Source organism: Lepidochelys kempii, chromosome 11 (genome assembly GCF_965140265.1).
Source record: "Lepidochelys kempii isolate rLepKem1 chromosome 11, rLepKem1.hap2, whole genome shotgun sequence".
In the NCBI taxonomy this organism is placed as follows: domain Eukaryota; kingdom Metazoa; phylum Chordata; order Testudines; family Cheloniidae; genus Lepidochelys; species Lepidochelys kempii.
In genome coordinates this window covers 31,200,921-31,489,278 of record NC_133266.1, presented here as the reverse complement: position 1 = coordinate 31,489,278, position 288,358 = coordinate 31,200,921, and the positions used below count along the sequence as shown (strand labels likewise).

Genomic DNA, 288,358 nt, shown 5'->3' with positions numbered 1-288,358 from the left:
ATAAAAACATCATCTTAATCTTGGTGTTTATAAAAAATAAATGCGGACATGCGACCTCCTGGCTGGGATTACAACCGGCCCATTGATCTGCAGCCCAGAGCAAAGGTCCCCTATGGTTGGATTTACACAATGTCTGAACTGGAACTGGCAGCCCTTCATGTGTACATCCAAGAAAATCTGGCTAAAGGCTTTATCTCTTAACATCCCGCACTGGGGTCCCAGTCCTTTTCGTGAGGCAAAAAGATGGGATGTTGTGCCTTTGTGTGGACTATTGGGCATTGTATCAGGTAATGATTCAGAACTGGTATCCCTTGTCCTTAACCTCAGAACTATTAGATTGTGTGTGAGCCACATGGATATTTATCAAACTGGACCTATCGGCGGGGAAAGCTACAACCTAGTGTATATCCAGGCGGGGGATGAGCAGAAGGCCACCTTTTGGACCCATTATGGACACTGAATACTTGGTGATGCCATCAGACTGACTAATATCCCTGCAATCCTTCAACGCTTCGTTAATGATATGTTCAGGGACACTTTGGACCAATATGTAGTTGTCTACCTCGACTATATACAAGTCTTTTCAGAAAAACATAAGCAGCACAAGTGAAAGGTTAAGTCTGTCCTGGAGAGGCTCTGACAGCATGGCCTGTTCACAAAATTAGAGAAATGTACCTTTGACCAAACCACCACAGAGTTTTTGGGGTACACCCTTTCCCCAGAAGACATTAAGACTGACCCATAAACGGTGGAACCATTTGCAACTTGGCAGTCACTTGGAGTACTCAGGAGGAGCAATGTTTTCTAGACTTTGTAAATTTTTACTGGTATTTTATCCCAAATTTCTCAGGGCAAATAACCCCTGTGACAGCCCTCCTCCACAAAACCGCCAAATCTGTCTGGTTGCTTGAAGTCAGCATGCCTTTGAACAGCTCAAAGTTGCCTTAACCATTGCACTCATTCTGGTGCACCCAGACTCAGTTTGAGCATTTATTGTGGGGGCTGAAGCATCCAACATAGCCACTGGGGCTATGCTTTCCCAGAAACACGGACCCCAGAAATTGCTGTACCTGTGTGCTTACTATTCTTGTAAGCTCACTCCAGAGGAGCAAAATTATGAGATCCTTGACAGATAATTGCTTGTGATCAAGACCGCATTTGAGGAGTGGTGCCATTACCTTGAGGGAACCCAATACACAGTGAAAGTGTACACAGATCACAAAATCATAGAGTATTTACACAAGACCAGGGCACTGAACCAACAACAGCTCAGGTGGGCCTTATTTTTCTCTCACTTTGATTTTATGATCACCTACCACCTGGGAACCGAAAACAGTAAGGCCGATGCTCTGTTCTGCAAGGGGGGATGTTACAAAGGAGAAGAAGGCACTAACCAGAAACAACCTTAGCTCCTCAAGCCTTGCAATTTCCTTAATGTCTCACTACATAAAGATCTGGTCACCACAATTCTGTCGGCTTTAGGGTATGACCTACTAGTCAAAGAGGTGACATACCCCCTAGAATGGTCAAGAACCAAGACCAAGAGGCAATATTTCAAGTGGGGTGGAATAATATATGGTGATGGTCACATGTATGTTTTGCCGGGGCATCCCTGGTTCGAGGTCCTGCAACTGTGTCATGACAACACCTTAGTAGGCCATTTTAGACACCTCAAAACCCATCTTCTAGACTCCTGCTTCTTTTTTATGTTGACACTTGTTATAAGGATCAAAGGGTGGAGATTTGCGGTTTTGGTAGGCTAAGAACCCAGGGTTGTTGGGGTGTTGGGGCTCTGGCACTCCCTTGTCACCCCCAGTGGAGCCAGACGAAGCAACACTTCATCAATCTTGGAAGGTCAGGCCCCATAGAAAGTCCTATTAGAACACCACAGGCATGCAGTTGCCTGATTGGCTTGCACCCACTACTTAAGCCAGGAAGTGACCCAGAAGGGCTGTCTGAGCAACCATGCAGACTGTTCTTGCCACATCAGACTGCAGTCTTGCCTGAATCCTGCAATCTGCTTCTAACTCCTTTTTTCCAGATCCTGCTCTGCTTCCATTCTTTTCATGGTTCTTGCCTCATTTCTGCCCTTGCTCTCAGTTCCTGCCTTGCTCCTGCTGCATGCCTGATCCTTGCCTTGTCTCTGGCTCCAGCCCCTACGCTCCAGTCCTGTCCATTGTCTTCCAATCCTGCCTCATCTTCTGGTTACCAACTCCAACTTGACTCCCAGCCACTTCTCCCAGCCCCTCCCAATAGGCCAGACCGCCTACACCCTGGTTCCTAACACTAGCTATCTGTGCGCTTGTACCAAGTTTCCATGCACTAAGTTGCTCAGCACCCTTGTGCCCCTAGAAACCCTGTCCAGGCTCTGCGCCACTGTCACCAGGTACTTCATTGTAGAACTCTCTGAATCCAATGGTTATATGCCAGCATTGATGGTCATGGATCAATTGATCAAGAGGGTACATTTTGTCCCTTGTGACCATTTGCTTTCCGCCAAGAAGGCTGCTCAGCTCCTAATGATTCAGGTCATCTGCCTCCATGGGCTTCCTGACAGTGTAGGTTCAGATTGAGGGCCACAGTTCATTTCATGCTTCTGGTGTGAGGCACTCTGATTACTAGATGTCCACGCCTGTGCCCCTTTCACATATTGCCCTCAGAGGGATGGCTGGACAGGGAGAGTGAATCAAATCTTAGAGCAATATCTAGAATGGTCTGTTAACTACCACCAACATGACCGGTCTATCCTCACCCTGAGTTTACACACAATAATGCCAACCATGCTTCCACTGGGCAGAGCACATTTTCCCCAGTTAAGGGTTCCAGCTGCTATTCCATCCTGTGCTACTGATGGCCTCCCTGAACTCAGAAGCAGCCAACTTGGTTCAGCAGATTTACCATATTCAGGAAGAGGTAAGAGGCCACGTCAAGGATGCTAAGAAAGCTTACAAACTATACGCGGACCATAGAAGATAGGAGAGACCAACTTTTTCAGTGGGCCAGGAAAGATTGGCTATCTGCCAAAAATCTCCACACGAACAGGCCATCTCACAAATTAGACCATCAGTTCCTCAAACCTTATTGAATTTATCAGAAAATCAATCCCATTATGCTCAACCTCTCCTTACCTAGGTCTCTCAAGATGCATCCTGTCTTTCATGTTTCCCTCCTAAAGCCACACATGGAAAACCCATTCCCCAACAGGATGCAGCCACTGCTGCTGCTGGTTCCAGTTCAAGATCACAAAGAATATCACATCCAAGCCATATTGGACTCCAAATTGAAATGGGGCAGGCTGTGGTATTTCACAGATTGGGGAGGCTGTGGCCCCGAAAAGTGGTCCTGAGAACGGGCTAGTTATGTCCATACCTCTGAACTGGTGGATAATTTTTACAGGGCCCATCCAAACAAACCTGGTCCGGTGACACTTGAAGCAGTGGGGAGATGTAAGGATCCGGTGGGCTATAACCCAGTCAGGGCTCTGGGTGACTGACACTTTCACCAGACCGCCATCTGGCAGCCACGGCACAGCCATGATCAATGCACAGTAAACCCTAGGAATCACAGAAAGACCCAATTGGCAGCACCTCCCGCACTTCATAATTTAAGCCTGGAGGGAGTTTCAGGAAGCTGTCTGTGCAACAAGGCACAGGTCCCTAGCCTGCTGAGGAGACAGACCTTGCCTTGTTCCTGCATTCTTGCTTGGTTCCAGCCCTGTCCCAGCCTTGCTGCTGCCCCAGACTCAGCTCTGCTATTGACTCAGGTACCCCGGTTCTGACTCTTGGTTCCGATTTCTGGCTCTGACTCTTGTTTGACCTTTGGCTCAGACATTTTGCCTCTGCCTCTGATTCTCAGCTCCATCACTACCTCGCATAAATCACTAATCTCTGTGGAAAGAGAATGCAAAACATATCCATTCTGATCTGGAAACATTTTACGCCCGCTTTGCACAAAAGCAAATGTCACTAAAAGAGCCAAGACACTGGAAAATCAGGCCCTGTATGTGGCACCATTATTTGCATGTGTAACCCACTGGTCACCGAGAGTTACAAGTCCCCCTCAGTCTAATCCACTATCATGTGCACTCTTACTCTCGTCAATAGCCAGCCCAGGAGCAGTTTCTAACTATACTGTGTATTTCTGAAATAGAAGACTGTGAACAATATTTGGTAACTTTTAGCATTGGGATGCTGAAAGGTAAAGATCGAAGGAAGGAGCCATCAGATAGTTGTAATAAGCACTGTAGAAACAGAATTGTTAAGCGTCTTGAATTTGAATGTAAAACCATATAATCTGTCACCTGAATGCTAAATTCACTGCAGTATATATGAAAATATATTTTTAAATGTCTTAAATTATTGTTTTTATAAACATAATTATGCTCCATCAAATAAAGCACAGGACCAATCTTTTGGGAGTAAATAAACCTCTTTGCTCATCTGTAGCATTATAGGAGGCTAAGAGAGAGAAATCTTTTTATAAACTGTTGCCCAATAAGTCATAATGTGTTAGAGCCATTGGCCCCAATCCAAGTCAAATGCACTGCTCCAGCCGTGCAAAGCAGTCCTAAAGCCTTTAAGAATTTCACTGAGTAGGTGGTGAATCCTTGGGGATTCCCCTGGCACATGGGACACTCTGAGTCATATAGAGCAGCTGTATTTGCTTCTACACTGACCTCACCTGATCCACTTTCTTGTAGTGAAGTGATGAAGAGGAAAGGACAATGTAACTGGCCATCATTACACTCTGTAGATCCCCAGCTGCAAAACAACTACTCATGAACAAAGGATAACAATCTTGAAGCTCCAGGACAATGCAGATTGGACCACGGTACTGGGGCCACAAAGGTAGCTTAAAAATACCTGTGATGGGTTATTCCCATCATCTGTTAGACGAGGGGTTAAGCACCCATTAGTGTACCTGTGACTGATTGCTTCCTGGCCAGAGGAGATGGCGCTAGGTAAAGATAATTAGGTACCTGGGCTTTATAAGGAACTGATGGGAACTCAGCAGGGAGAGCTTGCAAAGGAGACAGCATTCTGCTATAGAGAGAAACTTCCCAGGGAGCAGGTCAATAGAGAACTCTGAGATGGGGCTTAAACAGACAAGAAGCTATCTAGGAGGATCCACAGGAAGTAGGTTAATTTCCTGTAAGGGAGGCCCTGACCTGAGATGGGGGAAGACTTATGAGTTCAGTAGGGAAGAGAAAAGCTAGAGGCCTGAGAACCAAAATAAGGCTGTGTTAAGCACAGACTGTGGGGAAGCAGCACAAGGAGGCATAGAGGTAAGGAAGCAGCCCAGGGAAACGCAGCATATTTGGAGAAGCAGACCTTGCTGCTTTCTACAGGGTCTGTGCGCTGGAACCCTGGGTTCCTCTACCAGCCCTCAAAGCAGGGGTATGCAAGTCCAACATAAGCAATATTAAGCCCAGGGAGTACCTGAAGACTGACACCCTCCCTCACCCCCAAAGGATGCGCTGAGGAGAGGCTGAAGGCTCTTTCATGTTGGAACCTTTTTGTGAACTTTCAGTTGGACCTTCTTGTTCTCTTGGAAGGAGACTGAACTTTACATGACTTGGCTGGAGGACAGAGCCACAGAAGACCCAATGAGAGGCAGATGGCCTGCAAGAAGTGCCAAAGATGAAGTTCCCCTTGCAGCATTGCACCCTGACATCAGTGGGCTCTATGGGTGGTAACATGGGCTCTATGGGTGGTATGTTACAAAATCTTTGCCACCTCTCCTAGCCCTTAGTTGTGCTGAGCACAGCGTAGCTGGACTAGAGGATCTGTCCCACAGCCTTACTCTGTATAAGGTTTCTGTTTCTAGACTTCAGTACTTTTCTCCTCTGTTTTATTATAAAGGTTTAGGGTGAAATCCTGGCTCTAAAGTCAGTGGAGCCAGGATTTCACCCCTATTGTTCCTCTGAGGTAGATCCAACACTAGAGCCTATTACAGTCTATCTTTGTGCACTGTTTCTGTCAAATTTAAATATTTCTAATTCAAATGTTCAACTTAATTCTTTTGTTGATCAGTAGTCCTATGAGGTATTAGTGAGTTCTGCAAGTATTGATTGCTATGGTGTGAATTAATAAAGAGCCTTACTTACAACCTGGCTTTTCTGCTTTTGAGAGTTCAATTTTGGAGAATACTTTCTGGCTTCTTTACAGTGTGGCGACTGTAGGGAGTGAAGAAGATGAAAGCAGGAACTCAGTTCCATCTACTACAAGGAAAGAAAAAAAACCCAAAGAGTACTCCTGTCTTTTTTTTTTTTTTTCTGATACAGACTAACACGGCTACCGCTCTGAAAGGGAAAACTATCACATCAAACAATAACTTTTTCAAGCCTTTTCTTAGCACAATAAGCAAAAAAGATCAAAAGTGTTAGCAAATACAGCAGAACCTGAGAAGTATGAACACCAGAGTTACAAACTGACCAGTCAACCACACACTTTGTTTGGAACCGGAAGTACAGAATCAGGCAGCAGTAGAGACCAAAAATTAAAAAAAATGCAAGTGTTGTACTGGTGTTAAACATAAACTACTAAAAAAATAAAAGTAAAGCAGCATTTTTTCTTCTGCATAGTAAAATTTCAAAGCTGTATTGAGTCAATGTTCAGTTGTAAATTTTTGTTTGAAAGCACAACCATAATGTTTTGTTCAGAGTTACAAAAATTTCAGAGTTGTGAACAACCTCCATTCCCGAGGTGTTCGTAACTCTGAGGTTCTACTGTAATGCCTATATCAAATGCGTCACCTGTCACCGAAATGCAGTCTGTTCTGGGTTGGAATGTGGCAGCTGTTTAACAGTCAACACAACCACTTTAAGACAGGCAGTGATTTAAGAATACCATATCAAGTGGAAACCCAAGGGCAATTTTGGTTGGTAGAATTTAATTGTAACATGCTTTATACAAGAGAGGATACGGGACTCTTTTATAATACATAGTAAAGAGGATTCTTTATTGAGACCACTGGACTCAGACAAGAGCATGTAGTTGTCTCTGACTCCCAGACTATTTCATTTCAGAATGGTAGCTGTGTTAGTCTGTATTAGCAAAAAGAATGAGGAGTACTTGTGGCACATTAGAGACTAACACATTTATTTGAGCATAAGCTTTCGTGGCCTAAAGTCCACTTCATCAGATGCATGCAATGGAAAATACAGTAGGAAGATACATTCTCACAGAACACATGAGAAAATGGGGGTTACCATACCAATTCTAATAAGAGTAATCGATTAAGGTGGAGGAAAAAAAACTTTTGTAGTGATAATCAGGATGGCCCATTTCAAACAGTTGGCAAGAAGGTGTGAGTAACAGTAGGGGGAAATTAGCATGGGGAAATAGTTTTTAGTTGGTGTAATGACTCCTCCACTCCCAGTCTTTATTCAAGCTAATTTAATGGTGTCCAGTTTGCAAATTAACTCCAGTTCTGCAGTTTCTTGTTGGAGTCTGGTTTTGAAGGGATTTTTTGTTGAATAATTACTCAATTACAGACCTAAAAGTTGCGTCCAGGGAGGCTGAAGTGTTCTCCTACTGGTTTTTGAAAGTTATAATTCTTGACGTCTGATTTGTGTCCATTTAGTCTTTGGCCAAACCAGACAGTCTCCCTATGCAAATGTACATGGCAGAGGGGCATTGCTGGCACATGATGGCATATATCACATTGGTAGATGTGCAGGTGAATGAGCCTCTGATAGTGTGGCTGATGTGATTAGGTCCTATGATGATGTCCCTTGAATAGATGTGTGGACATAGTTGGCAACGGGCTTTGGTTGCAAGGATAGGTTCCTGGGTTAGTGTCTTTGTGTGTGCTGTATGAATAAACACTAGGAATGGATGAGTCATTACACAAACTAAAAACTGCTTCCCCATGCTAATTTCCCCTACTGTTACTCACACCTTCTTGTCAACTGTTTGAAATTGGCCATCGTGATTATCACTACAAAAGTTTTTTTTTCTTCTGCTGATAATAGCCCACCTTAATCGATTACTCTTGTTAGAGTTGGTATGGCAACCCCCATTTTTTCGTGTGTGTGCATGTGTATATATAATATTCCTACTGTATTTTCCACTTCATCAGATGCATGCAGTGGGCTTTGGCCCACGAAAGCTTATGCTCAAATAAATGTGTTAGTCTCTAAGGTGCCACATGTACTCCTCAGACTATTTAGTGCAGCTTGTGCTACATAGTGTCACTATACTGAATCTCCTGGACTAAGCAGTCATGGAAAGGCATGTTGACTGCAGTACAGTAACTACACATGCTGTGATTTGACCTAGACATCTGGATTACAACCCCTACTGTTGGGAAAACTAATCTAAAGCATACTGGGTCAGCCATTGCCTTGACAAACAAGGGCTGTGTTCACTTCTCAGAAGAACAAAGCTGTGAAGATGGTACAAGATAGAAAATGGTGGAAAGACTTCATTCAGCCCCATTGTCACTGCTGAGCTGACAGGTGAAATCAAAGAGCGTCTTGAAAAAAGTGAAGAGACATTTAATGACCACAAGTGCTCAGGACTCTAGTTTTAGGTCTTACCCAAAACTGAACAATTCCACCATGGTGCCTCCTGACACTATGTAGTGGTTTTGAGTTGGTAGCTGACTCAGAAGAAAGTGGTGTTTTAATAGGAGGCACTCAATTATTGTCCCCTGCTGGCAACATGATGACATTGAGATAGGACTCCATTCAAGCTTCCAACCTGCTCATTGTGTGGTGAGATCTGACGAGCTCATAACACCAAAGCCACAGCAAACCTTGTTAGATGGAAGATATGAATCCATCTTGCTTTTCCATGTTTATATTTGTGTGATTATTAAGCAGCGACAAATTTCTCTTGCTTGACTTAAATCCTCCAGAGCATCTGAGATAGTTAATATCCTCTAACATTGTTCTAGTTTCATAACTTCATTGGTCCAGATCTAAATGTTCTTGATGGGACTCTCTTTTTTGTTTTTTTTTTATCTGAAACAAGTGATGTTAAAATGCTCCTAACAGAAGCATATAAATTTATCCTAGAAATGGGTGAGTTGTTCCAATAAAATAGAACTAACAGGTACATTCTCACAGAACATGAGTCCGACTTGAACTTGTACAAGGACTGAGAAGTTTAGTTTGTTTTGCTTGGCACTTTCATTCCTTGTGTGTTTCCTTAGTTTCATCTGGGATGGAAGTACCACTAGACATGTCGTCCCACTGTTCTGGACCTAAGATGAAAGCAGGGAATATTGGCTTCTAGCTAATACATTGTGATACCAGGTATTATTTTTATATTGTGATAGTGCCATGGGGCACTGTACAGAAATCATACAAAGAAAGTCCCTGCTCCAAAGAGCTTACAGTCTAAATAGACAAGACAGCCTAGTGGTGTGGGAATGGGACAGACAGGCAAGCCAAGTGGTTTTAGTTCCATGTTATGTTTTTAATATAAAGCCCTTTTCTCTTCCCATATGCCCTGCTGCTCAATCTAAACACTCCCCCCCCCATCTTGCTAGCTGCCTCAGCTTCCCCTCTTCTGTACAGCAAGCCCTCCTTCCACCCTTCCCCTCCTCTTCTCTCCCCCCACCCAAAAAAAACAAAACAAACAAATCCAAAAACCCTGAGGGGTGAGTGTTAAAACTCAAAAAAAAAAAGAAAAAGAAAAAGAAACTAGCGCCTTCTGGTTGTCAGTCTTAATTCAACATTAAAAAGATGGGATAGGGCAGTGGCCTTCCTGATGGCTCTGTCCTGGAGTCAGACTTGAATTTAACCTAAAGGGCTAGAAGCCTCTACATAAGAGGCTGTACTTCCATAATTTCAGCATAAGTGAACCTCCTCACCTGCTTAGATTTGCCCATCACTGGCAACCTGAACCAGCCCCTGACTATAGCTGCACCTCTCCTCAGGAGCAATAAGTCTCACTTAGATGCACCTGGATGCTTGTCTACATGGTGGGGTAATGGGGGCTAAGAGGTGTGATTTCTAAAGCACGCTAAGATGTTTCAGAGTAACAGCCGTGTTAGTCTGTATTCGCAAAAAGAAAAGGAGTACTTGTGGCACCTTAGAGACTAACCAATTTATTTGAGCATGAGCTTTCGATGAAGTGAGCTGTAGCTCACGAAAGCTCATGCTCAAATAAATTGGTTAGTCTCTAAGGTGCCACAAGTACTCCTTTTCTTTTTGCTAAGGTGTTGTGCACTAATTGGTCTCTATAGACCCTGCTAGTGCACTTTTATGTAGTGGTGTTTGAAATGTTATTATGTCAATGCATGCTAGGGAACCTTCAGAGTTCACACAGGGTCTATGTGGACTAATGAATTTGCAGCCCATTAGAGTGCTTTAGAAATCACAGCCCTGCAAAGTGCATTTACCCCACTGTGTAGACAAGCCCTGAGCAATGTTATGATTCCTGATGTGTGTGTCCCTTGAATAGATATGTGGACAGAGTTGGCACCGGCTAGTGACTTCTCGATACTCTTCTGGCTCTGTTAATCTGTTTCTTCACTTCACCAGATGGGTATTGGAGTTTTAAGAATGCTTGACAGAGATTCTGTAGTGTTTGTGCCTATCTGAGGGATCGGAGCAAATGCGGTTGTATCTTAGAGCTTGGCTGTAACAGAGCCAGAAGGGTACTGAGAAGGAACTGGCTTGGTGCCAACTCTGTCCACATATCTATTCAAGGGACACACATCAGGAATCATAACATTCAAAAACCAGTAGGAGAACACTTCAGTCTCTCTGGTCACTCAATAAGAGACCTAAAAGTGGCAATTCTTCAACAAAAAAAACCTTCAAAAACAGACTCCAATGTGAAGCTGCAGAACTGGAATTAATGTGCAAACTGGATACCATCAGATTAGGTCTGAATAGAGACTGGGAGTGGTTGGGTCATTACAAAACCTAAACTTAATTTCCCCAATACTAATTTCTCCCTCCTGTTACTCACACCTTCTTGTCAACTATCTGTAATGGGCCACTCTCTTACCACTTCAAAAGTTATTTTTCCTCCTGTGGTATTCTGCTGTTGATTGATTTATCTCATTAGGTCAGTCTAACGCTTGGTAAAGCAACCCACATCCTTTCATGTATTTATACCTGCTCCTGTATCTTTTACTTCATACATCTGATGAAGTGGGTTCTAGCCCACAAAAGCTTATGCCTAAATAAATCTGTTAGTCTGTAAGGTGCCACAAGGACTCCTCATTTTTGCTGATACAGACTAACACAGCTACCATTGAAACCTGTCAGTTAACATATTTGCTTCAAGGGCAATATAAATATTACAAAGATTAATCCTTTTCCAAGAGCAATCTAGCTGCAATAAACTATCTGCTCTTGAGGTCAGTTGGGGCTTTATCAACTGCTTCAGTAAGAGAGCTATACCCAAGTGTGCGTGCACACACTGGAATGTGTGAGGAAAATGAGTCAGATAAATTCAGCCTCTTCAGTTCCATTTTTATACCTATTTACTTGCTGAACTCTGACTGGCTGCTTAGTCCTGTATGGATCTGAATGGAGAAGTAATTTTAAATGTTCAGTGTTACAAATGTGTCTCCTTTGAAAGAGAGCCATTTCCAGCTGGCTTTTGTTCAAGAGACCCACCTTTCTAATGTTTTTGAGCATAGTGCAGTCTTTAGACCTTCTACCTATAAATATTAGTAGCCTCTTTCATCTTCATAAATTAAAAAAATTCCAGCTATCTACAACCACGAGCACTCTTAACAATCCCTCTCCTTTTCCTTTGTGCCCAGCAATGATTGCCATGGGGGTTTTGCAGTTGTACTGGAAGTCCAAAGAGACGTGTGGTGTCAGGGGACACCCTGAAGACACACTATTCATTACACAAACTCATTTTCAAACAGAACAAGGAAACAAAAATACAACACACAGCTGCAACATTCCTATGTCTGATTATTCTCAGCCTCTTACCATACTTTAGACCAAGCACAGTCCTTCACCCTCTATTGTAGTCATGTTATTACCAGTCAAGGGCTTGAATACCACAGGGATAGATATTCACAGTATAAAACCTTAAAGAGGAAAAAAATGTATCTAGACTTATCAGTTTTCCTATCACTCACTTATGAGCACTCTTTGCACCCCTTTCCTGATGTGAGCCTGAGTCCAGGCCTTAGGTTGGATTTATGTTCAGACCCATTTGATTGCAAAATCCAGTCTGAATTAATATCAAATGCTTAAAATGGCTGCCCCTGTTCACATTCAGGAGCCATGTTGACCCTCTCCCCACTCCCTCCTGCCCTTTTAACTGGATGCAATCTAGAACTGGTTGGAAAAACTTTTGAAGTTCAAAAATTTGTGGTGGAAGGGAAAAAAGTTCCCATTTCCCCCCCCTCAGCCTTTGCTGCCTGTGTCCTTCCAGTGCCTAGCTACTTCCTCCCTTCCTGTCCCTAACTATAAAGCAAAAGGGAAGAGGGGGAGCCTCCTTTACTTCATCCTTATCCGTATGCCGAGTCTCTTTCCCATCTTGTCCAGCTTTTGCCCTTGGCCTTCACTCCTCCATAGCAGTGCTCAATATCTGGATTGGCACTAGGTCTGTCAAGCACTTGTGACAGATAGATGGCACCCAACAATTCTGAAAAAGAACAACTTGTCAAATCTGTAATGGATTTCCTAGATTTCTTTGCTGTTTTTCATTAATTACCATGGATATTTGCATTTCAACCAATTTTGCACACTCAAGGTTCATTTCCTTGTCTGATTTGATCCTGCAATGAAATCTTAATGGTAGAGTTGATATATCTCTTGAAGGAGAGTGATTTCCAGCTCTCCTTCACAAAAAGACTGTCACAATCCTTTTTTTTTTTTTTTATAGCTCTGTATTTCAAAAGATAATGGACCTTAGCCTAGGACTCTGGATCCATCTTTTATGCATAACCCTGCACCACTGATGCATTGGGGGACTTGACTAGGACCAGGATCAAGCCTTTTCTCAGGAAGTGTGCTGTGTGTGCTAGTGATCTTCGCAAGGCACTGGATGGGAGAAGAACTTGCCATCAACTCTGGAGTACCTGTGGTGGTACAGCATGAGCCCCTGATCCGCCGACAGGAAGGCAGAGATGTGGATTGATCCATGTAGCCCTGGCCTCACCCCTGCTGTACCCCCAATCCTGTGACAATGAGGGCACTCTGATGGAATCAGGCTTTACCACACAAACCATGAGTATTTGCTGTGTACCCTTCACAAAATCCTAGCCTTGCCTCTGTGCAGTAGAACCCACCCTGGCTCAGCCATGCAGGGGCCCTTCATACTGCCAAGGAAGGAGCTGAAAACTAGAAAAATATCTCCCACTGTTTTGTTGTGTATAGGGTGGTGGGTTTTTTCTTCCCAGCTTGGCTCCAGTACATGAATTCTGTCTGACAGCTGGGGATCTAACATCATTAACTAAGCAATAAACCGCTGAGCCCTAGAACATGTTTAGCCTTTCAGATTAAGGGTTCTCCTATCACACCCTCTGCTTTCTAAGTAGTCTGCATCTTGATACCCTCCCCAGGAACAGTGGTGTTTAAGAGTGTCCTCCTTCCAAATTAGAGATGGGCTAAGTCAGATACTTGAAGTCAAACTCATTCATATAGTGAGGGGGACTGGGTTTCAGATTTGATTCCCTTCCTGTTTTGGCTCTGGGTCAGATCCTAGACTGGATGAGGTCTCTCTTCTGGTCCCAGTATTTTATGTGGCTAGCAGGAGAAACTTGTAAGATCTCACTGTCATAAGATCTATACTGAAGCCCCGATCTGGCCTTCAACCCAAATGATAGGCTCTGGATTAGATTTGGGCTAGCACCAAACCTACCCAGACCATCTCTAGCTGAGACATGGGAGGGTTTCCGGACTGGAAAACTATTTTGGAAATTGAAGAGCTTCTCTTCCATAAAGGAAGTACAGACCATACCTCTTAAATCTTTTCCTTTCTCATGCAGTTCCCTCCTCCATCACATATCTTTACTTTATCTGCCATAGTGGTGGGGCGGGGTGCCCAAATTCTAAGTGGAGCTTATGCTAACACTGTGGGTGATGGATTTCTTCCTTTTTACCCTTGGATTCTTAGTCAGGAGCCAGTGTTAGAAATGTTTCCATGGGCAAATCAGAAAGCATTTCCTTTAAAAACAGAATCTAACTGCAGTTAGATTAATGAAAACCCAAACGCTGGGTGGTTTATGGAGCACACAAATGAAGCAGTCACATCCGAACATGTCAAGTGCGTTTTCAAAGTAGAGCAGAGGGTTTTAGCCACATGACTCCCCATTAAAGTTAATAGGAACTGCACAGCCAAATCCCTGCACGCTGCTTTGATAATGTAGTGGCAAATGTTTAAGATGTGCAGATTGAGTTGACATGGACTCTTATCTCTTCAGTGTTTCTACTGCCTCCTTCACTAGTATATTTATTGAAACACCATGTACTTGTCCCTTTCATTTTTGTTCAAATCCCATGGTGGTGTATATTCAATTAAACCAATCTGAAAATCAAATGACTAGAGATACAAGAGATGGGGGGTGGGGGGGACATCTGCTGGGTTTACTACAGGCACCACACAGTTTTCAGCAGAGATTTCTGCACTGAGTAAATAAATCATCTCCATAAGCAAAATGCCCTTCTGGGCTGATTACTATCATTCTCTTAGGTTTCAGAGTAACAGCCGTGTTAGTCTGTATTCGCAAAAAGAAAAGGAGTACTTGTGGCACCTTAGAGACTAACCAATTTATTAGAGCATAAGCTTTTGTGAGCTACAGCTCACTTCATCAGATGCATATCGTGGAAACTGCAGCAGACTTTATATATACAGAGAGAATATGAACCAATACCTCCTCCCACCCCACTGTCCTGCTGGTAATAGCTTATCTAAAGTGATCATCAGGTGGGCCATTTCCAGCACAAATCCAGGTTTTCTCACCCTCCACCCCCCCACACAAATTCACTCTCCTGCTGGTGATAGCCCATCCAAAGTGACAACTCTTTACACAATGTGCATGACAATCAAGTTGGGCTATTTCCTGCACAAATCCAGGTTTTCTCACATCCCCCCACCCCCATACATACACAAACTCACTCTCCTGCTGGTAATAGCTCATCCAAACTGACCACTCTTCAAGTTTAAATCCAAGTTAAACCAGAACATCGGGGGGGGGGGGTAGGAAAAAACAAGAGGAAACAGGCTACCCTGCATAAGCATTGGCCTGCTGTACCCAGGGTTGTGAGGTCAATCCTTGAGGGGGCCATTTAGGGATCTGGGGTAAAAATTAGGGATTGGTCCTGCATTGAGCAGGGGGTTGGACTAGATGACCTCCTGAGGTCCCTTCCAACCCTGATATTCTATGATTCTTTGATTCAATATTCTATGATATTCTATGATTCAGGATCTGCTAATGTATTCTGAAAACTGCTCTGAAATCCCTTTTGCAGAGGGCCAGATTCTGCCACCCATACTTATGTTAAGTAATCCCTTGCTCTAGTCCCACTGAAATCAGTGGGATTACTGTCAGAATAATGTGTACTCCCAGATTTGAACAGGGAGCCATACTCTGGTGCAGAGATATTACTGTAATTTTTAGTAACGCCCCTTTGAAGTCAACCACCTAACATAATACTAATAATGGCTGTTAGCTCTTTGGATACACAGTTCTGTCACTGGGCTTTTGCTTGTTTGACAATTTTACCCCAGGTGTTGATGTAAGCAGTGTCAGGATGAGCTCCACCCTGACATCTGGTGGTGAGGTGTGGCAAGTTGTGGAAAAGAACTTCAGGGGCCGATCTCATTTGCATAGGCACACCCACCCCGCCTAGAATGAGGCCATAGCTGCCAAAATGGTCACTTTGGCTGCTGTGGGATCCCCAGTGTCTCTGTTATTGGGGCAGGAAGAATAAATTGTTATTACACTGATTATGGGAACTGTGCTTGGAACTGTACTTGGCCTTTTGTTATGATGGAGGGACTCACCATCAACTAAGTAGCACTCGCTAGGCAAGGGTCATGGGTTTTAAAACTCTGTGACTGGAGAGAGGTTGGGGACAAGTATTAATACTTGGTGGTATGGGCCCCCTGGTGAGGGCCTTACATGCTAATTGTACTTCCTCCTCTCTCCCCTGTGGAACATCAGAGCTAATTTTGATTCCATTAGGAGTCTAGTTACAGGCTGCTGAGCTCACTTTGGGCTACTAGTGCACCAGCACTGAGGCTCCCCTACTACAAGCTGAATTCACCAAAGAGCTGAACTGACTAAGAGCTGAAATCACTGAGTGTTGTGTTAAGTAGTGGGGGAGCCTGAAGATATATTGTGGAGCAGTTTGCGGGACGGCTGGAGTGCCTTGTGGACAGGCTGGTGGAGCAGTTCGTGGGACGGCGGGAGCTGCTTGTGGGCCGCGGAGCGGAGCGGAGCTGAGCGAAGGAGTTCGTGGGGCAGCTGGCAGAGCGGAGCGGAGTCCTATGGAGCTGTGGGGTGGTCAGCTTCAGATCATGTAAGGTGCCTCTTACCCCCATCCCATCTCCACCCAGGTTGGGAGGTAAAGCTCCACAGATAAACTTTCTAACACTGGGGCTGCCCTGACCAGGGACAGAGACTTTTGGGTCATTGGACTTTTGGGACTTTGGGTGATTTGGGGTTGCCGGACTCAAGAACCAAAGGGAAAGGGGCATGCCCCAATTTGCTTGGGGTGGGTTTTTTGCTCATGGGTTGTGTTATGAATCCTGTTGGTGGTGTTTCCCCAACATAATGCCACATTGTTTCTTTCTGTTATTAAAAAGCTTTTTGCTACACTCAGACTATGTGCTTGCGAGAGGGGAAGTATTGCCTCTTGGAGGCGCCCAGCGGGGGTGGTATATATTTGTCCCAGGTCACTGAGTGGGGGCTCGAGCCGGTTTGCATTGTGTTATTGGAATGGATCCCCTAGATATTGAACCCGGCCCTTGTTACTGCCAACTCTGACGGGCAGAAGGGTTACATTACTATAAAAAATCCTAGTTGCTTTTATAAACTAAAGATTTTATGTAATTGGAGTATAAGGAAACTTTTAGTATTGCTTAATTTGATAAGGGCAGCAATTTTTCTGTGTGTGACAAGCCTAGCTCCAGTCTTTTTTCCATGCCCTGCTTTTCGGGACCACTCTTCTTTTTAAGACCTAAAGTATTTTAAAACCCAAGATATGGTCATTTAACATGATACACTATACAGGGTGTTTGCAATGCAGCCTCCTTTAAACGGATGCTAAAGCTTGCCATCTTGTGGTCTATATGATAACTGCTATCACTTCTGTGTTTTGAATATGTATTGACATTTTTACGCACCAGTGTAAGGAACTAATACTGGTGCCTTGAACTAGGACCAGCAGGAACATATTGTGCAAGTTTTCTCCACACAGCTATGCCAGTCCCTCTGTATCCTGTCCCCTGCTGTTAGTCCTTGGCCTACCTTGCCACCTATTGTACTAAATTGTGTAGCAGTATTTGATGGTGATCTCCTCTTCAATCCACGTTTTCTTGTGACCAGGTGCCTCGCTTCTGCACTGCTGCATTCCTTGTGCAGTCACATGTGTGCAAATTGACGCAAACTGCTACCAAACCCAGATGACTGCATTTTACACTGACTCTGCATAGATGCAGATGACTACCCAAAATGTAAAGCAGTGAAGAAGCAGTTCCCAGGTCACCATAAGTGCGAAGCAAGTATGCTAACGTATTGCACTGGATGCTACTATCTAGTGGATCAAAACTAAGCAAATTCTCACTGCTTATCGAAAACCTACTTCTCTAATTTTCTGGAGAAAGAGAGACATACATAAGTTTTTTAAAATGAAGTTTGAATCTTAAATACATCTATTATGATTTTTGCCTTGAAATTCCATATACCTCTGCATATGCCTACAATGCTTTTTCTCTGCATCCTTTTTGGATTAAGGCAGGGGTTCACTGAAACTGAGGATGTAGCACTGGGAGGTGGAGGGGTGGAGTGTTTGTCTCTCAAAGTTGGAAACCCTTTTTGAAAGGTAGGAAAATAAGCTGCAGCAGCAAATTAATGAACTAAATTAAAATATGTATTAAAGACCTTAGGTACCCAATCTTACAATACGTATAAGAAAAATTGTAAGGATTTATTTATTTTTTTTATAACTTCGGTCAAAGACTTGCGGGTCACCTTCCCTCCAATCACGGGATCTTTAGTTGGGCAGACTGGAAAAAATGGGGCAAGTCACAATGGATCAAGTAAAGATATGCCTTTGTGCACAAAATAGAACCATGGGCTGCACGTGGCACACTGCAGCCTATAATGCCTTGACAAATCACATCTGGCACTTGGAAAATGACCCTGCCTCCTTCTGCAACTCTTTCAGTGTCTATGGCAATGAAGAGTGTCATGGATCATGTAAGCAACCCAGCTTTCTGAGGCTACTCTTACTGTAGTGTGGAGATGCTGCCAAGAGATCAAATCTTATTCGAGGCTTATTACATGTACGGGTGAATCCGCTAGATGGAAAAGACAAGGGAAAGAGAGGGACACAGGTAAAATAAAAATTATGTCACCATTCCCATCTTCCAAGCTTTCAAACTCAGTATAATCTTTGGTTCATCTTTCTCCTTCCCTCTTTATATTCAGTCTGTCTGATTAAGGCTTGTCACTTCTTATCTTCCTCTTGAACATCAACAAATATGCCCTTTCCTGACCACTCTTTCTGTTAAGTCCCTTGTCCTTGCTCTGGTTAGCAAATCCTTCTTTCTAGCTCCTCTTCCTCTTTCCAGTCTAGTCAAAACACAGCTGCTAAAACCATCTTTCTCCTGCCACTCAGTGCACACCCGCTGCCTCAAATCCCTTCCTGTCTCATACTACATTAAATCTGAGGTCCTTCTGATCACCTTAAAGCTTCACCCCGCACACCTCCCTCCCTGATGTCATTTCCTTCTGCTCTCTCGGTCACTATTTACTCCTCCCATACATGTCACCACCTCTTAATTCTTTCTTGCACTCTTGCTTTTGCATGGAGCAATCACTCAATTCCTGTCTCTGTCTTCCCCTCCCAATCCATTTCTTTCTCTTCCTTCAGATCCTGGGTTCTGTTCCTGGCTCTGCCACTGGCTTGCTGACCTTGAACAAGTCATTTCCCCTCCTGTTAAAAAATGGAGATAATGATACAGACCACCCCTGTAAGATGCTTTAAGAACTGCATATGAAAAGTGCTCTGTAAGAGCTAGGTGGTGGAATTTTATTTATTAAAATCCACCTTTGCCAAGCAGCCTTTCTTCTCCTCTTCACCTATAAGCTCTCCTTACTTGGGCTGTTCTCCCAGGTCTAGTCTTGTACTTGTTTGTTGTATTTATCTTAGTTTGTAAATTCCTTTGGGCAGGGGATGTGCCAAGCACCTTGAACATTTACTGTGCTAAATAGATTAATTTCAATAACAAATTTGTGAGATTGACCAGAAATTCCCTCATCTTTGCGGGGAAAGAAAAATCAGCTAGGCTGGATATTTCTGAAACAGAAAGCAAGCTGAGAACTAACCAAACCGCTGCTAGGGTGCTACCACTTGCATTAACAAAATCCAGGATTTCTGGCTCTCTATTTTTAATGCACTCACCAGCATGGTATGTGACTGCATGTATCAATCTGTACATGAAATGTGACTTCTCAACCCTGTGTTCACTCCTTCAGATCATGCTGCCTCCCACAATGGTGGTTATGTCTCGTCTGGAATGCCAGTCAGTACACATAGTTTTCAGCTCTTAAGGTAAGCTTGACCAAAAAATATTTTTGTGACAAAAAGAAGGTGCTTTATTAGCTAGTTTGGATCATATAAATGAATTATTGTTTAAATTATTTCCTCACAACTGTAGTCATCTCAAATTTTATTCAGATGGTGAATTTATTAGTTATTATATTATTACTTCATATAAAAAAGTAGCAAAGAAAATTCTGACAGACAATCCAGTAGAAGATCACAGGTGCAATCTTTGGGCAATACAGAATAAAATATAGGCCTGCTACATCAACTTGAAGGGATACAGTCAAAGTAATTTTCATACCTTCTAGATCGGGGTAGGCCACCTATGGCACGCGTGCCAAAGGTGGCATGTGAGTTGATTTTCAGTGGCACTCACACTGCCCTGTCCTCGCCACCGGTCCGGGGGGCTCTGCATTTTAATATAATTTTTTAAATGACGCTTCTTAAACATTTTAAAAACCTTATTTACTTTACATACAACCATAGTTTAGTGTTATATTATAGACTTATAGAAAGAGACCACCTAAAAATGTTAAAATGTATTACTGGCATGCGAAACCTTAAATTAGAGTGAATAAATGAAGACTCGGCCCACCACTTCTGAAAGAAAAGGAGTACTAGTGACACCTTAGAGACTAACCAATTTATCTGAGAGTGATCAAATACCCAGTTGGTAATAGCTCATCTTAAGTGATCGCTCTCCTTACAGTGTGTATGATAACACCCATTTTTTCATGTTGTGTGTGTATATAAATCTCCTCACTGTATTTTCCACTGAATGCATCTGATGAAGTGAGCTGTAGCTCACGAAAGCTTATGCTCAAATAAATTGGTTAGTCTCTAAGGTGCCACTAGTACTCCTTTTCTTTTTGTGAATACAGACTAACACGGCTGCTCCTCTGAAACATGTCACTTCTGAAAGGTTGCCGACCCCTATTTTAGAAAAAAAGTTTTCATATGGTTAGCATGAATTGCCCCAAAAACTTGAAAACTGCAATCTCCTTTTCCCCAACACAATACACATCTTTGACACTGGCAGATTGCTCGTGACTTCTGAACTCTTGGTGTTTCTTAATTATTTGTATTACAGTGGTGCCTAGAGGCCCAACTGAGATCAGAGCCTCTGGGCTAAATGTTGTACATACACATAGTAAGAGACAACCTCGGCACTGAAGAACTTACTATAGGTTTTTCTTTTGAAACAAGAGTATGGCTCTCTCTCTTTTTTTTTTTTTTTAAAGCAAAACCAACCCCCTCCCATGTAATTCTTTATAAATAATCATACTTTGATCTGGCAAACAAAGTAAGAATGTTAATCATACTCTCGTCCATACCAAACTTGTGGTGTATCTGTAAATCTACAAACAGGTTAATTGATAAATATTTACATTCACTCTACAGCACTAACAGTAAATATTTTATCTAGATGATAAAGAACATCCTTTAAAAAAGGAAGGCACACTGACGTGTATATTACAAACAGATATAAAAATTAATTTAAAAATAATGCACAAGTTGAATATATAGATCAGTGGTTTTTAAACTTTTTTCATTTACGGACCCCTAAAAAATTTCAAATGGAGGTGCGGGACCCTTTGGAAATTCAACCTGTAGTCCGTGAACCCCTTCCATGGAAATCTAAGACTGAAAACTGACTGAACAGAATTAAACGATAAACGTTGTTGCACGTGCTTGCCATGGCATCCATCGCAGCGTGAGAAAGGGCGTTAAACTGTGGGCTTCTATGTTAATGACAACACTTCCGGGTTTTGACCTGTAGGTGGGGGTATTCACATACTTTTGATTGATCAGAAAAATGGAATGCCTTTTCTGTGACCTGAAATGTTATTTTCATAGACCCCTTAGATATAGTCTGCGGACCCCTGAGGTCCGTGGACCACAGGTTGAAAATCACTGCTATAGATCATTCTATTCATTCAGGCATCTATCGTGTGCTAATCACTATGGAATAGATATGCCTTTCATTACAGTATATTAAAAGAAATATATACAAGTTACCAAATCACATTGTTTTCATAAGGGGGCAAGAGAAGATATTCAGAGCTTGAGTTAAAATTAAAACAGCTAGAAAGGGCAGTGAGTCTCAGATGGTCAATGCCAATTTAAAGGGATCAGTAAATGTTACCTATGTTGAATTAATAAAATAAAAGATCTGCAGCCTCCAGTAACCAAACACAAAAGACAAAGTGACTGCTTCCTAAATATTAGCTTAGTCTAATATTGGGTATAATACAGTATTGCTAGACTGAGCTCTAATGTATTTCTGAGGTTAAGGGCCAGATGCTCAGTTACGGCTTGAGTCTGCAAAATTCTTTGCTCTCTGGTCCTGCTCCAGCAAAGCATATGCGCAAAACGTAACATTTTGCCAGCTGAGTACCAGGCATCTGGGGCTTTTGATCCCTGGGAAGGATTAGGGGGCAGACTGGAATTGTGGTATAAGTAAATTCAATTAATATATCCATTTTAAAGATCAGCATTGTTAACTCTGAAACCTAAAGATGACAATTTAAATGTCAACATTGTTAATTATTTCAGTCTATTAAAATGAATGGGGTAGTTGAGACTTGTCATAGCTGTTGTTTCAAGCTGCATGTAGACTCTGGCAGTCACCACAGTTTAATGTTAGTACACGTTTTCAAGGTTATATTTGTTACTAACTGGGCTAGAAATATACATACTCCTATATCAGTGGTTCTCAAACTTAAACAACCCGTGAACCCCTTTCACTAAAATGTGAAAACTTGTGAATGAATAAAAATGAATATTTCCACGGCTTTAAATGTAAATCTCCTCAGCATGATGCTAACAACTAACAAACTAGAAAATGAAAAGATTCACTTACCTCTCACTGAAGCAAAACAGCACTCCAGAGAAAATGACTTAGTATTAAATTAGTGAGACATCTTATCGCTGCTACACTGACTATAACGTAGTCAATGGTTCTGGCTGGTTTGGCGCACAAACACGTTTTCTTCCACCACTAGGGCCATCCCTAGGGGAGTGCCCTATGAGGGACAAATTAGCCTGGACCACCCCCTACATATAGCATGGCCCACCGCTCACTATGCCACTCATGCCACCCAACTTCCCCTGCCTGCCAAGGACAGGGGTCTGAGCTGCCACCTGCATGCCTGGGGTCCCAGCTGCCTCACTGCCCACAACAGGGCTTGGGCTGCCGGCCCTAACTGTCCGGCCCCAAGCTCCATGGGGCTCAGGCTGCCAGCCCCAACTGCCGTGGGCTCAGACTGCCAGCCGCTCCGCTGACTGGGGCTCGGCTGCACACTCCGTGGGGCTCGAATGGCCCACCCCAACTGCCCGGCCCCATGCTGCATAGGGCTTGGGCTGCCGGCGCCTCCGCTGACCGGGACTCGACTGCCCTCTCAGCACTCCACAGGGCTCGGGCTGTCTGCTCTGCAACTGGGTCCGACCTGCTGCCTCCTATGCCTGAGGTCCTCTGGCTGTCATTAAGGAAATTTTTCTGGCAAACCCCCTGTAACATTGTGTAAACCCCCAGGGGTTCACAAACCCCAGTTTGGGACCCACTGACCTATACAAATGAAAGATTAGATTCTGAAGTACAGTTCCACAGTGGGGATGGGTTCTGCTTCTGATGTGAACTATGGAGGGCCCTGGTTATAAGGATAGCTTTGTGGTTCTCTGTGGTGAAAAATCAACACCCCTGAGAGATGTACCTGCACTGACCTAACTCCCAGTGTAGACATCTCTTAATCAACAGAAAAATTCTTCCATCAGTCTCGTTATCGCCTCCCTCCCGTTGGCATAGGTAGTGTCTATACTGAAGCACTGCAGCGGCGTAACTGCACCCTAGACTTGATTTTTGAGGGAAGCTGAGCACCCTCAAACTCCTGTTGACTACAGTGGGAACTACAGGTGTTCAGTACCCTTCAGGATCATGCCCTTGTTTAGGCAGAACACTGTTATGTGTGGGAGGTAGATTTGTGTCATTCTTGTTATTTGTATATAGTGCTTTATAAAATACATCATTCATCCCCACCCCAACTCCAAGCATGCTGGAAAATGGTTTCAGAGGGCTCTGGTATCTGTAATTGTTGTACCCCTTAGAGCAGAGGTCCCCAAACTGTGGGGCGTGCCCCCCAGGCCAGCCCCCATAGGGGTGGGAAGGGAGCACCACCCAGTTCTGCTGTGGACCCACCCCCAGCCGCAGCCCCTGACCACAGCTCCGTTCCCGGCCCTGGCCCTACTCTCAGACCCACCCCCAGCTGCAGCCTTAGCTTTAGCCCCCTTACTCCAGTCTGTGTCCCTCCCCCGCCCCAGTACTGTGGCCCTGCTCCTGGCCCCGGCTCTTGGGGGGAGGGGCGTGAACAGGAGTAAGGGGGGGCGTGACCCTCAAAAGTTTGGGGATCACTGCCTTAGAGGCTCAGTCCAGAGTTCCTGGAGCTGGCAAACTCCAAATGGGGGTTACATTTGCTGCCGGATTTAAATTCAGTTTGCTAGGGAGAACATGGGGTCTTGCTTTACCCCACTCTCTAAGCAGACAAATCCTTGTCTTACAAGTGCGGTTTAGAGATTGGGGAATGGACTCAGGACGTGTAAGAATTATACATGAACAGGTCAAGTAATATAATTTGCCCTACTCAAATACTCCTATTGGTTATCCCCAAAGCATTGCTTCAGCCATCATGAGCATCAATGGGCTTGGCTACACTTGCGAGTTAGAGTGCGTTAAAGCAGCCCCGGGCTCACTATCTCACTACCCATCCACACTGGCAAGGCACGTAGAGCGCTCCTGGTACTCCACCTCAGTGAGAAGATTAACGCTTGTTGCGCCTTGGCTGAAATGCCTGGGTGTCAGTGAACGAGGTGTTGCTTTACTGTGCTCTGATCAGCCTCCGGAAACATCCCATAATCCCCTTAAGTCAAGTGGCCACTCATCTCATTGTTTTGAACTTCCTGTAGGAATGCGGATATGCCCTTTCAAAGCTCCATTTCTGACAGCCGGCATGCTTATCTGTTCCAAGACAAATCAACCATTACTGTGGAATGCTGTGTGAGAGAGAGAGAGGCGGAGCGGAGGGGAGGAGGGTCTGCTGCTGTCTGAACTTACAAGACAGCATGCTGACATGCTCTCAGCCCCCCCCAAAACCCACTCTTTTTCCCCCCACATACACACAACACACTCCCTGTCACACTCCACTCCACCCCACTCCCACCCCCATTTGAAAAGCATGTTGCAGCCACTTGCATGCTGGGATAGCTACCACAATGCATTGTTCTCTGTGGCCATTGCAAAAGCTGCTAATGTGGCTACGCCAGTGCACTTGTAGCTGTCAGTGTGGACAGATTGCAGCGCTTTCCCTACTGCGCTCTCCGAAGGCTGGTTTAACTCAAAGTGCTCTACCTCTGCAAGTGTAGCCATGCCCTATGAAAGGCTATGTACAGGAAAGAGATGTTCCAACTCTCTAGTGCTGCAAGGTTTTCAGATGCCTCTGCTAGTTACGTGAAAACATGTCCGGCTGGTTCTGAGTGGGAATTACCTCACTGTAATAGCCTTAATTCATCACCCACGTGGCAGTGTGGTGGTTGGATGGCTGCTCTGAGGAGGAGGTCCAGATTGGTGTGAAGGGGAATAATCTTGCTCCTGTTTAAATCAGTAGGAGGAGGATTGGCTCAGACTGACCTGGAATCTTAGATACTGCATATACCTTGGTGTAGATAGCCTGGCTGGGGTCCGTGAGGATGGAGTGAAGTTCCCTGGGGATGCCCAGGTAGCAGGAGTTTGAGGGCGAGTGCTCCCAGCACCTTCCTCAACATTGAAATCTCTACCCAGTGTCACAAGGGGAACCGTGCAGAGTTTCTCAAGTCTTCAATCCCTTCCCATGTATTTTTCTGTGGGAGGGTGGGGTACAGTCCTTGGATAATGTGGTCCTGGGAAAAGGAGCAGTTCAAGCAAATTTGGATCCCCCTGCAAAGCTAGTGGATTCAGATCTGCAGCTGCAAGGGTTATGATCCAGACCAGGCCCAGCTGCCATTCCATGCCATATGGCTGCAGGGGGAGACATGGCTGGGTGGATCTATGGAGTTGAGGGGGAGGGGATAGGTAATATGCTCAAAATGGCATGGGGAGGAATGGTGTGGAGCAAGAGAATAAGGGCTATATTCCGCTTCCCTATTAAACAGAAGAGGGTAACCACCACTGATGTGTCCCACCCAGGTCTGGGAAAGACATGCCGATTCCTAAGGGAGCCCACACAGCTCTCAGCATTAAATAAACTCCTGCTCCATATCATGCAGCACCTATTGAAGTGGAAGTAGTGAACAGCACAACAACACAGGCGGACTCGGTGACCCGAGAGTCTGAAGCATCCTTATCTGGAAAACTAACTCACTAGCCCTACTGCAACTAAAAAACAAAAGTGGTCTAGGGAGAAGAACATATCATAACTGAAATAAAAAATGAGGGATTTTTCCTAATCTGAATACACTAACATGGATTAATAAATAAACCAATAACACAGCAGATCCTATCTTGTTAGCAAGGGAAAAGATCAAGAGTGGTCAAGGCAGGGTTTGCACATGAGACTCTTACAAAGCCATTTGTGAAACTGAGAGCAAAGTTCATGTTTGTTCACCTATCAAGCGTGTATTGCATATGTATCTCAGTTATTGTAAAACAATGATATTTAACTTCAGTTTCAATACATAAACAACAGCACAACAAAGTCATTGACTCTCTAAATAGTCTACCTATCAAATGTCAATTTAATTTTTTTAATTAAAGGGCTGTCAAATGATTAAAAAAATCAATTGTGATTAATAGCACTGTTAATAATGGAATACCATTTATTTAAATATTTTTGCGTGTTTTCTACATTTTCAAATATATTGATTTCACTTACAACACAGAATACAAAGTGTATAGTACTCACTTTATATTTATTTTTTATTACAAATATTTGCACTGTAAATAACAAAAGAAATAGTATTTTTCAATTCACCAACAAGTACTGTAATGCAATCTCTTTATCATGAAAGTTGAACTTACAAATGTAGAATTATGTGCAAAAAATAACTGCATTGTTTTATTTTTCAATGTAAAACTTCAAAGCCTATAAGTCCACTCAGTCCTACTTCAGCCAATCGCTCAGACAACCAAATGTGGTTACAATTTACAGGAGATAATGCTGCCCGCTTCTTGTTTACAATGTCACCTGAAAGTGAGAACAGGCATTTGCATGGCACTGTTGTAGCCGGCGTTGCAAGATATTTACGTGCCAGATGCACTAAAGATTCATATATCTCTTCATGCTTCACTCATCATTCCAGAGAACATGCGTCCATGCTGATGACGGGTTCTGCTCAGTAACGATCCAAAGCAGTGCAGACTGATGCATGTTCATTTTCATCATCCGAGTCAGATGCCACCAGCAGAAGGTTGATTTTCTTTTTTGGTGGTTCGGGTTCTGTAGTTTCCGCATTATGGAGTGTTGCTCTTTTAAGACTTCTGAAAACATGCTCCACACCCCACGCCTCTCAGATTTTGGAAGGCTTTTCAGATTCTTAAATCTTGGGTCAAGTGCTGTAGATATCTTTAGAAATCTCACATTGGAATCTTCTTTGCATTTTGTCAAATCTGCAGTGAAAGTATTCTTAAAATGAACATGTGCTGGGTTATCATCCGAGACTGCAATAACATAAAATATATGGTAGGATGTGTGTAAAACACAGAGCAGGAGACATACAATTCTCCCCCAAGGAGTTCAGTCATAAATTTAATTAACGCATTATTTTTAAACAAGCATCATCAGCATGGAAGCATGTCCTCTGGAAAGGTGGCAGAAGCATGAAGGAGCATACAAATGTTTAGCATATCTGGCACATAAATACCATGCAACGCCGACTACAAAAGTGCCATGCAAGTGCCTGTTCTCACTTTCAGGTGACGTTTTAAATGAGAAGCAGGCAGCAGCATCTCCTGTAAATGTAAACAAACTTGTTTGTCTTAACGTTTGGCTGAACAAGAAGTAGGACTGAGTGGACTTGTAGGTTCTAAAGATTTACATTGTTTTGTTTTCTAGAGCAGTTACGTAACAACAAAAAAATCCGCATTTGTAAATTCAACTTTCATGATAAAGAGATTGCACTACAGTGCTTGTATGAGGTTAATTGAAAAATACTATTTATTTTATAATTTTTACAATGCAAATATTTGTAATAAAAATAATATAAAGTGAGCACTGTACACTTTGTATTCTGTGGTGTAACAGAAATTAATATATTTTAAAATGTAGAAAAACATCCAAAAATATTTAATAAATTTCAATTGGTATTCTATGGTTAACAGTGTGATTCATCATGATTAACTTTTTAAATTGCAATTAATTCTTTTGAGTTAATCACGTGAGTTAACTGCGATTAATTGACACTCTAGTAATTACAAATTTTGAGGAAACATTCATTTTTCTGCTTGTTTTTTACCTTAAGAATATTAGGGAAGTCAAATATGATTCCCCCTTTCTTGTTTTTGTTTTTGATATCAGCTTTCTCTGGCTTTTTGATGGAGTAGAAATGTTGAATCTTTATCAAAGATATCTTTTCTCCTAAGAGTTTCCCAAGCATCTGAGTTAAATATGTTAACAAATATAAGGAAAAAACATTTCACAAAGTCTGAATGAAAGTTGCTTCCCCTCACAATTCATCAGGTTTCATTTTTAATTATTTAATAATGTTGCTAGTTCTCTCCCTGCAGAAAAATTGTGCAAACAAGACCTGCATTTTTTAAAAAGGCAGAACCCTTCCCCATCCTTTGCCTTGGCTCCCAATGTCCTTAAACAAACCTCTCAGGTCTTCATACATCATAAAAGGGGGAAATGGTACAAGCTTATTCCCCTCTGCAGATCTCCTTAAGAACCAATGAAAGGTTAACTGGAAAGCTATGTCTATCACCAATGGTTTGGTTTTTTTAATTAAAAATTGCAGCTGATTAAAAGCCTGCTCTTACATTCTAGAGCTTTACAGCCTACAAACCTCTGCCTCTCCTCCACCTATGTTAGTGGCAGTGGAAAAAATACTTAAAGTAGGCCCTGTTATGGCATCTTATTGCTGCTGATGACCTGGACTGTGGCCTGAAATTACTGTACTGCTTGTATCAAATTGAAACACAAAAAAACTGTGCTGAAGTTCTATTCGGATTCTAATTAAATGGATCAAAGTTACAGAAGAGATTCATCCAGGAAAGCTCTTGGCTTTTATTTTCTTCCCCCCCACTTCCTCAATTTTAGAGTATATTAGTCAGCATCCAGCCTTCTCCAGCTACAACCAATTGTTTACCCTTCAGCTCTAACCAAATGTAGTTGCCGCTGGCTACCATAGCAACATTAGCTTAGATTTCACTTCTGCTGTCCCTATTCAATATTATTTCTTTTTCATAACTAATTTCAGAACTGCTGGTGCCCAAATACCAGGGAAGGGTTCATGACTGACCGGGGTTTTAAGTATCTATCCAGTCAAAAATATCAATAATTATCGTCAGAAAATGAGGAAAGAAAAGAGTTTGCTGGCAGAAACCAGACCAGACCGACAAACTGTGAAGGAATTTAAACATGATTTCCTTAGATAGAAAAGAGGATTATTCATACTGGGCAGGTCCTATCTACCAGGAGGGCCAGCTCAGGAGGGAGATGGGAGAGCTCTTCCAAGTATGCCCAGCTTGCCTAGTGCTATATTTTTGTCAGATCCCAAAAGCGAAGCAGAGTTTGGCCTGGGGTGGGAGGACTCCAAGGAAAATTTAGGGGCTAGATGAAGTGGAGTGGGTGAGTCAAAAAATGACACTCCTCCTTCTTTGTCAGTACTGGACAGGAGTTGCATTGGAGGTGGTATGTTTGAGACACAAAACTGAGCTTCTAGCCATCTGTGGTCATTTAATATTCCAATATTAATAAAGTTCCTAGTGTCCCAGCTAAATTCCAGTGCAGCCTTTCTTCCTATTAAACTGTAGGTCTTCATGTGAACATAGTACTCTTTTAAAATTCACATAATTGCACAGTGTGCTGTGATGTCGAGGGGTGTCGCTGTGCTCTGTAAGGCTGTGTCCACCACTGGCCTTTTTCTTACATTCAAAAGCTATGAATACTGTGTATTACTGTATTGTATATATGAGGAAAACTATGGGGAGATAAGGATCAAGGGAGATAAGAACAAACCAACAAATGCTACATCCCATCCTGATGAACAAGCAAATAATTAAAAATAATTTAAAAGTCATAATTTTTAAAAAGTGGCCTTTGCTGTACCCTGCTTAGGCTGCAGCAAAGGCTCGTGTCACTCCCTGACATGATTATGAGAGTGGGACTACCAATGAATTGCTCTGCAGTGACTGCTACCCTCCTGTCTTAATGGGTGGGACTGGGAGACTTGATTGGATCTGCAGGGTTCAGGAAAGTCTCACACTGGGGTGGGGGATGGAGTGGGAATTGTATGCAGGGCCTACTAGTGGGTGCTTTGCCACTGACTGGCCAGCCAGAAGGAGATGGGATTCAGCTTGGCTCTTTGCTCCCCACTATCATTAATTTAAACCCTTGCCTGGGTTTTTCTGCATACTCTTGCTCCATTTTAGCTGATTGGGTGAACGATCAATTAATCAAGGTGGCTCATACAATCTATTAATCATTTATTCGCTAATGGTCCCAGCACTGAACTCTTGATTGCATGGTCTGTTGTCCTTTTAGCCCCCATCCTAGTTTGGGTGGGCTGTACCATTTTCTTCCTCCTTTTGTCTTGGAGCTGAAGGAATTCTGCAGAAGGTAAAATGAGCATGGAATTAAACAAGCACCTTCACTCACTTCCAAAGGTACAGTTTGGATTTCAGTGGGCAGGTGAATACCTCCATTTTGGCTACTCTTAGGAAAGCTTGGTGCTGCTGTGGTCAAACCACCAATCCTTCTTAATAAAGTTTCTCATGCACAAACAGTCAAGTCAAAATGAACCTTCCTTTTAACCTGGAAGGTTAAATGAATCCTGTCTGACTGTGTGCATGGTAGAGGGGCTTAGGTCTAAACCCAGGGTAAGAGCCCAGATTATCTCTGCAGGATAGACTTACTCCAGAATCAGTGATGCCAACTCTTACAATGTTCTCACAAGTCTTGTAATATTTGGTATATTCCTTTAAACCCCATCTCCTGGACTCATGCCAATAATTGAGAATGTCAGCTCTTTTTTTTAAAGTACATTTTTAGCCCTTATGGTTGTGGAGAAAAGCTTGAAAACATGTCCCTGGTGTACCCTTAAAAAAAAAATTTTTTTTTAAATGAAGGTAAATGAAAAGAGACCAAAATTTATTGTGGATTTTTTAATTTTGTGATTCTTAAGCCAATCTCAAGATTTTCGGGGTCCTGACTTGTAGTTTTTGAATGCTTGGGGTGGACAGTACTGTATTTTGGCACAGGCATGCAGTCTCCACTGCCGTCTTCGTGGAGGAGATACATCACAATGCAAAGCTAGTAAGAAAAGGGTAGGAAGAAGCTCCTTTTGCATATCCACTCATCACCATTGAACAAGATTCATGTTGAGCTGGCCCTCTGAACTTTGGTGAGTGGTCGGAATTATGTATCTGTTACCCCAGTTTCACTCTGGTACAACCAGGGCCGGCTCCAGGCATCAGCGAAGAAAGCAGGTGCCTGAGGCGGCCAATAGAAAGGGGCGGCACGTCTGGGTCCTCGGCGGCAATTCGGCAGGCCCTGCAGTCCCTCTTTTCCTCTTCGGCGGCAGTTCAACCAGTTTTTGGTTTGTTTGTTTTTTCCTTCGCCGCTTGGGGTGGCAAACAAGCTGGAGCGGGCCCTGGGTACAACTCCATTGGCTCAAATATCTCAGGTCCCATATTTCATTTCATGGAATGAATCAAAGGTAATTTCATTATGTATGTCAGCACCAAAACTGATATCCTACAAATGAATCCACAGAGGAGCTTTAGTCACGCTGATCCCAACACTTGCAACATAACATAACCCATATTAGACAGAATATCTGGACAACTTCTATATGAGCTGCTAACTCCTCTGATTCCCAAGCATTCTATCACTTAGGGTTGCAATGTGGTAATGGTATTAAGAGTGTATGTAGTATATTTTTTCTGCATCTCATACACCTCTTGGTTGACTAAAATTGGAAGTGGCTTCTCATTTAGTACTGTGGTTTTAGCACCCAGGTGTGTCCCATGTTTAAACCAAAATGCATAAGGTTTCTGATTACTTTATAAGAATAAGCCTAAGGCAAATAAATCTCTGTAAAACTAGTGGAGCAAAACATCCCGTTTGACAGAGATGATCTGGATCCATTACTTCTTTCATGCTGACATTCCTATCTGCTTCAAACAGCTGCCCTGCTGAGGAGATGCTATATAGCTGTTTATAACCACTCCCCCGATCCTCTCTGTTCAGCTCACTCAAATACCTTTCACAGCTAAGTTGTAGCAGTGATAGTTTGGTATAGACCGCAGTATATTTAAACCATGCTCTACCAGGCATGCAACAATTACACTACCAAAAAAGGGTCCTATTGGATTATATAAAGATAGCTGCCTGCTAGATCATTTTGGGCTACTCCGAGAGAGCGACTTAATCAAGGCTATAACCAGGTATGTGCCAGTCACAGGAGATTTACAGAAATCTTGGACCTTCCATCTCACTTTAAATAAAGTATAATAGTATCTCACAGCAGGCTCTATCCCCTTAGCTGGTTTACTCTGTCTGCCTTTTGATATACTGCTGGGTTATTTTTGACATGTCCAATATTAAATTAGTAACAGAGATTTTATCTCTTTTCTTTTCCAGCTGTTCAGAAACATCACGGCAAGCAGACTTCAGTTTCTTGTCCCTAGTCAGATGACAAATTACACTTCTTCCTTTTGCCAGCTACTTAATCAGCTACCGGAGAGAAGAAAATAAAAATGGCGTCTGAGTGATCTGATTTATAATGACTCTCTTCTCAGTGGAGTTCATTCTCTTCTTATACTTTACTTCATCCAGAGACGTTGGGGAGTTTTACTCTATTTGCCTGAACCCAAACCTTGTACTTTGGAGATATTTGAACCTGAATCCAAATTTGACAGAAGCCTCAGGTCACTATAATGAGATGCACCATACCCCTGTATCTGATTTTCTTCCCCCACCCCCAGCTCCTAGGTCCAAACCTAACAGCTTTGGTCCATTTCTCTTTTTCATGCCTCCTTTTTCAAAATGAAGAGACAGTGTCAAGAACTGTTTCCAAGCACACTGAGGTTGCTTTCAGAACATGCAGTGCAGGTTGTGCTCATCTTGTGCTCAGTGGAATAAGGTCAGTGCTTTATAGCAGAAGGAATTGTAAGCTAGCTGGAAGAGTTTGCCATTGTCTGAAGATCTGTCCCTGTGAGAATGAGACAGCAGGCCATTAATGGCTCTTTCTATCCCCAAGAATTTCTAGGATGGATTAATCGATGGAAAAAGGGCTTTAGCAGCCAGGATCCCTAGTGATTCTTGCTGCTTCAGTGGGAGTGGTTTCAGTCACACCAACTTCAAGTGCTCAGAGATCATGAGTCAGGCCCCCAAATCAGGAGATTGGCTTAAAAAATACGAGATTTTTAGACAGTTGCATTCTGGGTTTTGAGCCTTTAGGGTTCATGTTTTTCAAGCTTTTCTCCGCAACTGAGACCATGTATACCCTAGAGAGCTTACAGCAGCATTGCTGTACTGATGCAGCTGTGCTGCTGTAAGATCTCCCATGTAGCTGCTTTAAGCTGATGGGAGAGAGTTTTCCTGTTGACGTAATTAAGCCACCCCCAAATGAGCGGCGGTAGCTATGTCAGTGGGAGAAGCTCTCCTGCTGACATAGTGCTGTTGACACCAGCGCTTTTGTTGCTGTAACTTGTGTCGCTCGGTGTGTGTTTTTACACACCCCTGAGCGACATAAGTTATACTGACAAAAGTGCTAGTGTAGACATAGCCTGAGGGCCAGAACCTTTTTTTTTTTTTTTTTTTTAATTTAAATGAAGGCTGTGGTTGTCACCTAATCAAATGACTCCAGGAGCTGGGGCTTTAAGAAAATTGCTAAGTATGATAGCTCCCATTGTTCATCTTGTTTCATGGGCTGTCAGAGGGGAGCAAGCTCTGTGCAGTACTGACATTCCTCTGGAGGCATGGTCCAGCAGGGGAAGGAAGCTGGACATTGGGTTCCATTTCTCCCTGAGGAATTTTTTAAAGATCATAATTTGATTATTCCTATTCAAGCTTTCACAGAGTAAGGCTATGGCTGTTGACACCAATACTGCTCCGAAGTGACGGCATTGTTTTAAACTTATCACATATCACAAGCAACAACATCTGCAACAGATTTTATTTTTAAACCTAAAGCGAAGAAGAAATATAGTGAACTGAGCAGTAAAATTCGGATATGGTTCTAGACTTTCTCGAAATCATGGGGTATTTGGATCAGAAGTTCCATTTCAGAACTGCTGCTAAGAAAGGTCATGTGGCCGTGAAGACTAGGGAAGCAGTAAATAAATTGTGACTGAGCTTGTGATTTTTGTTTGTTACTTAAGTACTTTGGCCCAGAGTCTGTCCTCTGTAAAGTCTGCTCTGGGCCAAGCCCCCTGATACATCAAGACCAGCGGCAGATGGCTGAGAACACTTTGGAAAATCCCAAATGAGTCTCTTAACCATGTCCTTGACTAGCTGTCTGTGAAAACTCTGTCCCTAGAGCACACAGCACTCTGTTCTGAAAATCCCCACAGCCCCCAAACATACACAGAGCTGCAGCTGTAGCTACTTGTGCCTGCACAAGCTTTTTCAAATTCTGGCATAATGACTAAGGACATAATCCCACTCCCACAGAAGTCAGTGGAAGACTTTCCCTTGAATTTAATAGGAGATGGACTGGGACCTTACAGTGCAACAATGAGTTACGCCTTTAACAGGAAGAACAGAAATAATAACAAAACAAAGCAATTCTCTTGCAACATTTTTGTAATCTTGACTTCACCACTTCAGTGTTGCATGAACATAGGTTGGGTTTTGGGTTTTTGTTTTTTGTTTTGCTTTTAATTTCATTGCTAGGTTTTTGTTTTAATTTTTTTAAAAGAAAAGAATAATTCTAGAGCTATTTGGAGCTCACAAGTTCTGCTGGCTTCATACCAGAGGCTGTCAGTGCTATCCACCAGAACAAGTCTGCAGACCTGCAGTGTGTATGAACTCTGTTAGTAACACCATTGGAACCGGTAAGTTCTTTGAACCGATCTTTGTATGCTTAACTTGTGCAAACCTGCACAGTGTGCATCACTTCTGAAGAGTACTGTGCGACTGCAGACTTTGGAATTGATCATAGATATCTTTGTACCATACACAGATGGGTGTGTAAGCTTGGTTCAAAGAATTTACAAGCTGCAGTGGTGAAGCCAAAAGATCTCATATGCAGCACAGGGATGCATTGCAGCCCTGCTCCAGATCAAAGCTCCCTTCTATGGTCATGGCCAGTTAAAATGTTTTAAAAGGTATTAAACACTGCTTTAAAATGTGTGTGTTAGTGGGTTGGTAAATATGACCTGCTTTTCTAGTCTAGACATAGTTTGTGTATATATGTGAGTGTATGCATGTGCTGGCTGAAAGACCAATATTCACACACTGGAGTGACTAACGTTATAATTTAGATACAATACTCTACTTTTTTAAACAAGTGCCCTTGTCCATTTGTTACTAAGTATTTGTGAGGGGTGTTGTTATCTCTTTTTTTATCTACACCCTCACTATTTTTCTCTAACAACCCTGCATAGATTAGATGACCGTAAATCTTTTCCAGCTCCAGTTTCTCTGACTGTGAACTTGGTTTGCCTAAGGTTGCCTGGCCTCTCCTAAAGGAAGCCATCTGACAACTTGGAACTCACTTTTCATCCATTCAGTGCTTCCCTGCTGTGTCTTGATTAGTGTTAGACTGTGCTACAACAGGGGAGCCCGTCCCTGGTTTGATGGCATTTATGAAACTGCAAAAAGCAGCATCTCCTTATTCACTGTTGATTATCTTAATTGCTTCTTAAGTGAACTGGCCTGTCCTTCACTATGGGTTATCCTTTAAGATTTTAACTCTTTGTTGGGAGATTGCTTCCTAATCTAAAATGAACAAACTCTCTGTTTCTTCCACAACACTGAGTCTGTCTCCACTTTTAAGGAATAAACCCTACATATCTTGTGCTCTGGTGCACAAGGAATGCAGGATCAGATCCTAGATCATGAATCGCATGGAGTAAGGGTTTGTGTATGCTACAGCAGCACAGCTATGGAACTGCAGCTGTACCATTGTGGTGGCATAGCTTAGTCATGTCTTACATCAATGGAAGTTCAGAACAGTTGTTCTGTCAATATAGTTAATCAACCTCTCTGTGAGAAGTGTCAGCTAGGTCAATGAAAGAATCCTTTAGTTAACTAGCCACATGTACACTGGGGGCTAGGTTGACCTAACTGTGGTGCTCGTTGTGTGAAATTTTTCACAGCCCTGAGTGACTTAGCTAGGTTGATCTAATTTTTAAGCGTAGACCAGGTCACCAACTAGTTAGTTGCCACTACCACTCCTTTTCAGTCCCTGGAAAAATCATGGAGCAGGTCCTCAAAGAATCAATCCTGAAGCACTTGCATGAGAGGAAAGTGATCAGGAACAGCCAGCATGGATTCACCAAGGGAAGGTCATGCCTGACTAATCTAATCGCCTTTTATGATGAGATTACTGGTTCTGTGGATGAAGGGAAAGCAGTGGATGTATTGTTTCTTGACTTTAGCAAAGCTTTTGACACGGTCTCCCATAGTATTCTTGTCAGCAAGTTAAGGAAGTATGGGCTGGATGAATGCACTATAAGGTGGGTAGAAAGCTGGCTAAATTGTCGAGCTCAACGGGTAGTGATCAATGGCTCCATGTCTAGTTGGCAGCCGGTATCAAGTGGAGTGCCCCAAGGGTCGTCCTGGGGCCGGTTTTATTCAATATCTTCATAAATGATCTGGAGGATGGTGTGGATTGCACTCTCAGCAAATTTGCGGATGATACTAAACTGGGAGGAGTGGTAGATACGCTGGAGGGGAGGGATAGGATACAGAAGGACCTAGACCAATTGGAAGATTGGGCCAAAAGGAATCTGATGAGGTTCAATAAGGATAAGTGCAGGGTCCTGCACTTAGGACGGAAGAACCCAATGCACAGCTACAGACTAGGGACCGAATGGCTAGGCAGCAGTTCTGCAGAAAAGGACCTAGGGGTGACAGTGGACGAGAAGCTGGATATGAGTCAGCAGTGTGCCCTTGTTGCCAAGAAGGCCAATGGCATTTTGGGATGTATAAGTAGGGGCATAGCGAGCAGATCGAGGGACGTGATCGTTCCCCTCTATTCGACATTGGTGAGGCCTCATCTGGAGTACTGTGTCCAGTTTTGGGCCCCACACTTCAAGAAGGATGTGGATAAATTGGAGAGAGTCCAGCGAAGGGCAACAAAAATGATTAGGGGACTGGAACACATGAGTTATGAGGAGAGGCTGAGGGAGCTGGGATTGTTTAGCCTGCAGAAGAGAAGAATGAGGGGGGATTTGATAGCTGCTTTCAACTACCTGAAAGGGGGTTCCAAAGAGGATGGCTCTAGACTGTTCTCAATGGTAGCAGATGACAGAACGAGGAGTAATGGTCTCAAGTTGCAGTGGGGGAGGTTTAGATTGGATATTAGGAAAAACTTTTTCACTAAGAGGGTGGTGAAACACTGGAATGCGTTACCTAGGGAGGTGGTAGAATCTCCTTCCTTAGAGGTTTTTAAGGTCAGGCTTGACAAAGCCCTGGCTGGGATGATTTAACTGGGAATTGGTCCTGCTTCGAGCAGGGGGTTGGACTAGATGACCTTCTGGGGTCCCTTCCAACCCTGATATTCTATGATTCTATGATTCTATGACAAGAGAGGCTTTCATAAACATTATCAAAGCAGTTTGGGAATGACATAATCATCTCAATAACCTCTTCAGCCTGTTGGTCTAGATAAAGTTGTATCAGCAATCTTGGCAGTTGGTTTATAAAGCAGGATAAGGGCAGTCCATACTCAAGAGATACTCGAACAAAACCATGGAAAACCTGGCTTGCTGTTGTGGGCCTCCTGGTGTTTTCTATAGGTGATTTGTTACTTCTGTTTTATATACCACCAGTCTTGCCATCATATATATTATTACTGTGTTGTTTGGTTGATTACCAAATAGCACATTGGATAGGGCACTCACCTGGGATATGGGTCTTTGACAGACATTGTACCAGGGTCAGGAACCTGGGTCTCCCAAGTGAGCGGGCTATGCAGTCATTCTCACTCATTCTCTGGCCCAATGACTATTTAAGTGTTTCATACAAAGTGGAACAGTTTCAATAGAGTTATGGAGAGAGTCCAGCCCCCCAAAATAGCCTATAATCCAGTGATTAGAAGAGTAACCTGCAAAGTAGGAGGCCTGGGTTCAAGTCCCTCTTCCATATCAGGTGACTTAAACATCCATTGTCAGTGCTCTGACCACTGGGCTATTGGGTAAAGTGCTCCATCACCCTCCCGTCACTGTGATAAAGGAATGACTTGGCTTGGGCACCCAACTCCAGGGGAGGGTTCATGACTGTGAATCCCAAGCAGAGGGGAGCACCTCCTATTAGGTACCTAACTTGTTTTGAGGGTGGGGCTTTTCCCATGGGCTAGTTTAGGTGGTTCCCCACACAAATTGTTGGCTTTTGTGAATCTCATTCTTAGGTGTCTAACTCTTCCCATGCATTTTATAGGGAGTTTAGGCACCTAAACCACAGGTATGGATTCCACTGTGTAGCAGAGCACCTAAGTTAGGTGTTGTGCAGCGCTGAGTCTAAGTTCTCTTTGTGGATCTAGTCCAATAGTTTCTGATGAGTCCCTTAAAAGTGTCCTAGGTTTCAGCACCCATTGAATGGAGTGATATACTGGTGAACTACTAATCAGAAATAACCACTTCTGCCAACTCTTACTTATCATGATATAACTAAAGATGAAGTTCTGTTTGATGACAAGGATCATAAGTGAATATAGAGATCAATTTATGGGACTTTCAGCTGTGCTTGGCAATGGGACACTAAAAACATGTGTTAGAAGCCTTAGACCCTAAATATTTTGCTACTGTAAATGTTACCAATGAGAGATCTAGTGCATGTTTAAATGCCAAATGATAGAAGCAGTAGCCAAAGAAAGCACCTTCTTTAGCCAAGTTGGAATGGGAATGGGCATGACTAAGCCAAAAGGACTAGAGGTAAACAAACAGTTCATGCTGAGTTGGAATTGGGCAGTGCACAGAATATACACCTTCAGGAACAAACAAGGTGAGGCTGACCACATCCCTAAGTACCACAGAGCCCCATAAAGCAATGGGTTTCGTTCTGCTCTTCAAAAGCATTCTGTTGATGTAGGATGTCCTCTGAAAACTCCATGTAAAGGAAAACAGTGTCCTGTTAATTTTACACTGCAAGCTGCTGATGGAGCAGAAGTTTGTAAGTGCAGAATTTTGCTATATAGTGAGTCTTGCCCTATTTCTTTTAGCAGATATTAAGTTAGTTCTAAGCGATCAGATCCCTAGTATTATAGACTAGTTGTTTCCAATGGTAAAAAGTTTGTTACTGTTTTCATTATAACCCCATATTTTCAGCAGCATATACTGTGACTCAACTGTATGAATTCTTGTACCCAGCGGGGGAACAATTTTAATCATTTATTTTTTGACATAATTTCAATAAATTACATTTGGCTGTTCCTGCATAACACCAAGAACATAAAAAAGAGAAGGTGTATAGCTTTGTAGAGAAAACTTCTATAGTTATAGAACTTGAATGCATTTTGGGGAGTGTTTTCGTAAAAACAAAATATGGTCTGTGATGAGTCTATAAAGCAAAGCAAGTGTTATTTTAAAAAATGGAATGAAAATGACAGTTATTCTGCTAATGTTATGAGAACATGGTTTTGCTTAATTTAATAATAAGTGCCATTTTTGCAAAGCAAAGGTGAATTAAGAACAATCACAGATTATCGTTATTATTTATTTATTATTTGGAGTCTAATTCTGCCCCCATGCTCAGATTGAATTGTACCTTACTCCTCAAGTAGTTCCACTGAAATCAGTGGCACTACTCACATAAGTAAAGCTACTCAGATGGATAAGTGCTTGCAGTATCAGGGTCTAAGATACTATTCAACATGAGCAAAGGTGGCAAAATCAGCCCCTATATATTTGTATTACCATCTACCTTAGGACCCCATTGTGCTTCATAAACCCTATATGAAGACAGTGGCCCAGATCCTCAAAGTTATTTGTGGGAGTCAGGCATCTTTTGAGGTTCTGGGCCTGCCCTGAAAGCTCCTCAGTGCTTTTGGGGCCTGATGAATATTATAACATTTTAAATTTGAAACAATATTGAGAAAACATTGGGAACTAATAAAAACTGTGGAAGCACAGACACCTCACCTGATTTAATAAAGTTTGTTATTCTTGAATGGCCTGATCCTGCTTCTGTTAAATTCTATGGAATTTTTGTCATTTGTTTCAGAGGGACCAGAGCTGGGCCCATATAGTAACAATTAAGGATAATACACGTTAGAAATGCTAAATATTAATAGTGGGAAAATTTGGAAACATTTCTTCTCCACTATTATAACTCCACCAGTTCTTGTGTATGCAAAACTTCCACTAATTTCATTGAGGATTATAAATCTATAAGCCGGGGATCCAGCAAATATATGTGAAAAGGGACAGGGCTGGATTAACCTTTGGTGAGCTCAGCGCCAAACATGTGGGCTCCCCCATGGGGGCAATGGAGTATGGCGTGGGAGGGGGAGGGGTCGGTCCCCAGAGCGAGGGGCCAGTCAGGGGCAATATGGCATGGCAAGGGCAGCCTCGCTCCACCCAGCGCAAAGGCACTGTTTACAAACCAGCAGTTGCCAGAAGCAGAGTGGTCAGCCCAGCCCTGTCCTGCCAGCGTGCCCCTTCCCCTCAGGGGTGGGCCCATGCCATGCCACACAGCCCAACACTAGAACACACACACACCCCCGATTCCCTATGGCCAAAGCCCTCCCCCCCCCGACCCTGCCACAAATGCCCAGCACAACACCACAACTGTCCAGCACCCCACACAGAACCTCCACTCCCTGGTGCCCCAACACACAGATCTTCCCCGCCCCCTCACAGCCCAGCACCCTATGCAGGCCGTCTAGAGACCCACTCCCCCAAGCCCTGCCTCCCGGCCCCACTCACTGGCCCTGCTGGGAGGTAACTGTGTTTGCCGGGCTGAACTGCCAGTGCAGCCAGAGCTGGACACGGGGTGGGGAATCACTCCAGCCCCTCGGAAGTGGCGCGATCAGCCAGGCCAGGGCCTGCCCCTGCCAGGCTCCATCAGGACCCATTTGTCTGGAGGGGTCCAACTAAGCCCCCCACACTGCCCTCCCCCAACCGGCCGAGACTGGCCAGGCTTCTGTATCAGTCCCAGGCAGCTCAGCTCTGGGGAAACAGGTGGGGCCCCACAGGCCTGCAGCTGGAGGTGCAGTGGGGTCCGGCCAGGGGGAAGAGAGAAGCTGGCAAGGAGGCCATGGGGTGGAGAGGAGCCCTTGGCCAGCTGCCAGGCAGGCCAAGAGGAAAAAATGGTGGGTGGGGGTGGGGAGCCAGTGCAAGCGGAGGAGGCTAGGGCCCTTTCTGAGCATAGGCCCAGCTCCATGGAGCCCCTGGCGCCATTGTAAACCCGGCACTGAAAAGAGGTGTGATCCTGCACTTGTTCTGCACATGAAGTCAATACAGTTTTGCACGTGAAAATACTACAGGATTGTACATGTGATGCCACAGCAAAATGTAAGTAGTGACATCCTGTTTGAAGTTGTTTTCTAGGGGTTATATAGCTCTAAGCAATATAACAGCTGCAGTAAAATTAGTGGGGCTGTTCTGAACTCATTGAATGGGAATTTTAGTACCCCTTTCACATCTATATACCATTATTAAACCCTTAGGAATGCAAACATTCTGTAGGAGAAAGTGACGTACAGAACACTGTGTGGGAAAAAAAGGATTATCTTCAAGGGACATTGTCAAGGTTGAGAGATGCAGAATTTAATCTTGCCTTTTATTCTCTCTTTGTGATTGAAAAGTCCATGTACACACACTGCAAATTTACAGAACCTTTCATCAAAGGATCTACAAAATTATTATCATTATCCCCATTTTACTAGCGAGGAAAATGAGGCATGGAGAGATTGTGAGTTTGCTTAGGATCACAAAGCAAATAAGTGGCAGACTCCGGAACACATCTCCTGACTCCAAGCCATTTTCTCTGGCCACTGAACTCATGGGTGATTTGTGATTTTTTAACATAGGTTTCAATGCTGTTTTTTCTAAGGAAAGAAAAAAAATAATAAAAAATAATCAAATATGTAATAACAGCTGAGCACTTTTGATCAACCCTAATGCAATAATAAGTCACATCAATAGAGGAAAAACTTTCAGGAGTCAAATTTTAGTTTCAAATTTCTAGGGAGTTATCGATAATGATGTGTAGAAAGTTATACTCAAAGGAACGATAAATACCATACCTGTATATGGCTTATGCTGAGATTCATTCACCTACATATTTCTTTCTTCCACTCTACTATTCACTATAAAATCAGCTGGATGTAAATGACATGTGATCTAGTTACACTAGATAGCAAGCCAAAAACCTCTGAGTTCTAATTCTGGTTCTAACACCAATTCCTTACTTGGCTTTGAACAAGTCACTTAACCTCAGTTTTCTCCTGCAATGGTGTAGCTGTGAAAATAGAAGTGGGTAAGCTGACCAAAGGAGAAGCGGGTACATTGTTTACTCTCGACTACAGGACTGTTTCCCGCACAGTTGTGCTGTGTGGATTAGCTGGTTATCAATGTCTGTGAACCTCCAGTCAATCTACTAAAAGCCAAAAGTGAATGGAAACTCCATCATGCAAAATTTTTCTTACTAGCTGCAGTTCCCACTTTTCATAGGAAATCTCTTGAAACCTGTCATTCGGCAGAAGTGGTTTTTAATCCAAGACTATTACCCTGTTTATTACAAGCATGTTAAGCTCTTCAACCAAGATTTTGAAAAACAAGTTCCTAAAGTTAGGCTCCTAAATAAGTAGCCAGATTTTCAAAAGTGCTGAGTAGCCAACAGCTCCCGTGAAACCTCGCTGGGAGCTACTGAACTCTTGGAGACACTGGGTGCTTTTGAAAATGTGGCTATTTACTTTGGTGCCTAAATATGGATGTAGGAGCCTAACTTTAGGTTATTTTTGAAAATTATCTGTGCTGGAGTTGTATTTTCTCATTTGGGACATGCGCACACAACCTACTTGAATATCACACCCTGCAATATTTGGCAGTGTATTATGGAAAATTACTGGCTTTTACCTGAAATCTAGACTTATCTGTATTGATTTTAAAGGCATTATTAGCACTTTCTCTATTAAAACATATTTGGTTCCAGTCAGAGTACAGGGAAATGGGCTGAACACAAAGGAACTACATAGGGAAAGGAAGGACAAAATCATTCTCCCAGCTATGGGCCAAGCCATGGAACACCTCTGCAGCCTTTCTGCCCTTGTCTAAACTTGGAAAATTGGAACCTGAATTTCTCCACCAGTGCAGCCCTAATGGTAGTAGGTATAGTGTAGACAGGGCTCAGACTTTTTTTTAATCACTGTGACAGGTTAGACAGCACAGTGGTAAAAACCCCTGAATCCTGTCTACCCTACAACTTACCCATCACCCATTCTATGACCCATGAAGAATCAGAGGCCTGAATTTTCCTACTGTAGACAGCCTCAGAGGTTGCCTCTATAGGTCCGCATATACAATAGACCTGCTGCTTCTGTTCTAGGGCCTGGTCTACATTTAAAACTTATACCAGTGTAGCTATGTCAGTCAGAGGTGTGAAAAACACCTTTCTCCCCACCAGGAACATGGCTGTAACAACAAAATCGACATAGCTAATGTTGTTTAGGGACATGGTGTTTCGTTCCTACACTGACACAAAAAAAACCCCTTTCTATTGAAGTACGCTGTGTTTAAATTGGGAGTTATGCCAGTATAGTCTCAGTAGTGTAGACATATTCATTGCCTGGATTTTGGCCAGTGGATCTATGTAGTTGTTTTAAAACCCTATATACTTCTCTTAGCAACAGAATCATGTTAGCTATGACTGAACTAGGGCTAGGAAGATACATGGAGTGCAAAAAGGAGGATAGTAGTGTTTGGGGCATTCCTGCCATTTTGTCTGCTCTGAGTCTTTCAGATTTGTTTAATACTTTGTATTTTGTTTCCCCCTTCACTTTCAAGTGCTTCACTGATATTAATTAAGTGTAGCTAAGATCAACATCTAGTTCATTTAGGTTTGTGTTTTAAAGAGTTAACCCTGTCTACACTACAAACCTCTGTCAGTATAACGAGGTCGCTCAGGGGTGTGGGAAGTCCACACCCCCCTGAGCGACCTAGTTATACTGACCTAATCCCTGGTGGAGACAGTGTTATGTTACTGGGAGTGCTTCTCCTTTTGACATAGCTACCACCCCTTGGGAAGGTGTATTAACTACGCCAACAGGAGAAGCTAAGGGCATGTCTACACTGGCAGTTACAGTGCCAGCAATTACAGTGCCGCTCAGAGAGCGCAAAAGGAAAACCTTTTGTTGTGTGTATACACTGACAGCTGCCTGCGAAATAGCATGTTCACACTTGCGGCACTTGCAGTGGTGCACTCTGGGCAGCTAACCCACAGAGCACCTCTTTCTCTTTTGCCGCTAAGACTTATGGGAAGGCGGAGGGGGTTGTGGGGCATCCTGGGTCATGTCCCAATGCCCCGTGATGCATTGCTTCACATCCCGGCAATCCCTGTGCTTTCATCCACATTTGGTGCCATCTTTCAACGGTTTGTGTACTGCACACCCTGCCTCTTCGGGCTGCAGGAGTGGATCCCGAACTGCTGACCAGTATGCTGCTCGCTCTGACCAACACATTACAAATGGCAGTGGAGTTATTCCTTAAACTACAAAGGCAAGAGGAGTGTGACGTTGATCTCGCCATGCAAAGTAGCTACGACACTAGATTGCTTGTGGCATTCATGGCGGTGCTGACCACAGTGGAATGACGTTTTTGGGCTCGGGAAACAAGCACTGAGTGGTGAGGTCACGTCTGGGATGATGAGAGTGGCTGCAGAACTTTCGCATGAGGAAAGCCACATTCATGGGACTGTGTGATGAGCTCGCCCCAGCCCTGTGGCGCAAGGACATGAGAATGAGAGCTGCCCTGTCACTGGAGAAGAGCATGGTGAGTACACTGTGGAAGCTGGTTACTCCAAACTGCTACCGATTGGTCGCTAACCAGTTCGAAGTGGGAAATTCAACCGTTAGAGTTGTGTTGATGGTCTTGTGCAGGGCCATTAATCGCATCCTGCTCCAAAAGATCATGACTCTGGGCAACGTGCAGGACATTGTGGATGATTTTGCACAAATGGGCTTCCCTAATTGCAGAGGGGCGATAGATGTCATGCATATTCCAATTCTGGCACCAGACAACCTAGCCACTGAGTACATTAATTGCAAGGGATATTTCTCAATGGTTCTCCAGGCGCTTGTGGATCACTGTGGGCATTTCACGTACATTAACACAGGCTGGTCCGGAAAGGTGCACAATGCACGCGTCTTTCAGAACACTGGCCTGTTCAAGAAGCTCCAAGCGGGGACCTTCTTCCTGGACCAGAACATCACCGTAGGGGAAGTCGAAATGCCTATTGTGATCCTCGGAGACCCCGCCTACCCCTTAACGCCATGGCTTATGAAGCTATACACGGGGCAACTTGACAGCAGCAAGGAGCGGTTCAACAACGGGCTGAGCAAGTGCAGAATATTGAGTGTGCATTTGACTGTTTAAAAGCCCGCTGGTGATGCCTGTATGGGAAGCTGGACATGGCCGATGACAATATTCCTATGCTTATAGCCGCATGCTGTACGCTCCATAATATTTGTGAAGGGAAGGGTGAAGGCTTCACTCAGGGCTGGACCAGAGAGGCTCAGCGCCTGGAGGCTGAGTTTGAACAGCCAGAGATCAGGGCTATTAGAGGGGCACAGTGCGGGGCCATAAGTGTCAGGGATGCCTTGAGGCAGCAATTTGAAGCTGAAAGCCACTAATATTTGCTGCTATGCTCAGGATTGCAGTGCTTGTAATGCTAGGAGATGATTGGTGCACATGATGCAATAAGGGGGTTTAATATAATTGTATGTTGCTTTGCAGTGCTCTTTTTGCTCTCACTTAATAGAATAAAGATTGCTTTCAAAATAACACAATTCTTTTATTAAAAGACAACAACCAGAGGAGAGAGTCAAACAACAAAAATACATCAGCAAGGCGAGGAATGGGGGAAGAGAAGGTCTCCAGAGGAGGAGTGGTCCCAGGATGGCTACAGATTTGTGTATGTCCAGGGATAACACCCAACCTTCTCCTTTGGAGCACAATGCAGCGGGTGCTGTATTTCAGCAGGGCCAAACCGCAGAGGGATGGGTGTGGAGTGCAGTGGGTTGTGGGAGTACACACTGCCGGACTGTGAGGAGGGAGGAGTGGAATGCTGTGGGTAGAGAGTGGAGCCAGGAAGTTGATAACAGTGTGTTGGCGGTGTGTGTGTGTGGGGGGCACATGGGAAAGAGTTTTGTGACAGTGTCTGCAGGGAAGGGCGGGCGCGGAGTTGCTCAGTTTGAAGAGCTAGTATCTCCTGGAGCATGTCTACTTGGCGCTCCATAACATTTATGAGCCGCTCCATGGCTTCATTCTGGTGTGCCACGTTCTCCTTTGGGTCCCTCTTCTCGCTGTCCTGCCACTCCTTCAATTCCTGTTTCTCAGCAGCGGAGTGCATCATAACCTCATGCAGAAGATCCTCCTTAGTTCTTCGTGGCTGCTTTCTAATTCTGCACAGCCGTTCTACCACCGATAAGGGAGGCTGGCCTCCCAAGGTCGTCTCTGTGAAGTTTAAATGCATCATTTTACAGAAGCAGTATTGTTTGCAACATACACAACACTGATTCAGTGCTTTAAAACACAGGCAGTACTCACACACCTGTCACTAACTGGCTGACCCCAGGCAAGCACACAAGAGCCACAAGACCCCCAAAATGGTGAGTAGCTGCAGGGGCAGGGTGAATCACTCTTCTCGGACCCTGCTGTATGCTGGGCACGTGGCTCTTGAGGAGAGCTAGCACTGTATGGGGGGGGGGTTGATAATCATTCCTGTCTCCACACTTTCCACAGGATGTGATCATTATGGAAGATATCTCACTGCTGAGGGTGAGCAGGGAATCAAAGGAGGATCTTCTCCAAGCCTGTGGCTTCCGCCCTGGCCCCTATGTGGCTCACCTGTGTGCAGCAATGGTCGTCCCCCCCTCCCCCGCCCCCCGTGATGGCACAGTGGCATGGGAAAGTTACTGTTAATGGGGCAAGAAACAAAGCAGCTCTGCCAAGGAACCTGCAGCGGCGGATTGCCCAGTATCTCCAAGAGAGTTTCCTGGAGATCTCTGAGGGAGATTCCCATGAAGTGAGGGAGTCTATCAACAGCTTGTTCCACCACTCAGACTAGGCATGTGGTGGGAGACAAGCCTGCTTTCTGCAACTCTCCTGCCCCCAACAAATCGCTTTAGCAATTCCCCAAATCAGATCCACTTACCAGGGGCCTCCTCTCCACTTTGTGCTTCACCAAGTTTCTGCACACTAAGTGGCTTGGCAGCGTGTACACCTCGGGAGTTACAGCACAGAAAGCCATTTTACTGTACAGAAACTTGCCAGTGTAGACGGGGCCTAAGCCTTACAGCTGCACTGGTGCAGCTGCACCGCTGCAGTGCTATAAGTGTAGACAAGCCCTTAGTTTGTCAGTACAGATACTGATCTGTGCTTAACATGTAGGCCTGGTCTAGGCTCAGATTTTGCACCAATTAAATCAGTAGCAAAACTGATTTAGTTAAATTGGTGCCACCCATTGGTGTGGACACAGTTGTATCAATATAAAGGTATTTATATTGTTGTAGTTTGAGCCTGACCTACATTGGTGTAAAAACTGAGCATAGACCAGGCCATGTGAACAAGTAATCCTTGTCATCATTAAGTTATGTGTTTTTCTCCTCTTTGGATTAACACTCTTACTTGATGAGTTCTCAGAGGATTATGAATAATAAAAACAGACCAGGTGACATGATACATCATAGTTTCCTCGCATTTTAATTTTCCAAATTGTGCAAGCATGTGTAGTGCGTGTGAGTTCATGCTGCCTCGCTGGGGGTTAATCCACTTAAACATTCAGGGAAATTAGCTATAATGTTTTGTCTGACATTTGTTTGCATGTCAGAGGATTTTCTATACCAGCTTCTACATAATTCAGGTTTTGTGGGCCTCACTACTGAGCATAAAAGCACCTTTCTCCAGAGTCTGCTGCAATTTAAAGTGAATTAAAATAAGTTATCTGATGTTTACAGAAACAGATCAAAGTATGTTATTATTTATAGAAAGAAACATTAAGGACTCATTTCAGAAATTAAAACTGGTTACTGTTCTGTAACCATAGTAAAAGTATCTTTGTTATTTGTTACAGAGCAGGTCGAACTATTGAGTATGAATTGTATTTGTTATGAAGTAAGCCTCATGGTTTAGTGAACCATTAACAAAACTGAGCTCAATTCTCTTTGTATTAGTTATCCATATGTGTATTCTCTGGATAGTTTGGACAATTATTTTTCAGACTATGGGTAGTTTGCAAACTTTTCACTTTGACAATTCAATATCTGTATTGTGTGGTTGGTCACCTAAATAAAATGTTAGTGTTTCCACTCTGTGGGTGACAAACATTTTAAATGGGAGAATAATTTACAAATAAATAACACACTTCTGCTACAAATACTCGTGAATAATATTCATGCTAAAATTCATCTAACTTTCAGGATTCATGTGAGTATTCAGTGATTGTAAAACTACCCAGAAATGACATAAACCCAGAAACCAAACTTGTCTTTTTTATTTACAAAAATATCCATGAATCAATTTATTTTCCTATTCAGTCACTTCAGTGCATTACCATGAGGCAGACATATGGATCAACTGATTGGATGAATTAAACTAGGATCCTCTATGATCTTACTAAAGAACAACATAACTGCCAGAATCTCCAGCATAACTGTTGGTAGAATATTTTGTTGTTATAAATACATTTAATTCTGTGGTGAAGTTCATTATATATGTTTTATTAATATTTATTAATTTATTTTTCATGTCTACAGTGACAAGATGGAAGAAACTAAGAAATAATTTGCCAGCAATAGATGACAGTCAAAAGATGAATCCAACTTTTGCATATTTCATTCTTTAGTACAGAGATTATGAAAACAGAAAACAATCAACAAAGTGGCTCATATTATTCTTATGATTGTGTCTACTTACCGCTAATCAAAAACATTATACTGCACATTTTATAATGGTATGATTTTTAGTTGATCGTTGCCTGTTAAAGCAATTAGTTGTGAGATTCCAGAGAGAGTCCAGATGAGCAATTTTTTTCATTAGCACCAAAACCTCTTCCCCATCCTGAGTTTGTAAACTGCCTCTTGTGATGAGCCCCAGATGTTGCATTTTCCTACTTTCCAAACTGTCTCCTGAACTACAGCCAACATTTCCATTTTGCTCTACAAATTCCATCTTTATTTGATTACTCTCCCATATATCAAATCTAAGTTTAATAAAAAACATTTTTTATTGAGGAAAGTATCACTGAGACCTTGTCTATACTAGTTTGCTGGTATAGCAATATATATAGTGGTACAGCTATGTTGGTAAAACTCTCCAGTGTGGGTGCAGCTTAATGTGGCCAACTGGTATAGCTTATGCCAGTTCTCTGAGCAAAATAAGTTATGCCAGCACAGGAACTTTTTTGCTGGCACAACTGTGTTTGCCCTAGAGCTTCTGCCAGAGTGACTATGTTGGTTAGGGATGTGTTGTTTTCACACTCCTGACATAGCTAGGCCAGCAAAATGTTAAGTGTAGAATGGCCATGAGTAACAATATTAGGGGCCAGATTCTGCTTTTAATTTATGTGGTTGTATCTCCCTGAGATGAACCTGGGTAACAGAGCAGCCTATGGAATTGTCTATTAGATTCTTCCAGGTATAAACTCATACCTGAAAGAATCTGAGTGCAGAGCAATACGACAAGCTTTTGTCAGCATAGTTAAACTGGTCAGGGTTGTGACAAGGTGGAATTGTCATGCCAGCGAAAGCTGCTAGTGTGGATATAGATATACTGGCAATTTTATCTTTTGCCAATATAGCTTGTTTTGCTCAGCGGGACTGGAATAAGCTAGACTGCCAAAATTGTTTTTGCTGGTCTAAGCTGTGTCCACATGTGGAGCGCTTCGCCGGTATAATATACAAGTACCGGTATAATGGCAAAGCACTCTTAAGGTATGTCTACACTCCAAAGAAAAACCTGTGACACCAAGTCTTGGAGTCTGAGTCAATTGATTCAGGCTTGCAAGGCTCAGGCTGTGGGGCTAAAAAGAGCAGTGCAGACATTCTGGCTTAGATTGGAGCCTGGGCTCTGGAACCCTCCCCACTCCCCGAGTTTCAGAGCCCACGCTCCAGCTCAAGCCCAGATATCTTCACTGCAATTTTAGCCTTGCAGCCTGAGTCCATTGACCCAGGCTCTGAGAGTTGGTGTTGCAGGTTTTTCTTTGCAGTTTAGACATACCCTTAGTGTAGACCTGACCTAACATGTTGAGACTTTATATTGAATGTAGAAAAAGAGAGAAAATGTGGCACCTGATGTTTCTTGGCTAAATCTAATGTAATAGAGGTGCAGACACTATTTCCTTAACCTGTATATTATATAATTTTAACATTAGCTTTAATAAAATTTTTAAATCAGTTCAGAGCCAGTCCAAGGCATGTTGAGTAACCGGCTGAATAGTCCTGCCCTCCTTCCCCACACTTTGTGGTATTACCTCCTAACATGCTCCTATGTCCTCCCCCTCCATCCTGAGCGATGAATTGGGGGAGGGACCATCCTTTTCTGTTTCCTAATGACAAAACCTTCTAGATTTCCCTGTCATACGCTAAAGCTCCTGGCTCCCAAGTAGTAACAACCAACCAAGTGTACTACTCAAAAATGACATCCTATACCCCCATAAATATATCCTGTTCTTTGTGGCAGTTATCCTGAGTTTACCATACATCTTGCCTCACGCATGGCCCTATAAACTTTACTGCACATCCTGCACCAAATTATCTGATGTGTCTTTTATGGGGGGGGGGGGGGGGGGGGCTATAACCTATGCTTGCCAGTGGAACAGACTCATTGGTCTAGTGATTCTTTCCCCAATTATAGCTCAGCTCCCCAAGCCCATTGCACAGTACCTTTAATAGGGATGCAGGCGTACCTGAGGGCAGAAATTGGCCAAATGTTCCTAAGTTAGTTCACAGAAACATGGACGAATGCTGACTTTGTACCCTCACCTTCCCTCTTGTCCCTCCTCCTCACCTACTGCCTCCTGAATGTCAAGAAATGCAGCTCTGAATGCACAATTGCAACGCATCCTGTGATTTAGGATAGTTGCATGTACTATGTATTATTTCTTCCGTTCAATTTGCAGTACATTTTGCGGGAGCCAGAGAGGAGCAGGATCTTTAACAGGGGCAAGAGGAGCAGAAAGGAATCCAAAGCTGAAGGAGTAAAGGGAAACAAGATCTGTGAGAGACACTGGTTTGGTAGTTACTCTCTGTCTGACATGAGTGCAGGTACCGTTGGGGCTCATTGCCTCAAAAGTTTTCTACTTGTCTCTCTGATATGAATACTTGTGGCACCTTAGAGACTAACCAATTTATTTGAGCATAAGCTTTTGTGAGCTACATCGTGAGCATCCGATGAAGTGAGCTGTAGCTCAGGAAAGCTTATGCTCAAATAAATTGGTTAGTCTCTAAGGTGCCACAAGTCCTCCTTTTCTTTTTGCGAATACAGACTAACACGGCTGCTACTCTGAAACCTGTCATCTGGTATGAATGTGCATGAGCACAACAGAATATCTCTGGCAGCTCCCTGGTGTGAGTGTGTACTCTCCAGCTATCAGGTGCCCCTGACCTGCTCTCTGGTGGAGGTGCTGTCGGAGCAGTTCTATGGGTGCCCTCTCTGGGGACTTGTCTGTAGCCAAAGTTGCATCTGTGTAACATTAAATCAGTTTTTAAGAGATGTAGTTAAACTGGAGCAAAACACAGTGTGGTTGTGTGGCCAGCTCTTGCCATTTCAGGCTGAGTCATGGAATAGTTGGCGCTTTGCTTAAAGTCACAGCTCCTGGAGTCCTGGCAATACACCTCCACTTTTAAAAAAGCGGGTTTCTAGCCCTCCTGATTGCAGAGGAAAGCTGGAGCGTGTGACCAAAGTGCATCCTAATGGCTCAGACATGGGAGGCCGCTAAAGTTATTACTTTTCAAGTCAATGTCATGACTTCTGGTGGGGGTCTGACTCAACGCTTCTGACTGCTGGGGGCTGGCAGGGGCACTCTTAAACCAGGCGGCGCCGCCTATGGCTGCAGGCGGGCTGCATTAAACTCAATCCACATCAGCCGGGTTTACACCGCATTCCGCGTCTGCCCTGGGGCCGGCACCGGCGACTTTACACTCACCGGGGGCGCGGAGCGGCCGGCCGGGCGGCGGGCTGCGAACATGGCCGGGCAGGGTGCGCCGCGCCGGCCGGCCGGCAGGGGGCGAGGCGGGGCAGCGCGCCGGGCTGGAGCCGGGAGGAAATGATGTGCCTGGTTATTAATTACAGCGCCGGGCGTCCATTGGCAGAGCGGGGAGCAGCCACTTCCTCCTCCCACTCCCGCCGCAGGAGCAGCATCCCGGCCCCTCCCGCCGCCGCGGGGAACTTTGGCTCTCCGGCGTCTCGTCCCTCTGTGCGCTTCCCCCCTCGTCGTCCGCCGCCGAGTCCCCGCGGGCAGGGCTGGGGGGATGCGGCCGGGCTTGGCCCAGGGGAAGCGCCGTGATTAGAGCGCAGCGGCGCGGGGAGGTCTCGCCGCCGCCGCCGCCCCATGGCGAGGGCTGCCCGCCTCTAGCGCCCCGGGCCCGCCGCCCCGCGCCTCCTCCCTCCGCGCTGCCATGAGACGGTGAGTGGCCTGGGCGGCCTCGCGCTGCGGCGGGCGGCCCTGCGGAGCCCCCTGGGCCGGGCGCTGCCTCTGGCGGTGGGGGTCGTGCCCGGCGCGGGAGGGGACGCGCTGCCTGCGGCGGCTCGGTCCTGCCTGCAGTGGGGCCCGGCGGGGAAGTCCTGGCTCCCTGCAGTGCGCGCCGGGGCGTCGGTGCGGGCACCTCGCTACCTACCTCCGCCTGGGAGGCGCCTTCGGGGGCGCTGGCAGCCAAAACATGACATCTGCCCTCTGCTTGCCGCGGCCCTACGTGTCTCCCTCCGCGGGGAGTTCTCGGGCCCGGCTCGGCAGGACAGAGCCAGGAAACTCCTCTCCGAGCTCCCTGCCTTGCGAGCTGCCGTTTGGATAGCTTCAAAGGCAGGAATGTGGGATTCATCTTCTTCTGATGCCCACAAGGCAAATGTGGTTACAGATGGTGCCTGTTACTTTGCCAAGTTTAAACCCTTCCCTCTGCGCTGTAACCATAACAGTAAAAAGAGAAGCTTGGGAATCTTTAAATGGGTGAAGGGCCGGGGGGGGGGTGATCTGGGTAGATGAATGCTGCGTTTAAATGGAGGAATTGCTATTTTCAGGGGTTCTGCTGTCACTGCTTTAAGCACAAAAACACTTTGTAGAAAGGCTGGAGTTCCCACTAGTTTTCAAGCTTCTTTTGTAATGTAGAAATGATTGGTGAACAAGACTGACACTTTCTTGTTTGGTTTCAGTTGCCTCATGCTGATTGATAAACATTACAATGAGTATCACACATAAAAAGCCATTAATTTAGGCCTTTGAAGAATGCAGCTATCTTTTGGGGTCTGGTTTCTTAAGTCTCTTTCCTGTTAGAAGAAAAGTAGTGCTTGTGGCACCTTAGAGACTAACAAATTAGCAATATTAAAACTCTGCTAGCAGAGTTTTAAAACATATGAGCAAAAAATAGAACTTGTTTCAAAATTGCTTTTCTATACCCTTTATAAATATTTTAAAATATTTATCAAACATGATTTAAAGTACACAACTGTTTTTCCAAAACATAGTCCAAATGTTACAAAGCTGTTCCTGTCATGTGCTCACTACAAATAATCAAGACTCCCTTTTCAAATGCATTGAAGTCATAGGATCAACTTGAAAATGGTTGAGGTATGATATTTCATGGTGGAAAAACCCTGCAAGATAAATATCTATTACCAGGACTTTTGGGATGCATGCTGATAACTTAAATCAAAACAAACTGAAAATATCACAATTCAGAAATGTAGAACGTGTCCTGTTGAGTGTTCCACACAGGTGTGTGGGAGATAGATACAGCCTTGATTCCTGGTCTCTCTCAAACTAGCAAGTGCTTTTGATTTAGTATGCTCAGCTCTGTGAGACAAGGGTGACTTGTATTGCTCAACAGCAATCCCATTAGCCTGATGGAGAGTGGTATTAACACAGTCTAAGGAGTCTTGTCTGGTCTAGTCTTCAGCCTTGAGAAAATTATCTTACAGTCATCTTTCTCCTTCTCCCCCAAGCCCCCAACTGTGAAAATTGTGGAGAAATGGGTATTTTAAAAATGAGGAAGGAAAATGTCTCAATTGTTGGGAATGTGAATAATTCTACTGCTCAGGGGAAGGAAAAAGTTAAGTGAAATAAACTACATGTGTGTGGTTTTTTTTTTTTTTTAAAGGTCACTTTTCTAGCCTTATCCACTTAGGATAGGCATAATAATAGCAAACTGTCTCAATTTGGAGATTGCAGGGGGAGGAGGGGATGCTCTTGCAAATAATCCAGTCCCAATGACTCTGCCTTTTTAAGAGAAGAATACTAGATATCAATTTCCACCCTATTTCTCTTACAGCTCTTGTTGTTTAGTATTTATATACAAACAACCATATCTTTGAATCACTGACTCTAGAAGAAATTTTCTGAACTATATACAATGCAGTCATCATGGGAGATGTTTATAATGGTTAATATTTTTCTCATTCTCTAGTATATGAGAAAGAAGGCAACAGCGAAAGCCGGTGTAGCAAAAGCCAGTTTAGAGAAGGCTGAAGTTTTGACAGGAAACTGATGAAGTCATGGGGCCAAAAATCCTGTGTGCATTTGAATCTCTTGAGGCCACTTCATTCATTCCTGATTTGCTGGTGTTTAGTCAATGCATTTGTGGGAGACTAAATCAAACCACCTATTTTATGTGGTATTAATGGGCTCATATCTATATATTAACGATCCTAAAGATTTTTTTATTAACACTCATTGCTTTGTGAAATTTAGGGCATAAGCATGGTGTTAGCCTTTCCAATAACATAAATTGTAGCAATGCTCTATGGAGGTAAAAAATGATCTATTTCAGAGGTTTTCAAACTGTGGTCCACAGACAGTTCGCACTAAGGTACGTGCCTGGGTGTCCGTACACAAGAGAACGAAGGGCCACCCACCTAATTAGTGGAGCTGTGCAGGTGTGATTCCACTAATTAGGTGCCTGGACTCTGGAGAAGACACACATGTAAGGTGAGGTAGTGGCCTTGGTGGTGGGGGGGAATAGGAGGGTAGGTGGGAGGGGGCAATGGGATGAGAAGAGGGGGTGGGGGGAAACTGGGACGTGTGGGGCTGTGGCAGCCAGAAAAAGGTGACTTTCCCCAGCTCCGGGACTGTGACTGCCGGGAAGAGGAAGCCCTCTTTTCCAGCCCCAGCTTGGGGGCTGCCGCTTTGGGGGAGAGAGGGAGCGACCCTCCCCCACTTCCCAGCCCAGCGGGCTGCCATGGTGGGGGACAGAGGGCACATCCATCACATTAGAAAGGTAAGGTACTGATATAAAAATGAGTTGTGCCCTTTTATTTGTAGAACACAAAAATGTTTAAGATTTTTTTGTATAGCGCTCTTATCTAAAGCGCTTTACAATAGTTAGCTAACAGTACAAAGAACATTTGGAAAGATCATTAAGTGGTCTGCCAAGACCCTCAGCAATTTTCAAGTGGCCCGTCAGTTTTGAGAACCACTGATCTATTTACAGCAGTACCTTTTTATAGTAAACTGGAAGAAGAATGCTTCACTTTCTTTTGACTTCATGCCTCCAGGGACATACCCTGCTTAAACCTACTGAAGACTGTGGGCTTGTACAGTTATCACTGAGGGCATAATCTGTCCTAGAGAACCTTTTGTTGTTTCAGAGTAGCAGCTGTGTTAGTCTGTATTCGCAAAAAGAAAAGGAGTCCTTGTGGCACCTTAGAGACTAACAAATTTATTTGAGCATAAGCTTACGTGAGCTACAGCTCACTTCATCGGATGCATTCAGTGGAAAATACAGTGGGGAGATTTATATACATAGAGAACATGAAACAATGGGTATTACCATACATGCTGTAACCAGAGTGATCACTTAAGGTGAGCTATTACCAGCAGGGGGAGGGGGCGAAGGAGGAACGGGACACCTTTTTGTAGTGATAATCAAGGTCGGCCATTTCCAGCAGTTGACAATGGCTCACCTTGATTATCACTACAAAAGGTCCCTCCCACCCCACTCCTGCTGGTAATAGCTCACCTTAATACCAGAGGTGGGCAAACTACAGCCTGTGGGACCGTCCTGCCTGGCCCCTGAGCTCCTGGCCCCAGAGGCTAGCCCCCGGCCCCTCCCCCGAAGCCACTCAGGCAGCACTCTGGGTGACAGGGCTGCACGCTCATGCAGGGCAGCGTATCTGGCTCTGGCCGGGCAGTGCGGCTGCCAGACATGCTGCTCTGAGCAGCATGGTAAGGGGGCTGGGGCACAGGGTCCCGGGGAGCTGTCAGGGGATGGGGAACAGGGAGTGATTGGATAGGGCAGAGGTTCTGGGGGGGACAGGGTACGGGGGGGTTAGATAGGGGTTGGGTCCTGGGGGGGCGGTTAGGGGTGGGGGACCTGGGAGGGGGCAGTCAGGGGACAAGGAGTGGGGTGGGGTTGGATGGGTGGGAAGTTCTGAGGGGGACAGTCAGGGGCTGGGAAGTAGTGGGAGCCTTCTATATCTGGCCCTCCATACAGTTTCGCACCCCAGTGGGGCCCTTGGGCCAAAAAGTTTGCTCACCCCTGCCCTATGCTTCTTATCCATGGAGGCCATAGTGACCATATCAAATAATTTATAAATACCCTCCAAGTGCCGTCTGTAAAGGTCTAATGTTTGAGAATAATGCCCTTCCCAAGAAGGATATGCAATTGAAGGCAGTAAAAAGGCAAAGCACCCAAATGAAGCTGCTTATAAATGCATTGCTGCTTCCTTGGATGGTTCGAACATATTTTTGGATATTACAGATTAGAGCCTATTTTTTAGAACAGATTCTCCAAAATGAAAGTAACCCACCTCATCCCCTACATTTTAACAAACAGTGATGTGTTCCATACTGTTGTTTTGAGTCCCTTGGCCCCCACCTCAATGTACCTTCTTAATATGAAAAAAGAAAAGGAGTACTTGTGGCACCTTAGAGACATAAATTGGTTAGTCTCTAAGGTGCCACAAGTACTCCTTTTCTTTTTGCGAATACACACGAACACGGCTGTTACTCTGAAACCTGTTAATATGAAAAACGCTTCTGTCTTGTGTTATAATTAACTTAGTAAAGGGCACTTGGCATGCCATATACTTTGGGAATTGCCTGTTGACCCAGATGGCCAAAGATTTATGGGTAATCCTTGCTTGTAGTTCTTCCCACTATTCATATGCCCTTTTGTAACCTAATGACAAAGTGGTCTTTTCCCCTCTGTCTCCATTTCAGGACATGCTTCAAGGCATGCTGCAGTGACTCAGATAATTTCTGCAGCCATTTCACTTTATACATCATCAGCCTTTATGTGATGAATCGTAGTCCGTCCAAAAATATAAAAGGTGGGGCTGTTTATTTAAAAAAAGAATGCCTGGGGGAAGGGGACCATTTATCTGTGTCTAATTATAATTCATGTAAATATAACACATTTCAAAGTTAGAAGCAGAGAAATGGAAATCCTGTTTGGATATTATTGATGGTGGCAGTACCAGTCGCTTTCAGTTGTATCAGCTGCTCTGTTTTACAGGGAGATCCAGTGGCAGTCACCTTGTATTTTTACTCAGTTCTTTATAAATAGACATGGCAGAACTTGATTTTTATTTTTTTAAAACAATTTTGATGGATAATATTGATGGTTTTTAAGCACTCTTGCAGTTTTTTATCAGTTTTAAATCTTCACAGTTGCCCACAATTTTGCCTTTTTTTAGGTTTTTATTGACTTAAATTTTGGCAGTTGTGTGAAGTTATGGAGGGGAGTGGTGGTCAGACAATTTATTTAATGGTGTTAGACATTGAGACTCAAAGCTTTAATGGTTAAAACACAAATTGTCAACATCACATGCCCAAATATATGAAATAAATAGCCTTAAGTCATACTCCTAAGTTCTCAAGCAACATTTGTCTGTCTTTGCCTATCTGTAAATTTCAACTATAATTGTGGGAACACTTTTTTCATTGTGTGTGGTGAAATCAGCACTTACTGACATAAGTCTAATTCTTCCAAGCCTGTTTATAATGTACTTAAAACAGTCATCGTTAACATCTTTCTAGTTTTGCTTTTGTGAGAAATGAATGTAACCATCATATTTCATAGAATATCAGGGTTGGAAGGGACCTCAGGAAGTCATCTAGTCCAACCCCCTGCTCAAAGCAGGACCAATCCCCAACTAAATCATCCCAGCCAGGGCTTTGTCAAGCCTGACCTTAAAAACTTCTAAGGAAGGAGATTCCACCACCTCCCTAGGTAATGCATTCCAGTGTTTCACCACCCTCCTAGTGAAAAAGTTTTTCCTAATATCCAACCTAAACCTCCCCCACTGCAACTTGAGACCATTACTCCTCGTTCTGTCATCTGCCACCACTGAGAACAGTCTAGATCCATCCTCTTTGGAACCCCCTTTCAGGTAGTTGAAAGCAGCTATCAAATCCTCCCTCATTCTTCTTTTCCGCAGACTAAACAATCCCAGTTCGCTCAGCCTCTCCTCATAAGTCATGTATTCCAGTCCCCTAATCATTTTTGTTGCCCTCCGCTGGACGTTTTCCAATTTTTCCACATCCTTCTTGTAGTGTGAGGCCCAAAACTGGACACAGTACTCCAGATGAGGCCTCGCTAATATCGAATAGAGGGGAACGATCATGTCCCTCGATCTGCTGGCAATGCCCCTACTTACACATCCCAAAATGCCATTGGCCTTCTTGGCAACAAGGGCACACTGTCGACTCATATCCAGCTTCTTGTCCACTGTGACCCCTAGGTCCTCTTCTGCAGAACTGCTGCCGAGCCATTCAGTCCCTAGTCTGTAGGGGTGCATTGGATTCTTCCGTCCTAAATGCAGGACTCTGCACTTGTCTTTGTCGAACCTCATCAGATTTCTTTTGGCCCAATCCTGCAATTTGTCTAGGTCCCTCTGTATCCTATCCCTACCCTCCAGCGTATCTACTTCTCCTCCCAGTTTAGTGTCATCTGCAAACTTGCTGAGGGTGCAATCCACACCATCCTCCAGATCATTTATGAAGATATCGAACAAAACGGGCCCCAGGACCGATCCTTGGGGCACTCCACTTGATACCGGCTGCCAGCTAGACATGGAGCCACTGAGCACTACCCGTTGAGCCCAACAATCTAGCCAACTTTCTATCCACCTTATAGTCCATTCTTCCAGCCCATACTACTTTAACTTGCTGGCAAGAATACTGTGGGAGACAGTGTCAAAAGCTTTGCTAAAGTCAAGGAATAACACGTCCACTGATTTCCCCTCATCCACAGAACCAGTTATCTCGTCATAGAAGGCAATTAGATTAGTCAGGCATGACTTTCCCTTGGTGAATCCATGCTGACTGTTCCTGATCACTTTCCTCTCCTCTAAGTGCTTCAGAATTGATTCCTTGAGGACTGTTCCATGATTTTTCCAGGGATTTTTCCTTCATTTTTTGTAAGGAATATAGATAGCAGCATATTGGTTGCTTTGCCTTTGTAAATGAATCATGTTACCTAGTGTTTGTTACTTAGTATATGGAATATTGTAGTCACATTCATTACTTACAAAGGGGTTTGTAACAGTTTTAATGGTGACCACAGAAGTTCAGTCTGTGTCTCTGCAGACCTTCCTCAGAGCATTTTCAGCTATATTATTTCCTGAAGCTAGTTATTAACAAACTTCCACTTAATACAAAACACATTCCTCCTATTTGTGTATCAACTATAATTCTTGATGTTCTGATGACTGTCTGTTGCTGTTTAGCCTGATATGGGGGGAGGGATAGCACAGTGGTTGGAGCACTGGCCTGCTAAACCCAGGGTTGTGAGTTCAATCCTTGAGGGGGCCATTTAGGGATCTGGGGCAAAAAATGGGGATTGGTCCTGCTTTGAGCAGGGGGTTGGACTAGATGACCTCCTGTGGTCCCTTCCGACCCTAATATTCTATGTCAAGTTGGGTAAGATTTTTCTTTTTTTTCCCAGGCTGTCTGTCCTTCCAAGTTAAGGTAACCAGGTGCTTTTAAGAAGTAGAGCAGGTCTCCACTTCCTCATTCTTAGCAGCTAAGGTACTCTTGGGGGGTAGGAGGAGCTGGAAAACCCTTTTCTCCCTTTCAGCAGGAACAGTGGCAACTTAGAGTGGAGCTTAAATTTTATGTGAAGTTGATGTAGGAGCAGGATCTAAGGACAGGATCCTTGTAGAAATCCCTGGATCCTTTCTCTTTCCTAGCAGCTTGACATTAGAAGTGAGGTTCCTGTAACCTGTGCTTGTAGATCTACCTCTGTCTAACAAGTATCTGGTAAAAACGTAATTCACTTCAGTCTACACAGCAAGAAAGAGCTGTGTTTTAACCTTGTGGTGGGAATTGTGGTGGGACTGGTACCCAGACAATGCTTAATGTGGATCCTATCCTGCCAACCCTTAAGCATGTGATAACTAATGGGGATTCTGCTAGGCTTTTGGTGTGTTTTTGACTGGGAGTTAAAGGTGTGGTATTCTAAAACAGTACTGTAGACAAGGCGGTGTAGATCTTAACACAGTTTAAGAACATGTTAGGATGAGTTATCTAATATCTCCTAAAACCATAATTTTAAATCCTACTCTAGACAAGCCCTTAGTGTGTAGCTGGGGTCTTAATCTTTCTGTGCTTCAGTCTACCACATGTGTAAATAGTGATGATGCTTCCAGGCACGTTAGAAGGCGTAATTTCCAAACGCTTGTAAAGTGCTTTGAGATCCTCAGATGGAAGGAGCTATATAAACACACAGTTTTGTTGTTAAATTTAATAGAAATGCTTTAAAGAAATACCGAAGTGAATTTTTATTACATGTAAACTATTCCCCTGTAATATTTGCAACCATTAAATAGCAACACAGTCTTAGAATAATATTTTCAAAAGTACATAAGGTGACTTAGGGGCCCAAGTCCCTGAAGTGACTAAGGGTATGTCTACACTGTAGAGGAAAAACCTGTGGCACCAAGTCTCAGAACCGAGGTCAGTTTACTTTGGTTTGCCGGGTACGGGCTACAGGACTAAAAATAGCACTGTAGGCTCTGATGCCTGGTAAGGGGAAATGATCTTGGAGCTCGGGTTCCAGCCCGAGCAGGAACATATACGCTGCTATTTTTGGTCCTGCAGCCTGAGCCCAAGTCAGTTGATCCTTGCTCTGAGACTCAGTGCTGTGGGTTTTTCTTTGCAGTGTAGACATACCTTTAGGCTCCGAAGGCCCATTGACTTTCAGTGTATGTTTTTGCAAGTGCTACCCTGTATTACATAAGAGTCAAAATGAACTGAGTGGAATCACAAAGATGACACTGTTTTTTTTATTGGATAAGCTGAGTGAGATGATATTATAGAAGATGAAAGAGATTAAGTCAGATAACATGAAGATATGACTAATATGTGTAAGAGAGATATATATATTTTTTATAAATCTGTTACCCATTTAGTAGTGGGTTTAAATATGCTGACTCAGATAGCCAAGATCAGAAATGACCAACGATTCATCAGCTAGTGTATGAAGGATATCAAGTGTTGCATCTCATTATCATAGCTATTGGGGGGAGCGTTTTCAACCTCTGATTTGGTGTTTCATTTCAGATTAGATTCATCTTAACCCTTTGCTAGTCCTCCACTTTAACTGCTGTGCTACTGTTACCTGTTAACATTTCACTGAAGTCAATGGAGCATTGGGGTATGCATGGCAGCTGAGCAGTGCATTGGAACTAGGCATTGTACCTGCTATTGGTCAGAACCAGCCTTAAATAATCTTTGCTGGCCCTGCCAAACGGTTACCAACTCCAAAAAATCCTGACTCATCCACTGTAATCACATCCTATTCTGCATTAGTGTAAATGAACAACACTGTCAATCTTCATAAATAATTAGGGTATCCATGGGTCTCTGAAATTAGAAATGTCTGTTTTTCAGGACCTACCCTCGCTAGTCTTACACCAGTGTTTAGTCTAGTACGCTTTAGCTGACTGGTCACCTGAAGGATATGCTAGCCAAGTGTCCTTGTGAAGCAGACATCAGGCTGGATGAACATGTATCTTCCTTGGGGGCAAGTGCTAGGTCTGTCATAAAATTATGTTTCTGCCCTGTTCTCCACAGTGTCTTCTGGGATAAGTCTGCCCAAGGACTGTTAACAAGAGTTAACATTATGCAGTATCCATCTACCAAGTACAAATATGTTAGTTGACAAACTTGTGGCTTTCCGTAGGGCTCAGCATCCCTACTGTCCTTTTTTCTGCATTTATTATTTAGGTTTGCCTATCTACGTTGCTCAGGGATATGAAAAAATTCACACTCCTGAACACTGTAGTTAAGGCAAGGTGTAGATGTGACTAGATGGAATTCTTCCATCGACTAGCTACCAGAGCTTGGGTTTACATAAAATGGATGAGGGGGAAAAAACCCCTTACATAAACGTAGGAAGTGTCTACGCTATGGTACTACAGTGGCATAGTTGTGGCGAATCCTGTAATGTAGACTGCCTTTGGGGGTTTGGCTAGACCAGTGGTTCCCAAACTGGGGTGCGCAAAATGTTACAGGGGGTTCTCGGCGGGGGGGAAAAATTCCCTAATGGTGGAAAGAGCTGTCCGTAGGGACCCTGGGCAGCATGGGGCCAGCAGCCTGGAGCCCTTGGACTTCCAAGAGCTAAGCAGATCAAAGCAAGCATATCTATCACATTGAGGAGATTTAAACATCAAGACTCCTTATGAGAAATGGAAAGGGAGGTGGATTTTTTTTTTTGCTGTTTTTAAAATTTAAATAGGCAAGTATTGTGTTTTAAAATTATTATGAAGAACAAGTTTAAGCTTTGTTGTAACGTGTGTTGTTTGCCTGGACTGCTCAAGACCTGAATGCTTGTGTAGGAGGAACTCTTTGAGTTGGCTTCTTAAATACCTTCATGCTGTTTCACATCTGATACTCTTTGATGAAATATAGAAGCCTTCTCTTATAACAGGCCTTATTCAAAGTGATACAAGCTATGAAAGTAAGATCTTGGAAGAGTGTTGCCTTTTTCATAATGTAATAAAAATACTGTAATGATTAATAATAGTGTGTAATCATGTATCTTTTTTTATATTTCCAAGATCACTGCTTTTTATAACTTATACTAAGGTAAAGGAGAAAATTCCTGGAAGTATTCCTTTTTGGGGGGGGTTGTGAGACTTGACATTTTAGTGAAAGGGGTTCACAGGTTGTTAAAGTTTGCGAACCACTGGTCTAGACTGAGGAAAATTATCTACCCCATGTTGTCAAAGCACAATTTAATCTTGTACTTCTGCAAGGGGTGACTGCGAACAGCTAAACGCAGCTTGCCTTGTCTGTGCTTGTGCAAAGTGGTGATAAGTGCATGTTTTTAAATTATGTATTTTCCCAGTCTAGGCAAACCAATAGTCAGATCCTGTGGCATCAGGCTCTGGACACTACTACAACACTATCGTTCCTGTCCTGGCATATAAAAGAGGATTTGAGATGATGGCTAAGAGGGCGAGACTCAGGCCAAGTCTACTCTCAGAAATTAGGTCAGTATATCTGTCGGGTGTGAAAAATCAACACCCTGGATGGACACAGTTCAATTGACCTATTCCCTGGTGTAAACAGCACCAAGCTGATGGGAGAAGTCTCCTGTTGAGATAGCTACCACCTCTTGGGGAGGTTGGGTACTATGCTAATGGGAGAAGGTTGGCGTAGGTAGCATCTTCAGTCAGGTGTGACAGTGGCACTTTTAGTGCAGACGTGCCCATGTTTCTGAAGTGCTAATTGGCACAGAGCCTAGCTACTGAGTATGGCATGAGTCTGGTAGCAAGTTTGAGATCTGGAATCGGTGGCTTTTTACTTGTGTGTTTTGAGCTCCTTCTAGTGGGGAATGTTTCCTTTTTCTACCCCATCCAGACTGAAAACAAACTTGGTTAAGAAGGAGGAAGAGGAGTCTGGTTTAGGTATTGGGGAGATAGTGGTGGGAGGAGCATGCAATCACCACTTTCTTAATAGAGTTCATTAACAACATACCTCTCTATTCTAGGCTTATTTTCTGAATTAAGAAGCTAACTGGGGTTGGTAAAGTTGTTCAAGTTAATCTGATACCTTCGGCTTCCTCCAGCCACCGCGCTGCGCTTCCCCTCTTCCCCCCCCTCCACCCCCTTTTCTTTCTACCCTGTCTCTTGCCCTCTTTGGGTGTGGGAGGAAGGGAGGTGGACCTGCTTTTGCAGACTGCTTGAGAGGAAGAGAGGGTGCTGTGACTCCTAACAATACAAGAATTCTCCACCCTGGTGATCTAAGCAGGACCAAATGAGTGAGGAAGGGCAGATCCTTCAGCACTCTGAAGGTACAGAAAGGGGGTGGGTAGAGGTACTAAGGCCCTCTCTTAGGTATTTCAGTGCAGTTGGAGCCAGCTGCCATACCCCTCTGGGGTCAGACATTTCTTGCTTTGGCTATGAACCTTAGTAGCTTGTTAAAAGGCAAACTGCAGAGGAGGGTCCAAGAGGCAGGCAGATCAGGCACCCGTTCTTCTAATTGGAGCTCTTTTTTTTTTTTTGACTGGCAAGTATCCTGCAGCTAGTGAAGCAGGTGGGTAGCTGCTGCTGTTTGTACAAATGAACAGGAGACTACTAATGGCTCTCTTTTGAAGTCATGCAAGCTGCTGATCAGCAGTAGGGGGAGAAGTCGGGGGTTTCACTTACCTCAGCAAACCGTCAAATCCTGTGCTAGATCAGTGTTTCTCAAACTTGTACTGGTGACCCCTTTCACATAGCAAGCCTCTGAGTGTGACTCCTCTTCACCCCCTCTCCTCCCCTCCCCCCCCCCAAAAATTAAAACCACTTTTAAAATTATATTTAATACCATTATAAATGCTGGAGGCAAAGCTGCGTTTGGGGTGGAGGTTGACCACTTGTGACCTGCCATGTAATAACCTTGTGACTCCCTGAGGAGTCCTGACCCCCAGTCTCAGAACCCCTGGTCTAGATGATCCACTGAACACTAGCTTAAGGAAGGCATATAGTTACCTTCAGCAGTATAGGCTGTGGGTGTACTGATCTTCCTGGCCACTTCTCACTAGGGAAACTTCTCAAAAATTGTCTTTGGCTTCCTTTCCATTTAAGAGTCTTGTTCTTTAGTCTCATGGAACAGATCCTGAAGCTATATGTAGCTTCTTGTTGGTGTTTCCAGTTACTCTGTCTTTGTTGTAGTGGGATCCTCTTTCCCATGTTGTACAAGCTTGAACATGAAACTCTCAAGGATTTGAAAGTTCCACAAACCATAGCTTAGACATGATTGTTTTAAAGTCCCTGTTTTCTTTGTTTTTGTCAGAGGCACAGCTGGTATGTCTAGCAATCCATTCCTTGATATCAGTTGTTATGGCAGATATGGCTGTGTGCTACCTATACTATTGGGATTAGATCATTCTCTCCAATTTCAACTAATACTGAATAGAAATGGAAGGCAGAAGAGAGGCATGAGGGTCCCTAGGAAACAATTGTGAAATTAAAAAAACTGCACATGTATTACTCTTTTCAGAACAGACTGCTATTTAGAGTTCTTCACTGAATTATGAGACAATTTTACTGAAGCTTTTTTATGTGGGTGGCCTGGAACTACTAGATTGTTTTAAGACTGAATTTTTTTCTGTTAATTTTTTTTCCGTGTAAATTAGAAGCTTAAAATATTGGGTGCTGGTAGAATTCTCACTTTACCATTAAAATGATCAATAAGACAGAAGATAAGCCACTAATGGAAGTATTAGTTTGGCAATAAAACTGGCAAATACAAAAAGAGAGTAGCTCAGATAATTTTGGAATTGCAGATTTTTACCAGAATATATATTCTCTTCCTCACTATGCAGATGGTGGATTATTTCCTGTGTTAAGCATTTGGGAAGGGCTGATCAGATGATACATATATTACTTAACTGAGTCATGTGTTTAAGAAACTGCAAGTCTTACTGGAACTCTCTCCTGTTACAATTTATTGAGTGTCTGGACTGTGCCCACTTAAATACCTGATCATGGGTTTAAGTAAGGATAATTCTACAAAAGGATGATGTGGAGCATAGCAATAGAATAGTCGGTGCCTTGTATGTATGTATGTAGCATAGGTGATATTCTGGCCCCTCTGAATGGCAAATCTGCTAATGACTTCACTAGGCTCAGGATTTTACCATATGGAATTATATTTCTTTGGATATAAAAGCAGTTATACATGAGCACTAATCCAGGTCCTTCACTTCAAAAACTACCGTGGGTGACTGAGTTACATTGGGGTAGGGCCTCCAACATTGCTAAAACAGACTGGTTTTGGTTGTGTGGACAAGACCAAACTCTCTATTGATCATGCTACAGCCTGAGACTTGACAAGGGTGCAGTATGATTTGGTAGCATGTTACTGGGGCCATTGGTCTCGTAAAATGGTTGTATTGTAGGTGGGTCCTTATTCTCTCCCATCTTACCTAAACAAAATTTATAGCTTGTAGTTCACTAGACAGGGTACTAAATTGGGCAATTCATATCTATTTTGGAATTGAATTGTGGTCTGATTCTCACATTAAAGAACTTGCTTTAATTTTACTTTAAACTCTGTTACCCTGTAACTTTAGCCATACATCAGATGTAGTATTAGAGTCATTTGAAAAAAAAATGTTTTGTTAGATTTGTTAAGTAAAATACTGCTTGTGGTTTTGACAAATGATTATAAATGATGGAAGAATACATGAAAGCTGTTGAAGTATGCACTGAAAGAAAATACCTCCTGTGAAGTTGTTTGTAGTGATTTAGGGTATTCTTAGAGGTGCTGTATTAACTGATTGTAAAATAATAGGCAGCATAAGGTATGCCTAAATTAATCAACTATAACACAAGTATTCTAGATTTCCTTTGTATAATTTTTTTTCATACAGCTAAAATTTTTGTCCAGACCCATATCCTTTCACTGAACATTATCTAAGCACAGTTTTTTGTACTGCTCCATCATTTCTGCTTGCCCCCTGGTATAAAATTATATCTGTTACAGAGGTGCTTACTCTTGTATAACTAGTGGGAATAGCTCAAATAGGCTGATCCCTAGGGTAAAGAAGAAATGCTTGTAACCTGGAATAAACATGGGGGTTGCCTCTTTAGCTTCTCCTAAGGGTATGTCTTCACTGCAGAGTTCACCTGGGCTCTTACCTAGATGTTACCCCGACTACTCTCCCATCCACACATATACAGCCCCCTCACCCAAGTTCAGTGGTGCTTTCAAACTAGGCTAGCTGGCTTGTCTGGAGGTATGGGTTAGAGCGCAGGTGCAACTTTACTCGGGCTAGTCACGTCAGTGCTGATAGTCTTCCAATGCTTTCCCACAATTCCCCCTTGGGACCATAAGATCAGACTAGTTCTCCCAGTTCACCCGGCAAGAATCAGTGGCTCAGCTGACTGCAGGACAAAGAACCATGGGATGTGTCCCCAGAAATGCTAGCAACACACACAGTGCAGCACCAGTGAGGATGCATTAACTGATGTAAGGGGTTTGCAGTGTTGCTGCTCATATCCAGACTAGGCTAACTCAGGTACTGCTCACCTGGCAGGGAAGATATCCTTTAGTACCTCAAGTTCAGTCGCAATCACCAAGCAGCGTGAAGGCAAGGCCTTGGAGTTTATCCATTAGTTTCCCATTTTCTATCACATCAGGTGCTGCTTTCAAGGCCCTTCACAGCTCTGAATAACTGCTCTCATATATTGTCCCTCCAACTTCAGCCTTGACTATCCCTACCCCTTTTTTTGCACTTGTGTTTGCTAGCTAGCCTTTTTATTTTTAAACCTCTAGTTAACAACTTTGTCAGTGAACTTGAGATACTTGGTTCATTTGTGAAGTCTGGTTTGGACGCTCCTCATGTATGTTCCAAGTTGTAAATATTTGTCCTTTACTTCAGCCTATGGTAATGCAAATTAATAACATGTTCTAACTTAACTGGTAGGATATTTGTTCCATTTTGGCTAGACTCAATGCAGACATGTAAAACTCCATGTTCATACCTCTGGTAGAAAGCTGCATATAATACTCCTGGGGGAATTCTGCACCAAAACGCAGTGCACAATATTTTAAAATTCTGTATATTTTATTTGTCAAAAACCACAATATAATCTCACTAGTTTCAACTATTTTGGTAATTTATTTCTAAATACCTGTCAGCAAGTATGTCTGTGACAATACAGACAACAAAAATATTCAGGAAAATGTTTTTTGACAAATAGATTCCTGATTAGGCATATCAATACAGAACTTTGAGTAATACATTTTTGTATTGTAATTGAAATGAATTGCCTACACCCCTCAGCAACAGTTCAAAGGATTGGGGGAGTCAGAGGTGATGGAGGAGCTGAGGGAGAGGGAAGTAATTGCTGGGAAGGAGCTTGAGAGTGGACCTGGCAGGTAGTTGGGTGTAGGTGGGAGAAGTATGAAACTGTTTGTTTTTTTGGGAGTGGGGATTGTTAAGGAGTTGGAGCCTCCCCCATACAGACCCCTAGCCTCTCCCATTCAGTCAGGCACATCTGCACATATTCCCATGGGCAGGGCACTGCGAGGAAGGCAGTCTCTGTCTCCTCCCTCTCCATGGCTGGCTGCTCCAGTCCATGAGCCAGCTGCCCTCTCTCCCGGTGCCGCATCCACCTTTTAGTGGGCGAAAGGTGTAACTGCAGCTTCCCTTCACTTCTCTGTCAGAATCAGTTATTCTCCAGGAGGAAAAAAAAATCTGTAGAGGACATTAATTCTGCCCTTTAGCAGTGGTGCGGAATTCCTTCAGGAGTAATATAATTATTCTGCCAGACCTATGCTAAAATCTGAGGCACCCAGCATGCATTCATTTTACCTCTCTTTCACTCTCACATACATATTTATTGTGTCCAAAATGACTTTCTGGAGAATGATTGATTGCATCAATGTAACCAGTTCAAAACTATGAAATAAAGCTCCCTTATGTTAAAATATCTTTCTGACAACGGTATGGTATTTCTGTGTACAGAAATGTGCTTTGTACATAAATGGTAATTTGTAGGAGAAAAGTATTTCTGCCTTTTTAATTAGAATTAGCTCCTCAATGATTGTTTTATACATTATTTTCCAAGAACTATGTATTACTCTAATGTAGAGTCCAAGGGTCTAAGAAGAGATTTTACTTCTCCAATGGTAGGAGAAGCAGCATGCAGTCCCTGGCCAAAGACTAAACTGACTTGCAGAGTTGCCAGAGTCCTGGGCACCTGCCTGGTGAGAAGTTAAATGTGCAGGGAGATAGCAAAGCTCAGTCTTTCCTTGTTTGGTTTGGTTGCCACTCAATGTGCAGTGGCATCTGAAAAAGCTAACAATGTTGGGAATCCATGGTATGCCCACATCTTGAAGACTGAGTGCAGATGTGGTGACCACATCTCAAAAAAGATATATTGGATTTGGAAAAGGGCAACAAAAATGATTAGGGGTCTGGAACAGCTTCTGTATGAGGAGAGATTAATAAGATTGGGACTTTTCAGTCGGGAAAAGAGATGATTTGGGGGCGATATATAGAGGCCTAAAATCATGACTGGTATGGAAAAAGCAAATATGAGAAGGAGTAAATAATACTTCCTTAACCCAAGAACTAGGGGTCACCAAATGAAATTAATAGGCAGCAGGTTTAAAACAAACAAAAGGAAGTATTTCTGCACACAACACATAGTCAACCTGTGGAACACTTTGCCAGAGGATGTGGTGAAGGCCAAGACTATAACAGGGTTCAAAAAAGAACTAGATAAGTCACGGAGGATAGATCCATCAATGGCTATTAGCTGGAAATGGGTTGCAGGGGATGGATCACTTGATGATTACCTGTTCTGTTCATTCCCTCTGGGGCACCTGGCATTGGCCACTGTTTGGAAGACAGAATACTGGGCTATATGGACCTGTGGTCTGACCCAGTATGGCCATTCTTACGTTTAGCTTACTTTGCATTCAAAGTGCCAAAGCTAAACTAAAAAAAGCCCTCTTATACTGAAGAAAGGAAACCTCCACACAGGAAGTTTTATCAGTAGAATTTTTTTGATTTTTACAGTCACATCTTAGCTTATGCCAGTATGAGTTTCCCTGTAGATGAGCGCTGACAATGATCTGCTGTGTGACTTTGCACAAGTCACTAAGGGTCAGTCCTATATGGGGAACTTGTCCGCATAGCTATGGTAGAATAGGCTAGTCTGGAAAAGCTCTCCATGTTGACATTCTATTCCAGAATAAAAATCACTGTTCCAATTAATCTGCACCGTAATTCCTGAATAAGTGTGTCGACGCAGGGAGCCATTCCAGAATAGTTTGTCATATGGCTATGATTGTCACTTTCCCCATGTAGACAAGCCCTTATTGTGTGTGTTTCTGTCTATCTGCAAATTGGGGCTAGTGATGTTTATAGTGTACTTTGAGAACTATAGATTCAGAGTGCTGTTCAGACGTGCAAAGTATTATCCTTTCTTACAAACTCGTCTTCACTCTCTGGTGAGTAATAGCTTGTTTGAATGTTCCTACTCACTTCCCCTTTTCTTCTGCAGGAGAAGCTCCTGTGGGAACTTCTAAAATTAGGCAGGCTGAGTGCAGCTAATTAACGGGACCAATGCTTTCACACCACAGGGCTGTACTGACTCAGACAACAAGTGGTCTTGCAGTGGGTATAGTACTCAAGGGTGACTTAAAAAAAAAAAGCGAGTGGGGGAAGAGAAGAAAAGAAAAATCAGTGAGATTACATTTACTTGGAGACGAAACTTGCTCTACAAACACTAGAAATCAGGAGGCACTTCCCCAATATCTGTAGGAGTGTTTGATGGGGTGTACCAGACCTTTGTGGTACCCTATTTTATCCCTCCTCAGGAAAGGAGCACTGAAGGTGGATCCCCCCAGAGAGACTGCATGGGAGCAGCCAATCCGAGCCCAACAGGCTCAGATAAAAGGAACTGCAGCGCCTTTTTCAGTTCAGTTCCTGGCTGGGACCAGTGGGATGAGGAAGGGTGTTCCTCTTCTCTGGACACAGGAGGGGACTGGCTGCATTTGCATAAGCTGTGGGACAGAGGACTTGAGAGTTTTAACCTAAGCTAAAGGGTAAAGATAAAGGGGGGCAGGTAGGAAGTGACCCAGAGAAGTTGCAGCAACTAACTGAAGGAAGTGGTACATGGCTGCTGTTTATAGTGCCCCTGGGCTGGAACCTGGACTTCCTAGGTTCCCCTGCTGGCATAGTTACCGACCCGACGGGAGAAGGGGACAAGGGTGGCTTAGAAGCCTGAGCAAAGGGCTGAATTTAAAGGGCCCAGAGCCATGGCTGAAGACTGATGAGGGCAGACAACTTTTTTGGACTCTTTTACTACCCCAGAAGGGGTTCGTTTTAACTGTGACACTTAGTCAGAGGGCTGAGCTCGGGGGGAGGGATAGCTCAGTGGTTTGAGCATTGGCCTGCTAAACCCAGGGTTGTGAGTTCAATCCTTGAGGGGGCCATTTAGGGATCTGGGGCAAAAATTGGGGACTGGTCCTGCTTTGAGCAGGGGGTTGGACTAGATTATCTCCTGAGGTCCCTTCCAACCCCGATATTCTATGAAAACCCACCAAACAAGGTTGACAACCTTTAGGGGGTGCAAGGAGCAGGGAAAGACATGCAGTAGGAGGCACTTCAGGTGAGTGCTCCATTTACTGGAGGCAGTTCAGCAATTAATCCTTTCTGTATTTTATTTAAAATTAAAAGCTTGTTGGTTCATGCTAAAACCCTTTGCAGTTGCTTGTGGAAAAGAATATTGTATCAGTCTTTTCTACAGTAGTGCAGTAGGAGACCTAATCATTGGTTAGAAAAGAGTGACTATGGGATGAAACATCCAAAGGGAAGAAGCTATAGGGGAAAAAAAAGAGTATGATAGATAATTTGCTTTTGAAGTGTAATAGATATTTTTTCTCTTTTTGCAGGCTGATGGTCCATAATGATACTAGGCCCACTATAAATACAGTGAAACCCTGCTACTGCGCAATAGTTGGGGTCCAGAAAATTTGATCGTGATAAATGGGGGGTTGCTTTATAGCAGGGTTATGAAAATTTACCATTTTGAGCCTGTCAGTTTAAGTCTTGTAAAAAAAACCAACTGTTATCCCAGCGTGTGTTAAACACAAAAATAGTAATTTAATTACATGTACATGAAAGAAACGTGAAATTGACTATACTAATCATTGCGCAGAGTGCAAAGTCAGTCTGGTTGCATGACTCCATAGCGTTTTTTAAGAAGTGATTGAAATTTAAAATTATCTAGTGTGGTCTACTTATTTGCTGCATACTGTTGGCTTCTAGCAAAGTCAAGAATGCTTCTGAGTTGGAGGATTTTGACGCTGTCCACATCTTGAGTTTCCAGCCACCTCAAACTGTCTTCTAGTTGCTTTACTGCCTCGGACACTTTTGGTGGGGGAGTCCAGGTGCCATCATCATGGTCATCGTCATTAGCGCCATTGGTTTTGGGCTCTGGTGGTGCAGCTTCATTCTTCCTGCTGACATTTGCAACAATTTCATCATCTGAGATGTGTTCCTATTATGGGGCAGATGTCATCTGCTGAAAACCAGTTGAGGATATCATGATGACTGTGCTTATATTCTCTGAGTGCTTCTTTGGCTAAACATACGTTGTCTTCAATGAATCTTGTAAATTCAGGCTTGTCGTCGTTACCATCATCATGTGTAGATGATGGAAAAGCTGGACCAAGACCCTTTATTCAGCATCGTTCAAAGCAATGTGCAGAGTTAGCATCCCAGGCTTTCCTGTGGAGGTGACAGACTTCTTTCAAGTTGAGTGACACCAGTGATGTGTCGACGGAGGAGTTGTTAGCCACTACCGTCCGCTTGATCACTTCGTGATGACAGTTTTGCTTAAATACCGATATGCCTTGGTCCAGTGGCTGGATTTCTGACGTAGCATTCTTCGGGAGATAAGAGACTTACTTACAAGATTTTCCTCTGGGGGGTGGGCCGGGCAGTTATCCAGCGGGAGGAGAGCTTTTTCCTCCTGCTTAAGTTTTCACAAATGAGCCCAAATGGCTGGCACAAGTTTTATGGAACTAGTCTTCAAATATGGAGCTATTCATCCATGTGTTCTTGCTGTTAATGTATTCAAAGGGAAGGGCCTTCATATTAACATGATGAAAACATTTGCACTGCGGAGAGCTCACTTTTCCGATCATCAGAGGTCTGACTTTGTGGCTGCCAGACTTGTTGATGCAAAACGAGAGTGATTTGGTCCTTCCTCTGCTTCAAGCCTTCTCATTTGTGACTATCAGCCCTGGTTGCAAGGGTGCGATCGGGTAACATTTTAAAACATAAACCAGTCTTGTCGCAGTTGTAAACTTGATCGGCTGTGTAGCAACCTTCCTCCAGCAACTTTTTTAAGCTCCATTGGGTAGGAATCGGCAGCATCTTTATCAGCTGAGCGGATTTCCCCAGACACAAGAACTTGGCTTATAGCGTGCCTTTTCTTGAATCTGTCCAGTCAGCCATTACTCACCTTAAATTTGGATTCATTTCCATTGGTAAGGTGATCAAATTTCTCTGCTTGAGCTTTCTGAATAGGGCCAGAAATGGGAACTCCTGAGTGAGCCTGGACAAACCATTGGTACAAGGCTGAATCTAGGCTTTTGTCATTAACAAACTTGACCTTTTTACGCTGTAAACCAGTTTCCTCTTCAAGAATGCAGGGTAGGCTATGGAGCTTTTCTTCTTTTTTCCAGCCTCGCAGAGTGGACTCGCTAATTCCTAGATCTCTAGCAAGCTGAGTTTGTTGTTTGCCCTTCTTTAGTTGATCCAGGGCATACAATTTCTCTTGGGCAGAAAACGACTTGCATTTGTGAATTGGAACAGAAAAATGTTTTTTAAAATATAAGAGATTAATAACAAGTTCATAGACAAACACCATACACATGTACAACCAGAGAACGAAGTGCAATGGGCCTGCAATGGCCACGAGTCAGTTTATCCTATAAGACCAGAAGAACGCGGTTTATTTATAAATGTCGTAAAAATATTCTGGCAAAATGCAAACAGTATTATGCCTTAAAGGGGAGCCAACTTATGATTGCGTTATATCCGAATTCACATTCTCGTGGGGCGTGCTATTGTGAGGTTTCACTGTAATTTAAATTCTTGTGTCATAGTATTGGTTGAAGCCAGTTCAATTTCTCCAGTGTAAACAAGTGCTCAATTTGGTAGAGTAGCTTTGCCTAGTCTAGGTTTCAGAGTAGCAGCCGTGTTAGTCTGTATTCGCAAAAAGAAAAGGAGTCCTAGTGGCACCTTAGAGACTAACCAGTTTATTTGAACATAAGCTTTCGTGAGCTACAGCTCACTTCATTGGATGCATGCCTAGTCTAGGTTCTTACATCATGCTCTGTTACTCTTAATCACTCCTGCAGTACTCAGACCTATTTTTTTCCTCAGTCTCAAGTTTGGGCGTCAACTGTGCTACTTCAGTGGCTGATTGTGCACCTCATGTCAAGTTAATGCAATAAAATAGGAATGTAGCTTAATGGATAAGAAAGGGAATGCAATGTTGAGGTTCAGAATAACTTACTTGCCTTTCCCACACACAGTATTTATTCGTTTGATTATTAGGTTATTAAACTTGTAAGAAAAACTAATGTTGTTCTGTGAGGTTTCCCTCTTTCATTCCTTGATTCTTTTGTGGCTTTATGCAAATAATCTACATATTTAAGGTAAAGTTTTGGTGTCTTTGCATTTATTGCCATTTCTCATAAAGCAACTTGGGGGTTTGCCCAGGCCTGTTAGAATTTAAATAGTTTTGGCTTATCTTTGAAATTGGGCTCTGAGCAGTGGAGTGGATGGGGTTGGAAGGGGTGGGTTAATACCTAGCTGTTCTGCAAGGTTGGGTAACATGGCTGTAGCACATCAGTGAACGAAGTAGATGAGGGCAGGAGAAAAACTTAATTTGCACATTTTGGAGAACAGCAGGATTGCCAGGTCATTATTTTATTGTGAATTTTGTGGTATTTATGCTGTTTTCTCGCCCCCCCCCCCGCTCCCCCAAACGCAGCTGCTGGAATTGAGAGATTTATTTCTTAAAAGTAGGTTTTTAGTCGTCTTGGTGGTAAAGAAAAGCTGGGAAACACGAAGCAAGTGACCCTAAGGCCCAGTAACCAGAAAACAAATTAAAAATACTCAAAATGTATTAAAAAATCTCATGACTTTTGGGGCCCAACTCATGATTTTCTTTCATGCTTGGATTCGGAATTTGGCAATACCAAGAGTTTGCTGTTTGGCACCAAATGTCTTATTTAGATACTCCCACCCTAAGCTATAACTGCACACAGGCATGGTTAGAGACATTTATGTTTTAACTGGTTTCTTTTTTATTATTGCAAGTGTGGAGGGACAGAAAGTTACTACAGAACAATGTTAAGGGGCTGAAGGCTAATGTGAAAGCTGTGATGTGCTGCCCCCATGAACCTGGGGAAGGGGAAGAGGGTCCCTGTCTAACTGTACTTGCACGTGGTTAACTATTGAGTGAGTCTGGCTCTTAAGCTTTGCTTATGCTACAATTATAATAGAGTTGGGGGACCCTGATCAGGTTTCAGCATAAACCTCGCCAAAACGCATAGAGTAGATGGGCTCAGTGTCTAGCATAAAGTCTGATTAAAGACACATGATAAATGGCTCTATGTTGCAACCTGTTTAGGGGTCAGCTCTTAACTGTCCCTTCTGCATTATGGGTGCTACAGCAGTTCAGCTGCAGCACCATAATATAGGTGCACACCACAGTGACCAAAGAAGTTTTTCCATTGCTGCAGTAACTCCACCTCCCTGACCAAAGCTAGCTAAAAGCATTCTTCCATCAACCTAGCTGCATCTAGGCTGGCATAGCTGTTGTGCTTAGGGTGTGGATTCTTCACACCCTTGAGCACCGTAGTTATGTTGGCTTAACTCATAGTTACAGTTCTGGTATAGCAGTGGCCTCAGTCTCCTTCTATAGACTGTCCTAACAACCACCCTGTGCGGGCTAGGGAACTGCAGTAGGTTGGTATTGCAGAGCGTGCAGGACTTTGGGATCTGCTAAAATTCTTACATGATAGTTGAGTGTGCACAGAAATGATTTTTTCCCCTGATTATCTATGGATGTTGATCCTTTTTTTCCTACCCCTAAAAATCAATGTTAAACAAAAAAGGGCTGACTGGGTACCTGTAAACTTGAGGTCCCTTTCCTCAGTCGTTTGAGTTCTCTGGTGACTCTTAAAATGCTGAAAGTGTATTTCACCCCTAAACAAATGATTGCAAAAATTCTTCCAAAAAAAGTTCGGGCTCTGGACTCAGGCCAGACTTGATGTTTCAGCCCCAAAGGTTAGTGTCACACAATACGTTAAATGGTGGGTTCTAATGAAAGTTCTGACATAGCTTGAACTAGCTATAGCCATAAAAGCTTTAATGTGCTGGCACATATACAATATGACATATATGTTTACCCTCAATTTTTGTAAGATACTTGCTTTGAGAAGTGTCCTATTGATTTTACTGTAGCTCATAGGCAGCAGTATTTGCTTCATTGGAACAAGTTTACAAATGAAGAACCACTTGGTTCTTCTCATTTGCATATTTGAGTTTAATTGTCCTTTGCAGGGCCACACACATTCTGTGTGCTGTGTTCCAGAGAGCTCAGAGCTGCAGTGTCACTGGAATTCTTACTTTGTTTTTGTTTACTGTTTACATTCTGAAAGGGTCATTACATTACATTACATTACATACTATTTACATTCAGATAGGATTCACAATATTATGTTGGTTAGAAGCTTTATTTTTCAGAGAGGTTGTTTAAAGCTTCTCCTTTCATTTACACTGCCTATTAAAACCCACTAATCCCAGTTAATATTAAAAATAGTGTTGATCACAAGTTGGTAAAGTTTTATAAACTTTACCTGAAATGTCCTTGGCGTTACACCTTAGGGTTTGTTTACACTACTGCTTATGGCGATGTAAATTCCATCATTTGGGCGGGGAGGGACCTTTTTACACCCCTGAGTGATGTAAATTAATAGACTTAGGGCTTGTCTACACTTACATTTTATAGCGCTCTAACTTGCTGGCTCAGGGGTGTGAAAAATCACCCCACTGACTGCAGCAAGTCTGAGCGCTTTAAAGGTGGAGGTGGATTACCAGGAGCACTGGGAGAGCTCTCTCCTAGCGCCCACGCAGGACCACACTTCAAAGTTTCCAGTGTAGCGATGTTCTTAAAAAGCAGTGTGGACACCGCCTTATGTCAGTGGGAGATGTTGTCCCACCAACATAGCTTCTGCCTCTTGTTGAGGTGGAGTAATTATGCTGACGGGAGCGCTTTCCCATTGGCATAGCGCAGGGGTTCTCAAACTGTGGGTCGGGACCCCTCGGGGTCACGATGTTATTACATGGGGGGTCGCGAGCTGTCAACCTTCACCCTAAACCCCGCTTTGCCTCCAGCATTTATAATGGTGTTAAATATATTAAAAAAAAATTAATTTATAAGGGGGGGGGTCACACTCAGACTTGCTATGTGAAAGGGGTCACCAGTAAAAAAAATTTGAGAGCCACTGGCCTAGCGCATCAGTGCAGCTGTGCCAACGTAGCACGAAAAAGTAGTGTAGATTTTACATTAACTTCCCTAAAGTTATTTCTTCACTTTTAATAACAACATGAAACATACAGAATGTTTAATGTTAATTTACAGTCCTTTGCCTTACAGTAGACTAACAATCAAGTAAACTACTTGATTTGGTATAGTAGATAAACGCCGAAAGAAAGCCGGGGAACTTTCGTAGTTAACAAGGAATTGTCGGTTACTTTAATAATATCAGTAATAAAGTAAAAATAGATGTTCTTGTACAGTATACTGAAATATTTCTTCACACAGTTTTGAAGTACATATAATGGCAAACCTTGTGTGAAAGAGACTACTGGTTCTGTTGTTCTTAAACAAGCCTCTTCAAAAATTTAGTCTCCTATACTTGGGATTAAGCATAAACAATAGACTGTGTGCTGTATAAACATTCTCCGTATAAATCATGGAAAATCAGTGTTAAAGAAACATTAAAAGGTTGATTTAACTCTGATTGCTTTGTAGTTTAAGTTTAAAATTAATCCTTAATTCGTATCACAAATTTCTAGGAAAACATGATTATTCTGATCAGTTTTGACACATGGGATTTTAACCCCTTAATTGACTGACCCAAAGAGACTTTTAAAAGTAACTTACCCTGACTGTATCTCTTTATTTAAATTTTGAAATGTTGAAATCCTTTTAATGGTGAAGAATAAACTAAGTTTACATGCTCGTCTCACTATATATTCTGTTCACTTTCTGGTTTTCACATGCTACCATAGTACTACAATGGTTTGATTGGAAGGAAATATGGGGAATTGTTTAACTACTATTACCAGGAGAACCAAACTGTTCATTAAGTATAAATGTGAAACCTATTCCAGAAACATTATTTTTAAGAAGGCTGGGTAAAGTTTAGAATAGTGTTTGCTAAACTTTTAAATTCCATTTAATCTTTCTCTGAATCAGCTAAATTTTGACATTACTAATAAGAGATGTTCTCAAAGTTAGCTGCTTAATACTTCAAATAAAGTCTACTCTGTATTTCCTTTTCTTTGCCTAGTTCACTTCAGCTGTACTATAGAGCAGTGGTTCTCAACCTTTCCAGACTATTGTACTCCTATCAGGAGTCTGATTTGTCTTGCATACCCTCAGGTTTCACCTCACTTAAAAACTATTTGCTTACAAAATCAGACATAAAAATACAAAAGTATCACAATACACTGTTACTGAAAAATTGCTTGCTTTCTCATTTTTTACCATAATAAAATAGATCAATTGGAATATAAATATTGTACTTTTTAGTGTATATAGAGCAGTATAAACAAGTCATTGTCTGAAATTTCAGTTCGTACTGACTTTACTAATGCTTTTTATGTAACCTGTTGTAAAACTAGGCAAATATCTAGAGGAGTTGGTGTGCCCCCAGCAGACCTCTGCCTACCCCCAAGGGTTACGTGCAGTGGTGAGCTGGAGCCGGTTCGCACGAACTGGTTGTTAAATTTTGAAGCAGTTTTAGAACTGGTTGTTAACCCACTTCCCTGCAGGGGGTGCTGAGGCTTTGATGGGCTCCGGCTGAGAAGTGATGTAATTCCTCCTCTGGCCGCCAGGGGCGCTGTGCTGCGGGAGCCATGTGGGCTGCCCCCTGGCCCTGGGCATGAGCTCTGTTGCTGCTCCCCTGGCCCTGGGGCTCCTGCTGCTGCCTGGTGGGTCCCTGGCTGCTCTGCTGGGCCTGGGCTGCATCCTGCTGCTTGGGCTGCTCCGAGCCACTTTCCCCGTGAGTACCCACCACCCTGCCTGCAGCCAGCCCCTGTCTCCAGCCCCTGCCGCGCACACCCCCCCTGCTCAAAGCTAGCCAGCCCCACACCCCCTGTCTCCAGCCAACCCCGCACCACCCTGCCCTGCCTGCAGCCAGCCCCTACCTCCCCTTGCCTGTCAGCCCCTGCCCTGCCTCCAGCCAACCCCGCATCCTCCTATCTCCAGCCAGCTCCGCACCCCCTGCCTCCAGCTAGCCCTGCCCTACCCCCCTGTCTGCAGCTGGCCCCACGTCCACTGGTGCCCTGCAGTTTCCATGGCAGTAACCCTGCACACCTGCTTCAATGAGGGGGGCAGGGAGCAGCTGGGACTCACACATGTGCACACCCTAGGTGACCAGACCTAGGGTGAAAAATCAGGACAAGGGGGTGGGGAGTAATAGGACCCTAAAAAGAGAGAGAATCCAAAATTGGGACTGTCCCTATAAAATCTGGACATCTGGTCACCCTAGCACACCCCCAGGGAGTGGCGGGGACCCACACATGTGAATCAGAGCTCATTTCTAGTTCAGGCCCATCTTTTTAAAAAAGAACTTACATCCGTATTTTCCTGGACATGTCATACTTTTTGGTTCTTAAATCGCCGTTCCGGGATTTTTAAAATTTTTAAATTTTAAGAATTCCTCCTGGGAAAATATGGACGTATGGTAATCATACTGGTACAAAAAATATATACTGTGGCACATCCCATAAATCAGAACTTTTTATAGGGAACCGGTTGTTAAGATTTTGGCAGCTCATCGCTGGGTATGTGTACTCCTGGTCGAGAACCACTGCTATAGAGAAGTGCCCCTTCAGTGCTCCACTGGTTGACCAACACCTGGCTCTGTACCCTATTCAAGTAAAGTGGCTACAGCAGAGGGAGTCAAAAAGAATGTTGCTCCCTCCATGGCAAATTGATGTAGCACTAATTTATGCAAAGTGCCCCCGTGCAATGGTAAGAGATGTATTAGAAATGTGTGCAGTGGGTGACATTCTATTCTAAATGGGCACTGCTGCTGTTCACTTTATTTTGATCATTCCTGCGCTACCCTGACCTGAGTAAAAATTCTTCAGATAAATAAGCAAATAAAACCTATGAGTCTATATAGTCCACTTACTCTTACTAGCATCAAAAGAAAATACAGGCTCTGAATCTGAATTTTACACATTTCATTTTATGAAAATGATCAGGTGCATGAAGTGCTGAGCTATGATGGGTTAAAATGCCACTTAAGGTACAGCTCCCCGACCCTGGATGCTGCTGCAGCAACAGGGTCGGGGAGCTGTACCTTAAGTGGCATTTTAACCCATCATAGCTCAGCAGTATGCTGCTGCAGCAACAGGCAGGGACTGTAAAAGCCTGGAACCATCTGATGGAGCATTCCCCCTAGTATAGGCATTATGTAAGGTAGTCAGCAGCTATCCAATGAAGCTTTCCCTGTCAAGCCCTGGTGTAGGGGGAAGGACTGACTGGGGTGGGAATGTAATGTCTAGCACTATGAGGATTCTGGGCCCTGTTGCTGCCCTCATGTAGTTCAGGTTGAGCTTCCATAATGATCCATAAGCAGGGATCCTTTTAGCTCTTGGAGTAGACCAGAATGGGGAGAGCCCAGAGGTGGTACAAAAGTGGCATAATGCCACCTTTTTATTCCCACCTTCCTCTGGGCTGAAAGGTTGGTACTCCTGCCTCTGAGAGGTGCGACTACAACTCGTACAGACGTACCTACCTAGCTCAATAGCTCAAATAACAATTGCATGAAGCTGTGGCAGCACAAGCAAGCCACTTGAGTACATAATCAGGGTCCTGGGTGGGTTCGCACAGCTCCTTTGCTGCAGCATCACTGCTACTGTTACTTGGGTATGTCTACCCAAGCTGCAGTCAATTTCTGGTTGCAGTATATACAACCCTGTAAGGCTCGGTGACGAATCTCCCCTGAGCTTGTGCTTGTTAACGCCTTAGTAGTTTCGCTGGTGGGAATGCTAATACACAGACAGCTGTTGGCATTTAAGTAAATACAGTCTAGACTTGCTCTGAGACAGATTGCACAATGTGGTAAAATGCTGGAGACCAGCCTGAACTAGCACTCCCATTAATGCAGGTGCACTTGTGGTAAGGGCAAAGGAAATCTTATGGAAGGAGAAGAGGACAGCAGTTGTTCTGCACTCTACCCTTTCATCCACAGCTGGGATGGGTGTAGGCTTTGTGATGCAAATTAAAAATTCAGACAGCAATATTAGGAGAAGTGAGAGGGTGAGGCAGCTAGTTGGTTGGACTAATGCCCCTTGCAGGGGGATTTGGAAGGAAGCTGACAATCACAACCCAGAACTGTGGGACCCTTTGCAGCAACATGCTTCACACCAGCCTATGGCCTGCCCTGCCAAGATCTGTTACCAGTGTAAGATTTTATTATTTAGAGCCATACTAGCAATGTAAGTTTTTAAGCTCCTGAAATAGTAGGCATTAGAAGCTAACACTAAAAGGCTCTACCCTTAAAAATGCAGGTGCTGTGTTGTTAATTGTTTAACATAGGCATTGGGATGTTACTTACAGGACACAGCCAGGCTGGGTCCTGTTGTGCTAGGCACTTACAAACACATCAGAGAGGACAGTTCCTACCTTTGTGTATCCCTAAACTGGTTGGCAAGTAGCCTGAATCTGACTCTGAAACACTGGGGGAAGGAGAATTATAAATTAATAAGTGAGATTTGACTTTAACTCCTTCAGGCCTAATCTTTATCCCATTGGGAGTGATGGGGAGTTTCGCACCTGACTCCTGTGGAAGTGGGATGGGGCATTAACTGGAAGGCAGTACCACTGCTTGTGTGTTTTCTGTAGTACTCACAAATAGAACAAGTTGAAACAAAGGATGAGATGGTTGCAAGATAGAGCACTTATTAATGCTGCCATGGTCGTTCAATCTTTTTTTTTTGTCATCTCTTCCCATAATTGTTAAACTATTAAGCTCACATTATTCAGCAGATAACTTGTCATATTATTCAGCCAGCTCCCCAGGCTGGATAAAAGTTAATTAAGTAACTTATTTGATGCAGGAGTGCAATCAATGAATAACGTTAAAAGGAAATAACTCCTTTAGTCAGCTGTAATCTTCAGCCTCTGCTTGAGAGGTCCCCATCTTTAGAATACCAGAGTCTTTCCTGACTGGCCTGAGATGCGCTGGCAGAGTTGGGTGGGATCCCAAGTCTGGAAGAGCAGGGGGCGTTGCATGACACATTACGCTCTGCACTGGCAGAGCTGCATGAGTGGGGGAAACTATCAGTGAGTTCTCCTCATGCTGTAATGGATTTAGCTAGTGCTCTAAGTTCTGCAACTTCGTGTGTACCCATTTAAGAGTGATATTAAAATAAAAATGGCTACTTAAAATGCAAGGTACTTCCTAAGTAACTGTTGAATAGTGAGGAGGCTACAGATGAAATATTTGATAGACTGTTGGGTTTCTTTGCCTTCTACAACATAAAGCAGTCATTCCTTAAGCATCACAAACAGAAAAACTATGTATGTTTCCAATATCAAATTATCATTTGGGTGTATCCAGTTGTTGGTTCCCAGACTGAAGCTGGCACAAGACACTTCTTCAGAGCTCACAGTCACTGCAGAGAGGCTTTGGTAAGATAGTTGTACTATATAATGGTTGGCATCCTGTCCTTCCATTGGATTGTGTTTAACAGGAACTCTTTTAATTGGTTTCCACTGTCATTTTGTTAAAACTCTATTGCTAGACAGACATTCTTGACATACGTTTGTTCTTGAAAACATACACTCTGTACTGCTTTGGTCATTAGATTCAATTTTATGTGATTGTCAGCTTAAAAAACCTCCAAACCCCTACATTTGGCAGCCTTTCAACAGCAAAGCTGCTTCCTGCAGCCTAGGACTATAAACTGTATAATTTGTCCATGGAGGCCTATGCATTACAGAAATGAAAATTCTTTCTCTGACAGCATTCATTGCTTAGTACACAGCAATTTGGCTGTTAGAAACAGCTGGTACAGTAGGATGGGACAATAGGAAGGGGAGAGAAGGAAGTACTTACTCAGAGCACCAACTGAGACGATCAAGTTACACAGTCTGTCATTAACAGAGGACACCATGTTCTAAGATATAGCTTCATGTCTGAGCAGGAGTCTGGCTCAGACAGTAGGTGTTTTACTAAACAATTGAAGAAAAATCTTTACTCTGCAGCGATTGCCCAATGCTGGCTTTCTTCAATGTTAAGTTGGGCTAAGTGTGTCCTCTGTTAGATGGAGCTATGCATTAAAGTACCTAATCTAGGGAAGTGTTTAAAAAAAAAAAAAAGTGTCTTGCTGTCCCCCCTCTTTCTTATATGTGAGGAGGGGTGGGGGATTGGTCAAACACTTGTGAAAGTATTGCTCAGAGGGCTTGTTTCAGCCTACAGTTCTCTTCAGTCTGGTTGCTGGTTAAGAAATTGACTATCTACTAATTAAATACTAAGTTAAACAGGTGACGATGGAAAAACAAGTGTTTTATAAAAACGAGGAGTCGGTGCATCTGAAGAAGTGGGGGTTTTTTACCCATGAAAGCTTATGCCCAAATAAATCTGTTAGTTTTTAAGGTGCCACCGGACTCCTCGTTGTTTTTGTGGATAAAGACTAACACGGCTACCCCTCTGATACTTGGCACCATGCAAGTGTTTTATGTGGCATGTCTGTCTCCAGTAGGTCTTTCTTCCAAAAAAACAGAGTGGTGCTGTTTGGTACATGCTTGAATTCTGTGTCTCCAGCGTGGCTTTGTGTTTCCTCTGTATTGATTTTCATGATTCATTGAACATGAGCTAAGCAAAAAGCATACTTAAATAATGCTGGAGACAGCTGTCTGTTCAAGTAGGAGATCTACTCATGGTGTAATGGCGCCAGATTTTTCTTCCATTATTTTCTCCAGTAAGGTACACAATAATAATATTTCCCTAAAAGCTTTTTCATTTCCTCTTAAGTCTCTGGTGTCTTACCTTAAAATATACTATGTTTCAAAGAACTCATATGTACTACAAACTTTAGTATGATATCTGTTCGTGAAGACCTAACTACTGTATTTCTGTGATGATCTATCTCTTCTAATTATTTTAGTTGGAAAGATTTTTGTGGGTTTGAGTCCTTATCAAAAATGTGCAGAGGGAAGAAGGAAAAAAGATTTATATTTTTAAAAGCCGATTAGCTAGCAGAACTGTTGAAAATGTACATATGGAGAATTTTAGATAAAAGCAGAAACTTATAATGGTCTGGAAGCTGCTATGTGGTTTTTTTTGGTTTGTTTTTTGTTTGTTTTAATCTGTTTGTTTGCCTTTATACAACAGAAGCTGAAGTTCCAGATGTTGTTTTGGATTAAAGATAGTGAATGGAAAAATAAGCTTTCTTAATGATGATAACAGAGTCAGACTGGCTGGTTCTGTACTGACAGGAATATGGAGAGATAAAAACTCCATTAATGGTGCATGCACTGCTGAAGAAGCCAATAAAACAATGCCGTCTTCACTGGAAAAAAGCCTCCATATTGGCGATGTTCAGTGCCAACTGCAGGAGGAGGCAGCTGCAGACAAACAACAAAAGTATTAAAATAAAAACTGTTAAATGATTTGGGGGGACTGGGTTTTTTGTTGGAGTTTTTTCTTCTCTTGCAGTTAAAGGTTACTGATCAATACTGCATGGAAAGAGAACAGGATCTTAAAATGCTTTAGCCATGAATAGAGTTTGTGGTGGGAAGGAGCAGGGGACAGAGGATGGGGAGAAGTTAATAAATCTGTCTCTGAAAGGGGTCAAGTGGCTTCTTGGTGGCTTACCACTCTGAAGGCACCTAAGATAATTCTCAGAAACTAACTGCTTACCATCACTTCTGTTGGTGTGTAGAATGCCTTTTTAAAAAAAAAAACAAAAAACTGTTTCCTACAATCCATGAGGAAGGTTTGTTTTTAAATAATGTGTTCTGCTCATTTCTTCCTCTTGATCTCAGTTGCATCCTTCTCCTGGGTCCTGGCAAATCTTACTAACAATGAATGTAGGCTTTCCATTCAGTGGAATGCCCTCCCCATCCAGTATCTGATAACATATTGTGCTATTTAACTGCTTCAGGCCTCTAACAAAACCCTCATTCTCCAGCTTCTCTGACCTTGGAGTGCAGCTGTTGTAAGGTAGTTACTTCAGCTATGCTGATTCATGGCATAGTACTAATAGTTACAGGAGGCAATATCAGCCACCCTCATGTAGTGTGGAGCTAAGCCATTGCTGATCACCAGGGATTCTAGTTTTAAGTGATACACCCCCCCCCCCCAAAATTCTCCGATTTAAAAAGCAAAGCAAACAAAAAAAAGAGAACCCCATAAAAATCTGCAATTTAAAATGAAACTCAACTTTAGTTTCCATAGCCACATAGTTATTAGTTGAACACAATTTTTTATTGATATACTGTAGAACCCTGTTTATCCAAGCCTCCATTATCTGGCTCTCCATATTAACTGAACTACTGGCTGCAGCTGACTGTCCAAGCCCCTCACCCCGTCTTAAAATAAGGGGGAGAAAGCTCTTTGCCAATTCTCTGAATTTTTGATCCCCCCCCCCCCCCCCCCCGATCTGGCCTCCCAGTCCCAATTAGATTGGATAAATGGGGTTCAGCTGTAAACTTAGTGTATTAAAAAATCAGTCACAAGAGGGGGAGGTTGAGCGCATTGAATAAGTGTCACTGGTATTTTCAGTAAAATTTAGTTTATTTTATTTTTTCACTTGTAAAAACTTAGATTCTCTGTAAAAACATACATTTTGCAATTTTCTGTGGCAAATGGATTTCTAGGATCCCTGCTGATGACTCAGGATCTAAAGCCATGTCTTTGTGACTGACTGACTGCTATTGCTTGAAATGGGGGTAAACTTCCTCAGGGCAAATAAAGGCTTTCTTTGTCTATGGTAATGGCTCGCACCAGTGTAGCTATGCTAGCCCTGCATTTCTGGCTGCAAATTTCTACTGCAAACAAGGCCTTATTCCCTGTCTACATTAGGGGATCTTTAGTGTCCTCCCTCCCCGCTTTCTCTGTCTGCCCCCGCCACCCCCGGCCCCAATGTGGCTTTTCAAGGCTTTTGCCATTTTTCTCTGGACCTTGCTCCTGCCGTTGATCTGGTTTGTACTCTGACTCTCAATTTCTTGCTCCGTTTAAGTTGAGTATTGGTTTACTTCATGCCCCTTCTGGGATGGGCTTTGCTAAGCTTATGTCTATGAGAGGCTTTCCCTGCCCCATGGGCTGTGGTTGAGATCATAGAATATCTGGGTTGGAAGGGACCTCAAGAGGTCATCTAGTCCAACCCCCTGCTCAAAGCAGGACCAGTCCCCCAACTAAATCATCCCAGCCAGGGCTTTGTCAAGCCTGACCTTGGGAAAAACTCTAAGGAAGGAGATTCTACCACCTCCCTAGGTAACCCATTCCAGTGCTTCACCACCCTCCTAGTGAAAAAGTTTTTCCTAGCATCCAGCCTAGACCTCCCCCACTGCAACTTGAGACCATTACTCCTGTTCTGTCATCTGCTACCACTGAGAACAGTCTAGATCCATGCTCTTTGGAATCCTCTTTCAGGTAGTTGAAAACAGCTATCAAATCCCCCCTCATTCTTCTCTTCTGCAGACTAAACAATCCCAGTTCCCTCAGCCTCTCCTCATAAGTCATGTGCTTCAGCCCCTAATCATTTTTGTTGCCCTCTGTTGGACTCTTTCCAGTTTTTCCACATCCTTGTAGTGTGAGGCCCAAAACTGGACACAGTACTCCAGATGAGGCCTCACCAATGTCGAATAGAGGGGAATGATCATGACCCTCGATCTGCTGGCAATGCACCTACTTATACAGCCCAAAATGCCGTTTGCCTTCTTGGCAACAAGGGCACACTGTCGACTCATATCCAGCTTCTCGTCCACTGAACCCCTAGGTCCTTTTCTGCAGAACTGCTGCCTAGCCATTCAGTCCCTAGTCTGTAGGGGTGCATTGGATTCTTCCGTCCTAAATGCAGGACTCTGCACTTGTCTTTGTCGAACCTCATCAGATTTCTTTTGGCCCAATCCTGCAATTTGTCTAGGTCCCTCTGTATCCTATCCCTACCCTCCAGTGTATCTGCCTCTTCTCCCAGTTTAGTGTCATTTGCAAACTTGCTGAGGGTGCAGTCCACGCCATTCTCCAGACTATTAATGAAAATATTGAGCAAAACTGGCCCCAGGACTGACCCTTGGGGTACTCCACTTGATACCGGCTGCCAGCTAGACATGGAGCCATTGATCATTACCCTTTGAGCCCGACAATCTAGTCAGCTTTCTATCCACCTTATAGTCCATTCATCCAGCCCATACTACTTTAACTTGCTGGCAAGAATACTGTGGGAGAATTCCTTGTGCTAAAGTCAAGGAATAACACATTCACTGCTTTCCCCTCATCCCCAGAGCCAGTTACCTTGTCATAGGAGGCAATCAGGTTAGTCAGGCATGACTTGCCCTTGGTGAATCCCTGCTGACTGTTCCTGATCACTTTCCTCTCCTCTAAGTGCTTCAGAATGGATTCCTTGAGGACCTGCTCCATGATTTTTCCAGGGACTGAAGTGAGGCTGACTGGCCTGTAGTTCCCAGGATCCTCCTCCTTCCCTTTTTTAAAGATGGGCACTACATTAGCCTTTTTCTAGTCTTCCGGGACCTCCCCTGATCGCCATGAGTTTTCAAAGATCATGGCCAATAGCGCTGCAATCACATCTGCCAACTTGTTTAGCACGCTCGGATGCAGTGCATCCGGTCCCATGGGCTTGTGCTCGTCCAGCTTTTCTGAATAGTCCTGAGCCACTTTTTTCTCTACAGAGGGCTGGTCGTCCTCTCCCCATGCTGTGCTGCCCAGTGCAGCAGTCTGGGAGCTGACCTTATTCAATGCTTTTTTTGCCTCTGTCTTCATGAACATGTTAGCTTTTTCCACATCCTCTGTCACTAGGTTGCCTCCCTCATTCAGTAAGGGGCCCGCACTTTCCTTGACTTTCTTCTTGTTGCTAACATACCTGAAGAAACTCTTCTTGTTACTCTTAACATCTCTTGCTAGCTGCAACTCCAGGTGTGATTTGGCCTTCCTGATTTCACTCCTGCATGCCTGAGCAATAGTTTTATACTCCTCCCTGGTCATTTGTCCAATCTTCCACTACTTGTAAGCTTCTTTTTTGTGTTTAAGATCAGCAAGGATTTCACTGTTAAGCCAAGCTGGTTGCCTGCCATATTTACTGTTCTTTCTACACATTGGGATGGTTTGTTTCTGTAACCTCAATAAGGATTCTTTAAAATACAGCCAGTGATCTTTACGGAGGAATTCATCTCCAGCCCTGCACATGCTGGTGTAGCCCCATTTTGAGGGAGTAGGGTACTCCTTTGAGGGAATTACAGACTAAAAGGCTGACAGTCCTGACACAGCTGGGGCAAAGTGGAGGGTATAGAAGGAGCTGGGAAAGAGTTCCCTTATTTTATCACCTGTACCTAAGATCCTACAAGTTTGGTGACCAGGTTTGTTCCTGGCCAAACAGGCAAAACCAAATGTAGTCAAGGCTCTGTCTGTGGTATTGTAATACAGTCTTCTGAGAACTAAACTTGCTTGTGTAGCTGGATCCTTCTCCTTTGCCTGGATAACTAATTGCATTCAGCTGTTTGCCTTTCAAGAGGGTAGTTAAGGAAAGAATTTAACGAAAACTCCTTAAATGACACACACATCCTAATGTTTGTGTGTAGACCAGCAGGAGAGCGAGAGAGGATTTTTAATCAGATTGTTTTTTTTTAAAAAAAAAAGTCTTTTAAACCAACATCTACTAAATTTCTATGACTGGCTGCTCTTTTGGAGGAAAGGGGGAAAGTTTAATCTGTTGACCGTCCCCACCCCCTGGCCTCCAAACTCTTCCTACCTCAGAGCAACACCCCCCCCTCCCCCGCAAAACCACAGCCTTTCTAGCCTTAACCATCATAAAGAAGCTAAGAAGGGTGATCAGCCCAATTTAAAAACTGCCTTCAAGTTGCCTTCTTGAAAAACACACAAATATGTGGCTTGTTCCCTCACATTTGTAGAGGGCCAACTGTCCAGGGATATTGTTGATGACTTGAAGCTGTGATCTTCCTTTTCTGCTTTCATCCTAAGTAACTTGTGTGGAGTCCCTTTGGACATCTTACTCTCCTGCCCTGCTCATATTTGTTTGGTGAATATATTTTAATGAACAGCTGTGCATGTGTTGAGTCACATTGCAATTATCTGATTCTGCCATAGCAGTGAGATGGGCAAAAACATGTTTCAATCTGAGTTGCTGGAAAATTCCATTAATCGCATTCTAGTTAGGAGGCTTGGGATGAGGGGAACAAAGCAAAGTGTGTTCGTATATTAAGTATTTATTATAGTTCTCTTTCCTCCCCCACCTCTTGATTTAGTGGGTAATGTGATTTGCTGTTAACATTATAGACCCTGGGAAAATAATTAGAGGTTCAGCTTTACCCTGGCAGGTAAAATGGTGCTGGGATTATTGATGTGCAAATGAAGTTAGTTACTTGTGGTAGAGCATTTAAATAGATAAGGGGTCACTGAAAAAGTTCTGTCTATAATGACAGTGCTTGCAATAGCATTCCATGAATTCATTTACTAGGTATTCAGTTTGAAATGCTCCAACCTGATAATATCACAGGCTGAAAATAAGAAACATTTGCACCTTCTAAGTTCCATGCATGTGTGAAAACACAGAACTAACCACTAGTGAGACAGTATTTAATTAGTACATTTAGCAGTCTGTAGAATCTAGACTAGCTTGCTCTTCTCTTTCTCTCACCGCCCCCTCCCCCACTTGGTGATAGAGGCTCATTTTGAACTATGGGTCTCTAAATAGTATTTAATTATTAGTCAGATATTGGGGGCATAGAACTACTCTCCTACACTTTTGATAGATGAGCAACTCCCCCTGCTTTTGCTTAGACTAGGATAAAAGGTGTATCTTTAAAATGTATTAGCCATGACATTTTTAACTAACACATTTCAAAAGAAAAGGAGGACTTGTGGCATCTTGGAGACTAACCAATTTATTTGAGCATAAGCTTTCGTGAGCTACAGCTCACTTCATAGGACGCATACTGTGGAAAATACAGAAGATGTTTGTTTTTATACACACAAACCATGAAAAAATGGGTGATTATCACTACAAAAGGTTTTCTCTCCCCCCACCCCACTCTCCTGCTGGTAATGCATCCGATGAAGTGAGCTGTAGCTCACAAAAGCTTATGCTCAAATAAATTGGTTAGTCTCTAAGGTGCCACAAGTACTCCTTTTCTTTTTGCGAATACAGACTAACATGGCTGTTACTCTGAAACCTGACATTTCAAAAGGTGATTCTGTGAAGAGGTGGTAAATCAATGTTAAAATCCAACTTTCCCTGTCCATGCAAAAATTTTCAAGTTTTAGTTAAAATGTTGAATGAATGTTTTAAAAATACATCTTTCCCGAGTAAAAAGAAAAGGAGGATATGTGGTACCTTTGAGACTAACAAATTTATTTGAGCATAAGCTTTCGTGAGCTACAGCTCACTTCACCTGAATGCATCCAATGAAGTGAGCTGTAGCTCACAAAAGCTTATGCTCAAATAAATTTGTTAGTCTCGAAGGTACCACAAGTCCTCCTTTTCTTTTTGCGGATAAAGACTAACACGGGTGCTACTCTGAAATCTTTCCCTAGTGTTCGCAAAAAGAAAAGGAGTACTTGTGGCACCTTAGAGACTAATTTATTTGAGCATAAGCTTTCTTGAGCTATAGCTCACTTCATTGGATGCATACTGTGGAAACTACAGAAGACATTATATACACAGAGACCATGAAACAATACTTCCTCCCACCCCTCTCTCCTGCTGGTAATAGCTTATCTAAAGTGATCACTCTCCTTACAATGTGTATGATAATCAAGGTGGGCCATTTCCAGCATAAATCCAAGTTTAACCAGAACGTCTGAGGGTGGGGGGGGGGAGGGTAGGAAAAAACAAGAGGAAATAGGCTACCTTGCATAATGACTTAGCCACTCCCAGTCTCTATTTAAGCCTAAATTAATAGTATCCAATTTGCAAATGAATTCCAATCCAGCAGTTTCTTGCTGGAGTCTGGATTTGAAGTTTTTTTTGTTGTAAGATAGCGACCTTCATGTCTGTAATTGCGTGACCAGAGAGATTGAAGTGTTCTCCGACTGGTTTATGAATGTTATAATTCTTGACATCTGATTTGTGTCCATTTATTCTTTTACGTAGAGACTGTCCTGTTTGACCAATGTACATGGCAGAGGGGCATTGCTGGCACATGATGGCATATATCACATTGGTGGATGTGCAGGTGAACGAGCCTCTGATAGTGTGGCTGATGTTATTAGGCCCTGTGATGGTGTCCCCTGAATAGCTATGTGGGCACAGTTGGCAACGGGCTTTGTTGCAAGGATAGGTTCCTGGGTTAGTGATTCTGTTGTGTGGTATGTGGTTGCTGGTGAGTATTTGCTTCAGGTTGGGGAGCTGTCTGTAAGCAAGGACTGGCCTGTCTCCCAAGATTTGTGAGAGTGTTGGGTCATCCTTTGGGATAGGTTGTAGATCCTTAATAATGCGTTGGAGGGGTTTTAGTTGGGGGCTGAAGGTGACGGCTAGTGGCGTTCTGTTATTTTCTTTGTTAGGCCTGTCCTGTAGTAGGTGACTTCTGGGAACTCTTCTGGCTCTGTCAATCTGTTTCTTCACTTCTGCAGGTGGATGTTGTAGTTGTAAGAATGCTTGATAGAGATCTTGTAGGTGTTTGTCTCTGTCTGAGGGGTTGGAGCAAATGCGGTTGTATCGCAGAGCTTGGCTGTAGACGATGGATCGTGTGGTGTGGTCAGGGTGAAAGCTGGAAGCATGTAGGTGGGAATAGCAGTCAGTAGGTTTCCGGTATCGGGTGGTGTTTGTGACCATTGTTTCTTAGCACTGTAGTGTCCAGGAAGTGGATCTCTTGTGTGGACTGGACCAGGCTGAGGTTGATGGTGGGATGGAAATTGTTGAAATCATGGTGGAATTCCTCAAGGGTTTCTTCTCCATGGGTCCAGATGATGAAGATGTCATCAATATAGCGCAAGTATAGCGTTAGGGGATGAGAGCTGAGGAAGCGTTGTTCTAAGTCAGCCATAAAAATGTTGGCATACTGTGGGGCCATGCGGGTACCCATAGCAGTGCCACTGATCTGAAGGTGTACATTGTCCCCAAATGTGAAATAGTTATGGGTGAGGACAAAGTCACAAAGTTCAGCCACCAGGTTTGCCGTGACATTATCGGGGATAGTGTTCCTGACGGCTTGTAGTCCATCTTTGTGTGGAATGTTGGTGTAGAGGGCGTCTACATCCATAGTGGCCAGGATGGTGTTATCAGGAAGATCATCGATGGATTGTAGTTTCCTCAGGAAGTCAGTGGTGTATCAAAGGTAGCTGGGAGTGCTGGTAGCGTAGGGCCTGAGAGGAGAGTCTACATAGCCAGAGAATCCTGTTGTCAGGGTGCCAATGCCTGAGATGATGGGGCGCCCAGGATTTCCAGGTTTATGGATCTTGGGTAGTAGAATATCCCAGGTCAGGGTTCCAGGGGTGTGTCTGTGCGGATTTGATCTTGTGCTTTTTCAGGAAGTTTCTTGAGCAAATGCTGTAGTTGCTTTTGGTAACTCTCAGTGGGATCAGAGGGTAATGGCTTGTAGAAAGTGGTGTTGGAGAGCTGCCGAGCAGCCTCTTGTTCATATTCCGATCTATTCATGATGATAACAGCACCTCCTTTGTCAGCCTTTTTGATTATGATGTCAGAGTTGTTTCTGAGGCTGTGGATGGCATTGTGTTCTGCACGGCTGAGGTTATGGGGCAAGTGATGCTGCTTTTCCACAATTTCAGCCCGTGCACGTCGACGGAAGCACTCTATGTAGAAGTCCAGTCTGCTTTTCGACCTTCAGGAGGAGTCCACCTAGAATCCTTCTTTTTATAAAGTTGGTAGGGAGGCCTCTGTGGATTAGTATGTTGTTCAGAGGTATTTTGGAAATATTCCTTGAGTCGGAGACGTCGAAAATAGGATTCTAGGTCACCACAGAACTGTATCATGTTCGTGGGGGTGGAGGGGCAGAAGGAGAGGCCCCGAGATAGGACAGCTGCTTCTGCTGGGCTGAGAGTATAGTTGGATAGGTTAATGATATTGCTGGGTGGGTTGAGGGAACCATTGTTGTGGCCCCTTGTAGCATGTAGTAGTTTAGAAAGTTTAGTGTCCTTTTTCTTTTGTAGAGAAGCAAAGTATGCGTTGTAAATGGCTTGTCTAGTTTTAGTAAATTCCAGCCATGAGGAAGTTTGTGTGGAAGGTTGTTTTTTTATGAGAGTATCCATTTTTGAGAGGTTTCAGAGTAACAGCCGTGTTAGCTCATTCTTAATCTTTCCCTGTTTGCTGTAGAGGATGTTGATCAGGTGATTCCGCAGTTTCTCTGAGAGCGTGTGGCACAAGCTGTCAGCATAGTCTGTGTGGTGTGTAGATTGTAATGGGATTTTTTACCTTCAGTCCTTTTGGTACGATGTCCATCTGTTTGCATTTGGAAAGGAAGATGATGTCTGTCTGTATCTGTACAAGTTTTTTCATGCAGTTGATAGATTTCCACTCCATACGGCTAAATGCAGTGCCTTGCATAATGACATAGTGTGATAATACAATGTGCATACAGTGTGCATGATAATCAAGATGGGCCATCCCTAGTGTTGTCATATGTTGACTTTGGTCCTCTATCTACATTATAACTTCTAATCAGGTCTTGAACGCAGTAGAATATGGGTTAAAATACAGATCCATCATGCAGCATAGGTGGGGCTATCCTCTGCTTTTATGGTGTACAAAAATCATCATACAGCCTTCAAGTTCTGTAGGGCTGGAAGCACAACACAAGTACACTTTTTAAAACGTGGGCCCGTACTGTGCTGTATTATGTTCCCCCAGTATGGTGAAATTACAGTGCAGAGACAAGACCTTTGTCAGACTTGCTTGCAACCATTATTCTAAACATCCTCTAAAATGGGTTCTCAAACTGGGGGTCGGGACCCCTCATGGGGTCATGAGGTTATTACATGGGGAGTCATGAGATGTCAGCCTCTACCCCAAACCCCACTTTGCATCCAGCATTTATAATGGTGTTAAATATGTGTTTTTAATTTATAAGGGGGGGGGTAGGGGGTCGCACTCGGGCTTGCTATTTGAACGGGATTACCAGTACAAAAGTTTAAGAACCACTGCTCTAAAACTAGCCCAAAACTCTTAATGGTATGTTTTGATTTGCAAGAACAAAATACTGTTTGATCTTTAATGGTCTTGTAAAGTTACAAGAACTAGTTTGTCAGGAAAATTCTTGCAATGTCTTTTCTGAAGCAAATCCATTTCAGGGAGGGCAGCTTCTTGGAAAGGGGAATGCAGAAGTACCTCATCAGCTAGAAAATTCCTTCTTCTGTTTTTATTTATGGCTGCGAAGTATAAACACCATCTAGTTTAAGTGTTCAAGTAGTTTGGTGGTCAGAATATCAGCATCTGCATATTCATCCTTAATGGGATTTAGCAGGCTTAATTTAAAAAAAAGAAATTCTACAAGCTAAAGAATGTTGTTCTGTCACCAAAACAGACACATTTTCATGTAAAGACTAATAAATATTCCACTTTGATATTCTGACAAGCCCTGTGTTTTCTGTAGGGAAGCAAGTTAAGATTAGAGTTTCTCTTCCCTCGTCATCTGTCACTTTGTAGCACACACCTTTAATGTGACTTAAACACTTTTTTAATAACTAATTTTGAAAAGCCTACAGACTAACAGATTTATTTGGGCATAAGCTTTCGTGGGTAAAAAACCCCAGTTCTTCAGGTGCATGAAGTCGCTCCATGCACCTGAAGAATTGGGGTTTTTTACCCACAAAAGCTTATGTCTAAATAAATCTGTTAGCCTTAAAGGTGCCACCGGACTCCTAGTTTTTGTGGATACATGGCTACCCCTCTGATACTGGTTTATCCCTGAATCTGGTTGAACAAATACTAAAGGTATTTAGAGCTAATATTACACAAGTAGAAAAGGAGGACTTGTGGCACCTTAGAGACTAACAAATTTATTTGAGCATCAGCTCTCATGAGCTACAGTTCACTTCATCAGATGCATTCGGTGGGGAGATTTATATACACAGAGAACATGAAACAATGGGTGTTACCATACACACTGTAATGAGAGTGATCAGAAAAGGTGAGCTCTTGCCAGCAGGAGAGCAGGGGGAGGGGGACCTTTTGTAGTGATAATCAAGGTGGACCATTTCCAGCAGTTGACAAGAACCTTTGAGGAACAGTAGGGGATGGAGGGGGGGAATAAACATGGGGAAATAGTTTTACTTTATGTAATGACCCATCCACTCCCAGTCTCTATTCAAGCCTAAGTTAATTGTATCCACTTTGCAAATTAATTCTAATTCAGCAGTCTCTCATGGGAGCCTGTTTTTGAAGTTTTTTTTGTTGAAGAATTGCCACTTTTAGGTCTGTAATCGAGTGACCAAAGAGACTGAAGTGTTCTCCGTCTGGTTTTTGAATGTTATAATTCTTGACGTCTGATTTGTGTCGATTTATTCTTTTACGTAGAGACTGTCCAGTTTGGCCAATGTACATGGCAGAGGGGCATTGCTGGCACATGATGGCATATATCACATTGGTAGATGTGCAGGTGAACGAGCCCCTGATGGCGTCGCTAATGTGATTAGGTCCTATGATGGTGTCACTTGAATAAATATGTTTACTAAGTTGGCATCAGGCTTTGTTGCAAGGCTAGGTTTTTGGGTTAGTGTTTTTGTTGTGTGGTGTGTGGTTGCCGGTGAGTATTTGCTTCAGGTTAGGGAGCTGTCTGTAAGCGAGGACTGGTCTATCTCCCAAGATATGTGAGAGTGAGGGATCATTTTTCAGGATAGGCTGTAGATCTTTGATGTGCTGGAGAGGTTTTAGTTGGGGGCTGAAGGTGACAGCGTGTGGTGTTCTGTAATTCTCTTTGTTGAGCCTGTCCTGTAGTAGGTAACTTCTGGGTACTCTTCTGGCTCTGTCAATCTGTTTCTTGATTGACAGTGGGGGAGGTTTAGATTGGATATTAGGAAAAACTTTTTCACTAAGAGGGTGGTGAAACACTGGAATGCGTTACCTAGGGAGGTGGTAGAATCTCCTTCCTTAGAGGTTTTTAAGGTCAGGCTTGACAAAGCCCTGGCTGGGATGATTTAACTGGGAATTGGTCCTGCTTCGAGCACGGGGTTGGACTAGATGACCTTCTGGGGTCCCTTCCAACCCTGATATTCTATGATTCTTCACTTCAGCAGGTGGGTATTGTAGTTGTAAGAACACTTAATAGAGATCTTGCTGGGGGTTGTCTTCTGTCTGAGGGGTTGGAGCAAATGCGGTTGTATCTTAGAGCTTGGCTGTACAGAATGGATCGTGTGGTGTGGTCTGGATGAAAGCTAGAGGCATGTAGGTAATATAGCAGTCCATAGGTTTCTGGTATAGGGTGGTGTTTTTGTGACCATCCCTTATTAGCACCATAGTGTCCAGGAAGTGGATCTGTTGTGTGGACTGGTCCAGGCTGAGGTTGATGGTGGGATGGAAATTGTTGAAATCATGGTGGAATTCCTCAAGGGTTTCTTCTCCATGGGTCCAGATGATGAAGATGTCATCAATATAGCGCAAGTATAGCGTTAGGGGATGAGAGCTGAGGAAGCGTTGTTCTAAGTCAGCCATAAAAATGTTGGCATACTGTGGGGCCATGCGGGTACCCATAGCAGTGCTGCTGATTTGAAGGTATACATTGTCCCCAAATGTGAAATAGTTATGGGTAAGGACAAAGTCACAAAGTTCAGCCACCAGGTTTGCCGTGACATTATCGGGGATAGTGTTCCTGACGGCTTGTAGTCCATCTTTGTGTGGAATGTTGGTGTAGAGGGCGTCTACATCCATAGTGGCCAGGATGGTGTTTTCAGGAAGATCACCGATGGATTGTAGTTTCCTCGGGAAGTCAGTGGTGTCTCGAAGATAGCTGGGAGTGCTGGTAGCGTCGGACTTGAGGAGAGAGCCTATGTAGCCAGACAATCCTGCTGTCAGGGTGCCAATACCTGAGATGATGGGACGTCCAGGATTTCCAGATTTATGGATCTTGGGTAACAGAATATCCCAGGTCAGGGTTCCGGGGGTGTGTCTGTGCAGATTTGTTCTTGTGCTTTTTCAAGGAGTTTCTTGAGCAAATGCTGTAGTTTCTTTTGGTAACCCTCAGTGGGATCAGAGGGTAATGGCTTGTAGAAAGTGGTGTTGGAGAACTGCCGAGCAGCCTCTTGCTTATATTCCGACCTATTCGTGACGACGACAGCACCTCCTTTGTCAGCCTTTTTGATTATGATGTCAGAGTTGTTTCTGAGGCTGTGGATGGCATTGTGTTCTGCACTGCTGAGGTTATAGGGCAAGTGATGCTGCTTTTCCACAATTTCAGCCCGTGCACGTCGACGGAAGCACTCTATGTAGAAGTCCAGTCTGTTGTTTCGACCGTCAGGAGGAGTCCACCCGGAATCCTTCTTTTTGTACACAAGTATAAACCTCATTAAAAGTATTTGCTACACACACAAGGTCACTTCCCAAAGTTAAAATCTGTACTATTTGCCTCTTAAAATAATGTCTGTCTGTCTCTTTCCACACAACTCCTTGGTTGTCATAACAATCTGACTTGTGATTGGCTTTTGTTTACAGTTGTGCCACTAACAATGGTCAAGCTAAGCTTTCTCTTAAAATAAGTAAGCCCTCCTTTCCCTGAAGCTCTGTGCTGCGATCTTAAGCAGCAGGGCCAGGATACTGCAGACACTTGTGATTGGATCAGAAGCATTATAGTAGGTGAGTTCAATATCTGGCATATTTGCAGGATTGGGCCCTATGTTTTCCTCTTCTATAATAGAATCTTCATTCTAAACTGGTTTTCTGGTGTTAATTAAAATGCCTCTGATTATGGGGGTGTATTGATATGAGCAATGTTTTGGCGTGGCTGCAGCAGAATTCAGGATTACCCAAACCAGTTTAAAAATATACTGTTGAGATTATTTTTAAAAAGGGGGAAAGTATTCAAGAAGGAGCTCTGTCTTGCGGTAGCAGCATATCTCCAGCATGCCTGTTGGCTTCAGCAAGCAGGCTGCAATCCTCTCCTTCCCTAGGAGCATAAAAGTGTAACCCAGTAACATTTTGAATATTAAATAAGGATATTTACATTAATGAGCTGCTGAAATATGTGGGAAGCAGCAATAACGTGTGTACTTATTGTTAAATGTCTTGCTTAATTGATGTTTAGTTTATGTGCCTGGGGTAAATTGATAAGATGCACAAAGCCAGTGCATACTCAAGTTGTTGAGCCTAACTTTCTCATGCAATTACTTGTGAATGTTTGTTGTTTGTCAATACAAATGATAGATCAGTATCTATGTGGCTGTTTTGCATACATAGAATTGTGCACAGTTTTTAAATGTTCAGGGGTGATGTCACCAGTGAACCAGATTTCAGAGTAACAGCCGTGTTAGTCTGTATTCGCAAAAAGAAAAGGAGTACTTGTGGCACCTTAGAGACTAACCAATTTATTTGAGCATAAGCTTTCGTGAGCTACACTAAGGGTATGTCTTCGCTGCCCATGTTACAGTGCTTTATCAGAGAGCTCTCCCAGCGATTTAAAAAAAGCCCACCCCGAATGAGCGCTCCTGGCGATAGTGCTGTCGATGAGCTAGTCTACACTGGCAATGCTAAAGCGCTTTAATATTCTCTAAAACCCACCCCAGTGAGAGGCATAGCTCCCAGCGCTGTTGCATTGTCTACACTGGCACTTTACAGTGCTGAAACTTGCTGCGTTCAGGGGGGTGGTTTTTCACACCCCGAGCGAGAAAGTTGCAGCGCTGTAAATTGCCAGTGTAGACAAGCTCTGTACTGGCGCTTTTCAGCGCTAAAACTTCTGTTGGGGGGGGGATGTTTTCACACCACTGAACAATGTTTTAGCGCTAAAAGTGGCTGTGTAGACACAGCCTTAGTTATTGAATGAGCATTTTTAAGAAACATTATTTTGTGTGAAAGGAAGAAGGCTCTTCAGCCTCTTCCTCTTTCATCATAGTGCTGTATTAGGCCTTGAGGTCAGTAAAAATGCAGTGAACTTGGCTACTGTTTGAGTGGAGTATGGCTTTGGCTTCTGTGAAAGGCAGTAAACCATATATAGTAACATACAGAGAGGCTTAAAAGGCACAAGTAGAGTGTAATGTGTCTTGACTCTTTGAAAGGGCTTGAAGAAAATTCTTTGACAATTCCTCACCTACTATCCTGGGTGAAAAGTACCTGCACTGCCAACCCCCCACCCCCCCAAACCTTTCTCCACAGGCTGTACCTATTTAACTTGCCAAATCTTCACTGTTCTATAAACTGTGTAACTCACCCCACACCCAATATAAAATCCTGAAGCCGCACATACCAGTTAATGAATGGTAGGCTCCCTGAATAAATGAGTTTTTGGGCTTTCCCCTTTTGGGGGAGAGGTGGGAATTGGGCCCAAGCCTCTTACAAGACTCCTCCTGGGTCTGCTCTTCTCCTGGACACACTAAGACTCCTCTTAAAGGAGCTTCACTGACCTTATTCCCTGCCCACCTCTTCCCCCTTCATATGGAAAGCAATTAGTGCTGCTTGTTCAGCTTTGTTCCTTTGGAGCCTCCCTCACCTCAAAAAAGGAGGGGTGGGAGAGGAAAGAGCCAGGGGTTCTCTGCTTCCATTCAGTCCACTTACCCAGGCAGAATTTCTCCTGTGTGAGTAGGTTGTTCCAAGCCCTGTATTTGATACTTACTTGTTCCCTCACATTATAATTTCTCTAATCAGTATGTGAGCTGTGAGTGACGGCATAGACAATAAATGTATGCTAGCTTGATGCCAACAGGGAGACCAAATGAGATTTTATTCCTGTAATTGACTATTCTACTCTGGGTGGGTGGGTGAGTTTTTGTTTTCTTCTTCTTCTTTTTTGTTTTAAAGCTAGAACAGCTATGGAAATCAAAGTTTTTCATAAGTCAGACTAACTTGTTGGATTTGTTTAGTGGATGACACCTTGGTCCAGGAGTTAGTGCTCTTCTCTTTGGTGTCTCTGCTATTGACACGCCGGACAGGAACCCAACACATCAAAACTTCGCAATGCCTACATTCTTGGTGCATCTCAGCCTGAGGCTTCCTGTCTTTCAGACTGTTTCTGCTGGGCTGAGATGTTGGTACTCTACTGATGGGTGCTTATACACATACACATGCATGTGCCAAATGCAGTGTGAGCGTGATTGACTTTCATGTCCTATCTTAGTGATGTAGGTAAGGGGATGGGTATTTTCCCCCAGGTCAGAGAACCCACAAGTGCAATTCTTCTGACTCTGGCCTGGCCTATGCTAAAAAGTTAGGTCGAGCCAGCTATGTTGCTCAGGGGATATGAAAAATCCACACCCTGAGTCATGTAGTTCAGCTGACCTAACTGCCAGTGTAGACGGCACCAGAGAAATGGAAGAGACACTGCCTCTGCTTGGGGAGGTGAATCGCCTACGCTGATGGGAGAACCCCTTCCCTCCATGTAGGTAGTATCTGCACTCAGTCAGGCACTACAGCAGCTCAGCTGTAGCCTTTCAAGTGTAGCCTAGACAAGCCCTTTGAAGGCCTTGGTTTTGTGTATTGTTTGGGGGAATATGTGTGTAAGGTCACATGATCCTCAAAACCCATCTGTAATTATTCCCCTATAACGGCAGGGTGAGGACAAAGCTTATGTAAATACTGGTTTTAATTGCTGATGAGCTCAGCGGATGTGCACCTATCATGGAAGGTAGAATTACAAATCAATACTCTCTTTTAAAAAAAAAAAAATCTTAGGTACATGCAAAATATGTGCAGCCCTTGGGGTCTTTGTCAGCTGCCACCAGCGCTGTCAGTATTTCAGAATCTCTGTGCTCCTGATCTCTTCAGAATGCTTTGAACTTGTTTAATGGGGTGTGTTCATTGCTGTGCCATATTAAGATTGAAACATAGTTTCTAATTTCTTCATTAATTGGACCTGCCTTGCTTTCATTTGGACCATTCCATGGGGGTTCAGAATGTGTGTAAGTAATGTTCATGGCCCAGTTACAGAAACAGTGCAACACGCTACTTCCAGGAAGTTGTGTTACTGTCAATGCCACCTTAGATTTTAAGAGTACCTGGTTCTCTCTTTACAGCTTCCTGATTGTAATCACCAGTAGAGCTGCAGGACTGAGGAATTCTGGGTCCTGTGTAGTCAGGCCATAAAGTGATATATTGAGAGGAGATCAGTGGAGTTTCCTACAAAGAATAGGATAATGGTTATGTATACTTTCGTGCAGTGAAAATATGAGAATCCTAAAATCTGTTTGCCATATTGGATTAGTACCCAGGCATTTAGATGGTTCAGAATGCTATCCCTTTTACAGTGCTTTATGAACACCAGTCTTAATTTTCTGAACTTGCTGTACACTTGCTCTTTCTGAATCTGTTCTCTGTCCCCAGTTTAGAACTAAAAGCTTACTTTCTATTAAGCCACTGGTCTGGAATTTGAGTTCCTTTTTGCAATGAGACTCTCACATACTGTCTTGGGATGCTAGTTAGCTTTTTAATATGCATAAAGTTTGCAATTTTAGTAAATATTTGAATTTGTAAGTTTGACTTTTTTTTTAAAAAAAAAAATCCTCTGTTTGTATTTAACTTTCCCAGTGGCCCATAGCAGCTTTAAATTTAGTTTGTTCATGAACAATCTGCTTCTTTGTACTTGACTTGGATGTGTATTTCAAGAAGTAATACTGTAACCCACTGTGTGTTTTTACTACCCTCTAGTGGTGATAGTAGCTGTAGTAATTCTTAGTACAGAAAATGCCTGTTGAATGGCAGTAGCCAGATTCATTAAAAGAAAGTTGGGGAGGGGGAATACGTGTCTGGGTATGGAATTGGAAATAAAGCTTGATGCGTTATTAGCTTCACACCAAAGTCTCTGTCAAAAATTAATGTGAAACCCCAGCAAACACAGGTGTATGATATGCCACTTGCTATTTTTATTTACTTTATTTTATTTTAATATTATTTATTATTTTATTTATTTACCTTTATTTTTAATCCATCTTTCACAGACTCTCTTGTTTTGCTTTTTGTTTTTTCCCTTGGCAATGAAAGACTTTGCTAGTTGGTTTTATTTTTGTTTCTCTTTAGTTTGTGTCTCATGTAGACAATACACAATCCTACATGCTTATAGTGCAATGCTTTACATCTGAATTGTCAGCCTTCCAAAGGAATGTTTTTACATCCAAACACTTTCCTTTGCATTTTACAAAAGTAAACCTTTCTCTTCCTGAAACTTTAACAAAAATGGAATTTGACCCCAAATTCAATACAAGAATGATCCTTTAATACAAACCACTAATTAAATGGGCAAAATTTCACCTGGGTGTCTCCAAATGTAGGTTTGACATGCATTTTGTTTTTAAAAACCTGATATTAATGGAACTTGTTCTTATTTATTTTTAATTCTAAACAGGTTTTAAAAACAAACATTACTGTGCTGTGTTGGCAACTAAAACTTTGAAGTATTGTGTTAATGAAGAACAGCCTGAAAGTGAAATTGATTAGAAACCTGTCTACCAAGCCTCTCCACTGTCCTTGCGTGCTTTAAAAGGAAGGACTTCACCATGAGGCTTAGAAACTCCAGACATCCTCTCAAACCAATTGTTTACAAACAAGATTACTCCCCCACTGTCCCACACAAATATTCAAACCAAAATGTGTGAACTAACAAGATGTGGGCCACTTTTTGTTGCATCCCATCACCTGTCTATTTAGGCCCTGGTCCTGCAAAATAGTTCTAGAGTTGTGGGCCATTGCATTTTTGGCAGAGTTCCATTAACTTCAGGATGATTGAATCCCTGGATAGAAGGGTTCATGGTTCAGATCTGGGGCTTGTATGGTCACCTTTTACAGATGGGATCTTGTTCCCCTGTGCAGCTTAGCACTTGCACACTTCTGGCACTATGTAAAGTGAGCGCCTTCATTACCTGAAGCTGAGAGAGAAGGAACCACCTCTCTCCCCCGAACAAAAAGCGTTAAATGATGAAAAGCATATCCGATTTAAAATGTGAAGTTTTAATAATCTTGGGTGTTTATGTAGGCAAGAACATTCCCATTTGACCTTCTCACAGTATAACTTTAGGAATGTGCCCATGTTTATATAGCACTTTGAAGTTATAATAAAGCACTATGGAAGTCTTAATTAGCGTTATCAGTTTCTCTACAAGGATTTCATTGTACTATTGCAATCTTCTGTGATTTATACCTGAGTATTGTAGTGCTTCTTTTAGAATATTTGTTAGTCATTGTTTAAAAAAAACCAACAACACCAAAAAAACCCCCACAAAATATACAAAGTTTTCACTATGTCCAAAGAGTTCTAGTTATGTGGGTTGTGGTGGTGGGTTTTTTAAAACACCATAAGAATGGCCATAGTGGGTCAGACCACTTGTCTGTCTAGCTCCGTATCCAGTCTCTGACAGTTCAGATGCTACACAGAGAATGAACAGAACAGGGCAATTTTGAGTGATCTATCTGTTATCCAGATCCAGCCTCTGGCAGTCAAAGGTTTCGGGACACCAGGAACATGGGGTTGCATCCCTATTCATCTTCATTAATAGCCATTGATGAACCTAACCTCCATGAATTTATGTAATTTTTCTTTTTTTGTGGGGGAGGGGGTACTTCTGGCGTTCACAATGTGCTCTGGCAGTGAGTTCTACAGGTTTGCTGTGGGTTTTGTGAAGAAGTACTTCCTTATGTTTGTTTTAAATTTGATGCCTGTTAATTTCTTTGGGTATCCTCTAGTTCTTGTGTTATGTGAAGGGGTAAATAACACTTCCTGATTCATTTCCTTGATACCATTCATGATTTTATAGACCTCTGTCGTATCCCCCTTTAATCATTTATTTTCTAAGCTGTATAGCCCCAGCCTTTGTAATCTCTCCTCACATGGGAGAAGTTCTACCCCTTATTATTTTAGTTGCCATTTTTGGCATCTTTTCCGATTCTAATACCTTCTTTTAAAATGAGGCAACCAGAGCGGTACACAGTATTCAACTTGTGGGCATCCCATGGATTATGATATTTACTGTTGTCTTATGTATCCCTTTTCTAATTGTTCCTAATGTTAGCTTTTTTTTGACTCCCACTGCACAGTAAGCAGATGGTTTTAAGAGAACTGTCTACGATGACTCCAAGATCTTTCCTGAGAGCTAATAGATAATTTCGATCCCCATCTTTTTGCATGTAAAGTTGGGATTATGTTTTCCAGTGTGTGTTACTTTGCATTTATCAACATTGAATTTAATCTCTTCTGTTTCCCAGTGACCCAGTTTAGTGAGGTCTTCACAGTCAGCTTTGGACTTAACTATCTTGAGTAATTGTATCCTCTGCAAATTTTACCACCTCATTGTTAAGGCTACGTTTTAGTCACGGGTATTTTTAGTAAAAGTCATGGACAGGTCACAGGCCGTAAAGAGAAATTCACGGGCCCGTGGCCTGTCCATGACTTTTACTAAAAATACCCACCCGGACTAAAACTTAGGTGGAGAGGGCCCACAGGTGATCGGTTCCGGAGGCACTGTGGGTGTTGGGGGATGTGGCCCGGGACCCACACTGGTGCTGCCGGGGGGGGGGGGGGGGGAGAGGAGGAGGGGAGGTTGGCAGGGCTGGCAGGGGTTTCCTACCCAGCTCCCCATCCGTGTAGCTTCTCAGTGGCAGGGGCTAGGGCAGGCTCTGTGCTGCTTCTGCCACAAGCGCCTGGGAACCACAGCCAATGGGAGCTGCGGGGGCGGGCAGCATGTGGCGTAGAGACCCCCCTCTGCCACCTATGAACTGCAGGGGGGCCATGCCAGTGGGAACTGGGGAGCCCCCCCCGCGAGGTAAATGCCTCCACTCCCCAACCTCCTGCCCCTAGCCCTGAGCCCCCTGCCACGCATCCAAACTGCTGCTGCTGGCACCAGTCGCTGCAAAAGTGACAGACTCGCAGCCTTACTAATTGTTCATCCCCCCTCTCCCCCCCCGGATCATTGATGAATATATTGGGCTACTACTGATCCTTGCGGGATCCTACTATTCACCTCTCTCCATTGTGAAAACTGGCCATTTATTCCTGCCCTTTATTTCCTATCTTTTTTTAACCAGCTACTGATCCATGAGGGGACCTTCCTTCTAATCCCATGATTTAAGGATACAATTTAGTCACATGCGGCACCTCCAACCCCGCTGCAACCAGGGCCGTGTGCAGGATTTTGCCCCCTCCGCCCCCCAGCTTGTCAGTCTCCCCCACCGTGGGGCTCCAACTGTCATTCCTCCCCCCACTTCAGCCCTCCCCTCTGCTTTTTTTTAATAAAAGTTACAGACAGGTCACGGGCTTCCATGCATTTTTGTTTGCCTGCAACCTGTCTGTGACTTTTACTAAAAATAACTGACACAATCTTATCCTTACCCATGATTGTTTAGTTTGCTTAAGAGCCTTTGATGAGGGACCTTGTCAAAGGCTTTCTGAAAGACCAAGCACGCTGTATCGGACTCGATCACCGTTCTCCATATGCTTGTTGACTTTTTCAAAGAATTCTAATAGATTGGTGAGGCATGCTTTCCCTTTGTAAAAGTCCTGTTGACTGTTCCACAATAGATCATATTTATCTGTGTCTGATCATTTTGTTCTTTACTATAGCTTCAACCAATTTGCCTGGTACTGAAGTTAGGCTTACTGGCCTGTAATTGCCAGAATCCCCTCTAGAGCCTTTTCTAAAAATCAGTGTTTCATTGGCCATTCTCCAGTCATCTGGTACAGAGGCCAATTTAAGATATAGGCTACGTACCCATGTTCTGAAATTTCATATTTGATTTTCTTTCAGAACTCTTGAGTGAACATTGTCTGGTCCTGGTGACTTATTACTGAATGGGTTCATGTCCAATCTATTTGACAAAAATCCAATAGATTATGGAAAAAACATGGGCTTGGAAATTTTTGTTTACTTAGTGCAATGTGTCATCCTCTTCAGAAAAAGAGAGCATATATTAGGTAGAATATGGTAAGCATTTTCAGTGACCGTAACTCGACGTGCTGGAATTGGTTTGTTTGCCTGGGTTTGTGGTAGGCTGATCACCTAGCAAATACCGAGACAATAGAGCACTGGCTTACATGTAATCCTGTTGGAGCAGTGGGAGTCAGCTTTGATGTTTGTTGATAAAAGGTGCAGTTTATTGGTCGGAACTGCATTTAAAAAAAAACAAAACCAAAAACCACAACTATGTCTGATTCCTGCAGGTGAGCAGTCAGGGCTGTCTTCCTTCAGTTCTCTACACTTTCTGACGCAGGAACAGTAGTTCCTTTGTCAGGTTTATCTCTGCAGCAGGAAATGTTTAATCTAAAACTTCGAGTGGCCAGGATGTCGCTGGAAAATCAAAGCTGAGAAGTCAGTCAGCTAGCTGGAGATGGGATTGTGTGGCTGAGGTGCTTATCGGACAATAAGTCTCAAATGACAGATCATTTGAACGGAAAACAGCATTGAGCTGCTCTGAGGCTATGCATCTTGGACTGCTGCCACTTCTTTCCCCCTCTGCCTTACTCCTTGCTTTTCCAGCCTACACATCAGAAGATTGCTCAGCATTGCTCACATCAGAAGATTGCTCATATACCAAAACGCAGAGGATTGTCTTTCTTTTATAACCAGTTATATCCTAATCACGGTCTGTTTTTGATGGATACGTTTCTGTTGAGGTAAGAGGTAATCTGTAGAACCTCCCTCATTGTTTTGATCATTGGCATCTGATTGTGGAGCAGATTTATAAATGAGTTTCTTTCTAAGTTTATTTTTAACTAGCTGAATTAACAGGCAACAGCAGATACTTCATTCTCTGAGCAAAATGGCAACCAGCAAGGGATCTTGACATCTCTTCCAAAGTTTTTGGCAGGCTTTCAACTATATAAATACAGTATATTGGCTGGAGCCGGATAACCACATACAGTGCAAGAACAGATCTCTGGTTCTCTTGCTTACTGGAGTCTAATTTTATTATTTGGAATTTGTTTTTTGTTCTTACTGGAGCAAAGACAAATCTTTATAGAGAACAAACTTTTTTTGCCAAGGCTTTTGATGATTTTTTTTTTGGTAGCCGTGTTGATGGTTTGCTTCTCAAAGTCCTTTTCTCTCTCTCTCTCTCCCTCTCCATCTTTCAAAGGAAAATTAGAGTTGCATTAAGGGCTGAGGCTCACGCTCGAGCTCTCTGCCCTTTGCCTTATGATCATAGGCATAGTAGGAAATCCAGTTGTTGTGGAGTAACTCAGTTGTGAAGCACTGAGGGCCACAGTAGTAATTTGTCAGAAGCTCAAGGGCTGCACCTCGTCTGCACTAGGCATAGAATTTAATTGTCAGATATACACAGGTTTTTTTAGAATGCTATAAGTGTACACAGCACTTCACAGGGCATATAGGCAAAATATTATTTGAGGCTTTCAGGAGAAGGAATGCCATGGGAATTGTTGCAAAGAAGCAGAACCTAGGGTTCTTGGTGTCTGCTTTCCCCATGAGATAACTACATTATGCATAAATGCAGATTAGAATGCTGTGTGACTGACCTTTTTGTTCAGATTTATAATACAAAATGCCCATTTTTAAATAAGCGCGTCCAAAGAGGTTTGTATAAATAGGTGTCCTCAAATAGATCTCTGAATGTTGGTCAGTCAGCAAGCTTTTATTTTTTAAATTTTATTTCATTTAATTGGAAAGCAGTGGGACCTAGTGGATGGTGACCTGGGTTCTGTTCCTGGCTCTGACACTGGCCTACTGGGTGAACTTGAGCAAGTCACTTCACTTCTCAGTGTTTGTTTCCATGTGTAAAATGGCAAGATTGATACTTACCTCCTTTTTTGAAGTGCTTTGAGGTACATAGTTGAAAGTTGTTATATTACTTATGAGATCAACTGGTTCTTCTGACCTCCTTTTTTTGGGCTCATCTGAAAATGACTCTCTAAACAGCATGATGGCCTGGGGATGAAAAACTGATCAGATGAATTTTTCAAACCGGATCCATTCACCATTAGGGAAGAAACTGTCATTTATGTTTCCTGAACATTTATTGTCCCTCTGTTTGCAGCTAAACACTACTGAAGCATAAACAGTGAATGTGGACCAATATTGACTACCACTAAGTTCTTAACATCATCCAGGCCAACGCTTACCAAAGAGCGGAACAAACACGGGAAAAGTTCGGTTTCTCTTCAGTTTTTCAAGAAACTGCCCAACTATTAAGTGCGTGTTTTGAAGGGGTGCATGAGGGGGGGATAAAATAACTTGCTGTCTTCCAATTGTCCCCTTTTCTTTTTGTATTTTATGTTTCTTCAGTATCTCTTTTGTTAGTCTGCAAAATGCCGTTCATGTTCTTATTTCTAATGTCTTAACCCACTCTTTCCTCAAGAATGTTCCCTTTTTCCTCATTTTGTTGATGATCTCCCATGTAACTTCCTCCTTCAGTGTTTGTTTGCTTTACTTTCTTCCTCTGTTCCCATGACTGTCTGACGGCCTTTTCGGGATGTGGGTCTGTGCATGTCCCAACTTCTAACGGAGGCTGAGTGTGAATTTGAGAGTTCATGCCCTTCAGATATAGGGTAACTCCCAACCCTGTACTAATAGTAGCCTCCAGGGTTTCTGGCTTAACCAACTCCATGTGGTGTAGCAGCATCACTAGAATAGATTTTTTTTCTGTCTGTGCATTTGAACCTTTGGTCTCCTGAAAGAGGCATGTGTACTGTACCACCTTTGTCCAGGCGTGCAGAAATTTATCTGGGTGTGGTCATCAAGAGAAGACTTGCTTAAGACGTCAGTTCAGATGAGACCCAGTGATGGAATGGTAGGGGAAGAGTGTTCTAGTCACATCCATCAATCTGCACAAACTTTTTTATGTCAAAAGTCCCTTCCAGCTATTTCAAAAGGCTGAAATTTTTAAGATTTGTTGGCTGTCTTCTGAGTCAGCTTTCTGCCAGGTAAAGCTTCCCTGTACCATACCCTACTTTTATTTCTGCATTAAGTCACTAGCAGCCTGGCTTAAAAAAGGCATGTTTTTCATGAGAGAGAAGTGAAGGTACTGAGTCTTCCAAATTTGATCCACTCAAACAAAAACCATTTCCAAGAAACTGAATAGGGACTATAACACTCCTCTATTAGGATAGTGCTAATCATTCTCTCCCTTGAAGAGAATAACTTGTCTTTAAACAAGCTATTGCCTCCATTTTTTATTAGAAGTGTATGAAGTTTGTTAATGCCAGAGATTTAGCATTGGAAAGAAAGGAGACCATTTTGATAGCAATCACTTGTGTTTTCCATGGAATAGGTGGTTTTCTCAGAAACCTGTTAATATATTTCTTTGCAGTGACAGTCTGATCTTATTTTCATGTGTGTGAGGAGGGAAACCACCAATTCGTGTGGAAAAACTAATGAAATACAGGCAATCTAATGAATTCACTTGTATCTAGAAACTATGCACATGCTGGAAATATCCCTTAGTTCTCTCACTAGATGCAATTGTTTTAATGTTTAGTAGCAGAGGAATAGTGTTGGGGTCACTGGAATGGAACCTTTCACAAATAATGCAGAATACAACTGGAAATTTAATTACTAAGAATAGTCGCTCAACTATGGAGTGCCCTCTTCTCTTCTAGCAACTTTCTCTGTTTTAAAGAAAATCTAATATAGTGGAATTTGACCACCAGGGTTCTATGTCTGTCTGCATTGGCAGGCAGTGCCCTTCTCCTGATACCTCTTCCACTTAAAAAGATTTGTAGTGTGTATTAAGTTCACAGTAACTTTTTTTTCCTTTTAAATCTTCCTTGTTTGGTTTGAAAGCCCAGAAATTCAATTGTGTGCCAGACAAGATTTGCTTTCAAGAGTTTGAATCTGCTTAGCTAAAACAGTATTGGAACAGGCTTTATACCCCGTAGCCTGGTCCTTGAGTAGGTGTTGTACCTGCAGTACAATACAAAATGCTAATTCTGTGAATCCCCTTCTCCCTCCTCATGTAAGAATTGCTGTGGAATTTGGAGGAAAGTAAGTATATATGTGAGAGGGGTGGGGTGCGTGTGTGTATGTGTGTGTGGTGTTTTTTGGTTCTAAAAAAAAACCACAAAAACCACAAACAACCAACCCAGACTTGCTGGCTGAGTTGTGTACATTGACCAATTTTATAAGTTTACAAACTGGGCTTTTGTTAATTTGAGTTGTGTAGTGTTTGTTTTTTTTTTTTTTTTTTTTTTAAAGTCTACTATAAGAAAACCCAACTGCTTAACTGTTGAAGTACACTTATTTTCCCTTTTGCTCTTTCTGCAGATCTACAATGATAGATGGAGTTATGATTCTTTCTCTGCTGCTACTGGCTTTTCCATCACCCAGTCTGGAAGGTAAGTAATGTGAATTACAGTGGGTTAGTGCAGCAGCTGTTAACTCCTGAAGAACCAGACTCAAATACAGCTTTAACTTTGAATCTGGTCCTAGTCTACTTTAGTGCAGTGTTCTAACCCTATACATTGACAGTTGACAAATTCTTCTTGCGAGTGATGTTTGCTTAATATTTCAGTTGGGCATTCATAGATAAGGAGATGTGTGAGGTCTTCTCTGCTGGAGGTGCCCGGTGCTCACTCAAATGAGGGTGGAAAAGCCTCAGTAGTTCAGATGAAGGTCTGTTAACCTCTGGACAAATGCTGCTCTTCTCCCTCTTACCTGAGTCGAGCACTGTTGCTCCGGTGTGTGTGTTTGATTACTAATGTCTTGACCCACTATTAGGTGTGCAAATTCTTCAGTTTTAACTGTAGCAGTTGTTGTCCAAAGTAATTTAGAACAGTGCACCTGGAGATGCATGTACTTCACTCTTCTCTTTTTTTAATTAAAAAAGATTTTTATTTTGGAAACCTAAAAACATCTGAGAATCTCTATCCGTAACTTTCTCTGCACACCCTACTGACAGGTAGGGGTGGGTTTTGTGTAAATAATGCAGGGCAAGGTGAATGTAGTGTCCAATCCAAAGCAAAGAGGAGAGGGGGAAAAAGGTGGGTAAGTGGCTGTAAACACTAAGCCTATCAATAATACAAGTAGTTTGTAGTTTTAACATGACTCTCTCCTTTTCTAATAAAAATCTACATTTGAAGCCTAAAATGTCTTGATGGTGTCACTTCAACAAAAGTATAATGAAGTGTTCTGCAAGGGAAGAGTTAAATCCGTAATGGGGCTCTCCCTTTTTTCTGGAAATTGCTGCTGTGCTGATCCTAAGTGTCATGTGACCACATGCATGGTGTGAGAGGCATAGCTGGCTTCTGGGGTGAATTTAGAGTTACGCATTTGGAAGATTGTATATCCTGATTGTTCATCACCCTATGTAAATTGAGCATTTACACATGCAAGCCACTTTGTTTTGTGTTCAACTGAAACGTTGAGTAAACTTGTCCCATAAATTTTCAAAAAGAGTGTGTCTAGTAACTCTGTCTCTCTTGTAGTGGAGTTACAGGTGTTGTAGCATGTGCAGAAAATTAGTCCTGCATTTTTCTTCTCCCCACCACCCTTTCTCTTCCCCACCTCCCATGGCTGATTTTTGTTCTCTGTATGCTGGATGACTGCTGGGATGATATACTGCTTTATTTTTTTCCTGACTTAAACTAATAGTAAAAGTGGTCTTGCTTTTTTTCTTAAGTTCTGATGTAAACAAATATGGAAGAATGTTCAACAAAAAAGCTTAGTGGAACCCATGATGCATCTTGGTTTGCAGATATCTGATCTTGCAGCGGCCAGGGATTCAATGTTCTCATAAGAATTAACCACTTTGTTTCTGAACACTTTGGGTGGGGTGGAGGTTATGGGGGGCTGGATGGGGGCGGGGGCCAGGCCACGCCTCACTGTTTGTGGAGGCATAGCCTCCCACAGCCTTCCCTACCTGGTCCTCCGTACAATTTCTGTACCCGATGTGGCTCTAGGGCAAAAAAGTTTGCCCATCCCGATCTAGCCCATATCCTGTCTTCTAGCAGTGGCCAATGCCAGATGCATCAGAGGGAATTAACAGGGAATGGTCCAACCCCTGTTGTTCAGTTCCAGCCAGGGCGGATTTGATTTAAATCACTAGTCAGGAAGACTTGATTTAATCATGGATTTCTACAAAAAGTGCATTCTTGTTGGTTGTTATAACCTTTAATACATATTCTTCACAACTCAGAGACAGATGCGTAGGTTTTCATTTTTAGAAGGTACACACTATACATTTTTAAAGTGATTTATTTTGAAAACTTTTCAGATTAGTTTTACAGTTATATCAGAAAATGATTGTTTGGTTATTGCATTTACCAAAAGTAATTGAAGCAGATAGTTCACCTCCAATGTCTTCATAAATATCTCCAATTCAACAGGTTAATCATTAATATTTGGAGGATTTTCTTGCCATGCTGTCTTAAGAGAACAACATCACCAGACAGACGTTTAAATTGTTTTATTTAACTAAAACAACAATGTTACGTATTCTGGATTTTTTTTCTTCAACAGCAAACATATTTTAACAAAACAAGCCTAAGAATTTTTGAATTTAGTTAAACATTCAAGTTTTTAAAAATTTTTTTTTAACTACAATAGTTAAATGATTTTTTTTTAAATTAAATCGACAGTGTCAGCCAGGTCAACATGAGAAACTTAAAATATTGGCTTCTGCAGCTAACTCAGTCATCCTCACCTTCATTTTCCTGTTTGTTCATAATCTGGAAAAGAAAAACAAGCTTTCTTGCTTTTTCAGGTCCCAAACGATTTCTCAATTTGGAATGAATTAGTCCAAAGGAAGAATATTTTCTTCCTACGCTGGCAGAAGAAGCTACTGCTGTTAAAAATGAGATTATCGCTTCAGCAGTTTCTGAATCCAAGTGCTTGACTTCCACCAGTTCGTTGGTGTGACTTTCTTTAAAATATCATCAGCAAACATATATTTCTTGAACGGTTCACCCTTAGCTCTGAAGTTTATTATAGCTGGCATTATGGAGGGATGTTTGCTGGATGTCCATGTCCTAGCCAACTCCTCTTCTTCAGCAGTTAAGTTTGACCCTGATACCAAGTATTGAGCTGTGAGGTAGTGCTTGTCCCATTTGTTTTTTTTTTTTAATGCTTGTAATTTAACTCTGTCGTTGCATATTTCTCTTTTTAAGATCTCACTCGGTTCTTTTCAAATTTCAACAGTGTCAGCAATAAAACAGCTATTTCCCTGCATTTTGTTCAAGGCTACAGAAATAGGCTTCAGGGTACTCAGCGTCTGTTCAACATTTCTCTTAAGCCCAATGTTGAGAACTTTGGCTGTGACAGTGCCATCTATTTTTTTTTTTCACAATTTTGTTCACAAACTGTCATCAGATTAAGCCAGTTCTTGATACAGTGCTCAAAACAGTCCACCTGAGTTCCATTGCAGGTCTTGTGGGAGAGTTAGCTTGGTTCCTCCCACTTTTTTTCAGAGCAGCTGCTGCAAAGTGGTTGCTACGGGAAGTATTTTGCAATTTCAACAAGATAAGCCTTTATTTCTGGAACACTGAAGTCTTTGGCTAGGAGGTGTATCAAATGAGCACTGCAACCGTATGTTAGCTTCGGGGACTCCACTTTCTTCTAAATAATTTCTTCTCATCTTGGTTACGTTTCCAGCATTTCTGTGACCAAGCTACGTACTAGACATTTGAATTTTTTTCCACAGTTTGTTACAGTTTTTACTACTGCTACTTGTAAGTATTCTGCTGTGTGTGCATTTCCTGATGTATCAATTGTTTCTGTAAGAAAGACATTCCCTTCTTCTGTTATCACATAAGCACATACAATAGGATCATTTGGACATTGCTCAACCTATCAAGACTTAGGTTAACAATTTTACCCTCTAAACCTTTTGCACACTGTTCCATTACTCTTTCATACACTTTATCCAGCAATTTGCTTGCGACATCTGCTCTGTTGGGTGGACTGTATCCCACCTGGTCTTAATGACTGAACCATGTTAATGAACTGTGAGTTCTCAATCATACGGAAAGGAGAGTTTGTTGCATAAACAAACTGGGAAGTTTTTTTATCCATTACCTCTTTTTGTAATCTGCTGGTTCTTATGACAAACTTATCTATGATTGTTTCTGGATGATGGAGTGTGTGTGTGTGTGTGTGTGTTTTTCTCTTTTTGCTACAGGTGATATACTGTGGCTATGTGACATACATGATGTGACTGAAACACTGTCATTGGCAGATAACTCTGAAACTATAGAAAATGATGGTGATCTTGAAGGTGGATAGTCTTCAGAATCCTGATGCATCCGATGACGTGAGCTGTAGCTCACAAAAGCTTATGCTCAAATAAATTGGTTAGTCTCTAAGGTGCCACAAGTACTCCTTTTCTTTTTGAGAATCCTGTATGTTCAGGATGGATTCTCCTAAACAAAATAAGTCAATGCAGTTATTTAATTATTACCACCACACTACACATTTAGTATTACTCATTGCATTCATTGACACTCTCTATACTACTTTAAAGATGAAATAGTACAAGGAAGATCTGCCTATTTCAGCTATTTGTTTTATATCACAACTGCATCTAAAATGATAGTACCATAGAGTAACAACTATACTTTTTGCTCAAACATCAGAATTCAAGAATAGTCCAGAAGGAAGACAGGCAGTCCTTAAGAAGTATGAAATAAAAAAGTTTACCACCTGAAGATCCTGCACGTTGAGACATGTTCCTTTCATCATCTTCAACGCAGCTTCCTCCTAAGAAGGAACACTTCTCATGATGTAGTTTCCTTCAGGCAACCAGGCCTTGCATTTCTTTGTTGCACTGTTTGCATTTTGCACGCATGCCTGTCTTACCCACGGGTAGAGGAACTTTATTAAAATATTCCCAAATTGCGTCTCTTTTATGGCCTGATGCCATTATAGGTTTTCCCTTCTAGTGAGAGAATGGTATGATAGATCTCAAATCAATGAAGGCTACTCTCAGAAAGACCTCAAGACTTCTGGAATATACTGCTCAAACAGTTTCACTTTCGTTTCTGTTGCCTGTCCCTCCCTTCTCACATTTATCTCCAGACTTCTTCTCCTTGTCAGATCTATTCCTCCCCCAACAATCTTCTATTCATTGAACTTTTTGAAACTTTGCACTTTTAGAGAGAGGTAAGGGATTGACTGTGTACACATATTTGCAGAGGGACATTAGGGTTGAGTCTGTTATTTTTCACCTATATATTATTTTATTTTAAAACATTTGTGCTGTTAAGCATGTTATCTCTGGGTACAAAAATTCACAGTTTGAGAACTGCAAGACTAAGCATCTCTGGTATCTTCTAGACTGAGCACTGATTGGGTAGATAGAAAGATTAATCTAAATCTATACAGAAGCCCCTGGAACTCCATAAGATTGGGTCCCTAATCCATGAACTATTGGAATTTATTTACAAAACTTTTCTTAAACATTACATGAATATATTGTCACATAATTTAGAATTTATAATCCCTATTCCATGATGAGATACATTATAGCTCAAAGATATCTTAATTAAAACTATCTTTAGATTGCTTTTTGACGGGGGGGGGGGGACCTTTTTATCAAAAAAAATCCAATTTAAATAGATTTTTTTTTTTTTTAATCATGGATTTGTATCCACCCTGGTTCCAGCATTTGGCAGTCAGAGGCTTAGGGACACTCAGCATGGTGTTGCATCCCTGCCCATCTTAGCTAATAGCCATTGATGCACTTAACCTCCATGAATTTACCCAATTCGTTTTGAACCCAGTTATACTTTTGGCCTTAACAACATCCTCCGACAACGAGTTCCACAGGTTGACTGAATGTTGTGTGGAGAAGTACTTGTTTTAAACCTGCTACCTATTATTAAGTTCATTGGATGACTCCTGGTTCTTGGGTAATGTGAAGGGATAATTAATACTTCCTTATTCATTTTCTCCACACCATTCATGATTTGGTAGACCTCTATCATATCTCCTTTGGTTGTCTCTTCCAAGCTGAATAGTTCCAGTCTTCTTAATCTCTCCTCATATGGAAGTATTCCATACTCCTAATAATTTTTGCCTTTCACTGCATCTTTCCCCCCCAGTTCTAACATACCTTTTTAAGAGATGGGGTAACCAAAACTGCATGTAGTGTTCAAGGTGGGGGCATATCATGGATTTATATAGTGACATTGATACTTCCTTTCTTTTAATCAATCTCTCCCCTTAGGGTTCCTAACATTTGGGTCTTGTCTCCCCCTCCCCCCCCCCTTTGGGAGGGGGGGTTTGACTGCTGGTGCACATTGAGTGGATGTTTTCAGAGAACTATCTTCATTGACTCCCAGATCTTTCTCAAATGTTAACGGCTAATGTAGACTCCATTATTTTATATGTATAGTTGGGATCATGTTTTCCGATGTGCATTACTTTGCGTTCATCAACCTTGAGTTTCAGCTGCTATTTTGTGTCCCAGTCATCCAGTTTTGTGATGCTTTGATGAATGTGAGATCCCTTTGTAACTCCTCAGTAAAGGTTGGACTTAATACAAAATTACCAAGATAGTTATCTGCAAACTTCACCCCTCACTGTTTACCCCCTTTTCCAGATCATTGATGAATATGTTGAACAACTACTGATCCCTGGAACACTGTTGTTCACCTCTCTCTGTTATGAAAAATGACCATTTATTCCTAGCCTTTGTTTCCTATATTTTAACTAATTACTGATCCTGGGAGGACCCTCTCTCTTATTTCATGGCTGCTTACTTAGCTTAAGAAGCTTTTGGTGAGGGACCTTGTCAAAGGGTTTCTAAAAATCCAAGTGAACTGTACCCACTGGATCACCCTTGTCCATATGTTTGTTTGACCGCCTCAAAGAATTCTAAGAGATTGGTGAGTCATGAGGTAGAGGCTTGTGTCTGCGGGGTGGGCTGTTGAGGGGCAGTACTGCAGTGGAATCTCCAGGAGAAATTCTGGCTACTCAGCTGAAGTTTCTTCAGGGGGACCACAAACAGCAGCTCTGTCTGTTACTAACCATCTGCACTTTTCCAGCTTTCTGGAGGGACGGAGTTGTGGTGCCATTCAAACTCTAGTCCTTTGGAGAGGCTAATACCACTGGTGGTACTAGATGGAGCAGTAACTCTGCTCCCCACCTGGACTGTAGTTGGCCTCTACTTTACGGCTCAAGGGTAGCAGAAGCTCCTTGTAATTTCCTTAGTCCGCTTTCCACACACGTGCCTTGGACCACAATTTGGTGCAGAAGTGCTAGAACTGAATGCCTGAGTTCTGGGGCAAAAATTCCCTTTACTCCTGTCTGCCTTCTAATTTTGAATGGATATTAAGTCTGCTACTAGGCCACAGCACACTTTTTTTTTTTTTTTTAATTGGGGTTTGCTGGAGTGGGTTAGCTTAGTTCTGCCCCTTAATCTAAATCTACAAAACTGCACTACTTCATGTTTGGCAGGAGAACATCCTCAGGTTTTGCAGCAGAGCTGGCCAGCTTTCTAGTGGCAATACCCTTGATCATAGCTCCAGTGCAGCTGTAGCCTGATTCTTAAGGTGCCATTAAGCCCTGCTGTTAAAGAATAGCAGGGTAGGGTCATGTGCATGCTTCATACAAGGTCCATATTTAATATTCAAGATCTATATTTTATGCGTAGGACCAAAACAAGGTCTCTCAACATGAGTTTCTTATTAAAAGAAATGCTCGATGACCTGGAGTAGCTTCATTATACTCTTAACCATCACTTTCACTCACACCTTTCTTGATCGCAAACTGGTAGTAGACTTTAATTTTTGGGCCTGATTTTGAATAGTCCATCTGATGCTGTAGCAGTGCTTCAAGAGGCAAGAGTGCGTTTGTAAGTTAGTAGTTAGGAAATTTCTTGTATGCTTTTCTATGCCCTTAACCATGAATTTTAAAGGTAGAACATTATGTCTGAGTCAGAGGATGAAGATGCTAATTTAAAATTAAGTTTAGGCTTGCTGTTGGTACTGTGATGGACAGTTTTGTCAGGGTGATGGTATGTGGTACTGAATTTACCTACATCATGTGCTGTATTTTGCAATAGTTAGGGTCCTTTGTTTTCAGTTTTTATTTGATTTAATTTTTCCCAATAATTTATTGGTGTTTATTACTACAACAAAAACAGGTGAAAATCAGTGAAAAAAATTAACAATTTTTTCTGTGTAAATATTGGGGTTGATTTTGGTGGACAGAAGGATGGGGAAAAAGTATTTGGTAGGTTAATGCTTTGATGAATGGAATTCAATGAGATTTGCTACGGAACTAAAACAGAACTCAAAACACAGTGCCAACTCTAAGTTTAAGAAAACACTATATCTCTAATCCCCAAACAAAACTTTTCATTTGAATAAACAGTTTATGGTTGTAGACTTAAAACTATTACCCTATAAATATTTACATTTAATAAATGAGCCACACAATTTGCAGTGCATGCACTCAACTTCATCCCTTTCTCCTGCTTTTGTTTTAAAAAATCTTCCTTGTGTTTTGAAACGTTTTCTGATACAGATTTTCATTTTCTTCCCATTGTAGTGTCAGATCTTTAAACTATTATCTGTTAACACCTTAAAATGTGTACATGGTGGGCATCAGATTCATCAGTACATTCAGATGTACTTCAGAGTTTCCGTGCGTGCCTGTTTGTGTGTAGCTTTGAGGCTAATACATAGCATTACTTCAACAGGCAGCTTTGCATATACATACAGACTAATGTATTATTGTAATACATATCTCATGCAATGTACTGTGTTAGAAAAATACAAGTTATTTTTATGTGTTTGATATAAAAGTAGGGTGAAAATAGGGGGAAAACTGAATAATACTTCTTGTAAAACTCAGGATTTGTTCAGTAAAAATCAGTTTAAACGGAGAACAAAGGGGTTTAGTTATACTTGACCTTTTTGGGGAAAGGAAGAAGTGGTATGGGAGGGTCTCATGTTTCCTGAAAGATGCCCACAAAACATAGAGAAGGTATAAATATATGAACTTCTTGACTTTTCTCCCTGTGTTTTCTTTTTTTTAGTTCCTCCTCTCACTCAGGTTTTCTTCATGAGAACTAAACTAGAATTTTATGGGAGCTAAATTAATCAATTGAGATTGACTTTTTGTGGTGGTGGTGAAGAGTGGCTAGACGTATCTAAATTGGAACAGGTAGAGCCCACCTGAGCCTAAGCATTACTGTTGGATTCTAGGAGTTCTGTGACCACTTGATGAAGTGCACGTTGTGTTTTCCAAGGGTGGGGAATCCCATTTTACAACATAAATACAAATCTACTTTTTTGCCTACATGGCTATCTGAGAAAACTGTGGCTGCTTTAAAATATTTAATGGTATGTCTTACCCTTTCTGTAAACGGAGGTCCTGTTGAGTTGACCAAGAAATGAAGGGTATTGCTACACTGCAATGAAAACCCAGGGTTAGTGGGACTTGAGTTAGCTAACCCTGAGTTAGAAAACCCAGCGCTTGAGCGTCTGTGCTGGTTTTTAACCTTAGGTTAAGATTTTTCTAACCTGGGCTTGAACCTGGGGCTGTGGTGTCCACAGTGCAGCTTGAAGACCTGAGTCAAACCAACTCATATCCCAGACTCCCTAGCGGCCGCCTGGAATGTGGGAGCTCAGGCCCTCAGCTCAGGGTGGTGCACTGTGAGGGAAAACTTGACTGCCCACCCTGCACATCTCAGGAAGTTTGAACAGCTGGCCCATACAGCTTGCCAATGAATATGGAGGGGGAACCTTTTCAAGAAGTTCTCTTGCTTGCTCTGTCACTCCTGTATCAGGAAACAGGCAGCGCTTCTGTGTGATGCTGGTGGATGTTTCGATGGCATTTTCTGATCCACCGAAAGTACCTGACACAGCTTATGGAAGAGGAGAGAATGAGGAGTACCCAGGCAAAACCGACTTGAATGGGTTGATGCTGTGCATTACACTTGGTACAGCCGCTGATGCCCCCTCACAGACTGCTTCTGGAGCAGGGTCACAAGCACAGACTGGTGATCTCACATAATCGTGCAGACCTGGAATGACCAGCAGCGGGTCCAGAACTTTTTCTCATTAAGGAAGCTATATTTGCAGAGCTTTGTGAGCAGCTTGCCCGAACCCGCCAATAATAAAGATACACAAATGAGGGTATTCTTGCTGTTCCAGAAGTGGAACTGTTCTGGAAGCTGGCTATGCCAGACTGCTGTAGGTCTGTTGCAGACCAGTTTGTTACTGGAAAGTCGACTGTTGGTAAAGTAGAGGCGGAGGTTTGAGGCAGTCAGGTATGTGGTTTACTCCAAGTGGCAGTCATAAAAGATATTCCTGAGGTAGTTCCTGGCTTTGAGAGAATGGGGTTTTCAAACTGTGCTGGGGCCATTGGTGGGACTGGTGCCCATAGTTTGCCCTCCTTGAGGAGCACATGTACATAAACTGCAAAGGGTGCAACTTCATTGTTACACAGGCTCTCGTGCACCACCAAAGTTGACTTATGAATGTCAACGTAGACTGCAATAGGGAAGTTCACAACGCCAGTGCTTTTGGCAAACAGGTCTACAAGATTCCTTAATGGGCTGGGACACTATCCCACCAAGTGACATTGTCATAGACTGAGTTCCTGTTCTGGGGGACCCCACATACCCTGTTTTGCCTTGGCTTATGAAGCAGTACCCTGGTGTCAGAGGCCCTGGCAAAAGATGGTTTAATTATATTCTCAGCAGGTGTAGAATGGTGGTTGAATGTCTTTTGGCAGATTGAAATCCTGTTGGAGATTTTTACAGACATGTTTGAATGTCAATGTCATCAAGTGCTATCTGCCTTACTGTGGCTTTCTGTGCTCTTCACTATCTTTGTGAAGTTGGACGTGGTCCATTTTCCCCTTGAATGGCCCTATGGCAGCGTGGGGCTACTGAATCAGTACGTTCCGCCAGAAAGTGCAGCTACCACGGCTGGAGCTGCTGCACCAAGGCAGCGACAGTCAGGGATGCTTTGTGCTCCCACATTATGGGCTTGCATGGCCCAGTGGAAGAGTGGGGGAAATAGTACCTCTATGAATCTGCTTTGCGAGGGATGAGGGGGAAAGGAGATAGTTGGTTTGGGAGAGGGCTTGATTGCTATGCAGTGTACTTATGAATAATGATTTATGAAATGGATATGATTTACAGTAAACATTCATCTAAGGAAGTTACTGAAGAGTAGACTTCTGTACCTAATTGTACAGCAGAATAGTGTTTGCTTACTAATTCCTAATTGTTCCTGATCATGTGTTTACCTGTTACAATCTGTATTTGAATGTTGAGAATCAGTGATAGCAATAAACTTTTGATGACAAACAGCTTTATTGATAGACATATTAAAACAGTACAGTAACTCCTCACTTAGTCATCCCGGTTAATGTTACGTTGCTGATCAATTAGGGAACATGCTCATTTAAAGTTGCGCAATGCTCTCTTACAACGTTGTTTGGCAGCCAGCTGCTTTGTCCGCTGTTTGCAGGAAGAGCAGCCCATTGGAGCTAGCTGGTGGGGGCTGGGAACCAGGGTGGACAGGCAGCCCCCCTATCAGTTCCCTGCTCCCCTAGGTTCCCTTTGTGGCAGCCGCCCAGTGGGCTATCGGTTGCTGGCAATTCAGTGTCCCTCCCCCCACTGCCATGTGCTGCTCCTGCCCTCTGCCTTGGAGCTGCTTCCGGGAGCCTCCTGCTTGCTGGGGGGGGTGGGGGGCGGGGAAGAAGAGGGAAGTGGGGGGCTAATGTCAGGGTGTCCCCCTGCTCCTGCCCCCCCACTTACCCCTTCTCCATATAGAGCAGGGTGGGAACACGAGCTTGCTGGCCACAGCTGCTGTCTCAGCTTCCTGATCTAATTAAAGGATCAGTGTACCTAAAGGGCAGTGCACCCCTCTCTTCCCCCTCCCCCCCCACCACCATACACAGGGTGTGTGTCTCTGTCTGCCATGCTGTCTCCCCTCCCTCCATTCGTCCTGTCTTGTAGAGTGTGAGGCTACACTAACAATATGTTAACCCTTGAGGACTCTGCTGAATGCTAGTTCATCATTTAGCAGTAAGGCATTCCCTGGGAAATATCCCACCCTCTAACTTCACCACCTCAACCAAGCTTCACAGTCATTGCTGTGTACAGTATTAAATTGTTTGTTTAACCCCCCCATTTACATTAATTCTTATGGGGAAATTGGATTTGCTTAATATCATTTTGCTTAAAGTCACATTTTTCAGGAACCTAACTGCAACGTTAAGCGAGGAGTTACTATACAACATTCACCCTTTGCCAGGCAGGCCAGCAGCCATTACCACATCAAAACTCTAGTTACAACAGAATCTTTCCAAAACAAAATAAATGCATGAACAAATGGAAAGAGTGGAAACCATGTACAAGACAGAAGCCCTCTACCATTGCATGTCCCCTGCTCCCACCCCTTGTTTCATTGTTTCCTGCTCACTTGGTGCCAGGAGAGAGGGGTGGAGGCATACACAGGGAAGGGGGTCAAGATAGTGGACTGCATGGGGCTAAGTTGCCCTGCCCAGCTGCTCGTGGGGCCCGATTTCATGGGTCACCTAGCCATGGAGTTTTTCAAGCTGTTTCTAGACTGCATCCGATGGTATGATTTAGGAGACTCAGGCTGTTGTGTGGGAGAGACAGCAGGAGCCTGTGCTCATGCAGCCATGATTCGCATCAGCTGCTCTGACATTCCTCTGCTGAGGACTGTCCTCCTGCCTTAGTCACCGTTCCTTTTCCAGGAACTGTGAAACCCTGTCCTCGCTTTCTAGTCAGCTGTCCTCTTGCTTCTTGGCAAGCCTTTTCTCTAGCCTTCAGTCCCTCAGTTTCTGGTACTGCACCTGCTTGTTGGCCCACTCCAGGACTTGAACTGTAAGTTCATCATGGAAATGCTTCCTCTTGGACCGGTCCATGAAGGCACATTGGGCCAGGCTTGCACTGAAGTGTGGGTGAGCTGTGGCAGTCCTGCGGCTCGCTGAGGTCGAGAGGCCGGAACAGTACAAGACAGAGGGTTATGATCTCAACTAGCCCAGTGCAGGAGCACAGAGAAAATTCATGTGGAATTTCAAGACCTAAAATGTTACTTTTTCTAATCTGAAATTCAGTATATTGTGAAAGGGATGTTTCAGTCCACAAAAGCTCCCTGGACACAGCCTGGTTAATCACCGTAAAAGAAATGTAGAGACAATAGTAAGTTAAAAATTCAAAACTGTTTGTTTTTTTGTTTTCTAAAAACTACAAAACTACTTGGCTTGGGGGGATGGGAGGCAGTCAGTGGCTGTGCTACAAAAGCTTTTTTTAAAACCATGTAGGTCTCTCACATTTTGGAGGACATAATATTTTGTGTGGTGCCTGATTGGCAAAGGGAGAAGTTGTTTCAAGCTGTTGGTGGGGAACCTGCAGTTAATGCAACAGAAGCATTCAAACGTCTGGGGACTGAACAGCATGTCTGAGTGGAGTGGGCTGGCCAGCTATTGAAGTTGCCCTGGAAAATATGCCCTTCCCCCCGCAATATTACTACCTATTTGGTTCCTGCTTCAGGAAAAGTGCGCAGCTATCAGTACCCAGAATTGGGTCAGAATTCACAAAGGAGTCAGCAGGGTGCTGGTGTTAGCTTCCACATGGCTTACCTAGTTATGGCTGCATGCAGACATGCAGAACTCTACCGCTTTCTTCCTCCCTGCCCCCAGCATATTTCTGGACAAAAATTCAAACATCAGTCGTCTTTTGGACAAATTATTTTGTTGCCTATTAATTACCTCTAACTGACATGGAATAGATTTGAAAATGGAACATTTTTTCTCCTTACAAGCATGGGAATGCAAGGTTATTTTTAAGAAAAGAATGCCCTAGCAAGGCATTCTTTACTTTTTGCATTTCCTGGCTACCATTTTGATAGCTGCTGACATACAATCCGTGGATGCACTCTGCTAGCCTGGGCTTCTCATATTTTTGTAGTGATTCTTAGAGCAGAACTCCCTGCTATTACTGTATAATAAACAATAAAATGAAACCAGAAACCTACCAGGCTCAGGAACAACTTCTCTCTGTTCTGTGTCTGCTACAGGCATCACAGCAGCCTTTACCTGTGGGCGGGGGGGAGAAAGACAGCAAATTTTCTGCTGCTGCTCCTGCTCCAAAGCCTGCTCTAAGACCAGCAACAGAGTGACTTCATGGTCCTCACTCTGTGCCTGCTGGTTCCCATCAGTCTTCATGCTGGAGTCTGGGACCAGCAGGGCCCCATCCCAACTGACCAGGTCATCATGCACCACAGCTGACTCCTTGCTGGATGCAGTGCCCAGCACCTGTTCAAACTCCTCCTAAAATGGGCACTATGTCAGTGAGTTGCCTGAGGTACCATTCTGGTCCCGGGCTTTCTAGTTCTCTTTCTCAGTTCACTTAATCCATTCCCTGCACTGGCCACTGGTCCAGTAAATTTGCAAAGCTGCCAACTTCTTCACTATTTGCTGGTATGCATGGTAGTTCCTGGTTCTCTTACTAAAGTTCACAGTTCTGCTGGCACCAGAGACTATCAAAATCTGGCTGTGCTCCTATGACCATGAAGCTGTGAGCTGTGCAAAAGGTTGGTTATGTTCAATCTCCATTGCAAAAACAGAAAGCTTTCTGATGGTGTGTTTGAAGGTCGTGGTCAGAAGTCAATGGAAGGGTCAAAGTAACACTGACTCACTGAGCTGCTGCTGTATGCCAAGGAGGAGTTGCTTCCATTTTCACTGGGTCAGTTGGAGATTCTTGTGATAGAGAGGACAACGGAAGTTGGCCCATGGGATTGAGACACTTCTGATGGACTCCCAGGACCAAAGTCAAGTGGGGCTGCCTGTACCCTGCAAAGCAACAGGGCTTGAACCCAGGGTCATGACTTGACTCTGGCTCAGACCCTTCAGGGTCCTGGAACCCTGGATCTGAGCCTTGGGTTACCGTGATTTGTGTAGAGAGGGAAGAGGCTTGAGCCTCGGCCTGGCTTAAGTTGCAGCGTAGACATACCCTTAGAGTCTCAGGTAATGCACGGAGATTACATTGCTTAGAAGAAAAACTGAGTTAATACAGACCAACTGTGGCCAGAATGTCACTGGAGACTTTTGCAATTTAGTTATTGAACATAGTCATTATTTATATAAAATTAGGCTCTTAGATGTGGAAAAAAGGCTAGCAATCTGATCCATGAGCCACTCTTCTGTCTCTATTGAGTTAAGTGCATTTGGGGAAAATGTGGAACATCTGTCTCTCCTCCTCCTCCTCCCCTCCCCGTCACATCTTTGCTCTCTCCTCTCTACAGAAGTGTAGCTCTGGGAGAGTCCCATAAAAGGCCCATCTACCACAGCCAGCCTTAAGTGAAATCTCCACTAGAAAGAGGTCGGAGCCCATGCTTTGAGGCTCCTAAGCAGAGCAGCGTGCCTGGAGGGCGAGGCCACTCTTCACTTGATCTCCCACTCTAGCAGTTGGACTAGAATGGGAGGTGGTTTGAGGCCCATTTCCAGTGGTTCTGGCATCGGGGGTGGGAGGGGGTGCGCTCTTACTCTTTTTGGAGACTAAAAATCCTAAGACTAGTGTTTGAAATATTGCTCCTCAATACGTGCCCCTACCCCTGTTTGTAAAGTGGAGATAATGATACGGACCTCACTTTTTAAGTGCTTGGAGTTCTACAGATGAAAAGTGCTACCTAAGAGCTAGGTGTTATTTTATTCCCTCATTGAGGTAGAAAATAAGATTAGGCCTAAAGAGCTGTGGCTTGATGCTGGGGAGTTCTAAGAGTTTTTTGGTAAACTAATAACTCCTGTATAAAGTAAACAGCATATGCATGATCATGGCAGTCATACTGTGGTGTGGCTTGCGTTACTGCAATTGCTCAGAAAGAGGAAAATAAACTCAGGATAGCTATCTCTAAAACTTGTGGACCTTTTTGTTGGACTGCAATCATAGGAGGCATCCCTGGTTACACAGGAGTGAAGAAGGACACAGTCTTCATCTCATCTAAAGTTAAATAAAACTTTCTAATTCTAGTTGTTTCTCTCATGTCTTCTTTTCTTTGACTTGTGACGAATCCGGTCAGTTCTTCTTGGTCATTTTACAAGACAATTTGATTGGCTGTTATTTACTGCCCTGGGGAGAGTCCTGTATCCTTCACGTTGTTAGATTTAACACTTTTCATCCCCATAGATATTTCAACAATTCCAAGACATCTCAAACTTCTATAAAAGCACTGATGAGGCTTATTATAACTTGTTGGTTTGTCTGGCCCTGCTGTTGTCCTGTTGAAGAAAATAACCTGCTCAACAGTGCTGGCAATCTCAACCTCTAGTGGCAAGTGGCAAGCCTGCAAAGATATCAACCCTAATGTTGGTGGTGATGCTCCTTTATCTCAAGTGATTTGAGCTCTGTGGATTTGAAGGTTGAATTCTATTTGGTGTATCTGTGGTGTGACAAAGTTCCTCCCCTGCCTTGGTGGGTCCTGCTCTTATTGGCGGATTTTTCTAGCCTCAGAGGTTCACAGCAGCCCTCAGTTTGGCCACTTTTGTGGCTGAAATCTGCCGCTCACTCAATTAGCCTCATCACTGGCCAGCATGAGGAAAAAAAGAACAATCCGTGCAGTCTCTGCTGATCCACCTAGTGGATTGGGGAACAGACCAGAGACCTTCCCCTTTGGTGGAACCCACAGTCCAGTTCAACTCCTCTGGTATCAAGTAGGAAGTTGGGAGGATGTAGGTTTGGGGGGAACCCGGGCTTGCCCTCTACTCCGGGTTCCAGCCCAGGGCCCTGTGGATTGCAGCTGTCTACAGTGGCTCCTGTAACAGCTGGATGACAGCTGCAACTCCCTGGGCTACTTCCCCATGGCCTCCTCCCAACACTCTAGTCTCACCACAGGACCTTCCTCCTGATGTCTGATGATGCTTGTACTTCTCAGTCTTCTAGTCGTACACCTTCTCACTCTCAGCGTCTTGCGCCTCTTGCTCCCAGCTCCTTGCACGCACACCACAAACTGAAGTGAGCTGCTTTTTAAACCCAGGTGCCCTGATTAGCCTGCCTTAAATGATTCTAGCGGCTTCTTCGTTGGCTGCAGGTGTTCTAATCAGCCTGTCTGCCTTAATTGTTTCCAGAAAGTTCCTGATTGTTCTGGAACCTTCCCTGTTACCTTACCCAGGGAAAAGGGACCTACTTAAGCTGGGGCTAATATATCTGCATTCTATCACTCTCCTGTAGCCATCTGTCCTGACCTTGTCACAATGGTTAGCTGATAATCATAGTGTACAGTATGCAGTCATGGATTCATTACAGCTTCCTGCTGCATTACTATGGACAGACAAATTAATGTACTAGTGCATGTTTGTTTTTTCCCTTCTGGAGGGAAAAGCCTTCTGTCCTTTCTTGTACTGTAGATTTGATTTTTCTCATTTTACCCCACTCCTTTGCTGAAGAAAGATCACCATAGAATACTTTTTGAACATAGCTTTTTACAAATAATCTGCTCTTAATTAGTTCAATGTCCTGAAGAAAACTAGTTTTTCTGCCATTCTGCACTCATTCTGTTACCGTTTTTCATTCCAGCAGCATATATGAGTTTACTTCCTATATCCCCTCTCCTTGGGCTTCACACGTTTCCTTTTGCTTTTATCTCCGAAGTGAAATGCCACTGTTGGGTATACTTGGAATGGCAATATGCTTGGACACAATCTCTGGAAGGAAATGTATTTGAAATTTAATATTGTTAAAGCTACTGTTCAAAAGAAATTTATTGTTATTACAAAGTTGTAGCTTCAGAACTGAAACACTGCAAATAGAGGAACCAAAGGAAATTAGAGACTTTCCGGTTACTATTACAATGAATTGCTTTTAGATCTGGTTCCTGCAGTGATTTCTGCTATTAATCCAGTGACAGTATACTATTGTGACACTTCCTGGGGATTGCAAGGCACCTTTTCATCATAGGGAAGCCTTTTCTGAGCCCGCCAGAGGTGGTGAACCACCGGCCATGGGCAGCACAAGCAGTCCCCTCTTAGCCTATGCAGGCTCTGCTTGTCCCTCTGCAGGCTAGTACCAACCACCAAGCATCTGCCTGCAGTATCCAGTTCTTGATCCACTGGGCACAGTCAGAATTCCCAGATACTCTACTCCCAAAGGAACAGTACACCCCAGCTTACCAGTTACACCCTAGAACACAGCTTTGCTTAACATGGCGGCACTTAGATTATTTTCGAGACGAGGCAGGACCAGTATAAGTTTATTGAACAGAGATTCAAATGACAGCAGTCAGAACTATTGGAAAAGGGTTACATAGACAATAAAATTATAACATACATACTAGAGTCTAGACTTAACTAACAAGATAGCCTGCTGTCTAATGAAGTTCATCTTACCCAAAGTTCTTTTCCCAGCATTTAAGAGCCCTGCTGGCTGTTATGGTTTTTTTTTCTTTTTCATGAAACAAACCCATTATTTACTTATCTTTCTAGGTGAAGGCGCCAGAGTGAGTCTCTGTACCTACAGCTGTAGTCCAAAAATCCATTTTCATCTAATGGAAACAGGATAACCTCAACCCTGTTTTCCTGCCTAGAGTCTCCCCAGGGGAATTTGCAATCACTTGATTAGCACTGTGCTCAGGCAGACATTCCAGTAGACAGACCGACAAACATCTCTGCCCAAAATACTAGTTTATCAGCTTCTGGTGGCTGGCCTGAACTCAAACCTGAAAACATGATTCTGTGTGAGTGTATACATGCATCTTGTGATGATTATCATGACCAATGTGACACAGGCTTTCTGTAGAGACGGTGCATGACTCTTTGAACTAATATGCCCCAGTGATGGGTTATTCTTGCAACCATTGTGCACCACCGTGCCCTGTGCTGCTTGGCTCCAGAAGGCCCCGGATAACAACCATCTCTCTAGCTTAGCCCGTTTGTCCAAGCCAAACTTAAGATTTTTCGTAAACTTCGAAATTATAGCAATTCGTCAGTAAGAGAAGTGTGCCCAGTGGCTATCCTAGCACTCCCTGGATGCAGAGGTGAATCCAACCTCTCTATAGAGATTTTAAAGAGAGAGCTCCCACAAAATCAGAAACATGCATATTATGTATTTTCAGTAGTGAGGTATGTATGTGTTAAGTGCTTTCCAAAAATAAACATAAGGGGGCATTGTGAGCTCTATGAGGCACATACTATCTCAAAGATAGAAATTGGGTACAACCTACAAAGTAAAGTGGTCAGTTTAGTAATAGCACATTATTTCATGTGAACTAACATAATGAATATTTTGGGATGGCTGTCCTTAGATTATCCTAAATATTCAATCAAGCTGTAACCAGCCAGCTGGCGTCCTGTAGGCATCTCCATACAAATGGGTTTCTTAGATGAATGTGAATTCAGAGGGGTAGTGGCCTTGTGAAACCGCTCGCCAAGAATGTTCCATGAAGTAATAGATTAAAAGAAATAGGAATATCTTTCTATTGGTATAAAGACTTGAATATCCTAATTCTTGTGCCATATGAATAGGTTGTTAATTCACACTAATAACGGGATGTCCCTTGTGAATCATTGAATTTTGCAAGTTTGGAACGTAAGTGATCAAACTAAAATTAATTAGTTTGACAATTGTTGCTTAGCTCTAATTTTTAATACTGTGTAATCAACTAATGTTCTGTGTGTATAAAATTATAACTTGCACACATAACTGAGAACTTGCTGCAAGTCTCTGCTAGAATATCTTTAAATGTGGCAAGTCAGAAAATTTGGGGCACATCATAAAGTGAGTGCACAGACTGTAAGTATTGCTGTGTGTTTTTGTATGTTTTACTTAACATAGTATGCGAGTGTATTGGGATAAGGATGGTTAGGTGATAGAAATACGTTAACATTGGCTTCTTGCCTCATACCTTGCCTAAATTCTGCATGTAGCTTGTTCTGACTACATTCCACGACTCACATTGTTTCTTGCTGTGTGGAGGTGCTGTTCATACTTTCTGCATATTTTAGACAATGCATCTCTGAGTTCTGAGTGGCTTTCAACACTTTTCACTATTCAGGCCCTGGTCTTTTCTGTAGCTGAGCAGTGCTGGGGATGAATGTCCACTGAGCACTAGGCTGTAACCCTTAAACTTCCAGAGGGGACAGATCCTGAAGTACTAAGCAACTTCTCGCCCTTTTGTCTTATACTTGGCTTATCTAGAGAGAGGGGCACAGTTTTGGAACTCAGACTAACATTCTGTTGAGATTTAAATTACGTAAGTTTATAGAAAACGTTTTGGGTTACTGGAGGATTTATTGGTATTTGATCTTGGCTGAATCTGGGAAATCTCTTCCCATGACTCTGTGTGTGTGTGTGTGTGTGTGTGTGTGTGTTAAATGCCTTTTCCTGTTTGCCTCTCCTGTGTCCCCAGTATAAAATGTTACCAGCAAAATTCAGTGCTGACAATACCCACCCTCCTCCACACTACGTCATAAGAAACTGCCAGATTTTTGGATTTACCAACACTTTTAAAATACGAATTTTGGAGTTCACATTCCTGAGCTTCTGGAATCTGACCTGTTTGGTTTGTGTAGGTCTTCTCAATCAGTGGGCTTGTTGAGGTGTCTGTGGTACTCTCTTGGCTGGTGGTCTGCTCAAGTTGGAATAATGTGGTGCACTGCTCTTCACTTTGCAGTAAGCTGCTGGTGTTGTAGTATCAATACTTGATTTTGTTCAGACCGAAAAAAAGAAGTTTGAGGCTGCAGAAGCAGTGGTGGAGGAGTGTTGGCAGGTCGCCATACAATCACCTGGTCTATCTCACTAGCCCACCAGCGAATTAGGGAACCCACAAACAGGGGTGAAATTAAAATTGAGCTCTTACCGGGTATACAGGGCCAGGTTCTCCTCTTCCCCTGCCCCCTCCTTCCCCCCCAGAAGGGGCAGGGCCTTGTGCGGAAGAGGTGGGGCTGGGGTCAGCGTCCCACAGCCAGCCCATCTGCGCTGCCTGGCCCGTGCTGCCCGGGGCGCCAGCGGCAATTTAAAGGGCCTGGGGCTCTTTAAATTGCAGCCCCGGGGCAGCTCCTACCTTTTCTCCCCCCACCCCCGTTGGTGGCCGGGGGGAGGGGGGCAACGACATAAGCAGGGTTCTTTGCCACGGCAACGCTATGACATCGCTGCCCCTTTTGTGCGGCCCCCTCCCCCCCCCCCCCCCCCATAGGCGGCCCTGCCGGTACACACATGGCAGGGCTGCAGATGGAGGGGCACAAAAGGGGCAGCGACATTAAAGCGCTGCCGCGGCAGCACTTCAAAGTCAGCAGTACAGGCTGGTACTGGCAGCTAATTTTTACCGGTACACCGGCCCGTACCGCCTTACTTTCACCCCGCCTACAAAGTAAGCAATGGTGAGACCTGGATATAGGGTATATTAGCCTCATAAGAGAGACTTTTATTTGCTGTAGGCCTGAGTGTGCTGTAGCTTTTCCATGAGAGAAGAGGTGGCTATTTCATGCAAAATTTATTTTTCAACTATGAAAGTCTGCAGAAAACTCATACTAGTCTGGCCTTGATGCAAATAACTTATATTGTGCTATGATATCAGCATGTCGGCACTGAATAAATCAAGATACCAAGAAGATCTGAATCACTTACTTAAATGTGACCAGACAGTGTTATAAAGTATAAAGAGGGAATTTCCTTAGGTCAACAAAGCAGCTATTTCTTTTATTGCTCGTTAATTGAAATGACTGTTACTACAACCTATGGACTTCCTACTTGGCTTTGTCCTGGCAGGCCACTGTTTGTAAAATACTAACATCAGAAGTCTGGTGTTTTATGTTCTGCTCTGGGTGGAAGGAGACTTCAGTTAAAGAAAATGTTCATGAGGACTGAAACACTGCTGATCTGGGTGCCTGATTAAATCATTGCTGATTCAAGTGCCTGCTGGTGATGGGTATTCTCCCCAGGAGCACAGGTATACAGTTTCTACTCTCTTCAACTAAGGCAGACTACAACTAAGGGCATGGCTACACTTGCAGCTGTAGAGCGCTTTGAGTTAAACCTGCCTTCAGAGAGCGCAGTAGGGAAAGCGCTGCAGTCTGTCCACACTGACAGCTGCAAGTGCACTGGTGAGGCCACGTTTGCAGCGCTTGCAGCGGCATTGGGAGCGATGCATTATGGGCACCTATCCCAAAGAGCACCTCTTCCCATTCTTGCGCTGTGCCTTGTGGAAAGGGGGGGGGTGCGGGGCATTCTGGGTCCTGTCCCAACATCCAGTGACGCATCGTTTCGCATCCCAGCAATCCTGTGCTTCCGCCCACATTTGGCGCCATCTTTCAACGTTTTTTGTTCTGCGCGCTCTGTCTTCCCTTTTGGTCTGTGGGAATGGAGCCCAAACTGCTGAGGAGTATGCTGACTAGTCTCGCCAGCACATCACGTTTGACAGTTGAGTTACTCCTTATGATCCAAAGTGACGGTGAGGGCTCAGACGCATTGACTCAAGTAACGCATATGACATGAGTTTGCTTGTGGCATTCACGGACATGTTCACCACTGTGGAACGCCGCTTTTGGGCTCAGGAAACAAGCACTGAGTGGTGGGATCACATCATCATGCAAGTCCTGGGATGACGAGCAGTGGCTGGCTGCAGAATTTTCAGGTGAGAAAAGCCACTTTTATGGGACTGTGTGAGGAGCTCGCCCCCAGCCTGCGGAGCAAGGACACAAGATTGAGAGCTGCCCTGATGGTGGAGAAGCAAGTGGCTATTGCAGTCTGGAAGCTGGCAACTTCAGACAGCTACCGATCGGTCGCTAACCAGTTTGGAGTGGGAAAGTGGACCGCTGAAATCATTTTGATGCAAGTTTGCAGGGCCATTAATCGCATCCTGCTCAGAAGAACCGTGACTCCGACTCTTGTGGGTGGCTTTGGACAAATGGGTTTCCCTAACTGCGGAGGCGCGATAGATGATGCACATATTCCAATTCTGGCACCAGCCCACCGAGCCTCCAAGTATGTTAATCGGAAGGGGTGTTTCTCTCTGGTTCTCCAGGTGCTTGTGGATCACCATTGGTGTTTCATTGACATTAACGCAGGATGGCCCGGAAAGATGCATGACACACGCATCTTTCGGAACACTGGCCTGTTGAGGAAGCTACAAGCTGGGACTTTTTTCCCAAACCAGATCCCAAACCGTAGGGGAAGTTGAAACGTCCATCGTAATCCTTGGAGACCCCGCTTACCCTTTAATGCTGTGGTTCATGAAACCCTACACAGGGAACCTTGACAGCAGCAAGCAGAGGTTCAACAACAGGCTGAGCCAGTGCAGAATGACTGTGGAGTGTGCTTTTTGGCGGTTTAAAGGGCCACTGGCACTCTCTGTATGGGAAGCTGGACCTGGCCGAAGACCGCATCCTCACGGTTATATCCGCTTGCTGTAGCCTCCATAACATTTGTGAAAGGAAGGGTGAACGATTCATTCAGGCATGGAACTCGGAGGTTCAGCACCTGGAGGCTGAATTTGAGCAGCCAGAGAGCAGGGCTATTAGAGTATTAGGGATGCCTTGAGGGAGCAATTTGAGGCTGAAAGCCATGAGTAATGTCTGCTGCCCTGCACAGTGAAATGCGGTGGTTCCAGTGTTAGTAGGAATCTGTGTTTGCTACGCTGACTTGCAGTGCCTGTTTCTTTCCTGGGCTAAGGTATCTTTTAGTTTATGCAATAATAAAGAATGTTTTCAAAGCCAAAAAATCCATTTATTGAAAAGAAAATTCATTTATTGAAAAGAAACACAACTGCTTGGGAAACAGAAAGGGCAAGGGGGTGGGTGCGGAATGGTACAATCACAGATTTGTGTATGTCCTGTTATACTCAGCCTTCCTGTCTGGAGTGCTGTACTTCAGGATGGCTATACTGCGTGGTGATGGGGGTTGAGTACAGTGGGTAAGGGTCATAGTTTTCAGGGCTAGGTGGTGAAGTTACAGGTGTTGGGGGCAGCTGGTGGCGATAAGAACCCGGATGTTGGGGAAAGTGGGTTGGAGGTGACATGGGGGCACAAGGGAAAGAGTTTTGGGACAAGGGCTGCAGGGGTGGGGGCGGTAGTGCTCCGCCTGCATGGCTATGGATAGAATCCGCCTGGCGCTCCATTATGCTTATCAGCCGCTCCATGCTTTGCTGCCGGAGCACCGCCCTTTTGTGCCGGCACTCCTCATTCTGCTGGCGGATCCTCCTTTCACTGTCCTGCCACTCCCGCACTTTTCAATTTTTCATTACTTGAATGCTGCATTACTTCATGTAACATGTTTTTCTTGCATCTACGTGGCCTCTTTCTGATTTTTGAAGTCTTTCGGCCAGGGACGGCTGAGATCTCAAGGTTGCGTCTCTAAAGGCAAAATGCAACACTTAACAGAGGCAGCATTTTTCACTGCACAGGCAGAGCAATGATTCCCCCATACTTAAGGGCAAGAACAGTCTACACAATAGCATAATTTGCCCGTCCCAAAGCGAGCGTACACAACCAACGGGAGCCTCAAAATGGTGAGTAAGCACAGGGTCAAGCATGACTGATTGGTTTACGGCTGTACTGTTCTCTGGGTTTCTGTGCTTTGGGGAGAGCCAACAGCGGCAGGGGGCCCCTATACTGAACACTGTCCCCACATTTTCCACAGGAGTTCATTCTGGAAGATATCTTGTTGCTGAGGTTGACCTGGGAAGCAAGGGAGGATCTTCTGCTGCAATGTGGCTTCCGCCCTGGCCCATACGCAGCTTACCTGTGTGCAGCAATGGTCCCCCTGCCCCTCACGGCACAGCGGCGCGGACAAATTAACCTTACTGGGAAAAGTACCACAGTGGCTCTCCCGAGAAACCTGTGCAAGCGCATTGCCCAAGTTCTGGCTGAGACCTTTGACCTAGGGATGTCTTCCTCTGCCTCAGCACCCTCGCTCCCGCTTTGGTGCTCCTCCTCTTGCCTTGTTGAACTGGGCTCTGAAGTGTCCATGGTGGTACTCAAAGTGGAGGTAGGGTCGCCCCCAAGTATCACGTCCAGCTCTTTGTAGGCACGGCAGGTCGCAGGGGCAGCACCGGAGCGGCGGTTTGCCTGGCGCACTTTACGGTAGGTATTCTGCAGCTCCTTCACTGTAATCCTGCACTGCAGTGCGTCCCAGTCATGGCCCCTTTCCATCATGTCCCTTGATATCTGCCTGAATGTATCGTAATTCCTATGGTTGGCGCGCAGCTGGGACTGGACAGCTTCCTCCCCCCAAACACTGATGAGGTCCAGCATCTTGCCGTTGCTCCATACTGGCGATCGCCTGGCGCTGGAGATTCACTGAGAGCACTCCACTCCTGGCTGAGCAAACAGGAAGGGATTTTTAAAATTCCCAGAGAATTTAAAGGGCAGGTCTGACAGTCAGCTACCTGAGGGCAGCGCAGTTGAGTTCAAAGTGGTGCCCAGAGTGGCTAGAACAGGCATTGTGGGACACTTCCGGAGGCCGATCAGAGCACAGTAACAGACCAGGCTGTTCACACTGGTGCCACAGCGCTCCAGCAGGGGCGAACAAAACGTTATTCCACTCACCAAGGTGGAGTACCAGGAGCACTCTAGCCGCGGAGTCAGGGTGGACGGGTAGTGAGCTAGGGCTCCTTTAATGTGCTCTAACTCGCAAGTGTAGCCAAGCCCTAAGAAGACATGTGTGACATGTGAATGTTTGGTTCTGGCTGAGTAGAATCCTCACCAGACACTTGAACCCTTAACCTCATCCTTGGCTTTAAGTTTTACAGTTCTTACCAGATTTTATTCCATGTGATACTGACTCCAGAAATCTGCTAACATCTTCTCCTTTTAAGAAACAAAGTGCCACACACAATTAGCGTAATTTGTTTGATAGGGCAATGTTGTTCTTTAAAAAGGCATGCCTGTTTGTACATTCTTGAGGGCAGTGATTTGAAGACTCGAGATTTGGAGTAGCTATTGCTTTTCCATTTGTGATACAAAAATGAAAATCCTAATTTTGATTTTAGTGCCAAAAAACCCCAAACTGAGGGTTCCTTATTTTCAGTTGGCAGACGGTAGTGATAGGAACATGTCATATCGTCAGTAGATATTTTGGGAGCATCTACCATGCTTCTGCTTAGAAATTTCTCTGGTGTACATAGAAAAGTGGGAAAGAGAATGTAAATATGAGATGAATTAACACAAATGAATGTGAATGAGTATACGTAGATATGTACATAATGGTGGGCCATAGCATAAAAATTATACCCTCCTTCACCAACTCTCCAAAATTGTCTTTTCTTAGTTATTCCTGCCCACCATGATGTATGCTGTGTATTATGCCAAAACACCCCAATACTACCATCATGGCTTCATCACAAACAGGCTTGGTGCTGCTTTCACAAGGAGAATAAGTCAATAACTTATTTTTCTAAATGTAGTTAAAGTAACTCTGTCAGAGTCATTGGAAGAAATGTTCTTCAGCAGTTGCGTCTCTCCTTCCCAATGCTTTCTTGTGTCTTTTTTTTAAATAACTACCTAGACTTGAGTGTTGTCTTTCCTTGGATGGCCAATGTCTGGAGTGAACAGGAGCAGCATTCCAGCACTGCTGGATTTTAAAAGGCAATTCTGGAAAGTGACTCTGTAAGGATGAGATCATGGGCCTCCATGTTTACACAGTAACTCTTTTTTTTTTTTCTTCTTTTTTTTTAACAGTGAGACTCTTGAACATATAGGGATTTTTCTCTATCATTTTAAATAAGTGAGGGGGAAGTTTTATAAACAACGTAAGAAGGAAAGCAGAACGAGGAGGCATGGTTTGATCGGTTTCTAATGCTCCCATCTTCTTCACCACCTCCCTTGCTTTTTCTTTTTGTACACTGATGATTCAAGGTCCAAATCAAAAAGCTCCTGTCTAAGTTGTGGCTTTCAGCTATGTATGTACCCCCTGCAGGCTGTGAAAAATATATATTTGGACATTAAAAATGGGTATTTATTCAAATGGGGTGCTTTGAAGTGGAAATGCAGGTACAAACTAGTTGCTCATAAATGGACATCTTAATAAATTGGGTCTGTTGACATCTTTAGGTCCCACTTAGTGTGACTAGCACTAATTTCTATTCAGATGACTTCCTTCTTAAACAGAAAGTGAGTTAGCTGTTGTTTAATTCAGTAGACGCTATATCTTCTGCATGTAACTGAAATTAAATAAGAGCATATGCTGATGTCCCCTCAATTCTCCCCCTCTGCAGATGATGAGCCGAAGCTAAATATGGTCCACTATGAGTGTGTGTGTGAAGGCATGTCCTGTGGGAATGGAGATCGCTGCCAGGGCCAGCAGTGCTTTGCCTCCCTGAGCATAAATGATGGCACTAAAGTTTACCAGAAAGGCTGCTTCCAAGTCTATGAACAGGGGAAAATGACATGCAAAACACCCCCGTCTCCTGACCAAGCTGTCGAGTGCTGTCAGGGATATTTGTGCAACATGAATATCACAGCACAATTGCCTACTAAAGGTGAAAGGTTAATTTTAAAATAGCTATTTTATAATAAGTCTCGAGTTGGGCGTTTGCCTGTTAATGTTGTTTTCACCTAGTGCAAACTAAGGTTTGGGCATAAGTCTTTTGCCACTTGAACCAGAGGGGACTGAAAATGGGTGTGGTTGGGGTCTGCAAGCTGCATGATCAGGGTGTCACTGATTGCTGCTGAATATTGGGGACTGAGGTGAACAAAACAGTAAGTTTTGACTCTGGGTTACTGACTTTGAGAAAGCTCTCTGAAGCCAGCTGTGATTCTGAATTTCAAAAACTTGACTGGATTTTACCATGGATGGGATTGCCATAAAAGATTTGGTACTGGTGGCGGTGGGCTGTGAATGTAAACTTATATGAAGTAGCTTGGACTGTCCTGTGTCGGTATTTAGTTCAGTTGACTACAAATGAAAATGTAAGCATAATTTCTTTTGTCTTTAAACTACTATCTGTGGGAGTTCTTAACCTCCTTTCTCTTTCCTGTTTTCTTACCAAGGGCAAACCCTCCAGGGAGAAGCTGTGGGTTACAGCATGGAAATGCTAGTCATTGTTATACTGGCTCCGGTGATCATGCTGATAATATTTTCAACGCTAGCTGTGCTGATTATTCGAAAAATACAGCAAAACCACATGGAAAGGCTCAATGCTAGGGATGCAGAGTATGGCACAATTGAGGGACTCATTGCATCAAATGTTGGAGACAGTACGTTGGCAGTAAGTAATCTTTTGTATATGGTAGGAATTGCTTAACCTCTGTCTCAATTTCTTTCTCTGGTCAGGTCTACACTAGAAACTTGTGCTGGTATAGCAATGTTGGGGGGGGTATTTTTGGGGGGCTAGACGAGGAGCGACATTTCTATATCAGCAAAAGTCTGTGTGTGTATATATACAGATACACTGGGATAAAAGAGCTTTGACTGGAATAGAATATTTTGCTCAGCGAACTGGTATAAGCACTTTTTTGCTGGTATAATTTGCATCTACACCACGAGAGTTTGCTGGTGCAGCAATACCAACAAACCTTTCTAGATGTGGTGTGACAGGAGAGTAACTCAGGTTGCCTTACAAGGGTGTTGTACCTTTTAAGCTTCACATGAAAAGAGCAAATATGCATTTGTGTCCATGATGTATAACTGTCTTGAAAGGTAGTTGGGTGGGGATGTTTTTTTAATGGCTCCACAATCATATTTATTTAGGAATTTCACAGCTTGTCTCCCCTATGTTTGCTGAAGAATTTCTGGATAACTGGAGAATGAGTAAGATTTTTTTTTTTTTTTTTTGGACCGGAGAAGAGGCTGAAACCTTAGTAAATGAGAGGGAGGGGGGACTTTGTGGTAAGCAGGTTAATTGTAATCCTGCTTTATTTTTTGTATTAATTTTTGTCAACATTTACTCAGTCTCCTCTTAAACAAAAAACAAACACCCACCTCATTTGGAAAGTTCTTTCTGTTTAAATATTCAAACAACGCCAACAACTTGAAGCCTGAGAGAGTGATCGCAACTGGGAAGACAAGATTTGATATACCTGAAATTTCTAAAGATAAATACAAAGAAGATAAATTACTTTTTCTGATTTAAAAAAAAAATCTTAGGTTTTTTACATGTATTACAAGGTAACAAACAAACTAACTTTTCCTCGGTGTTGGCATTACAACCTGAATGTTAAAAGCTATGGAAAGGTTTAAAGAATGACTTGAGAGAGGAAACAGCTGAAGAACACCAGAATATTAAGATTAATATGTACTTCGACCTAGTATTTCCTTTCTGTATTTTGGGAGACCTACTCTGTTTGGCTTTTCTCCCCTGGACTGGCAGAAGATGGACACTTGGCTTTTGTAGGTGGAGAGAAATAAGTTGGTAGTTGTATGCTTTTTTTTTTTTTTTTTTTTTTAAGGTGCCCCATCTCCAACTAATGGAGCATTGCTGACTGCTTCAAGAATTTCTGCCCACTTCTCTTTGCCTGAAAGTTGGTGGATACCATGCAGGCCTAGTTGTTCGGTTTAGTAAAGCAAAGATGCTTGGGAACGGTCAAGTGTGGAAATCCCTACTCCGGGAGCTGTGAAATGATGCTTGCATTTAAACAAGTTGGAGATTATAAAGTGAGATGCTTCTAAAACCTGTTCTTGTGGATTGGTGCTGGGTTGATGGACTCAGAAACCTGACCTTCAGGAAAGTTGTTACTTGGCTAAACATTTTCCTAGGTTTGTGAGGTGACCACCAAATGGCACCATTGTCAGGCAGATTCCTTGATTGGGAGGAGGAGCAGGTTCGAACCCAAAGAGCCAATCCTGCCTCTTTTTACTGTCAGGCATCCCTACCTTGTGCCTACCCTGCAGCACAGAAACCAAGTTAGGAGTAGGTAGCAAAAATCTGGAGGGCATCCTAGTGCAGGAGAGAATCTAGTCTGTATCTCAGAATGACTCAATGTTGAGCTAGAGGCTGGTGGAAGAGGTGAGACTTCCAGCTAAGGGGGAGCAGCTCATCTAGAGCTTGTTGAGAGGAAGAGCTAAACTTGCCTCCTGTCCTGTAGCTTGAAATACTCAAGACAAACTTACTAAAGTTTTCCTGGCTGTAGAACAGGTGTGGCACAAGCTGTGGCATTTGAAGCTTCCCCATAATGCTCTGCTTCAGCTCTGCCCTGTAAAAACCACATCTATTGGCCATTCTTGGTACCTGTTCTGTCCTCTCCTCTCCCCTTCCCCCACCCACCCCCGAGTCAGGTGCTGGCATAGGAGACAGAGGGCATGGCTGCACTGGAAACTTCAAAGCGCTGTCGCAGGGGCCCTCTCGTGGCAGCGCTTTGCAGTGCGAGTGTGGTCGCGTGCGAGTGCCAGGAGAGAGCTCTCCCAGCGCTCCTGGTAATCCACCTCCATGAGGGAATTAGCTCTGAGCACAGGGAGCGCGGCTCGGAGCCTGTCTATACTAGTGCTTTAAAGCGCTCAGACTTGCTGCGCTCGGGGGTGATTTTTACACCCTGGAGCCACCAAATTAGAGCGCTATAAAATGTAAGTGTAGACAAGCCCAGAGATAGGAGCAAATGGGGGTAGAAGGCAGTGAGGTGGGAGATAAGAACTGGGGTGGGGAAGAGGATAGGATCTGTGGAGAAGAGGGAGGATAAGGGCCAGAAAGCTCTCCAAACTAGAGAACCCTCCCCAACAGAACCTGGAATAAAACCTGTTGTTCCTGAGTCTCCATATTTGTTTGTTGTCTCACAAATAGGTGTGAAATCCACTGGTAGAGTGTTTCCATCTCCCTCTAATGGCAGGTCCACATAGAAGCTAATAGTCTCCTACTGCTACCAGGTATCAGTTAGCTCAAGTGGTAGAACTGTGGATCAACTGAGCCCAACCTTGCACTTGACCCATATGGGGGTCAGTATGGCTCCACATGATCAAATTATTTTTTTTATATTTAGATTTTTTTATAAATATAATTTCCTACGTCAAAAGAATGTCAGCTTGAGAAGTCAAGCACTACAGAAGTTAGGAAATGCCAGAGTGAAGGTTGTCATGTGCAACTTTTATTCAGCCCCCTTGTGTGTATGTATTAGGTTTGGCAGAATTCAGTTTTTAATAATTTAAACTGACAATATTGGTTTTCATTTTAAAGCATTAAAATTGTCATCGTTATACGCAATTATTGGAAGGGAGGGTCAGACAATTATTTGACAGTAGGTGTTGAGATTCAAAAAGTTAAAGCTTTATAAAATGCTAAAACACAGATTGTCAATATCACATGTCAAAATATACAAAGTAAATAATCCTTAAATCAAGAAATCACACCTGTCTTTACCATTCACTCGCTAGTCCCATTTACAGAGCCTCATGCAAAAGTCTAAATTTCTGAATTTTGACTCCAATGCTCAAGCAGCTTTTTTCTTTCTTTGCCTATTTGTAAATTTCTACTATTATTGATTGATTTTTTTGGGGTGTGTGTGTGTTAGTCAATGTTTGCTGATACCAGTTAATCTAATCCAGGGGTTCTCAAACTTCATTGCACCATGACCCCCTTCTGACAGAAAATTACTACACAACCCCAGGAGGGGGGACTGAAGATTGAGCCCACCCGAGTCCCACTGCCCCAGGCGAAGGGAGTGGGGGGGGGGGCAAAGCAAATGCCCAAGGGTCCCAGGGCCCCAGCAAGTCTAATGTCAGCCCTGGCCACCCCATTAAAATGGGTTTGTGACCCAGTTTGAGAACCGCTCATCTAATCCTTCCAACCCTAATTATTATTGTCTTTTAATAACCTGATCACACCTTAGGCACAGACTCCATGGGTGCTCCGGGGCTGGAGCATCAACGTGGAGGTAAGAAAATGGTGGGTGCTGAGCAGTGTTCCCTCTACATTTTTACATCCACGTGTGGAATGAATTTTGTTGTGCCACATATCCCCTTTGTATTGGTGCACATAACAAAATGCATGTAGTGGGGGTGGGGCCAAGGGGTTTGGACTGTGGGAGGGGGCTCTGGGCTGGGGTAGTGGTGGTGAGGGCTCTGGCTGGGGGTGCAGGCTTTGGGGTGGGGCTGGGGATGACAGGTTCAGGGTGTGGGAGGTGGCTCAGGGCTGGGGCAGAGGGTTGGGGTGTGGGCTCTGGGATGGGGCTGGGGATTAGGGGTTTGGGGGTACAGGCTGCCCCCAGCTGCAGTGGGGAGAGGACTCCCTCTAGCCCTCTCTCTCTCTCTCACCACAGCAGCTCGGGGCCGTGGGAGAGGCACCTCTCCCTGACTGCAGCAGTTCCAATGCGGCTGGGCTGAGGGAGGGGCTTTCCTCCCCTGCAGCTCTGGCAGGCCTGGGCCAGGCCGCGGCAGGTCCAGGGTAGGTCCGTGCTGGGGACAGTGGGGAGAGAAGGGGCTCTCCCCCGGCCGGGGCAGGTCCATGCAGGGGGAAAGGCATTTCTCCTCACCGCAGCTCTGAGCCCCTGCGCAGGGATTAATAGGCAGCCGCGCAGCTTAGAGGGAACTTAGGTGCTGAGCATTCACTGACAGCCCCCCATCAGCTCCCTCCGGGGGCCCCGCAGATCAGAACCTCCCCCTTCCTCCCCATGGCTCCCGCTGGCCATGATCAGCTGTTTCGTGGCACACAAGAGGCTCTGGGGGAAAGCGGGGAGGAGCGATGATGCGGCATGCTCGGGGGAGGGGCCAGAATTGGGTGGGAAGAGGTGGGGTGAGGCCTTTGGGGAGGGGGTGGAGTGGGGGCGGAGCCTGGAGCAGAGCTGGGGGTCGAGCACCCCCGGCACTTTGGAAAGTCAGCGCTTGTGGATCACATGCTGTTTTCTAGAAGACTAATTCTGTCCCTCATGTGTGTGTTAAATAAATAAGTAGCGGTGTGACAGATGGGCGAGTAATAGGTTTTGAGCATGTGAGCTTTTGTTGATGACAAAAAATGCAGCCACTCCCCTGCATCCCATCCCTATTTTTTTTTTTTTAAAGTGTAGTTTACTTAGAAAACTGACATTCAAAAAGTCTCATTTTGGAATGTTCACGTGCTGCCACCCTGTGGAATACTCACAGGTTTTTAATAACAAACAGATCTTGGGTTTTAATGTGCAAGAACAACTGTGATGCTTGCTTTGGTCCCTGTGGCTTAAATTCCATTTAAAATTAGTAGGCCTTCAACGTGTTTTTAAGTGCTTTGTTGAATAGGAACGGTTCTGTTGAACTGGCGCCTTTGTGCTAGAGCTTGACTTATCTACTCTCACAAGTTGTACAGCTCTAACGATACCTCATAGTTAAAGTGGTGCAACCCCCTAGCGTGGACTCAGTTTTTCTAGAAGAAAGGATAACTTATTCCTATATGGGAAGGATTGCACTGGTATAACTGCATCTACTCTAAGAGGGGTCGTACTGCTGTGTAACTATTTCAACAAAAAATCAACTCCTGAACTGGAAAGTTAAACCAGTACAAAATCTGAATGTGGACCAGGTCTTGGAAGAATGGAAGAAAACAAACTTCTACAGCAGGTGTATATTTTCCTCTTTCAGGTTTTTCATTTCTATTGAAATTTAATCTTTCTTTAGTTTTGACTGGTAAATGAAAAGTTTTAAGTTCTAAAGATCTCTTTAAAAATGTAAGATTCCCTTTAGGGATTCTTAAAGCAAATTTTTATTTTTAGTGTTTTTTTTAAATGGTGATGTATCAACTATTAGGGGTAAACTCCTGTCTCTGTGATTAGCAAGGCCACATTTACAGCAGTGTGCAATTCTGGTAACCTTTTATGAAAAGAATATGCTAATACTGCAATTTGAAAAGGTAAAGCAAAAGCTTATGTAGATTTTTAAAACACTGCATTTTTAGCAAAAAGAATGAGGAGTACTTGTGACACCTTAGAGACTAACAAATTTATTAGTCTCTAAGGAGCCACAAGTACTCCTCATTCTTTTTGCTGATTCAGAGTGGTAGCCGTGTTAGTCTGTAGCTGTATTTTTACTTTCCCATAATCATATAGGGAGTTGAAGGGTCTTAAATTTGGAAAGGTCAAAGAAATGAAACCTCTATCATTTGGAAGGAAATCCTCCTGTGAGGCACAGAAAGTTCTAACACAAAGAATAAAGCGGATATAAGGTCATTTGAGATCGACAAATATAGGATTGAGGGGGCACAAGCTAAGCAAAGGCAGCGCAGAATGTTAAAATAATTTAGGTAGAATTTCATTACAGAGTAGCCACCATTCAGCAAACAAACTCCCAAGGGCAGTTGTAGGAGCAGTAAATGTCAATCACTTTTTCATTACAAAAAAAAATATTTGGAGGAAAATGGTGTTGTGGCAGGTACAATTGCTAACTAAAAAGTAGGAACAGACTTGAGAGGCCTCTTTTCTCTTGCGTTGTGTGAAGAAAACTTCTGACAGTGGGTTGCAATAGAAAATGACTGTATATGTAAAATTTGTATCTTTTTTCCCCAGCCTCTATTTATAGCTTCTGGTCTAAGACTGTAAACTCCTCAGGGCAGGGTGTTTGCCTATCTGCACCATGTCTAGCACAATGTGGTCCTGATGCTAATCAGGTTTCAGGGTGCTACCCTAATAATCCTTAAGATCAATATTGTGTGAACAAGTGGGAACATGTACATTGTATTTGGATAAAAAATCTACGTACTCTACGTTTCTCAAATGTTTCCTCTCCCCTTTTAAATAGGACTTATTGGACCATTCCTGTACATCTGGAAGTGGTTCTGGTCTTCCTTTCCTGGTACAAAGAACAGTGGCTCGTCAGATTACGCTCTTAGAGTGTGTAGGTTAGTAAAACTCTCTTGTTTGTATATCTAATATCAAGTCCTGGTACCACTTGAGGTTGAGCTCTAACCTCCATTCAAACAGCCTCTTTCTCTTCTCAGTACTCAAAATGTTTTCAAATAACTTCTATTAAGTGGAGTTCTCCATGCTTCTGCCAGTGGATGAAATTTTTTGGGGAAAGTTTGATGAAAAATACTTTCACCTTTTGCATAGTGTGTGCTCTGTGGTCCAATATCTGCATAGCTCTATCAGCTAAAGCTAGAAAGGAGAGAGGTCAAATATAGCTTTCAAAGTGATCAGCAAAACAAGCCAAATAAGCTAAATTTGAAGGGGACATTTAAATCCTTTTTTAAAATATGAATATATGGTGTTTGAAAGCATCTAGATATGAAGAATACAGCTTACTCGGTGGGTGTTCAGATAACTAAAAGTTTAAAATTGAATTATAGTTAAGGGGTAAAAACAAATTGCATGAGAATGTAGCTAATTATAGTGTACCCAGGTGCATTATTACAAGTATTGTGAAGATTTTCTTTAGACTCCTAGACTGTATGGTGAGAAGGGATCATCTAGTCTTACCTACTGCATATTGAAGGCCACAGAACCTCACCCATCCACTCCTGTAACAGACCCCTAACCTCTGACTAAGTTTCTGAAGTCCTCAAATCATAATTTAAAGACTTCAAGTTACAGAGAGTCCACCATTTACACTAGCTTAAACCTGCAAATGACCCATGCTACACAGGAAGATGAAAACCCCCAGGGCCTCTGCCAGTCTGACTTTGTGCAAAATTCCTTCCCAACCCCAAATATGGCAGTCACTTGGACCTGGAGCGTGTTGGCAACAGCCAGACACCTGGGAAGGAATTCTCTGTAGAAACTCAGAGCCCTCCCTTCTTGCCACCCAGCACTCTTCTTTTTGAAGGAAGGTAACAAGATGATCTTTTTTTTCATTGTTGAAAAACATTTACCTCTACAATGTGTTTGCATTTTAACTCAAGACATAAGCAATTATATCCTTTTAAAATAACAAGTTGGAGAAGGAAAAAATTCTCTTTCCATAAAGTGACTTAATGTTTTTATTTTTAAACACTAGGAAAAGGAAATAAATCCATGTGCCTCTTTTTTTTCTCTCTTGCAAAGAAAGAAACCAGGAAATTGGGTGGCCTGCCTATGCAGTAGGTCAGATGAGATGTTCATGATGTCCCCTTTTGGCCTTAAATTCTATGAATCTCTGAATGAATCTGTTTCCTCCACCTTTTTGTTTAGATTTTACTTTATTGGAGCAAGAATATAAGGTCATTTTCCTATGCTGGTAATAGTTGCTGGGTCCTTTCTTCTATTTCTGTGCTCATTGGCTCAGGCTGGGAAGAGTAAGTTCAGTTATCTACAGCCACATTAGGCTTTCGTGTTCTATAACTGCCCAGTGGAGATCCATTGATGATAACCTAGGTGTGTTCCTCATGGAACTCAAGATAGGCTAGCTACAGGCCTCCAGCATCAGTCAGTTATCTCGTCTGCTACCATAGGTCTGCTGGTCTAAACACAGGATTTTGTACAGCTCTTTATCTGTTTGCTTGAAACCAGTTACAAACTCCCTAGTGTGGATGTAGTTGCACCAGTATAAAATGTGCTTTTGTCAGTATAGCTTATTCCTCTGGATCACAATCTACACTGATAGTTGTACTAATTTTGTTTTTTCTTTCAAGAAAAATAAAGGAAAAATCATACCCCAGCCAAAACACTTAAATCAGTATGAGTGTGTTGACTAGCCTTAATGATATTAGTGCTGCTGTCTGTCTGTCCTTGGTATGGAATGTATTAAGTAGTGACAAACATTCATACTTGTGTCAAAAGCACATGTGAGGTTTTTTTCTTCAGTTTGTATTAACCAGGAGTGTTAGGATACACATGATGATCTTACATGGTCTCTGGTCTGCAGATAGTAACGTCCCATGTGTGTTTGGAACTGAGCCTGCTCTTAAGTTAGCTCAAGTTGGCAGTGTTTAGATAGGAAGGCTAAATAGCACTGCCAGTGAAAGCCCGTGGGCAGGAAATCCCTTCTGTGTGACAGCACTGCAACATCAGGGTCTGATATCTCTTTACACTTGATTACACCTGTTGTTGAATCGATGTGCCAACCCCCCACCCCTCCCCCCAACCCTTGAACGTTGGGGCAGCAATACATTGCACTGAAATTGAGGCTGACTTGTTTAGATCATGTAAATCACTATACAATAGTGAAAACTAGAACTATCAGAACATTTTACCACTTGGGCTCTGCTGTGTGGCACTCTACTGCTAATGCATTGTCATGAGCAGACAATGTGAGCAAATCTCTACACTCAGTACTAGAGACTGGTGGTGACTGGGGAAGCAGGGACCCAGTGGGGTGAGGAGCTGAGTGCGTGGACATGGAAACAGGGACCTAGAGTTGGGGGAATGGAGATTTGGTGGGGGCTGGGACACAGAGGTGTAGAAATGATTGAGATGGGAAGGCAAAGTGGGGACCCAGAGGAGGGATTGGGAGAGGAATATGGGGACCCACATACCCTGTCACGTTGGAGGGTGGAGAATGGGAACAATGGGATGGAAGACACAGAGACCAAGGCATGAGCAAATGGGTGGGTGGAGTTCCTGGGAGTCCCTGAAATAGAGGGGATGGGAGGGTGGGCCTGGCGCTCAGCAGGGATTTATTTATTTATTTATATCGCTGGAGTGCATAGGCATCCTAGTTATGGATTGGGGTGCATGTGTTTACCTTTGCAGTCTTTATGTTGTGTTTAATGTAGGCTTGTGCATTTAATTTGTTAAAGTAGCATTTCAGAGAGAGCAAGGAGCTGCAGGCAGTGCAGCTTGTTATCTTTCTATATTGTTTTATTTAGACTGGATTGACTTGAGATCTATTTATGCTAACTTCTAATTCACTGACACTAATGAACAATGTTGGTCAAAATACCGTTTTGCTTTTTGTCAGGAAAAGGCCGATATGGAGAGGTCTGGAGGGGTCAGTGGCAAGGAGAAAATGTTGCAGTGAAGATCTTTTCTTCACGAGATGAAAAATCCTGGTTCAGGGAAACTGAATTGTACAACACTGTGTTACTGCGGCATGAAAATATTTTAGGTAAGTAGAACAATCACAACCATTATACTAAAGCAGGGATACTAGGAAACTGCGTTAACTGTGAACAGTAATGTTGCGTGCGCCTCAATTTTCTAAGTGCCCCTCAAAATCCAGGGTTTGGTACATGCTTTTAGGAAAATGGAGGGGAGACACCCTTATGGGAATAAGGGAGGGATTTATAGGCTGATCCTTGAAATCAAAGGCCCATGATCAGAGTGTCATTGCCTTAATGCAAAAACAAGCTAGTGAGAAGCAGGCAGTGTGGCTGTCAGCTGATTGCTGTCAGGAAAAAGAAAGGTGGTGTGCAGCCTGGGTCTGTAGTACTCCCTCAGCCTGTGGGAGGGTGTGTGTGTCGCTATTCCCCATGGGGGGGGGGGGTAGTTTTACACACACACGCACACACACACGTTGCAGTGTGACCAAAGGCGAGAACCAGACAATTTTGAGAGTTGTGAGACAGCTGCCCAATGTCGTTGTATTGGATCCAGGCCCAATGTTGTTTTAATCTATGTAGGCGTAATGGGGTAGGAAGAAAGAGGGGAAAAACTCTGTTTTTACTGTTGCATACTTAATGTGCTTTTTAGATTTGAGTATAAGGATTCCTTTAGACTTTATGGAGTTCACAGAAATGAGTTGCCTATGTAAGGAAAAAGACGTTACTACGAAGATGTAGTACCAAACTTTAGGAAATATTTTCGTGGTGTCTGGGTAAAGTATGTCAGGGGTGAGGTAATTGGGATTTACCAGTTCTTAAAAATACCTTTATATTCTTGGTGTAAATGGCATTTGAAATTAACGTTTACTAAGCCTACAAACTCTATCAGCAACACAAGAGCTTGCACTAATGCAGGGAGGAGATCATGAGCTGGTCTGGTTATATCATGGTACTGAGAGATTAATGAAGATGATTGTGAACAGAACAGGTTGGTTCTGCCTCTCCTTGCTCACTTAAATAAAATGTTTCTACCTTTGCACCTTAAAACATGCTAAAACTTCACTGGTTTTAGGATTACAGTTGCAAACAGGCTACTTGCCATGGCCTGACAATCAGCTGCGCTTCTGTTTCCTTGCTGATTTTCCTGCTATTGCTACTATCTTCCCTCCTCATGTGTATTTGAGAAACGCCTGTCTTTTTGGTTCAAGCTCTGGCACACGATCAGATGTTTCATATCCTTATGACCATTGCTATGAAACAGCTTCTGACCTCTGAGTTGTTAGTTTTCCTTTCATGCTCTTAACTTTTTTTGTAGGGATCTTGTGTTGTATGAACTTAATAAATCTGCTTTAAAGTCAGACTTTAATTAGAGTTGTCCTTTATGAAGTAGCCCATTTTTCCTGTATATAAATATGTACCCATTCTTTCCTAACGATATTGAATACTGAGACCCTGTATCACTTTCTCTCTCTCTCAACTGTACCTGTTGCAACACACTCTCTGTTTGGAGCTAGAAGCCTAAGAAAATGCTTTTTCTTCTCTAATTTTGTTACACTTGAATGTATTGAACCACAGTTGCATTTTTTTAATTTAGGTAGTACTTTTTCTTTCCTAGTCTCTGCCTTTTCACTGGTGCATCATTCTGAAAAATGAAAAGCAGTAGTCTGTTTACTACTCGGTGACTTTTCCCTTACCCATAACCTGTCTCACTTTAAGTTATTTTATGAAGGCTCTTTCTTGTTCCTTTCCTGTTAGAGAATGCCCTTCTGGCTCCATGGATCAGCCTCCAAGATGTTTGTCAAATGTTTCCTGAAACAGTTTCCTCTGCTTTTACAAAAATAATATTGTGGCCTCCAGAAATGTGAAATCTTGAGCTTCTCTTCCTGAGAGTGTACTGAGTTGGCTGAAATATTACCCTTTCCCAATGTTCTGCTGTTTGACTGAGTAAAATCATGTCAGTCTTACCAGATTACTGTGAAATTTGCTGGTTATTCCTTGGATTTTTTTTTTTTTAAGGCACAATGTCAAATGTCATCATATTGACAAGAAATTAGAATTTTAAAGGGAAAAGTGTGTGTGTGGGGGGAAGGGTGGGAAGTGCATTTGTTTTGTTTGGGTGTGCCCTGTGCTTTATCCCGGTGGGCTTTTATTTAAAAGAAACAACTTTATTCCCAAGTGAATAGAAACAAACTTCTATTGCTTTGACCAAAACTATTCAGGTCACTAATTTGTAGACTGTACAGTAAATACAAGAGCAGCTCCCTCTCTTTCACCTCTGGATCTTGGGTTTGATTTTGATCTAGGACACCTCTGGGGGTCTTGGTTCTCTGTTTACAAAATAAATTGTTCTCAATTTACTTTCTAGAAAGGATCAAGAAATCCAGCCATAGTTAGTTGTTGTCTTTCCACCTCGCTCTACCTCTGAGGTACCTTGCATAATAGCTGTTGTCATCCAGTGTTTGGTAGGGGGAAAAGTGATCTGACTAAAGATGCTTGACTAGGTCTTGCTAAATTTCACTTGGCAATCGGCCACCTTCTTTTGTCCACCAATCCTGTGGATGCAATTTAGAGCATCTTGGGTTTGGTGCCTAGAGCAGCTTGATGCAGCCTCAGGGAGGATCTTCTAATTTGTTTTGCTTCAGCAATTCCCAAGTGGCATTTCCAGCTACTGGAGAGCAAGCTGTTTGTTGCTTAGCCCAGAGGAGACCAAAGCCAAGGTGGTGATGGTAGCTTTAAGGAAATATCTTGATTTGAGGGTGTACTCCCTGGCTACTATGTGCTCATGATATGATTAGACCAAGAGTTGCTCACAGAGTATAAAGTAGTTATTGTTACTCTCTGCTTGCCTTCCCCAACCCCCCATATATATACTTGGCCAGGAAGGTGTGTTTTTTTCTTTTCGGAGGGACTTCACTCATGTTAATGCCTTTGTCATTCAAAGTAGGATATTATAGCACTCTACATGGGGATACATCTTAAATCTGATCATTAAACTGGTGCAAAATATGGCTGCTTGCTGTGACAGGGTCATGCCAGAAGGCTACAGGAGAGTGATTTTTTTGTTTGTTTTTGTTTTTGTTTCCCACATTTATTGGAAAAGTGACAGCACAGCAACGGATTCAGATAGCTCCTCTTGGTGTTTTTGAAGTTCATTCCCACAGTGGGCTGCGTGACCAGCAGGTTGGACAGACTGCCAAAGTCCAGCAGCTTCAGCATTTCCTTAGTATCTGGGTCAGCTTCAGTGATCTCCTGGTCAAGGGCAGAGAGCTCAGAGACATAGTTATCCCTCCTCTCTCTCCTCTTCCTGCAGTTTGATGGAGATACCTCTGACAGTCCCCCTCTGAATACGCTTCATCAGATGGGTGACATACCCAGCTATCTTGTTGTGCAGTTTCTTGCTAGGGATGATAGAAGGCAGATATATTAGGCCCAGGTTAAGTAGGTCCCTTTTCCCTAGGTAAGGTAACAGGGAAGGTTCCAGAACAATCAGGAGCCTTCTGGAGACAATTAAGACAGGCTGATTGGAACACCTGCAGCCAATCAAGAAGCTGCTAGAATCATTTAAGGCAGGCTAATCAGGGCACCTGGGTTTAAAAAGGAGCTCACTTCAGTTTGTGGTGTGCGTGCGAGGAGCTGGGAGCAAGAGGCGCAAGAAGTTGAGAGTGAGAAGGCATACGATTGGAAAACTGAGAAGTACAAGCATTACCAGGCATCAGGAGGAAGGTCTTGTGGTGAGAATAAAGAAGGTGTTGGGAGGAGGCCATGGGGAAGTAGCCCAGGGAGTTGTAGCTGTCATCCAGCTGTTACAGGAGCCACTGTAGACAGCTGCAATCCACAGGGCCCTGGGCTGGAACCCGGAGTAGAGGGTGGGCCCGGTTTCCCCCCATCTCTCTATCCCCCCCAACTCCCTACTTGATACCAGAGGAGTTGACTTGGACTGTGGGTTCCACCAGAGGGGAAGGTCTCTGGCCTGTTCCCCGATCCACTAGGTGGATCAGCAGAGACTGCAGGGATTGTTCTTCTTTTCCCCATGCTGGCCAGTGATGAGGCTAACTGAGTGAGTGGCAGATTTGAGCCACAAAAGTGGCCAAACTGTGGGCTGCCGTGAACCTCTGAGGCAAGAAAGTCCGCCAATAAGAGCAGGACCCACCAAGGCAGAGGAGGAACTTTGTTACATTGCTTCGTGAGCACAATAGCTCACCTGGAACACCCATTTTCTGTGATCTGCTCTGGCTGCTTGTTGGCCTCAAGTAGAGTGTGTTGTTTTTGACCAATAAAGATTTAGATGGCCTGTGACCTGCCTATTTGAGGGACTGCTTCTCTCCCAATGCCACGGTGTTGGAGTTGCAGTGATGCTCAAACTGGAGCTCCCTTCCTTAAGGTGAAGAAAGTTGCTGGCAGGCCACTCAATTCTGATTTCATTCCTCACTGTGACCCAAAATAGCTCAAATCATTGGACCTCAAATGCATTTTGCAGGGCTTGCCTGTTCTCGCAGGCATTTGGGGAAGGTTTAAGATACAGAGTGAATGATGGGGCTTTGAAGTGGAATGTGGTATCAGTTGGTTCGTTCGATTATGGCTGCATTTCGGGTCAGGCTGATTGGTGGGGGTGAGCATGTATTGTATGTTATATTTTTTAATTGAGTTCAAGGTGGCTAGAGCTAGGAGTATTCACTTTATTTAGATTGCCAAAACTAATTCTGTATAGTGACTTGGTTTTCATTACAGTAGAAGGCAAATACTGAGTTATTTTAATTATTGGGAAACAGTTTAATAATTCGTATTTAAAACTGATTTGCTTAATTAACCAACATCCAAATAAAGGACATTGTTTAACATGAAATTTTAAACTGTGGATTTTAGTTGTTAAGAAGCTTGTTTGGTTTTGACCCGTAACTTGCAATTTTATCTTGTTGTAGTCATTCAAATGAAGGTATGATGCATTTTTGTGAATATATTTTAGTTGCATTTTATGCAATTTAAGACTGCTCCCTAATCTTAGTATTTATCATCTACACAGTGGCCTTTCACAAGTATGATTATATTTCGGTTCAGTTTTAAATTATAAGTTGATGATATTTTACCTCTTGATGTAGACTTGACATTTGTGTATGCTAATTTTGTTGTCTCTTTGCTTTTCTCCTCTCAGGTTTTATTGCGTCAGATATGACTTCTAGAAACTCTAGCACCCAGTTGTGGTTAATTACACACTATCATGAAATGGGATCTCTGTACGACTATCTACAGCTCACTACGTTAGACACTGTCAGCTGCCTACGAATAGTCCTGTCCATAGCCAGTGGCCTTGCACACTTGCACATAGAGATATTTGGGACCCAGGGGAAGCCTGCCATTTCCCATCGGGACTTGAAGAGCAAAAATATCCTTGTTAAAAAAAATGGGCAGTGCTGCATAGCAGATTTAGGTGAGTTTCAGTTTCCAAACAACACAAACTGTATGTTCCATAACTAACCAAATATAGTAGATAAATTTTAAGGTACTTTGAGCAATTTGTAACTTTCTTGGAAGTTAAGGCAGCCACTAGGGGGCACTTACAAGGTACTTATCCAGCTGAATAAACTTAGTACCACTTCTGATTTCAGAAACAGATGTTACATTTTGGATCATTCTCAGAGCAGGCTTCATCAATAAATAACACTTCACAGTTTCATTAATAATGTCTAGTCTATAGCATTTTAGAGGCTTTATGGATAATATTTAGGATCCAATTAACTTTTTTTCCCTCTCTAAATGTTAAATTAATGAACTTTTTCCAGTCTTCCATTTCAAAAGGAAAGGGGGGCAATTTAGGGCTTGATCCAACTCTGATTTGGAGTCAGTGGGAGTTGGGTTGAACTGGGCTCTTACTAATAATGCACTTATTGTTCCAAATGTTTTTACTTAAATCTTAAAATCCTACTAAATTTTTGCCTGTAAAACTTATTGTACAAAATATAACACTTAACTCCCTGGCACCTATAGGCCTGATCCAGCATTCCCTGAAGTCAGTGGGACTTTCACCATTGATAGTGAGCACAGAACCAAGCTTTTATTGAGTTACTTGTATTTTTAAAAAAAATTAAATACAATTTCTAGGCCGGGGGATGCAGAGGGATGATTAAAGCAACATGACTGGTTAATGTACAAGGCATTATGGTGCGATGCTTCTGTTATCTGTGCAAAGGGAAGAAAAAAGTGATAGACTAGTTGTTTTAAGACATGTTGAATGTAAGGAAATAATTGGCTGGATTTAAAAACATTGTGTGACTTGATTCTGAGATTTTCTTTGTGCATAATTCCCATTAACATCACTGGGTCTTATGACTGTGACACACATTGAGATCTGACCGTATCCCACGTAAATGGTGTTCAGCATAAATGCAGGTGCTCCCATAATAAGTAACAATCTAGCTGTATCTCTGCTGAGGGGACAGCTCCTCAGAGTCCACAGAGGGAATCTCAAACAGGAAATGGATATTTTATTTAGTGAAATAAGTAATACACATCTTTAAATTCTGTTTTGTAGAGTTCATTTTTAAGCTGATACTTAATCATCACCAGAAGGGGGCAGCATTTATTTCACTATTGAGTCAGCACCACAGAAGTGAAATGAAACCTTTTTGCAGTGGTATCTGGAGACCTCAGTGGTATAGTAGAGGGGTGTATGTTACACAGGTAGGAGCAGAAGTATTTGCTGCTGTTCGACTAACTTTGCCAGTGGGAAAAATAAATGGCCTTTTTGAATATGAAAATCTTGGCCACCTATTTATGGAGCACTCTTCTTCCTTCGTTATCTCTAATGGGGATTAACCAAAACAGGGGTTTCCTCTACAGGTTGTATTGAGTCCTTTTGTGCATGGTTGGCCTGTCTTCATTTTCTTCTGATCTGATTTTTCTTCCATTCCTCTCCTTTCCAACACTGATGTCTCTCTCTGTGCCTACCTTTTTAGCAACAGTGTGTGTAGATAGAACTGTAGTGAAGTGTAGCTTCTGATGGCTAGAGAAGTGCAGTTAAGAACCAAGTGGTTATGCATTGTATTACCATCCAAGTCACTGCTCTGGATCTGCCAGTGCATCCAGTTAAGAAATTCCTTAATTGTATAAACTAAAAGAAAAATTTGCTCCTGAGGGAATTTTGTGCCAAAAAATTAAAATATTCTGTGCACAATATTTTAAAATTCTGCAAAGTTCTGCATATTTTAATTGCCAAAATAAACACGATATCATCACACCATTTTCAGTTATTTTGGTAATTTATTTCAAAATTCTTGTCCGCAAATAATTGAAAATGGTGTGATGATATTGTGTTATTTTGGCAATTAAAATATGCAGAACTTTGCAGAAGTTAAATGTCTTTTTTAATTTATTTATTTATTTTATTTTTGGTGCAGAATTCCCTCAGAAGTACCAAGGTTCTGTGTGGTGCAGTCTGGGTGTGGGCAGCCTGGTGTGGGGTCTGGGTGCAGAGGGGAATCTGGATGCACAGGGGTTTGGTATGGGGGTCTGGGTGCCAGGGGAATAGGATCCTGCAAGGGGAGGCATGGTGAAGGTGGTTAGGACTCAGTGGGTGGGTGGGGGTGCTGGGGGGGTTAAGGTGCAGCTGGTTGGGGCTCAATGTGGTGGAGGTCCAAGTATGGAGGGCTCCTAATGCCAGGGGTGAGGCTCAGCAGGGTGAGGGCTTGGGGAGGGGGGGGTTCAATGGGGAGGCTCTGGGTGCAGGGGGCTCCTGATACAGGAGGGGGTTGGGGGGGAGTGTCACTGTACAGGGAGCTGCTCCCCCTGTCTGCCCAACTCCCATGCAGCCAAAACACCTTTCTCTCCTCCCTCTCTCCCCCCAACCCCAAAATGGTGCAAACTTTCTTCAGCTGTGGACGTTTTCTGGGGCTTGATCTGACCCAGCCCCAGCTGCTCTGTGATTTTACCTCTTCCCCCTGCTGCCTGAACAGTCTGAGCTGCTGGGGAGGGGTGAGTGAGTACTGGTGCAGCTTCTCTTTGCTTCCCCACAGAAACCATTTTCTGCAAGGAAGCAAAGGGATTCTGTGTGAGGGGCGGAAACTTTTCTGCATGTCGCAGTTGCACAGAATTTTCCCAAGAGTAAAAATTGTGTACATGTAATTGTGTACACACACACCCTTGCTCTCATTTTTCAGTGTGACTGAAAAACTCTGAAAACTGTCTCAAAGCTGAGCAGCTCTGTTTATAGAACAGTTGTAGCAGAGACGATATTTGTGCAGTCTTCCCTACGTTGGTGTCGCTGGCGGGATCACTTCTTCATTGTTGTTCAGTCCTTATCTTTCCTGATGAAAGTGTCTTCAAGAGTGCTCGTTTTCTGCTGGTTACGCCTGTCCTCTAAGATCTGGATGGGGAACTAATAAATTCATTGCCAAATGGCAGTTTGATGGTAACAAGTTTCAGTTGCTACTAATCTAGGCTGGACATGAACTAGAAGTTTAGGGAGGAAAGTCCTTTGAAATTAAAGCTTTGAATGTTTTGGAACTAGGTAATGAAATACCTAGCTTGCAGGTTTTTTACAATTGTAGCAAACAGCCTCATACTTTCTGTATAGATAATCCATTTTTTAATAAAGAAACCCAAGTGTGTATGTGGTGGCTTCACTTTAATGAATGTCTGTATTCAAGTTACTGGATTTAGGAAAATTGTAGTTTGTAGTTAGTTTGGGAGAACTATAAAAGCAATCCACATACACAATGAATCATTGCAATAGCTTTGTAGAAGAGAGCAGAAGACTTGCATATAGTACAGGACACAGAATAGTGCAGTGAATGTCACTGTTTTGAAACAAGTACTGACCTTCCTAGAGAAGATGCAAAAATGCTAAGGAAATTGAGGAGGTTATAACATAACTACTCAAGCAATGTTTAGTATGGAATATCTGTATGGAAGCCATTAATGATCCCAATAGTGATGTAAAATAAGACTTTTTTTCTTGTCCAAAACCAAGAAGCTGCATCAGTTCCAACTCTTCCCATCTTTCCTTTAAATGTTTCCTGTCAAAATCAGTAGTCTGGCACTAATTGAGACCCTGCGTAGCACTTGGGTTCACCTAGGTTTCTTGAAGTGGAAGGCAAGTACTTTAAGTTTCACTTAAAACGGTGAAACATCTGGTCTCTAAATACCACCTACAGTACAGAGAAAATCATATTGAGGATCTGGTTGCAACACTTTCTCATTTTGTAGTGTAGAAAAACACTAACTTGAGTCTTAAGCCCTTGACCTGTCATTCAACTGAACCTTATATAAGAGAAACCTGTATTTTGTCCAGTTTGGATAGTGTTATATCCGCAAATTCCCCCAAAGTACTGACATGTTCAAAGTTTGTCAGGAAAATTGCTCTGTAAAATTTGTCTTTCTATCTGAAAGGGGGAATGTATACTTAAGGACTGGAGGTGCCTTTATCTGATTAAAAGACTTAGTGTATTATCGTCCTTAGCCAGTGAAGGGGTTAACAGATTGCACATTTCAAGTTCTGTGCAAGTTCTTGTAGGAACTCCAAATTGATTGGAAGTGCACTTAAACAGCAGAAAAATGTTTTTTTTCCAAATCCTTGTTACTGTGGAAAAAAGACAGTGTTTTGAAGGAATATTCAGGAATCCTGTGACTTAATCTTCTATGGGTCTGCTGTTAAAGCGTTATCAAGTTGTCTTAAATAAGCTTGTGTTAAATTTAAGTATGAGATGTTGTTAAGGGAGTCAGGAAGAGTCTGTCTTCTGTTTTATTGCTTAATGTTGTCCTGCACTTGTCACTGTTTACTTTGGAGTGACTGCCTGTTTACCATGGTAAAATGGGTTGTGTTTCCAAATTTACTATAATTTAGTCTTTCACATAATGTTCTTTACTTAAATGTTTGGAGATCAGCATAAACCAGGTTGAGTGGTTCTCATCTCAGGCCCCTTTGATGATGTTTACTTTCTGACCTACATATGTGTTGCTGTTTTTCAGCTTTATTTTTTACTCCAGTATACATATTGGTCATGCAGTATTTTTTCCTCTCTCTGCAAAGAAAGCTCTCTTCCCCCTCAGTTTCGATGTATCCGCCTACCCAAAAGTTCCATAAATACATTTGGACTCGGGGCAGAATTGTTTTCTTTTTAAATAAGATTCCTGGCTGCCTGGTTATACGTGTAGAGAGTAACGGTGACATCCAGTGGCTGTCAAACACTTAATCCCTGGAATGATAAAATTTTATAACAGTGCAATACACATGTTTAATAGTAATCTTGTAAGAGATAGTTGGTCTAAGTCTATGGCCAAACAGGCTATTTTTGATATTTGGCAGCTAGTTTGGAGCTGACACAGCTGCTCTTTGGACAATTGAACCCTGTCTGTTGCTTGTTTTTAAGAAACCTCTGTGGTCCTTGGAATATGTACCAACTTCTGTATACAGTTCAAGTCTCTAACTGCATGTGCTACTAGAGTTCGTTTTGTTTTTTTTAAATGATTTAATAGCAACTCTGCTTTCTTTGTTTCAGGTCTTGCAGTTATGCATTCCCAAAGCACTAATCAGTTGGATGTGGGGAACAACCCCCGTGTGGGTACCAAGCGCTACATGGCACCTGAAGTCTTAGATGAAACCATTCAAGTGGACTGCTTTGACTCTTATAAAAGGGTTGACATCTGGGCTTTTGGACTAGTCCTCTGGGAAGTAGCTAGACGTATGGTTAGCAATGGTGAGTATTTGAGGATTTCTTTTTAGGACTCATACCTCTGCTTTTTCAAGAGAGGTAGGGAAACAGTAAAAGCATCTGCCATTCTAGTGCACGCTTTCCTGTTGAACTAAGTGGGCAACGTGAAAATACTGTACCTCTGAAGTGTTCGTATTCCAGATGCTTAGGCTGAACTCTCACCCACTTTGAAGGACTTAGGTTGTCTCATATCTGATGTGCAAAGTGCTTTCGCCAACTTCGGATGGGATATGGTGAAAAGCAACCCTTGTTGAATTCCAAATTGAAGATGGTTTGTGTATGATTTTAACTATTATACTGAAATGTTAATGCCAAGACGTGTTCTGATGTCCTGAGAGGATAACTCTACTCTGCTCCCCATGCTGGAGCCCATTCAAACATGTTTAGTTCCTTGAGGTATTTAAGTGAGAACTTCTAGGGAACCCAAAGGACAATATAGAGAAGGGAAGTGATATGTGTTCCGGGGTATGCTTGCTGTATATCAGGCTAAACACATTGCACTCTTAAAGAATAGAGCAGGGATCGCTTTGGTGTCTCAAGAGCTGGCTTTTGAACCATGAAGTGATGTGGTTGTGGCCTTATAGCAGTGGTTCTCAGCTTGCTACCTGTGGGCTGCTTGTGGCCCAATCAGCACACAGCTACTGCCCATGTGACTTCCTCAGGGCCATACAGGTAGTATATCTAGTGTGTGGATGTGGCCCACCTAACAGAGCTGCATATGCAGCCCACAGTGGTAAATAGGTTGAGAACCATTGCCTTAGAAGTAAGGTATGTCTTCTCTCCAGTAAGATGAGTTGAGGTAGCTACAAGGGATGGTTAAATAGAGAAGTGAAAAAATGTTATTGAAGAAATTGTTGTGAACAAATTCTCTGTGTGGATATAAAATTATCATCAGTTTTTTTGGTTAATATTTTATTGGTGAACTTTTTAAAAAGGGAGTAAAAAAGATTGAGAGACTATTTCTCAATACTTGGAAACTCAGGGTTGCAATTTGTCACTTGAGTGCCTTGAGATTTGATCTGTAACAATGAGCTTGTGTTGAGATTTAGATTCTGAACTTTATCTGAAATGGCATATTTTTCTTTCTAAACACTGAGCACTGTGGAAAGGAAACCTAATTATCAGTTGTCCTAATGAGAGTTCTGTTGGATGGGTGGTGGTTTAACCAACTGTGCAATAGGTAACCGAACCCAAGTCCACAAGGGAAATTAAGATGAGAACAAAATGTGTGCTTCAGTATGACTGACTGACTGACTGCCATTCATAGCTATGGTTAACAGGACTGGTGGTAGTTAATGGGGTGCCTGTATATCTTCACATTGCACAATAGGTTTCAGAGTAACAGCCGTGTTAGTCTGTATTCGCAAAAAGAAAAGGAGTACTTGTGGCACCTTAGAGACTAACCAATTTATTTGAGCATAAGCTTTCGTGAGTTACAGCTCACTTCATCGGATGCATACTGTGGAAACACAGTATGCATCCGATGAAGTGAGCTGTAGCTCACAAAAGCTTATGGAAACACAGTATGCATCCGATGAAGTGAGCTGTAGCTCACAAAAGCTTATGGAAACACAGTATGCATCCGATGAAGTGAGCTGTAGCTCACAAAAGCTTATGCTCAAATAAATTGGTTAGTCTCTAAGGTGCCACAAGTACTCCTTTTCACATTGCACAATAGTTTGTCTCGAAACTGTCCGCCTATAGCACAATGAAACTTTTCATACCAATTTTCAATTAAGACATTTATAGTTTCAACTAAATATGGAACTTTTTTTAGCTAGCTGTGAGAAGTTTGTTCTTCAAGTGTTGGTCCCTCTGTGCATTACACATGTGGGTACTCATGGACACCATACTCCTGAGTCTGGAGACTTTAACAAGCAATGTCCTTTGTCCCACATATGCGCATTAGATCTCCTCGTGCTCCCGAGTTGAGGATATAAGTAGTAGTGTGGGTCAACACCCTCTCAGTTCCTTATTACCTCTGCATGGTCTGAGTCGGAATCCAGTGTCATCCTTTCAGAAAACTTGTAAATAAGATTGTAAATAGTTCTTTAGGTTAGTGTAGTTTGCTTTCCCCAGGCTGGAGACGCCTTCCCCATAGTCAGGGACCATGCCCAGACTCCCCATCTTCAAAACTGTATCTCCTGCCTTAGTCACTGACAGAAAAGGAATTAATACCAGCTCTGTCCCGACCGTCTAGGTGAGACACATGTTTCAATGACATGCAGCATTTGTCGCTCGTTTCCACCAAGAACTCACACAGCTCATGAGTTTCACCTTAGACTTGATGGAGAAGGCTCTAAAGCCCCTTTCTGATCTGGCCCAGGAAGACCTCCTTGTACATCGGCCTCATCAAACAAGCAGCACCCCTCTGTGTATGTGCTTAGAAGTGGAACCCTCAGTGTCTAAGCCCAAAGACACACTCTCCAAGGCTTCTCATAAGAGTAAGGGATGCTCTCATGGGCACAAGGACAGATCCCTGTTGAGGACTGTCTGTAAGAGACACACTCCTTCCCTGAGCCCATCAAGGTCAGGTGAGCCCATACACACAGACCCTAAAGAACTGATTCTGCCAAAAAACCATCAGGGTGGAGGGTTCGGTGCGTAGGGAGAAGGATCCTGTTCCGTTGGTGATTCGAGTTCTGAAGCACAAGGGCCGTTGTTCTCCAGTCCCTTCCACAAGTGTAGCTTCAGACTGTGCGATAGTGATACAGCCGCCTGAAGAACACCCCACATGGGGTGCACAGATGGTGCCAACCATCAGAACACCCTACACATGGGGTGCACAGAGACCTATATAGCACCAGAGGATATCTTCCTCCCCCACCCACAGTCTCCCTTCTTCTCTAGCTTGGCCCTTCTGAGGGACATTACTATACCAGAAGACTATATTGCTTTGTTGTCCCAGGAGCGGTCTTTCTTACAACTATCAAGCAGGATTACCCCGGTACTGATGGCTCTGACATTACAGAAGGAGCAGTTTTTGGATTTGGACAAATCTGATGAGCTGGCCCCTCCTTCATCGTCACAGAGACCTAAGCCTGGGTAGGCAATCAAGGACTTACGGTTGCTACCCTTATGAGCACCTTGGGACCAATGGTTCCCCATGCCATGGGATCCCCTTCAAACAGTTGGCCCCTCTTTCTGGCCCTGTTGGGGACTATGGGATCCCTATACCAGATGTCCAGCACCCACCTAGGAGTCTTTGCACTCTTTCTCCTTGCACCAACAACCAGTTCCATTGGTGTGTGAGATGGAGGAAGATGCTGTACCAGAACCACAGGTACTGGTGACTCCATTTCCATAAGCAATAACAGGACTTACCACAAAGAGTGGCCAGTGGTCTCCAGATATCACTGGAGGAAGCCCGAGACTCATCATCGCCTGTTGAACATTCTGCAGCCTCAGGCCCCAGTAAGGTGGCTCTCCCAGTTAACAAGGCCATCTTGAAACCAATGAGATTGGTCTGGCACATCCCCCAGCATCCTATGTGCTCTTTTCTACCCCCTCCCCCACACACACATAAAAGGGCTGAGAAGTGCTATTTCATTTTGGCAAAGGGAGCTGAATTCCTGTTCTCCCACCCTGCTCCCAACTCCCTGGTGGTATAGGCTGCTATGGAACATATAGGTCTCAATACTTAAGGACCACCCCATCAGACCAGGGCTCCAGGAAACTGACCCTCCTGGGGAGAAAGATCTCTGCGGGCTTGTGATTCTGCATGACCAATTACCAGGCCCTGCTAGCCAAGTATGATTAACTACTCTAGGCTGGCAGCTTTTTAGAACAAACTTTTCTGTGAGGACAGAGCCAAGTTTTTCTCCCTTCTGGAGGAGGGCAAGCTGGTGGCAAAAACAGTTCTTCAGGCTGCAGCAGATGTAGCATCCAGAAGCTTAGCCACTGGTATTGTGATGAGGAGGGATTCATGGTTTCAATCCTCTGGCTTCCCTAGGGAGGTGGAGAATACTATCCAAGATTTTCCCTTTGAGTCCAGCCTCTTTAACGAGAAGATTGATGAGACTCTCCACTTGTTAAAGGACTCAGCTCAGGGTATTCCCTCTGCTCCCTGGGGATCTGCACATGGGTCTCAAGGACAAACAAGAAGGCAGACCTTTAAATCAAGACCACCTCCACCTCCTACTTGTGCATTCTGCTGTCAGAATCCGTGGGGCCTTTCTGTAATAGACAGAAGACTGAGGCCCTGCTTTTTATCCCCCTCTACTACTGCAACCTGTTCCCAGCCTGTGGTTAGGAGCCACTTTTGATGGTGAGCGGGTCTCGACTAAAACATCTCTGATGTCACCTGCCCCTTCTGTCACCTTTTTGGAGGCCGTCTCACTGTTTTGCCTGCAACTGGGAGCTAATTATGATGCATAATTTCCAAGACATAACCATCCATTAGGGATACTCCCATAGAGTTAATCTCCTTCCCTCCCTGCAAACACCCTTCCTGACCCTGTTAGAGAGCTTATTCCTTCACTCTCCCACTTCCCTGGTCCTTCTCACATGAACAGAGAGCAACAATACCCGAAGTCCGAAGGTGTAAACAATTAGATGTTTATTGGGGTGAACTTCCAGCAAGCTTAAATACAAGTTCCTTTTTCCTTATTTTCGAATCCCAACTTACTTCCTGTTTGCCCCTAATTTATATAGTAATATTCTTAGCTATACCTTAACCAATCATTCTTCTGAAATTTAACTAACCAATCCTAACATATGGTAACATAATTAGCTAACCAATTATATCCCACCACCTTAATTAGTTTACACCCAGCAAAATTAATTATACAGCAGACAGAAACAATCACAGAACAGACAGAGACCATGCCAATAAACAATAGCAAAGTGGGAACTATAATGACAAAACGATACAGAAGTGAGGATTTCACAACTACATCTATAAAGACATAAGAGTTTCCCAGCTGTGTCTATTGATAAGTGAGTTCTTACCAGACAGAAAACTATCAACCTCAATTTCCTTTTACATCTTCTAGGCACTTCCCTTTCTCTGGAGGTGATAGGCACTATCAGGACAGGATTGTATTCCTAACAGCCCAGTAGCACCTTCTTTCAATGTGACTGGTTTGGAATGTGAGGATGTGACCGGTCGCTTCCCAGCTTATGGCTGCCTCTGTCGCTTAGCCAAAGGCCTTAGCCTAAGAACAGGGCCTCAGACTGTCACAGTAAGAGAAGGACCTTACACTGGCAGACAGTGATTTTGATTCTTTCTTTTATACCTCTAACTAGCCAAGTGATAAGAATACACCTAAATTCTTAAAAGTACAGGCCTTTACAGACAGCCACTCTCAAGGCAATTCTTCAACAGGAAACAAACTCCTCATTACACTGAGGCGCCCGCCTCCGTCTCAAGGATGAGGGTTCTATTGTCTGTATTTCCTAGTCCCCAAAAAGGACAGTGTGTAGAGACTGGATATTTGGCAACTCAACATCTTTGTTTGGAAATCGGAATTCAGGATGGTCATGTTGGTGTCAGTAATCCCCTCTCTCCAAGAAGGGATGTGGTTCATGGCTCTCAGCTCTTGACATAGGAACCTCCTGTGGAAGGGGTGAACACCTATGGCTTATCATGGGCCGGAAGCACTTACAATTCTGGGTCCTCCCCTTTGGACTAGTGACAGCACCCAGAATGTTTGCAAAAGTTTTCTCTGTGGTGGCAAACCAGATGAGAAGTCAGAGCCACACAGTCTTTCCCTATCTCAATGACTGACTAGCTCCTGGTTGGTCACTCTCAACAGGAGATCAGATCAGCTAGTCAATACCTCATTCAAAGCCCTGGAGGCCTGCTTGAACAGAGAAGTCCACTTTATCCCCTACAAGGACAACAAACTTTATTGAGGCAACGTTGGACTCTGTTTCTGCAAGAGCCTTCCTCCCTGTAGAAAGGTTTTAGACAATGCACAACCTAGTTTCTTTGATTTCCCACAGACCAGTGACTACCACGTGGATGTGCCTGTCACTGTTAAGTCATATGGCAGTGTGTACTTGTCTGCCCCCCCCCCCCCCCCCCTTTTCAGGCTTTATCTGCATTGCCTGCCTGGCTCACTTTGGTCTACTCACCTAACAAAGACCACATTAACTCCTGGATCATCAGCTCCTTCACCTAAGTGGTCAAACAGAGACAGGGTTCCCTTTGCCACTCCCAGCATCGCTATTATAAGTGATGCATCCCTTCTGAGGTGGGTGCTCAACTGAACAGTCTCACTGCACAGGGCATATAGACCACGCAGGAGGCCAGCCTACAGATCAACATCCTAGAGCTGCGGGTAGTTGACCTTTGCATGCAAAGACCTTCCTTCCTCTCACTCGCACCCTCCACATCCACATAATGTCATATAATGTCACCACTGTCTACATAAACAGGGAGGAGTGAGATCTCTGCTGCTTTGTCTGAAGGGAGGCAGGCTTTGGAACTGGTGCGTCAGTCACAACATCACCATCTAGGTGACCTATCTCCTGGGTATCCACAACTCCTTAGCAGACAACCTCAGCAGGCATTTTGTGGTGGACCATGAGTCGGGAAATCCACAACTCCATTCTGACAGACATCTTCATGTGCTGGGGCACACCTCTATGCGGGATCTCTTTGCATCACAAACAAACAAGAAATTCCCTATGTATTGTTCTAGGGGAACTATAGGTCATGACTCCCAAGGCAATGCTCTCCTATTGTTGTGGATGAGCAGTTTCAGATATGCCTTTCCTCCTATTTTCCTGCTTTTACAGATGCTGAGAAAGATGCATCATGACAGAGCCAATGTCTTCATTCTCCTACCACACTACTGGCATAGATAGATTTGGTTCCCAGAGCTTCTGACCATGTTAGTCCACCCTCCAATCAAGATCCAGACCTTCACAGAACTCCTGACACAGGACAGGGGCAGGTCAAACACCCCAACCTGGGCTTTCTCCACTTTATGGGCTAGTGTTTGGATGAGCATCTGAGGCAGATTGTTCTTGTTTATTCCCGGTCCAGACTGTATATAACAGGTTCCGGTCAATTCTTTCCTACTCTGGGTATCTGGCTAAATGGAAATGCTTCTCCACCTAGATACAGCACAATCAGTCTTACAAGTCCACCCAGCAGCTGTTAGTGGTGCCCCACCCCCACCACAGTAGATGCGTGCTCTGTTTTATCTACCCAACTATGACACTATTCCTGAAGGGCCTCATCAAGGCCTTTTCCAGCAGTCACTAAATCCACATCACTATGGGATCTGAACCTTGAGCTGTCGTAGCTTAGAAGACCTCCATTTGAACTTTTAGCAGCATGTTCCATGTCTCACTTCTCCTTGAAGGTGGCATTTCTAGTGGCCATCACTTCGGCCAGGAGGATCAACAAACTTGGAGCACTCGTGGCAGATTTCTTCCCCCCTCATCCCCTTTACACAAGGACAAAGTATCCTTTCACCTTCATCCTAAATTTCTACCCAGGGTTGTTGCAGAATTCTACCTTAGCCAATGTATTCAGTTACCTGTCCTTTTTCCAAAACCCCCATGCTTCCAAAGAGAAGAAACTTTTGCTCCTTCAATGTCAGGTGTGTATTGGCCTTTTACTTGCAAAGAAGTAAGACAATCAGTCTCCAAGACTTTTTGACACAATTGTAGAGAGATCCCATGGTCAAGCTATATCCTTTCAGAGGATTTCTAAGGGTATGTCTATACTACGGAATAAGGTCGAATTTATAGAAGTCGGTTTTTTAGAAATCAGTTTTATATATTCGAGTGTGTGTGTCCCCACAGAAAATGCTCTAAGTGCATTAACTCGGCGGAGTGCTTCCACAGTACCGAGGCTAGAGTCGACTTCTGGAGCATTGCACTGTGGGTAGCTATCCCACAGTTCCCGCAGTCTCCGCTGCCCATTGGAATTCTGGGTTGAGATCCCAATGCCTGATGGGGCTAAAACATTGTCGCGGGTGGTTCTGGGTACATATCGTCAGGCCCCCGTTCCCTCGTTCCCTCCCTCCGTGAAAGCAAGGGCAGACAATCATTTCGCACCTTTTTTCCTGAGTTACCTGTGCAGACGCCATACCACGGCAAGCATGGAGCCCGCTCAGGTAACCGTCACCGTATGTCTCCTGGGTACTGGCAGACGCGGTACGGCATTGCTACACAGTAGCAGCAACCCCTTGCCTTGTGGCAGCAGACGGTACAGTATGACGGGTAGCCGTCATCGTCATGTCCGAGGTGCTCCTGGCCACGTCGGCTGGGAGCGCCTGGGCAGACATGGGCGCAGGGACTGAATTTGGAGTGACTTGACCAGGTCATTCTCTTTAGTCCTGCAGTCAGTCCTATTGAACCGTCTTATGGTGAGCAGGCAGGCGATACGGATTGCTAGCAGTTGTACTGTACCATCTTCTGCCGGGCAGGCAAGAGATGAGGATGGCTAGCAGTCGTACTGTACCATCTTCTGCCGAGCAGCCATGAGATGTGGATGGCATGCAGTCCTTCTGCACCGTCTGCTGCCAGCCAAAGATGTAAAAGATAGATGGAGTGGATCAAAACAAGAAATAGACCAGATTTGTTTTGTACTCATTTGCCTCCTCCCCTGTCTAGGGGACTCATTCCTCTAGGTCACACTGCAGTCACTCACAGAGAAGGTGCAGCGAGGTAAATCTAGCCATGTATCAATCAGAGGCCAGGCTAACCTCCTTGTTCCAATAAGAACAATAACTTAGGTGCACCATTTCTTACTGGAACCCTCCGTGAAGTCCTGCCTGAAATACTCCTTGATGTAAAGACACCCCCTTTGTTGATTTTTAGCTCCCTGAAGCCAACCCTGTAAGCCGTGTCATCAGTCGCCCCTCCCTCCGTCAGAGCAACGGCAGACAATCATTCCGCGCCTTTTTTCAGTGCGGACGCCATACCAAGGCAAGCATGGAGGCCGCTCAGCTCTCTTTGGCAATTAGGAGCACATGAAACACCACACGCATTATCCAGCAGTATATGCAGCACCGGAACCTGACAAAGCGATACCGGGCGAAGAGGCGATGTCAGCGCGGTCACGTGAGTGATCAGGACATGGACACAGATTTCTCTGAAAGCATGGGCCCTGCCAATGCATGCATCATGGTGCTAATGGGGCAGGTTCATGCTGTGGAACGCCGATTCTGGGCTCGGGAAACAAGCACAGACTGGTGGGACCGCATAGTGTTGCAGGTCTGGGACGATTCCCAGTGGCTGCGAAACTTTCGCATGCGTAAGGGCACTTTCATGGAACTTTGTGACTTGCTTTCCCCTGCCCTGAGGCGCATGAGTACCAAGATGAGAGCAGCCCTCACAGTTGAGAAGCGAGTGGCGATAGCTCTGTGGAAGCTTGCAACGCCAGATAGCTACCGGTCAGTTGGGAATCAATTTGGAGTGGGCAAATCTACTGTTGGGGCTGCTGTGATGCAAGTAGCCCACGCAATCAAAGATCTGCTGATAGCAAGGGTAGTGACCCTGGGAAATGTGCAGGTCATAGTGGATGGCTTTGCTGCAATGGGATTCCCTAACTGTGGTGGGGCCATAGATGGAACCCATATCCCTATCTTGGCAGCGGAGCACCAAGCCGCTGAGTACATAAACCGCAAGGGGTACTTTTCAATAGTGCTGCAGCTCTGGTGGATCACAAGGGACATTTCACCAACATTAACGTGGGATGGGCGGGAAAGGTACATGACGCTCGATTCTTCAGGAACTCTGGTCTGTTTCAAAAGCTGCAGGAAGGGACTTTATTCCCAGACCAGAAAATAACTGTTGAGGACGTTGAAATGCCTATATGTATCCTTGGGGACCCAGCATACCCCTTAATGCCATGGCTCATGAAGCCGTACACAGGCAGCCTGGACAGTAGTCAGGAGCTGTTCAACTACAGGCTGAGCAAGTGCAGAATGGTGGTAGAATGTGCATTTGGACGTTTAAAGGCGCGCTGGCGCAGTTTACTGACTTGTTTAGACCTCAGCGAAACCAATATTCCCACTGTTATTACTGCTTGCTGTGTGCTCCATAATATCTGTGAGCGTAAAGGGGAGACGTTTATGGCGGGGTGGGAGGTTGAGGCAAATCGCCTGGCTGCTGGTTACGCGCAGCCAGACACCAGGGCAGTTAGAAGAGCACAGGAGGGCGTGGTACGCATCAGAGAAGCTTTGAAAACCAGTTTCATGACTGGCCAGGCTACGGTGTGAAAGTTCTGTTTGTTTCTCCTTGATGAAACCCCCCGCCCCTTGGTTCACTCTACTTCCCTGTAAGCTAACCACCCTCCCCTCCTCCCTTCAATCACCGCTTGCAGAGGCAGTAAAGTCATTGTTGCTTCACATTCATGCATTCTTTATTCATTCATCACACAAATAGGGGGATGACTACCAAGGTAGCCCAGGAGGGGTGGTGGAGGAGGGAAGGAAAATGCCACACAGCACTTTAAAAGTTTACAACTTTAAAATTTATTGAATGCCAGCCTTCTTTTTTTTGGGCAATCCTCTGTGGTGGAGTGGCTGGTTGGCCGGAGGCCCCCCCACCGAGTTCTTGGGCGTTTGGGTGTGGAGGCTATGGAACTTGGGGAGGAGGGCGGTTGGTTACAGAGGGGCTGCAGTGGCAGTCTGTGCTCCAGCTGCCTTTGCTGCAGCTCAACCATACACTGGAGCATACTGGTTTGGTCCCCAGCAGCCTCAGCATTGAATCCTGCCTCCTCTCATCACGCTGCCGCCACATTTGAGCTTCAGCCCTCTCTTCAGCCCGCCACCTCTCCTCCCGGTCATTTTGTGCTTTCCTGCACTCTGACATTATTTGCCTCCACGCATTCGTCTGTTCTCTGTCAGTGTGGGAGGACAGCATGAGCTCGGAGAACATTTCATCGCAAGTGCGTTTTTTTTTCTTTCTAAGCTTCACTAGCCTCTGGGAAGGAGAAGATCCTGTGATCATTGAAACACATGCAGCTGGTGGAGAAAAAAAAAGGGACAGCAGTATTTAAAAAGACACATTTTATAAAACAGTGGCTACAGTCTTTCAGGGTAAACCTTGCTGTTAACATTACATACATAGCACATGTGCTTTCCTTACAAGGTCGCATTTTGCCTCCCCCCACCGTGTGGCTACCCCCTCAACCTTCCCCCCTCCCTGTGGCTAACAGCGGGGAACATTTCTGTTTAGCCACAGGCAAACAGCCCAGCAGGAATGGGCTCCTCTGAGTGTCACCTGAAGAAAAGCACTCTATTTCAACCAGGTGACCATGAATTATATCTCACTCTCCTGAAGGTAACACAGAGAGATAAAGAACGGATGTTGTTTGAACGCCAGCAAACATACACTGCAATGCTTTGTTGTACAATGATTCCCGAGTACGTGTTACTGGCCTGGAGTGGTAAAGTGTCCTACCATGAAGGACACAATAAGGCTGCCCTCCCCAGAGACCTTTTGCAAAGGCTTTGGGAGTACATCCAGGAGAACCGCGAATGCCAGGGCAAAGTAATCCTTTCACATGCTTGCTTTTAAACCATGTATGGTATTTTAAAAGGTACACTCACCGGAGGTCCCTTCTCCGCCTGCTGGGTCCAGGAGGCAGCCTTGGGGGGGTTCGGGGGGTACTGGCTCCAGGTCCAGGGTGAGAAACAGTCCCTGGCTGTCGGGAAAACCGGTTTCTCCGCTTGCTTGCTGTGAGCTATCTACCACCTCATCATCATCATCTTCTTCTTCGTCCCCAAAACCTGCTTCCATATTGCCTCCATCTCCATTGAAGGAGTCAAACAACACGGCTGGGGTAGTGGTGGCTGAACCCCCTAAAATGGCATGCAGCTCATCATAGAAGCGGCATATTTGGGGCTCTGACCCAGAGCGGTCGTTCGCCTCTCTGGTTTTCTGGTAGGCTTGCCTAAGCTCCTTCAGTTTCACGCGGCACTGCTTCGGGTCCCTGTTATGGCCTCTGTCCTTCATGCCCTGGGAGATTTTGACAAAGGTTTTGGCATTTCGAAAACTGGAACGGAGTTCTGATAGCACGGATTCCTCTCCCCATACAGCGATCAGATCCCGTACCTCCCGTTCGGTCCATGCTGGAGCTCTTTTGCGATTCTGGGACTCCATCATGGTCACCTCTGCTGATGAGCTCTGCATGGTCACCTGCAGCTTGCCATGCTGGCCAAACAGGAAATGAGATTCAAAAGTTCGCGGTTCTTTTCCTGTCTACCTAGCCAGTGCATCTGAGTTGAGAGCGCTGTCCAGAGCGGTCGCAATGGAGCACTCTGGGATAGCTCCCGGAGGCCAATACTGTCAAATTGTGTCCACAGTACCCCAAATTTGAGCCGGCAAGGCCGATTTAAGCGCTAATCCACTTGTCAGGGGTGGAGTAAGGAAATCGATTTTAAGAGCCCTTTAAGTCAAAATAAAGGGCTTCATTGTGTGGACGGGTGCAGGTTTACATGGATTTAACGCTGCTAAATTTGACCTAAAGTCCTAGTGTAGACCAGGGCTAAGTGGTTTTCTGGCTGCATTATTAGAATACTACAGACTAGCTTGCATCCTGCCTTCTGATGGTATATTGACCCACTCTACGAGAGTGCAGGCTGCTACCAGGTGGCATCCCTGAAGGAGGTCCCTATGCAGAGCTGTCACCGGGAGCGTCTTATATGTTTGCTTAGGCACTGTGTGCTAGTCCAAGCCTCTGCTGCAGGTGCAGCAGTGGGATCTGTGGTGCTGCATGTATGGTGGATTCCTCGCACCTACCTCCAATCTGATAACTGCTTGTCAATCTCCTATGTGTGGAATACACATAGGGACCAGCACTTGAAGTGGAGGTTATTTACTGTAAATGGAGCTTCTTCGAAATGTGTGATCCCTATCTGTATTCCACTACCCACCCTCCGTTCCCTCTGAGGGCTGCAGATGTGATTGGATTCGCGGTAAGAGGAGGAACTGAGAGGGTATTGATCTGTACTGCTTCTTATACCCTTGCTTGGGAGCATGAGGAGATCTACTACTGCTTATGTGCGGGCCAATGGACACTGCTGTTAAGATCACTGGACTCAGATGCATGGGGCACATGTGTACTCATGTATGGAGTACATATAGGGCCCACACATCTCGAAGAACCTCGAGTTCTAGTAAGCAACCTCTACTTTGAAGTTTTGTCTGAACTCTTCCTTGCCATCTTAATTCTAACCTGGCTTAATTGGTTACGTTGGTATTTTTTAGGTTCATAGACCTTCGTGTTGTATTATATATTAAGTGTTTAAATTTGAAAAATTACTAGTTTCTATTGAGTATTATTACACTATTACTATACACTATTACTTCCCATCTGAGTAGAATGTTGGTCTGTATTACAGTAGCTCCTGTTTCCAGTGCCATAAGTAATTCCTCTCATTTTTATGTTTTTAAATATTAAACATCAAGGAGGAAATTCTTATTCCTATCTCATAGTAACTGTGGAAGTCGCTGTCAGGTGGTCAATCAAATGATGTAGCTGGATTTGTAAAAGAGCTTATGTAGGGTATGTCTACACTTCAAGCTGGGAGTATGATTCCTGGTTCAAGGAAACATACTTGGGCTAGCTCTCATTGAGCTAGCGCTCTAAAAATATAGTACAACTGTGGAGGAGCAAGCTTCAAGATGAGCGAGCCATCTTGCGTATGTAGCTATGGTCTCAGATGAGCACGTACATGGTGGCTGGCCCATCCTGCAGCTCGCATTGCTGCAGCTAGAGATGTGAATCACATCCCACACTCAGCGTATAGATAATCTCCTAGTTCAGTGGTTCCCAAACTTTCACAACCTGGGAGTCCCTTTCACTAAGATGTCAAGTCTCATGAACCCCCTCCTAAAAATAAATATTTCCAGGGATTTTCTCTTTTCCTGAAATATAAATTATAAAAGCTTGGAAACATGATGTTTGTTTTTATGACATGCTTATTACACACTATTATTAATTATTATTTATCATTAAAGTATTTTTATTACATTATGAAAAAGGCAACACTCTTGCAAGATCTCACTTTCATAGCTTGTATCACTTTGAATAAGCCTATTATAAGACAAGGATCCTAGGTTTCATCAAGGAGTATCAGATGTGAAACAGCATGAAGGTATTTAAGAAGCCAACTCAGAGTTCCTCCTACACAAGCATTCAGGTCTTGAACAGTCCAGGCAAACCACGCATGTTACAACAAAGCTTAAACTTGTTCTTCATAATAATTTTAAAAACCGCAAAAAATATCCACCTCCCTTTCCATTTCTTATAAGGAATCTTGACGTTTAAATCTCCTCAGTGTGATAGATATGCTTGCTTTGATCTGCTTAGTTCTTGGAAGTCCAGGGGCTCCAGGCTTCTGGCCCCGTGCTGCCCGCAGTCCCTAGGGACAGCTTTTTCCACCATTAGGGAACTTTTCCCCGAGAACCCCCTGTAACATTTCACACATCCCAGTTTGGGAACCACTGTCAAAGTTTAATGACTGACAGCATGTGCCAAGTGTTAAGGGAGAGGTAATCTGCTCTTGTGTCATAGGTGGCAGGAAGCAATTTTCAATTGTGTATGCTCTGAACTTGTATTGGCAGGATGCTGGGCTTAATGTTCTGATCAGTATGGCAGATCTTGCATCCATTCTGTAACTGTTGATCTAGTTTAGTCTTTTCATAAAGACAATCAGCTCCTATAATACTGAGTAAATTATTCTATCTGCTAAGGACTGTTTTGATGACACAATATTTTCTAACATTCCCCCTTTCAGTTGTTGATTAGTTTAAGGAAGGACACAACATTAGCAGATTTTTTTTCTCTCAACTTAACTTGCAGTGTTCAGATGCCTCACGAGGCCACACCAGCACTCAATCAGTTATTAGAAGATTTCTTTTTTAAGCCTGGTGATCAGTACTGCACTCTATGCCTAATACAGCCTCATCAGCTCACTGCAGCTCATTCTCTTGCTTTTGAATAGATTCCCTAGTTAGTTTACAGTCTCTCGTCAATCTTTCTTATATTTCATAGAATCATGTGACTGGAAGGGACCTCGAGAGGTTATCTGGTCCGGCCCCCTTCACTCACGGCAGGACTGAGTATTATCTAGACCATTCCTGACAGGTGTTTGTCTGAGAGGTGTTTGAGACTCCACCTCTTATTGCTATTACTTCTCAATCTCACTGATTTCTAATACTATAATCTTGTTGACCATCAATGCTAATTGTGACATACTGTAACTGAAAGAGAATTTAGACTCTATACCTGTTTTCACAATCCAGGCAGCTTTGCCTCATATTTTTCTACAAAGATTTGCCTATTAACTAATGAATTACATTGTATTTCATACAGTCATTATATACATTGTGACAGGGTCGGGCCAGATGGCTAAAGGAGAGTAATTTTTTTTTTTGAATCAGAAAAAATTTTTATTTGCATAACACTTGCAAAGAATTACCAAAAAGGAAAAAACAAAACTATGCAACAAAACAAAAGGAAACGCAAGGTATAACACAGCAGCCTTCAGGAGGGAGAAGTGTTCAGGCTAGCTTGGGCCCAGAGCGGGGGGGCTTCCTTGACACTCACGGTCTTCCACCCCCTCGAGTTACCTAGTGCCACGCCCAGTGTCATCTATTTTCCTTTCCTGAGAGTGCCCGACAAGATGGGCACGGCTGCAGGGTGGACAGTTTGGGGGGGAGACGTACATCCACGTGTGATAGGACCCCTCCTAGGTGACGGTGATGATGGTATCCACAGCAGCAATGGCTGGGGCTGGGGTCTCTTGCTCTTCCCCTCAATCAAAGGGTCAGACGGAGGGAACCGGATGGGGCCACCGAGCAGAGAACCTCGGACAGCGCCCACTGCTCCTCGAAGGCGTTAAGGGAGTCGGTGGATGCTGCTTAGAAGAACTCCGCCCGGATACTTGAATGTACTGAGGATCGGAAAACGGCCCTACAGTCGCAGGACGCTTCATTGGCCAACCTCCTCTCTCTGGTTTTATAGATGGCTGTTTTAACTAGGGCTAGGAGAAGGTTAACCAGGAGATCCCGCGACTTTGTGGGGCCACGGATGGGGAGTGTGTAAATAAAAAGGTGAGGGGAAAAGTGCAGCCAAAAGCGTAATAAAATATTTGTGAGGAGCTGGAAAAGGGGCTGCAGCCTGGCAGACTCTAAATATACGTGTGCCAGGGTTTCCCTCACGTTGCAAAAAGGGCAAGTATCCGGGATGGGGGTGAACCAAGTCAAAAACACACCCATGTTCACAGCTCCGTGAAGGAGCCACCAAATAATGTTCCCGACGGGCCTTGGGACAAAGGTGGAATACAGGCTGGCCCACCGGGGCTGCTCACCCTCCAAAGGTGGCAGGAGGTCCCACCACTTTGTATCGGGGCGGGACACCAGGGTGAGGGCGTGAAAGGGTGTGAAGCGTGAGTGTGTATAGATGTTTCCTTAGTGCAGTTTGGAAGCTGACCGGCTGCAGTTCATGCAGCCGGTTCGCGGTGAAGGGATGAGGGTTTTGTTGGGATCTAGGGGGTAGGGGCCCAATTGAAAGGTCCAGTGGGCCTGGGGTACAGGGTGGGCGGGGTGTGCCCTCGCGCAGGGCTCGGCTGAGATAAGCCCGAGCAGCTGGCGTCAAAATGGCCTTCACCTCCTGAAGTACGCGCCGGGGGGTATGAGGTCTGGAGAACCCCATGCGCCGAGCGAGCGTCAGGGGATCAAGCCAGTCTCCCCGGTCGTAGTCCAGGAGGTCTCAGACTCTCGTGACTTCTGCCAGGACCAAACTCTGGCGCACCGAGCGGGACTCCGCCACCTGCACACGGAGCTGGGGGTTGTGTAGCAGGGGCTCCGCGAGGAGATCCGCTCCCACAGTGGCCGCCGTGGACCTGGTTGTTGAAAAGCGTTTCCAGGTCCGGAGGAGGTCCTGGTAGAAGACCGGCAGCCCGGAGAGGTCTCGCGGAAAACCTCTCGGACAGAGATAAAAGAGCTGCCGTATCGGAGCCCTTGGAAGCGGCGCAGGAAGGCGTGCGCTAGTATGCTGCACGTCGAACTACCTGCACTATAAAGGAGCCTCTGCAGGGCCTGGAGATGGAAGACACAGACCTGAGTGTGCAGACACTTCAGGCCCTGCTCTCCTTCCTTCAGGGGTAGATGAAGAACCCCAACAGGGGCCCAGTGTATTCCTGACCAAAAGAACTCCAGAATTGATGTCCGGAGGTTGGTAGGAAAACCCGGGGCCAGGACCAGGGTGTTGAGCCGCTACCAGAGCATGGACAGGATTAGTTGGTTAAGCACCAGCGCTCTCCCTCGGAGAGAGAGACATTGGAGTAGCCTCGTCCATTTCCAGAGCCGCTCTATCACCCCGCCTTCTAAATTTAGCCAGTTCTCCGGCGGAGAAGGGTGCGTGGCAGAAAGGTAAACGCCTAGGTAGAGCAGCGGACCCGCACTCCACCAGATGGTCTGAAGCGCGGGTGGGAGGGAGCTCACCTGCCGCCAGTTCCCTACCGCCAAGCCAGAGCTCTTGACCCAGTTGACTCAGGCGGAGGAGGCTGCCGAATAGATGGCCTGGCAAGCCTCCACCCGCTCCAAGTCGCCCGGGTCCTGGACCACGAGGAGCACGTCATCGGTGTACGCCGACAGGACCAGCCTCAGCTCCGGCTCCCGCAGCACCAACCCTGTCAACCTCCTTCGGAGGAGATAGAGGAAGGGCTTGATTGCCAGAGCGTACTGCTGGCCCGAGAGGGGGCACCCCTGCCTTACTCCTCGCCCGAAGCTGACCGGTTCGGTCAGGGTCCAGTTGAGCCTGACCAGACACTCTGTGGAAGCGTACAGCACCCGGAGAAAACTCTCAGACTGAGGTCCGAATCCAAACACCTGCAGAGTGCCCAGGAGGTACCCATGGTCCACTCTATCGAACGCCTTCTCCTGATCAAGAGACAGGAGGGCGAACGACAGACCGTTTCTACACCTGAGTTCCAAAAGGTCTCGGATTAGAAATAGATTGTCAAAAATGCTGCGGCCCAGGACAGTGTAGGTCTGGTCTGGGTGGATCACATCCACCATCACGGACCCTAGCCGCAGCGAGATTGCTTTCGCTACGATTTTGTAGTCCGCGCTAAGGAGCGAGACGGGGCGCCAATTTCGTAAATCATGGCGGTCCCCCTTCTTCGGCAACAAGGCGAGCACTGCTCACCTGCACAAAAGAGGGAGGACCCCTCCCTGCAAGGACTCAGCCCAGACAGTGGCTAGGTCTGGGCCACGGATGTCCCAGAATGCGCGGTAGAACTCTACGGTCAGCCCGTCCATGCCGGAGATTTATTGGTGGGCATGCGACGGAGGGCTTCCGAGAACTTGGCCAGGGTGAGAGGCAGCTCTAGTCGGTCTTGGTCGCCCACGCTGACCACAGGGAGTTCGTCCCAGAGCACCCTGCAAGCGCCAGGATTGGTCAGATCCGGGGAGAAAAGGCTTGTGTAGAAGTCACGGGCCCTCCCACACATCTCCACTGGATCCGTGAGGGAGGTGCTGTCTTCTGCTAGAAGGCAGGTGACGTGTTTCTTGGCCCCCCTTGTTTTCTCCAGGGCATAGAAGAAACGGGAGCCGTGATCCATCTCCCGAAGGAGGCGGATGAGGGATCGAACAAAGGCACCTCCGGCCTTTGTCCTCGAGGGCCCGGAGCTCCTCCCGCTTCTCCTGGCATGCTTCGCAGAGGAATGGGTCCTCGGTGCTGGCGGCCAGACGCCTCTCCATCTGTAAGACCTCCCTTTCCAACTGCTCTATCGCCGCATTTCTCTGTCGGTTGGTGCCCGGGGGCAGTCATGGCAGAAGAGCTTGGCGCGCACCTTCCCTAGATCCCACCATCGCCGCGCTGAGGGAAAGGCAGGCCACTGCTTTCGCCAGGCCAGCCAGAACTCCCGGAAGGACATCACAAAGCCCTCATCCTCCAACAGGCTGTTGTTAAAATGCCAATAGGCCGGCCCCGGCCTCTCTGTACGGAGGGAGGCTGTTATGGTGGCTAGATGATGGTCGGAAAATGGGGCAGGCCGAATGTTGGAGGAGTGGCTCGTGAAAGATGGAAACGGGATAAATAAGTACGGTCCAACCGAGAGTGGTGTGACCGATGGGCCTCCACCCGGACAAAGGTAAATGTGGATGTGTCATCCGGGTGGTGGTCACGCCCAGACGTCCACTAGGGAGTGATGTTCGACTATTTCTCTGAGAACGTTCGCGGCGGCTGGGCTCAGCTCAGCCCCTGAGTGGTCCTGCTCCTCAAGGGTGGTGTTAAAGTCCCCTCCCCGGACTAGGCACTCATGAGAATCTAGGGCGCTGAGGAAGGCGGACACCCGCTGATAGAATTGCGGCCCCTTCGGGCTCGTTGTTGGGGCATAGATGTTAATGAGGTTTATCACGAGCCCCTTAATACGGATCCGGAGATGCAGCAGGTGGCCCGGCACGGCCTCAGTGACCCCTAGCACCTCGGGCCGTAGGTCGGGGGAGAACAGGGTCACCGCTCCAGCCTGTCGAACCGTGAAATGGCTAAAGTAGACCCCGTCCTCCCACTCCAGCTGCCAGCTGTCCTCGGTGGTTGGATCCTTATGGGTCTCCTGCAGGAAAACCACAGAGTACCCCCCTTCCCGAAGGAAAGAGAGCACCTGGGACCTGCGGAGAGCCATCCTACAGCCCCTGGTGTTCAAAGTTGCGATAATGAAAGGCGTCATGGGGAGGGCTGGGGGGGGTTCCTTGTTGGCGGGGGTGTTCGCGGCCCCCGGCAGGTCGCGCAACAATCCGTGACCCGTCCCGTAAGTGAATAAGTTATCACGGAAGCTGCGGACCCGCCCGTAGGCCTCAGCACCTTGCCTTCCTGTCCCTCTACCCTCCCTTATAAGGACCCTTGTGGCCTGGAGGATTTGGTCAAAGTCCCCCTATCGCTGGAGAGCTAGCTGTACCTTGTTGCAGGAGCCACGGGAGTCTTCTAAAAACTCCCGCAACGCTTTCTCAGTTATTCCCTGGTGGGGCTCTTGGTGCAGCCTCGTGGTCCGCTCAGGCAGGCAGGCAGGGTGCGGACCACCAACGGCAGGCAGGCAGGGTGCGGACCACCAACGGGGCGTCTGACAGGCCAAAGTTATTAGGTCCATCTCAAGCCTTGGGGTAGAAGGGGATGGCGGAGGGAAAATTGCAGCTCCTAATGGATCGCGGCAGGAAAATGCAAAGGCAGCTCCTTGGGGGGGATCCGCAAGAAAAGGGAAAGAAATAACTCCAGGGGTGGCAATAGCATTGCAAGAGGAGGTGAATTGGGCAGAGACGAGTGGGGGCAGAGGCAAGGCTCTGGGCTTCGGGAGGCAAGCAGCTGAGAGGTGGCGCCTCCCGAACAAATTCGAGGGTTAAGGGGGTGGGGAGGGGGCTCCCAGTGATGCTTTGGCGCAGGGTCTGTGGTGGATTTGGCAGCCACAGCATCAGGTGGTGGACTACCTTCTGTAGGGTGCCTGCCCGGGAAGGCGGTTGGGGGAGGGAGCATGGGGAAAGGGGGACTGGAGGTTGCCCAGATCGAGGCCAGCCAGCAGTAGGTCATCCTCTCCCTGGGTGACCGGGGTCAAACCTAGGGCCTCGATCTCCTCATACATGGAGGAGAGGTCGCCTTCCGCTACCCCAGGGGTCTCCCCTCTGGCACCCACTTTGATGGTTGCCTCAGGGTTCGCTGGGGGTTTGGGTGATATCCGGGCAGAAGGGGCTTCCTCAGGGGTCTTAGAGGGGAGGGTCTCCCGTGGAGGGGGGATCCTACCTTCCAGTGCTATCTTATCTTCCGTCCCCGACACCGGCGGCTGGATCTCACTCGTGGGCAGATTGGAAGGCTCAGTGTCAGTGCCTCCCTTCCTGGTCTTCCAGGGGCCTCCGCATCGGATGGGTGCAGCGGAGCTTGAGCCTTCTGCTTGCCTCGCTTTCCCTGGACTAGGGTCCATCCCTCCATAGCATCATCTGGGGGCTGGTTAGCAGGGGTTGTGTCGGGGGGCAGAGGCGATGGTTCAGGGACTCGGGGGGGGTAACTGTGAGGCAGCATGAGGGAGGGAGGGTTCCCTTTGGGGCATCTTTGCTGCACTCTCTTCCATAGGCTCTGCCAGATTGTTAGCAGCGAGGGCGGGGCTCCCTCACTCATCTGGGCGTTGTAGGGGAGGTGTCCCTTGGGCCAGGGTGGGAGTAGCGGTGGATCGAGCAGGAGGAGAGGTGGTTTCAGGTGCCGGACGGCCAGGGGTATCGGCAACGACGGAGCCGATGCCCTGCCGGCTCTCGGGGGTCTCAGGTGCCCCTCCCCGCCGGGCCAAGGGGCAGTCTCTTTGGACATGCCCCGCTGATCGGCAGAGGTAGCACCGGGCCTCTCCTGTGGAGTAGTAGACCTGATAGCAGGCTCCCTGGTAGGGGACTAGGAAGGACCCCTCAAGCGCCTCTCCGTCACAAAGCTGCACTTGCCGGCGGAACAAGAGGATGTGACTTAGGGTGGGGTCCTTGCAGCCCAACGGGAGAGGGCTGATGACAGAGACGGGTTTCCCCAGGGTGGAGAGGGCGGATAACGGGGCAGCATTGGGTAGAAAAAGAGGGACGGAGGTCAGGACTAGGCGGATGTCCAGGTCCTCTAGCAGCTCCAGGGGGACAAACACCCCCCGCCACCGCCAGGCCCTTCTCCACTGCCTCCTGGGCTGCAGCTTCTGATGCTAAGGAAAAGACTACCTTCCCGTACATTTTGGAGGCCGCCACAATAGCCACAACACCCTCGCCAACGCCTGCATGTGTCTCTCCACGTGGGGCGAGGTGGGCACCAGGAGGCAACTGACACCGTGCTTCCTGGTCATGGTGGGAAAGGGGCCCCGGCCGCTATTGATGGTAGCGGAGGCAGTGGGTGGGTGAGATGATGAGGCGGCAGGCGGGGGGGCTGCCGCCGCCCGGGCATACACCCTGGGGGCCGGGGGAGGGACCAGTGGGGAGGGACGCTGTGGTCGATGACAGGGTCACAGCGGTGGGGGCAGCCCCTGCCATGGAGGGCCTGGTGGTTGTAGCAGGGCCCTTTCCGTTTTTCACACCCTGGCCTTTCTGGCCAACTGGGGGGCTTCTCCTGGAATCTGGAGGGGCGGTGGACGTGGCAGCGGTGGTAGTCGCCCTGGTGCTTCCTGCTGCCGATGCCCCAGCGGGGGCGGTGGCAGGTGTTTTGGCAGCAGTGGTGGGGGGAGAGGCTTGGGGGTTGGGCGGGGGGGGGTAGGTGGGGGAGGGGCAGCTGAGGTTGTTAGAGGGGCCTCACCCCTCTCATTCCCCGCCATCGTGAGCAGGGAGAGATGGGGAGACACCAGAAGGAGGAGGGGGAATGGGGAAGCAGATTAACCACTTCTCCCTGTTGGGCTGCAGGCGGGGGGGCGGGGCAAATGGGTCGGACTGGACAGAGGGAGGAAATAGGAGTTGGGGTCAGGTAGTAGGGGCAAACTGTGGGGTGGACAGTCCGGGGCGGGGGGGATGTGAACCCACGCGCGTTTGTCCAAAGAGTCTCGTTTGGTCAGCTGTTGTTTCTGGTCCGGACAGTGAAATCAAGGCGAGCAGCTGAATCCAGAGGCAGATGGCAAGTTGCCAGCAGGGATGGACGGCGGGGGGGCTGTGACGGTTGTGGTGTTGGGGGGGCGGAGGAGGGCACCGATGGATCGGGGGCAGCTCCGTGCCACACCTCCTGCACCCTGCAAACGCAGTCAAGACACAATCAAAACTCCCCCCACACAAGAGTACAGTTCAAAAGTTACTCAGTCTTACGGCCCCCTCCACGATGGTTCGTAGCTTCCCTGGGCAGTTTTTCTGTCGGCTGCCTTCTCTTCCGGGTTTTGTAGCTTTAAACAGCGAGGTTTTCAGCAGGCCAGGAATGTCGGAGAGATAAGATGATTCTTCTCGGCCCTGTACAGGTCCACAAACAAACAGCAAAATGGTTAGGTCTGGGGGCTTCCACTCCCCTCCCCTCCTCCAGGGAGCGGGTCGGCAGTGCCCCCACCTGGGGGTTTCAGCCGGAGCAGTAGCAGCGTCCAAGGGCAGGCGTGGGGGGGTTGGCAGCTAGCAGGCAGCACTCAAATGGGAGCAGAAAAACAGCAAAAGAAAAAACCAAACAAAACAAAGAAAAAGCATCGGGCATGGTCGTGGGGGGAAGCTGAAGCAGGGGCAAAAGGTAAGAAAGCCCAGGCCAGTGGGCTATAGGAGAGGAGTAGAAAGCAGATAGATTAGTAGCAAGCTAAGGAGGTCCCTTTTCCCTGGGTAAGGGAGCAGGGAAGGTTCCAGAACAATGAGGAACCTTCTGGAGACAATTTAGACAGGCTGATTTGAACACCTGCAGCCAATCAAGAAGCTGCTAGAATCAATTAAGGCAGGCTAATCAGGGCACCTGGGTTCCAAAAAGGAGCTCACTTCAGTTTCTGGTGTGCATGTGAGGAGCTGGGAGCAGGAGGCGCTCGGAGCTGAGAGTGAGAACGCGGACTGTTGGAGGCCTGAGGAGTACAAGCATTATCAGACACCAGGAGGAAGGTCCTATGGTGAGGATAAAGAAGGTGTTGGGAGGAGGCCATGGGGAAGTAGCCCAGGGAGTTGTAGCTGTCACACAGCTGTTCCAGGAGGCACTCTAGACAGCTGCATTCCACAGGGCCCTGGGCTAGAACTCGGAGTAGAGGGTAGGCCCGGGTTCCCCCCAAACCTCCCAACTCCTGGTCAGACACAGGAGGAGTCGACCTGGACTGTGGGTTCAGAAAAACGGCCAAACTGAGGGCTGCCAGGAAGCTCCAAGGCGAGCAAATCTGCCAATAAGTGCAAGACCCACCAAGGTAGAGCAGGAACTTTATCACAACATGCATGTATGACAAGGTGACATTGTAGAAATGAGTGATCAGGTGAAAAATACCATCTTGGATGCAAGCTTATCATTAATTCAATTATTGAAAAGCTGGCTTCTATATGGGAGCATTGAAGTATTTTCTAAGTTATGAAAGGGATACTTAAACTGGTAACTGGCATGGGTTTAGGGTTGTTTTCTTCTCTTGCAAGTGAAGAAGAGAAGGATATCATAGTTCACAGTAACAGCTCTGTTACGATAATGCGGACTAGAGGTTACGGTGGCTTGTTGACATAGTCTCACAGTTATTGTGGAGCCAACAGTGATCCCATAGGATCCATGAAGTTTGGCATGGTTGTTTAAAATATTTTTGACTTAACAGTTAGAATAAAGGCCAGATCTGGTTCCTTCTAGATTTAATATAGTCAACTATGACAATTAAAAGTAATTAGGCAATTTATTATACTCAACAATGTATACCAGACCAAATGAAAATAGTAACTTAAAATAAATCCATGATGTGTTTGAGGTGATAGAGGAAAGTTTCTATTAACATCCTAATGAGGTTTGGAAATGAAGCTGAAATTTAGATCAAACTTCAAATATAAATGCAATTCCCCTCCCTTTTTTCCCAAAGGTAGGCCCTAATGTGTGCCTTAGCTTGGTATTTCTGCATTGAGATGTTATAAAACTTCTCCCTCTTGTTCATTTTAACTGATGAAATGCTGGTTTTACACTTCACACTTGTCAACAGTTGAAGTATAGAAATAGGGACTCTTGAGAGGAAACATAGGGATGTCTCCACTGACTACTCTAGACTAAGCCTTGTTCTGGAGCGACAGACTAGAGGATGTGGGGAATAGGGTAGAATATAAATATTGTGCTAAAAAAACTCCTATAAGATGGTGCTCAGCACGTCTGAAAATCAGATCCTTCTCAGGGTGACTATATGAAGTGCCCCAAATCACTAATAACGTCTGAAAATGTAGGTTAATATTACTTTACATTGCATATAATGGAATCTGCTCTTCTGTATGCATATCAAAGCTAATTTTGCAATTAAGTTTAGTTAAAATAGGCTGTTTCCTTTTCCATCTCTGCCATCTATTGTATCTTACACATTTATCTGTAGTTCAGTCATACGGTTACATTAATCATGTTGTAAAGTAGCTTACTTAAAGAGGGATAAACAAGATTTTACTCAAGTAAAATTGAATGAACCTATCAGAGTGGCTTATGAAGTAAACCAAGTTGCTTCAATATATAAAGTGGTTTCAGGATTTTCTGTGTCAAAGCCCGTTGAACTTTTTCTTGTTTTCCATACCTTGTCACACACAAACCTCAATGGACTTCTGTGCTTCCTGCTTTGGTTCTCCAGCTATTCCAGTCTATGCCACGCTGTTTCTTAGTCCTTTTTATAAAGCTAGTTTTTTTCTGTTACTTTTTTTCTATCTGTCTTGGTCATTCCCCTGGTGCTGTTGTGTCAGAGCATGCTCTGTATTTGTTTTAAAGCCCAATATATCAGTTAGTGGGGCTTTTTTATCTTTTCAGAGCTTGTCCACTTGGTTTTTGCATAGTTTCTTGCAACATGTGTTAAATCCTTATGCTTAACAATCTGTTCCACCTTGTATCTAGCTGTGACACTCTGATTCTCTTTTCCAGACTTGAAGAACAGCTCTGTATCTTGTCTGTGTGTATGTTTACACTGCAGTGAAAAACCTATAGCTGGCCTGTGCCAGCTGACTCTGGCTCTGCAAGCACAAGTTGGCTGGCAGGGGCCAACTGCAAGCATCTAGTTGTTCTGTAGACATACTCTCTGTAACTAACAGAAAATGGTCCAATAAAAAAATGTTACCTCACCTACCTTCCCTCTCATGGTTTGTGCCAGTTCTGATTCTTTTGACACCGTGTGCATATTCCACATGTGGGTACTCATGTGCAGCATATGCCTAAGTTCAGAGATTTTATTTAAGTACTGTCAAGCAAATTTTGAGGCTTCTAACATTTTGAAATTGAGCTTATGCTCCCCACTCACTTAGCCTTTTGATATCATATGACACCTGCTTTACAATAGGTCTTTAAGAAAGAGAACTACTTTATTGTGAGGTGGCAATGTGAGAGCATATAGAGACTTAAGTTCTTCTCATCTTCCTCCACGAGTCATGAAAACCAGTTATATTTGTGGTCAACCAATCGAAGCCAGCATACAGATCTTGACGTTTTCTGTTAGCATTTTGCTAACAAAAATCCCATTCCTCTTCAGAGTCAGTCAGTTCGTGTCAAGGAGTTAATGAATTCCCAAGGGATAAGAGGAGTTAAAAAGCCATTTTGATCATTTACACTTGCAGTAACAGTTGCAAACTCTGAGTTAAATATGTCCTGGGAGGAAATGCATAGGCAAAACTAGTACCCTTTAGTAATAGTATAGTTTAGCACTGAATTTACCTTTTTTGGGGGGGAGGGGGTTGCTTGTCTGGAATAAATTACTGCTTTTTTGTTCGACATAGCCTTTAAAATGTGAGATGCAAGGTTTCCTGGTGGTTAGCTAATGTCTTTCACCAGCCAGCTACCGGCCATACATTTGTGAATCTCATAGATTCTCTGTCCCTTTGTTAATTTGGGAAGCAGCGTGGTTTAGCCGGCTAAGCGTGTTCCCTTTTTTTTCAAGGAACTTTTTGAGTTCTAATCCTAGTTCTGCCACTGATTCACTGTGTGGTTTTGAGGAATTTCTCTATGCCCCAGTTTCTCCACTTGCAAAATGGGTCTGATGCTTGCCTACCTCGTAAGTGTCATACATACTGATTAACATATTGAAGATGTAAATCTGTGTGTGTGATAAGAATTAGTAGTTGTATGGATGTTGCAGGTGGTTAAATCATATAACCACAGCCTCAGTGCAGAAATGTCTTACTGATGAAGTCACTAAAACCCAGCAGCACAGTAATGTAATCTACGTCTGTTTTAGGTATTGTAGAAGACTATAAACCTCCATTCTATGATGTGGTTCCAAATGACCCTAGTTTTGAAGATATGAGAAAAGTGGTCTGTGTGGATCAGCAAAGGCCAAATGTTCCCAACAGATGGTTCTCAGACCCAGTAAGTATGGAAATCAGAGGTCATGTCTTGAAATGTCAGCTCATACCTTTTGCTCCTTTTGCAATAATCTTTTAGTGTAAACTGTTTTCAGCTGTTAATATTTTGTTTTTAGTTGAAATGGTCTTTGTTGTTTATTGCTAAGATAATTGCTTGCAAACATAGATGGCCAAATGTGCGCTGATTCCTGACTGTATGTTAAAGGAAAAACCACAGCGAACAAGTTCTCACCAGGTAAATTGAAACAATCTAATCTCTGATATAAATCCAGACTGATTTTAAAATAGCCACACCCACTGTGTGCATCTTATTCTTGCTCTTCAGTAGAAAATCATGTGGGTGTTGAAGTAACCTATGTAAGGACATGAGGATCATAAATATGCAGATTTATGTCAAAACTTTGACTTTTCTCCTCTCCCCCAAAATAAGGGGCCATATCAATAAATATTTTTAACAGGTCAGACTAAAGTAGGAAGAGAGAAAATCTTGATTTTTCTTCACCAAAATCAATGTAATTGTGCCCTCAAATATCCTGTCAGCACTTGAGTAACTGGTTTGTTGTCTGTTTCTGAATATATGGAATTATGGTTTAATCTCTGCAGTGTTTTATGTATATTTGACTCACATTGTTGGCCATGGACAAATAAAATAAACATCAGCTATATATTACTTGAACTGTGCTGCCACGTTAGACAGCTCTGTTTCCCAGATATACAAACTGCCCTAGGTATTTTAAAATTACAAATGGAAAATGCAAGTAATCTTTCAGTGCTTTCTATGTTTGTTATAGAAAACTTACTTTTTGTTGCATTATTTACAAATTTAGTAATACTATTTACACTATTTAGTAAAACTGTGTTCTTTTTAAACATTCAAATATAATTTTTATCTGACTGTACCCTTTTAAATTGCACTGGTCAGGGCATCTTCTTGACACCCCCATCCCCTTTAAATACTGTTTCAATTTATTCAACAAATGAAACGGGGGGGGGGGGGGGGGGAAACCCTGCAGAAATTTGAAGGGATGAAATCAATTTTTGGTATGCGTAAACCAAGTTGTAAATTTTTTTGTAAAGATTGGAGTATTAAGAAGGCAGTAAGGCCAATGAAACTTCAGTGAGCTTATGATCTGTGTGCTTATATACAACTGTCTTTTTTTTTCCCCTCTCTCTCTCTTCCAGACACTAACGGCTCTTGCCAAGCTGATGAAAGAATGCTGGTATCACAATCCATCGGCAAGACTAACAGCTCTGCGTATCAAAAAGACTTTGACCAAAATTGATAATTCCTTAGATAAACTGAAAGCTGACTGTTGATGTTCTTGTGGTGCTGTCAAGATGGAAGGCTTTTGTCCAGTTCAGAAATATTCTGGCCTGAAGAGGTCTAGGACTGGTCCCGAATGGCTTCTTAGAGGCAGATGTTCTTATTTAGCCATTCATTTGGGAAACAATGGAACCATACGAACCCTGCTCAGTGACTGTCGTGGGCATTTCACAAAGGGTCAAACTATAGAGACTTATGCTGGATGTACTGTTGCAAAGATAGTGGCCTGAAGGAAGACACAGAAATCCTAAAACAAGATCAGGGCATTAAACAATGGCTTTGAATAGCTTTTTATAGAGTCTCCTAGTCACTCCTGGGACAAACACATGGAAGTGGTAAATTTTAATCAGCAATATCGCCTGTGCTTCTCCTCTTTATTGCACTAGGAATTCTTTGCATTCCTTACTTGCACTGTTACTGTTAATTTTAAAGACGTGACTTGCCAAAAATGATTGGCTATGTCCCCCATTGATCTGTGTCTGAACAATAGGAAATCGATTTGATAAACTGAAAATGTAACCGTCAGATTTTAGCTGCATTTTACATGTGTACTGATGTTTACAATAATGCTGAACATTAGGAATTTCTCATTTATACAAAACTTGCAAATTATTTATTACTAATGCACTTGCCAGTTTTAAAAAACTGAATAAGTGCATAAAGTTAAAGCTTATTTTTATGTGGCCTCTTTCATTATTTCTTACACAGACGTTTTTGTAACACAGTATAATCTGAAACAGAAATTGCTTTCTGTATTATCATATTACAACCTGTTAGTCACATTTTAAATGCTTCACTTTTGTAGGTATGGTCTGTAACATAACTTCCGTTCAAATGTGGAACATATATTTAGCCACTACCCACACGACACCGCATCTAGTGTCTTACTGATCTAGAACATGAAAGCAATGTAGGACTTCAGTAGATTTTTAAGTCATGAATGCTGTGGGAAAATGCATTTTTTCTTCTAAGCTCTACATAATGTGCATTTAAACTCTTCCAGAAAAGCTATTTTGTTTTTAATCTACTTTTTCTATTTAGTAGTTATTTGTATAAATTAAATAGAATGTTTTCAAGTCAAATGAGTGTTTTTAGTTAATGCCTATTAGTAACTAGTTTCCAGTTTCTTGTATATTTCAGTGATCTTGCAAGTTTAAGAGAGCAGGTCCATGTCAATCCTTGGATGGGACATGTAGGTGCTGAGGCATATGTTGGCATTCTTCCCTTTTGAGTCAGTACTGAACCTGTACGGTTAACTAGTTGCCACGTCTCACCCAACAGAGATGGCTGAATTTCAGTGCCTGGTGAAGGCAACTCTGTATATGTGCTGCATATCAATCTGTAGGATCAAAGATGGAAGGAAGCCATGATTATTAGTTGTTACTACAAGATAAATAGCAATATAAGTGGTAATTTGAATATTCCATATCACTCAAACTGAAGAGTTATAGATGCCTGGTGCACAATCATTTCATATTGACCAAATGATTTGGGGAGATAATTCGGTTCTGTGTATTTACTGAAGACAGACACCTTTGGGAGGGAGATGGCTGACAACCGGAGGCTCCTTGACACCTGCCTGAAAGAACCACTGTGCTAGGAACCCCCAGAAACTGCACTGTGTGGTGCACAGGTGCTGTTGATTGATTCCCAATAAGGACTGCTGGGGGAACCTGTGCAAAGTCCACTCTTGCCTGGTGCTGTGGTTCTCCTGTGTCTGGGCCCCTCCACATCTTCAGAGCTGGGTGATTGTGCAAGTTTACAAGTCTTAATAAACTAGGAAAATGGTTGGCTCAGAATATCGTGACAATTTCTGTTCCTTTCTTGAGCCTTAGAACACACGTTTATGCAATGGTTTGACACACAATGATCCTAGAAGAATTAATATCAACTCAAATGTATTATTTTAACTAGTTAGCTCTTCTACTTTGCTGTGGCTGTGTGAGCAGAGACTCACTCGGCAGAGGGTCCATTCACTTGCAGCGAGACCCAGAGATACCAGCAGCAACTGAGGTTTAAGAACTTGGGTAAGGAACCATATTTTCATGTTTGTAATCCGCACTTAGTTCTATCCTATGGATCCATGGTCCTTGTGGAGATATCTGAGTGACAAAGTAATATAAATATGAACTATTAATAACAGTTCTCTTGCTGCTTAGTGTGATCCAGGTGCTGATGCTGCACTGCAGTGTGAAAGGTACATTGTATTTTAGTGAAGTCTCTCTCTCTGACTTAGTGGTTTCCTGCAGTTTGCTGCTGTTCAGCTTTTCCCCCTGCATCGCCTCCCTGCTGATGGAATCATAAGAGATAAATTTCATGTTTGAACTAAAGGAAACTAGTTACATTTGTGTTTTTTTCCTTGCTGCCACATTGTCAGTAGATTAAGTACCAGTGAGTTGTAGTTTGTTTCGTTTGTTTTTTCCCCTTCAATAGAAAAGGTAATTATGGGTTGATCTGGTCTTTAGGTCTTGTTAAACAAGTCGTCTTGTATGGTTACATCTTTATTTCCAAGCAAGTCCACTCTCTCTTTGCATCCCATAGAGCTACTGTCAACATGAAAAAGGAGTATATCAGGAAAAATCAGAATAGATGTTTGTAAAGCAAAAACTTCTTACTATATCCTCCCTCCCACTCCCCCTCCCCCATTCCATTAAGAGAAGCAGTCAGTACATGGAGCATCATGGCTTTGCCTGCTAGAAGGCAAGAGCTGTCAGGTGTGATGAATGTAGAAGCTTCTCCCCACTTCCTTTGTTTTGTCTCCTGACCACGGAGCAGGAGTAGAAGTGCTCTCTCACTGTAGTCTCCATTTCCAACTCAAGAGGATTCAGCTACTAAGCAGCCAAAGCCAGGGACCCAGAAGTGTCTGCCTTCAGTCTTTCTTGGGGCTTTGCTTGGTTTGAAATGGGCTTTGCTGCAACTCTCCCAGCACTGCCGTAATCTCTCCTACATCCAGCCACCTTGCATCAACTCAGCTAAGAGCTGGTCAGTTCCTTTCTTCAAGGCTTACCCTCTGCTCCAGACATACTAGCGCCTTCCAGTGGTAGTACCATTCTCTTCTCAGTGGGACTGTGATTGCAACACCCTACCTGGTCTCATGGCAGGCCCTCTCCCGGATCCCCCATCTTGTCCCCTACTGTTAAGCTCCGCTTTTGTTGTCCATTTGAGCAGTGTACCTGCCATCAATGGATAACACAGTAACCCACTGACTGATTCACTTTCAGTTCCCAGCAGGCAAATGAAGTATCAAAAAGGTTCAGCCAGATCTGCCACTGAGAATTCCCATCATGTTAAACTGGTCGGAAAAAATTCGCAACTACTGCCTGTAGTTAACTGACTCTAGAGCTTCGCAGATTGACATCCACTTCCGGTACTTAGGGAAGGCTGTGGTTTCACCTCTTCTTCCAACTCCTTTCCCTATTTCCCTGGTCTGTTGATGGTTCTCAGAACGCTCAAGGAAAAGTAGCTAGAAACAATTCCACCTGCTTCCTGGTGACCTTACTACACCATCTGTGATATCTGGATCTCATGATCTCAGCAGTGGGAGAATCCTGGGCGCACTTCTTCTCTTGGACTGTTTCTGGAGCCTATCCCATTCATTCGTTCCTGGCTAACTCACCTCTAATTACATCACACCTGGGAAAAGGCTTAATCAGAAAGTTTTCTGACACTTGGTTATGAACATTCTGAGTCTTGGATTTATTTTAATTTCTTCTGGCAAGAAGTTCAATAGTAAAGGCCCCACCCCAAGTATGCCTGGCTCCAGGACCTTGTAGTGTAAACCTGCAGTCCAGCTGTATCCTCACTGTGTGGAATGCAGTGGGAGGGTTTCAGTGTGTGAGGCAGTCTCAAGGAAGGGAGTTCCCATTAAGGACATAATAGGTTACCTAGTTCCCTACTGTTCTAGACCAGGAAAGGATGAAAGAAATGGAATTTTATGACCTGAGTAAGGACATCTCTGGAGACACAACTCTGTCTCTGAGGTAATGTTACCAGCATTCTGGTCTGCAGACCTGGCACTGCTAGTTATTGAAGAGGAATGCTTGAGAGCTCATTATAAATGTAGAGTAGAATTTTCTTTTGTTGTGCCTTTATTAAACAATTTTAGACACCAAGATTAGGTTGGGCAGAGGAACATGCTGCCACACCTGATATTTATGAACAGCACCTTTGTTGTTACTGGCACGGTGCAACCAGGTTTGTGCAATGACTTCCGCTCTCCCTAAACTACTGACAAAGATGAGTCACAACATCTTACTATCTGCTGGGGAAGTGCTGATTGCAAAAAATAAATCTGTTTCTTTGCACCATTGAGTCTTCAAGAAAGTGTTCATGTAAAAAATGGCATTTGTGGTTGGCTCCTTACTTTATTTTACTATAGTTCCTGATGCTGTTTGGATTATTAAACACTTAACTGTTGCGTGAGGAATCTCCTATTATCCACAATAGGATTCCTCAACACAGTGCAAGTTACTGGGCTGATTTTGGAAATTTGTGTTCTAATTTCCAAGGAGCTTTTCTTCCAGGCAGTGGTCTGAAATCCAGGACATTTATGTTGTAAACTTACTTTTGGATATGGACTTGCCGAGGAACTTTAAGTACGTAGGACTGGAAGGGTTATCTTTTCTAGTCCCCTTGCTATTTCAGTCAACCACAACATATAGTCCCACTCAAATTTATGCTCTGTTTTAAAACTAGTTTGGTGGTTTGCCCCCATTGCTCCCATTGGAAGTCTGTGCCAGAACCTCATTTCTTTGATTAGTAACTCTCAAATGTAATTGACTCACCTGAGAAGAGCCATGTAAGCTAAAGAACAGCATTGGCCCAAGACCAAATGACTGATCTGGCCAGGAATTAGCTGAGGTTGGAAATTGAGTCACATTTCCCCAGCCTATAAAATAGGGATAATGAACTAAAGTTGTAATGTATTTGTAAAGTGCTAAGTAAGTGCAGTTATTAAAGCCAGCTACTGGTAGAGATGGAGGGGAAAAAGCACTGAGCATCCTGGCTCTCAGCCTGTGGTAATCCCTTAACCAGGAAGCTCTTTGGAAGTACCCATAGTTACTGCTTCTCTTTTCATATCCAAATTCCCAGTGTGGATGTTTGAACAAAAATGGCATTTTGTGTTGACATCTTGATTGTGAAACAGTATCCGGAAATCTTCAGTGAAAATCTGAAGTTTCACAAAACTGCTTCAATTTTGGGGGTGTTGTAAACTCAAAGCAAACAAATGTCATTGGAAAAAAATTCAAAATTTATTTGGCCAGCTCTAGTAAATAACAATAGATCATTACTTTTCTGATCTAGTATCAGAATTGAAGCGGGGATCTACGCCATTCAGTAACATGGCCTGGAGGCAAGATTTCCTAGAAATTGAAGAAGGAACAGACCTACCATATTAAATCATCTGCCTGCTGAGTGCAGGATTTTGACTGTCTTTGGGTTATTTAACCACATTTTCAGGCACCTGTCTGCATGATCATGGAAGACGATCCACTGAATTCCATAACTGTTTTCCAAAGATTTATGTGGTTTCTTGATTTTATTTAAAAAAAAAAAAAGTAATTCTAGAGTTTCTAGAGGCTGTAGATGGAGGTAACAAAAGACATCCAGTTCCAAACAAATGCTGATCATGTTCCCTGCATGTTTACTGAATCAGTGTTCTTCAACTTCACCCATAATACCTCCATATTTTAAAGAGATTGGGAATATTAATATATTATGACCTTACTGCAACAGATTATATTTTTATTACTATGGAGATGGCATTAGTCGCTCCTTAGCTGAAATGGCATTATTTTTGTCCCTGCCAAATGTGTGTTCGGCACTTTGATATACGCCTGGGATCTTCATTCAAATAAGAGATAGGACATGCTACTAAACTTCAGTAAGAGGAGAATGCCGTTTGTGTTTAAATAAAAACAACCAGGTACGCATTAGTAGTACTGTAAATATTCAATTAGCTATCTATGGAAACAAATTGTACTTGTTCCATCTGTCCTTTTAAGTTAATAGGATAAAGATTAAAAAAGGATAAGCATTAAAGAGAATAACATTCTGTTCTAAATAGTTGATTGTTTTTAGTTCATAATATATTTCACTTAGATTAATACCTAGTATGCATGTTTGAAGGAGACTAGTGCTCTGTTCGTGGTATCATTTTAGAGTTGTGGCAATGAACACTATAGTTAGGACTGAGAAGGCGTTACTGTTAAAGTCCCATTTTTTCACTTGCTCATAACTTCTTCATCGTCTGTTTGGGCTGAAACTTTCTATGCTCAGTCTCTGCTCAAAATTGAATTGATCTGGGAAGATTGAGGGACATGGATGGAGCCATCTGAGACTCAGAAAAGAAGTAGGACTTTAACACCAGATTTTTTTCCCCCCTCAAAATAGGAAAGGACATGAAATTCAAATTTAGCATAGTATTAGTCCTCATTGAGAAAGGGAAAACCTAAGATATTAAAAGGTCTTTTAAAAAAAAAAAGTTAAAGATTTAGTCAGATCTGTCCATCTATGCACAGTAGAAGAGTTTACATCTAGAATTTTGGTTTAGGTTAAAGTGTAAGTACAATGTATAAAATGTAGGGCATGTACTATACCATGACATTCATTCTTGTTTTGGAATAATACATTTGTCTCACCCACATCTAAAAAATCCTTTCAAAACCTCATCCGAAAACACATTGTGCACAGGCCAAAGAAATACCAGGAAAAACAAAGTTGTCTTAGTAGACAGAACAGTACATGGTGATGAAATCTGCTTAGTGTTGGATATAAACACTTGTGGAGCGATTCAAAATATATGTCTTAGCCAAAAGTGGGGCCTGGGAAATGCAGGGCTAGAAACTCTTATCCCTCTTGCAGATCTGGAAAATGCAACTTCTTGTAATTATGGAATTTTATTTCTCTAGGTCTCAGACTATTGGTACTAGAGCCTGATGAATCTCTCAACTTTGCGAAACCACAGTGGTGCACTTCTGACCTGCAAATAAGTACATTTAAGAAAGCTTAGAAGTCTTTTGAGGGGAGCAGAGGAGAGGTTAGCTACCTCTTACTGCTGACTCCTCTGTGGATTAATTTGTTTTGTAGGATCCTAACTCCCTAATGGTGTTAAACGCTGATGTTGTGTTGATGTTGCACCAATTCACAATTGTATTGCAACACTAACTCCATTCAGTGATGAAATGGCTCATTGGTTCTTTCTTACTGTGGGCTGGTGCGTGGGAGGGGAAGAAGAGAGGAAGGACTCTCCTTTGTCTCTCGTGGTTTGGAAGGAGGATGTGGTTTGGAAGGAGGATGTGTTCTTTCTGATTCCTCTGGTTTCCTGAAGATCTGTCTTCTCCAGCACCCTGTATTCTAGCCAACCCCCTTCCTGGTTGCTCCAGCTGTTGGGAACGAAGTGTGTGATCTCCATAGCTTTTTAAGGATCTGATCCAAAGCCCACTGATGTCCATGGGAAGCAGAGGCACAATAAGTTTTATTGGGATCCTGGACACAGAACATTTGGGCCACCCACACCTGGGGCCCCCAAATTGACAGGGCCCCTATCAGCCTGTGTGTTAATCCACTGCTGATGGGAAGCTTCGCATGGTCTTCGGCGTGTTCAGGATCAGGCCTTAATTCCCTGCCTTGCCTCATCTCAAATGTGGGGAGAAAACACAGCTCTCAGACCTGCACCGAGTTTGCTCAATGTTTCCTGCACATTTGTAGATACCAAATGGGATCTGATCTCCTAATGTGTCTGTTTTCCCTTCCTGGATTTGAGTGAGCAGGAGCACTTATGTACAAATGTATGCGAGAGGCCCCCAAAAGCCATGTGGGAACTCAGGAACAGCAGGCTGAATATTAATGTAAGAGTATTCTCATGTTAGTCAAATGGGACCTCATTATAGATTGTTGGACACATCACTCAGATAACACAAGACACACCATTTATAGAATGCTGTACAGAAGCAGGAATAGGACAGCTGGAGTCATTCTCTGACTAAATAAAGTCCTCACTAAGAGCTTCACTCGCCTACATTAGGTAATTTGTTTTTCTTATATTAGAAAATGTCAGACAAGAAGAAAGTGAAAGCTGTAATGGGCGGCCTCTCTGAAATGGAGAGATTAACAACCAAAAGATTGCCAGAGTACAATGTTCAAAGTTGCAAAATGAGGAGAGGGGGAAAAAAAAACATTTGCCTTTTGGCTTAGAGACTGTTTTTTCTTGTTATACTATTTGCTCTACATGATCTTGCAATCTTTAATATTGCAAAACAGATTCTAAATGGTTTAATATTTGTCCTCTTGTTAGAAATTGTTTATCATTCAAACAGGAAAGCAGGGGGACAACTCTAAACACTTCCTGACAGCTATTGTAGCCACTGTTTATAAATTTTAAACAATATAATCCCTAATGTAGTGATTCACCAATAATTTGGCTAAAGGTCAGATGTTCATATTGCAAATAAGGTTTCTGGCTCTGAAATTATGATGAAGCCGGTGTATCATGTCTCTTGTGTTCACACTCTGGATGAATTTTAAATGAGTAATTACTATCTAAATTAATTAGAAGATAGACCGATAACTTTACAAGCAGGTCAAAGGTATGCTATCATCTTGAATTGTTCGAATAAATTCCATTTTCTTATGGAGCACTGTTTAAATACTTGGACCTCTGAAAGTTTGTTTAAAGGGTTTCTTTGCTACTCTGTGTTTTATAAGGCTCTTGGAATTAAATCAAAGTTGCTCAGGCCATCCCCTTCACTCCCTCCCCTTTGTATCTTTGCACATTTCTACCTGTTACCTTTTCAGTTTCAGTTTTGCTTTTACTGTAGCTGGCAAATATCTTCCAGAAAGGGGTGCTCAAAAAAATTAAAATAGCCATTAGGAACTTTCCAAAATAAATACACTGATAAATGTGTCTCATAGCAAGAGCAATCAATGCGTTACTCTCTTCTGTACATTCATTATACTCTTTACTACTAATTTATCATAATATATTCCAAAATCCATGGTTATTCCCATAAACTAAACTGAGTAACAGATGCATATCATGTGATGTTTACAGAAAGAGAAGCATATACATACCTGATTAGGAGACAGCATTTCAAGTACACCTCTATGGTGTATATGAACTGCCATGCTGCATCAGAGCAGTGGTCCATCTAGTTCAGTATGCTATGTATGGTGGTGGTCAGTACTAGATGGTTCAAAAGAATGTACAGGAAATCTTGCAGTACACAATTATGGAAAACTGCCTGGGGAAACTTATTCCTAATCTCAATCACTTATTGTGCTTCAATGTTCAAAATGAGAAATTATATCACTTAATTTAAAAAAAAAACTGTCAAATATCTGATGCTGTTTGAGTTTATATTTTCTAGACATTTTAAATTTTGTTGCTTTTCAGTTTCATTGAATGTCCCCTTCTTGAATTAAAGAAGTTCATTCAGGTATACTCGTATGCCAGCTATTGTGTTGTATACCTCTGTGTCCCCTTTTATTAGTCCTTGTCTTTACGGTCTCCCCTCAGATGGAAGTTTTCCCTTCTTTCTGATTATATTAATAGCCCTTCTTGAACGACACCTTCTATGTCTGAGGTCTTGTTTATGCTACCGGGGTAAAAAGAAAAGGAGGACTTGTGGCACCTTAGAGACTAACAAATTTATTTGAGCATAAGCTTTTGTGAGCTACAGCTCACTTCTTCGGACGCATTCAGTGGAAAATACAGTGGGGAGATTTATATACGCAGAGAACATGAAACAGTGGGTGTTACCATACATACTGTAATGAGAGTGATCAGGTAAGGTGAGCTGTTACCAGCAGGAGAGCGGGGGGGGGGACCTTTTGAAGTGATAATCAAGGTGGGCCATTTCCAGTAGTTGACAAGAACGTCTGAGGAACAGCAGGGGGAGGGGAATAAACATGGGGAAATAGTTTTACTTTGTGTAATGACCCATCGACTCCCAGTCTCTCTTCAAGCCTAAGTTAATTGTACCCAATTTGCAAATTAATTCCAATTCAGCAGTCTCTCGTTGTAGTCTGTTTATGAAGTTTTTTTGTTAAAGAATTGCCACTTTTAGGTCTGTATTGAGTGACCAAAGAGATTGAAGTGTTCTCCGACTGGTTTTTGACTGTTCTAATTATTGACATCTGATTTGTGTCCATTTATTCTTTTACATAGAGACTGTCCAGTTTGGCCAATGTACATGGCAGAGGGGCATTGCTGGCACACGATGGCATATATCACATTGGTGGATGTGCAGGTGAACGAGCCTCTGATAGTGTGGCTGATGTGATTAGGCCCTATGATGGTGTCCCCTGAATAGATATGTGGGCACAGTTGGTAACAGGCTTTGTTGCAAGGATAGGTTCCTGGGTTAATGTTTTTGTTGTGTGGTGTGTGGTTGCTGGTGAGTATTTGCTTCAGGTTGGGGGGGCTGTCTGTAAGCAAGGACTGGCCTGTCTCCCAAGATCTGTGAGAGTGATGGGTCATCCTTCAGGATAGGTTGTGGATCCTTGATGATGCGTTGGAGAGGTTTTAGTTGGGGGCTGAAGGTGATGGCTAGTGGCGTTCTGTTATTTTCTTTGTTGGGCCTGTCCTGTAGTAGGTAACTTCTGGGTACTCTTCTGGCTCTGTCAATCTGTTTCTTCACTTCAGCAGGTGGGTATTGTAGTTGTAAGAAGGCTTGATAGAGATCTTGTAGGTGTTTGTCTCTGTCTGAGGGGTTGGAGCAAATGTAGTTGTATCGTAGAGCTTGGCTGTAGACAATGGATCGTGTTGTTTGGTCTGGGATGAAAGCTGGAGGCATGTAGATAGGCATAGCGGTCAGTAGGTTTCCGGTATGGGGTGGTGTTTATGTGACCATTGCTTATTAGCACTGTAGTGTCCAGGAAGTGGATCTCTTGTGTGGACTGGTCCAGGCTGAGGTTGATGGTGGGATGGAAATAAGTCGACCTAAATTACGCTACTCCAGCTATATGAGTAACACAACTGGAGTCAAGGTAGCTTAGGTAGACTTATCCCGGCGCTGCGTCGATATACCTTACTCTTCTTTGGGAGCTGGAATACCAGAATTGACCGGAGAGCACTCTGCCATCAATTTAGCAGGTCTTCACTGACCAGCTAAATCGACACCCCCTGCATCGATTGCAGTTGCATCGATCCCCCCGGTAGTGAAGATAAACCCTGAAATAAGGATTTTCAAATCTTTCTATATAGTCCCCATAGTTCGTCTAAATTGAAATTTCCCCTATCAGGTTAGTGCACACTTTAAGGGTATGTCTATACTACCCACTGGATCAGCGGGGGTTGATTTATCGCGTTTAGTCTAGTCGTGATAAATCTACCCCTGAGCGCTCTCCCATCAACTCCTGTACTGCGCCGCCGTGAGAGGCACAGGCAGAGTCGACGGGGGAGCGGCAGCAGTCAACTCACCATAGCGAAGACATAGCGGTGAGTAGGTCTAAGTACGTCGACTTCAGCTACGTTATTGATGTATCTGAAGTTGTGTAACTTCTCCCTCTCCCTGCCCTCCGTCCCCCACAGTGTAGACTAGGCCTAAGTGGATTCATGCAAAGGATACAGAGATGTTGAAAGCAGCACTTTCAGGTGAAGCTGGATGGGAGCCTCTAAATGGCTCTGACAAAAATGAGTAGCCCTGAATAGTGGTTTTATTGTCTGTGGTGTCTGCTGTAAATTTTTATCCATGTGGACTGCCTTTTTTTTCCCTACAGCTGCTTAACATTTTACGCTATTTCTGTTCTGTGTAGATTCTCATGTCATTCTTAGAGCGCCTTCCAGTAGTGCATTAAGTAACATGGCTAACATCTGTTGTGTGTTTCATTCATTGACTTACCCTCTCTCTATGGCGTGGGCAGGTGTTATGTGTACAGTATAGTGTGTTTGGGTTTTGGTAGGGTTTTTAATATATACATCCTGCTACATTTTTAAGTAGGAGAAGGCAAGATCAACAAGGGGTACCTCACACTTGGAGCAGAAGGTGGTGAGTTTGTGACAGTGCTCAGTTCCCCCAAGTTCATGCCTCCATTCAGGATTGGCTGCCGAGAAAGCTGTCTCCTACACAGATGATCTTTTAAACTTGTGATAGAAAGTGTCATTGTGCCTGAGGAATGGAGTTCTTCCAGGAAGGGCACTTTAACACATTTCCATCCACTCCTGCTACCTTTCTCAGGTGGGACAGCAGTATCCTGTGGTCAACAAGATCCAATGTTGCAGAGCTCTCCAGGAGGATGAGAATGAGGCTTTTGTCCTCCATCCATTCAAAGAAATTGTCAATCAGTGCAACTAAATTTCTTTTGACCCTAAGTATATTTGATTCAGTTGAGTTTGTAGTTGGCCTTTTACTGGCTGCTTTGACTTTGCTCGGGAACAGATGTGATTTTTTTTTTATGGTTTTTTCCCATTTTGGTTTTATTCACTAATCATGTTTATTTGCTGAGTTCAATTAAAAACTTCTAAAATGAAGATAGGAAAGCATTTGCCAATCATTACTCCTATTTCCAAAGTGTCTCAGATCCCTAGGATATGCTGTTTTTAGACCTAATGTGAATCATGCCATACATACTTTTACCTTGGGAATTAATTTGTTTTAATGGCCTGTTAAGGCTGATTCCCCTCTCTGGCACTTTGAGTGCAGACAGTGGGGGTCCACAAGGATTCTAAAAATTAATACTGGCCACTCCAGGCTAGTATTAAACTCCCAAAGTTACAACTTCTCTCTAACCTTGGATAGGTAGATGGTGCCACCACCCAAATGCAAAAAACCCCTTTGAACCTGGGAAGGTGCACTTGGGAAATCCTCCCTGTGGGGTTACCTCAAGCTTGCGCTCTCTCTCACGCGCGCACGTGCTCTCTCTCTTTCTCTCTCACACAGAAGAGCTGAGAAGGAAAACAAAGGAAGTCAGCAGTTGCTACTAATTAAACAACATATGCACAAACCTCTCAGGACACACAAACCCAATCCTGTTCTTAAAAAAAGGTAAATTTTATTAAAAATAAAGAAAATACATCTTGAACTTAGGCTATTGCTAGATTTAAAAAGAGCAAATATAACAATTAAACATCAAGAATGGTTTTCTTGAGGTTCAGCTTAATAGTTACAAGCAAAACAAAAGCATTTGGGGGTTAGCACAGAGGAATCCACAAGCCATAAAGAAATAAACTTAATCGTGTCTTCCTAGACATTTCCTGAGCTACTTACATATCTGGGGGTTTCAAATGAGTAGTTTCTAGGTATGATCTGGTGATTTTCATACCTGGCCCACAGCTTTTTACAGCATAGCTCCAGCCCTGTGTCTGCTCTGTCTCCTCTCTCTGGAGAACAGACAGACAAAGGGAAAGTTTTTTTCCCAATTTTAAAAAGTTCTAGCCCTCCCATTGTCTCTTAGGGTCACTCCCATCTCCCACTCCCATCCTTTTACCCATGTGCTTTTTTTTAACCCTTTACAGGTAAAGCAAGTAGAGAACAGCTACTAACAGGGATTTTGTAGCTAGCTGGCTGGCCGGCTGTCCATAAAAGGGGGCTCCCCCTCCCTTCATTTATCACAGGCCTCCAAGTGATTGGATTTTTTTTTTTAAACACAAGAAATCTGGCACTTGGTATGTCGAAGGCCTGCAGAAGATGGAAGAGGCAAGATTAAGGATCATTCAGGAACCTAATACTACAAGGTGCTGATAATTGGATATGAGGGGTACTCGTTAGTCCACAGGATCATGTGCTAGAGTAGTTCCTGGTCATGTCGGGTGTTTTTTTTTTAATTTTGCATCCTTTTCTCTTGGCCATGTGTTACACATAGGAGAGCCTGTTCCTGCAGTAAGGTCCGTTAAGGTGAACCTCTGCTCAAGTGAACCTCTGCTCCCATTCAGAATCCCCTTGACTTCAATTGGATTCTGTGGCAGCTAGTGTCCACGGTAATGGACCCTGATGCAGGATTTGGGGCATGTGGGGTAAGAGAATGGTCTATATTTGTAATTGATACTTCTGCTTTAATAAAAGCAAAATTTAGAAAACTGCCCTCCTGTTCCCATAATGATAGCAGTGCGATCAAAAACTCTCAACTCTATATAGTTTCCGTTTTAGTTAGAGCTCAAAACCAGCTTGAGTTTAAAATGCAAGTTGGCAAGCAACGATGTTCTAATCTCTTCTTTGAAAACGAAAAAAAGGACAATGTCCATTATATGAACTTTGTAAAGAGACTTCTAACCGCTTTGGAAAGGGACTCAACTACATAGTCTAACAAACCTAGATCTCCTTCTAAATAGTTACTTAGGTTAGACTGGAGACACACCAGTAATGAAATAGAACTGAAGGAATAAGTGAGAGAAAGCAGAAGAGATTTATGATTTACTCAAAAGTTATACTTTGTGGGAGCTATGTCAGTAAGTGAGCTTCAAAACATCCTAAATGTGCTTAAAACTAGGCAGCTTTTATTACTCATGGATACTCTAAATGCCTAAATCCTGTTTGCCTTACTGAAATGAAACCCACTGAAGTTGGCGGGGGGGGGACAGACCCTGACCAAGCAATTTCTTCTTAATTCAGATAGGTTCAGTTCTGAATTTGTTGAAAATCATATATTAGAATAGACTACAGTAACTCCTCGCTTCACGTTGTAGTTATGTTCCTGAAAAATGCGAGTTTAAACGAAACTATATTAAGTGACCCAATTTCCCCATAAGAATGAATGTAAATGGGGGGGAGGGGGTTAGGTTCCAGGGAAACTTTTTTCACCAGACAAAAAACAATATTTTAAACAAACAATTTAATACTGTACACAGCAATGATGATTGTGAAACAGGAGGCTCCCGGGAGCAGCTCCAAGGCAGAGGGCAGGGACAGCACATGGCGGTGGGGGGAGGGACAGCTGAACTGCTGGCAACTGATGGGCTGCTGCCGCACAGGGAACTTAGGGGAGTGGGGAGCTGATGGGGGTGGGGGGGACTGCAACGGGCTGTTCTTCCTGCAAGCAGTGGACAAAGCGGCGGCTGCCAAACAACGTTATAAGGGAGCATTGCGCAACTTTAAACGAGCATGCTCCCTAATTGATCAGCAATGTAACAATGTTAACCGGGACGACTTTAAGTGAGGCGTTACTGTACAAATGGAATAACATCATATGGAAAGGTGCATCTTGAAGATAAGTGATTGCTAGCATCAATGTTGAGTCATTCAATGGGAGCCTTATAAAAGTATATAATACTTGGCAGCATGTGCTGTGATAAGTTAAAAGCATATGGGAGCCTCTTCCCTATTAAGTATGATGAACAAATAACTTGCTGACCATGTCACTCTTCATTTATCATAACAGTAAGATGATATAATAAAATCTAGCTCTAGGCAGGATATGTCCAAATATTCAGAAAAGCATTGTCAGATAGTTAAATATGGTACCCAACAATATATTTCAAGTGGTGTGGATTGGTCAATGTCAACATCGTTTCATATTGCTGCTCTCATATCTTCAGGTCTTAGGTAAAATAGTCTAGTTTGGGATCTAAATAAACAACAACAGTGCTTATTATAAGCAAGCTAATAATAGTTTGGATTTTTAAATTCTTTTTAATTGCTCTTAATGTGATTGCAAAAAAGTTGAACATTTACTTCTGTAAACCATATGCTAAGGAAGTGCTTTTTCACCCATCTATACACTGGGAGTAAATGTTTTTTAATGACATGATTTAACCCTTTCAATCAAAGATCTGAATTTAAAAGGAAGAGCCATTGAAAATAACCATTTAGCTTTTTGAAAAACTTGAAATTATTGTGATTCTTGAGCTATTTGATGGAATGAACCCTTGTGTGGCCAATGTCTCTCATTTTGAATTATGTGGTATTCATAGTTGAATATCTGAATATGGTTTGTTTTCTGTTTGTAAACTTCTCTCTATATTTCTTGTAATAATTCCTCTTTCCCCCACCTTCTAGCTTCCCTCCCTTCTCCATTCTCCTTCATTTAAATCAAAAAATAAAATATCCAACATTGCATGTAATCAGTCCCCAAACAACTGTGCTTTGCTGAACCCTATTCCTCTCCACTCTTTCTATGAACACTTGGACGACTTCTCTTGCAATCCATAGGGATTCATTCTCCACCTCTTCATCCCCAAGAAGTCCCTTCTAGTTAATCTTTAGGTTTCTCCTCAGGTATCTGAGTTCTTTTATTCGGTTTCACTTCTGCCATTGCCAGTATGGTCTCTAGAGTTTTTTCCTATTCTCCTTTTCCTGAGTTTTGCTGTCTGTCAGGACTTTTACAGTAGCTTAGCTTTAGTTACTACCTCTGGAATATTCTTTTGTATGGTTGAGTTTCGGGTTTCTATCCCAATTGACTGGAGTGTTCTTACCCCCATATTTATTGTCTCTTATGGGATAATACTGATTTTGAAAGCAGAAGAGTTTGAATGGGGATCTCCATCTGTCGCTGATACTTGCCCTCCTGAGTGCTGCTGTAATTTCCCTCCGCTCTCTTCTCTTAAAAAAAAAAAAAAAAAAAAAAAAAAATTAGGGCAGAGAGATCATGGAAAAATTGCAACTTGTGGTCTTACATTACGAGCACGGAATGCTCTCTAGCTTTTTTTATAACTAAACTTTCTGCTGATAATCATGAAACTTCACAGTTTGGTCTCTGGGCTATTGGCAGGCCTTGGGAGAAGGAGCTGCACTCTATGTAGTCGGTCAATTTTTATCTCTTCCGTACAGTTCGGCTGTAACAACTCCGCAATTAAGGTTTTTACATGCCAGACTGAGTTTCCTCCTGTAGCATTTTCAGACATTCCTTTAATTCTGATGTTGGGGAACTAGTAGAATAACATGGTTGTCTGAAGCCTGAGCTCTGACGGGATAGCAAAGTAATCTGCCTCCATCGACCCCACCTCCCTCCCTAAACTCCCCTCCAAAATCAGAGCAGAGAGTTGCACAGGATGAATTCTCTTTTAAAAATCTGAAATTTAAAAAGATACCAAGAGGAGTGTGTCCTGCTCACAGCATAGAGACCTCTCAGACTCCAAGTAAACGTGGTAGCCAAATCAAGCAGAAAGGCCAGGACTGAAGAAAATCAAATAGCTACCAAAGCAGACATTTTGGGGCTGATCACTGAATTAAAGGCCATGAGATATGATCTGACGACCGAGCTTCTACCGTTAAAGGAAGTTACTGGCTTGGAAGAATGAGTCACTGTGCTAGACACTGGCCTAAGAGAAGAAAGTGACAGAGAGAGAGAGGCAGAGCCACATGGCATTGATGGAGGAGAGAGAGAGAGAGGGAGATGCAGCTTAAATCCGTGCGGAGGAGACCAAAGCCCTGAGGTAAGTGGGGAAGTGGGACACCGGGAGCATGAGCAGGAGCATGTGAGAGGGGAGGGCTCCTGCCTCATACTGATAAAGAGGGGCGATCAGCAGGTTATCTCAAGTGCCTATACACAAATGCACGAAGCCTGGGAAACAAGCAGGGAGAACTGGAAGTTCTGGCAAAGTCAAGGAATTCTGATGTGATTGGAATAACAGAGACTTGGTGGGATAACTCACATGACTGGAGTACTGTCATGGATGGATATAAGCTGTTCAGGAAAGACAGGCAGGGCAGAAAAGGTGGGGAAGTTGCACTGTATGTAAGAGAGCAGTATGACTGCTCAGAGCTCAAGTATGAAACTGCAGAAAAACCTGAGAGTCTCTGGATTAAGTTTAGAAGTGTGAGCAACAAGGGTGATGTCGTGGTGGCAGTCTACTATAGACCACCAGATCAGGGGGATGAGGTGGACAAGGCTTTCTTCCGGCAACTCACAGAAGTTACTAGATCGCACATCCTGGTTCTCATGGGAGACTTCAATCACTCTGATATCTGCTGAGAGAGCAATACAGCGGTGCACAGACAATCCAGGAAGTTTTTGGAAAATGTAGGGGACAATTTCTCGGTGCAAGTGCTGGAGGAACCAACTAGGGGCAGAGCTCTTCTTGACCTGCTGCTCACAAACTGGGAAGAATTAGTAGGGGAAGCAAAAGTGGGTGGGAACCTGGGAGGCAGTGACCATGAGATGGTCGAGTTCAGGATCCTGACACAAGGAAGAAAGGAAAGCAGCAGAATACAGACCCTGGACTTCAGAAAAGCAGACTTTGACTCCCTCAAGGAACTGATGGGCAAGATCCCCTGGGAGAATAACATGAGGGGGAAAGAAGTCCAGGACAGCTGGCTGTATTTTAAAGAATCCTTATTGAGGTTACAGGGACAAACCATCCCGATGTGCAGAAAGAATAGTAAATATGGCAGGCAACCAGCTTGGCTTGACAGTGAAATCCTTGCTGATCTTAAATACAAAAAAGAAGCTTACAAGAAGTGAAAGGTTGGACAAATGACCAGGGGTGAGTATAAAAATATTGCTTGGGCATGCAGGAGTGAAATCAGGAAGGCCAAATCACACCTGGAGTTGCAGCTAGCAAGAGATGTTAAGAGTAACAAGAAGGGTTTCTTCAGGTATGTTGGCAACAAGAAGAAAGTCAAGGAAAGTGCGGGCCCCTTACTGAATGAGGGAGGCAACCTAGTGACAGAGAATGTGGAAAAAGCTAACATACTCAATGCTTTTTTTGCCTCTGTCTTCATGAACGAGGTCAGCTCCCAGACTGCTGCACTGGGCAGCACAGCATGGGGAGGAGGTGACCAGCCCTCTGTGGAGAAAGAAGTGGTTCGGGACTATTTAGAAAAGCTGGACGTGCACAAGTCCATGGGGCCAGATGTGTTGCATCCAAAGGTGCTAAAGGAGTTGGCGAATGTAATTGCAGAGCCATTGGCCATTATCTTTGAAAACTCATGGCGATCCGGGGAAGCCCCGGACAACTGGAAAATGACTGACTAATCTAATTGCCTTCTGTGATGAGATAACTGGCTCTGTGGATGAAGGGAAAGCAGTGGACGAGTTGTTCCTTGACTTTAGCAAAGCTTTTGACACTGTCTCCCACAGTATTCTTGTCAGCAAGTTAAAGTAGTATGGGCTGGATGAATGGACTATAAGGTGGATAGAAAGCTGGCTAGATTGTCAGGCTCAACGGGTAGTGATCAATGGCTCCATGTCTAGCTGGCAGCCGGTATCAAGTGGAGTGCCCCAAGGATCGATCCTGGGGTCGGTTTTGTTCAATATCTTCATAAATGATCTGGAGGATGGCGTGGATTGCACCCTCAGCAAGTTTGCAGATGACACTAAACTGGGAGGAGAGGTAGATACACTGGAGGGTAGGGATAGTATACAGAGGGACCTAGACAAATTGGAGGATTGGGCCAAAAGAAATCTGATGAGGTTCAACGAGGAGAAGTGCAGAGTCCTGCACTTAGGACGGAAGAATCCAATGCACCGCTACAGACTAGGGATTGAATGGCTAGGCAGCAGTTCTGCAGAAAAGGACCTAGGGGTGACAGTGGACGAGAAGCTGGATATGAGTCAACAGTGTGCCCTTGTTGCCAAGAAGACCAATGGCATTTTGGGATGTATAACTAGGGGCATTGCCAGCAGATCAAGGGACGTAATTGTTCCCCTCTATTCGACACTGGTGAGGCCTCATCTGAAGTACTATGTCCAGTTTTGGGCCCCACACTACAAGAAGGATGTGGAAAAATTGGAAAGAGTCCAGCGGAGGGCAACAAAAATGATTAGGGGACTGGAACACATGACTTATGAGGAGAGGCTGAGGGAACTGGGGATATTTAGTCTACGGAAGAGAAGAATGAGGGGGGATTTGATAGCTGCTTTCAACTATCTGAAAGGGGGTTCCAAAGAGGATGGCTCTAGACTGTTCTCAGTGGTAGCAGATGACAGAACAAGGAGTAATGGTCTCAAATTGCAGTGGGGGAGATTTAGGTTGGATATTAGGAAAAACTTTTTCACTAGGAGGGTGGTGAAACACTGGAATGTGTTACCTAGGGAGGTGGTGGAATCTCCTTCCTTAGAAGTTTTTAAAGTCAGGCTTGACAAAGCCCTGGCTGGGATGATTTAATTGGGGATCGGTCCTGCTTTGAGCAGGGGGTTGGACTAGATGACCTCCTGAGGTCCCTTCCAACCCTGCTATTCTATGATTCTAAATTGGATGATATAGAAAACAAACTAAGAAGGAATATCAGAATTAAGGAACTGCATGCATGAGATTTCTAATGCCCACGTAGAACAGATGGCACCTTGGGTTCAAGGCTTCAGCCAAAAATAAATAAATAACAAACAAGCCACTTTACATAATACATTCGACACTTTGCATATGTATATCTGGACACTCTTTCATATGTATATTTTTTTATTCAGGAAAATCCTTTCAGACCCCTTCCTCAGAGTCAGATTCCTACTGGAATCTTGATGACCCTATCTATCAATTAGGAATGAGATGAATTTGGCACTATACCCTGCTGAAGCTAGTTCACTGCTGTGGGCCTTCCAGTGTCAGTGAGATAGTAATAATACAGTGAATTATATTATAGGGCTAAATTATGCCTGCCTCTGTTGTGGGGGGAGAGGGGTGCTAGAGGAGGAGAGAAGGTACAGGAGAGTTCTTCCTGCTGTATCCTCTGTCCTGTTGCCACTGTCATTGAGCCATGTCTGAAATAAGTTTGGGAGTTCCTCAGGACAGGGACCTCGTCTCTTATTTGTATTGGAATACAGACTTTCCCACTTTTGGGTGCTAGTAAAATTGAACAGATTATTTTTGTTTCAGGCTTTGATTTAGGTAGGCAAAGGGGAAGGAGGTAATCCAAAACAACAAACTAATTATTAGAGCTGACCTTTTCTTTTTAAATGGATTAGTTTTCTATCAGACAATATACTTTTGTCAAAATTGAAAAGTTTCATGGGAATATACTGATTTTGATACTTTCAGTTGGGGGGGGCAACTAACCAAATTGTTTCCACTTTATTGTATCACTTCAACAATGTTTTTTGTTTTGACTTTTATGTTCTATTATAAAATATATTTAAATATTTTTTATTTTATTATGTAATATTTTGTATTACGTTATGAAAACAAAACGTTTTTACCTTTATTCAAATGAAATAATTTAATTATTCTGAATCAATTTTTCAGAATATTCATTTTGTGGGAAGTTATGAAATTTTAGCTTTTAATTCTGATTCAGAGAAAAATAAACTTTGAAATTTTGGAATTTGCTATGGAATGGGAATTCTGTTTTTGACCATTTCTACTAATGATCATAAATGTAGTAAATGTCTACATAATGCTTTACTAGGAAGACCAGCTCATGCTTCTTACAATTATGTCACCCTATGTCACAAAATAAGAGAATTTTCTTGTAAGTATCCAATACAGTTAAAAAAAAAAAAAAAAAAAAAAAAAAAGCCAAGTCCTGAGTCCACAGGGGTGTGTCATTCCATTGTATAGCACCAGGAAATGCAGTTATCGGAGACTTTGAAATGTTAAACCTTTATGATTGAGTGTAGAATAAGCAAGAACAAGTGGCTAGTCGGCAGGAACGAATGCAGTCTGATATTGCGTTTTGTGGATTTTTTAAAAAAATAAATCCACAGTGTGGTGGAGAGGACAGAGGAGGACTTTTATTTTTGCACCTGTTATATTTTGTGTGGTTTCTCATGTTAAATCCCAGTAGCTTCTTCTATAAATTGTTTCTGATAACTGGTTCTGTCCTGCCTATAGTTCTTCATAGTTCTGCTCTCTGATCTGAATCTCCCATGATGCACCACATTCTCCCTTTTGGGGAGGGAAGAGGGTGCATTATTGATCTTCCTGGCCAGAGACCGCAGCCCATTGAGGAGAACGGGAACATAAGGCACCCAAACTACAATTCCCATGAGACACCACAATGCTATTTTGACCCAAAGTATTTCAGCTTTGGGTTTTGTCCAGCCCCTCCCTGACACACACAGGCATATCATGTCTATATTTGCCACTGTCAAGATTTTTATTATTTGAAATCGTTAGTTATAGGGTGATAACACAAGAGTACCAGTGCATCACAATTCTCAGGTTGATCTGAGCAGTCCCAAAAAATAATCAGAAAATTTTAGGGATGGATATTATGATGGATGGAAAACCACTCCTGGAAGAAGGTCTCATTAAGCCTCCAAGTTTGGCAGTTGAAGTATGCAAGGTCTGGGCTAGTCCCCTGCTTTATGCATTAGAATACTTGGATACCTGTTCTTCAAGGACAAAGGAAGAAACTCTGATATCTTTTATTCCATGTATGAAAACAGATTCTAATGTCTTCTCATTTGCACCAACCAGGTGAAGGGAATTACTTTTAATTTCAAATCATCACAGTTCAAGGGAAAAACAGGAACAAGGAAGGAAGCATCAGTCCGCAATTGCACCACCATTTGGCAAAGCTGAGAGCTTTCTGGGGGACTGCCATGTTGCTTCATGATCCCTGTTGGTACAGAGACCTCCAATGAAACAAACACCTCTGATGACAATAGAAAGCAACCATGAATAAAAAGAAATTAAGGAGGGAAGCATTTTTCTGCTGTGCCCCTGGGATGAAAGTTAACAGCAGCTTGTGGGGACTGATTACAGAGCTTCCTTTGTTTTAGGAACTCTTGCATCCAAGTGGTGTTTTTTGCTATGGAATGGGAATTCTGGAACTAGCATCCAGCCTGCACTATTGCAGATACACATCCACAGAGGAAAGGCTTGGACAGTACAATAGTTCATGTGCAGTTAAGTCTTCGTAATATTAATTAAAGGACCTATGGTAGCTTAGGCTGGAGATATTGTACTCAAGGAGGGTAGAGAGACAGCTGAACACTGACCCAGTTTTTATTTTGCTGTCCTTGAGATGATCAGTCTAGCTTCGCAACATAAATACAACAAATATCTTAAAATCTGCTTTAAATGAATGTTAAGGGTCAAACCTAACGCCGCCCCCCCGCAAAAGGAAACAAAATTCTGAGTTAAGCCTAACATAGTGACCATAACTTTATTCTGCTGTGCTTCTGTAATGTAACACGTGCAAGATGATCCACTGCCCTCAGAACCCCTGATTAAGGACCATCTGACTTGTAATTCTAGGGAACAACAAAGTTAATTAAGAATGGCATGGCAGTCTTGACCTAAAGAATTAATTGCTTTTGTTGCCTTGCTGTCTAGATTTGTAAATTGGTTTTAATTAGCTTTTGACATATTTTTCCTTGAGTGGGGGAAGTTTAGCATTCGCTTCTCATCCCCAATTCTCAACCCTCCATGATCTGCAAAGTCTGCAGAGCAGCAGTATACTTTACCAAATGTATAATATGCAGTGTATTGTGTGGAGAAATATATTAGAAGATGGCTTGCATGATATTTTGTGTACATGTAGAACTTGCTATCAAACAGTGAACACACTTTGAAGTGTGTAGTCATTAATTTTCTCATGGAAGCTCTCTGGCTAACTTGACATATTTTATTTGCATGTTAATCAACTGTACAATAGTGTTTGGGGCATCTATCTTATATTTAAACTTAAAAACTGCTAAATTCTAACCCTTTTTGGGTTATTTTATTTCTTATATTTTAGTCTTTCTGCTATAGTATTAATGGAGTTTCTAACTTTCTAATTTGCCTAGCTGTTAACATTTGTGTAAAAGTAATCACATGGAAGTATTAAACCAGCATGTCTCAAATTAATATAACTTAGTTCAAGAATATAGATTTCTTCATGACAATACCATCCTATATCAGCCTGAAACAAAGGAAAAAAAGAATATTTTACTATCTGGTTACCACTTATTAAGTTCCTGACTCTAATAAGGATCTGTTTAACCCAACATTCTTTAATTATTTCAAACCACAGTGGTTGTTAAGCAAACAAGTCACACTGACCTTAAAGTAATTGTCTAAGAATGATTCTTACATTACACTTGTTTACTCATGGCTACTGAAAAGTCTTTTTTCTGAGGATTAAATGAATCTTTACCTGTTCAACATTTTAATTACTTTCACCATCTAAAAATGCTCTTAAGGAAAATATTAAAATGTTTATTTAAAGAAATAAAAAGAGTGCCACCAAAAACACATGAAAGTTTGTGCATTTAAGGCCTTAACCTGGAAGGTGCAGCATGTTCTTCACTCCTTTTGCTAATAAAGGTACTGTATATAACCCATAACAAAATGGCTGAAAGTCCATGCAGTACTAAGGGCTTGGTGATAGAAACCATCAGCTCCCATTGGTTTGCCTTGGCTCTTAGTACTGTATGAACTTTAAACTACATACTCAATAGCTCTCTCCCTATGGTGGACTTTGATCAAGATTACTTAATGAGGATCAGCACAGTCGAATCAGTGAATTCTCTAGCTTAATTATATTTATCATTCATTTATTATGTACTGATATACACAAACAACTAATAGGAAAAGGCATAAGAGAGAGATATTTGGATTAATATTTCTTTCAGTTTTCATATTGTAGCAAAATATTGATTTTAATATTGTATTATATTGTGTGTGTGTGTGTGTATATATGGTATACTTAATACTTTAATGTACTGAAACATTTTTCTGGGATTTCATATCTTTAGAAGATTTTGAAATTTTGCCTTTGTGTTTTGATACTGAAAGGATTATTTTCTGAAATGTCAGAATTTTCCACAGGATGGAAATTCCAGTTCCTGACCATCTCTACACGTAAAATTGTGCAGATGCACATGATCTCATGTTAATCTGAAGGAACATTTACCATTATATCTTTACAAGGCATATTTGAAATGCCATCATGATCCCATATCATCTCCTGGGCAAGGAGATTTGAGTGAGGGTAGAATTGTGAATGCACTGAAATTTCTATTTTGCAGGGAAATCTGTTTTGAAATGTATTTTTATTCTGAATCAAAATGAAATGTTAAATTTCTCATGAAACAAAATTTTCAAATGTCTTTTGGATCAACAGAAATGTGTTTCAATTTTGACTTTTTAATTTTTTAAAATAATATAAAATAAAATTTATTTTGAAAGTCACTTTGAAATGAAAAATCAAAACATTCCATTCTGAAAATGTCTGGACCATTTTCACATTAATGAAACACTTTGTTTCAATATTTTTCTCAAATAAAATTTCATCAAAAGTGACATGTTTGAGTAGAAAATTTAGATTTTCACAAAACACATTTTCCAAAGGAAAAATGTTTGGAAAATTTTCTGCTAGCTTTACTTAAGGGTATTGCCATTCAAAAGACTGCAGCGTAATGTGAATGATCACCTTCTTTCTTCCAGTTTAGATGTACTCACTGTTACATGTTAAAAAGTTGTCTCCTCCCTTTCCATCCCCAGAGAACTGACCAGTGAAGCTCCTGAGTCCAGAAGTGGCAGCGATAGGTATCTGCTTCTGCTTGTTCTCATCCTATCCTAGAGAATCCAACAGTGGGCTCAATGAGAGCCAGAAAAGGATAATTGATTTTTTCCTGTCTCCTCTATCTAATTGATTTCATAACCCATGAACTAGGAGGGTAAGTACTTGTTTTGTGTGTTTGCAAAAAAAGAAAAAAAAAAGAAAAGTGTCCTATATTTTCTCAACGGGAAACCAATAGGTTAAGTGACTTCCCTTATGCCGCACAGCAAAAGCAGTTGCAAAGTCAGGACTATGGCTTGTCTACCAGGGAAAGAGCACAGAATAGCTATAAAAATTGTCAGAATAGAAAAGGGCAACGAGTGCCTTTGTCCTGTTTACCTGAATCCATGTTCAGAGTGGATTCAGTTAAACTGCAAAAAGGCCCTTGTATTGTGGAGTAAGTGGGAAGCTAGTGCAGAATAGCTATTGAGTTTTAAATTCACATCATAGTTTATTCTGCAAGAGCTTCCTCATGTAGACAAGCCCTTAGAATTCATGAGTTCCTGACTCCCCACACTTTACTAATCTGCTAGACTATATTGCCTCAAAAACATTTTTTCAATAAATACTGGGTGAAAAGAAGATCTAGAAAGGAAACCTTAATAAACCAGAATGGAGATAAAGCTGCAGTGGAAAGGGACTACAGATGATTAAGAGTTAATAAAGACCATGTCAGTGTAACTATGACTATACAGCTGGTAAAGGAATACTTGACAAATTACATATGTAAAGTCATCAGGTGCTCACTGGGATGCTTTCTGGGGTTTTAAGGGAACTAGCATAATAATTTTGAAATGTCATGTAGATAATTTTGAAATGTCATGTAGAACTGGCCAGGTACTAGAGGGCTGGAGGGAAAAAATGTTGTTAGCGTCAGTCTTTTAAAAATAGAAAAAAGAGCAGCTCTAGCAGTTACTATCCAGTAAATTTAATTTGAATCCCTAATTAAAATAATGGAACCAATATGAAAAGAAAAAACCCCTAAACATTTAGAGAACAATGAAACCATGAGCAATAGGTGGCATAAAAAACTCATAAAGCACACAAATTTGCTTTATTTGATTGAATCACAAAATTAGTGGGTGAGAGAGAGAGATTAACCATGGTGTGTCTAGAGATTAAAGAATTTGATGTAATTTGTCATGAAATCATATTGGATAAAATAATTACAACCAACCTGGGACCAGCTGACATCACATGGATTGAAATACATCTGAAGAGCTGTAAATAGAGTAAAAAGTCTGAGTGGTAGCCGTGTTAGTCTGGATCAGCAAAAACAACAAGGAGTACTTGTGGCAACTTAGAGACAAACAAATTTATTTGGGCATAAGCTTTCGTGGGCTAAAACCCACTTCATCAGATGCATGGAGTGGAAAATACAGGAGGCAGAATATTACACACACACACACACACACACACACACACTCACACACACACACACACACACACACACACACACACACACACTACATGAAAAGATGGGATTGCCTTAAGTGGGTTTTATCCCACAAAAGCTTATGCTCAAATAAATTTGTTAGTCTCTAAGGTGCCACAAGTACCCCTCATTGTTTAGAGTAAAAAGTGTTATCTAAGAAGGGATGTACAGTGAAGTGCTGCAGATACTAGTACTGGTGTGAGGCTTAGTTTAATTAAGCATTTCTACTGAGCTGAAAGAAGTTACAGTTGCAAATGACCTATACTACATCATTAAGTGAAGAAAGACAAATTGTTCAAAAAGCACTTTGAAATAGAGCAGAAATACGGACAAGAAATACAGAATAAGTTTGGGAAGAGATACTTAGAAACCAGTAATGCCAAAAAGAACTAGGGATGATAATGAATAGGAAATTGGATTAGGGCTGATGTTACGATCTTAAAACAAGTAAATCCAGACTCTTGTGTAGGAACAGGTACAAGAGCTCCAGTAACCTGCTTCTCTGCTATTTCATGTATTGCTGACTTCACTAGCACTGCTGGGGCTCTCAGGCTATAAAAACATGGTGGCCTTAAGGAGAAATTACACTACAGCAAGTAACAACATATTGGGCGGGGGAGCCAGCACTGTTCTGGGATGCTTATACTGTCTTAGACCCAGGGAGATGGCAGTCCTCCTTTGTAGATCACTGGTGAAACCACGCAAAAGACACTGCATACTGTTCTGGATACCACAATACCAGAAAGATATTGACAAATTGGAAGGTATTCAGGAAAGAATACTGAAAACTAGTTAGGGGTGGAAAGATTCTGGTGTATTCGGAAAGCTTTAAAGTATAGCTTGGCTGAATGGTGACCAAAGGGAGGGTATGAAAACTATCAACATATTGCTGAAAGATGTAAATGCTCTGAGAAGGGAATAGATTGTTTAAGGCTGGTTTTAGGCTACTTTTATAGCTTAGAGCATACAGTTATAACTGGGTGAATTATTATTACTTTTTTTAGTTCAGTAGCCAAAGTGAGAAATCTGAACAAATGTCAGTTTAAGTGGAATGAAACATTCCATTCAACCTGACATTTTGTTTAATTTTCAGCTGTGGTTTTTTACCCTTCTTGTTTTTAGTTAAATCAGCTAAATTTCTAACCAAAATGTCATTCTAAAACAAAAAGATGAAATGTTTAATTTAGAAAATATGGAAACAAAACATTTCAACTTTATTGAAATTTCTCCCCCTTTTTTTTTCAGCTAAAGCTCTTCACCAATTTTTGTTGTGTCCAGTTCCACATGTGGTAAGATGCAATTACATCTTGGTAGGATGTGGTGAAATTAGAAATGGAATTGAGCTGTGAAGTTTGGATCTGGATCTCAAGAATCCCAGATTTCAGCAAGCTTTGGACCTGTGGTTCTGTCTCAAGACCATCTCTAGATGAGACAAAATGAAATGAGATAAAAATAGCATGTGATTTAAAATAAGGAGAGATCATCACATGGTGAAGAAAACTTGTGATACCGAAAGCCTGATATGAGACTAGCATGGAATAATATTCATGCTGTAAGACAACCATTCCAATATTCGGCGTTATCAAATGCTACAACCTCACTTGGGCTTTTCAGTTTGCACCCAAAAGCCATGTTATTTTGTTACTCTGATGCCATGATGCTTATTTTTTTAAATACAAGATTCAATTATGCCCTAGTTTTGTACATCCAGTGTCTTTTATTTATTTTAATTAAATTAACTACGAGTAAAATTATTTCAGTCTAAACTGTCTTTATGTACTTTGATACTCCCAGTAAAGCAGCTATTACTTTTTTTTTAACTTTTTTGTCTGCATAGGACCACATGATCATAAGATTTCTAAGGAATTTAACGAAATATATATGTCAACTGACTTTACTTTACCAGATATGAAACAATTTCCACAGATGTTTAAAATTAAGACCCATAGCTGTGATGTATATTCTTTTAGTGTAGCTCACATGCCTACTAGCATTTATTGTTCTGATTTTATACAGTCATTCCACTGCCACCATCCTTCTGATTTCTGAGGAGGTTTAGCTGAAGCGAATGTATAATACCAATTATACAAAAGCACAGTTTCAAAGTTATCCTCTATGGAAATTCCTGTTTTATAATATGCCCACTCCTGTTCTCAAAGCAAGTGGATAACTAGCTAAATCTGGCAACCACTGCCCTTCTACTTGGCTTGCGCTTCCAGAACACAGACCCAATAGTCCTAGCCAAGGCTAAGAAACAACATGCATCTGTAGGACACTTGTCATGCCTTTCTGTAAATCAGATTGAATCCCCAGCAGCACATGCTGAGCAGGCAACCCGATGACTTCTTTCATGATGTTGCACTTGCTGGATCCAAGGCAGGAACTACAGGTAGCAGTGGCTAGAGGAAGGATGTCAGCAGCAGCAGCAGCACCCGAGGGACTCAGCACTGGTGTCTGACTCCCTCATCTCTCCTGCATCAGGCTTTACTAAGCTGTCCCTAAGCAAACACACCCAAGCCCAGCGGCTGCATCCACAGCATCCAGCCAAACCCCCAGTAGCAACAACCTGTGACCCACCCACCCACAACTTTACTTTATACCTGTGACCCACCCTGTAATGCCAGCAGCTCACCCGCATCATTCTCCCAGCACCACATCTTCTGCAGGCTCACCCACAACCTCTGCATCCCTCTCCGTAGCCAGCAAACCACCCCAGGCAACCCAGTAGCCACAAGCAATCAACGAACACCCACCCCCTACAACTCCAGGCACTCCACCACTGCCCCTTCCACCTTCACTGTCCCTAAGTGTCCCCCAGCCATCCTGCTACTGCCTTCCCACATCAGCCACCAGTTTCCTTCTAGTCACCCCAGCCATAGCTGCCATATTTTATACAGATGCATGCCGTACCCCTTGAGGCAGGGTGTGTTGACTATAAATGGAAGTCTGTTTTGTGCAAATTTATAAACCTACAAATTAACTCAAAATGACACATGGAGCTACATAAAACTTGATGGCTGTGCATATTTCAGAACACTAGCTGCAACTGATCTTGTGGCATGTAAGCTATACCACCTTGGTCTAGGATACTTGTCAGTTAAGTTTGATAAACTGGGCTGGGTTCCTCCTTGGTGATCCTGCTAAATCACAGTGTTGTAGGAAGCCCTGCTGGAGATTCAGTAGCTGGCCCTCTTTCTATTTGAGCTAATATAGGGTTAGGGGGCTCTGTGCTGTCAGAGACAATGTTTATAGAAAAGAAACAAAACAGAGGTTCCTAACAATTATGGCCACTAACTAATCTATGGTACTTTTCTCTGGTGACTTGGTCAAATTCTAATTTTTTTAAAAAAAAACAAATATTCAGCTTTCCTAGCTTCCTCCTCACCATTTCTTTTAGGTGTGGTATTGTATGCTCTTCTTTCACAAACTTTGGTGTCATTTCAGTGCACTGTTACACAGTTCCATGTTTCAATCCGCAGATGGCTACATTTCATTAGCCTGTAATATGATCTTTCTGCATAATTTGTATACATTGCATCTAGGTGGTGTTTTAGGATTCTTTGAGATGAAAAGGGGATATTTAAGCCTAAAATATTAGTATATTACTCAGTTAAGCTTTGCCTTAAAATGCTTTTTTTCCTTTTCATTTCTTTGTAGTTCTTATCTCACTAGCTGATTTACTCGAGGAGGTCCTATGGGTAAGTGTATTGTTTCCTCTTGAAGAACAATATTTCCTACTGATTACTCTAATGTGGATATCTTATGCCAGTGTTTGGCCTCTTAATAGTTGCTGTGGCAATGAGTATGATGATATAAAAACATGATTACAAGTAAATAGGTTATGACTGTGAGATAATTGTTTGTTTGTGCAAAAATATTTAATATCATAGGCCCAGATTGTCCCCTGGTGATCCGTGCAGGCTTGAGTCCACTGTCCACAGATCCCCCAGCTATGCAGAGGTGACTTAACCATGTCTGTGCTAATGTGTGTCTCTTGACTCTGCAGCAGGGTTTTTCTATGGGGAAGGGATGATCTGGCCTCTAATTTGTGGGAACACACGAAATGAAATTGACTTTTGTCCCTTAATGTTAATGTGAGTGTTAAATTAAGCTCCATTAAATAATAAAATGGCTTTGTAGGCACAGGGCTTACCAGGAAAAAAACATGTCTTCTTGCCCCTGGTAGGAGCCAGCAATCGCAGGTTGAGTACCTAGGGCATCCTGCCCCTCCAGCTAGAGCCCCTATCTGATACAGGCACAGCAGAAGAGAGTTTACTGCTCCGGCTGTTCTAACCCCTTCACCGTAGTGCTGATCAATAAAATATTTTTTGTGAATATTTATAGAAACCGAATACAGCTTTAGAGCTGTTCAGTGTTTTCCTTAACTGTTACAGCGCTGAGCTTTGGGAGCTGTATCTCAGCGCATTTTGCAACAGAGCCCACTTCCACTCGCTGGAAGCCAATGACAAAGCCCCACGACTTCAGTAGTTAGCAGGAGTGGGCCCATAAAGTGGGACATGGAAGATCGTCTTTATGTTTTTTCTTCAAGTTGCTTGACTATATAGTTTTTTTACAACTTAGGAAAGGGGCTGTTAAATCACTAGCACCTGTTGGTTTTTTGAAGCCAAGCCCGTAGATGCGTATGAGGGTGGAAGATCACTCTGCAAAGCCTAGAACCAGTACTAGTGTGTTATAAAAAGGGGGACGGGCATTTCCCCCCCCCTAACAAAGTAGGGAGGGCTGCTAGCTAAGGAGAGCAGACTACCCGCGGGCTAACCACACGTGCTGAACGACACCGGTCTGCCGGGCGATGGTCTCACCCACCCACCGTCTAAACGATCAAGCAGAGCTGCACGACGGAGACTAAATCTGAGCAGACTCTTCAGAGCCCGCCGCAAGCCGGTGTAGGAGATGCTCTGCCGGCAGCCCGGGCGGTGCAGCCCGCCAGCAGGACGCTCCCGGGGAGCCCCGCTGCGCCGGCAGTGCCTGACCAGCGCCTGAACCCCTAGCACAGCCCGCTGTAGGCGGGCCCGGCTGGGCGGGAAGGTGGGCCCGGCCCGGGGCGGGGCGGAGCTGGCGGAGAAGCCCTCCCCCGGCTCAGGGTGCCGCGGCCAGTGGTGCCCGAGGAGCGCCAGGCGCACGGCTGGGAGTGGGGGGGGGCGGAGCGGGGGAGCCACCGCGACGAGCCCCGCTGCACCTGGCCGCTGCGGCGCCCTCAGCCCAGCACCGCGGCCATGCGGCGGGCGCTGCTGCTCCTGTCCGCCGCCGCCTCGCTCTGCTCAGGTACGTGGGCACGGACCGGGGCGGGAGGGTCCTGCCCAGCCGGGCGGGCTGGGAACCGCGCGGGGTCGGCGGCTCGGCTCGGCTCGGCTCGGCTCCAGGCGCGCTTCTGCCTCGCGCCGCTGCACCCGCCACCGGGGACAAACCCGCCGTGGTCGTGGTGCGCTCCCCGCCGGCTCTGAGCCCCTGCCCGTGCCGCGCTGACGGCGGGTCAGCCCCTCTTGTTTCGCGGGCAGATGAGACGCTCAATGCGTTTTATTATTATCCTTGTCCGCATGTCTGCGCGCACCGGCGCGAGGTCGGGTAGGGTTTGGAATAAGGAGACCAAAGCTACGAACTGACGTGTTCAGTCCAGAACCCTTATGGTAACAGAGAAGTTTGCGCCCTGTGGCTTTAAGAACTGTTGCCTCGTGTGCAGGGATTTGCACATGCCAAGGCACTGCCAGGGCGCCCCGCTTTTCAAAAGATGACTTGAAGCGAATTGTTTGTCCTGCCGATCAGAGTTTTTTGTGTGTATTTGTCTGTGGCTCCGCGCTGTGAACTTCAGGACATCACAAGTTTGCGACTCCTGGTGTGCGCCCACTTGGGATACTTTAGAGGTAAGGTTGCAAGATGTCACAGGTCTGTGTATGTATATTACGGCGCAATGTTTCAAAAGTTACTAGGGACTTTTGGGTGCCCAACCTGAGACATCTTGAAGAAGCCTGATATTCAAACTCCGCACTAGCGAAAAATCAGACCATGGGGTCAGTTGGGAATTCAAAAAAAAAAATAAAAATTAAGAATCTTCAAGTTGGGAATTCAATTTGGTAGTCACTTTTGAGAATTTGTGCATACTGTTTTCAGTATTTATCAGTTTTTCTCATTCTTTCAAATGTGGATTAGTACAGTTACTTAGAGTGGAGAAAAACATATTTAAATGACTTTTGTATTGCAGTGCAGGTTGCAGCAGATATGCACAAAGAACCTAATCCCCTATTCTATGTGAGCCAGAGTTCCTATTGACTTCAGAGAGAGGTTTGGATACAATACAAATGGGGCCCAGTCTGTTCTCTAGAAATATTTCATACATTTTTTATTTAAGCACACAGAAAAATATATTGCCATCAGTTACAAAAGCTGGCTTTTCTCTTTCCAGTCACCTCTTGGATAGTAGTTTGTTAGGCTGATGTTCCTTATGTTACACAGTAAATGGAGACACATGGTTAGCAAATGAAAAGAAGCTCTACATGGGCTCTTGATAAACAGCCCAGTAATTGAGTTTAAAAGAGCCCAGTAATTGAGTTTCTCTTTCTGTATGCTGGTATGCTTTTTAGTGCTATAGTGAAATGAAACTGTTTTAATGGGGTCGCTAGGGCTGGCATTAGACTTGCTGGGACCTGGGGCCGAAGCCCGAGCCCCACCACGCGGGGCCAAAGAACGAGGGCTTCAGCCCTGCATGATGGGGCTCAGGGTCCAGGTCCTCCACCTGGGGCTTCTGCTTTTGGTCCCTCTTCTGGGGCGGTGGTGCTCAGGCTTTGGTGACCCTGCCTGGGGTGGCAGGGCTCAGGCAGGCTCAGGCTTCAATCCCCCCTCCTGGGGTTGTGTAATAATTTTTGTTGTCAGAAGGGGGTCATGGTGCAAGGAAGTTTGAGAACCCCTGCTTTAGAGGCTAGATTCTTAATGTAGGGAGCAGCGTCAGGATCATTTTGTGCTGCTGTACCTTTACAAGTTTGAGGTCAAAGAAGTGGCTGGATCTTTGAGGGAGTGGCCTTCGTTCTGCTTCAGGTATCCAGTCTTCACAATCACCAAGCCCTGATCCTGTGCACTTGGCAGAGACACCTCTATAGGTATGTCTACATTGCACTAAGAGCCAGCCCCCTAGCCCAGGTAGACATTCATGCTAATGGGGCTTGAGCTAACACATTAAAAATGGCCATGTGGATGTTGAGAGCTCAAGCTGCCACCAGAGCCACAAATCCACCCAACTGACCCCCTGGTCTGAGCGCGGGTGATTAGCCCATCTCCACTGGAGCCGGAACATCCCTGCTGCTATTTTTAATTCCCACACAAATTTTAGCTCTGGCAGAGCTAACACAAATCTGTCTACCCAGGCTGGGAGGCTCCTCCTAGATGCAGGGTAGTCATACCCTGTGGGATCAGGAAGAATAATGCATGACACATGCTGCTGACCTGATGAACCTTCCCCCATCCTGTCTGTGTGCCTCGCACCTCAGGCTGGCCCTGTTTTAGATCCCCCTCAGACGGTGACATTGCGGGGAGCACTGAGAGCATCTATCATATTTTTTTTCTGATATTCAGCCTACCTCCTCCTCCTTGTACCCACTCATTGCCAACTTCCTATAATTCTTCTCCATCCATGGTATATACTTAAAAATGTGTTAGAAATGGTTAGCTACCTTCCCCTCTTCCTTCACGACCTGAATAGATGCTTAGTCTCTCCTCATAAGTTAGCCTTTCCAGACTCTCTATTGGTCTTCTTTCAGCAAACTTTGGATTATCAGTATTTATTTTGGTGGGAGTTGGGGGTATGCAGCCTATTGCAGGATTGGGCCCAATATTTGTACATCAGATCAAAGTCAGCTACCTGTTAATATTTGGGGTTTATAGAGTGTCTGAGGCATGTAGTGTATGGCTTATATTACAGTACATGTTGGCAGTGCATGGGACTTAATTATAGAAGTGAATATAATGTATTTATTAAAAGGGATACATTAACCAGATATTTCCTTGCTTTTAAGAGTTTAAGTGCATGTGTAATCTACACAGCTGCTGGGTGTGGTGTTCTGTCACATCTAGTGACATTTAGAGAGAGAGATCAAATTAGTGTGCTCTACAGCCTTAGCTAACAGCGAGTTGGCTTTTAGCTCATGTGGTAGAGGTTCACGCATTAAGATCCAGAGGTGTGGGGTTTGATCCTGCCTGCTGATTGAGGTCTGTTGGCATTACACATGCTCCCCTTAAGACACATTGTTTTTTTAATTAAGTTTTTTTCTTTATAGGAATTAATAATAAAATGTGAAAACCACAAGATCATCCCTGTAGTTGTTATGAAGGGCATGGCTGTTTCTGTGGATGCCATTTTGTGTGTGTATATATGAGAAGGTGTGAGTGTAAAATAAACATACAGGAGCAGATCTTCAGTTGGTGTAATGGAGCTACATCAATTTACACAGCTGGAATCTGGTGCACAGTAATTGTCTAAAATATCTTTTTCTTCAGAATAGGTATGTTATTGGCTTTCTTTATGAGAGGACCAGAGGCAGGACAAGCTGCTGTTGAGAATAGTCAAATAACAGACACATGTCAAAATACCAAAAGAGAAAATCTGTTTGTTATGAAAGAAGTAGCTATGTTGAAGCATTATCACATGACAATCTTTCTATGCCACACGATTGCAGTCATAGTGAGCTTCAAACACAGTGAATCTTGAGGCTGAATTCTCTGTCACACCCCTTGTGTTCTGAACAGAGTGTTACCAAGAAGTTGAATGATAAAATACAAGCTTAAAATATTGAACAAGGAGAAAATATTGTGTCATTTGATTAACAGACTGGTGTATGTATGTACAGTGTGTGAACGAGCCTTTCATTCAGCTTGTTAATTACCTTGCACAATTAGTAATTTCTAACTTGTATTGTGCTTTTTTATATATGATACATGCACAAATATAGCTTACATATATATACACCCATATTTTTTTCCTGTCCATCTCTTTATGTACTTAGAGAGAAGGAAAGAAACTAAAGAACCAAGTAACTGAGCTATTCACACCATGTAATTTACTATTAAAATCAGCTACTACCTTGAGGGCCTTAAAAGTGGTCAGTATAGTGCCAATCTTAATGATAATAATAATTGATAATTAATAAAAAGCTAAGATGAGCTAAGGACTGTAGAGAGTTGGGCCTTACATCAGTAAGAAAATAGTTGAGAAGATAGTTAACTCAAATTATAAGGGATTGTCTTTTTTCTTCTGTGTTGGTAAAGCATCTAACACATTGGGGTCCTGGTCCATGTTCTAGGGCCCCTAAGGGCTACAGTAATACAAATAACACTGTGTCTAGATGAGAAATATGAGCATAATAAAAATGAATTAATATGGTCTTTGTAAGGGTAAATTTTGGCTCTTTGACCTATTAATTTCTGCAATCCGGTCTAACAAAATAGTAGATATGAGAACTGGAGGTACAATTTATTCTGACTTTTTTGAACAGGCCTTGGATAGTTGCTTGCAAGAGGTTGCTAAGGAAGCTTAGTATCCTTCCCCCCTACCCTCCCCCGCCCCCCAATTTGGATGCAGTTCTATTGATATAAAGGTGTTTATGCTGGAATAGCTATTCCTGTACGGAAAGAGGAATGAGGTATAGCACTGTAAGGCACCTTTGTACCCATATACCAGCTTTCTCCCAACGGCATAGAGCGGCTATATGGGAGACCTTACAGTGGTGCAGCTGAAGCAGTACAACAGTGCTGCTCTAGGGTCTGTAGTGTAGACATAGCTTTAGTACTAGAGTGTGAGAGGTAGACCTGTTGTGGAATAAAAGCCTGTTTAAATGTTAGGAATCAGATTAGGAATAAATGGCTCCCAAGTCTGACTTTGGAGTAGATGTTAACAATAAGCATCTGAAGTAGCTCTACTGCTAACATTGGTGTCAAATATTTTTATTGACAGCTTGGAAGATCACAGATTTTTGTTTCTTTGAAACCTCTTGGAAAGCTCAATATTGGAGGCCATAAAGGCCATTTGGTGTTCTTGCAGGTCAATTCCTATGTTCCTGTGAGAGAGACTGCAAAGATGTATCATTAACTTCCAAGTTCCTTGATATAACACTGAGGCCCGGTCTACACTGCTGGTTAAGTCGATGCAAGTTACATCGCTCAGGGGTGTGAAAAAAATCACCCCTCTAAGCAATGTTTATATTGACCTAATGTGGTGTCTACACTGCGCTATGTCGGTGAGAGATGCTCTCCCATCGACTTAGCTCACACTTCTCAGTAGGTGAAGTACTGAAGTTGCCAGGAGAGTGCTCTGCTATCGACTTATTGCATCTTCACCAGACCTGCTAAATCGATGTGACTATATCAATCTCAGAAGTGCCAATTTAATTTAGCAGGCCAGTGCAGACAAGCCCTGAGACATCAGACTCTGATGACAGCGTTGGAACTTCTAAAAGAAGGGCTGGAGCTGTCCTGTCAACAGGGATGAAAGTAAGTCTAGGGACTTACCAGTACGAGGCTGGGCTGGGGCCAGCTCTGGCCCCTGGAAGGGGCTGGGCTGGGGCCAGTCCTGGTCCACCCTGTACAGGCAAGTGCCTCCTTCCCCCTCCCCGAGGTTACAGTGGCAGCCGAGGGCTCTGGCAGCTGTTTAAAGGGCCTGGGGCAGTAGCGGCGGCCAGAGCCCTGGTCCCTTTAAATTGTCCCCGGAGCCTGCCGGAGCCCTGGGGAAGTGGTGGTGGGGCTCCGGGGACGATTTAAAGGGCCTAGGGCTCAGCCGCCGCTACTGCCCCGGGCCCTTTAAATCCCCGCCCCAGCCCTGCCGCTGCTACCCCAAGGCTCCGCCAGCGGGGCTGTGGCAGCAGTTTAAAGGGCCAGGGGCTCCAGCCGCTGCTGGGAGCCCCAGGCCCTTTAAATTGCACCTGGGGAAGCCGATCCACGCTGGTACTGGTGCACACCGGCTTACTTTCACCTCTGCCTGTCAAGGAACTTCAATACTTGAGACTAGTATAATAGTCTTCTCTGCTTGCGGTTGGCCTGGTGAGGGGGTAGAAATGCTACTATTGCCAACTGATAGAAATTCACCTTTATCTTAAAGGTAACCTGTATGGGGAAGGGAAAAGGTATCTTTTTTTTGTTTTGTTTTTCATTATGGTGTATAAAAAAGACCTGAAATGTGTATTTTTAAAGGTTTTGTTTTCTGCTTATTTTGTACATTAGAAATCAGATCTGATCTAGTCTGGAAGACTGATAACTGGAGAACTAGTGAAATGATGACATAAGCGCAAAGAGAATAAAAGCTGAGCAACTGAAAAAGGAAGAGATTTGCAGACACAGGCCATGATTTTTAAAGGTATTTAGGCATTGCTGTGCTCAGTGTTTGCAACTCCTACCTGATTTAGGAGCCTAGCTTTTGTTTTTGATTTAGGCACTGGCCCCTAAGTGCCTAAAACCCTTTGATAATGACATTTAGATTCCTAAATCACTTAGCCATGCTCAGCATTGTAGCACCTATGTCTAGATACCTTTAAAAATTTGAGCTACATTGTCTAGAAGTCTTCACTTTTGTTTTAACAAAACAAACAATTTAGCATAGACAACTAAAACATCGAAGAACAAAAGCCTCTGTTAAGGATCCTGTCCTCCTACCCCTTAAACTGAGCTGTGAGAATTAACAATATACATAATCTGTGATCCCCCAACAAATCTTCCCTCAGAGCCAGTGAAGCCCAAAAATTGACATCTGATTGCTTCTAAAGAAGCATAAAAGGGCACAAATCCACCTTTTTAGAAGATTCTTGCAGGCTACTGCTTTCATTTGTTGTTGTTTTTGTTCATGGTCAATTGTTGTTTTCTTCTTCTGCTTCAGGTGACAGATTTTTTTTTTTCTTATTTAACTTTTCCATATACAGCTCTCGGCTGACTTCTTTCCTTGAATTTTTCTGTCTTTGATGTAAGCTTCTTCCAGAGGTATAAGTGTTTCTTTTCATTAGCTTAAGACTTCACTCTAGTACGAGCTCTATTTTTTGTGGTAGTAAGGGTGGATTTAATTTAAATCAAATTGATTGAAATCATGATTTAAATCATTCATCAGGAAGACTCTATTTAATTATGGTTTTCTACATAAAAGTGCATTCTTGTTGGTTGTTATAACCTTAATACATATTCTTCACAACTCATCTCAGAGATAGATGTAGGTTTCATTTTTAGAAGGTACACACTATACATTTTTAAACAGTGATTTATTTTGAAAACTTTTCAGATTATTTTAATCTATATCAGAAAACAAATGATTGTTTGGTTATTTCATTTACCAGAGGTAACTGAAGCAGATATTTATGAAGTCATTGGGAGGTGAACTATCTTCAATTCAGCAGGTTAATCATTAATATTTGGAGGATTTTCTTGCCATGCTGTATTAGGAGGAGAACATCACCAGACAGACATTTAAATTGTTGTATTTAACTAAAACAACAACGTTAGGTATTCTGGATTTTTTTTCTTCAACAGCAAACATAATATTTTAATTAAACAAGCATATATCCCTCACTTCTCACATTTATCTCCAGACTTCTTCCCCTTGTCCAGATCTATTCCGCCCCCAACGATCTTCTATTCATTGAACTTTTTGAAACTTTGCACTTTTAGAGAGAGGTAAGGGATTGACTGTGTGTACACAAACTTGCAGAGGGACAATAGAGTTGAGGTCTGTTATTTCTCACCTCTATATATTTATTTATTTTAAAACATTTTTGCTGTTAACAAGCATGTTACCTCTGGAGACACACAACCACAGTTTGAGAACTGCAAAACTAAGCATCTCTGATGGTATCTTGAACACTGAGTCCCATTGGGTAGATAGAAAGACCAACCTTAATTATCTGGACAGAAGCCTGTGGAACCTCATAAGATTGGGTCCCTAATCCATGAACTATTGGATCTCATTTACAAAACTTTTCTTAAACATTACATGAATATATTGTCTCATATTATAGAATTAGAATTTATAATCCCTATTCCATGATGAGATACCTTTGAGCCATAATGTATCTTTAGATAGCTTTTTTCCCTTAAGAAGCATTTTATCAAAAAAATCTGATTTTTTTAATTTAAAAAAAAATCATTGATTTTTATCCACCCTGGCTAGTACCGCTCTCCATCCAAGGGTATGTGCATTTCAGTCATGGATGTAGCTTGTGAAACACTGAGATCCTGCAGGATAAAAGATAAATGCAAATACAAATACAGTTTTTCATGATTAAACCATAAAAATTGGCTTTGCGGTGATTCATCTGCAGTTCAGTTTTCTGACTCAAATAGTTGAGCCTTTTGTCATAACCACCACTATCTCCTGTCTATTTTCTATAAGGAAGCTGATTTCTTCTAGGGAAAGCAATGCTTACCAGGATTCATGTCCTGGTCAATTCTTCCATGCACTCACTTTTGAAGTGTATAACCTAGAGGTGCACACAAACATTGGAAAATTTTCCAAAGCATTTTTTTGCTGCTTCATTTCAGGCTATTTTGGGGGCTTCATATTTTGCTTTTATGCTACATTTGACAAACTAGCAAACACTTTTTATTCTCAGAAAACAGCATTCTTGCAATGGAAAGAAGCCCATTTAAAATTAAAATACATTGAATATGGCATGGGTTTTTTATTTTCAGAATTTTAAGTTACTACAAAAGAACTCAAATATTGAGCGTATTCATCTCTCATTGTGACTATTTCACACACCTTTTTATATAAGCCATTTTAAATTTTATTGAATTCATAAAATTTAGCTGCTTACCTGGTAGCATCTTGTTATAATCCTCCGTTATAATGTCTCTTCTCTTCTTCCCTTCAGTAGCTCTCTTTTCATGGATATATAGAGTTTTAAGACCAAAAGGGACCATAAGATCATCTAGTTTGACTGGATCTAGTCATAGACCATTTCATTTCACATTGTTACCCCTGTATTAGGGTTGCCAGGTGTCCAGTTTTCAACTGGAATGCCTGGTCAAAAAGGGACCCTGGTGGCTCTGGTCAGTATCGCTGACTGGGCCATTAAAAGTCCGGTCAGCAGCACAGGTAGGCTCCCTACCTGGCTCTGCGTGACTCCTGGGAAGCTGCCAGCATCTCCCTCTGCCTCCTAGGTGGAGGGACGGCCACAGGAGCTCTGCACTCTTCCCTTGCCCCCAGTGCCAGCTCAAGTGCTCCCATTGGCCAGGAACTATGGCCAATGGGAGATGGGGGTGGTGCCTGTAGATAGCCCCCAGCTAATTAGGCTGGCAGCTGTTTCCCCTTCACCAATCAGGCACAAGTTTCTCTAGCCAGCCCCAATTTACCTCTCTTAAAGGGAGTGGCATGACAGAGGGCTGGCTCAGGAGTCCCAGCGCAGTGGCAATGCAGAGAGCCATTTGGTTGTGCCTCTGTTTAGGAGCCAGAGGGAGATGCCGGAAGCTTCCTGGGAGCTGCCTGAGGTAAGCGCTGCCTGCAGCCCACATGTCCTCCTGCACCCCAGCCCCCTATGCCAGTCCTAAGCCCTCTCCTGCACCCCAAACCCCAGCCCCATCCCAGAGCTCACACCCCCAGCCAGAACCCTCACTCCCCCCCTGCACCCCAACCTCCTGCCCCATCCCAGATTCCCCTCCCACACCCTGAATCCCTCATTTCTGGCCCCACCCTGGAAACCCCAGCCCAGAGCCCGTACCCCCTCTGAAACCCCAACCCCCTGCCCCAGCCTGGAGCCCTCTCCTGCACCCCAAACCCCTCATCTCCAGCCACACCCCAGAGCCCGTACCCACAACCAGAGCCCTCACCACCTCTCTCCCCGCACTCCAGCTCTGCCTCAGCCCAGTGAAAATGAGTGAGCGAGCGAAGGTGGGGGAGAGCAAGTGATGGAGGAAGGGGGGTCTGGCCTCAGAAAAGGGGCAGGGACAGGTGTTTGGTTTTCTGCAAATAGAACGTTGGCAACCGTACCCTGTATTGAGCCCAATACTTTGTTTGACTAAAACATATCTTCTAGAAAGGCATCCAGTCTTAATATGAAGATATCAAGAGATGGAGAATTCACCTCTTCCTATGCTAGTTTAGTTAATCACTCTCACTGTTAAAGCAGAAATAAGGCACACATTTTTAAATTTGTCTGGGCCCTGTGTCCAGTCATTGGTTCTTTCTTATGCCTTTCTCTGTTAGATTTTAAAAGAGCCTGTTAGTAACAGGTATTTTCTGCCTGTGAAGGTGCTTTTACACTCTGATCAAATTACCTCTCAATCTTTTTTTGATAAATTAAATAGATTGAGCTTTTTAAGTCTCTTGTTATAAGGCATTTTCTCCAGCCCCTAAATAATTTTTGTGGCCCTTGTTTGTTCCCGCTTCAGTGTTTCAATATCCTTTTCTGAAATGTGGACATCAGAACTGTATGGCACTATCTGTCTCACTAGTGCAGTACAGAGGTAAAATCAACTTCCTACTCATTTCTCTGTTTATTTATCCAAGGATTGTGTTAACCCTTTTTGCTACAGCATTGCACTGGGAACTAATGTTGAGTTGCTCATCAGCTATGACCCTTCAATCCTTTTCAGAGTTATCTCCATCTCCTCAATACATGAAGAGCACTTTACATTCATTTTAGGAGTTTTAAATCATCAATCATAGCTTCAAAAGCCAGATTTAAAAACTTATTTTTACTTTTCAATCATGAAAACTTGTAGAATCTTGAAGAAAATACATAATGTGAGAAGAAAATTTAACTAGTTTTGCAATTTTATTTGACTTCTTTTCTTTTGTATGGTTATTTTATGAGAGTCACATTCTTCCTGGTCCTTCAGCACGTGTGCAGTGATAGGGAACTGTGACAGGGTGCTGTGCTGGGACTCCTGAGCCAGCCCTCTGTCATGCCACTCCCATTAAGAGAGGTAAATTGTGGCTGGCTAGAGAAACCTGTGCCTGATTGGCAAAGGGGAAACAGCTGCCAGCCTAATTAGCTGGGGGCTATCTACAGGCCTAGAGGAAGGAAGCAGGGAGGAAGCTAGAGAGTAGAAGGAGAGGGGTAGCTCAGCTTTCATTCTCTTTGCTCTCTTATGTCATCATTTCACTAGTTCTCCAGTTATCGGTCTTCCAGACTAGATCAGATCTGATTTCTAATGTACAAAATAAGCAGAAAACAAAACCTTTAAAAAAACACATACATTTAAGGTCTTTTTTATACACCACAATGAAAAACAAAACAAAAAAAAGATACCTTTTCCCTTCCCCATACAGGTTACCTTTAAGATAAAGGTGAATTTCTATCAGTTGGCAATAGTAGCATTTCTACCCCCTCACCAGGCCAACCGCAAGCAGAGAAGACTATTATACTAGTCTCAAGTGTTGAAGTTGCTTGACAGGACAGCTCTAGCCCTTCTTTTAGAAGTTCCAATGCTGTCCTCAGAGTCTGATGTCTCAGGGCTTGTCTGCACTGGCATGCTAAATTAAATTGGCACTCCCTGTGTGCTGCCCCTTCTCCTCGAGACCCCGCCCCTGCACTACCCCTTTTCCCCAGCCCCCACCATTATTCTGCCTCTTCCCTGCAAGACCCCACCCCCCACTTGCTCCCTCCCCCTCACTAGCCCTTGTGATATGGCTTGCCGCTGTGGGTGCGGACATATGTAAAAGATGGCTAGTGGATCATGGGTCAGATCGTAGGTTGATCCTGGTGGATGCTGTGGAAGTATAACATTGTATAAGTATAACATTGTATAAGGGGACATGCTGGATACATTGTATATGAGAGGGCATGCCAAAACATGTTACAAAGTATCTGAGGGAGCACATGTAGGGACAGTTAGCTTTTGAATGGAGAAGCAATTAAGATGGAGCCAGCATGTCTAAGAAGCAGGCATCAGAAGGGAAGGTGTGAAGGGCAATTAGTTAAGTTAACTGGAAGCTGTTAAAGGAGATGGTTAAGGGTGGCAGGTAATTGAAGATACGTGACTGGTCTCAGGGATCTCGAAGGGTGGTGACTAAAATCTTTTTCTTCTTTTGTCTGTAACTTCTCTGTAACTTGTTCTCCAAAAAACTGTATAAATTAAAAGACACAAGCCCCACTCGGAGGGCTCACTTCTAAATGTATTAGCAGAGCAGCTTTGCTAATAAAACAGAGTGGTCTGATAAATTGTGAGTCTGAGTCAAACTTTGACAATTGGAGGTCCCACCGAGATGGCAAGCGGCTTCACTGAGGCTGTGTGATCCCTGACTGCCTTGCAGGACGATCGTGGCAGCCGGCGCCTGGACGCTTAGTCCAAGCAATCCTCCACAAGACAGAAAGGTACACAGCAGCAGCGCAGTCTACGCCATTGAACTTGTTGGTTCCCACTCTGTTCGGGTAGGGGTCTTTGGATCCAGCTTCTGGAATCAGACGTCTCAGGTAATTATTATTTTTGTGCTTTAACCGGTTTGAGGACTGTCTTGTCTTTGTGTCTATCCGTCTTCCCCGTGGTGTGTGTGTGTGAATCTGGGAGCCATCTCTGTCCGGAGACTGGCTGACCAAGGGGTCCCCGTCCCCACGGTCTGAATAAGTGGAATCTGCACAGCTGCAGCCGCTGCACCACACCTTGGGTATAACCCCTGGTGTGAAAGCAAGGGCAGTTGAGGCAGTAGCCTGTGGGCTCCTTTCTGTGTGTTGCACCAGTTACCGCTCTGCTGAGCCCGAATTTCCTTCTTGTGTGAGTGCTGTGTGAAGTCCTCCTTGATGGGTAATCAGAAGTCTAAGGTAGAACAGTTCCCTAAGGGAACTCCAGCTTATTTTATGTATTTTAGGAGGGGTCCGGACTCTTGTAGGTTTCTTGAAAAATGGTCCAAATTAGCTCTAGAGAACCCCAAATTGCAGTGGCCACTGTTAGGTCCTTGGGACAAGGATCGAGTGGACGCTTTAAAAAGCAAACTCATCCTCCCAAAAACCAAATTGGAGAGAGGAGAAGTAGACTGCTTCATGCAGTGGTGGGAAGAGGCAAATCGTAGATGGACTGAGTCAAAACTCACCTCTCTTAAAAATTCTATCAAAAAACTAACAGTTCAGTTGGATGCAGTCTCTCCCACCACTAGTCCGAGCGCTCCCCTTTGCCCAGTCCTGTGCAATGATCCGGATCAAACCCAACCCCCACCATACTCCTGTGCAAATAAGAAATCAGAAAAGGAAAAATCTTCAGTGACTACAGATAATGAAAGTGAAGAAGATACCCTCATTGGCCTTGCAGCTCTGCAAAATATTATGAAGAAGAAATCCAAAGCAGACTGCAAAGATTCTCTTGACATTTCTTCTTGGAAAAGAGAACCTGATGGAAGGTTAATGAGACTCTGATCAAACTGTTGTGGCACCCTTACAAGTCCTTAAGATGGGAGAAAGTGAGTCCATATGGGATTATAAGCCCTGGACTCGTACGGAACTTTTATCTATAGTTAAAAGTTTTCCCAAACCACAGGAAAACTCTGTCAAATTTGCTGAGGAGTTTCTGTTAATCTGTGAAACCTATGAACCCTCTGAGACAGATCTCCTCCAACTGTGTAAATTGTTAGCTCCTGCCAGTTATTATGAAAAATGGTTGGCTGTCGCAGACTGGCCAGCTGAGGCACGCCACTCAACCATAAAAAGTACTGGCCCAGATTCGGCATACAGAGACCAGTGTATGGCTCTTTGGAAGCGCTTGCATCAAGCCATTCCCAAAGTGTGGTCTCCTAAAACAAACTGGACAGCAATACGTTGCTGTAAGCAAGGGCAAGGAGAAAGCCCAGGTGACTATAGGTCCCGGATAACTGATATTTTCCTACAACATTCAGGAATACAAGAGCCCGATGTAAATGGTCAGGGGGCCTTGGCACATGCATTTGTTGATGGTCTTCTCCCTGCCACAGGCAGCATGTTAAAACGAATAAGTGTGGGATGGGAGACTGAAACCATGGACAAATGGGAGCCATCTCTGGGTCGGTCCCCTCTCTGAGGAGCATGCATTCCTCCTCTCTAATTTCACCCCTGCAAACCTTCTGGGACGGGACTTGCTATGCAAACTTGGCTGTTCTATTTACTGCTCCCCAGATGGTGTCTATCTGCAAATCCCTCAGTCTCCCTTATGTGATTCTGTAGCCTCCCTGCTATCTGAAACTTCCCTCTCCACTCCAGTCCCTTGCTGTCCCTTAACTCCGTCCCTAGAGCACCTAATCTCTCAGGTTCCTTCCTCCCTATGGCCATCTCACCCATCTGAAGTGGGCCGATTAAATACTGACACAGTTCGGATTACTGTAGACAATTCCAAACCTATGCCTCGCCTGTCTCAGTATCCTTTGAATCCTGAGGCAGAGGCTGGGATTGCTCCAGTTATATCTGCATTAAAAGAACAAGGAATTATTGTCCCTTGTTCCAGCCCCTGTAACACCCCTATCCTCCCAGTTCAAAAGGCTGATGGCAAATTGTGGCGATTTGTTCAAGACCTTCGAGCTATTAACCGTATTGTCATACCTTCTTTTCCAGTGGTTCCTAACCCTGCTACAATACTAGCGTCTATTCCTCCAAATGCAACCCACTCTACTGTTGTAGATTTGTGCTCCGCTTTCTTCTCTGTCCCAGTTCACTCTGAATCCCAGTATCTCTTTGCCTTCTCCTACAAGGGTCAGCAATATACATGGACTACCCTTCCCCAGGGTAAAAGAAGGGTATACAGAGAGTCCATCCTATTTTTCTCAAGCCTAGCCAGGGATCTCGCTGATCTGGTTTTCCCATCAGGATCCACACTGATCCAATATGTGGACGACTTACTCCTGTGCTCCCCCTCTCTGTCTGCCTCAGAAACTGATTCACTAACACTTCTCACAGCTTTAGCAAACAAGGGTCATAAGGCTTCTCACACAAAATTGCAGCTCTGCCAAACTTCTGTCACATACCTAGGCTTCCTTCTCTCCCAGGGCTCCCGTACACTCTATCCAGCCCGGGTACAAGCCATCCTTAGCTTTCCCCAGCCTTGCTCTCCACGCCAGGTCAGAAAATTCTTAAGCATGACAGGGTTCTGTAGGCAATGGATACCTCAATATGCTTCTCTGGGTAAACCACTCCAAGAACTCACTGGATCCTCTGTACCTAACCCCATGCCATGGCCACTTGAAGCAAATGCTGCTTTCATCTCCCTTAAGCAGAATTTAGCCCCTGCCTTAGGGTTACCTAACTATGACAAGCCTTTTACCCTTTTCTGTCACGAACAATCTGCTTGTGCCCTCGGGGTTCTTACTCAGGAGCACGGTGACAGAAATCGCCCGGTGGCTTATTTTTCTGCAACCTTCGACCCTGTAGCCCAGGGTTTACCCCCTTGCCTACATGCTGTAGCTGCTGCAGCGCGCCTGGTCGAGATGTCTGAGTCCCTTGTCCTCTGCTCTCCTCTCACTTTCATGGTTCCCCATTCTGTGGAAACTCTCCTTCTGCAACGCAACACTGCTCCACCTCTCCTCTGCTCGCCTCACTAGGTATGAACTTTTTGCTGCTTTCAGCCTCACATATCACTATTAAGCGCTGCTCCCGGTTAAACCCTGCTACCCTCCTTCCTTTACCTAGTGATGGTGAACCCCATGACTGCCTTGCAACTGTCTCTGCTATCACTGTCCCACGCCCCGACCTTTCAGATGTACCTCTCCCTAACTCTGACCTGGTATTATTCACTGAGGGGTCCTGTTATAGAAATGACCAAGGCCACCTTCTTGCAGGGTACGCTGTGGTCTCTCTCTGAGACCATAGAAGCTGCACCCTTACCCTCTGTGACCTCTGCCCAGGTGGCTGAACTGATTGCTCTAACCCGTGCCTGCTTTCTAGCCGAGGGGCTCTCTGCCACTATTTTTACTGATTCTCGGTATGCCTTTGGGGTTGTGCATGACTTTGGCACCCTCTGGCAGGCTCGAGGTTTTCTTACATCTACTGGTACCCCTATCAAGAATGGCTCCTACATTGCCGCCCTCCTGTATGCAGTTTTACTACCGTCTGCGTTGGCAATTAAGTGTACTGGCCACTCAGCGGCAGACACCGAGGTGGCAAAAGGTAATGCACTTGCTGATGTTGCTGCAAAACATGCCGCCACTATAAAACCTTCACCAGAAGCGTTTCTTGGTCCCCTCTCTGTCTCTGTAACGCCACCATCCCTGTCTCATCTCACTCAGCTCCAGGATTCTGCCCCAGAAACAGAGAGAGACTCCTGGAGTGCTTTGGGTTGCTCTTTGCATTCTGATTCCCTTTGGCGATCGCCCACCGGTACCTTTGTAGCCCCCCTCTCACTCTACCCGTCTCTAGCCGCCCTGCTACATGGTGTTTCGCATGTCAGCAAGGAGGGGATGGTCTCTGCTATGAGTAAGGCGGGGTGGTGGGCTCCCCATTTCAGCTCCTTTGCAACCCGCCACTGTGCCGCTTGTGTTACTTGTCAAAGCCACAATGTAGGCAAATATGTAAAAGTAACACAAGTGTTCCGGGGTTTGCCTCAAGCACCTTTCCTACACTGGCAACTTGATTTTGTACAAATGCCAAAGTGTCAGAAATATGAATTCATTTTAGTTATAATATGTCTGTTTTCAGGCTGGATTGAAGCCTTTCCCTGTCGCAAAGCTGATTCATTGTCCGTTGCAAAATGTCTGTTAAACCACATTATCCCTACCAAGGGAATTCCTGCCACTTTGTCTAGTGACCGGGGAACACATTTTACTGGAAAAATTGTTCAACATCTAAACCAGGTATTACATGTCACCCATCTGTTGCACTGCCCTTACCATCCACAGAGTGCAGGGGCAGTTGAAAGGCGAAATGGTGTGCTTAAAAATAAGCTGGCAAAAATCTGTAGTTCCACAGGGTTAAACTGGCCAGCTGCTTTACCGCTGGCCCTTATGGAAATTCGGTCATCCCCATCCCAGAGACACAAATTGAGTCCATTTGAAATCATCATGGGACGCCTTATGCGAACAATGGCTACTATTACCCCAGCCCCAAACCTAATTCACAGCACGCTCCTCCAGTACTGCAAAGGGTTAATGCAAGCTGTGAGCTCCTTCCATTCGCAGGTGCGAGCAGCTTGGCTGACGGAACCCACCTCTGCTGCCTGTCACACTCTTGAGCCTGGTGATTGGGTCTACCTGCGGCACCACCTTCGGAAGCACGCCTGGGAACCCCGTTGGAAGGGTCCATACCAGGTGCTGCTCACCACCCAGACAGCAGTAAAATTATCCGGCATCGCTGCATGGATCCACGTCTCACAGTGTAAGCCAGCGCCACCTCAAGGGGACCAAGCACCTCTGTAAGACCACGCAGAACCAGCTTCAACCCCAGAAGACAAAGAGGAACAGCCTGCAATACCTTACAATCTGCGCTCTCGTAAGGGTTGCCAGAAGCAGAGGGTAAGCAGACAGCAGGACCCAACAAACAAGAAGCAGTAGTGAGCCTAGCGCCTGCTGCCTGGTGGACGTAAAACCGTGACTGCGGTTCCCTCGAAAGGGGTTGTCGGAACCAGAAAGGGTCCTGCTTCCAACATGTGTCCTTTGAGAAGCTTAATCCTCAGCTACTGTGTCCTGAGGGTCTGGGGAATCCAGAGTGACAGTGACAATTCTTTCATCCAACAACAGGTGCAGATAGCCCAGATCCTGAATATTTCTAATTGCTGGGTCTGCAGCCACATCCCAGCTCATTCACAAGCTAGTATCCCCACCATGGCAATCCCTTTGAATTCCTCAGAACTTGCTGGAGAACCCTATCCACTTAAAAGGACATGGAAGGAAAATGACACTTGGGGGCTGGGAAAAACATATGTTCCTAAACTTATAAGTGTGGTGAAAGGAAAGGGCCACTGGTGCTGGGTGTGTAACGGGACAGGGCTGAATCTAGGGAGGAGCAGCTGTCTCCAATACATCGAGTCCCATGGTGTATTGGACTATTCAAATAAGGTTGGAGAATGGCGAACCGGGTATGGAAAGATAAACTTCCTCTCAACCTGGGACCAAACCAAAGATTCAATCTCTTGCTCCCCCTACAGCCTCCCTGAGAAAAACGGCACCATCTACAAATGTCATGTGAATGCTACCTCTTCTCCCAGTGAAAATCATCCTGTGCCCTTTGGGGGATACTATTCCTCCTTCGTAAATTCTTACATGTCAAAGGGTTGCAGTCAACCCTTCCCAGCTTTAATGGGACATCATTGGGTTTGTGGGGAAAATGCTTACACTGTGTTACCAGCAAATTGGTCAGGTATCTGTTATCCTGCTCAGCTTTTCCCACAATTCCGGGTGCTTCAATCCCTCCCATGAAATCGCCTCCGTAATTTCAGGCGAAAAAGGAGGGACTTGCCAGATGCTAAATGGTATGTGGATAACATAAGTCCCCTAACTTGGGAAGAAGCTGTTGGCATTTCTTTAGTCCCAGTAGGGGGGGTAATCCACCATGCAAAAAGGCTTTTAAGGTTACAAGCGGTGGTTGAGATCATGGCCAATGAAACAGCAGAGAGCTTAAAAGCTCTAGCCAAAGAAGCAGGAGCGGTCCGACAAGTGGCCCTCCAAAACCGTCAGGCATTAGATATAATACTGGCAGGCAAAGGAGGGACCTGTGCTCTAATTGGAACAGAATGCTGTGTATACATACCTGATAATACTAATGAGGTAATAAATCGTGCTAGCCATCTGGAGCAAATTGCATACCTTCCCCACGAATAACCAAGTTCCTTGTGGAAATGGATAAGTAACTTATTCAATTTCTCTAGTCTGGGAAACTGGTTGTTTCAAGGAATCCTGACTATCCTATTTGGAATTCTAATAATCTTTGTGTGTTTTCAATTGATTTCTTGTTGTATCCAAAACTGCACAAGACACACCATCCATCAGGTTACCCCTAACCAGAGTGCTAATCTAATGTTGTTAAATGTCACCAGTGAAAGTAATGAAAAAGAACGATTGATGTATGGAATCCAGTAAGTCATTGGTCATCGGCGTAGCCTTGACTAAAAGGGGGGATTGTGGAAGTATAACATTGTATAAGTATAACATTGTATAAGGGGACATGCTGGATACATTGTATATGAGAGGGCATGCCAAAACATGTTACAAAGTATCTGAGGGAGCACACGTAGGGACAGTTAGCTTTTGAATGGAGAAGCAATTAAGATAGAGCCAGCATGTCTAAGAAGCAGGCATCAGAAGGGAAGGTGTGAAGGGCAATTAGTTAAGTTAACTGGAAGCTGTTAAAGGAGATTGTTAAGGGTGGCAGGTAATTGAAGATACGTGACTGGTCTCAGGGATCTCGAAGGGTGGTGACTAAAATCTTTTTCTTCTTTTGTCTGTAACTTCTCTGTAACTTGTTCTCCAAAAAACTGTATAAATTAAAAGACACAAGCCCCACTCGGAGGGCTCACTTCTAAATGTATTAGCAGAGCAGCTTTGCTAATAAAACAGAGTGGTCTGATAAATTGTGAGTCTGAGTCAAACTTTGACAATGCAGATCAGATGCGGATTCACATTTTTGTATCCGTGCAGGGTTATACAGATCAAGCCTCAGAAACTTCCCCTGGCTGCAGGAACCTCTGCACACTGTGTGTGTGTGTGTGTGAGAGGCTCGGGGGGAGAAGGGGGGGTCTGGGTGTGGTGGAGTCCGGATGCGCTGGGGTTGGGTGGATAAGGGGAGCAGCTCCCTGTACAGTGACCTCCCACATGATCCCCCTAAACCCGCACTTGCTGAGCCTCAACCCCTGTGTCAGGAGCCCCCAGAACCTCCCACTGAGCCCCACAAACTCCCACCCTGCAGAGCCTCATCCTCTGCCTCAGGAGCACCCCACCCCACTGAGCCCTAACCTACCAAGCCCACCCCAGCCTCCCCCAAGCCCTAACTACCTTCTCTGGGACTGCCCTGCAGAGACTCATTCTCCTGGCACCCAGACTCCTCACCAAGCTGCCCACACCCACATTGCACCACACAGAACCCTGGTACTCTTGAGGGAATACTGCACCAAAAAATTAAAAAATGTAAAATTCTGTGAAGTTCTACATATTTTAATTGTCAAAATAACATAGAAACACAATAACTATATAATCACACCATTTTCAGACAGCTGCTACTCTGAAACTTGCCTACAAATGGCTGTGTGCCTCAACTCCCATTGAAATTAAAGGGACACAATTGCCTTAAAGATCATACTTCTATCTGAAAATATTTCCCTGCTCTTGTTAAAAGTTCCTCCAATGGTTCTATACCTAAAAGATTAGAGAGCCTGTTCTCTGTTTTCGTTCATTTTGTGCATGTGACAGAATTTTTTGTGTGTTCAATTTCCCTGTTTTCCCTGTGTAGGCATGTAGTCAGTTTTCTCCGTTGTTTGTATGGGTCTTTCACAAATCAATGCAGAAGAGAGACAATTTTTAATAATTTTAAAAAAGCTATTGTAAAACTGCAAAAAATGGCTGAGGTATGGAGAAGCTGGTGGTGTATGTGAACTACTATTTTTTTCTAAATTAACTAGAGTTCAAGTTGGTGGTGTCTTTTTAACCTCAGTGAACCAGAAGCATAAAATCAGTAACTCTGTCCTGAAGAACAAATATTTAACGACTACAAAATGTTGTCCTTCAGAGAGTAATTAATGATTTTATGCTTCTCTAGCCGGCCCCCCCATGGTGGCCTTGTCCACCAGACTTTGCTGGGCCATAGTACTAATCTGAATGTGGTGTGGAGGGGGATGCACAGGCACTTTATATGACAGCTGCACTTCCTTATTTGCATAGAGGTGTAGGGCTTGGTAGATAAGTGCTGCTAGAGAATTGCATCCTTAAGGAATTGGGCAACCAGGACTAGATGCCAAACAGCTGTTTGAGGCCAGGACATATTTCAGTCTTGTTGCTTTTCTCCTAATTACCCAAGAACAAGAGAATGTAAAGTTTTAAGGACACATTGTTTTGCTTGCTTTCTCACTTTCCATTACTAATTACATAATCTTTTCTATCAAAGCTTAAATACACAATTTCCCCTGCTTTGGATTTGTCTTTTTCCAGTTCACAAGTATCTTATTTTGCTACGTTAGTTCTAATGTTGCAAAAATTCTTTTGCTTACATCTCCATCAGTGCACCATCAGCAACATGCATATCAGTATCTATGGGAAAGCAGTTGTGTTGTAGGGGAATGCTATGCATTCGTTTGGGTGATTCTTGGGATGATTGTGCAGGGTTTGCTAGATATAGCTGATGCTAGCACTGAGGAAATAAGCATCGTGTTCAAACCATTATGAAGACAACTCTTCTCTCCCCTTTCTTCCTCACCCCTAGAATTTTTAAAGAAAATGTGTGTTGAAAATTTCCCAGCCTCTCTGTAGAAGTAGGAGATACAATCTGTCGCAGAATTGTTGTAGTTCTGTATGTAAGCCTTTTGCCAGGTGGAGTTGGCAGCAACGGGGCTGGGTTTAGTATGTAGGGGTTCCTCTTAATAATACAGAACAGAACTGGCTTGAGCCACAATCCAGTAATCTGGGAAAATTTACCACCACCTTCCCCACACGCAGGCACTAGTCTGTGTAGAACAAAAGGGAACTTTGATTAGAAGCAAAAAGGAACCAAACATTAGTTTGGGAAAAAAACACTACCACATTCAAAAGCATGCAATCATAAGCAAAAACTTGACCCTGCAGTATATTGGGCAGTGTCCTTTGCCTCAATTTCCCACCTTGTGGTGGGAGAGTCTGACAAATCCCTTTTACACATCACCCATCTCTGCCTCTGCTGCACCCCACTCATAGTTGGCTTCACCCAGAGTTCAGAGGTGTGTTCATAGGAGTTCACCTCCCAACTCAGAAAGGGTGGCGGGGCAGTGTGTGTGTGTGGCATTGAGCAATGTCTCTCTGGTCGCTGAGTGCCTCTGCAGTTGCTGTTTGCCACTCCTCTGCTGTTTTTGTCAGCTGCTGCTTGCTTGCTTGCTTGCTTGCTGCTGTTGGACACTCACTGCCGCTTTTGTGGTGCATGTTCTGAGGTTCTGCCACTTGACTCAGGTCTTCAGTGATTTCACTGGGTAGCAGGGAACCTCACTGCCAGTATGTTTGGAACATATCAAGTGGGTCTAGTGGATCAGTACAGGTCACAATTGCAAACCCTGGCTGTAGTAATAGCTGTAGCCTGGCCACATAAATGTCCTTTCCCCTGCCCCTAACTTGGGTGGCAGGATTTAGCTCACCCTCTCCTAGACCATGTGTTGGGTCATTTAGTCTGGTTTTGTTGCATGGGAGACCAGAATTTCAGCCCTTAGCATCCATGAAAAGTGTCAATTTGGTATCTGGGTATTTTGTTAAATTCTAGTCAATAATCCTGTGATTAGAAGACAAAGCAAAAACTAACATTAACTGTGGTAAAAAACAAGAACATCACCCTAGCCCTTTAAGAAGGGAGGTGGGAGGGAAAGGATGAGCTGCAGACTAGAATCTTGTTTTCTACCAAGAGCACAGATATTTTTTCCCCTTCCCTGAACAGGAAGATGTTGAAATTGATTTTTTGGCTTCACAGTGCTGACAGCTGAATTAACCTTTCTTCCATAACTTTAGTTGTTACGGGCTACTGGCCTCTAGTAATTCTATTGAATTATTATTATAGGCCAACGTGGGGCTGCTGAACTACTTTTTGTTAAGGTTGCCTAGCACTTATTATAAGACCCTGTTTTCAGTTACTTATAATTTTGCCAAACTAACTATTTGGGATGAAAATGTGGATGCCAGCATGCCTCAGTCTCTGTGGGTGTAGAATTTTTTTTTATTTCTTTTTTTAAAATTTCAGTCCAAATTGTTTGGCTGTTTTTGAGAACAAGGCTAGGAAGCATAAGTTATTTTGGCCATGTTAAAAAAATGCAACCTTTTCTTTGAACAGCACGAAGACCCCCATGATTTGGAGCAGGGACCTAAAATTTGGCAGGAGGTGGCCTTTATGTCAGGATGTATCTTTTTGCCATCTCCATAAAAATCAACCCAAGGTTTGGCCTAGTTATGAAAAATCACAGTTTGCACATGCTCAGTAGAGACTTCTTTGATTTCATCAGCTAAAATCTGTGAAGCTTCCATCCTCACTGAGTGTGCTTCACCTCTCAGCTCCTACATATGATTGGACATGCACCATCCTCATGGAGAGACTGAACATGCTTCCTCCAGGTCAGGGCTTCATAGGTGAACCCAGACTTTCCCTGTAATGGCTGCTCCCAGATGCTCTGGTCTGAGTTGGGGCAGGTGTCCTTTCTCTTTGCCCTCTATGACCCCCCCCCGCTGGCATACAGGCAGCGTAGAGGAGAAAGATGTCTGATTGGAATGAATTCAGCATAAAACTTGGACAGCGGGAGAGGAAAAGGAGATTTGGACAAGGCCTCTGATGAGCCTGGGACAGGGGAGAGGGTGGAGAGAAACTGGGACCGGCTGTGCAAACAGACTCCGACTGGGAGCTGGAGGAGTGGTGAGGGGAGACTGGGAGCTGGGATGTAGGGGAGGCTGGAACAGGGAGCTGGATGGGGAAGGGATGGAAGGAACTGGTTGGCAAAGATATTGGAACTGGAAGCTAGTGTAGAGACTGGGACGGAACCAGTGAGGAAAACAAGTTGGGGAGGACGACTTGGGATCCAGTTGGTTGGGGTAAGAATGTTGAGATCAGATTCGGGGAGTAGAAGGAGAGTGGCTGGGACTAGGAAACAGTGTGGGGAAAATGGAGGCAGGGCAAGTCAGAAGTTTGTCTAATTCAGAGCAGGGTTATTAACTTGCATCTTCCACATCCTACTTGTGTGCCCTAACCACAGGCTATTGGCTATTCTGGGGTGAGTCTCTCTGCTTTTTTGGGAAATATTTTGGAAAGTCTCTGGTTCATCTCTGTGGAATGGGAATCTTGGACATTTTTGCAGGATAGGAAAACAATTTCCTGCATATTTCTAGTCCTATGGCAGACTGAAGCAGTGCCTGAAGTACGGCAATAGAAAATACCACTTTGCAAGTAGTAGCTAGAACAAGTGCTGAGGCAAGGTCCTTAGCTGCCCTTAGAACTATCTACATGATTTCCAACCAGCTGCATTTGGAGTCATACCCCAACTGGTGCCAAGTCTTTGGTCAAAAGGAGGAAACTGGACATTGTCCAGAAAGGGAACTGTGCAAGAATCACAGGAGCAGCTTTGTCCCATTCCCAGTATCAAGCAACCATGGAAATGCCAGGACATGAACGAAACCATCCATCCTCTACTTCAGATTACAGCAATACAACATGTTCCCATCCTATTTTTAGCTTCAGAGAATTAGGAATAAACAGAGCAGGGCTCCATCTGAAACATCTGAATCAATTGCTAAAGAAGGCTTTCCTTTCACATTCCCATTTTATAATCCCGCAGACAAATGTTTCATTTTGCATATGAAGGCCATCTTTTTTTATTTTCTGTTTCAGTCATTACCACTTGATCTGATAAATGCTACTGGGGTCTCTTCCAAGATTATGGTTGAGTTAATATTGGCTTTAAGGCAGAAGGAAATTCACGTGTATTTCCTCCTGCACAATTTTTCTGATCAGCCCTCCATACAGAGAGAACACTGAAATGAAAACACCATGTTCTTGGAGCATCTTGAATTCAGGACAAACACAAACATATAATGCCAAGGAAGTCAGTTATGGCCAGGGGCTGAGGATGACTACTCTCATGAAAATGAAGGTGACCATAAAAGAAAAGTGACATCAAAGAAAGAAAAATCTGGTTCTTATTGAAGTTTATTGAGATTGCTGATCTCACACAGACCTGCTTCAGTGAACCAGAGTTCATATGAAATTTAGCCAGCAATTCTTATCTCCTTTGCATCTCACTCTATCACCTCTGTTGTCAGAAATCAAGGTTCCATTTATGTTCTCAGATTATTAGATTTTTTTTTAAAGAGGTCCATCCTGTAGTGAGCAAGGCAGAGCTATTCTTATGTCAGATGCCAACTGGGGGCAGTGGAGGGGGCTCATTTGAGTCCCAGTTCAATCCAGGGAATGGTGTCAGGGCACAATATCCACCCTAACCTAATGATTCACTGATGTCTCGGTGCATTATTCCCTCCCTGTTTATCAGACTTGTTCTGATCATGCCATCAGTGTGTCTGATGGAGTTTTCATAAACAAAAGAAGAAGAACCCTATCTGCCCTATCGCTGAGAAAAATCAGCTTCTCTTATCCTGAGTAGAGCAAAGGTTGCTATCTCTATGTGTAGTGCCCACAGAGGAGGAGATGAACACCAAGACCTACCTGGTAAATGTTGAATTAAGCAGAATGGAATCTGTACTCCAAACTATCTTCACTCATTGTAAGTCCATTTGATGGGCTAGTGATTGACTCTCTGTTTTTGGACACTGCAGTAAAAAGCCCTGAGGCTTCTCCATGCGTCAAGAGCTGGGATGTGATGTGGTGAATGATCTCCTGCAAAGATGGGCAATGTCTCTGCTATATGCCTTTCCCACCTTTTCCAGTGCTCCCCAGGACCATACAAAAGATAAGAAAGAGAGAAATAGTGGTACTCTTTCAGACTTTCTGGCTGAAAAGGCTATGGCTCTCAGGTCTGATTAATCTAGCCCTGGACCTTTTGAGGTCTCCTTCTTTCAGAGGCCTGCTATTGCAAAAACCAATCCTCCAGACAGGTTCAAAATGGACACATGAAAGAAGTGATTCATTCTCATGTTCCCTAGAAGGAAGTCAACAAACATAACATATTGTTCCTGTGATACAAAGAGCATAGCTTAACTACCAGTGCACTTGCATAAGGATGTCCAAGCTTCTGGGGACAACGACTGAGAGAACTGGAGCCTCTTGTTCCCCCCCGCATGCTTGGCCCTTGTTCCCAGAAGCTGAGCCCTGGCAGAGAGTGAGAAGCCGCTGCTGCCCCTCTCAGGCAGCTGGCTACACTGCACAGAGCAGTGAGTGAGAGCAGTTCCATCCCGCTCCCTGCCCGGGCCCGGCTGCTGGGGGAGCTGCTGACCATGTCGCGGGGGAGCCAGCGCAGTAGGAAGGCAGAGCCCCTTTCCTCTCCCCCCGCCAGCAGGTAATGTGGGGCGGGGACAGCACGGGGGCCCTGGGCTGGGGTTGGGGCTGGGGCGGAGACACGTGGGGAGGTCACAAGTCCTCCCCTTTAGCTTGTGCCCCAGTATGGGGAGGCACCAGTCATCTATGCCCAGGCTTAAGTGTCTTGCTGAATGTGAGTGTACTTAAGCACATGTATGAAGTTAAACATGTGCTTAAGTCTTCTGCTTAGTGATGGCTTAGAAACCTTGGCAGAGGTATTGCAATGAATCCATGGCACAACTGAGAATAGAAATCAGGAATCTTGACTCCCAGTCTCCTTATCTAAACAAAAGTCAATCTTCCTTGCTCTGAATTACTAAATAAATGTACATTGTATGTGATGAAGTTCTATTGTGTTTAGTGAAAAATAATACTTTTTAAAATATTTTTCAGGTCTGAAGTGTGTGTGCCAGTTGTGTGAGCATACAAACTTCACCTGCCAAACTGAAGGAGCATGCTGGGCTTCCGTCATGCTAACTAATGGCAAAGAAGAGGTGATAAAGTCTTGTGTATCCCTGCCAGAGCTGAATGCTCAAGTCTTCTGTCATAGTTCTAAAAACATTACAAAAACAGAATGCTGCTACACCGACTTCTGCAACAATATAACACTCCACCTGCCCATAGGTAAGCAGTATCTTATGAATAGGCTGTGTTTGAATTATCATGACAGGAGAAAAGATATATTGCAATTTTAAATAGGTCCACATTCTTCCCTCGGACACTTGTGTAGCTCTCACCGTAGCCAGTGGAAGGTGTGTGCACAGCTGACAGTGGAACGTTGATGAAGGAAATAAAAGAAATTTGATTGCTTAAAAAATCTTTCTGATGGAGTATCTTAGTTTAGAATTCAAACTGCTTTACTGGTGTCCTATTGAGACCTTTCCTAAAATTGTAACCAGTATAATGGAGACATTGTACTGTGTAGCAGCAAAGAAACATATTTTTTGTCTGTGAATTAAAGATTGCTTGGTCACAGAGAGCTGTGTGTATGTTTTGCCAAGGGAATGGGCCCTGCAGAAATTATTTCATTTGTGTCACGGGTGATAGTGTCACAGGTGATGATACTTTACAAATAAATGGTAAGACTGAGTTCCTGTCCCCAAGGATTTTACAGTCTAAACTGGACATACAAATATTTAAAGGTTGAGGTCTAGAATTAAATGTCTTGGATGTACAAACAGGACAGAGAGGTTGGAAAATGTTTGTATGCTTCCAATTAGGGGGATAATTAGATACCCATTTTTATTTTGCTAGTTGTTAATTCTGTGACTGAAAGTCCCCTCCCACCTGTGGGCAGGGGGATATCTGCATTTGTTTTTTTATTCTAGCCATTGGTACGGGCCGCTGTCAGGACCTGTAACATCTTTCTCCTCATTTTGACTAGTTACTTCTAGAGTCCTGTAATTTTAAGTATTATCTCATATTTGATATATGTGGTTGAGAAATTAGTAAAGCTCATGTTGGAGTCTGTTAATATAAAGATCAGAAGGGCAAAGATGGGAGCAAGTGTGTAGTATTGCTTTCTGTACAATTCAGGGCCAGTTTTGCGTATTATGTTTATTTGGGACAATAGAATCACCTTACATTCTAAGACCTCGCTGTTCAGTACATAGTGTAGCATATGAGAGTGAAATCGTTTCTTTCTATAGCATTGGCAAATTTGTTTGTAAGTCTTGAGTTTTCAAATTCTGCAAAAGGCTTGTAGCAGCTGATTGAACAGTTTTTAGCCAGTGTTATATTGGTGTCATTGAACCTTGCCAAATATGGATGGATTCGTGGTTCCAATTAGAGAGGCAAACGTGAGGAAAAAGGTTTACTCTTCTAGGAACTCTATACCATAAAATTGGTGCCATATTTGAGTCTGGCATTCTCAAAAGTTATTTAACAGTGAAAAGATTATTTATTGCTTTTTCCATTTGGGATTTAGTTACAGAAAAACATTGCACTTTTCCCCTTCAGTTTTTAGTTAATCCACTCCTATTTCAATAACCTTTCAGGTAGTATAGCATTTATTTGTAAAGCCTGTTACTTTTATACAAGATGTTCACATATTCATAGTGTGTATTATAATTAGTCATGTCTGTTGTGATGTTACACAGCACTTTACTCAGCGAGTTGGATAAGTCTATTGCTCGGAAGATTTTGTAATCCAGCATAAAATGAGATACGGGACAGCACTTCAGGGAAGGCAGAGGAAGGAGGAATTACTGATGAAATGAACAAAGAGGGAAAGATTCCTGGAACCTGTGGGTTAAAGATGTAGTATGAAGGAAGTAAGGTGGGTGGTTTCCAGGGAGGCTTAGTAAATGAGAAATGGGAGCTCCATGTATAGGGAGCAGCATAATAGAAAGACAAAGATGAAAGTATGTGATAAAGAAGGGAGTAGTAAGAGGAGTAGAGTAGGAGAAATGTAGGGAGAAAGTGGGACACTTGGAAATAAGACCAGAGGCAAGGCCTTCTAAGTGAGGATGAGGAGCTTGTATTTGATTCAGTAAGATGAGGCTAATGCACAATCAAAAGGGGTGTGTGTGATCACTTTAGTAGCAATATTTTGGACACACTTAAGGTGAGTGGGAGTATTTCATGGTTTTCTTACGTAAAGATGTGTGAGGATATAATAAGCAAATCTGACCTCTGGCCTTTTCCACACCAGCATTTATACCTCTGCTTTTCCAACCTCCACCATCTTTCTGCTCTAGCTGTAGTCTATATGCTTGGGAGATGTCTCCTATAGAATATTTTTCCCATTTCGTCTGGGCCTGCAGGTCATCTTTGTCTCCCGAGAGACGGGGTTTGGGCAGACAACAAGGAAAGCAGATGCTGTTGCAGAAGTTTTCACCTGCAGAAGAGAGAAAGATGGGGCAGGATTCTGTAGAAAATTCCAGAAGGAAGCAGGAGTCTTGCAAGAGGGAGGTGCTGTCTTACCCAGTAGTTTAGGGGGAGAACTTTCATTTGGAGTTGAGGGAAGGAAAAAGAGCTTTGGAGAGGGAGGTGAGATTGACTGACGAAAGAGGAGAAGTGATAGGTGGGTATACTTTTCTCAGCTCCCAGTCAATCACTCAAATTAGAACCTCCGGAAGAAAGAGTATATTCCTTCTTTGGGAGTCTGAGATAAATCTACTTAAATTTACATAAACATTTACAGCCCTTAAATAACGACATGTTGCAGGAATGATCCTTTTCAGTTGATGCTTGCAGATAGCTATTAGTAGTAATTATGTTCTTGTCAGCAGCTTTACTACATACATACATAAATACATAGCACAGAGAATCAAAATACTCTTGATTTAATAAAAAGTGCAGCTATTGGAAAAATGGAACAAATTTAACAATATATTCATAGATGTGCTTTCCATAGCCTTTGTGTCTTTCCAACATTTGAATGGGTAGTTGCAAAACATTTGGTTTCTTATTACTGTTAGCAGTGAGGGTAATCTACTTGGGCTAAAAACTGAGCCCTTTGCCCTACACATTTTGGAAAGTTCATGCTAGTTGCAACTACAGAAGTGCCAAGGTTACTTGATTGCTAATCTTTTCTGACAGTCCTTTTATATATTCTTCATATTACAGGAAGAACATTGTCTAGGTCCAAGTGAAAGCAGGTTTCTTGGAAATTGCTGATTTGTAGGCCCCAAACTCTGGATCCCTTAGGGCTGCTTTGCTCCATATTTCTGGTGCAGTGTGTCCCCAAAGCTGGTGTGTCTGTCCCTGGAAATATTAGAGACACAAGGTGGGTGAGGTTATATCTCTTACTGGACCAACTTTTGTTGGTGAGAGAGACAAGCTTTCAAGCTAAGAGTTCTTTCTCAGGTCTGGGAAAGGTCCTTAGAGGATCACAGCTAAATAAAAGATGGAGCAGATAGTTTAGCATAAGTAGTTAGCATGTATTCTAAGGGTATGTCCACACAGCAAAGAAAAACCCACAGCTGGTCTGTGCCAGCCGACTTGGGCTTGCAGGGCTCATACTGTGGGGCTATTTCATTGCTATGTAGGCTTCTGTGCTCAGGACAGCTCCGCAGTCCAAGCGCTGGGAGCCTTTGTCTGCTGGCACAGGCCAGCTGCAGGTTTTTCTTTGCTGTGTAGACATATCCTAAGGGACCATTCAAGGTGAAGTGGCCCATTAATACTCCTGTAGTCATAGGACAAAAATGGGGGGTTAGTGGGTTTCAGATTGTTATAAGAAGTCATTAAACCAGTGGCTTTATTAAGACCATAGTTTTTAGTGTCTAGCAAAGTTATGAATTTATCCTGGCTCTTAGACAAGCCTGGAAGCTTAATGGCTTTTGTGCCAACCATGTTCCTGTGGCTGGCATAAGGAGTGTGTCCAGGGGAAGGATGTTGCTGGAGTTTCCCTGAATCTTAGCTATTTCCAGCTGCCATAATGACACAATGAAACCACTGGCAGTTACTGTGTAAAATAGCTTCTTACTCAGCAGATCTGCAGACTTCTGAATGCAAAGCAATATTTGTTTTGCCTCCATGACTAAAATAAACATTACTGGTCTTTACTCCCATGAGCATGGCAGAACCTACACTGCTGAAAGAGTAGAACTTTTAACTCTGAGGAACAAGTACCTAAGAGGTTGAGGGCTGAAAATTTACAAATACTTGTGAGAAGTTTAAAGGGAGTTTGGTGAGTAGTTAATATTTTAAGATGATTAACATTTTTGTCACAGTATCAATAGGAATTGGCCATTGTCTGCTACTAATTTTCTTTTTGACTATGAAGGCTATTATTTAAATGAATGGGGAAAAGAAGCTGTTTGCATAGTGCAAATGAGAGCATAATCAGGAGCAGGCATATGTTAATGATCAATTTGTCATTGCTGTGAAATTATGAACACAGTGTTAAAATAAAAAACAAAATTGGGGATAGTTTAATGGTTTGCCAATGTGATTTAGTGCCCAACTTGTGCATCCACAAGACCTTATTTCCATTGGCATTTGGCATTTACTGCATGCGAATATTTGTGTGCACAATTTCATGCTTAATTACACTTTATTGAAAACTTAAAATGTATTCTTTGAAATTATAGCCCTGCTTGTAACCATGCAATGTCACAAACACATAAATGGGTATGTTTTCAGATCAAGGTGGATGGGGTGAACAAATTCTCATTTAAACAAAAAATTTAAAAGCAGAGCACAAGAAATATATAAACTTTGCCCACAAATATAAGATTAGTTCAGTAGGAAGAACAAGTTTTGACTGATGATGTGGGTATGCCATACTTCCTACATCAAAAGCTCATGTTCTACATATGTCAAAAGTGGCTTTTTAAAAAATTGTGTTAACTGATGACTGATGTGTTATGAGGGATGCTTACCAGAAGGCAGTTTGTTTACTTTGTGCAATTTGCCTGTTCATGAATTTCCTTAGTAAAGGCAAAAATGGCAGCATGTACTGTTCAACAACAGAATCTTTGTCAATTCTCTCATTGTTTTTCTTCCTTTTGGCTGAGACAGACAACTTGATTTTCTTGCATGAGCCAAGACTAATAATTCTTCTTTTGCACCTGAGGAAGTGGAAAGGTGTGACAATAAAAATATGCAAACACTAACACATTCTGGATAGCTAAATTTTGACAGAATAACAGCTCCTGGCAGTGACTTGATTTATATCCCTTTATAAAATTTGCCCTGGGTTAATGTTAATACAGTGCAAAATTAATTTGCATTGATCAGTATTGTCTAGGTTTTTATGTTGCTTGGAGTTTTTTGCTTCTGCTTAATATTTCTAATTCTAGTTTTTCCTGCACAAATCTGTGACTTGAGTTGACCTTTCTCTGCCAATAGGTAGAGTCCAAACAAATCTTGGTACACTGCTTCCTGATTGGTCTTCTTTTGCTTCTATGTACTTTCAGTGTGTAACTGGTTATTTTGAGGAATTGCTAATAAGATCTGTGAGGGGTATTTTTGTTGTGCTTTTTTCCCCCAGGTTGCAAACTCAGTTAATAGGTGACTGACCTTCCTAGTTTATCAGGTCATATTCCAACTTTGCAGTAGTTGATGTACAGCTACTAGGCTAGTGTATAATTTGGAGAGACTTTTGGCCAGGTTGATGTATAATTGAGGAAGAAAAAAATCTGTGACATGGGAGAAAGGAAAGAGAAACCATGTAATGTGCATCTCAGATGTACTAAATATGTCACCAGATCATGGACTGATAGTACTTAGAGACGTGTTCACTGAATAAAACCCATATTCCCTATCATCAAAGATACTTGGAATATTAACTGAGACAAGGCTTTGGTAACTTGTCTTGCTGTCATGGTTCAGGGGCAAGCTGCATCCATGATCTTTTCCCCCAGTGTGTCCAGTGGGCGTTGTTTCCAAGTGACAAACTGCTGGGTAAACACCATTATCCCCAGTTTACGATGGAGAAATTCATGCTCAGATTTGTGTACAGGTTTGCAAAATTGTCATGAAACTTTATCTGCCCAGGTGCAAAATTGACTGGCTTGCCCTTTTCCATGATGACAAGAAAGAAAAACCCAATAACTTTTTGGCATGGTAAGTTATATTAGTATTTCCTAACCTAATATACTTGTGTTCATAGTAATAGGATAGATCGGTCTTAGGCAATGTATGCAGCTTGTAATGTTATCCATTTATGATTTGGTGACAAACTCACACATATGATGAGATACAGACTCTACTTTTAAATGTTTAGTTTCTTCTTCCCCAGACATGCTTCTGGGATTCCAGCTTCAAAGAGGGGGGAAACTGGGAGAAAGAGTGCAGAAAAAATTGACAGCTCTCATGTGCACTTTTTTGCTTGACATCAAAGCACTGAAGGGAGACAGGATATCTAGCTAGACTTTGTGCTTGGAACAGACTTTTTGCAGAAATTACATTTTCTGTCCTGTGTCTCGGGTACTACAATCTAGGAATAGAATAACGAGGATTTATTGGATGAGATTAAAATAACAATAGTGTCACAATTTCAGGGTAACTGCACCTGTATCACCACCTCTGTGGACAGGGCTGGCCTTATCATGAGGCGGCCACCTCAGATGCCGGACTGTGGGGGGGCACCACTAGGACCCAGAGTTTCAAAGCTTTGGCCCAAGTGAGGGGGCACTGGGGCGTCATTTGAGCTCCCCGCCTCAGGTGCAAAATGTTGTGGGACGGCCCTGTCTGCGGTCCACTCTAGGAGTGCCCAGATAGGTCTAAGAGTTCCAGCCATCACCTGTCTCTAGGCAGGAACCCTTGTTCCACTCCCTTCTTACTGGGAGTTTTATCCCTTGCAAACCAGTCTGCCTATGAGCCAGAACCTGTGTGCAGTTTTCTCTCCGAGGTCTATGAGCAGTGTATTGCCAGCATTTACAAGTTACCACACAGCTCTTGCTAAGCAAGCACATTTATTTTTAAGGTAAAAGCATTTTAGATAATACATAATAAAAATAATAGATTTAAACACCCACACTAAACATACGAGGAATCACCCTTCAGTCTTATGGGGCCCTAATAGGTCAAAATCTTTTCAACCCTTTGGCAAAGGGTGGAACCCTCCTTGGACCAGAAGGTTCTGTCCATTCGCTGGATTACAAGGGAGGCCATGAGTCAGTTTAAACACACAGCTTTTCTATGTCAAAAGCTCTTTTTTTGTCCGCTGGTTTCTGGAAAATTCAGTTTGATCCTATATACGCAATTTTTAGACCCACAGCCCAAGCCCTGAGAGTCCAAGTCAGCTGACATTGGCTAGCCAGGCCGCTAGTGTTTTATTGCAGGGTAGATGTGCCATTAGTCTAGTTTTCTAATTGTCTGGCTTGATGGAATATTGTAGGGAATGCTCCTACTCTTTATGTACTGATATATGGATGATCCCATGAAGTATCCAGCTCCAGCAATGTTGTGACTGTATTTACTGCATTTCCTATGGGATCCTATTTCTCATTCCCTGAAGGAACTTCCAGAAGTCCAGTTGTTTCAAGGAACAGTGAGGAGTTGGTTTGGGGACAAAGAGCTGATTTAGTAGTTCTTTTGCTCTTCTGATACACTTCTAGCTGTGGCTACAGTGGACCCATTTGTGTTGAGTTTCCTGAGATTTTATCTTAGTTTACTCTGAATACACAGAATGAGATGGTGGGAAGTGTGTGAGCATGAGGTGGGGGGTTGGGAAGCTATTATTTGTGGACTGTTTGTGTTGCATGGATTTTTAAATGAATTTTTTGTACATGCAGCCAACACTTTGTATTGATTAACTTTAATTAATTGATATATTGAATATATTGAAATTTGGGGCCCAATCCTGTAGTCCTCAGGGTTTTGTGGACATTCTTCAAAGGTACATTATGAAGTTTACTTGCTTTTGATATTTATAAAGTATAAGAATAAAAATTGTGTATTTTCAACTGTTTAATATTAAAATAGCATTCTCTTCTGTTGCTTAAAAATGCCCTTTGTTAACAAAAGTGGGAAGATACCTCATAGCGTAGTTTGAAATCATTAGGCAGCTGCCAGATGTGCTGCTCTGTTTCATACATATTAATTTATAGACAGCTTCTTTTTATATAGTAAGTAGTTGTTTTAAATAAGGGTTGCAACTTTTTGATTCAGGTTCACTTAATGGCTTTAAACAGTTAAGAAGAAAATCCTTTTCTTAGGTTCCCGAAGAGATTAGCATTACACATTTATTTTGTCCATTTAGGTTAGAATTGCTGATTGCGTCGTCTTTTTTCCACATATATTTTGAAAGTTTTTGTATTATTTGTCCTATTTGTGTGAGTTCATACCCATTGTGCTCTTTTTCTTAGGACCTGTCTGATAGACTCACTGTGTGTTTGGGCTTACATTGGTTAAAATAATTAACCAATCATTAAGTTAATAACAGACTGAATTTTGCACTTCCCATCTCTTGCTTCCTGGTTGGCAGCAGAGGCTAGTTTCATTTCTCTCTGATGCAACAAGTAGAAGAGAATAAGGGCTTGTCTCCACTAGAAAATTGTATCACTTTAACTATACTGGTAACCTTCCCACTCCCCCACCAGTGTGGATGCAATTGCGTGTAGTTGGCAGAATTCTATTTTTATTTTATTTTTATAATTTTGACTGATAATATAGAAGTTTATTAAGCATTTTAAAATATTTTTATCTCTTTAAATTTTCAATCCTACAAAACTATGGGTTTAAAATATTTTTTTCTATTTTTATCAGTTTTCACAGTTGTGGGAAATTATGGGTGATCAGAGAATTATTTAATGATAGATGTTAAGAGTCAAAAAGTTAAAGCTTTATAACTTACCTTTGTCTCTCTCATAGCTACATACAATATAGATATTATATATTTTTCAAAGTGGGCCAGCCAGCTTCTCCCTCTATCTTCATCTCTTCCCCTTTATCCTAAGATTTTGGATGTACTGTATCCTGAAACCCTGAGGTATAATTTGCGCTGTACTGTATGTGTACCTTCACATTTTCATAAACTGAGATCAAGACTTTTGTCTCTAAAACTCTAAATGCTATAAATGCCTTAAGATTCTGGTTCATTCAGTGCTCTTTGTCAAATTTTATCTCTGGGGGTCTGATCAGTGCTTTGGTTCTACAACTGAGCGATTAGCTTATCTAATGTCACGGCATACCTGGTGGCTGAACTCTGACTTTGTCCTCACCCACAACTATTTCACATTTGGGGACAATACATACCTTCAAGTCAGCGGCACTGCTATGGGTACCCGCATGGCCCCACAGTATGCTAACATTTTTATCCTCAGCTCTCGTCCCTTAATGCCCCTACTCTACTTACGCTACACTGATGACATCTTCATCGTCTGGACCCATGGAAAAGAAGCCCTTGAGGAATTCCACCATGATTTCAACAATTTCCATCCCACCATCAACCTCAGCCTGGACCAGTCCACACAAGAGATCCACTTCCTGGACACTACAGTGCTAATAAGCGATGGCCACATAAACACTATCCTATACCGGAAACCTACTGACCGCTATACTACCTACATGCCTCCAGCTTTCATCCAGACCACATCACATGATCCATTGTCTACAGCCAAGCTCTACGATACAACCACATTTGCTCCAATCCCTCAGACAGAGACAAACCCCTACAAGATCTCTATCAAGCATTCTTAAAACTACAGTGCCCACCTGCTGAAGTGAAGAAACAGATTGACAGAGCCAGAAGAATATCCAGGACAGGCCCAGCAAAGAAACAGAACGCCACTAGCTGTCACCTTTGGCCCCCACCTTAAACCTCTCCAGCGCATCATCGAGGATCTACAACCTATCGTGAAGGATGATCCCTCACTCTCACAGAACTTGGGAGACAGATCCTCGCTTACAGACAGCCCCCCAACCTGAAGCAAATACTCACCAGCAACCACACACCACACAACAAAAACACTAACCCGGGAACCTATCCTTGCAACAAAGTCCATTGCCAACTCTGTCCACATATCTGTTCAAGGGACACTGTCATAGGACCTAATCACATCAGCCACACCATAAGAGGCTCGTTCACCTGCACATTTACCAATGTGATATATGCCATCGTGTGCCAACAATGCCCCTCCGCTCCATGTATATTGGCCAAACCAGACAATCTCAATGCAAAAGAATAAATGGACACAAATCTGACATCAAGAATTATAACATTCAAAAACCAGTCGGAGAACACTTCAACCTCCCTGGTCACTCAATTTCAGACCTAAAAGTCGCAATTCGCCAACAAAAAAAACTTCAAAACCAGACTTCAACAAAAACTGCAGAATTGGAATTAATTTTCAAACTGGACACCATTAAATTAGGCTTGAATAAAAACTGGGAGTGGATGGGTCATTACACAAAGCAAAAACTATTTCCCCATGCTATTCCCCCCCCTACTGTTACTCACACCTTCTTGTCAACTGTTTGAAATGGTCCATCCTGATTATCACTACAAAAGGTTTTTTCTCCTGCTAATAGCTCACCTTAATTAATTGGTCTCGTTACAGTTGGTATGGCAACACCCATTTTTTCATGTTCTCTGTGTGCATATATATCTTCCTACTGTATTTTTCACTGCATGCATCTGATGAAGTAGGTTTTAGCCCACGAAAGCTTATGCTCAAATAAATTTGTTAGTCTCTAAGATGCCACAAGTCCTCCTTGTTTTTTTTTTTGCTGACCGAGACTAACATGGCTATGATGTTATCTATGATGACATTGTTTACAAAAGCTGAGCTGTTGACAAAACTCTGCTGCAAGGAATTTGCTAGATTTAGGCTAGTAGGTGTCACTGTAGCAATGTATTTTCTAGGCTTGTTTTACTTGAAAAGTAAGTTGACCTGTAACTTTGGACTTTGGCCTCTCAATATTTGTGTTGCATTCATGAAAACATGCATTTTACACGTTTTAACTGTATTCTAAACATTGTTATGAAGATTATATATACACTACAGTAGCATGTACTACACTTTCCCCTTGTGAACATATACTTGTGTTTGCAACTTCCCACGATAAGATTGCGTCTTCCCTCATGTACAAAATTATGTGCAAGTCTACAGATTTATCATAATTGCAATATCTTGACATTTTGATGAGATTTTTTTTTCTACGACTATTGTAAGAAATTTATAATGGCATAAGTTTATAAAGCCTACCAGTCTGCAGGCTCTTAGAAGTTATAAGAACAGTGCTTAATAGCTAGAGTATATTACAAAAGCCTGTAAATTGCATCTTTCATTGAGTGCTTGGTGCAGCCTTTTGCTCTGAGATAAATTTCACAGATGTCCGAATGCTTAGGGTATGTCTATGCTGCAATTAGACTCCTGCAGCCGAACCATGCCAACTGAATCTGGCTCCTGGGGCTTAGGCTAAGGGGCTGTTTCATTGCAGTATAGATGTTCAGCCTCTGGCCGGAGCCCAAGCTTTAGGACCCTGCGAGGTATTTGCAGTGTAGACATACTCGGTGTGACACATTCTACTGCTAGACGCATCTCATTGATTTGGAAGGGAATTGTGTAAATACATCCAAGGTCAGAATTGGCCACTACATTAAAGGGCTCTGAGGGGAACCAGGGTGAGAATTTTGCTGTTAAGAGTATTCTGTACAACTGGCTTTCATACACATGCTGTAGTGATTTTTACTGTGGTTACCAGGATTTATATAATTCTAGAGTTACAACTACAACCTATGAAGATGCAAAATTGTGATGTTGCCTCTGTATTTGGAACTGGATTTTTTTTTTAAACCAGACAAGTATTTGCTCTGATTCTGAGTAAATTAGAGAACAGACACATTTTTCTGGAGTAAAAATGATTAATACATTGATCCAAAATAGGAGATGAAAATAGTGTTGGGAGAGACAGATTAAATTTCACCTTACTTTTTACCTCATGAGTGACAGTAATTTTATATAAACTTTTCTGCACCCTTACATGTGAATGTACATTAACCTGTGATGATGTAACTATAGGATATAAATCTACAGTGCAATGTAAACCCTGGGTTAGTAGAACTCAGGTTAGCAGACCCTGGGTTTGTTAAGCTTGGGCTTGAATGTCTATACTCATTTGCAACCCTATGTTAGGAACTGTTGAACCCTGGGTCCCCACCTGGGGCTCCAGTGTCTACACTGCATTATGCAGGTCTGAGTCTAGCCACCCATTTCCAAGACTTCCCAGTGCCCTCCCAAAATGTGGCTGCTCTAGCCCTTTTTTTGTGGTGCAGTGTAGGAGAACTTGACTGTCCACCAAATATGAGTGTCCAGAGGACCAAAAAAGTCATCCAGCAGGACTATGGGATCCTGTTGGTAGACTCCCAGAACACGAGTCCAGTGGGGCTGCATCTACACTGCATAGCAATAGGGCGCGACTCAGGCTCTCCACCCTCATGGGGTCCTAGGACCCTGGGTCCGCGCCTGGGTCAGTGTAATTTGTGTGTAGACAGAAAGGGGGTTAGGTCTGAACCTGAGTTTGAACCCTGGGCTTCCACTGCAGTGTAGACACACCCATAGAAAGTAGGGCTTTTACCCACTGCCCATTGTGTATTCAGTAATTTGAAAAGACACTCTTATTGACTTCAGTGTATTTTGGGTCATGCCTTAAAAGTAAAATTTTAAAACATTTACAGTACACTGTATATTGATTTGTTGTAATGTAATTTTTCTTTAAGCTTCAGAATCTTCAAGCAGACCAAACCTAGGACCTGTGGTGTTGACAGTGATAGTTACTGTGCCAGTTTGTATCTTGTCTATAGCTGTAATGCTGACTGTATATACATGTCAAGGCCGTCATTGTACATTCAGAAAGAAGAAGCGACAAAATATTGAAGAACCTCTATCTGAGTGCAACCTAGTAAACTCTGGAAAATCTCTTAAAGATCTTATTTATGATATGACAACATCTGGGTCTGGATCTGGTATGTATGCACTCCTAAGCAGACTAAAACGTCTATATTTATTAATGAATAGCCAGGAGAACAGAATCACAACATTGTGTTCCTTTTTCGTAGTTCAATAGGCGAAGTGATGGCAGTTAAAGTTTCCACTGTCAAGTACAGTACTATTGGTTTGTGTGGGTATTCCTGCCACTTGGAATGGGAAGTACTACTAGAACCTATAGTATCTTTCTTATGATAAGGAGGTTAAAAAACTGTGCCCACTGCATGAAATGTGTTGTCTTATGGAAAGAAATGTGTGTCATAGCTTTAGGAGTTTGTCAAGACAAAGTATTACCTAAAGAGATTTCATGTTTATCAGGGTAATTGCATGGTATGCTAAGTCAATTGATGTGGGGATCTTGTTAAGTTAAAGTGATATGAAAAGATGCCACAATGCCAACGCTATACTTCATAATTATCATATTGGGCTGTTGTCTGTATGGGCCAGATTTCTGTAACAAGAATGGTTTGTTTAGAATTGAAAATAAATAAATGGTGCTTAAAAAAACAGATTTAATAAAACATATATTTTAGACAGCTCGTTGTTGAGTGCAGTCAATAGACTTAGGCCTTGTTTACATTGGGGATTTGTCACAGTTACAGCTAGCTTTGGCTAGCTAATTGTGTAACTATTATTGCAAACCCCTAACACAGAGAGAGCCACAGTATACACTGGTGCAGCTTACCACGCTTTCAAACAAATAGCGGTTTTGCCTGTCCACATTATAGGGTGTTCTCCAGTAGCTGGCCACTCACAGCTGTAACGGGGGGCAAATCTTGAGTGTAGGTAAGGCCATAGCAGTTATGGCATGAGAGCGGGATACAGGGGTAACAGGGAACAGGCAGAAGAAAGAGAATCTGAACCAATGTAAAAATTACAGCTGTTTAAACCTAAATGTCACTGTTTCTAAAAACAGGCCTTTGATACTGTTCCTCTGGAAAGATTGGAATACTTGGTACAAAATGTATTCACACATTAGAAGCATTCTTATGTGTACTGCCAACAAAAATATAGTTTTTCATTGAGGTTAGTCGGATTAATGGTGTCAGAGAGAGTGAATCTTTTGATAATCCAAGAGAAATCTGACAATAAACCAAGTGAAGCAGGAGTCACTGTTAGACGATCCAAACAATAATAGAATTTAAAGGTACTTTGTAAGGTGATTCTTTTTGTATGCATGCTTATGCTTATCAAGGATATATGTCCTAAATTCAAAGGTCAGTCTCATGATGGTGATCCTTGGGTGTTTCTTGAGCAAAACAACCAAAACTATATTGAAATAAATATAGTTTTAGATTACTAAAATTGCTTAAATCTAGCTCCACAGTAAGACCAGTTTGTCATTCTTTTATTATGGGCGGACCAGGTAGCACCTCCTATCATTAAGGTAGTTTGGCTCTTCCCATTATAAGACCCAGTTTTTGGTTGCTTATAGCTTTTGCTGGATTTTAATCATTTTAGGCTGAAATTTTCCATGCTGGGTATCTCCATCAGGCTGATTTTTTTTTTTTAATTGTAGTCAAAATGGTTCAGCCACTTCCAAGAAGGTGGCTAGGGAAAAATACATTGTTTTGCCCACGTTTTTTAAAAAAAATGTGGCCATCTTTTTTTTTTTTTTTTTTGGTGGAAAAGCTCTAACCCTGCTTCTTCCCACCCTCCAGTTTGTAGCAGGGACTTAAAATTTAGCAGGGACATGGCCTTTATGTGAGGGACATGCCTTTTCCATTCCCTTCAAAATCCATCCTCATTTAGCCAAGTTAATATTGTAGTTTGCACATACTCAGAGACTTAGATTTTAACTACTAAATTCCCAGGAGGAGTCTGTCTCACTGAGCATGCTATCTTCTGTGGCCAAGCAGGACTTTCCCTGCAGTTGCAGTTTTGGGATATGCTGCAGGCCATGCTGGGTCTGGGCACCTGCACTGAGAGCAGGGAGACTGTTTCTCTTTTGCTCTCAGTGACTTCCCTACTAGGCCCAGGCAACATGGAGGAGGAAGCTGCCTGATTTGAATACAAAGGGGACAAGAGCTGGACATACCAGAGTGACAGGGGGAGAAGGTTGGGAGATGGAGTTTTGCAGAGGAGACTGGCACTGGAGGCTGGTGAGGAGAGAAAATTTTCCTTTTCCCCACCAGGACGCAACCAAGACCTTTTTGAAGATTTATGTGAAAAATGAGGCAGGCAGGCAGACAAGCCCCATCTCCAGAATAGCCAACAGGTTGGTGGTTAGGGCACTCACTGGATGTTGAAAAGGCAGGTTTAAGTTCCTACTCTAAATGAGGCAGAGCAGGGACTTGAATCTTTCTCACGTCCAGGATGGAATTTCTGATAAAAAAACATTCTCTGTGAACATTTTGTTGCAGCTGGTATGTACCCGTGAAAAGTTTAGTATCAACGAATCAGTATTTTCTGCTGAAAAGCTGTTTGATTGAAATATTACTGACCAGCTTTACTTATTTTTGAGCCAAATGATTTATTGCATTGCTGCTTCAGCATGTGGACGTCTGGAGTTAGTAACATCGCTAGGATAGTTTAGAGAAAGAAGTCATGCTTATCCCTATGTCCATATGTGGAAGATTGCTCACATTCTTATACTAAGATTCAACTGAAAATCATAAAGAACCATGATAATATACATACAGTTCAAGGAATGTTTGAGGTAGATTTACAATCCCTCACTCTGTCAAGGATTGTGCATAATTCATGCCTTCTCTGTTTATCCACTTTGGTTAGTCAGAATTGGAAAAAAGTAGTCACAGGAAAGTATGTGTATGTTACTTGTAAGGCCATGGTAATTACAACATATTAGAATATATGTTTTTAATTTGAATTTAATAATAATTACTAATGCACTCTTTTACAACTATCCTCATTCTGTTCATTAGGTTTACCTCTACTGGTCCAAAGAACAATTGCAAGAACAATTGTTCTTCAAGAAATAGTAGGAAAAGGCCGATTTGGTGAAGTCTGGCGTGGAAAATGGTGTGGGGAAGATGTAGCTGTGAAAATCTTCTCCTCAAGGGATGAAAGGTCTTGGTTTCGTGAGGCAGAAATCTATCAGACAATTATGCTGAGACATGAAAACATCCTGGGTTTCATTGCTGCTGATAACAAGGGTATATAGTGTTTCCAAACATAGTTTCACAATGTTTGTTCTCTGCACTATGGCAGCCCAATGAAGTTGATTTTTCCACAACCCCTGCTCTATTTTGCTAAAACAGAGGGATGTGTGTTTAATGATTTGAGGAGCTGATTAGAAAAACTTATTTTAAATCTGATCATTAGGATTGTGAGATCAGTTTACAATTTTTAGGCTGCAGTCCTTCGTTAAGCAGACCTCTGTATCTGCATGGAGCCATCAGGCTCTGCTCAGATGCAGGCTTGAATGGAGTTCAGTGTGGGATTAGGGTCTCACTGATTTAAGTGAAAGTTTAAATGAGTCCTATTTCTATAAGGTAGTTCATTAATTAGAATAATGCTTGGTAAAATATTACTGAAAGATTGACTATTTATGCTATCAACTTGATAATCAAGCTGCAACAATGCTTTATACCCTCCACTTTAAGCCATACATCTATAAAAATAGATCACTTTATACAGATAACATTATAGGAGGAAAAGAACTAAATATGGCAATACATCGGAGGAAGTAAAGTATGATATGAGAATGTCTTGAAATTCAAGATTGCTGTACAAAAACCTTGTAAAAACATTAGTTCATCTTTAATTCCAAGAGCTACAAGAATTGATGATGATCTTGCTATCACTGGAAAACAATGAGCTGCATTTCCTTTGGTTCTCTGGTTGTTGGTACTGTCACCAGCTCTTGTGGGGGGAAACAGAGCACCCCTCATTTTTGGTGGCCATATATTCAAAAGGACTTAGCTTCCAGAAGCTCCTGTTGTTCTCAGCAGGAAGACTAGTGCTAAGCACTTTTGAAACTCAGGCCATTAATCTGCTGGGATCTCTGTGCTGCATAACATACCGAATATACAATGTAAAATGCATGCAGTGCAGCCTCCCTTAGCGGGTATGCATATCCACTTTGAAATTCTGGATTTGAAACCACTCCTGTGGCATGGGGGCTAAAAAAGAGTGGTTAAATAGGGGTGGTTGTTTTTTTTTAAATCGGCTCACCTTGAATATTCTGATCCTTTTGTGTTATATATATATATATATAAAAAATTTGGCTAGTTCTTTACAATGTTAAATAAGATTATTTTCTTTTGGTAGATAACGGAACTTGGACTCAACTGTGGCTTGTATCTGAATACCACGAGCAAGGCTCCTTATTTGATTATTTAAACAGAAATGCTGTGACCATTGATGGTCTGATTAAGCTGACACTTTCAATAGCTAGTGGTCTAGCACACCTTCATATGGAGATAGTTGGTACACAAGGTATTTGTATTTCTCTTTAATATATCCTTTTTTAGGAAATATGAGTGGAAACTTTGGGTGGTATTTACAAAAATGCTTTAGCTTATTAGTCACAAGGAACGGTAAAAGACTTCTTTTACAAACAGCTGTCTTTAAAGCTGTCTTTAAAGATTGTAAAATAAATTAAATAGAACCCTAAATGTAGATGGTGCTTTATAAATAGAGACAATTAAAAAAATTACCTTATTAAATAATAAAATTAAAAAATTACATTTTTAGTGGTGCTTGCAGTCTACACAGCCACCAAAACATCTAGCAGTACAAATTCCACAGCACACTGAAAATAGAAAATTCTGGAGTGGCATAAAATTAATTGAATTTAATATCAAACAATGTAAGGAATATTGTACTGATTTTCATTTTCATTTCATTGTCATTATCATTTTAATTAAATTACACAATGGAGGTTTTTATTTATCTGAAGCTGCCACAAGTTCTCCACTCCACTCCACTGGAGTGTCACAGAATCCAGGGGATTTTGCTGTAGAATTCAGTTACTTGAGGTTTTGGAATATACTCAGCGGAGTCCATCTGTCTCCAATGTTGACTAGTTTTTTTTTTTTTTTACACGTCCATTGGAGAAGCTGGGATATAAGAGGCATGCACCAGCCAATGCATATCTGAGTAGAGCAGGAGCATGGAAAACAGGATATTTTTGGTTCCTGAAACATGACTACAGTTTGGGAATAAATGAAATGTATGAACAAAAGATGCCTTGGTTAGGCTCCTCTGGTTAGCATTGGCACATGTCCAGAAACTATCTTGTGCTAAATACAGCCCTAATGTTTTTCTATGTTGAGATGGGAGATGTCAATAAACAAGCTGTGTTTTAAGATTCACAATAATGCTTTTAGTTGCCTTTTTGTCTTAACAGGCAAACCAGCTATTGCACATAGAGATTTGAAATCTAAGAACATCTTAGTGAAAAAAAATGAAACCTGTGCCATTGCAGATTTAGGACTTGCTGTGAGACATGATGCTGTATTGAACACAATTGACATACCTCAGAACCCTCGAGTGGGAACGAAGAGGTAAGACATCTTAAATAGACAAGATAAGTATTTTTCCTTAAATATTAGGAAGATCTTTTCAGCCTGATTTCCATTTCTGTGCAATTTCTGAGCACTGTATGAAGCAGGCATGCTCCTTCTTTTCCCAGCCCGTTCCCCTTTCTTTTTGACCTCTGCCTGCAGCATTTTGCCAATTGGGGCAGATCTTAACCCTTAATCTAAGATATCCATGTTTTGTGATAGAGAACACAAGGTGGAAATGGTCCAACCCTTCTTGTGGACATAAGAGTATTTTGGGACCTCTCTGGATTTAAAGTAAAAGTTTCCAGTGACTTGGTTATGATTCTGTTTACAAATTCAGACATCAAATTATAGGTAGTCAGGTGCTCCTGGTTTGCCTGTGCGCCCCATGGCTTTAAATATTTGGTTAATATGAATATTAAATACTAAAGTTAATATGAATACCAAAGCTAGTGAATGACTAGTTGTTAAACACCTTATTACAGGGTGACACTGGTCCTTTAAGTGGGAGCCAGGCCTGTGCACTTGTGCCTTATCAGCACACTGCAATTTGACCAGGGCTAAGAGGGCACCTCGGTGTAGAACAAGGAGAAAAGAGACTTGGTGAATCAAAGCTGCCTGAGTGGGAGTCAGGGGCACGGGAGAGATGTCTGTGGAAGGTCGCAGAAGGAAGCAGAAGGTGTTTCCTGGGGGAAGTCTGAAGGCAAGGAGAGCCTCAAGAGGGGTTTGCTGGCTGGCATCCCCGAGCCAGAGAGCCAGGGCTGAAGGCAGGAGCCACAGCAGAGGGGAGTTTCCTGCCTGCTAGCTCTAAGCTGGAGAGCTGGAGCCAGGCCAGAGAGGGTGGAAGGTGGGGGAACAGCAGAAGAGCTTACCTGCTGACATCTCCAGGACTGGACTTAGGAGCCAGGAGCGAGCCAGGGGAATTGAGGGATGCTTCCCTGGCAAGGATGCTCCCAGCAGAGAGGCTCTGTGTGGGGGTACCTGCTGGGAAGAGCAGGGTTGCACTCCATTTTGAAGGCCTGGAATTGCTGTCATGGTACAAGGACAGAGGAGAGCTGACACGGAGTCCAGCCATGGTCAAAGGGGCCAGTGTGTGATATGTGGGGCATCAAGAGACAAGATGTCTGGAGTTTTAATGACTGCTTGCACTGGCCTGAGAAATGTACTATATGTTTGGGACTTATGTTTTGGACCATTTGTTATAACCAACCCTAAAGAAGGTGGTGGTGTAGCAAGAGAGCCTGAAGTAGAGTTAGGGACTCTAAAAAGGGAAACTGAGGCAGGTGTACCTGTCATGCTGCAGCCTGTTGCAGGACCACGCTCCAGGCAGGGCTGCCGCCTTATGCACACCACATATCTTTAGGTCCTCCTGCCCGTGGTGATGACAGCCACATTGCATCCTGTCAGCACTCATGGGGGTAGTAACTGCAACATGTTTTCACCCTTGACTGCATGCTCAGCTGCTACCTTTACTCCACTCTTTACTGTGGTTAGAATTCATTTTCATTCTCTCTGAAGTCTTTGATGGTGCTTTTCCACACTAATTTCATTAAATCCAATTAGTTTGTTTTGTAGAGCACAGTTTATTAGTGAAAAGCAAAATAAGCATTGAGATGAAATATAAATGGAGGTAGAATAAAACTCTTTGGCTGGAGTAGCTACCTACCTCTTGCATTTTCATGGCTATTAGTCATTTAACAACATGTAAGGATTTTCATCATAGAAAGTCCCTTGTTTGACACACAAGTCAATGACATGCAAGTCAATGGAAATTGAGGGTGGCTCTCCAACATGTTCCAAACCCTCTCCATGTCAGATATTAGAATTTTTGTTAGAACTTTTGTAAATTGTGCACATGTGTATGACTTTTTTAAAGGTACATGGCTCCTGAAATACTTGATGATGTAATGAACATGAGCATCTTTGAGTTCTTCAAACGTGCAGACATATACTCTCTTGGTCTGGTGTACTGGGAGATATCACGAAGATGCTCAATTGGAGGTAAAATTTTTGGCTGTTTTATGTTGCATTCCAGACTTGATAAAAATAATTTAAAGGAATTTAAAGGAAATACGTTCATACAATGTATGTACCAATTTTAACTGAATTTTCCATATTGTGGAAGGAGAAAGAGTTGCAGGACTTAAAAATTTCCTGTTGAGCAATTATTGATATGAAAGAGTTAACAAGTGAATAAAGTACAGTTAATGCCCATCTGATTTAATTATTCTGAAATATCAAAAGCAACAAAACAGATATGTAAATTATTTTTCAGTTCCCCTGTCAAAGAAACTAATGTATATAGTAGAACTCGTTAGAAAACCAGTTCCTCCCATGCAATTTCCCTATTGATCGGTTTCCAGTCTGCAGGAAGTTTATCTTTCAAAATCTTGATCTGAAAAAATCCACAAAACTAACCTCAGATGATGATGAACTTTTGTGCTGGCAATATGAAAATAAGGGACCCATATTGTCAGGGAATGCAGTAGACCTGCTCACATTCTGTAGTGTTTAGGTCGCAAGGGTTGGCAACAAAGAAACCTCTACTAGTTTGGATTTTACATGGTTTTGAACCAAGAAGATGAAACTCCATTCTCTCCGCACTTCCACCAGATCTTCTTTACTCCTAAGCTCCCTTCTCCCAAGGCCCCAAGACCACTCACCTTATCTTTGTTATCTTTAGTGGCCTTCTTCCCAGGGCTGCCTCCAACCAGGTCTTTTTGGCCTACCCACTGCTGCAATTCAAAGGGGGTTGGTGAAGGGGGTAAGGCTCTTCTATCCTAGAACTCCACAGGTGTATCTAAATGAGTGAGCACAAGGACAGTGATGTTTAGTATGGAACCTAGTTAGGGAGTATGGTTTCTTTTTTCTCTTGTAGGAATCATTGAGGAGTACCGGTTGCCTTATTATGATGTTGTGCCTTCGGATCCCTCCATAGAAGATATGAGAAGGGTAGTTTGTGAACAGAAACTGAGACCAAATATCCCAAACCAGTGGCAAAGTTGTGAGGTGAGTTTCCCCAACCCCCATTTTTAGAAGCATATTTAAATTTATTCTTTAAGGCTGGGATTTTCAAAGTAGCCCAAGGGAGTTAGGTGCCAGACTTCCTCTCTATTTCAGTGGGATTTGAATGCCTAGCTTTTTAGCTGGCAAAAGCAAGGAGCTTTTGAAAAGCCTGGAAGAACTTAAATGTGCAGGTTGGGTCACTCTGGAGCCAGTCGCTAACCCGAACCCCTCTCTGTAGTGTATGGGGAGGCAGCAGGCCTTAGGGAGGTGGGCAGTCCTACCTCCACCTTGCATGCACTCTTGTACCCCTTCTCCTGCTCCTCCCACAAATACCCACCGCTGGGCACTGTGTGGCATCCCCTGATGCCCATTCAAAATCCCTCCCCTGCTGAGTGCAAGAAAGGGGCACTTTTAAGGTGAATATGGTGAAATGGGCCTGACGGCACTGCATATCAAAGAACTCTTTTTCTCTTTGACCGAACCAAAACAAACCTTTCTAAATTTCTGTAATTTCTGCTGGAATATTATTTCAAAGTATTCTATTATATCTTGCATTGGAGTATTTTTAATTGATGCTGCACTGAAGCAGTGGATTTTTTTAATCCTAAACCTCTTTTTCTTTGTCTTAAGGCACTCCGAATCATGGGTAGAATAATGCGTGAGTGCTGGTGTGCTAATGGGGCAGCTCGACTAACTGCGCTCCGCATTAAGAAGACCATTTCGCAGCTCTGTGTAAATGAAGATTCCAAAGCCTAAATGGGTGATTTGGGGGAAAAGAAGGAATCATTCTCTCCATCTTTTTACATGCAATTTTTTTTCTGTCTACCTCACGTATATACAGTGCAGTATTTAAGTGCCAAAACCACAGCACTGAAAAATAACTTCATAGTTGGCTACAACCAGCTGCAACTTTTGGTTGGTGTTGCTGTTTTTATAAAGCAAATCACCAACTCATGTTGTTTTTTTAAATTAAAGTTCATATTAGGAAAATAGCAGAACTGAACTACGAAACAACATTCCATATTTAAACTATTTTATTATTCTTAAGCTTTTTATTCTAGTTAAAACCAAAATACACTGTTGATGGAATGCATGGGTTTAAAGACAGGTATGTAAAAGAAACCACATCTGTGTTATCCTCTAACTAAAACCTGACCAAATTCATTGAGCTTCTTAGGTGTTTTCCCATAGAATCCTGTACAATATTATGACAATGAAGTGCATTTATATGTTGTATTAATCATTTAGTAACCAATCAATTAAGAATATTCCACTGAAAATGTGTACTGTGAAGCTAAACATGTGAGTCAGTCAGTCTCTCTCTCTCCCACCCACCTCTCTTTTTTTAAAGATTTGTTATTACAGCTCAATTTGCAACACCGTAGTTAAGGTTTGGCAGTATTTTTGTTATCTACCCCTATTTCAGGGATTAATCAAACTGCCATAAACACCTTCTCTGAGCTAACTGTTTCAAAATCTCAACCAAGGACCAGTTTTTCTTTTTATCAAATTGGAGGAAAAGTAATTTGGGCAGTATTTCCTGGTATTTGTGGGGGGAAATTATAGGAATGCTACAGTGTAATCTAAAAAGCATGTATTTTTTCACCAACCTTTTTATAGACCATTAGTCAAAGTTTTATTGTCTTTTGGTATTTTGCAGAGTGAGAAGATCTAACAAAGTTATTTGCTGTAAAAGCACAATTTATTGGGTGAAATTGATCCAGATGCAGAGACTCATACAAGCTAACCTGTACCCTGTGTACACCAGCACAGATAGTTGTGTTTGAAGGGGGCCAAGGTGAAGTCCACAAGATTTGTAACTCTGAACCAGCAGTTCCCACACTGAGGGTGAGTGGTATAGACAGTGCTCACAGAGATGGTGCTAGCCCATTGGGGCCCCAAGGCAGGAATATTTTGGCCCGCCCCCACACAACACATAATAAAAAGTGAATAGGAGCACCCCCTTGATCTGCTCAGAGCACTAAGCAATTGCTTAGTCTGTTTAAGCCTAGTGCCGGCTCTAAACGTTCAAGACTATAGGCTGGAGCAGTAGTACTCATGAATGGTTGTATTGCGGTTCCTGTGTTCTGACCTGGCTTTGGGGGATGTATTTCCCTCCCACAGACCACTTCCCCCATACTTAAAATATTTTTAAAGAGTCCAATCCACTCTGCAGACACAGGAACTTTTTCAATGTTTCTAGCACAGGAATGTAATACGCATGTGCAACAGTTGAAGAAAATCTGTGGATTTAAAGGGCCAAAGACAAGGGTGCCAGAACCTTTGCAGAAGTGTGTGTGTGTGGGGGGGGGGAGCCGCACTGGTGCAGGAACTGGAAGGTTCCGGGGACCATGCCCCCCGCCTCAACTTTTTAACATGAGTATAGTTTGGGGGGCAGGGACAGCATTTCTTCCCCCCCCCCCAAACACACACACACACACAGTAAGCCTGGTGCAGGTGTAGAGCAATGCTGGCAGGGGCTGCGCTTTGTGCTGCTCCAAGCCTGCCCAAGGTTTGCCTTTGAGGGGGCAATGCCACCCCTACCCCTCCAATTACACCCATATTAAAAAGTGTGAGGGGGGGCACAGCCCCCTGCCTGTCCCGGTTCCGGCATCATTCTCCACAAGTGCTCATTGACATAAGGCTGTACTGGCTTCTTCAGAAGGGTCAATCAAATATGCATCTCATTAACGGCCCCAGGGTATCAGGTAAACAGGACATCAAAATGACCCCTAAATAGTTATTTTCACAATAATGTTAGCTTACAAAAGCGTAGTATCAATAGGCGTTTTAAAAGGTTTGTAAATATTCTGGTATTTCATGATTTCCTGTAATGGATTGGCAGGCATGTGGATAAGTAACTCTCATACACTTTGAGACAGATTTTGTTCATATGTCTTTGATTTTGTTTTATTACAAAAATAATTTCTTATACCCACTATAACCACAGTTTAAAAATATATATATCAAACCCACATAATCCAGGAAATACAAAATTAGATCTACAAATCTCTCCACTCATCACTGATTTTGGGCAATATGGTCTTTTATTATGGTTTAGGGAGAGGAGGAAGTCTTTACAAGAGTGGGTGATCTTACATAGCATAGATACTTGATAGTTTTTGTGAGTGTGACTAATCTCTGTCATTGGGTCTTTTGACTTCTGGTTTACGTGGTAAAACCAGGAATGTAGCTTTCAGTCAGCAGTGTCAGTGATCCATGTTTTATCCTGACATGTTGACTTCTGGTGCAGTGGATGTTGTTTGTTCTTTAAATCGATACTAGTGAGATGTAGCATACATGTTTGTAGAACTTATACAGTCACTTTACACTGCTTAAAGTGAGGTGAAGATAGTTATTTGTGGCCCTTTAATTAGATTGTAGGTTAGACCCCAGATTTGTAAAGGTATTTAGGTGTTGCTCCACTCAGCATTGCAATGCCTAAGTCACTTTTTAAAATAATTTTTAGCATGAGGTAGCAGGGTCTACATGGTCAGATAGTGCATGGCAGGCTAGACCATTGTAGATTTACACCTGGGCTTGCTGCACACTAACTGGCGATGTAGATAAGCTCTAAGTCTCCTTTTAAAAAATGACTCAGTCAATGGGACTAGGCTCCTAAATCAGTTGGGTATTGCAGTGTGGAGTAGAACAATGCCTAAATACCTTTAAAAATCTGAGCCTGTCTCTAATGAATAGCTAGTAAGTTTTATTTCTGTATGTTTTGATTTACAGTCAAACTGAATATATATTTTTAATATTTTTATATCTTCTATATGTATAAATTATACCAGGCAGTTTTGTCACATACACACACTTTCTAATGTACAATATTTATTTGAAAATTAAATGAAAAGTAACCAACCACTACAATTCTGTTAAAAGATAATCTTGTTAGTCTTGTGTTTTATCTGTTTACAAAGTTTAAAGATGATTTGGATCTTTTTAATATCAGTGAATGTGCAAAAACAGAAGAATCCAGCATATGAGCTCATATACTGTAATTCAAAACTATCTTGCATTTAAAAACAAAAATTGTCAAGGAATTTCTTTGTGAAAGGGCCTGATCCACCTCCCACTGAAGTCAATGAAAAGGCTCCCATTGACTTCAGTGGGAGCTAGATCAAGCTCAAAGTACTTCCAACTACTTTTCAGATACGTTTTTATTTATATGAGGCTGTATTTTCAACAGTGATCAGGGCCTGCAATTGGGGCTAGATTTTCCAAAGTGTTCAGCATCCAGCAACTCCTATTTATTATTTTCACTATTCCCTTAGGCGTTATCCATATAAAAAAGAAACAAAATACTTGTGAATTTCCACTGCAACACACCTACACCAAGTGAAAAAATTTAAAATGGTCTATAGCATAAAAATAATCTATTAAAATATATTTAAAAGATGTCTAATATTCTTACTCAAAATCACTTTTGGTATTCTGAAATCCAGTGTAAACCCAATTATTTGAAGTAACTTTAAAAAATGGTTCCAATGCAATTTTGGATTCCTACTATTCATTCTGTACTAATATTACTCTTCTGTGTACAGTATCTGATACTAAAATAAAAACTGAACCCACAACTGCCTTCCCCATAAGTTTTGATCTTGCAATTTCCCTTTTTTCATTAACAAGAGGTTGTGCTAGACCTGTTGCTGCATCAAAGCTAGGCAGTATTTTTAGTTAATTTTTTAGTTAAACTATGGAATTAAATCATGCACAGAGATAATTTTAAAGAAACAAGGCTGCTGCTGCTATTCTTTGGAGTGTGACTTAGATGTGCATTGAGTTCTACAGCTAATGAAGATAGTATCCCTGCTAAGGATTTTCTATTCTAAGTAACTGTCCTTCATACATAAGTATAACTCCCATGTTAGAGTTCTGTTATAAATATTATGTGCTTTTTAATTCTATGCTGCAGGTTGACTACTAAATGCTATAAAATCTCACCTGCCCCAGTCTAATTTCTACCCCACAAAATCCTAACATTTAGACTACATTAATTACAGTGATTCATAGAATAAGATTACAGATGGCGCCAAGAACTTGCGGGATTCTGTAGTGCCCTAGTGAAAATATAGGCAACAATGAATTTATCGTGACATAGTAAATGAAAGGAAACAAGTTTGATAGGAAAATTTCTTAATACAAAGAAAAACAAATAATTATATAATTCTACCTTTCCCACATCTGCTTTCATCTTCCAATGTGCAAAATAAATTGCCCTGCCTATTACCAACTCATTTTATTCAAAATTGGTTTTCCAAGTCATGTCACTTCATTTTTTTTTCATGCTCTCACTCTCCATAAAATTATATCTATCTATCTATATAGGTTTATCTCTTTTCTTAGCTGCATTTCCATGATTCTCTATTTGTTTCCCTACTTCTTCAGTTTTTCATCCTCTTGCTCCTATCAGTGTAAGTCCTTCTTTATTTATTTATATTATTTTCTCCTTTTTGTTTCCATTTCCCTTATGGAAAAATCCTATAAAGTTTAATAGAGGATTAAAAACGTTTCTGTAGAATTATTGAACTATCCTGGAATTTGAATTATATTCCTCCTACAGAATTGTATAGGTTGCTTCAAAAAGATTTCATCCCTAGTAAATCCATATAGAAGTTTCCCATGAAGGTCCCACTGCCTATGGGGTCATGGCCTCTACTCAGCATTCCCTTGGACTCAAGCATGTAATTGCTTTTTGCATCACATTTATTTTGATTGTATGTTCTGGGTAAACTGGCCTTGAGCCAAATAGCATCATATTAATTGTTTTGATAACTGTAGTATTGGTTTAAAAACATTTCCATTAAAACTCATAAACCATACAACTTTCCTAAATTTCCAACCCAAGAGGAGACCTTTTTTTCTTTTTTGGTTTCTGCCCCAAGGTAAGCTCATTCTCTCGCTCTCTCTGTTTTTAAATCTGAGCCGATTGTGTATTATGTTTTGAGTTACAGTGGGGAAAACACTACTTGTTTGTGGGAAATGATTGATTCTCCTGGTATTCCACATTTCTGGGACAGGGACTATCTCAAATAAGTAGAATATTTCACAACTGAAAATTTTTTTTTAAAGTGTGGCTGACATAAAGAGGCACAATTTACCATTTTGTGCTGCCTGTTTGTGGACCCAGGGACTCATTTTCCTTTGAATAAAAACCCAGAAAATGAAATGTAAAAACTTACATCAATGCAACATTAAAGTCGCATGGTTTAAATCTTACCTGCTGCAGCACCTGGCTCTTTTTTTAAAAAAAGTTTCCTCTGTGAATATTAACTCTGCCACACACTAAAACCCTGACAGTGTTTTAATGTGGGTCTTCCCCTCCCCCACCCCACTTTGCTATCTTTATTTGTATTAAACCAAATTTATCTGAATTAATCCTATGTTGAGCCTATACTTTCAGCCCTTATTAAATACTAGCCTTCTCTTTGTTACTTCACTGTTCTCTGTAACAATTCTTTATTATCTCATTTCAGTAATTATAAATAATCTAGGAATGAAGAGTATGGAACTTGTATCAAAACATTTTACAATAATAATGTGAAATTCTTCTCTCCAGTTTGTAGTGTGTGCCTTTTACCATAGCAAAGGTCTGCATTGCTCTGCAGCTAAACAATGTAGAATATACAGTAGATATTCACATTGCAGATTGGACAGAATCTGGCCCCATTTTCATCAGCATTTGAAACACGGTCTCAGACTTGCCTTAAAACACCCTCTGTTTAACTTTACAGATGTTTACAACATTACAAATAAAAGGTTAACTCCTGCCCACCTCGGGCAAAGCTCCCAATTCTATGGAATTCCTTAAGAGTTTTTCCTTTGACTTCAGTGAGGCATGGATCAGGCTGCTACTGATTGCCAGGGCCAGGGCCGGCCCATTTTGGCATCTGAGGTGGGGAGCTCAAATTACACCCCCATGTCCCCTCGCTTGGGCCAAAACTTTGAAAAGTCTCAATTCTGCCTTCTTCCTGTCCTACTTCTTTCATGGTACTGGTCTGCTACCTACCCCAATAAGGGAGAACTAACAAAATGCCTTGTTCAAAAATTTTAAATAACACTTAACTTTCAAACACCTGAACAGCAAATGTAATTTATCTTGTCTGCGTAGTAAACACTGGCATTTTTATCTGTTTGAATAATCAAAGTGGTGATTTCCGTGCCGCCTTGGTTGCAAAGATTTGGACTGCTTCCTGAAGGTCCACAGTCTGGTCCAGCTCATGCACTATTGAGATGGTTGCAAGGCTGACCAGCCTCTCCTGTGTCATTGTGGAGTGTAGATGTGTTTTTATTAACTTCAGCTTGGAGAAGTTGCGTTCTCCACTGGCAACTGTTACAGGAAGTGTTAGAAGTATGTGCAGAGCAACAAAAGCATTTGGAAAGAGGGTGGTCATTTTATTTGTGCACATATATTCCAGAACAGCCTTTGGAGTTGATCCTGCTGAAATGTATTTTGAAAGGGCTTTCAGTTCATCACCTAAATCACTTGCATCAATATTGCACATGTCGTCATGTGTCAACACTGTCTCTAGTGCCCCGCATTGCTGGTGTAGGTCTTCTTCAGGTATAGTGAGGAGTTTCGGAATATCATACAACATCCCAAATATAGTGCTGTGTTCCTTGAGCTGCATGAAACGTTCTTCAACTGACTGTATTGCACAATCTAGCACCTGGTTAAAGAATTCAACTTTGAATTGTTGTTTGGGGGTCTCTTATGGGATTATCCCGTGCCTCGTAATCAAAATGTCATTGTCTTCTTCAGTGACTCTTGTATTCTTGAATGGGTGGGAAAATAGCTTCAGTGTGAAGTTCCTCTGCCAACTTCTGTGCACTCTTCAGAATGTTTTGAAATCCCTCATCTGACCGGTAAGACTGTAGGTCTGACTTCGCTTTGTCCAGTTGTTCCATTGCGCCAGATATATCAAGGTCAACACTCTGGAGTCTCTTGCTTACAACATTTATTTCAAACAGTATGTCATGCCACAACACTAAGCCACACAGAAATTTGAAGTTATGTATGTTTCTGGTGATTCCATTTCCCTCTGCCACTGTTCTCCCACGAACAGTTCCTGTCATAGCACTATCCTCCATAATGACAACTATGGCATCATCTATCTTCCCAATTTGGCGTTTGATAGGCTTTATCGCCTCCACTCGACTTTCCCATCTTGTGGCACTCAGTGGTCTCAGTGTCAGAGAGGATGTTCCCAGATGTTGCTTCAAAATTTGCCATTGATGAGTTGATGCAGAGAAAAATACAAAGATGCTTTGAATTGCATTAAAAAATTCAGCAGCCTCACTAGAAGCTGATGCTGCATCACTGACCACCAAATTCAATGAGAACTTCATGGAACAAAAAAAGCTTGAGGGTTTAACTCTCGGATCCGTGCCTGCACTCCTCTGTTCTTTCCTCTCATGTTGGCACCATTATCGTAGCCCAGACCTCTCATGTCAGCTATCGCAATTCCCGTATCTTCCAGCTTTTTAAGAAGCACATTTGTTATACCAGCTCCTGTAGTATCATCAATGTCAATAAATTCTAGAAAATGCTCTCTGACAGTCACCATTGCAGGGGCATTTTCACTAGTTTCTGTTACAAAACACACCATTCGAGCCATTTGTTCCATATGGCTGATGTCAGGTGTGCAGTCCAGAATAACAGAGTAATATCTTGCTGACTTCAGATCTGCCACAATCTTCTGTTTGACTTTTGTTGCCAGTAACTGTATGATCTCATTTTGAATTGTTTTTCCAAGGTAGTGGTGTGTATACATTTCTTGGGTGGTGACTCTTCTTATATACTCCTGGAGTACAGCATCAAACTCAGCCATCAGCTCCACAATTTTAAGGAAGTTTCCATTGTTTGGCGCACAGGGTTGATTTGAAGTGCCACGCAGTGCTAGGTTTTGGGTAGCAAACATTCTTACAATGGCAATGTACCTTTTCAGAACATTTTGTCAGTAAAGAGACTCTGATGCAATCTTCTCTTGATGCTGATCACCTTAGTGTCATCTCAAGCTCTTTCCGCCTATGGAATGCTCTCTGATGATTTGCTGCCTTCCATGGCATGCTAGATTTCTAGCCAGATTTTTCCAGTCCTTTGTTCCTGTAGAACCCATATGGCTGGAACATTAGACTGGAAGAGTTTGCAACAAAAACAGTATGCAGCATTCTGGGTTTTTGAGTACATAAGCCATCGCCTCTCCACTTTGTCACCATGGGGGATTTCAAACCAGAAATGTGTTGGATGGAAACTTCTATTTTCATTGTCTTTGGGGAACATGAAGTTTTTTCTCTTGTTGTGGCCCAGGCAGTACAAGGAAGTCCCTCAGGCTACTGCTCAAGTGGGTCCACAGTCCTGGATCTTCTAGACTTAAGGAACTAAACTCAGCAGCAGCTGTTTCTTGCACCTCCACCACACTCTTCTCTGATCTACACTTTGCTTCAGGAATGTGCATGGTTACATCCATTTGAAATGGAGATATGGATGCTGCAGTAGCTGCCAGGTCACCTGCACTCTGACTAACGGGAAGATCAGGCATCTCCTCACCACTCATATAGTCACTGGGGCCGGAAGGCTCACCATGAACATTTGTGTCTGTGTATCTCAGGAGAGCTCCTTCCTGCTTAGATAGAAAAGCTTCCTTTGCTTTTTTTCTTTTTTTGAATGCTGCCCCAGAGGGGCATTTTCTTCTTTCACTCATGACTACTGTTCTGTGCCAGCTATAGTGGCTCTCAACACTCAGTTGAAGGGGAGAAATAAGCAGGCTGGTAGCAGGGCCTGAATGAGGGAAGATATCAGCATCTTAAGGGCCTAACTGGCTCCTACTACTTCAGTTGACTACCTGTTCTCCTTAAGTGGGTTCAGGGAAGCAGCAGGAAACAGGAAGCTCCCTGAGAAGCTGGAGTTAATCAGTCCAGGCTGCTGGGGTGCTAGAGAGGTACATAAGAGGCTCCTCCTCCTCTCTGTCCCTGCAGCTCCTGCTGCTTTCTGTTATTCCCTTTCAATTTTTCTCCTGCCTGCCTGTTATGTCTCTTGTGCCCTCCTTCCTCCAGCACAGCACTCCACCATCTCTGTGCATCTGGAGCAGAGAGAATACATATGTACCAGCAGCAGACACAATTTTCTACACTCTGGGACCTCGTGCCCCCCCCCCCCCGTCCCTCCCACAGTCTGGCACCTGAGGCGGCCGCCTCAGTTCGCCTCATGGTAAGGCCAGTCCTGCTGATTGCAGTAAGGTAACTCAGATGCAGTGAGCAAGGTTTGGCCCAAAGACCTGAGCTGTCTTCAGGCAAATCTTTCACTAAAATTAGTGGGACTGATTGTGATCTCAGTAACACCAGCATACATCAGGAGCAATTCCATGGCAGTTAACAGATCAGAATCAGAATCTTGTATAAGATCAGAATCAGACCCAATGGGAGGCTTTTGAGTAGAGAGTTCAGGATTGCAACCTAAATAAAATAGAATTTACTGTGAAAATGATGCCGGCAGAATACATCTCTATATATGTGAAGATTGTGGCTCACAAAAACCCCATTCTTCAGGTTCTAGTTTTATAAAGTTGTTTTTGCTGGTTTCTAAAGCATCATGCTACCTATGGTATGTTCTATATAAGAAATAGAACTAATTATTAGTTACCTTGTATAAAATAAAACCATCTTAACTGCATATTGCAAGCTGCATATTTGTGATTTGAAATACTGTGGTAGGGATCATCTCTTGAGACACATTTGTCTTCATGAAGTTTTTAGAAAGGAATGTAAATGTTCCTTTTATTAGACTGCACCAGTTATGAATGTACAGGGAAATAAGCATTAAAAAGTACAAAATATTTCTACAGTATGTGACGTGCAATAAATTGTATCCAAAGGCTTTGAATGTATTTTGTGGATAAATAGACTGAATGCATTTTAAACATAACTCTTGAGTTTTAGTGACTAACTTTTATGGAGCTCAATCCCCAAAGAGAAATGTGCAGTATTTGTCAATGTACAAGTCTCTGTATAAGCTGTGCATTTTATAGAAATATTAATATGTTATCTAGAAGTAACAGAATATTTTAGAACTTGGTATAGTACTTAAAAGTGATTAAATCAACCTTCACTGTAAAATATTTAACCTAGCATATACTGAAGCAAGTACAAATATTTATTTTTTAAAAAATTGGTTAATGTTATTGCTTAATATCGCAGCTGCCTCTGGATGTAAATAATTTGTTTAAATGTTGTATTTTATTTGCATAATTCACATATTTTCAGAAAGTGGCAATTGTAATAAATTAAGTACTTCACCATTGTTTCTGTGAAGCATAAAATTCTATTTTAAATTAATTTTAAAAAGTTGTATTGTCTAAAGCTTGGATAATGCTTTCTGCGTTGTTGCATTCTCTTTCAATAATGGGTCCTGGAAGCCTTCTTTTTACTCAGCAGGCAAAGGTCTTAGGAGTCTGAGCAAACTGGCATGGGAAACTTAAATTAAAATATTTGTATAAGGTGCAGTGTCACCTGTCTTTTTGCCACAGCTTCCTCTCTAATAGAGGAGATTGTGTATTGGGCCCCACACACCTCACTCTGGTGGATCCTAAAGCTCATGCTCTGTGCATACCCATAGATTTTAGGCTCTAAATGGGGACGCTCCGCTCTTCCCCAGGCTCCAGTGGCAGATTGGCTAAAAAGGCTGCCAAATTGCCACCGGCTGCCTTTCTGCCCACTCTCTGTGGTCTCTGAATGCTGGGGGTGGGTGGGTTACTGATGCAGTGAGCAGCAGTAACTTATTATTTTGCTTCCTCACTTCTGGGGGGGGGGGGGGGGAGGGGGCGACGTGCTGCAGAGAGTGGAGGTTCCTGTGGTTCTACCACTCCTTTCCCACTCTGCTCTTACCTGGAAATTTGTATAGTGGCCATCAAGAGGACAGACAGCTCCACATTTGGGAGACCAAACCATGTATCTGCCTTCCTTTCCATGCAGTATCTTCTTTGTGATTAGGGCTCTTTGCTCCTCTCTGTAGGTCATAAGTGGAGGGGAGAATGTCTTGCATTAGGCGCTTCTTGTTTTAGCCAAGGTATTCTACTTTCCCTAAAGCATCACCCATGAGTTTTGCACATTGTTTGGGCTTCAGTATGAAGCTGATGAGCCAAATTCTCTTCTCAGTTATAACAGTGTAAATCTGGCATACTCCATTGATTTCACTGGAGTTGCTCTGGAGTAAGAGTCTGTTTAGCAGAAATTAGCCTCAATTTAGAAGCACTTTTTAAAGTTTATGCATATGAGTCCCTGGACTCTGACACTATTGTCCCTGGTTTGTACTAGGAAGAATAAGCAGAGAAGGGGCCCATCCGTGGGAAAGGAGAGAACCAGGAGTAGCAAAGGTTAAAGAAGGTGTGACAAAGTCAGGCTGGACGGCTGCAAGAGGGCGCTGGAAGGCCAATCTGTTAACCCTAGAATGTTAAAGGCCCTTTTCCCCTACAAGCTGAGAAGGGGTTACCTCAGGTCAATTAGGGACACCTGAATCCAATTAAGGGCTGCCTGAGACCTTTTAAAACCCCTCCTCTGGTGAGAGGAGAGGGAGAGAGACAAGCTGTGGCCAGGTTAGTGGCAGCAGGGATATAAGTTTCTCCAGGGTGAGAGACACTGCTCCTTCTCATTGGGGAAACAGCCAAGCCTGAGTGTCTGTTATGGGAAGGACTGACACCCCGGGGGCAAACAGGATAACACTCTGCCCCCAGTGAGGAGACAGGGGAAAAGATATCCCCTTGTGTTTTTGTGTTTGTGAGGCTGTTTCCTTTTTTGTTTGGTGCAGGATCACCCCTTAGGCTAGCGTTGTCAACTTTCTACTCACACAAAACCAAACACCTCTGCCCTGCCCCACCCCTCCGAGGCCATGCCTCCCCACTCATTCCATCCCCCCTTCCCTCTGCTGCTGGCTCTTTCCACCCTCACTCACTCACTTTCACTGGGCTGGGCAAGGGGGTTGGGGTGTGGGAGAGTTGAGGACTCTGGCTAGGGGTGCGGGCTCTGGGATGGGGCCAGAAATGAGGAGTTCAGAGTGTGGGAGGGGGCTCCAGGCTGAGATGCGAGAGGTGATGAGGGCTCCAGCTGGGGTTGCAGCCTGTGGGGTGGGGCCAGGGATGAGGGGTTTGGGGTGCAGGAGGGGGTTCTGGGCTGGGGAGGTGGAGTGGAGGGGTTTGGAATATGAGAGGGGACTCTGGGCTGAGGCAGGGGGTTGGGGTGTAGGAAGAGGTAAGGGCTGGGGGTGCGGGTTCCGGAGTGGGGCCAGAAATGAGGGGTTCAGAGTGTGGGAGGGTACTCTGGGATGGTGCAGGAGGTTGGGATGTGGGAGGAAGTATGGGCTTTGGGCTGGGGGTATGGGTTCCAGGGTGAGGCCAGAAATGAGGGGTTTGGAAGGTGGGAGGGGGAACAGGCCTGCGGCAGGGGGTTCGGGCAGGGAGGGTGAAGGTTCCAGCTTGGGGGGGGGGTGGACTCTGATCTGGGGATGAGGGATTTGGGGTGCAGGATGAGGCTCTGGGCTGGGGCTGAGGGGTTCAGAGTGCAGGAGGAGGCTCTGGGCTGGGGCAGAGGGTTAGGGTATGGTGGTGTGTGAAGGGGCTCTGGCTGGGGGTGTGGGTTCTGGGGTGGGGCTGAAGGGTTTGGGGTGCAGGAGGGATCAGGGCTGGGGCAGGGGGTTGGGCCTGGGAGGGCGTCAGGAGTGCAGACTCCATGTGGCACTTACCTCAAGCAGCTCATGGAAGCAGTTGCATGTCCCCCTCCGGCTCCTATGTGGAGGTGTGGCCTGGTGGCTCTGCACGCTGCCCCCTCCACAGGCGCTGCCCCCACATCTCCCATTGACTGCGGTTCCTGGCCAATGGGAGCTGCGGGGCTGGTGCCTGGGGCAGGAGCAGTGTGCAGAGCCCCCTGGCTGCACCTATGCTTAGGAACCAGAGAGGGGACATGCCGGCTGCTTCCTGGGAGTTGCGCAGCGCAGGAGGCTAGCAGGGAGCCTGCCTTAGCCCTGCTGTGCCGTGCCACCAACCGGACAGTCAACGGCCTGCTCAGCAGTGCTGACCTGAGCTGCCAGGATCCCTTTTTGACCGGCTGTTCCTGTTGAAAACCGGACACCTGGTCACCCTACCTTAGGCCGACCTTGATGCCCACCCTGAAAATACTGCGAAAAGGGGGGAGACACACACTGTCCAGAGGTGGGGCTGATTTACCCCAGGCCTGCCACTGCCAGAGGGGGAAATGCTAAGTCTGGTGAGATGAAGGAAGTGCCTTGCCACAAAGGGAATTGATTTACTGACTGTGGAGGCTGTGCCTATGAGTGAGTGACACTAATGAGGCATGACCCAAAACAAAATGCAGAACATTTAGCATGGAATTCAGTGAAATCTGCAGAAGCATGAGAGTAAGGATAATGAGTAGGTACAATAATGACAATTTCCAAGTGACAACAAAATATGATGGAACTTTGTAATTGCTGGCAAACATGAACTAAGCAACGTTAAAGAGGCAACTGGTGTCAAAACATTTAAGGCAAAGTTTTTCAAAAATAGCCACAGGATTTAGGAGCACGTGTCTAATTGACTTTCAATAGGATTTGTGCTCTTCAGCCTCTTAGGTACTTTTGAAAATTTCCCCCTAAGTAACTATTGTGACTGGCTGCAATTATCCATGATTTTAAAAAAGTCTAATTCAGATTTGTAGAGCTTGTGTGTATGTGTAAATATGTATTGTGGTAAACCCAGGACAAACACCTACAAAAGGGGGGTAGTAATTAGTTCCAGGGGATTAAAAGACCCCTCCCTATCCACCGAGGAGAGAACCAAGGGGCAATAAGGTTCAGCTGGAAAAGGGGTTGCTTGGGAAACAATTAGGTTCAGCTGACTCCAGCTACTTGGGACCTTTTTAAACCCTTCCCTGGGTGGAAGAAGGCAGGGAGTGAGAGGAGCTGCTAGTGGGCTGTTTGCAGCAAGACACCAAACCTTCCTAGCAGGGAGGCTGCACTTGCTCCCCAGAAGGGAAGGAAAACAAGCACAAGGGACTGACTGAGGAGAGGAGTAGCAGAACCCTGTGCCACCTATAAGGATTCACCTTGCCCCAAACCTGAGTCTCCAAGGCTAAAAAGGACTGAGCCTACTGAGGTGAACAAGATATTTTGCCACAGTATGTCTGTATATTTACCAGCTCTACAAATTTATATGTATGTATATAAAAACAAAAAGGCAGGACATAGCTCTCTCTGATATCTGGAAAATGCCAACCATGCTCTGGGCACTCTCCACACAATCGTAGTAATAATCACACCCTACATATTTTAGGGAACTCTTTGCTTGCCATATATGCCTCTGTTTTAAAAACCGTTTTTTAAGTTCTTAAATGGAGATGGGAGTTCTGAACAGTCTAATCTGCCTTTGGTAGCTTGTTAGTGAGAGCAGTCTGCCATCTGCTGGACTACAGTAAGATGTCATCCTATCTGTTTTCAGACTGCTGTTGGGTTAATGATGGATTAAAAAATCTTGTGTGTAGAGGAAATCAAGTTTTGCCCTTTCACTGCATGTGTAAATTCTTTCTCTTTCAGATTTTTTTTTTTTACCATGAAGAAAAAACAGTAGCTTTGCCGTTGGTGGAATGAAGCCCTACGCTGTTGTAGCGTATGTATGTATGTACAATGTTTTTTCTGAGTATAGCTCCTAAAGCAAAATAATCTATACTGGAAAAAACATTTTTGGTGGGATAGTTACATCTATAGTGAGGGCTTTTGCCTATATAAAAATGTCATAAAAACCATCATACACCTACAGACATTACTATACCAGCAAAAGTTTTAAGTATAGACCTGGTCTTAATGGTTCTGCATGTAAAGTGTTTGTGATGGAAGGTGTTGGAGAGGCTTTTTTTTTTTAAAAGGCTGAGGGGCTGTGTACAATTGTGTGCCCTAAAGTAGTGTATGCAACCACAAATCAGGTATGTGTTTGTCAGTGACCCTGAGGTTTTAAAAACTGTCTATTATTAATGCCATTTTTGTTTTTCTTTTAATTTGTATGGTTTATTTTTCAGGATTTTTCAGGGACTGATGGATAGTGGGATTTAGGGAAGTGTGCAAGCTTAAGAGTGCCAGCAAAAGAAGGAGGCGTAAACCTCCAAAGAAAATACAAAGGGACAAAAGAGCAGAACTAAAGCAAGAATTATCCAGAACCAATGGGTCTATACGATGTCTTTATTGTGCTCTGGATATGGATTCAATTTTCTTTCCTCAAAATTTATTTCACTTGCTTTTAAATGAATTGTAGCATTTCACTATGGGCTTTATAAATGCCTCTGTATCCTTTGCTGAATTTAACTTATTCCAACAATATAAATCACAAGACAGCAACTTATGAATTTGTCTCTTGGCCAGTACACTCTCCTATGCCTTTGGAAGTTAGAGTCGGGTGACTACATTTTAAGATTTGGTCACTTAATAACAGAGTTCAGGGACAGGACCAGATCCTGCACTCACTTATACCGGTGTGACTAAGAGCAGGATCTGGCCCATAGTTGTCCCGTGTTTGGGACCAGAAGAAATAAAAACTAACTCGAAAGAGAAGGCAGGAATTTTCTTTAAAATCTTTCTACACTTGTGGTTTTCTAAAGTGTAATATTAATTTCTTCCAGAGGTTTAAGTGAATCTGTAATAACTTAATTAACTCAATGTTCCACATACTATATATTAAGTCTTGCAAAGGTGTTCTTTTAATATGCCACAACCTACCTTTTTAATAGAATAATCTCTCAAAGGCAGGTTTCTGAGCACATGGTTGGCACTCAATAAATAATCATGATGCCACTGAGTTGAAAAATTCAGAGCTGAATCCAGATCGAGCCTTAGGGAATGGGGAAGTGTTTGAAGTTGGATTTGGCTCAAGCCAGTCTGAGAAACTGAGGGATGGTCTGTTGAAAACTGCTCTCATGGCACAGGTATGTTGCGGCATCAACAACAGCATTAAATTTCCTGTTTAGAAATTTATTTCTAGAGACATAAGGATTAAAAACGTAGCAGGAAAAAAGAAAAGGAGTACTTGTGGCACCTTAGAGAGACTAACCAATTTATTTGAGCATAAGCTTTTGTGAGCTACAGCTCACTTCATCGGATGCATAAATGTGGAAAATGCAGTGAGGATGTTTTTATACATACAGACCATGAAAAAATGGGTGTTTATCACTTCAAAAGGTTTTCTCCTTCCACCCCACTCTCCTGCTGGAAATAGCTCATCTAAAATGATCACTCTCCTTACAATGTGTATGATAATCAAGGTGGGCCATTTCCAGCATAAATCCAGGGTTTAACAAGAAAGTCTGAGGAACGGGGGTAGGAAAAAATAAGGGGAAATAGGTTACCTTGCATAATGTCTTAGCTGCTCCCAGTCTCTATTCAAGCCTAAGTTAATTGTATTCAATTTGCAAATGAATTCCAATTCAGCAGTCTCTAGCTGGACTCTGGTTTTGAAGTTTTTCTATTGTAATATCGCAACTTTCATGTCTGTAATCGCATGACCAGAGAGATTGAAGTGTTCTCCAACTGGTTTATGAATGTTATAATTCTTGACATCTGATTTTGTGTCCATTTATTCTTTTACGTAGAGACTGTCCAGTTTGACCAATGTATATGGCAGAGGGGCATTGCTTGCACATGATGGCATATATCACATTGGTAGATGTGCAGGTGAACGGGCCTCTGATAGTGTGGCTGATGTGATTAGGCCCTGTGATGGTGTCCCCTGAATAGATATGTGGGCACAGTTGGCAATGGGCTTTGTTGCAAGGATAGGTTCCTGGGTTAGTGGTTCCGTTGTGTGGTATGTAGTTGCTGGTGAGTATTTGCTTCACGTTGGGGGGCTGTCTGTAGGCAAGGACTGGCCTGTCTCCCAAGATTTGTGAGAGTGATGGGTCGTCCTTCAGGATGGGTTGTAGATCCTTGATAATGCGTTGGAGAGGTTTTAGTTGGGGGCTGAAGGTGACGGCTAGTGGCGTTCTGTTATTTTCTTTGTTAGGCCTGTCCTGTAGTAGGTGACTTCTGGGTACTCTTCTGGCTCTGTCAATCTCTTTCTTCACTTCAGCGGGTGGGTATTGTAGTTGTAAGAAGGCTTGATAGAGATCTTGTAGGTGTTTGCCTCTGTCTGAGGGGTTGGAGCAAATGTGGTTTTATCGTAGAGCTTGGCTGTAGACAATGGACCGTGTGGTGTGGTCTGGGTGAAAGCTGGAGGCATGTAGGTAGGAATAGCAGTCAGTAGGTTTCCGGTATAGGGTGGTGTTTATGTGACCATCACTTATTACCACCGTAGTGTCCAGGAAGTGGATCTCTTGTGTGGACTGGTCCAGGCTGAGGTTGATGGTGGGATGGAAATTGTTGAAATCATGGTGGAATTCCTCAAGGGCTGCTTTTCCATGGGTCCAGATGATGATGATGTCATCAATATAGCGCAAGTAGAGTAGGGGCATTAGGGGACGAGAGCTGAGGAAGCATTGTGCCACTGATTTGAAGGTATACATTGTCTCCAAATGTGCAATAGTTATGGGTGAGGACAAAGCCTGAAAGTTCAGGTAACGTTTGTGACTTTGTCCTCACCCATAACTATTTCACATTGGAGACAATGTATACCTTCAAATCAGCAGCACTGCTAAGGGTACCCGCACGGCCCCACAGTATGCCAACATTTTTATGGCCGACTTAGAACAACGCTTCCTCAGCTCTCGTCCCCTAATGCCCCTACTCTACTAACAAAGAAAATAACAGAACGCCACTAGCCGTCACCTTCAGCCCACATATCTATTCAGGGGACACCATCACAGGGCCTAATAACATCAGCCACCCTATCAGAGGCTCGTTCACCTGCACATCTACCAGTGTGATATATGCCATCATGTGCCAGTAATGCCCCTCTGCCATGTACATTGGTCAAACTGGACAGTCTCTACGTAAAAGAATAAATGGACACAAATCAGATGTCAAGAATTATAACATTCATAAACCAGTCGGAGAACACTTCAATCTCTCTGGTCACGCGATTACAGACATGAAAGTTGCGATATTACAATAGAAAAACTTCAAAACCAGACTCCAGCAAGAGACTGCTGAATTGGAATTCATTTGCGAATTGGATACAATTAACTTAGGTTACCTTGCATAATGACTTAGCCACTCCCAGTCTCTACTCAAGCCTATTTCCCCTTGTTTTTTCTACCCCTTCCCCCCCCCCACCCCGCCCCATTCCTCAGACGTTCTTGTTAAACCCTGGATTTGTGCTGGAAATGGCCCACCTTGATTATCATACATATGGTAAGGAGAGTGATCACTTTAGATAAGCTATTTCCAGCAGGAGAGTGGGGTAGGGGGAGAAAACCTTTTGAAGTGATGAACACCCATTCTTTCATAGTCTGTGTGTATAAAAACATCCTCACTGCATTTTCCACTTTTATGCATCCGATGAAGTAAGCTGTAGCTCAAATAAATTGGTTAGTCTCGCTAAGGTGCCACAAGTACTCCTTTTCTTTTTGCGAATACAGACTAACATGGCTGCTACTCTGAAACCTGTCAGTAGGAAAAAAAGTAGGGTTAGATAGCTGCAGGCCATCTGGTGGATTGACCCAGGCATTGCAGCAGTAGTTCTATACAGAGAAGTTAGAAGAGTTTAGCTCAAACTAGCTTCAACAGGGAAAGAAGTGAGATGAGACAGGCAAGGCTTGTGCACGGTCATGCTCATTATGCATTTTGTAATGGTATTAACATTCTTTGAATACCCACAATAACATCAACAGGCTGGACTGTAATGTGGTTTTTCGTTTCAACCGCACAAGGAAAGGAATAGAGGTAATGGTCGAATAAGCCAAGATCCAATATGTATAAAAGGGCAAACACCTTTTGGTATTAAGCCAGAATTGCTGAGTCTGATTCACTAGCAACAGAAAAGAACATTAACAGGTACACTACAGCAGGTAAGGAAATCCTGAACACCATATGAAAAACATTTTGTTGGCATTTGCCCATGAACACAAAGCTATTTCCTCCTTCAGCTGACTCCTAACAATATGGTAAAATCTTCAATTTCCTGATCCTGTTTTATTTTCCAAGTTCCTTCTTGAGTATCTGGTAGGTATTTGCTAAGACACAAATATAAACTTTCCTGCTGTGGAAGTGAAACTTCAAATGACTAGGAGACTAAATGGAGGGCAATTTTTTTCTTTTTAAAAGTGCTACACTAAGTAATGAAAATGAGTATCCACATTTTCTATTCTTAATATTGTGTTATATAGCAGGTGCTAGAAAATATAACTACAGGAGAGGAAACAGCTAAAAAACTTATATGGGAAGTGAAAGATGGGGTGCAGAAAAGTTACATGAAAAATTACTGGGGTTGGTATGAAATTCAAGTTCAGATGGACTTTCATAGCAGGGGAAAATTCAAATATATTGAGTTAAAAATAAATCTATTTACCTTTCAGATGTTTCATGATATTTTTTTGCCATAATTTTCATGGCCCATATCTTACTGTATTTCCACCTCATCACTCAACTTCTCCTGTTTTGTCTTTCAATCAAGTCACAATGCTGAATCATTAGATTATATTCTTACATTGAACTAATGTCAGGGACACAGGGCTGTGACAACACTGCAAGAACAAATAGGAGAAGGTGGACACTAGAGGAAAATTTTGTTTGAAACATTAATATACAGATACTATATATAACACAACAATACTGAAACTGACTCATGACATTCATCTTGAGTAAACATTGCAATGAACTAATGTGTGTGTGTGTGTGTGTGGAGGGGTGTACATGTGCACACATGCTCTTGCCTGCTCTTGGGTGGAATCAGAACTGTTAAGCCATGTGTCAGTAGGTCTATACTGCCAGCCGCTGACACGGATTGTGGTAGGGAGCTGTGCTTTTAGACCAGGATCTAAGTTCTATCCCTGCTGTTAAAAAAATGGTTACAATCTCTCGTCCTTTCTGTTGAAGTTCAATGTAGCCATGGCGTGCAGCATAGTGACAACAATCATGAAGTTCCTATGTGTCTATAGATTTGTTACAGTATTAGTTTGCTCCACTTTGGAAGCCTTTCTTTAGCTTTATACATATTTTACTTGGCAATTTCTATGAGATGTTCTAAAAT

The 288,358-nt window shown here is 43.3% G+C and overlaps 2 protein-coding genes across 6 annotated transcripts; both read left to right on the top strand.

Annotated features, from left to right (window-relative positions):
• Nucleotides 1-52,572: 52,572 nt before the first annotated feature.
• On the top strand, nucleotides 52,573-188,656 carry ACVR1 (activin A receptor type 1). Of its 5 annotated transcripts, XM_073305529.1 has the most exons (12): nucleotides 52,574-52,905; nucleotides 63,782-63,926; nucleotides 109,031-109,185; nucleotides 111,256-111,326; nucleotides 138,117-138,380; nucleotides 138,892-139,109; nucleotides 145,529-145,628; nucleotides 148,604-148,750; nucleotides 153,835-154,110; nucleotides 159,176-159,373; nucleotides 186,124-186,254; nucleotides 187,433-188,656. In XM_073305529.1, the coding sequence occupies exons 4-12, from the start codon at nucleotides 111,263-111,265 to the stop codon at nucleotides 187,565-187,567; spliced, it is 1,533 nt and encodes a 510-aa protein (XP_073161630.1). In that variant the 5' UTR covers nucleotides 52,574-52,905; nucleotides 63,782-63,926; nucleotides 109,031-109,185; nucleotides 111,256-111,262; the 3' UTR covers nucleotides 187,568-188,656. The 5 variants fall into 5 exon arrangements, with proteins under 5 accessions (XP_073161628.1, XP_073161627.1, XP_073161629.1 ...); XM_073305527.1 differs by lacking the exon at nucleotides 109,031-109,185 and having other exon boundaries at nucleotides 52,573-52,905; nucleotides 63,787-63,926; XM_073305526.1 differs by lacking the exon at nucleotides 109,031-109,185 and having other exon boundaries at nucleotides 52,573-52,905.
• An 804-nt stretch (nucleotides 188,657-189,460) lies between these two features.
• Nucleotides 189,461-271,654, top strand: ACVR1C (activin A receptor type 1C). Its single transcript, XM_073305532.1, has 14 exons — nucleotides 189,461-200,560; nucleotides 212,818-212,993; nucleotides 215,556-215,599; nucleotides 217,968-218,008; nucleotides 245,738-245,968; nucleotides 251,789-251,857; nucleotides 258,459-258,704; nucleotides 261,612-261,842; nucleotides 262,960-263,127; nucleotides 264,041-264,197; nucleotides 266,074-266,198; nucleotides 267,076-267,206; nucleotides 267,834-268,311; nucleotides 268,864-271,654. The coding sequence occupies exons 4-13, from the start codon at nucleotides 218,005-218,007 to the stop codon at nucleotides 267,957-267,959; spliced, it is 1,488 nt and encodes a 495-aa protein (XP_073161633.1). The 5' UTR covers nucleotides 189,461-200,560; nucleotides 212,818-212,993; nucleotides 215,556-215,599; nucleotides 217,968-218,004; the 3' UTR covers nucleotides 267,960-268,311; nucleotides 268,864-271,654.
• Nucleotides 271,655-288,358: the final 16,704 nt, after the last annotated feature.

What these genes read in the sequence shown, in the direction of transcription:
- ACVR1 (XM_073305527.1), top strand. Translation starts at nt 63,877, where the DNA reads ATGATGGCTAAGAGGGCGAGACTCAGGCCAAGTCTACTCTCAGAAATT. An exon ending in AGCACAATTGCCTACTAAAG is followed by an intron (nt 138,381 to 138,891) that starts GTGAAAGGTTAA and finishes TTTCTTACCAAG; the next exon opens with GGCAAACCCTCCAGGGAGAA. An exon ending in TTGGAGACAGTACGTTGGCA is followed by an intron (nt 139,110 to 145,528) that starts GTAAGTAATCTT and finishes CCTTTTAAATAG; the next exon opens with GACTTATTGGACCATTCCTG.
- ACVR1C (XM_073305532.1), top strand. An exon ending in CATTGCTGCTGATAACAAGG is followed by an intron (nt 261,843 to 262,959) that starts GTATATAGTGTT and finishes TTCTTTTGGTAG; the next exon opens with ATAACGGAACTTGGACTCAA. An exon ending in ACGAAGATGCTCAATTGGAG is followed by an intron (nt 266,199 to 267,075) that starts GTAAAATTTTTG and finishes TTTCTCTTGTAG; the next exon opens with GAATCATTGAGGAGTACCGG.